Source organism: Myxocyprinus asiaticus, chromosome 8 (genome assembly GCF_019703515.2).
Source record: "Myxocyprinus asiaticus isolate MX2 ecotype Aquarium Trade chromosome 8, UBuf_Myxa_2, whole genome shotgun sequence".
NCBI classification, from domain to species: Eukaryota; Metazoa; Chordata; class Actinopteri; order Cypriniformes; family Catostomidae; genus Myxocyprinus; species Myxocyprinus asiaticus.
Window position 1 is genome coordinate 6,760,982 of NC_059351.1, and position 243,223 is coordinate 7,004,204.

The 243,223-nt window shown below is 39.3% G+C and overlaps 3 protein-coding genes across 3 annotated transcripts; all 3 read left to right on the plus strand.

The window, feature by feature from the left end:
* Positions 1-114,265: 114,265 nt before the first annotated feature.
* Positions 114,266-226,127, plus strand: LOC127445073 (sorbin and SH3 domain-containing protein 2-like). Its single transcript, XM_051704830.1, has 25 exons — positions 114,266-114,607; positions 156,181-156,236; positions 163,101-163,127; positions 163,832-163,956; positions 164,624-165,247; positions 167,374-167,745; positions 172,005-172,125; positions 182,690-182,865; positions 184,409-184,475; positions 186,572-186,622; positions 190,756-190,960; positions 191,057-191,171; positions 196,185-196,268; positions 200,583-200,639; positions 203,102-203,148; positions 203,967-204,127; positions 205,031-206,701; positions 207,962-208,023; positions 208,342-208,439; positions 209,135-209,249; positions 209,343-209,471; positions 211,575-211,745; positions 218,843-218,880; positions 219,006-219,112; positions 223,871-226,127. The coding sequence occupies exons 2-25, from the start codon at positions 156,227-156,229 to the stop codon at positions 223,930-223,932; spliced, it is 4,695 nt and encodes a 1,564-aa protein (XP_051560790.1). The 5' UTR covers positions 114,266-114,607; positions 156,181-156,226; the 3' UTR covers positions 223,933-226,127.
* A 4,205-nt stretch (positions 226,128-230,332) lies between these two features.
* On the plus strand, positions 230,333-240,130 carry LOC127445508 (PDZ and LIM domain protein 3-like). The gene is made up of 7 exons (XM_051705638.1): positions 230,333-230,520; positions 233,759-233,910; positions 235,233-235,317; positions 235,430-235,617; positions 237,609-237,742; positions 238,153-238,264; positions 239,521-240,130. Exons 1-7 carry the CDS (start codon positions 230,428-230,430, stop codon positions 239,687-239,689), a joined length of 933 nt encoding a protein of 310 aa, XP_051561598.1. The 5' UTR covers positions 230,333-230,427; the 3' UTR covers positions 239,690-240,130.
* Positions 240,131-241,931: 1,801 nt separating this feature from the next.
* LOC127445548 (serine/threonine-protein kinase MRCK beta-like) lies at positions 241,932-242,747 on the plus strand (the record flags this gene model as incomplete). Its single annotated transcript, XM_051705702.1, has 1 exon — positions 241,932-242,747. A coding segment is annotated over exon 1 (816 nt), but the record flags the coding sequence as incomplete, so codon positions are not given.
* Positions 242,748-243,223: the final 476 nt, after the last annotated feature.

The window sequence follows — 243,223 nt, forward strand, 5'->3', positions numbered from 1 at the left end:
GAGAGAGGCTGGACTGAGGGCTTGTAGGCCTGTTCTAAGGCAGGTCCTTACCAGACATCACCAGCAACAACATCGCCTATGGGCACAAATCCAGCTTCGCTGGACCAGACAGGACTGACAAAAAGTGCTCTTCACTGACGAGTAACGGTTTTGTCTCACCAGGGGTGATGGTCGGACTCACGTTTATCGTCGGAGGAATGAGCATTACACCGAGGCCTGTACTCTGCAGCGGGATTGATTTGGAGGTGGAGTGTCCGTTATGGTCTGGGGCGGTGTGTCACAGCATCATCAGACTGAGCTTGTTGTCATTGCAGGCAATCTCAATGCTGTGCGTTACAGGGAAGATATCCTCCTCCCTCATGTGGTACCCTTGCCAATGCCACCAGCTATACTGCTCATTCTGTGCATGATTTCCTGCAAGACAGGAATGTCGGTGTTCTGCCATGGCCAGCAAAGAGCCCGGATCTCAATCCCATTGAGCACGTCTGGGACCTGTTGGATCGGAGGGTGAGGGCAAGGGCCATTCCCCCAAGAAATGTCCGGGAACTTGCAAGTGCCTTGGTGGAAGAGTGAGGTAACATCTCACAGCAAGAACTGGAAAATTTGGCACAGTCCATGAGGAGGAGATGCACTGCAGTACTTAATGAAGCTGGTGGCCACACCAGATACTGACTGTTACTTTTGATTTTGACCCCCCCTTTGTTCAGGGATATATGATTCCGTTTCTGTTTGTCACATGTCTGTGAAACTTGTTCAGTTTATTTCTTAGTTGTTGAATCTTTTTATGTTCATACAAATATTTACACATGTTAAGTTTGCTGAAAATAAAAGCAGTTGAAAGTGAGAGGACGTTTTTTTTTTTTTCTTTTTTTTTTTTTTGCTGAGTTTATGTTGCTTCTCAAGTAAATGTTTCTTGTTTTAAGGATTATTAGACAATTTTAAATGGAAAACAAGACAAAAACACTTGATAACAATAGGATTTTTTGTTAGTAAGCACGTTTAATACAACCTTTTAAGTCAGGGCACAAGCTGAATAATCGGTTAAGAGCTAATGGTTAATCGGCGAATAGTCGAATAATTGTTCTAATAATCATTAGATTAATCAGTTATCAAAATAATCGTTAGTTGCAACCCTAGTGAGAGAGGGGTGAAATGGTTTCTTTTTAAAACAAAGTGAACACAAGTCACTTGCAAAGAACAACCATGGACTGCAGGTCTGTGAAGGGCTGGAATATCATCGCAACGATTTTGCTGGCAATTTAAAATGAAGCAATATTATGAATATTGAGATAATTTTAATGTGCTTTTTATTTGGTCACTTGACTTCCTAAGGAGCGCATCATTAGACTAATTTCACAATCTTTCGGGGCTGCATTATGAATGAAAATTACATCAAAATCATGATATAGTCATCAGTGATTATTAAACCACAAAAGGCTGTGATTAAAGGAAATAAATAACCTAAATGGCCTTTGTGCGCTTAGTAAAATTAGAAGTAATAATAAATAAAGATAATAATAAAAGAAGAAATAATTTAAAGAATTATACAAGGCATATTTGCTAAATGGAAACAATAAATAGAATAGTTACATTTAAAAATGGGCTTTTCATTTATTTTTGACGCACTTCCGGTTTAAGCCATGCACACATCTGGTTATATCTGGATACAGATCATTTTGCCACTGCAACAGATAGAGATACAGATAATGGCTTCGCTAAACACACCTAGTTTCAAAACAGATTCCAGAAAACTCCATCTGTCTTTTATTGGTTGAACAAACAGATAGTCCCAACCCAAACACACACCACTGAGACTGCAACACAATCCCAAAGAGTTCTAAACTTCATTTTTAATAAGAGCTCTTTATGAATGACAGTTTCTACACTTATTTTAAGATTGCATTGTGAACTGTCCAGCTGGGTAAATAAGCACTGACTCTCTGTAATTTAACAAATTAATTCCACATGCACTTAAGGCTATGAAGAGAGTGAAACTAAATTAAGTGGGGTTTATTGGAGCTTGCAGATTCCTCTGTGTTTGATGGATGTCACTGCTATAGATGAGAAACTTGTTGTGATTGATAATTCAGAAAAGTCCAGGCCTCATTTGAGCTCAGAAACATAGTTGAGGAAGGAGAGAAGCTCCTGATTCTGACAAAGTTGACAATGACAGTATTCAAACTACGAAACCTAGCACTATGCAATTTAAAGGCAATCTAAGTTTTCAAAATTATTCATGGAAAAAGTTTCATATATTTTTGGTTGAGTGTGTTCATCTATCAGTCTTCCTGTCCTCGGCAAATAGTGTTCTTAAATAATAAGACATGGGAGATAAATTTAAGGTTAAGATTGTAGGAAAAAGTTTATTGGAAAACTGGGACAAGTTAGGTAAGGGGAGAATGGTCATTGTGATGCGTTGCGGCTGTGTTCTACGTCTTTTCAAATTTTCATGAGAACGTTAAATCCAAGTGCAATTTTCGTGCCAGGGCAAAGCGCAACTCTGCTTGGATTGAAGTGCTTGTGCAAACTGTGGGTGTATTTTGTAAATGGAAGGTCTGTGTAAATGAATCAATGAAAAATCTAATTTGTCATTTTTGTGAGAAATTGGTTATTGCACTTAAGATGTCTAATAATCACATCTATTCTTAGTGCAAAGTCTGAACTCAGTATGTGAATTTTCAGTCTAGGGAATCAAAGTGCATGTTCAAACATTAGAATTACAATGGCACATGAAAAAGTGCAAGCGATATAAATAAAGACACTCTAAACTGACTTTGCATATACTGTACAGTGTATTGCATAGAACTGCGCCCAAGACGTAGCGGTCTTAAAATAAGGTTCATTATGTTTTAGCTGGGTTACTTCTTAAGGTAATCTGAGGTAAGCTAAGGTAAGCTACGGTCTTTGGCATTGAATTGTCATTTTTTATTACTGATAATGTTATTGGCTATGAGGACGATATCAAATGTACATAAACAAATGGACTGGCTTATGTCTATGTCTTATCTAGGAAGTAAAACAAATGTGACAACTCAGTTTTATAACTCAGACTGGGTGACAGATAATTATTATTTACAGCGGGGCGTGAGATCAGCATAAGGTGAGGGTCAGAGTGACGACTGAGAGGTGTAACTACACCCCGAGAAAGGGACAAACAAGGCCAGACAAAGGGAGAGTGACAAAAAAATAGGACATTTCATTCTTTGGTAATTAGAACTTCTAGTTCATCCGGACTGACAACCAGGGGCTAAAACACCAGGACTCAAGCTCTGAATTATGGGTAAGGCCTGCAGGGTCTCATTGAATATGTGTCCTTAATGTGAAACCTGTGTGTGTGCGTGCGTGTGTGCGTGCGTGCGTGCATGTGTATGCATACAGTGTCTCCTGAAAGCACAATTAAGTCCTCATTAAACAGGAAGTGAGCCTCCTGTAGCTCCATTTGAAGTCTGATTTTGCATTCCCATCAAAGACAGGTCATGGCCCTTTGGCAGTCAGTCAGAACTAGTACTGAGGGCGGCCAGATGAACAGTTATTAATGACCAGATTAATTATGGATCTGCTGCCTAATTATGAGAAGGACTGCAGAGACGAGGTTTTAACTTCTCCTCTCTGTCCCTAATGAGAACATTTCCATTTTGCTCAGCCACATATAAAAAGAGAATATGAACATCGTCTGAGGCTTTCAAAACCTACACAAAAGTTGAACAAAAATTTGTTTTTATTTTCCTTTTGTCTGCATTTCGATGTGTTTATTTTCTTTTCTTTTTTTTTTCTTTTTTTTTCTGCTCTATACTGTATGTAGTTTTGTTCCTCCTCTCAATTATATATGTGTGTGGTATCCATGTTTTCTAGTTCTGTACGATAATAGAATGACATCACCTGGGGTGTACATGATTACATGATGTCTGCACAGCTGGTTTCTACCAATAGGAATTCAGCATGACACTAGAGATGTATTATTTGAGCTCTGTCAGCGCCAGAAAAATAAATGGGAATAACTTGCAGTATACACCTGCATAGAAAGACAGAAAGACATGATGTTACCAGCATTTATTTATTTTTTGCAGGTGAATAGTATGGCTATACGGTCCATCAGCTAGACCATCACCAAACCAGCATACACCAACTGTAAAATTGAGGAAATTCACACTGGTCTAAGCTGGTCTTAACTTAAACTTAAATGTACAATGATAATACTGCATACCATAAATAAATCTTCAGCAATTATGATATGAAAATCTGATACTGGCACAAGCCAACTCCCATTCAAACACAAGAACAACAGTGAAGTCAGGCACTGATGTTGGGCAATGGGGTCTGGCTCACAGTCAGCCTTCCAAATCATTCCAAAGGTGTTTTATAGGGTTCAGGTCTTTTATTGGTGCAAGCTGATTGTCAAGATGAAAACAGAAAAGGGTCCTCCCAAAGGGAGTGTGTTTGTCTAAAGAGGTCGCCTTGCTGTATGCTTGATTTTAAATACCTATTTGTAATGAGTGTAACTGAAATAGCTAGACCTGTTCATTTCAAGGGGGTGTTCACATACTTTGGGCTATGTAGTGAATCACTCACAAGTGCAAAAAATGAAGTGTTTACTTTATCTGTACTTAAACCGTGTGTCTCTCTGTATGGAGTCTGTATTAAACAATAACTGAAAGCACTCCAATCCCCTGACACACACAGGCATGCTGAAATACCAAGCTCAAGAGGGCTTTCTTGCACATATCAAAGAGCCAAAAGAGAAAGTTATTGAACTGTGTCTAATAAAGGTGTAAAAAGTTCTTAGTTAAACAGAGCCCTTGGCCTACTGAGAACACATTTCTAGACAAAAGTCCTCCTGAAGAAAGTTTGGCTCTTAAAAACTCTAAAGAATATGTCCAAATACATGTAATTTAACTGTAGCTATTGTAATACTGAAGATAAGTTATGATTGAAGCAAACAAACCAAAAAGTAAAAGCCAAGAGTTTAGGGACAGACTGAAGACCAACGATCATTATTTCAATGTCAGTTTTCTCAAATTTAACAGCAAATCTTTGCTAAGCTCAGCAAAGATCTGGGCCTGCTAGTAGGAGAGCAGTTGTTTAGACATTGCATGCACCACAAAACAACACTCGATAAATCTTAATGCAGAAAAAGGGGAAAGCTTCAGACTTGTTTAGTGAGGTGGGCCAGTGAGTTAAGAAAGTAAAACTGGAAAAAGACCATAACCTAGATGAAAAGAGAAAACAGTCCTAATTGCATAGAGTAGTCAAGCCATAAACAACAGCACAACACAACATACTCCTTCTCTATAAAAACACAATTAATCATTGAATAAAATGCATTAAACAACCTGTACATGCTTTGAGGCAAAGAACTTGTCTACAATTATTTATGCTCTGAAAAGCATGGGAACAATCTAAGTGGAGTATCCAGGGAGAACAGCGAGGCAGGATTAGATCAAATTGAATATAATTTCATTTTATTTGGACAGGTATAAAATGCTATGTTTTCTGCATGCTGTTGATGACTGGTAAACATGGTGCATTTCTCTGATTTAACTGTTATGAGATTACACATGGATATGCAATATCCACGACTGTACAGGCCAGTGTGTTCTGATAGGGTCGTGGACAGCAGCGGAAAAAAAAGAAGCTAAATGCAATAATAAAATACAAATAAGTATATAATTGTGCATATTTAGGATAGAAATATTAATTGGCTTTTAAAATCAAGAAGAAAATGCTTCTCATCTTTTGTTGTTCACATCACACTACAGTATTTTGGTGCAAATTCATCTGTCACCTGTCAAAAATTAGGAAGATGCCAACATGAACAGGTTGCATGACAATGCCCTCATCTACAAAAACAAGAAAATATGAACCATACAACATTAAATACATATTACCTTGCAATGAGGATAAACATGATTTGTACCAACAACAATATGTCTGTGTGTGTGGTGAATTACTGGCTGCAAAGATAAATATTTTTTTTTAAAGGTGCATTCAGTAATTTTTTGGCCAATTGCAAAAACTGAAATTCAATAGTAGAATAATATTTTTTAAATATGTTGAAAAATAAATGTACACTCACATGAGTTGAAGACTACTCTAGTCATATCAGTCAGAGAAAAGCTGCCTTATCCTACACATGGTGCTGGGTGGACATTCTTGACATGTTAAGATTTGACCAACCAAACATTACTCGTTTTGTATCAGTATTCCCCGCAGAATAAATGAATCATGGCTGACTGCAAATAGTGCATTTTTACAATGACATCGGTAAGAAGAACTTTTTTGCATGATGCTGCAGCTACACCACTGGTGTCAGAAATTTTTCAAATTAATTGCTATTAAAAAAAACATTTTATATTTATAATTTTAATATTCAGTGTTTGAATGTTTTAGTTAATTATTTCAATGTTTGAATTTTGGGTCAATTTAGTTTTCTTTTGTGGGATAAATGTTTCGGTCCTGAGGCAACAAGTCAATTAAAGGAATGTTCCGATCAATTGACAGCATGTGGCATAATGGTGATTAATGCAAAAATGTATTTCAACGCGTCAAAATTATTTTTGTGGTAATCAACATTATGCAAAAAATGCAGTCAATTAGGCTTACTTGTATTAAACCCAGAACATAACAACTTTATCCTCATCTTAGTGGAAAAGCACAAAACAGCACTGGAGCTATCAGTACATATAAACTTTTGTTCAAGCATGTTCCTGAGAGTGTCATATATTGTAGGCCTGTCAGGATTATTAAATAATCATCTTATCGCTGTTATTTGATCTAATCACATTTATTTGAGATAACCACAATTATTGTGATCTTTAAATTTCAATAACATTTTACTGTCCAAATAAGGATATGAATGTTGCGTTTGAGTGTCTCATTCACTTGAACTCTGACCATCTTCCTGAGCCGCACCGAGTGCAGCTCCTGAAGAGCACATGAAGATTATTTGCTTCTGAATTAGGATTGAAGCGCTAAAAAAAGTTTAAAATATTGATCTATTTCTTACACCTAGTGTTTCGCTTCAGAGGACATTAATTAATCCACTGGAGTCATATGGATAACTTTTATGATTGCTAAATGCGCTTTTTGGAGCTTCAAAATTTTGGCACCCATTCACTTGCATTGTATGGACCTACAGAGCTGAAATAGTTTTCCAAAAATCTTTTCTTTTTTTTTTTTTTTTTTTGCTGAAGAAAGAATGTCATACACATCTGAGATGGCATGAGGGTGAGTAAATGATGAGAGAATTTTCATTTTTGGGTGAACTATTCCTTTAACGATTGTGTAATGGCAAATGTTATTTGTCATTGTGGGTTAATACTCGCAGTGTTAATGACACGCAGTGACAGAGGAGCCTTGTATCACCACTCTGACCTAAAATCACCTGTTTTTATGGCCATAATTTTCAGCAGGAAGTTCAGAGAAACCAGTCCTTGCTTGTTACTGTGCTCTAACATAATGTAATGACCCAGTGGATAAATGTTGTCATGACAGAACTTAAGTGTTTGAACGGAGATTAGACATCAGTCTAGAAAAGACAGATCAAGTTTCTCTGTCATTCTCCTTAAGTGTGTGGTGTGTGTGTGTGCTTGACAAGAGCTTGAGGAAGAGCATTGGGATAGGGGAGATCATGTTAAATTATTCCCCCTTCAAAGACGTAATAGCTCTCATGCTGAGCTGAATTGAATTGGGCATTACATTTTTTGCAGATGAGTGAACCGCTTGATACAAATCACTCTGACTCATATGAGAAATCTGAAACTGGCTTACGCCTTTTTAGAGTACATGTATGGTTTGTGTAACATGTTATTTTTTTTTTTGTTTACTTTAGAATAAAAGTGAGAGAAACTAGATTAGGTGAAACCCATTTTAGTGTTCTAAGATTATTGTATTATATTATATTATATTATATTTTTATTACTGGATGTGTGAGCAGGAAAGTGAGAAAACAGCTTTATTTTTATAAACACTGATGGAGGTCCATCATCTTCCATTGCCTGAAGTGATGTAATTATGTCAATATTTAACTTAAGAGTGTATTATCATGCATTAAGTTACTGCTAGTGACATCATTTCTAACTTATGCTATTACGATTTTTATTCCAAAGCATATTTTTTTTAATTGTTGTCACACTTGGATAACGGTGAAAATTGAAAATTTTGGTGGTATTATTAATAAAAATAATAGGCATGCAATGATCACAATATAAACAAACAGAAAACATCAGTTCCTTTTCAAGACTGTCACTTCAACACTGCTTCTGTAGCTGATGCTATGGGATCTCCTAAAATCAAGCCAATTTCATCGGCAGATGGCGCTTTACACACTACCCCTTATGCGAGCATCATAAAGGCCAAATGAACTGGAGCACAGTGCCATTTCATTAGAATTTTTCTCTTCAGGGCCGCAAAAACACTTCTCGTGCTCTGAAACCCAACTCATCACATCCGTTGTTTGGATTTGTGAACTGATTATTTTCTTTTCCCTGTGTGTGCTCCAATGAACATTGTATCCTTTGAACACTTCTGTGTTCTGCTTTGTTGCATTGTGTGGATATTGTGTTTCTTTTTCAGTAAATAAGAAAGTAAAGAGCCTTTTTCTTAACAACGTCTTTTTATAGATGATTTTTGCATGTATTTCCCACCATGCAAGCAATATATTTATCTGTTTGATGAGCATGAGCATTGTGTTGTTTGCCTGGGTCAAGTCCATGCAGAAGCGGTTCACACAGACTGACTGCAGTCACTGTGAATGAATAAATCTCAAGATGCTTTGCTCTCGGCTCGCTTTCTTTCTGAAAACTGACACATTTTCCCACTCCTCCATACTACTGCAGATGCTAAAGGAGGCACATGAGACTGGGATGCAGAGCGCAGAGATTTTGAGGAGGATTTATTGGTAGTGCTATGCTTGCGTGCCTCCACTTCTCCATAGAGTGTCTCGGCTGTTCAGTTCGCCTGTGATGATCTACACCCCACTATTGGCACGCATTGTGCGATCACATTTAGCGCAGATGACGAAGATGGAGACACTATATTGCTAAAGGCTTTGGATGGAGAGACTTGGTCACACTTAGTCGATGGGTTTGCTGTTGTTTCCCACTGTGGGGTGAAAAAACAGTGCGAAAATTGCAAGTTGATGGAGGTTCTTGCTCGGGCTGTCAAAAACTGCAGCACGCATGATGTAGAGCCCGTTGCACGAGACACATGCATTTGCACTGAGTATGAAGCACACTATGTCTTGACCAGCTAGCCATGCAGCTCGGGAAAGTCAGACACCGAATGTTGGGATGCATAGTTATCGCTTGATGCACTGGAGTGTTCTTGACTTAAAAAAACAGTTGTTACTGAATCACCAAGACTCTGCGTCCCACCATTATTTGCAATCTAGTTGCATTCAATCAAAATAAATCATATTAAGAATCACATAACATCAGCATAAATTTGCATCTCTACTCCGCCATCAGAGTTCAAGCTTGTTATTTAGTTAACAGAAACAGAACTGTGGAAAAGTAGGTTGCTCAAATATGTGGCTGCTTCAAAATTAGATAAAAGAGAACTAGGATTATTGCACTTTTAGGAAACCTCTAAACATTCTCTCCATGGCTTTTAAAATAAATAAATAAAAACATGTTTTGCCGCGCATCACAGAGCTTCAATAAACCTGACATTTCTCCAAATGACCTTCATATTTGGTCCAACTCTAGACCGTGACAAAGCAAATGCTTATTAGATGACATTTACCTGAAAAACCCACCTGACGATAGCTCTGCAGGAAAACACAATCACACATTCAGGAGAAGTTTGGCATGTAGGGTCATACAGACAAACTGGTAGATAAGATACCTTTGAAATCTGACTGTATTCAAAGCTTAGGCTCAGAGGCTTCTGCTCTCACACACACCCACACATACACATTCACACACACACATACTCCCTGATTGAAGTGATTCCTGCAACCTCCCTCATTGCCAAAATAGGAGAATTGCTCCAAATCCACAAACCTTTTCTATTCACAGGTAGTATGTTTACATACAATCTGAAAGTTTGATTTCAGTCAGACTAAAACACAAATTCTGTCTTTTAAAAATCTCATGAAAAAGCTTAAGTCCAACTAAAATTGTACCAGTCCAATTTTTGCAAAGTCAGACAAACAGAACTAGATAATGACCTAGCAATTGCAGGCTTCGTCCAGCATGTACTGTATACTTGTTAAACAGACCACAATCGGCCTCTGCATTGTGTGCATGCAACGAACACTTCCTCATCTGATGTACTTCTTTCAAATATTCGATTTCGCATTGTGACATGTATACTTGGACAGACAGATGAAAACTGTAGCTTGCAACACAAAACCCTGCGGTAGCTCGATCATGTACTGTGTCTATTTCATTTCAGAGCATTGGTGAGCAACCTCTAACCTCTTCCGAAAGAGGTGCATAGTCAAAAATCAACAAACTAATTATTTAGATGTCTGCATATTAAACTGGGATAAACGAGGTTCGTACAGATGCTTCAAAGTTAAATTCAAGGACTTTCAAGGACTTTTCAAGCACATTTTATTTGTTTTCCAGGACTATGCTCAAGATGTCATTAAAACTAATTCTTTATTTGTTAATTTTAAATAAAAATATTTTATTCATTCAGTTAATTTTTTTTTTTTTTTTTTTATAAAACACCACTTATTACAAGCACAACATATCTCAATGGGCATTTTTAACTACATATTCTCAGAGTAACAATTCTTGGTTAATTCATGACGAAATTAATGTGCACTTCGCTTTCCAACAAAAGTGAATTACTAGTCCATATGACACATGTGCTATGTTTTCTAAAGTTACACAACAGATTTATGTGAGGAACTGACTGAAATTGCAAATGGCTCATTCTCAAAAACGTGACTTTCCAATTTACAAAATATTGAAATTTTCCATTCATTTCAGATTTTGCCTATAAACACTGAGGGTAAACATTTTGTAACATGTTGACATTATTTCTTATTCATAAAGGACAACTTGGCTGTTGTTCTTTCTTTTATTATTTAATAATGTTTCACGAATGAAGTAAGTTAACACAAAGTTAACACTAATGAGGGTTAAATGGGTTACAACACCACAATTTGAGGGTTCAATGGGGTACAACAGCAAATATTTTTGTGTGAAAATATTAGTTAAAATGTGAATTAATAACTTTTTAACATTCTGGGAAAAATCACTATATGCATATTTAAGCAGCCTCTGAACTTTGACCTTAAAAATTATTTTCCACATCTTTTTATATTTAAAAAAAAAAATTTAAACATAAAAAAAAGGTTTAAACAATGATAACACCAATGCCATGAAATCAAGGGACAAACATTCTTTTTAAATTACTGAAATTATTAATAATAATTTTGTTTTGCTTTTTTGTACACGTTCAGCCTTGCACTAATGCACTAATTAAAAATAAGTACAAAATATATACATAAATAACTTTACATGTCATAGAAGTGGTGTACCAGAAGATGGGGACAATTGACAATTTCAAATATATTTTCTAAATAATTTGCAAAACAGAGTCAAGCCATTTCATATCATTAAAGGTTAGGGTTATAGAATGATACCTTTTAATTTAATTTATTCACAAAACTGTATCCTCCATTGATCTGCATTCAAATCTCAGAATGTTTTACATCTTATATAATTTTTTCACTCTGGAGAGTAATTTTTAATTAAAATTGATAGTTGTAAGGATTCATACTTGTTAATTCTGCCACTGCAGTATCTATAAAATATATTTTTTTAAATCCTCCAGTAACAATTGATTGTAATTGGCCCATTCTGAACTGCGCTGCAAAAAGTAACAGGTGCCACGTGACTTCGCCGTCTACGCACTGCCTGCTTCAGCAGTGATCGAGTGGTCTGTCATCATGTTTTTCCAAAAATAAATAAATACATTTCATTTATTAAATGATTTAAGCAATGTATTTTACGATTTTCAATAATTCAAGAACTTTTTAAGCACCTCTTGATAATGAGGTAAAAATGGCTGTTTTCAAGGGTTTTCCAGGACTTAAATTTGAAAAAGCCAAATCCAAGTACTTCAAGCACTTCAAGCACCTTGTACGAACCCTGGATAAGAGAAAGTACTTTAACATAAAAATAAAATTACACATATGACCTTTAAAAATGCCCTTCTTCCTCCATCAAATCTTGTTTGCTTAACCTCATGAAACACCTTGTTCTTCTGTGTGAACATTATGTTTTGTCTTCGCTATACGCATACATAATTTAATTTAATTTAATTTAAACTGACTGATCTCAGTTTAGAACATTCTGGGCTGTCAGTAAAGAGTAAAAAAAAAAACAAAAAAAAACAAAAAAAAAAAACATGGTGCCGATCACATTTCAGTTTGTTTTGGGAGAAACGCCAACAAAACTACATCTGGTAAAAAATCTAATTACGTTTTTACATTGAAACCTGTTTCAGTCAAAAGATTAGTCTGTAGTTTAATCCGATATGCCTTTTTTTTTTTTTTTGTGATTTATCATGAAAAGCCATGCTATAGTGGTCACCACTATAGTGGACAATAGTGCTAGTTTTTAATTAGAAATCCTATATTTACTGTGTATTTTCACATTGAGAAAAAAAAAAAAAAAAAATACTTTTAAAGGCTTTATATGGGGTTAGGATGAAAATAAGGTGCATTTCGAACTGTTCTGAGACCAGTGCAGACAAACAGCATACCAGAGGTTAATCATTCACTAAATAGGGAGCAAGTGAGCATCCTATAGCTTTCCTATGCAGCCAAGTGCATTCACTCCTAACATCCAACCAGAAGTTCAGTTTCAGGCTGCAGATGATGTTTGGACCACTCAACATGTTTGGCAGACATGGGACAATGGTAATCAGTACATAGATTCAGAATTTATAATGTATCATTTTATTTCAACATGGTTGGCAGTGATTGGATGATGCTGGCCATTACTTTGAATCAGAATTATTTGTGCTAATATCAGATTGGTAAAATGCTTCAGCACTGGCTATAACTTGTTTGTTTGACAGTGCAAAGAGAGAACGTTGAGATTTTGTTTCCAAAGTAGAAAAAAACATTGTAACATAAAAGTCACGCTTGGGTCTCAGGAGGTTAAAACTTGTAAATGCTGGAATATGTTTATTACTAATCATTTATTAAAGAACGGGAGGCATAATTCTTAGTGTTTAGTTTAAACCATGTACTAGTGTAACCAATAAACTGTAATTCATTGACAGCCACCCTCATGCTTCACAAAACTTCTCCACCTTCAGAGAAGACTGCACAGAATATTAGGTGATTGGTTTCATGGCATAACTTTAAATTTGATGTGGTTAATTCTGATTGGTTGGTCAGCAACACCCAAGAGTATGAGCATGTTATGTGACTTGTAATGGCACTAATGGTTTCTGTTACAACTGAAAAAGCACAAACCAAAAGTTGCTAAAGAGCTTTTTTGGTGAAAAGGTGAGACTTTGAATCACAGCTCTGTCATTAAAGAGCACATGGATTATGTGCCAAGTGCATAGATTATAAATTGATAATGCTTAGAATATGCACTCATTCCCAATAACTGATTTTTCAGACTTTTTTATTCAAATGTTTTTATTTGCATCTTAATGAAGATTAAAAACATATGGACAGTTGCATTTCTGAAACTGGCTGATGATGCTGAAGAGATGCAATATAGATGCACTGGTGATGCAATTGCGTAAACTCTAAAAGTGCTGAAAGTGTTAGCACTACTTAAATGAGATTTGCATTGGCTTTTTATTGTTGTTATTCTCCGAACTGTCCCACATTTTACTGTCCAAGCACGACCTTGTAAGTCTCAACTGAAATGCCACATTGAAACCGTACAGTGAACCAAAGAGAAGGCACAATGTTGATGGAGAGTTCCCCTTCTGTCACTCACTCGAAGTTGTGTCGATGCTGTGACACTAGGGGTCGCTCTTGAGAGCCCCGAACACCTCAGATCTTTGAGAAAAGGCCAATGAGAATTGGCGAGTGGAATTTGCATGCCACTCCCCTGGACATACGGGTATAAAGGGATCACAACCACTCATTCAGATTTTTCAGACCCATTCACAACCACTCATTCAGATTTTTTCTTCAGAGCTGAGTGGTTGTACTATCAGCGAGCTGAATACTACTGCTGTTCCTTTCACCTCTTAAGAAGCGTATGCTGTTGGATATATAGCGCATTTCTAGCGGCTTTCTCTCCTTCTGCACAATGAGTGCAGATTTCACCCCTGGGCACTTCGACAGTGCTACAAGAGTGTAAATTCCTGCTAAAGAGTATATTTTCTCTATTAGAGCACACACATTGATGTTGAACGTCTTTTTAAAGACGCATCTTTATAAAGATGCCTTTCCGTCTTTGTGTGATTCCTGGATGCGGTCGCTATCTTTCCACTTCTGACGGCCACGGGCGCTGCCTCACGTGTCTGGGCAGCGATCACACTGAAGCAGCGTTTGTGGATGGTTTATGTACTCATTGCGAGAATATGATCATGGCAACATTGCAGTCGCGGCTTTCCTTCTTCCGGGGGAAAGCCACTCTAGCCGCCCCCCGTGCCTCGTCTTTTACCTCCACGTACGAGGCCAGCCCAGCTGGTGCTGGAGGTGATTTGGGGGCTTCAAAGGGCGCGGCTCTGCCAGGTAAATCCCCGCGGACCTCCCATTCCCCAGCATGCTCGTTTGCCCCCAGCGAGTTCCGAGAGGAGACCAGCACACCCCAGGGCCATCTTAGTGTCCCTTTCGGAGCTCTGGAATGGGATGAGTGCTCGATTGCTGCATCAGAGAGTGTACTGGCGATGTCAGACGCCGAGGACTCGACTGGGCTGCCACCTTCGGGTCGGCCCACCCAGTCTGAGGCTGACGGCGAGATGACCGCCATGCTTGCCCGGGCCGCTGCGTGTGTCGGGTTAGAGTAGAATCTTCCACCCTCCCCTGAGCCCTCGCGGCTATATGATTGGTTCCTGGGTTCGGGGCACAGCTCACAGCTAGATCCCGTATCCCGTCTGCTCGCCAAGGGCATCCCCCTGTGGTGGCGAAAGCCCAGGCGGTTCCGCCTCAGCCCGAGCCCAGTTCTCGGCCCCAGCGTAGAGCCCCCCACAGGAAGCTGACACCCCCTGCCTCACGGGCCGGCACGAGGACCCGGAATGCTCCTAAGGTCCCCTGAGATGGACAACCCAGGGAGCAAGATGTCTGCTGCAAACCTGGAGCTGGTATCCAGACCACTCCATCCCACGGTGGAGGGCCGGAAGGTAAATCCTTGGTTTCCTTTTCTTTACCCCGAACGGGCTGCGGTACCCACATTCTCAAAAGAGCAGTTTCCTCACTCCCTGGGTCACATAGCCAGTGTTTACGACCACCGTTATCATGGCAACCGGGCACTGAGCACCTGCGACTTAGACGCCGCGAACGCGGGCTCCCCTCCTTCGCGCGTCTGGTCGCACCACACTCACGCCCTACGGCCAGTAGGGTGTTCTTTTCCTATCCTATTTTGTGAGAGGGTTCTCACAAAATAGCACTGCATGAATGACTGATGAGAGATTGAAAGTATCTGGAGGGCGCATAATCACTCAAACTGCAAACTGTCTCTGTCACTTCACACACCGTCTGACTCGCAACTCACATTATATCAAGTGTCATTATAAGGCAAAAGCTGTGTAATGAATCTTTGAAAATTTCTGCTTTTGAGTAAATAATTACAAAATTTTACTTTAGGTTGAGTTATTCATTTAAGAACACTTTTACCATGGACACTTTTCACACTTTCGGGTTTTGGAACGCAAAAGTAAAGGATTGCAGGGGAAACCTTGATAACGGTGAATGGGAGTGAATGGGAGAGAGACCATGGCAAATATAATTTTTGTTAATCCAGTCACTCAAACATCAAAACGTCACTATAACATTTCCACAACTTTCAAACGAAAAATAAATAAATAAATAAATAGAGCAGTGGATTACGACAGTCAGAAGAGAGAAGATGGCACATTTTCTGTCACACTCTCAGCAGCTGTATTAGAAGCCTCATCTCATCTCATCTCATCTTTTTTTTTTTTTTTTTTTACTAATTCCAGATTAATATAATACAAAGTACAATGTTTTAAATTTACACTAAATAATTAAAAACTGCAAATATGAAAAAGTTTACTAGATTTACGTTTCTAAATAAGGCGGGAACACGTCATCACAGGTCTGTGAAAAGGGTCCATTAACCTTAGAAATGTAGGCTGTTCCTAAACCATAGGGTGGCCAGACGTCCCGTTTTTCCCGGGATGGTGCCGTATTCAAGCACTTTTTCTAGTGTTCCGACTTATTCTGAAAACAAATCGTGTTTTGTTCTGTATTTCCCCTCTCCTAAAATTTCTCTATCGCCTAAGCGGCTTCCTCAGTCACATGAGTATTCTAATAAAAGGTAGCCAAGGATACGGCTTGTAAAACCAATAAAATCACACCATGTTATTTGAAGTACATGACTGGATTAAACTATCCAATCACAATACCCTATCAATCGACATCCAGATAGTGAACTGATTGAAGAGTCAGTTTTAAAAAGCACACAGATGAAATTGTGGCTGGAAAAATGCCAAGGAAGCGTGCATGTACATTTAATGAGAATCTTCAAAAAGAGTTAAAATTCTAAAAAAGGAGTCACAGACAGAGGCTAGTAAAGTGAGGTGTGAGATTTGTGGATCTCACCTCTCCATCGACCATGGAGGCCGCACCGACATCGCGCAGCATGTTCATACAAAAAAGCATGTGGATGCTGCTTAAAGTGTGCTACTTATCATTCTGTTGAGCACGGTCATAGTTTTGGGTCAGCTGACTGCACTGATCAAGAAATTGTATGATCCTAAATTTTTTCTGCCCGCACCAAATCTGAAGCTGTCATATGCAACATACTCGCTTTTGTGCAGCTGGACTATCAGAAATTACAGCAGCATGGTAACACATGTTTCCTCTCTCTTGGTCCAGCTCTTGAAAGAATACTACACATTTTCAATGGTCTGTGTGCATACTTTCTCAAGAAAAATGCCCAAAGTTTCTAAGAGACATTTTCATCGATCCTTGCACTAAACTTTGGATTGGCTTCGCACTCAAGAAAACAGCTACTTTTAACCATGCACTGGAGATAGTAGAGCAAGATCACATATCAGTCACAGAAGTGGCTTTGCACATTCATGACCTGAAAAAAGTCTTGCAGGCCAGGCTGGAGGAATCATTCATATCCTCTGACATTAAAAGCAGTTGGATGTCCTGGTTGCCCTGGTTGAAACTGGTGACATACGAGTGGATGATTTCTTTTGTGAAGTGAGAAACTTTTATTCAGCATAGGTGGATTACCTCCAAAATTGGAGCCACTCATTGGAAAACAGAGAAAAACTTGAGTGGACCCTACTTAGAGCAGCCTCGAACACTTCTACTCCAGAATCCCCACTCTTGGTTTGATTGACGAAACCACGCTCTTTGATGAGTGGGCTTGCACGAAAAACATTGTCACTCGTCACATCACTGAGTGGAGCATGAACAAGACGGCCGTGTCTGAGAGATGGACAGACGTTTTTTGTCAGCTGGAGAGCAAGACCATCAACTTCGGAGTCTTAGCCAAGGCAGATGCCCCTGCCTGGGACATCTGCATCTGTGGAGCGTGTTTTCTCATTAATGAATGCAGCATGGACACCGGATAAATCTTGACTCAGTGTAACAGTCATGAAGGCAATGCTTTTCGTACATATTAATTTTGGACTGGACTGCTCTGCATTTTACGATAAACTCTTGAAAGGCAAGTGCACACTGAGAAAAATTGCTGCCAGCTAAAAGTACATGGTGACAACAGTTACAGATGTGGATGCACCCTCTACTTCGCATTGACCTGCACCTAGGTAAGGATAAATCAATTTAATTTTTGCTGGGAGGAGGCTATCCCGTTTTCCACATGCAGGAATCTGGTCACCCTACTTAACCATCACATCCAGACCACTACCCTGTGCTTACCAAATATGCTGACATATATGGCAGCCAGACCTGGCCACAGATACACAGAGGATGGATAATATCAGTAACTATCTGTTTAGGGAGCCGCTCTGATTGTCCGCTGACAGAGAAAAGATCCCTGGTGGAGGTCAAATACACAGCAGAGCAAAGAGGACGAACAACTATGCTGATGTTAGCTTGCTTTGCTAACCATATGGAAAACAAACAGCTAGAGGTGAGAGTTCAATATATACAGTGTGCTAAAATTAGCAATCAAGATATTACAATTTTAAAAGGTGAAATGCACATAACACACAGAAATGGAGAGATGGACAGACAAACACACACACACACACACACACACACACACCTTCCCTGGTCTAGCATTGATTATTGATACCTGCACACTGCCGGAAGGAAGTGATGCATGAACTCTCATAGGACAAAAAAGCTTCAGTGGTCAGCAGCACCTGCCTGCATCATATGTGAGACTTATTGACTAACTGTCCTTGAAATACACAGAAACACACAGTTACTTTCAGAGGTCAGTAATGTTATTAGATAGGGCTCTCAGGAATAATCCAGTGCACAGCAGGCTGGCGTCCCACATACACAGTTACTAAATTAGTGTTTGAACTAGGGCTGACAATTTAACACGTTCATTTAGTGCGATTAATTATATAAAAAATAACATGTTAAAATTTACACAATTATTCATGCCCCCTGGCACGTACATACATTTTGTGATAAAATATGGATTACACTACCACATGAGCAACTCAAGTTTCAAGTACATCTGTTTTTATGAGCTGCATCAATAGGCCACCCGATAAGAATCGCTTACTTACTTTAGGAGGAAGCACAACAGAATACAGGAATCTTGAGACACAATTATCAAAGTTTCCACTACTTTTAACTTGACACAGCATCCTAAAAATGTGGTGTTCATGAAGCTATATACCAGTGAGACACTACAAATGCGTTTGTCTTAGGCACACAAATGTCCATAAAGCGACAATTAAAACAGCGCAATACACGGAACACGCGTACTGTGAAAATTGGACACATTGGCAAGCTCAATGCAAAACAACTGCTGTCAACTATAGGTTTGTTCAATGATATGAGAAAAAACAAACAATATATTAAGATCTTAAGCAACTTTTTGTATCGTTTATTAATGCTTTATTCATCTGTCACAATAATGCAATTTATTTCAAATTGAATTTCAATACATATTATTCAGTATATTTATTATAGGCCCTGCATATTATATTGATAAATATTTGAATTATTATGCATTATTTATATGAATGATCTTTTTTTGGGGGGCCTTTCTAAGAATATAATGATGCATGCTTTTAATTGTGATTAAGTCGATTAATTTGATAAAATAACAGGCATGTCATTAATTAATTCGATAAAAAAACATTTTTTATCGATTGACAGCCTTAGTTTGAACTCATCTGTCCCTAAAATCTGTCCCATCTCTGTCAGAGATACAAGAAGAAAAGACTGTGCCACTTTTCTACATAGTATTTCAACACAAAAACCATGTGTTTAGGTTTAAGGTTTAGGGTAGGGAGGTAGGTTTTGTCGATTTAAAACTCAATTAAGCATTAACCTTGAACACCTCATCTGTATGGGAAAAATTTGAACTCGCTTTTAGTGCCACTCTGTGGACATTTCACCTAGAAACTGCCGTGATACATGTAAGGAACCACATAATATCATTCTTTTATGACACTATCGGTTAGGTTAAGATTTAAGGTTTAAGTTAGGGAGGTAGGTTTTGTTGATTTAAAACTCAATTAAGCATTATCCTTGAACATCTCATCTGTTTGGGAGAAATTTTTATTCGCTTTTTAGGCCACTCTGTGGACATTTCACCTAGAAACTGCCACAATTCAAGAAAGGAACTACGTTATATAATTTAGCAAAAATTTTGCCAGTCACATCACAAAGCCCCAGTAAAGGTCAGAAATACTGAAAGAGCCTCCTGTATAACACACACAGACTGCCAGGCAGCTGTAGTAAAGAAGGAAATAATGTCAGCTAGCTTTTACTGAACCTACAGTGCAATAACATCATGGATCGCTCACTCTCTGTCTCTCTCTATTGCCACTATACTAACAGACTTCAGAAAAGTGATACAACTTTGCAAAGAGAGAGATATAGAGATAGAAAAAGAGACACTCTTCCTGTATTTGTCCTGTCTGTCTCCCTCATGTCCTTAGAAAAATATGCAGTTGAATTGCATGAGAGGGCCATGAGGGATGCATTATCATTTAAAAAAATAAATAAAATGGATCATAAAAATTGCATTTTGTTTTTATTTAGTACTGCCCTGAAGAAACTATTTGACATAACATATACTCACATACTGCATATTCCACAAGACAAAATAGTAACTGAATTTACACAAATGATCTCGAATGATCTTAAATGATTCTCGATGATCAATAAATGTTTTGTAATAATTGTTCATGAGTCCCTGCTTTGTCCTGAGCAGTGAAGCTGCCCACTTTTCTTAAAGCTGCACTATGTAATTTGTGCTCTATAGTGACATCTGTGATTTGCGTAAGAATACATTACGTCTGTCGTGTTTCGACACTACCTGAATCTCATGATTTGAGGTTACCTGGACATCGCCTGTGTGTGATCATGACTGGAAAATATTCAGAGCCGGAGTCATAACGTGCTATTTTTATGTTGATATGATTATGTTATACAATTAAACATTTAATATGAAATATTTATTGCTTTGACAAAGATAAACGTCATGGTTACTTGTGTAACCTCCATTCCCTGATGGAGGGAACGAGACGTGTCGATGTAGTGACACTAGGGGTCACTCTTGGGAGCCCGAGACACCTCTGGTCTTTGATAAAAGGCCAGTGAAAATTGGCGAGTGGTATTTGCATGCCACTCCCCCAGACATACAGGTATAAAAGGAGCTGGTATGCAACCACTCATTCAGGTTTTATACTGAGGAGCCGATATAAGGTCCGGCCATTTCAGTGGGTAGTTCAGCGTTGTGGTAGGAGGGACACAACGTCTTGTTCCCTCCATCAGGGAACAGAGGTTACACAAGTAACCATGACGTTCCCTATCTGTCACTCACTCGACGTTGTGTCGATGTAGTGACACTAGGGGTCCCTATACAAAACGCCACAATTGGCTGAACTGTGTTACGTGAACTGGCGGTGTGTGGTGGGCAGACTACTGTGTGCCTCATAGCCAGCACACCAGGTCGACACGTAACCTCCCCCAACATAGTTATGAGTGTCGAACGGCCCTTTGGGGACAAGTCGACTATCCAAAAGATAGAGACAGGCTTAACCCAGTCGTGGCCTCTTTTCCCCTTCTCTTTTTCCCAAAGAGAAAGGGGGATATTTAAGTGGAAGAATATGTCACATGGTCTTTCCGACCATGTGGAGAGTCTTCAAGGTAGATCCTACCCAACGGGGGAGGAGTTACTACAAACATGGAGACTGGGGCAGAGGGGCTCTGCCCTAGGAAGACGCAGTTTGCCAACAGGGAAACGAACTAACGGAAGATATATATCGCATGGGGTTAGACTTACAGGGAACCGCCACATGCAGAGCACCTACCCCAGAACAGGACTATTAGTTAGCATGTGTGCTGGGCCGGCAGCGAGTCTCTCCGAAAACTCGACTGCCACAGGACTCGGAGGAAGTCAACCAGGGAACAAAGTTTGTGAACACTACTGGGAATTAATGGCGCACGTCTTCAGCTCCAAGGGAGGTGGAAGGCGCTATGTGCAAGCAATACACCCGGCCAGCTATTCTGGGCTTATCCGCTTGTGTTGCATGCCACTACCTGGGACGAAACCGGTTCCACCCGGATTTTGTAGAACCTTGCAAGGTGTTGGGTGTTGCCCAGCCCGCTGCTCTGCAAATGTCTGTTAGACAGGATCCTCTGGCCAGGGCCCAGGAAGCCGCTACACCTCTGGTAGAATGGGCTTGTAGCCCTACCGGGGGCGGCATGTCCTGGGCAAGATATGCCATAGTTATGGTGTCAATGTGCCAGTGGGCGATCCTCTACTTGGAGACAGCACTTCCTTTCCGCTGTATACCAAAGCAAACAAAGAGCTGCTCAGAGATTCTAAAGCTCTGCGTGCGATCCAAATAGATGTGTAAAGAGCGCACCGGACACAGCAACGCTTAGGTCTTCTGCATCCCATCCAGGGGCCAGACATGGAGATTCCAGAGGTCTGGGCGAGGGTGCCAGAGGGTGCCCCATCCCTGAGAGAGAAGGTCCTTCCTCAGGGGAATTCGCCAGGGGGGAGCTGTCACGAGGAGTGTGAGGTCTGAGAACCACGTCTGGGTGGGCCAGTAGGGTGCTACCAGGACGACCTGCTCCTCGTCCTCCCTGACCTTACACAGGGTCTGTGCAAGCAGGCTCACTGGGGGAAACGCATATTTGCGAATGCCAGGGGGCCAGCTGTGTGCCAGCACTTCTATGCCGAGAGGAGCCTCGGTGAGGGCGTACCAGAGTGGGCAGTGGGAGGATTCTTGGGAGGCGAACAGGTCCACCTGTGCCCATCCGATTCGACTCCAAATCAGCTGAACAACCTGAGGGTGGAGTCTCCAGTCTACCCTGAGGGTAACCCACCATGACAGCGCGTCCCCTGTAGTGTTGAGGTTGCCCGGGATGTGAGTGGCTCGCAGTGGGAGTCTGTGTAAAGCCCGGTTCAGTACTCGCATGTCCAAGATTGGCCACAACCCACTGTCTTTTTTCGGTAGGATGAAGTAGGGGCTGTAAAACCCTTTCTTCATCTCGGCTGGAGGGACAGGTTCTATCGTGTCCTTCCGTAGGAGGGTAGCGATCTCCGCTCGCAGGGTGGCAGCGTTTTTGCCCTTGACCAAGGTGAAGTGAATACCGCTGAACCTGGGCGGGCGCCTGGCGAACTGAATCGCGTAGCCGAGTCGGGCGGTCCGGATCAGCCATCGTGACAGATTGGAAAGCGCGAGCCACGCGTCCAAGCTCTGCGCGAGGGGGACCAAGGGGACAACGTCGTCGGATGAACCGGCAGGTGGGGCCTTGCGGCGGGGCGGAAAGCGAGGTGCCACACCACGCCGTGGCCATGCTGAGTCTAGGGACATCGAAGCACTTACCTGGCTCCTTGTGACCACCCCCGGAACAGCCTGGGACATGGGAGGAAGAGGCCTGTCCTCATAACCCATGGAGACTGCCACATCAGGGGTGGCTGTGTGCCACAGCTGGGTGCTCAGGGGTGGAAAGGCCACCGCTGGAGCGCCAATACTGCAAGAAAAATAAAATAAAATGTTTTATTTATAATAATGTCAATGAATACAAATGGATGTATAACTTTAGCCTCAGTTTAGATTCTAAAAGAAAACTGGGCCCATTAATAGGGCATGGGGTTAAGGAATGATTCAAATCAGCCCCTTGGTTAGCAGTAGCATGCGTACATGTGTGCATGTTTCGATTTACAATCGGTGTTCCATGTTGTAGGTGTTTGTGGCAGATTCTGATGCCTTGATAACAGAGGTAGGGGCTCACACTTGAAACATTGTGACTCAATGCCGGCCATCTTCACCGTCATGATGGATGGAAGGGTTCCATCAAGAGCCAAACTGTTTCTGGTTTTGGTTTTGTTCAGCCCCACCATGGAGAACACTCGTTCAGCATCAGCATTTGAATGTGGAAGTACCAACACCAACTCGGCAATACGAGAGAGCATCCCAAATCTGCTCATACCGGTTACCTTTGAAAAATGTACATAGGAAGCCTAATTACTCTCTTTCCTATTAACAGTTTTTATTAATTCACATATATGAACATCGTAAAACAAAACATATCTACATAGAATCATTATTAACCCCCACTATTACCCCTCACCCTCCCAATCCCACCCTGATTTACAATGGCAAAATAGGGGCAAGAACTTCTTGTTCAAAACAGAACCAGGGAGGGGCTCTTTCAGGTGGAAGCGACCAATGGGCCAAATGTCTGAGACCGAACGCATAATAATAAAACAAAATCTTGGGTAGGCCTAGCCCACCTTTGTCAATCGGCCTATGCAGCTTACTAAAATGTAATCTGGGGCGCTTGCTACTGTAGCATCTGGACCAATCAGACATACAATTATTCATTATTTAATGAATAATCCAACAGACATTTCAAGACCGTAACAAGCAAAGGTCCAAGTAGGCCCAAGCATAATGCTCTCCCACTAATCATTATCAGCTCTTACTCCCCCCTCAGAGACATTCCAGGTGGGGAAAGGTAGCCACATGCAAAAGCAAAGGAATGTGGCTGAGAAGAAACTCACTCCATTCCCCCATAGGAAAGACACATAAAGCCCATAAAACTTCATTAATTTATAGACAATCTGTTCTATAAATGAACATGCATATCCTCAGGACATTGTGTGTATGATTATTACTGTCTCGTATAGTGTCTTTTGTACTGTATACCATTTTGTGCATGCTTTATGACAGAACCACTAGATAATGTAAAATTATTGGTATCATGCTTCCTATCAAATTAATCCTTGTGTGATGCCCTAAACATTGGTGTATAGCACCGCCTTATAGCGTGCATTGTATGCTTGTTATATTAATCAGAGCATAAAGGGGCACAAACTGCCAGCTTACTCCAATCATGCAAATGAGTCAGCTTCCAAACAAAGGAACTTTTCCCACTGGAAAATTGCACCTTTCTCATTGGTCAAGCCAAACTCGAGAGGAGTGACCTCCCTCAGGAGTTAAAGGGCACTGTCGGAGTGACTTCTCTCTCTCTCTTCTCTCTTCTCTCTCTTGCTGCTTCTACTGGTTGCTGTTTGTGTGGGACCGGAAACACCCGGTCCGACTGCGAGGTCGTGGGCCGGCAGGCCTCAAACACATCAAGCCATGTGTAACTTCCTCGACCATAATGGAGTCAAACTAACACCGCAAGTTCATCATTTCTTCATTCAACGTGGAAGAAATGTATTGCAAATTCAACACCATCGAATCAAGGAACCATCAAGACTTTCTCCTGAGACTGCATCCGGGCTCTCTCTCAACAGCCAAGGCATTGCAAGTATCATACAATTAACTAACTAAACAGAGGTTTAGTATAAGCTGTGAACCCCTTTGTTAACAAAGTTGCTTTGAAGTAAGAAACTGATGGTTCTTTCAGATGGTTAAATGACTCTTTTCATAGCTTCATTCCCCTGTTCTGTTCCGGTTTCATTCACTTTCACTTTTCCATTTCCCATGTATGCGTGATTTGTGTGTATGTGTTTGTTTAGATTAGTTATGTGTTTGTGATTTTGTTAAATAAAGCTTTTGTGTACATTCTTGCGAGTTGATTTTGGTCTGCTTGTAAATCAACGTCAATTTAACGATTTGATCACGGCTACATGCTAAGAAAGAGTTATTTTTCTGTGACCACGAAAAACATCCTTTCTGAGAGTTGATAGACGATCAATACTGAGTGTTCGCTGGATGAACAGATGAATTGATTGTAATGTTAATTCAGCTACATCAAGTTAATTATATTAACTGATCCAAATATTTATAATTAATTATAATGAATTTCCCTTTTAAAGATAATTTGACGGTGGTATATTTTGATAAATAATCTCATCCATGTTTTTAAAAGATTTCGCTTCAAAACTGTACCTAAATATGTGTAATATTATTTTCAATAAGCCATGAGAATAATATTACTCTAATAAGAGAATTAATCATAATTCCCTTATTAAAGCTAATTCCTTACAATGGAAATTGTGAGCGGATACAACGAGACGTTGTATTATGATTTTAATGGTGGAGAATGTTATTCAAACAAATAATCTAGTTATTTGTCATTTATCTTTTTTGTAATGGTTGTCGAACGCGACTAATTCCATTATAAATTTCCTTACATAATAATGTAGAATAAGGACAGTTTAATTTAATTCCTAGCTCACACATACTGTTTCCCTACATATAATGGTGGAGGTACGCAGGCACTTTAACCCATCCCGTGTACATTTATACTACCAAATTCACTACATATAATGGTGGTCGAATGCGGCCAAGATTCGTAAACAAATTAATTAATTTATACAACCAAAATTTGCTACACCACTCCAAATGAAATACTTCGCTATGCTCTCAAATTGCTTGAAATAAGAGAGGGGGACATCTACCGGGAGAGACTGTAGCAGGTAGTTAAATTTTGGAATACAGTTCATTTTAATAACATTAACCTTCCCAATCATCGATAAATGTAATGAAGCCCACCTGTCCACATCGCTCGAAAACCTTTTTTATTAAAGGGTCAAAATTAACTCTAACTAAATCAGACAGATTTGTTGGGAATAAAATACCCAAATACTTAATTCCCTGTTTGGGCCACTGGAAGGCGCCTGGTTGGAAGGCCGTTACTGGACAGTATGCTGTCAGAGCCAAAGCTTCGGATTTAGACCAGTTGACTTTGTATCTTGAGAATTTGGAAAAGGATTTAATAATTCTGAAGAGGCAAGGCATAGATTTAGTAGAGTCAGAGACGAATAACAAAATATCATCTGCATAAAGCAGAAGCTTATGTGCCACACCTCCTGCCACCACCCCTGGAAAATCATCCTCCTTTCTTATCGTAGCTGCTAATGGCTCCAGGGCAAGACAGAATAATAATGGGGAAAGAGGGCAACCCTGACGGGTGCCCCTGTCCAGAGTAAAATAATCTGAATTTAATCCATTTGTTTGTACCGCTGCTACAGAGTGTCTATTCAGTAACTTGATTCAACCAATATACGTACTCCCAAACCCATACATTTCCAAAATCTTAAAAAGATAATCCCATTCTACCATATCAAACGCCTTTTCAGTGGCAAGTGAAATGGCAGCGATCGGAGTCTGATCATTCGCCACTGACCACATGATATTGATGAAACGCCTAATGTTATCAGAAGAGTTACGACCCCCGAATAAACCCCACCTGATCTATATGTATAAGAGATGTCATAACTTTACTTAATCGGTTAGCCAACATTTTTGCCAAAATTTTTACATCTAGCTGGATCAGGGAAATTGGACGGTAACTTTTACACTTGCTTGGATCTTTGTCCTTTTTAAGAATCAGACTGATCTGGGCTTGTGTCATGGTTGGAGGAAGCTTTCCATTCTTTAATGATTCTGAATAAATTTCTAACAAAAGTGGAGCCAGTTCTGTAGCATAAGATCTAAACATTTCAGTGGCAAAACCATCTGGCCCTGGAGCCTTGCCTGTAGGTAAGGCCTTAATTACCTCGTCAAGTTCCTCTAAGGTTATCTCAGAATCAAGAGAATTTTTTTGCTCAGTTGTCAATTTAGGGAGTTTTAATGACTCCACAAAAATTCTAATATCTTCATCAGTAGACGAAGACGTGGAACTATAAAGATCAAGATAGAATTCTTTAAAAGCATTATTAATATCAATGGCCGAGGTAAATATTTCACCACCAGCAGATTTCACTGAGGGAATGGTAGAAAAAACTCTCTCTGTTTTATATATCTATCCAAAAGCTTCCCTGCTTTGTCCCCTGACTCAAAATATGACTGTCTTGCCCTGAATAACCAAAACTCCACCTTCTGCGACAAAATAGTATTATATCTGTATTTCAATCTGGTCAATTCTCTGAGGCCTTCAGACGACATTCAGCGCTTCAGCTCTGCCTCTGCACTTTTAATATTCCCTTCCAACTCCACGAGTTCTCGTGCTTTGGATTTTTTGATGAATGAGGCATACTGTATGATCTGACCCATAAGAACTGCCTTAAGTGCCTCCCAAGCCACGCCCACAGGGGATACTGAGGACCAGTTGGTCTCCATATAGACACTGATTTCAGTCTTTAGCATTTGTTGGAAATCAGGATTTTGCAAAAGGGATACATTAAAGCACCAGCTGTATGATTTATTTTTCTCCATATGTGGCAACACCTCCAAGCTCACCAGGGCGTGATCTGAGACTAATATGTTTCCAATTGAGCAATCCACAACAGTTGGAATGAGGGACTTAGATATAAATTTTTTTTAAAATAAAATCTGTTCTTGAATAAATCTTGTGGACTGATGAAAATAATGTATAGTCCCTACCAGATGGGTTCAAAAGTCTCCAAATATCTGTAAGACCAAGATTTTTACACATCCTGTGAAGTGTCACTGTTGCTCTAGGGGGCTTGCACACCTTTGCTTCACTATGATCAAGGATTGAGTCCATCAATAGATTAAAGTCTCCTCCCAATATTATATGATGTGGGGTGCCAGCGGCTTGCAACATCCCTTCAAGATCTATAAAAAAGCCCTGATCAGCGTTAGGTGCATAAATATTAGCCTAAATCAACCTTTGCCCCTGAATTTCTGCTAAAACAATAATGACTCTTCCTGATTTATCTTTAATCTGTTTGAGAGATTTGAATTGTAGATGTTTATTTATCAATATAATGACCCCCCTGCTCTTACTTGAGCCAGCACTAAAGAAAACATATCCATCCCATATCTTCCCAAGTTTTTCAGCTTCCTGTGAGGAAAGATGTGTTTCTTGAAGAAACACTATATCATATTTCTTACGCTTAAGAAAATAAATAACCTTTCTTTTTATGGGGTGCCCCAACCCATTCACATTCCACATGGAGAGAGACAATCCTCTCATATTAACATTTGACATTTTGATATAATAAAAAAAAATTAATTGTGTGTCAAATTATACAGACCACATTCCCCATTAGTGCAACATTCAAACCCCAAACCTCCCCCCAAACAAAACAAACTGAAAAAAGAAAAACATGCGCATTAACCCAGCGCACGACAGCGCCAACGGGCGTCAATCCCTCTAAACTCAAAGAGTCCATGTACGCCTACGAGAGTCTCCATGAGGTCCATATAATGCAAGTGAATGGTGATCAGACTTTTGCAGCTCCAAAAATCACAAAGGAAACATAGAAGTAATCCATAAAACTCCAGTGGTTAAATCTATATCTTCAGAAGTGATATAATAGGTGTGGGTGAGAAACTAATTTATTTTACTCTAAATCTCCACTTTAAATTTGTTTCCAAATGCCCACCATAATGGTGACAACTCAGTTTCAGAGATTTATTTCTTTTATTTTTAACAGTGTAGTAACTAGTATAGCCCACTCTAGATTAGTGGATGCAGATAACATCTTCAGCATCACTTGCTGCATTCATGCGCAGAGAAAAAAATCTATAAATGTTTGTACAATAGGAAAAAAAAAACTTTTCTTTGTGAATTAAATATTTGTTTTAGGATCATTAAACATGATTTCATCTAATATATGTGTAGAGCCGAGGAGGGCGGGGCTGGGCTGGAATGAGACACACCCGGTCCCCAATCAGCCTGATGGGGCGCGCGAGGGATAAAGGTGGCCGGGGACGACAGTTCGAGAGAGAGAGAATTGCAGGCAGCTGTACTGTGTGTTTTTGGTTGGGTGTTTTGTTTAAATTGTTTATTAAATTATTATTTAAGTTGTCAAGCCGGTTCTCGCCTCCTCCTTTCCACTGAACCCCCTTACACTGGTGCCGAAACCCGGGAAGGAGGAGGGATTCCCGTCGCAGAGTCCTCAACACTGCCGTCCACCCAGGGGAGCGCCGCTGCCGTCCGACGGGGACGGAGTAGCCCGACCACCCGGACGCGGGGAACGGCCGCCATCCGCGAGGTGAGTGGGGACGGGACTCCCCGACCACCTGGAGCGAGGGAGCCGCTGCCGGGGGTGGAGGAGTGCCCTGCCATCCCCCGGGAACGCGGAGGGGTCGAGAGAAGACCGACGTCCGCGGGGGGAGGAGGGAAGCGACTCCCCGACCGCCTGGAGTGGTAGGGCCACTGCCAGGGGCGGAGGAGTGTCCCCATGGGACACCGGGAACGCGGAGGGGCGTTCTGTCCGCTTGTGGTCGGAGGTCTGACTCCGGTCCACCCGTGGAGGAGCGACTGCAGTCCGCCTGAGAGGGTGGAGTAGTAATCGAGGACCACGTGACGGCGCATCAGAGAACCGGTGAGTTTCTTTTTCTCTCTCTCCTCTCTCTCTCTCTGTCAATCCGTGTTGACCTTTCCCTCACCATTTTGTTTTGTTGTTTTTCCCCTCCTGTCTCCTCCCAGGTCGAGGAAGGCGGGGATGACACGCCGGCAGTCGGGGCATAAGGCACGCCCCCCCCCCACCCCGGAGAGGAAGGGTGGGGGATGTACGTCTTGCCTGGGGCTCCCCGGCCTGAGGCAACGCTGGGAGGAGTGTAGAGCCGAGGAGGGCGGGCTGGGCTGGAATGAGACACACCCGGTCCCCAGTCAGCCTGATGGGGCGCGCGAGGGATAAAGGCGGCCGGGGACGACAGTTCGAGAGAGAGAAAATTGCAGGCAGCTGTACTGTGTGTTTTTGGTTGGGTGTTTTGTTTAAATTGTTTATTAAATTATTATTTAAGTTGTCAAGCCGGTTCTTGCCTCCTCCTTTCCACTGAACCCCCTTACAATATGATTTCATCTTTATGCAGGACAAATATGTTTTATTTGTTAAATCCATGGTTAAACCTTGCTGTACATATAAAGTGTGAATGTACAACACATGATCGTTTGATGCATATAAAGTCCAGATTCACTTTATAATACTTAAAAAATATAAAGGAAAAACAAATGGGGCACATGGTATCTACTAATATAATAATTATTATATAAATAACCACAGTCCTTTAGATTGCATATGATTCATACATATAAAATTATAGGGAATATTAATAAAGCAATAACATTGAAAAAGAGAAAAACATTCACTGCTATTTTCTGGATAACTCTACACCTTTCAAACTGAACAAAAAATTAGGATGAAAAATTGCTCATTTTAATTTACAGACCCAAAGTCTGATAGCATTAAATCAGAAACCTATTAATGTATCAGATCTACAGTATAATCATTCCGTGGAGACAACTGAAGAACAATTATGAATTTCACTTTTACCTGCAATATTTTTCCTGGTAGGCCTACCAGTCCATGTTTTCATTATTGCCATAAACGACTCGAACAAACTTTAAAGTTGAAAAGATTGTGGTTTTCTGGGTTGGTTGTATCACTCGGGTCCAGTTTAAACCGAAAAGCACAAATTTGCACTTATGCGAGTTTCCGTGCCAACGCACGTTTTATCACTTGTAGAGACATGTTTTTCTTGTTTAAAGTAAATAATGGTAATTTAGAACTGAAAAATGTTAAGGCATTACTTGAAGATGTTCAATGCCATATGTGCTAACAGATAAATATTTTACTGATTACAAATGATAAGGAAGATCTGGTTGACCCACTAATCTATCAGCAGTTGTAAACCAGTCCAAAATAAACAACAACACAACAATACAATCACATAATTTCAGATGTGTACATTACTAATCATTTGATAATTTAATAAATGTCAGCCTATAGTCTATATTTCACCCAGAGGGGCACCTCAGCCCATGTGGTCAAAGGGGCAGTTGCTTGGGCCACTGTAGCTTCCCCCTGTGTATGTGTTTGGAACTAAGTATACTACAGAGAATTTTAATGTCGGAGTGGAATTTGAGCGTGTGCTTTTTTACCGGTGAGCGTGAGCGGTACTTGAGCGGAGCGCACACACATGGAGCGGGTTATTGAGTGGAGTGTCACACCGCTCCGCTTCGCTCACATGCTCTGCTCTGAGGAAATGTATACGTAGAAAAAATACTTTTGGGATTCTCAGTGTGAGAAATATGAGGTGTGGCGTGTGAGCGTGTGAACTGGTTGATATGCGTGAGTCTCACGGTCAAAGCGTGAGACTTGGCAGCTATGTGCAAGATGTTAACACTGCAAGATATAAATAGAAGAAGAAACATCTTGATAATCTTTAAATAGAAGAAGATATTAGATATGGATTCATTTAATCCATGAATCCAAGTGTGTTGGGCATTTCTCCGCTTGAGCTGCGTGAGTTGAACGGGGTAAATACCTCATTCAAATGCATCCTATTTATACATGAGATTCATCAATATACAGTTGTGCTCAAAAGTTTGCATACCCTTGGAGAATTGGTAATATATGTACCATTTTTATAAAAAACATGAGTGAGCAGGCAAAACACATTTCTTTTATTTCTTATGGGATTCATATTCAACTGTAGTTTATAACAGAATGGCACAATCATAAAAAAAAACATGGCAACAAAGAAAAAAATGAAATGACCCCTGTTCAAAAGTCTGCATACCCTTAGTTCTTAATACTGTGTATTGCCCCCTTTACCGTCAATGACAGCATGCAGTCTTTTATAATAGTTGTCTATGAGGGCCCCAAATTCTTGCAGGTGGTATAGCTGCCCATTGGTCTTGGCAAAATGCCTCCAGGTCATGCAAAGTCTTTGGTCGTCTTGCATGAACCGCACGTTTGAGATCTCCCCAGAGTGGCTTGATGATATTAAGGTCAGAAGACTGTGATGGCCACTCCAGAACCTTCACCTTTTTCTGCTGTAACCACTGGAGGGTCAGCTTGGCCTTGTGCTTAGGGTCATTGTCGTGCTGGAAAGTCCATGGGTGTCCCATGCGCAGCTTTCGTGCAGAAGAATGCAAATTGTCTGCCAGTATTTTCTGATAACATGCTGCATTCATCTTGCCATCAATTTTCACAAGATTCCCCGTGTCTTTAGAGCTAACACACCCCCAAAACATCAGTGAGCCACCACCATGCTTCACAGTGGGGATGGTATTCTTTTCACTATAGGCCTTGTTGACCCCTCTCCAAACATAGCGCTTATGGTTGTGACCAGAAAGCTCTATTTTGGTCTCGTCACTCCAAATTACAGTGTGCCAGAGGCTGTGAGGCGTGTCAAGGTGTTGTCAGGCATATTGTAACCAAGCTTTTTTGTGGCATTGGCACAGTAAAGGCTTCTTTCTGGCAGCTTGACCATGCAGCTAATTTTTGTTCAAGTATCGTCGTATTGTGCTCCTTGAAACAACCACACCGTCTTTTTCCAGAGCAGCCTGTATTTCTCCTGAGGTTACCTATGGGTTTTTCTTTGTATCCCGAACAATTCTTCTGGCAGTTGTGGCTGAAATCTTTCTTGGTCTACCTGACCTTGGCTTGGTATCAAGAGATCCCCAAATTTTCCACTTCTTAATAAGTGATTGAACAGTACTGACTGGCATTTTCAAGGCTTTGGATATCTTTTTATATCCTTTTCCATCTTTATAAAGTTCCATTACCTTGTTACGCAGGTCTTTTGACAGTTCTTTTCTGCTCCCCATGGCTCAGTAACTAGCCTGCTCAGTGCATCCATGTGAGAACTAACAAACTCATTGACTATTTATACACAGACACTAATTGCAATTTAAAAAGCCACAGGTGTGGGAAATTAATCTTTAATTGCCATTTAAACCTGTGTGTGTCACCTTGTGTGTTTGTAACAAGGCCAAACATTCAAGGGTATGTAAACTTTTGATCAGGGCCATTTGGGTGATTTCTGTTATCATTATGATTTAAAAAGGAGCCAAACAACTATGTGATAATAAATGGCTTCATATGATCACTATCACATTTTCACGTGTCGCAGGAAGAAATTGATCGGCTTCTTTCATCTCTTTGTTGAAAACACTTTTTTTTATTTGGCCATTTCTAACTTGCGCTGACTGACATCATTGTCATGGTAACCAGATATATTTCAGCTGATTTACTAAAAGGCTAGAATGAAAGTATGGTCAAATCAACATGCGGCGCAACAAAATTGCTTCTCTTCTCTGCAAACAACACCAGAGACAAGAGCTAGAAGGACAACTGAAACTGGGAAAGAGTGTGAGTGACAGATACTTTATGTGTGGCCCATACTGAGGGTGTGGGTGCGTGTGCATTTGGGGTTAGAGGATCAGCCTTTGGGCTTCGCTGAGGGGTACTGTCACTCAAACATATATCCAAAGACACTCATACAGTAGCACCCAGAGTAACAGGGTGTGGTGAGACATTCTTAAAGTGCCTGTGGACATTCACAAATCACCAGAGGAGAAGGTCCTGCTTAAATTCAAGGTTATCTGTAGAGACAAAAATGCCTTTGAACATGGCAGATGTTTACAGATGGTTGACTGGGAACTGGTTCTTAGTAAGCCTAGAAAAAAGGGAAACCATTGGTTTGGCTAAGTGGGTCTGGTGCTTTTCAAAGTTGGGAAGCTGCTCAAACTATATGTACTCAACCAGTGAAATTTCTGAATGAAAATAATGAACTAGGGTTAAAAACTGTTTTTGCAACAAAACAGGCAAAATGTCTGAAATAAATGTATTACGTCAAATTGCATATTACTGCAATTACATCTCCGAGCCGCCAAATACTCTGTGCTCGGGCAGTGGTGTCAATCACGTACATCACAGTTTCAATTATTGGCAGTTTGTTGCGATTAAGAGCTTGACCAATCATCATATAGAGAAGCGAGCTTCTATGGTTTACCCACAAAGACCCTAAATTGCCTACAATACATCCAAAATTCTACAGCTAGAGTTCTTACTTCTAGTAAACAGTCTGCACACATCACTCCCATTCTGCAACAGCTCCATTGGCTACCAATTACATATCGCATTCAATATAAGATATTGTTGATAACTTTCAAGGCTCTTCACACACTTGCTCCTCAGTACATCAGTGAGTTGCTTCACACTTATATTCCTGCTCGCACTCTATGGTCTGCTGGAGCAAATTTCCTGTTTGTCCCGAAGTTCAGGTTGTTTTCAAAGGGAGGCAGGTCATTTATGACTGTTGCTCTTCGGCTTTGGAATGCTCTCCCACAACCCCTTCGGGAACTCACCACCTTCTCCTCCTTTAAATTACATCTAAAAATTCATCTCTTCACTCAGTGTTATCTTTCAGCTGCTTGTTAGGGATTTTTTTTTTTTTTTTTTGGAATGTATGTGTTATCTGTCCATTTGCTGTATTTCATGTATTTGCTCTCATGTAAAGCGACCTTGTATTCAAGAAAGGTGCTATATAAAATAAATGTATTATTATAAAAAAATAAAAAAATAAAAAAGCATTGAGTCAAACTCAACGTCCAATAAGCAATCAGAAGTGCAGTAGATGCAATGAAAATAGCCCTCACAAAGCTCCCATAGACTTACAGAGAAGCATGGCATCTGGGTGGGACTCAATATGACAAGTTTGGAGCCTCTTGTCTATTTAACATCAATCTTTTGCACCCTCTTATTTGAATGGTACAGGTATCTGCCATATGCTCCCATTGAAGCATGGCTTTAATGAGGCTACATACTGTATGTTGTGCCTCCACTGACTTCTGTGGGTAGAAAAATACAGACTGCATTACTTATATGAACAGCTTGATATTGATATTTTACACTATCATTCACTAAAATATTGAAATGCACAAAGAGTAATATTTAATTTATATAGATTATTTGCCCATATATTAACTCGTCATTGCTGCATTTCTTATGATTTTTTTTAGTTGAAGCCTTCCTGTGTAGTCTTAAAGCAATCGCCACTGGTTAAACTTCCCAAGGGCACAATGGTAATAGCTCAAATGTCTCCTCTTGCTGGGTTTTAACCTACAACCTTTTCAGCTACAGGCTGAGATCATTAACCACTAGGTGGCACCACCTCAAGGGTTAGAACCTTCTGTCACCGATTAACCCATTGAACAAGGCACTAATCTCTAGTTTGTCCTCTTAACCCCAGTACATTTAAACTGGTGACATGATGTGTAGACGGAGCTCATCCTGGTTATGGAAATCCATAATTAAATGTTATTACCTATGAGCTACGAATGCAGGAGCATATATATTTAAAATCTGTCATCACAACCTTGATGAAATTTCTCTAGAGATCTCTGCGAGATGAGTTTACTGTTCGCATTCAGAGCACAGAAGGACAACTCCATGGAGTGAAACTCTGCCTCAACATCAAGTGAGAGAAAAAAAATGTTGCAGAAAAACACTTACCGTATAACGTTTTGTCTTCAAAAACTTCAAAAACCCTAAAGCCACTTAGGGCTTGAAAATGTTTTTGCCTTCTGGGTTAAGGAGACAGCATTTTGTACCAGTGAAGTTCCTTACTTGAAAAGTGCTCACCGATTTTCTGCCATTGCACAGAGCCAAACCAACAGCGCTGCAGATAAACAACACCAGCAGGCCAGCAGCCAGTGCTATCGATCTTTAGCTATAAATACTAAGAGACTGGAAACAAAGGTCTCTTTCTGCTTACTCAAGGCCTCATTAAAACTCTTAACTGATTAAGGTGAGAAAATCACACTTGCACACAATTCAGAACTAAGAAATTGCTAATGTGAGCAAATACAAAGAAGAAACTCAAAAGGAAATAGCAGCCTCTTAGTCACATGTGCACACATGCATAAGACTGAAGTTAGTACAGATCACAGAACAACAGAGAAGCTAGTTTGCTGGAGTTGAATAAAGTATTAGGGCCAGTGTGCTAGCACTGCAAGAAAGTTTTCTCTGAGAACAGGACCCTTCAAGGTGCACTGCACACTGCACAATTTTGCTCTTTGAGACTAATTTTGCAGATTTTAAAAGATTTCATGCACCACAGTGCAAAATCAACAGTCTTTGATCTCTCGTGTGGCATGCTTGCGATGGCTGATTAATTTTATTTGTGCTGAATCTTAGCCTTTCAACGTTCTGACAGTGAATTTTGGGTTGCAGTCCTATGTGACAACTCCTTAAGTGGTACTTGAGAGACATTCAGTTAAAAATGTTTACACTTGCTAGTCTATATAATACGCATCATAAATATCTTGTAATTTAGAAATCCCTTCACATTACGATCATACTACCAAAGTAAGCTTGAGTTTGCTCTGAAGAATGAGCAGTCTGCAAATTCCCTCTTTCGCCCAGTCATGACAGACTTCAGACAATTTGATCATTTGTACGGTACCATTTTAATTTTGCATGTCAATGAGGATGTCATAATGTGACATGATTGATCACCCAGTCAACACCGTCAATCATGACCAAAGTCCTAAGATGTAAAATATATTGTGTGGTCTTGCCCTGGTTTTTACACAAGATCTCACTTGACAGAAAAAATGCATGCGGCAGGCTTTAGTGGAGTTCCGGTACAAATGATCCAAAGTATTCCTAAACCAGACCTATAATAATGTTACCCTTCCAGACTTTTACTCTTAAAGGCATTAAATGTAAGTGTAACAAAGCTGAATGAGCGGTCATAATAATAATAATTAAAAAAAAAAAAAAAAAAAAAAAACATTATTGATAATCATTTGTCATTAACCAGACAAATAAGAAAATGAGCCCTATTACAACCCCCTGGTCTAGTGTATTTTCATGCTTTGATATAAAGTAATCATGTAAGATAGGGTCTATCTGAGAGCCATTTCTCTATTATTAATATGTCTATTATATTACGTATTGCCATTATTGTGGTGTGTAACACATCTCTGCTGGGTTTTTCAAAGAGCACATCCTTTAGAGTTCAAAATCACAAGGAATAAGATTATCCATTTCATTTGTGCTTTTTACAAACTACTCTTGTGTGTTTCTTATAAAGGGCTACTTTATGATAGATGACAGAATGTTCTGGCTGTCCTGTCACAGGAATGGTCATCTTCCTAGACACAGATGTTGTCAGGGTTCTGCTCTTAGTTTTGCTTCCTGACTTTTGTGGCAGAGCCCTGACACTCATGTCTTTTTAGTCCCTGTCTTGTGTCTGGATTCAATCACTTCGTTTGGTTTGGTTTTATTTACTTGGTGGCTGAGTCCAGGCACTTGTGTTCTGTCTCATGTGGTGTGATTTCATGTTTTGTCTGGTCTGTGTCTTGTGTTGAGAATACATGGCATGCCTTTTGGTTTTGTTATGTGTTCTTTTGTGTTGTTGTTTTCTAGCATGAGTGCATGTTGCTCTTGTGTCATTCTGGTAGCATGCACTCGTGTCTATTGTTTGTGTGAGTGTTAGCATGAGTGCATGTTACTCTCATGTCTATTGGTTGTCTCTGTCTTGAGTGATAACCCGCACCCTTGTTTGCCCTGTTATCTTGTTATTAGTTCCACATGCCTCCTTTGTTACCCTCCTTGTTTGCTCCCTTACTTAATCTCCCTTTGTGCTCTGTCTGGTGCCAGTTTGTTTGTCTAAATGTCATACTGTCTTCATGTCTTGACTGTGTGTTTGTTTCCCGATCAGGTTCCTGTCGGTTGTGTTTTCCTGTTCTGTGGATGTCTGTTGGTTCTCTTGCTCTGGTCCAGCCCGTCAACGTTCTTGTCACCCTGGACAATGTTTTCTCCCCTACGGTGTAGGTTTTTTTTTTTTTTTTTTTTTTTTCTGTTATTTTGTTGATAAAAGCCTTTATTTGCCACACTGCAGTTGGATCCTCTCGCCTCTGGTGATCCTTGAAAGTGTAGCTTCTTAAAAGTCTTAAAGGTGCACCAAGTGTATCAAAGTGTTGGTGTCCAGTTACAGTCCAGCGCACAACAACGCAGACTAAAAGTAAAAAACAGAAGATAAAAAACATCTTCATTGTAAAGCCCTGTTCACACCATGGGCGGCATGTCACTAGACTTTGCGATCTGTGTCGCTGGTGGGCGTTCCTACTGCTGCCACTGCTCTAACGTTATTGATGGACTGCACAACTGGTCATAGTAGCGTTTGAAATGCTGTTTACAGATGATACTGCCGATAAAACTAAGATATCATACTAATTTGACAAGAAATCAGTTCTTTTGCCTCTAAAAATTCACATTCTGCAAGGGAGAGCATTTTATATAACCTGCAGCAGTGCTTAATGCATCATATCATTAAACAAGACTAATGTTATGTCAATATATGAATCAAACTCACTCAGAATGCCAGCATGGTTTTCCATGCATAATTTTATTAGGCCATAACTATGTATATGGCTACAGACAAATTATACAGAACAGTGAAATCACTCACAGAAACCTTTAAATTCTCCTACGTCTTGCCTGTATTGATGGGAAGATCGGATCATTTTACTGACTTGAATCTTCGAGTCTCGTTCAGCAAAATGAACAAATCTTTATTCAAGTCATTTCGTTCATTTGAGCAGAATTAAATTAAAATGTTACATTTTCAATAGCCAAATCCCCCCAACACGTCTACTTACGCAAACTTTGATTATAGTCCCAATAAGGAAAAATTGATAATGCAGCCAAGGACAAATTATGAGAAACAGAAATGATTAGTTCACCTCTGGAATCCTTTTGTCTGAGTCATTTGTTCTTTTGTCACATGACAGCCATATGTGCATAGCGTATATGGCTGTCACGTGACAAAAGAACGAACGACTCGGACCAGAAGACTCGAGAGGTGAACTAATCATTTCTGTTTCCTGTGGGAGCAATTAATAGCGTATATGTCTGTCACGTGACAAAAGAACGAACGACTCGGACCAAAAGAGTTGAAAGGTGAACTAATCATTTCTGTTTCTTGTACAGCGCCTATGCGGTTTTCACATAACAAAGGAACGGAGGTTGCGCAATGCACATGTGCGGCCAACACAAAATGAACAAATCACTCTCTAATACTACTCATTCTTCTAAGTCACATAAAAGATTCGTTCAAAATGAACGAATCATTCATGAATGACCCATCACTACTTGCCTGCACTTGAGTCGACTGCAGTATCTCACACTCACCCTGCCTGGAGACAGATGATGTAAGCTCCTCTGTCTTCACTCTAATTGGTAGTCGCTCGTGAATGTCGGTCGTCATTTGCATAAAGTTGAAATTTTCTCAACTTGTCTTGTCGCTCCCCACGGCAATCTCTGTTGCCAACAGTCGTGACAGCTCATATCACCGGAAGTCTCTGTGCTCTCACTGAAATTGAATGGGATCGTATCGCTTCATCGTGCGATGCTGCTTGCGGTATGAATGGGGCTTAAAGTGGCAGTGTTCAAAGGGGTTATGACATACTCTTTTTTAAAATAATTTTATTATCTTCCCTGAGGTCCACTTATAATGTCAGTAAAGTTTTTCTACACCAAAACAGTCATAATTTAATAATATATGATAATTTTCCAGCCTGTCTCTGGACCTCTGTCTGAAATGCTTGGTTTTAAACCATCTAGCCTTTTAAGCCCTTTAAGTAAACGCCCACTGTTATGATTGGCCAATTTCGTGCAGCCCCTCAAATACAGCTATATTTGAAACTCAACTGGAAAAGTACGACAGCTTCACATTCTAATTTATAAAACAACATTTCAGGATTAACTCGTAACGTACACCCAACACATTTCTTCTAAATGTTTCAAAATGTTCACTCAAGCACAGCAACTATCAAATAGTCATGACATTTGAAACATTTGTGAATGAAACTGTTAACTCACGGGTCTGGTAGTGTTTAACTGCCTCATCTTTCAATAACAGTTCCTATGTGAAGCTTGAATCATATTGTGACTGGTTCACAAGCAATCCGCACTGATATGAGCCCAAAAACACATACAGTACATGCTGAAATGTTCTGAATACGTAAACGTAATACAATCCATGGTGATATTGGGTGCTTCAACAGGCCAAAGCAGAGACACTGGTCTTCACACGAGTGATATCTCACATGTTCCATGTTTGTTACACACAGAAAAGCATGTGTTTCTTTTTGTCAGTGGTAGCAACAGAATGAGATGCATTTTTAAAAGTTACACTTGTACCGCTCTTAAAACATGCCACACATCGCTGGAAATGGATCAAATGATCAAAGACATCCATCTAGTGCATGTTTACAAAATATAGCACAGATTGGTGCCAAAATGCCATCAAAACATGCCTTCAAAACAGCAAGACACAGCGAAGCTGAATGAAATAGAATGAAGGTCTCCTTTTTAGAGTTATAACTTGACATCACATCTTTTAAAAAAGGCGCGAGATGCATGATAACGGTCAAAGACGTTAAGTGTAGAAGAACATTAAATCAAGATAGTCCTGTGTAAGTCCTCCATGCTGTTGATGAATCTCCCATGACAGGCCCTCTCTGTTCTTCACATGTGTGACTGACTGTGAGCACCAATGGGCGGCGCCAAGGTTGCAATGATGAAAATTAGCCGTTGATGTGCAGATTTGTTTGGTCTTGGTAATGTCACAAGTTCCACAAATGCCAAACGAGCCGTTTCAACAGCCTGGTTTAAATAAATGCTATTTTTCTATTAAGGAGGAAGCTTTCAGTTCTGAAACTTACAGTATGTGTTTATTGTACAATGACATTTTATATGTCAAAAGATCAAGGAAAATTGTATTCCTCATGTCATGACCCCTTTAATAAACAAACTTCCATTATCCAGTATGATTGGTGTCTGTGTAGAGTCCAAAACCACAGTACTACTGGGAGAGATGGGATGAGTGAGAGCCAGCTAACATCTTACTTAGTGCCCCCTTAACAGAAATTCAGCCTGTTGTATAATTTAGTCCAAACCATGGCATAATCTTTTTCTAGGAAACCATCCTTACTATTTCCTAGCAGACATTGGAAGACCAGCTTTTGTAATTCATCATCACTTGCTCAAAAGAAACATACTTTCAGAAAAAATTAAGAAAAAAAGTTTTACAACTCAGGGGAATTATTACTTTTGCCTCCCTGAAGACCATAAAGGCTTCTGTAAAACCCCTCATATCAACTCTGGCTGAGGAGTAATATCAACTCCACAGAGTGATTCACACTTTCTTTTAGCTTTGTGGTATCAATACACATTTTGTTGTTTCATTTTGTTTTGACAGTTTTTTCAGCCAGTTTACAACTGCAATCAGCAAACATAAAAGAACAAAGGAGCCCACATATATATCACATTTGTTCACATAGCCAAGCATTTCATTTTCTTGAATGCTTCAGTAATAACTGTGTAAGCTGTGATATCCTGAATACGATGACATGAACTACGCACACAAAGAAGATGTGTTTTATTGGTTTTATCCTAGCTTCTACGTTGAAAAAAAAGTTTTGTCAGGTAACCTAAAGGTGTCTTCCTGTTGATCTAACTTTCATAGGTGTTATCTAATGTAATCATGCAGAGCATTTCTGACAATTTTGACCATGCCATTAGCATTCCCGTCTGCCAGAGCAATGTCATAATTGGCAACCCCATTGGTCCGGGTGCTAAAAAGTGGGTGGTCACCGTTGCGCTCTTAACAGAAGAAAGAGACAGGGGATTGAGTTGAGTTGCTCCTCTTCTGCAGAAGTGGAAAGTAATGATTTACAGCTACTCTCGTTACAGTACTTGAGTACATTTTTCACATTTCTTTACTTTTTTAAGTATAAATAAATAATAGTACTTTTACTTGAGTTGATTAAAAAGTATTCAAATTAGCTAGTTATTTTTCACCACAATTACAAAGTACAAAAAAATACATAATATTTCTGAATTTTTGGGAAGAAGAAAGTTATAAGCGCTAAATCTGTTTATAAACTAAACACGCTGTGCGCGGTATGATGAAAGCCCACAGGGCACAGCATCATGAGCACAGCAGCTTACATAAACTGCTGCCGGTTTCCTCTCTTCTCTAGCTTCTTCAAGACTTTCTGCCCTGTCACTGTACAAGAACTGTAATACTGTGATTTTCTGCATATTTCATTTTATTCTGGAAAGGAGCCATTCATTCAGGTATGAGGGAACCGTTTGAACATGTATAACCACTCATCAAACTTCACCTGTTTTTAAGGTAGGCAATGTTTGTGTCAAACATTAACACAATGTAGTTTGACATACAGGTATATATGGGGATATCTTGTTTACTTGCAACTCTATGTCTAAAACAAATGTTTAAATACCTTATAAAGATACAATGCCAATAGTGGCAGAAATTAACGAGGACTCGGGGCAAAAATGTTTCCTAACAGTGCTCATTGAGACTGATTACATTCAGTGTGGGAATATAAAACTCAAGACGCAATGCTCTAGCAGCTCCCTTTCATTCTGAAAGCCAAAGCCGTTCCTCTCTCTTCCCGCTAACGCTCCTTCTCTGTGCCCGTGGGACCGTATGAGTGAGACACGGGAGGAGGGGATAATGATCGCAGAGATTTTATGAGGGTTTGTGCAGGCTCGAGCCTTGCATGCTTCCTTTTTTCAGTATTAAGTGGTTTGGCCGTTAAGTACAAGCGCTGTATATAGTGTGGGCTGGAACCCTCGCTGAGACAGCGCCTGCTGAGATTGACTGTGTTCATGGCGGGCACATGAAACTCAACAGGCTTCACTCTCAGGCTCGCTTATGTTCTGAAAGCCGAAGCCAGCCTCCCGCACCCGAGGAACCTCATGAGTGAGTATATATGGAATACAGCACATGGAGATTTTAGGAGGGTTTGCACACTTGTTTTTGCTCTATTTAAAGCAGCTTTGAGTAATCGATCCGTACCCGACAGTCGGTGTGCATGATATGATCATGTTCAGCTGAGATGAAAGGGATGCTTGCTGGGCTCTCATTAGTGAAAAACGTATGCACTAAGGTGAGATGCTTGCTGTTTTTCCCCTGAAGGTGGGAAATGTGACAAAGTGTTCTCTGGCTATGAGTTGCTCCAGGTTTTCACTGAGCCCTAAAAACAGGGTTAAGAGCGTGTTGGTGCCCAGTCAGTAAATTTACTTTTTATAAATTAAACTCGACTTAATACATGGCTCTCTGGAATACTCTATTATGATTGGTCAATGGCACCATCCAGCAGTCAGATATTGCTCTGTAACAACCGCTCATCTGGGGCTAAGACGTATCAGACCGTTCATCCGTGTTCTGCGAGCCGTCTCTCCTGCTTCTCGAATCACTGTGCGATCTCTACAAGTAAGCTAATAAAATAAATTCAACTCAAATCAGTGTTTCATCTCCATTTATTTGTTTACTTGGCAAATAGTCTTCAAAAAGGCTGAATAATGAGCTGTCAGACATTCATTTTCACAAAATAGACACCAACAGATCTCCGACGCAAACCGGAGCTTGATTTCAGCTGTTCAGCGATTTCTTTCTTCTCAAATTACATAATTTCAACGCAAATCAATATTTTATGTCCATGTATTTATTTATTTGATTAGTAGCCATGTAATAAGCGGGATAAATTGCAGTCAGCCGGTTGTTATAGCAAACCTTCAGGGTGATACAAGACCCCTCCGCATGACTGACTAATGCATTCAGTAATTCTCCCATGATTGATAAAGTTCAGGGGAAACCCTGCAAAAAAAAAAATGAGCTTTGAGCTTTGCCGCCGGTGCTGCCCTTTCCAGAATTGCACGATCTGACTTGATGTTCTCCCTATTTAGGTCTCTGGTGCAGCTGCTTTTGCAGTGCTTATGCAAAACACTATTCCACAAATTGGTACTTTGGTCCCCAAGATTTATGCCCAATAAACTGGCAGGTCTACTGGCAGGTAAACTGGCAGCCTGGTGTCAGTGAAATGACACCCCTGGCTAAAATTGTCAATTGTCATAGTCTAATGTCATTATGTATAGCCCATTGAATGTGGTCTGCCTTGCTCCACTTTATCCCCGAAGCAGTGGTTTGTGCAAAGACGTTTCACTTCCCTGTTGGCTAGTGGACATTGCTGGTCAGTAGCATGGCTTTATGGTAAACAATCCCGTAGTGTCAGCTTTCTGATGCAGCTTTGAGTTCCCCACTTAAAACAGAATGTCTCGGTTACTTATATAACCTTGGTTCCCTGAAAGAGGGAACAATACTCTGCAAAGCTGTGGCGCATTACTAATTTTCTCCTGTAGGGTGTTGAGAGATACACTCTTCTACCTTCAATCGGAAAATTCTGGTGATGTCACACTGGCGCCACCTTATATATACATGGTACGTGAGCGTGGGCAGAGCACCAAGCATCACCAGCCAATCAAACTGCCTTGATGGTATAAGGTTCAGCAGATCACATTTGAAGAAAAATAGAAAAATATTTCAGCTCAGTAGGTCCTTAAAATGCGAGTGGATGGTGATCAGTCTTTTGAAGCTCCAAAAATCACATAAAGGAAACCTAAAATAATCCATATGACTCCAGCAGTTAAATTAATGTCTTTTAAAGCGATACGATCGCTTTTGGTGCGAAAAAGATCAATATTTAAGTACTTTTTAACTATAAACCATTGCTTCTGGTAACCTTCATGAGAGAGTGGAGATCACGCGGAATCTCATGTGATGTATTCACATTGCCATGCTATGAACGTAATCTCACATTCTCCTCTCGGTTGAGACATCCATGATAAGCACACAAACACACCATTGTGAGTAAAGAAATAGATACAAACACAGATCTAAACCAAAACCAACAAAGCTTCTGTACAGTGTTCCTCCTACTCAGTTGTAAACAGCTCTGCTCTTCTGGGTGTCGCACGTCTCATGTGCCAATGCGATTACATCACACGTGCATACCGCTGCTTACCGAGTTGATGATTTAGAGTTAAAAAGTACTTAAATATTTACCTTTTCCGAGCCAAAAGCGATCGTGTCACTTTAGAAGACATAAATTTAACAGCTGGAGTCGTATGGATGATGTTTATGCTGACTATCTGTTCTTTTTGGAGTTTCAAAAGTCGATCACCATCCACTTACATTTTAAGGACCTACTGAGCTAAGATAATTTTCTGTTTTTCTTCTAATGTGTTCTGGTGAAGAAAGAAAGTCAAACACACCTGGGATTTCATGAGGGTGAGTAAATGATGAGAGGATTTTCATTTTTGGGTGAACTAACCCTTAAATGATGTGATTTTGGATAACAAGCATTTTTGAAAATTTCTTAAAAGAAAACATGCAAAGCACATAATACTGAACAATTTAAATGTAAATAAAGGGACAAAATTGCATGGAAGTGTTTATCTGTTGATAGATCTTAAAAAATCTTATACTGCCTTAATATGCGCTGAAAAATGCTAACCTAATAAATATGCTTTCTGCGGTAACATTTAAATTAACTGTTTTGATTCAAGTCAAAAGTATTATTTAACATGCTTGAATCAGCCTGAATCCATTAGGTTACATCAACAAAACTAATTTCAGTAGTTCGCAAGTATATGTAATACTGCATTGAGAATAGTGTGTGGCTCGAGGTCCTGGGCGAAAGGGGCTCGAGACACAACCCGAGCTCGAATACCACCCAAAAGGTGCCAGAAAACAGGACAGCAAGCTGTTGTCTATGGAGCCTTTGTATTTGAGATGAGACAAATTATTTTACGATGCTTCTTATACCCCCCAAAAATGAGTGTGAAATGATTAAATGCCTGTGGCAGGTGGGCAGAGGTGGCAAAATATGATAGAACGAGTGAGGGCAGCTAGTGGAGACAGCCTCGCTCTAGGGTCCACTCGGGGGATTGGAAAATGGGAGGTGGAGAATAGGTAGAAATGGAAAATAAAAATAGGCTGAAGCACTGAAGAGAGTTGCGGCAGCATGGAAATGAGCTCTAAAAGAGCTGAAAAGTGCTAGAGGGATCGTTACGTCTGCCCCCTGCGGTAGGGCAGGGTTGCCTCGGACAGAGGCGTGAATCCTAGCCTCCCGGACTGATCCTAAGTCTCTCTCCAGGCTTGGTTGGTTTCGACAGATGGGCCCATGCAGCGAATGGGTGAACCCAGAGGGAAGGGGCACAGTGGCCTCTCGAGCAGGCGAGCCCAACCTGCAATCGAACAGGGGCCCTCGCTGCTTTCGAGCAGGAGAGTCCTCCCGAGCTTCAAACGGGAGAGCCCACGATACAAATAAACGTGAATAGCTCACTCTGCATTCAGATGGGAGAACCCTCACTGCAGTTTGAAAGGGAGAGCCCTTGATGGATTGCGCTGGGGGAGTCTGCCACGCCCGAGCAGAGTTGTGGCTCCTCCTGACAATGGGGCCCTCACGTCATTCGAAGGGGGGAGCCCACGATACAAATAAACGTGAGTTAGCTCGCACTGCATTCGAATGGGAGAACCCCCAGCTGTGGTTCAAACAAAAGACCCCTTGAGTGTTTGAGTCGTGCCTGTCCAGAAATTTGAGACAGGACTTGCCGGGAGGGCCCCTGCAGCGTCTTAAAGGTGGGGCCGTCCTATTGAACAGACGAGGATGAAGCATGCGTCCCCCTGACCCTGACTGTGAATGCTGTGATTAGATAATTAGGGCTTGTTGTCCTATCCTGATAAAGAGACGGTTGGTGCAGATGTATCTGAGATATGCATTGGATAACCAGTGGCCCAGCAATCGTATTTGGTGCTCGGGCAGGCCTTTGTGTGCTGCTGTGGTTGTGGCACTGATGCGAAAGGAATGGCTTGAGTATAGTTTATCTGAGATGCTGGAATTGAGCAGGATGGATTTGAGGTGTTTTTGGAACCAGAATTTGAAAACTGCTTGGTTTTTGTAGTCTACGAAAAGTGGATTGAGAGGGGTTCTGGTTAGGGACCCTCTGTAATGGAGATAGTTTGTTAATAATTGAAAGGGCTGGATGGGAGCTGGCAGATTGAAAATGAAAATTTAATGCCCTTTTTGGTCTGATCTATTTTGCTTTGTTTGATAAGGCATCTGATTGTCTTGTTGTCTATGATATGGAGGTCCAAAATGGTGCGATGGATTCTTGGGTCGAATTTAGCCGTGGTAGTGAGTTCTGAACAGCAAGGAAGCCAAAGAAGGCAAGGAGGTTTTTGAGGTGTTTGGAGAAATGTAGCCCTGGCAGAGAGTATTTAAGCATCGGATTTGTAGATCGATGGTGAGGGGAAGCCTGGTATCGGTTCTGGTGGGTAGTGATTTGTGGATACCTTTAACAAGAAGTGAGATCTGGGGTTGCTTACTGTGGAGGAGTTTTTGCCAAAAATTTATTTATAGAAGAAATGGATGCCACTTAGGTAACCCTTGATGGTTCCTGGATGGAGGTTTTTGGATTGATTGAGGTGTGAGGCGAAGGAGGATTTGGAGAGGAGATAAAAATCAGTGAGAATGTATGAAAAATTTACGCTGCGTATGAACGAGGACTCGCCTTGCAATATGAAAGGTTGGGTCATCGAGCACAGCATTCGATGTGAGGGCATATAGAAGACTATATTCAAATTAAATTTCTGAAAGTAGAGAAGACTTGTCTGTAACATAAAGTGATGTATTGATTTTTACCTGCATGAAGCATTTGTCCTGGGCAGGAGGAGGGAAAGTCAAGTTATGGTCTAGAGATGAGTAGACATTTGTAGAAACGCTTGCTTCATGGTTATCGGGGCTGCAAAGCAAGCTCGAATGCTGTGCAGAGGCGAGACGCGTTTGAGGAATGATTATGAATGAGTCGGACACAGCGCGCAATCCACCTCTTGTGGAGCCAAACACGGCTCGTGTCTGTTCGGACAGAGGCTATGTATAGCCGTAGTGAGCTGTAGAATAGTCAGAGTGGGAGTTGCTGCGGCAGCGAGTGTGCAATGAAGTAGCAGTTGTTTGGAAGGAGTTCGCTTGTTGCATTATGCCCCTGTGTTCCAAATGGAATAAATCACACTCCGAAGAGCTCTTTGAAGGGAGAAAAATCGTGATAGTCATGTTGGAAGAAATGGAATCGCTGAATGGAGCATGCCCTAAATGAGCGGTGCGGTGAGGTAATGAGGCTGACAGGAATCACCTGTGCAGGAGAACCAGATTGAAACACTGGGGAACGTTGGAATGATGCTTGAATTAAATAGTTAATCTTTTGTTTGCATTCATATTAAGCTGTGATAGAGCTCAAGTGGCACGAAGCCGGAGCAGTGCTCGTTCACGGAGGCAGGCTTATGCGATGGACCGCTCCGGGTGGGAAGTTTAGATAGGAGAACATATGAACAGCCGTAGGGAGCTGTTTCACATGTATATGGCGCCGAAGTGTTAGGCGTTCGGAAACAGCTTTGTGCAATGGACCGCTCCGGGTGGAAGGTTTAGATCAGAGAACATATGGGCAGTCGTAGAGAGATGTTTTACATGTATACAGTGCCGAAGCAGCCAGTTTGTGGAAGTAACTTCATGCTATAATCTGCTTCGGCGAATAGAGAATAAAAAGAAAGACAGAATGAAATATAACACTTAGCATGGTAGCGGTCAATACTAAAAAAACAAATGAGCTGCTGTGGTAGCTTCTGTTGAATAATGAGATTTGGATGGAAATGCTGTTCTGATGAAGGCAAATGCTTTGCAACGAAGTTGCATCCGATGATCCGAGTCACTTACACGAGTCTGTTCACGGGCAATGGGTGGGGCCGAGTGCCAGAAATCTCGATGCCACGTAGAGGTAAGCAGCTGTTTATATACTCTTACTCTGGCAGTGTTGGTCGGGAGGAGCAAGTCATTTAATCTGAATCTTGATAAATGAAACTCAATTTTTTGCGTTAGATCTGGCAGGAATAGCTTCTTAAGGTAACAATTGCAGGTAACCACTTCTTTCAGGTATGTATGTATGTATTGTAACAATAGCCTACAGGTATGTATTTAATTGTTACAGTCATGGCAAATGTTTATGTGAAATGTAATTATTTGAAGTAAATATCTTAACCGAACTTAAAATGTTAAGTAAATGCAACCAATTGACTTAATTTTTTAAGTTTATTTACTTTTTACAGTGTAGTTCGTAGCATCAATTTCTGAGCAATACAAAAGAAACCAGTATTATGGAGATGCTTAAAGGCAGCCAAGAATCAGCAATAATAAACCATTTGCTGTGGCAGCCAGGGTCATTATCCACCATCAACACTGCCACTATGTGGTTCCATGCTTTCACACAATCAGAGATCAGTTGACACTATGAGTGACAGCTGAGACACGAACAAGTTAGACTCAAGGAATAGAGTTTAAAGAATGTACTGGAGAATATAAGGTTTCCTTTAATCAGGGCCCACCCCAGAATGAGGGAATCTCTTGGGTTTAGCAAGGGCACCATGTGGGAAATCTCAGAGTTTTTGTTTGTTTATGAAGCATGAGAGATCTGGGGCAAAATCAAGGCATGGTGGGACGAGGAAATCTTCCAAGAGAGGGGGAGGTGGGGAAGGAGAGCATTTCTCACAGATTATTAAAAGAAGAAAAATTAGCAGATCAGTGATCTCATTCATGTCAGAGGAACAACAACAACTATCGAGAACTATCTCTGCTCTTTACCAGTACTGAAGCAAAAAACGAGGTTATCTTATTCAGTGCCACATTAGCAGAATGCTGGGTTAAGTCACAATGATATTAAATCTATGCTTGACTCAATGGCTTTAAAAGTTAGTCCAACACATATAGATGTTCTGAACTGGCTTATCAGTGGTCAATATAGGTGTAGAATCAAATAGAACCTTTATTTACCATTGATGGAATTTGTTTCCAAAACATTCATTACAAAAGTTGACATTGAATAGTGCCGTGAACCTGAACAAACAATTCCTCTGAAGTAAGGTGGACTATCTCTGTAATGGTGATGTGATGGACGAAAGGAAGTTAAACAAACTAAAAGTTGTACCATCTTTATCCCTCTCTCTCTTGTCCCTCTCTCATAGATCCCATCACTGGTAGGACCAAAAACATTACTTTTAATTTCCAGTTGTTTGTCTTTAATAAGCGAAATGCTAAAATTGTCTCTTCCAGACATTTCTCTCTTTTTTAATAAACATTCCAAGTTTTTTTATATGTTTTCTCTTCAAGTGGAACAGCATGTTCCATTAAAAAAGCTGTTTTCTTATTGTCATGTCCAGTCACACACACACACACACACACACACAACAAAGAGGTGAGCAAGCAGTAAAATCATGTGTACATAAGTATCCCACAGCACTTTGGCATCAGAGAATGGCTTATCTAATGAGGATGCATACTGTGTCATTACACAATCATTCATGTTACAAGAGGGTTCACTTCCCTGCCTGTTCCTGTTCATTTCTTTGCAAGTAATCATGCTAGCATGCAAGCAATGCAGCCAACTAAGCAAAACCCAAAACAAATCAGATCTTGCTTGCCAGTGCAGATGCATCCAATCTCAAGTCCGAAGAAAAAAGTCTAAATGGTAACTTATTCTTTTAAAGAGGCCCTATTATGCATTTGGGTATTTGACATTTCCTTTAGTGTGTAATATAGCTGTTTGTGCATGTAAAAGTTCTGCAAAGTTACAAAGCACAAAGTCCACGCCAAAGGGAGTTACTCTCTCCCACAGAAAACACTGCTCCTGAACTGCCTGAAATGCCTGGTTTGCAGTCCAGCCATTACTTCCATGACTTAGCTATGTCACTATGTAACATATTTGCATAATGCCCGCCTAAGGGCTTCTTCGGTTATGGTAAGGGGCATTACATTCGACAGATGCTCTATGCGGTTGACCAGTCACAACAGACTAGGCCAGTTGACCAATCAGAACAGACTAGACTTTTTGGAAAGGGGGGCTTTAAAGAGACAGGAGCTAAAAAAGAGCGTTTAAAACAGAGGGTGAAAAGTGGTGCTACAGCAATGTACAGGATGAAAAAAAGAATGTGTTGTCATGTGTATTTTGTTGATTCATGTTATTCATGTCTTTTATTTTGAAAGTTATTTCCTGTTTCATGTCATGTGGTTCCATAGTCATATGATTGCTGTTTTCCCTCCATGTTCATGTGTATTGTTTTCATTGGTTTATTGTTTAATTATCTTGTTTAGAGTTCTGGTTGTTCATTGGTTTGTTCTCCCATGTCAATGTATTTAAACACTCATGTTTTCCATTGTCCTTTGTCAAGTATTGTTGATGTAATGTATGTTTCATAGTCTAGTCATGCCATGTTTAGTTTAGTCAAGTCAAGTTCATGTTTATGTTTTGTTCAAGTCAAGTTTAGTCTAGTTCATGTTTTGTTTTTGTTCACGTTTGGAATAATGGTTATTGGATTTCACGTTTGTTAATAAACTGCACTTGGGTTCATCACACTACTTCATCGTCTCTTTGTCTGCCTGTTGCCAGCATCGTTACATGTGTTTTTTTAACATTAAAGCATGTAAACCTATTCTAGTAGACCCCAAAATAAAATTATAATATATATGAAACTCACCCACTGCAAACCAAATCTACCTATGGGTATAAATAAAGTAACCTCACCTGACCATTAAATCTCTTAAACCCTCATCCTCCACAATATTTATCGTGATCACTTTGAATATGGAATGCACATGATTTGTTTCAGGGCAGCAAGCGCAGCGTTGAACTCCATATGAAAAACACATCTTGTTCTGCTTTTAACGCTGGCACTGCCGATGGAAATATAATTCATCCGAATTGTCTAGTAATCATTAGCTGATGCTTCAGAAGCTCGGCGACAATGAGTACAAAGTAGAAATTATATTACATTTAAGCGGAGTATCAACAGACACTCCATGTGGTAAAATGCTGACTTACAAAAGACGCGAAGAACTTCACTTTTGTCCCATCAGCGACTGTTATATAAGAGGTCCTTTCTCCAGCACGGACTCACTTTTGTGTGTTTATTTGTTGTGTGTAAATAAGTGTAATGTCCCCGATGGACACATTGCAAGGGTTCCGTCCTCTAATGAGTGTTCAGAACTCACATGGAGCTGAGTAAAATGTCAAAATCTAATGTCAAATCTGTACATGCCTTAATCACGATTAAGAAAAAAAATTAACGTGTTATACACTTTTAATTAATCACATGCGTTAACACGTTAACGCCGACAGAACTAGTTTAAACAGAAAGCTATGTAACTGTCCAATGGAATTGAAATAGGAACTCACATTGGGCTTAAAAAAAGTACGCTGAGATGGCACTCTGCCTCCTCATTTCAAAAGTCCACCACACGCCACTGCTCTGTACATGCTTATATTCACAAGTTGAGAGACAAAGAGGGATTGTAAACTTGTGTAGTGACACTTTTGAAACGTGATGGCAAAATCAAAAAATGTCCTGGTTACTTTCGTAACCTCCATTCCCTGATGGAGGGAATGAGATGTTGTGTCAATTTAGTGACACTAGGGGTCATTCTTGGGAGCCCCAAACACCTCTGCTTTTTTTTAAAAAGGCCATTGAGAAATGGCAAGTGGAATTTGCATGCCACTCCCCCGGACATACGGGTATAAAAGGAGCTGGTATGCAACCACTCATTCATGTTTTGTGCTGAGGAGCCGAGACAAGGTCCCAGCCATTTCAACGGGTAGTTCAGCGTTGTGGCAAGAGGGACACAACATCTCGTTCCCTCCATCAGGAAATGGAGGTTGTGAAAGTAACCAGGACAGTATTTTGATTCATAAGTGTCTGCGTCGGGGGGTGTCCTTCCCAAGGGGAAGACACGACAGAGACCACACCCTGCCCAAAAAGGGGGGGGGGGGGTATTTTGAGTGGAATACGTCACATGGTCTTACCGAGTCTTGTCAGAAGTATGTCATGTGGAGAGGTCCCATGGTAGGTCCTAACCGAATGGGGAGGAGTTTCTACAGAGCATTTCGACTGGGGGCAGAGGGGCCTCTGCCCAAGGAAGATGCAGTTTGCCATCAGGGAAACGTTTTTGCGGAAGATATCACATGGGGTCACCTTCGGGGAACCAGCACATGGGGAGCACCTACCTCAGTACAGGGGCTCATTTGCGCACGTACTGGGCCGGTCAGCGAGTTTCTCTGCAAACTCAACTGCCAGAGGGCTAAGGAGGAAAGTCATCCAGGGATCACAGTCTGTGAACATGGCGGGCGAGTTGTGACATGCAATGGGAGCGTAGACCGCCTTGGCAGTTGATGTATGCTACCATCGCTGTGTTGTCCGTCCGGACCAACACGTGCTTGCCCTGGATCAACGGCCGAAACCTCCGCAGGGCGAGCAGTACTGCCAACAACTCTAGGCAGTTGATGTGCCAACGCAGCCGCGGGCCAGTCCAGGAACCGGCGGCTGTGTGCCCATTGCATACGGCACCTCAGCCCATCTTGGATTCATCTGTTGTAACCACGACGTGCCTGGAGACCTGCTCTAGGGGAACCCCTGCCCGTAGAAATGCAAAGTTGGTCCAAGGGCTGAAGAGGTGGCGACATATTTGCGTGATGGTCACGCGACGTGTCCCGTGGCGCCATGCCCATCTCAGGACTCGAGTCTGAAGCCAGTGCTGAAGCAGTCTCATATGCATCAACCTGAGCGGTGTGGCCACCGCTGAGGATGCCATATGCCCCAGGAGCCTCTGAAAAAGTTTCAGTGGAACCGCTGTTCTCCGTCTGAACATCTTCAGACAGTTCAGCACCGACTGTGCACGCTTGTTCGAGACTGAGTCCAACTCCAAACCGAGAAAAGAGATGCTCTGAACCGGGGAGAGCTTGCTCTTTTCCCAGTTGACCCAAAGCCCCAGTCGGCTGAGGTGCCAGAGCATGAGGTCCCTGTGTGCGCACAGCAACTCTCGAGAGTGAGCTAGGATTAGCCAGTCATCAAGATAGTTGAGGATGCGGACGCCCACTTCCCTTAGCTGGGCAAGGGCTGCCTCTGCGACCTTCGTGTAGACGTGAGGGGACAGGCTGAAGGGGAGGACCTTGTACATGTACAACTGGCCTTCGAAGGCAAACCGCATGAAGGGTCTGTGTCGAGGTAAGACCGAGGCGTGGAAGTATACGTCCTTCAGGTCTACCGCCGCGAACCAATCTTGATGCCGGACGCTCGCTAGAATGTGCTTTTGCATCAGCATCTTGAACGGGAGTCTGTGTAAAGCCCGGTTCAGTACTCACAGGTCCAGGATTGATCGCAACCCACCGCCTTTCTTTGGTACGATGAAGTAAGGGCTGTAGAACCCTTTCTTCATCTCGTCTGGAGGGACAGGCTCTATCGCATCCTTGGGCAGAAGAGTAGCGATCTCTGCACGCAAGGTAGCGCCGTTCTCGCCCTTCACCGAGGTGAAGCAGATGTCGCTGAACCTGGGTGGGCACCTGGCGAATTGAATCGCGTAGCCGAGGCGGACGGTCCGGGTCAGCGATCGCGACGTGTTGGAAAGTGCGAGCCAAGTGCCCAAACTTCGGGCGAGGGGGACCAATGGAATGATCACGTCGGACGTACCAGCGGGTGGGGCCTCATGGCGGGGCGGCTTTTGAGGTGCCATGTCTAGAGGATTTGAGCCCCGTGGCCGTGCTGAGTCCAGGGACATCGAAGCACTTACCTGGCTCCTGCCGCCCACCATAAGATTGGCCGAGGAGGGGGGAGGAGGAGTCTCGTCCCCATAGTCCACCGGACCCAATCCCGTGTGGGTGTGTTTGTGCCACAGCTGGGCGCACAGGGGCGGAGAGACCGCCGCTGAAGCGCCTTACCTGCAAAGATGGGACGGTGGACGGTGGTTGTGATGACGCCCTGAGCCCAGGAACCAATCATCGAGCCGCGAGGGTTCAGGGGAGAGTGGAGGGTTCCACTCTAGCCCGACACTCATGGGAAAACATGTCTATCATTTCCACGTCGGCCTGGGACTGGGCGACCATTCCCGAAGGAGGAAGCCCAGTCGAAGCCTCTGCATCCGACTGGACGATCCCGCTCTCCGATGCTGCGCTCGATAACTCGTCCTCTTCCCAGGCTCCAAACAAGAGGTCGAACTCACCCTGAGCCGGCGATCTCGTCCTAGCGCCCAACCGGGGCAAGCGAGCGTGCTGGGGAATGGGAGGTCCGTGGGGGGATACCTGGCGGAGGTGGTCCCATTGAGGTCCCCAAATCGCCCCCAGTGCTAACCGGCATGGCCTCATACCCGTAGGTAGAAGGACCGAGGCGGGGAGCCGCTGGGGTGGCTTGCTTTCTTACGAATGCAAGCCGCAACTGCAAAGTTGCCATGGTCATGTTCTCGCAATAAGGACAAGACCCATCCACGAAAAATGTCTCCACATGGGCAGTGCCCAGACACATAAGACAGCGGAGAGATAACGACCGCAACCAGGAATAACACACAAACGGATAGGCATCTTTAAAAAGACGTTCCGTGTGTGCCACTCTTTTAGAAATAAAACATACTCTTTTTTTTAGAATATACTCTTTTAGTTGTTTCTGTCGAAGTGCCCAGGGGCGTTCTCTGCACTCCACGGGTGCAGAGGGGGAGAAGCCGTTGAAATGTGCTGTAAAATCCAGCAGATGAGGTGAATGAACTTCGCGGATGAATTCAGCTTCAATGAATAGAACCGCTCGGCCCCGAAGAGAAAATTTGAATGAGTGGTTGGATACCAGCTCCTTTTATACCCGTATGTCTGGGGGAGTGGCATGCAAATTCCACTCGCCAATTCTCATTGGCCTTTTTTCAAAAAAGCAGAGGTGTTTGAGGCTCCCAAGAGTGACCCCTAGTGTCACTACATCGACACAACGTCAAGTGAGTGACAGATAGGGAACTCATATATTCACAATGCTGCTTAATTTTATATCATCAGCAAAATTCAATTAATGTATTGTGAATATTCAATATATTGCCCAGCCCTTGTTGGAAGCAGGTTGTATTGGTGGGAGGGTGACATTCTGATTTTACAGAGTAATTTATTTTAACAAAAATATGGATATACCTGTGATTGCAAGATGAATCATCAATATTTTTAGTCTGTACATTTTAAATACGTAAATCTGCCAAAAGTTTATTTTTTCAACATTAGATAGCCTAAATGCAGACTTACTCATACAGAAACAGACCAGTGCATCCAATTTATATGACATATTGTTCTGAATTTTGTAAAAATCGGTGACAGTAATGGTAAGTTTCGCATTATGTTTAGAAACTTGTGGTAAAAAATATCATCAGTCCAAAAATGATGCTAAAAGATAGTTGCACATTTCCACAACAATGTTACTTTGTACCTAGTGTACTGTATGTGGTTTTGAACACAATATTTGAAATTATTACAGTCGGTAGCTTCTTTATTTGCTTTCTCCTAATTTTTTACTCGTCATTTGCTTTGGTGTCTGAGGTGATTAATAGTGGAAAGAATCATAGCACTGGCAGAATAAGTGAACTCGACGTCTTCCTGTGTAAATCCTTCAGATGGCAACTGTTCCACAGAAGACAAGAAATCAATTAAATGAACAGAAGAATTAATATATAGAAAAATCTTTTTTGTTCCGTTCTCATAAGACAATGCCCCATCCTATCTGATTGTACCCATTAATTCTCAATCTCATTATTAAAAAGTGGCAGAAAATATGATCTCAATGATTTATATATGACTTGACATATGAGAGGGATGTAGCTAGCAAAATGGAGGTTGGGGAAAGAAACTGGCTTTGAATACAAATCTTAAAGATATGCACACAGAGTAGGGCAGGGGAGGATGGAAAATCTGCTCTCCTGTCACCTGTCATCTATTTGTCTAGCTGAGGTGTTAGAAAGAAGTTTGGAGAACTGACACTATGAGGCTTGTTCCATCAGTTGAGGATCACTCTTCAGATAAAGCAAAGCTGGGGGAGATGTAGAGTAAAGCTGGGGATTCAAAGCAGACGCTTTTACTTACTCACAGGGTTTTCTTAACCCATTGTATTTTGAACACTATGTGAGGTATGAGAGAATAAAATAATAAGCCAAGAGAAGCCATCATAAAATCATTGGTTTTATAAAATGACAACAACAGCACTATGGTAAAAGCAACCTAGTCTGCAATGTTTCATTGCAGTTCTCTGGTGGAATTAACACTAGAGGCACTACATCAACTATGTTTTATTCACTTTCACACAAATCATGATCACAACGAATGATTATGACTTTATAAACAAAATGTTTTCGCACTGTTACACAAACTGATACATTATGATATTGAAAAATTTTTACTTTAACGCATCATTTCAAAAACTGTACATTTTAGCACTTGTATTACAGACTCGCGTACATTTACACACTTATTCCAATGTGACTGGCTTCTATGATAGCTCATCAGATAGAGTGATGGACTTTGAACGCTGAAGTCCGTGGTTCAAGACCAATCAAGCATGCAAGCTGACACGTGAGACAACAGTGTCATAGAAGAAAATGTGCTTTTCATTTTTCATTTTGTTTTTGGGCACTATCAGTTAGGTTTAGGCATTTGTTAAGGGTAAGATGTCTGTTTTGTTCACCTCTCATTTGATTTTTAGACCACTACTTGTTAGGTTTAGGTTAAAGTTTTAGGTTGAGGAGGTACATTTTACTCATTAAAACCTCCATCTAATATTCATTTTAAAAAATATTGTCTGATTACAACACCATTTCACTCGCTTTTGGCGCCTCCTGCTGGACATTTCAATGGAAAACTGCAGCCAAACGCATTATAAAGCACGTAATTTCGTTTTTCAAAAATGTTTCCACTGTCACGTAATGTTCATGAGACCAGGTTAGGTAAAGGATATCAATTTTCAATAAAAAGTTACATTTATTATAAATAATTATAGGAATAAACAGTTATTCTGTCAAGTAATACAGTTTTTTATTTTTATTTATTTATTTATTTTTTTCCTTACTGTGGGCTTTATGCAGTTACCATGTTTAAACTTGCCACATTTATTTGGAATTTGTGGTCATGGTGTGTTTTGACATTTTCAACCACAGTGATTCTTGGCTCAAAAAGTTCCATCCTCATGAACAATGAAGGCAGCATGCAGGACACATTCTATAGGTGCTTGAGCTCTGACGTCAAAAGCAGCAGCCAAAAAAAATTAGGCACTGGTGAAATCTTTATCATATAATGACATATTGGTGATTTATGCATTGCTATAAATCACAAATAATATACTGTATTTAAATTACTTAAATAACATTCTATAAATCACATATAGAATAATAAATATGCTATAAAACACATAATGTTATTTCTTCTAAATACACGGCTAAATTTGAATGGCCTTCAATAGAGAAGCAGGCCCCAAAGTCCGAAGATGTGTACTTCCCTGCAACACAGTATGCAAAAAGCAGCATATCAAATTAATAGGATGTCCTTAAACTCAGTATTCATAATACAGTAGGCAAACAATACCCAAATGACCCCCTGCATCTGCTGAGATTCTTAAGTGTGAAACCATCGGACTGTTTGTTATCCTATTATGCTACACCTTAAGAGCTCAGGAGCAGTCAGATTTGAAAAGTTGAAAAGTAAAAAATGGTGGAGAACTGTGAAGGTGGCTCTTATGAAGTGTAAATGCTAGGTACCATTAGACTTCTTTGTGGTAAATTTTACATGTATAACATCACCCGAGTCAATGTTTTTGTTATTGTCATTACAAAGGTTGAAGAGCATATAGGTCAAAGGACAATTACAATGGTTGAGAAGTCATCATTATCAAATTCAGTACCTATTATGAAACAGTGACGTAGCCAAAGGTAGGCCGGGGTGGGCCTGGAACACCCAAATAGGACCCAGTCCCACCCAGGATATTTTAGGGCCCAAGCACTGAAAGTGCAGAGGCCCTATTGTTCTTCTAAGGATTATTAGGGCCCCAGCACTGAAAGTGCGGAGGCCGTATTGTTCTAAGGATTATTAGGGCCCAAGCACTGAAAGTGCGGAGACCCTATTGTTCTTCTAAGGATTCTTCTTCTTTTCAAGGTTTTTGGTACTTTTGGGGAACTTAACATGCGTAAAACTCTTGAAAGTTTGCTCACACATCAGAGTCATCGGCCATTAGGGCTGGGCAAAGTTGCAGGTGGGGTGGGGGTGGGGGGAGACATGCAGGGGGCACTGTAGCACCACCTTGAAGATGGGCATGTTCGGGGGCTCTGTAGCATATCACTTTTGAGCTTCAGTCACCAAACTTTGTACATATATAGATCTCATCAAGCCGGACAATTTGCATGCTGACAGTCATAAGCTCTGCCTAACAGGAAGTTGGCCATTTTGGATTATATGAAAAATGCATGCTCTGGAATTTGAAATGCTCCTCCTTGGGGATTCATGTTACAGGTACCAAATGTGGGCGACATCATGCCAAGACATTGATGATGCTAAATTGCAAACATATTTTTAATATATTGAACGGTGTTGCCATGGTGACATGATAAAAGAACATAAAAAATGGGAAACTGGAAATGTCTCACATCTGCTGCATGCATCATGTGATTTACATCAAAATTGAGCTGTATGTTTGGCCTTGTGGGCTGATCACATTGATGTGGCTATTGTGGGTCACGGTTGTAGCACCACCAACTGGCGGAAGGAAGTGTGGCACTTTTAACAGACTTTGAAATAGCCCTCTTATGTTTACCTGAATTGCTTACATTTTTTTAGAATAATGTCAAGACACTGCTGATGTAAAATTGTCAAGGGATATTTGATATCTTAAATAGCGTTGCCATGGCAACACATTCATTGTTATCATTCCTTCCTATATTTGGGTGTTTTTGAGGCACTTGGCATGCTTAAAACGTCATGAAATGTTATAGTTCTCACCAAGCTGGACAACTTTCATAATTATAGTCATTAACTCTGCCCAAGAGGAAGTCGGTCATTTTGGATTTTCTGAAAATCACAAGCTGTGAACTTTTAAATACTCCTCACAGGAGATTCATGAGACTGGAACTAAATTTGTGCAACATCATGCCAACATTTTACTGTGTCGCCATGGCACAGCAATATATTTATGGCTAAAAATGTGAAACAGGAAGTTCCTTATATCTTCAGTGTGCATTGTATGACTTTAATGAAAATTCAGCTGCATGTTTGGTAATGGGGCTGATCACATTTATGTGGCTATTATGGGTCACAGTCATAACACCACCAACTGGCAGCAGGAAGTATGAAATTTTTAATAGACTTTGAAATAGCCCTCTTATGTTTACATGGGGGGGGGGTCTCTGTAGCACCCCCTTTAAAATGGGCATATAAGACTGTCTCTGTAGCACCCCCATTTTCACCTACAGTCACCAAACTTGGTACATATATTGTTCTCATCAAGCCGGATAACTTTCATAATTATAGTTATTAGCTCTGCCCAACAGGAAGTCGGCCATTTTGGATTTTTTGAATATTGTAGTTTCTGAACTTTTAAATACTCCTCCTATGGGATTCATAAGACTGTCACCACATTTAGACAATATTATGCCAAGACATTGAAGATGCTAAATTGCAAACAGGTTTTTGATATATCGAGTGGTGTTGCCATGGCGAGGCATTAAATTAGTGTCTCATATCTTTTGTGTGCAACGTGTGATTTAGATTAAAATTGATATGTATGTTTAGTCTTGGGGGCTAATAACATGGATATGACTAATTTGGGTCATGGTCATAGCGTCACCACCTGGCAGCAGGAAGTGTGGCTCTTACAGCAGACTTTAAAATAGTCCTCTTATATTTACCAAAATTGCTTCAAAATTGTTTTGAATAATGTCAAATGCCCAATGCATGTGTCCACCTTGCATTGTTTTCCAAAATCCACCGGGTGGAAATGGACCCATGGTGCTTGGGCCCATCATCGCTGTTTGCAGCTATATTAGAGATTATTCTTTGACTTCAAATACATATTTATAAAACAGTTTAAAAATGCATAAATTCTAATTTATGAAAGTGTGAAAGAACTGTTTGAATGTGCCGCTTCTCTGTTGTTAAGGAAAGTTTGGTAAAAGAAATAAATAAATAAAATTGGCAGAAAACTTGGCACATCCATTTTTACTGAGTCCCTCCCAAAGTAATTTCCTGGCTACGCCCTTGCTCTAAAAGCACTGATATTTGAAATCAGTAGCATTTGTATATATTTGTTTACTCTCGCAACGTAGCAATACTAAAATGCTTTTGGAATTATGTCACAGATAGTTTACATTCAAATGCTGGTGTTCCCACAGTGGATCATCGCTGCTGGTGAGTAATCTTACCTGTTGCAAAATTCCAGTGACTTCTCTTAAAAAAACAGGTATTTTTCATCGCAGCACTCTAAAATGAATACTTCATGGCAAACATGTTCAAGATTAGCAGCCAGGCAACAAATCTATTACATTATGTGACAAACTGTTTCCACTAAAAAGCAATTTATTCAGATTAATAAGGCGTTTCCTCCATTGACTCTCAATTTACATCTTTCCTCCATTTGCTTTCAAATAGAGCAGTCTCTGGTGTCCTTGTCGAGATCCTGTCGCGGTATGGGCTTTGGAGCGAGAGTCTTTGGAAATGTTCCCTTCCCAGAGTCACACACCTCAAGTTTTTGCTGAGGTCATATCAGAGAGCTGCAACAAAACGCATTCAGTAAAAAAGTGAGATTTTATTCTGTTGGGAGCATACTAGTTGCTTGATTTCTTAAAGGAGAGCTCACAAAATGGTCTGTTTTTGGCTTCGAAGAACTAGATTAAGATAGACTCCAAGCAGACTAATCAGCAGATTAGTTTTTGACAAATATGGGTTTTTCAGTGGTTGATTTTTAAACCATCAAAATTAATATGTCAAATAAATAAATCCATCCATCCATTTTTTACAGCCACTTATCCTGTATACACGTTGGACCATATCCCAGCTGTAAATAAAAAAATATAGGATTTTATTATTGCATTTAAAAATGTTTTAAAGAAGGAAACAAGTAAATATATATATTGTGGTGGTAGGACAAATGACCAGTGAAAATAATTATGAGGGTATTGCAGCACCATTATTTATCTTAACACAAATGTTGACATTAATAAAAAACATGGCATTATTGTATTATTTATGTAATGTAGGTTTAATTAAAAGTTGTTTGATTAATTTGTTTACTCTTTAGTAATTAAGATTTAGTTGCTGTACTTCTGAAACACTACAGTTTAGCTGGCAGAAATGAGAGGAAACATTGATAAGCTGTGTTGTCTCAGCCTCAAAGAACTAGTCGCAAATGTTGGATTTGCCAAAGTTTGCAAAGTTTTGAATCTTAGAAAGATATTTAAGAGCTTTGATTGAAGAAGTTTATTTATAAAAGTAGGCAATTATCACTTTGTTGCATGCCAGTTTGTTAAAGTAACAAACTATACTATAATAATAAATCATTAAATAATAATAACACACATTTTGACCATAGTTCTCTGTGTGCTAATACATTTTAATTTGTGCTTATGATTTTGATTATGATATTTTTATTTATTTATTTTGACCACTAGCAAGCACCAGTGCTAAGACCTCAAAAGGTAAGTGCACAGCCCTGGTCTTAGATTGAAAGATTCAGTGGGTTATAGTTAATCATGGCAGCACCCCAACCACATACATTCAATACTAAATCATTATTATTGCACCAACTTTGTGCTGCTAAGCTAGGTGTATTATGGACCTGGCCAATAGGGCCAGTGCCCAGGGGCCCTTAACTACCAGGGGCCTGGAGGGGCCCTAGGCTGCAAGGTCTCATGGCCCATCAACTTTGAATTTTTTTTTTTTATATATATATATACGCTTGAAAATGTGGGCCCCACAGCTTATAAAAGGCCCCCTCAACAGGGCCCTGTGACTATGAGGGTCCCTATCCCTCTTATAGGACCCTTTGCCTTCTTGTTTCTAATTACATTTTTGAGCCACTTTTTAACCCTATAATGCTGCATGTATTATAATTGATACATGACTTTCTAAATCCTCTACATCATCAACATGATCAAAACTTTGCTGAAAACCCAGTTGCATGCAATGCACTAGATGTCTGCTGCCTCCTGTTGAAAGTGTCCATGCTTTTCTGGATGTAGAAATGGCTACCTTCATATGTTGATGCACTTGTCTTTTTGATGTGAAATCTTTGCTGATTTTGATAAAGTAAAATCAAAAATAACGTTTATATTGTTACTGTTATTTCAAAATTAGTATTTAATGAATTAAAGCAACATGTGCTTGCTTACAGTTTCATTAAATTATATTAAAATAATTTTAAATTGGTTAAAAAAATTCGGAATATTATTTAATATGTTAGGCTTTATAGGGATGAGCTTCATGATTTGTTTGAAAAGTGCTGTCGAACAAAAACCTTTATTATAAAAAATAACTCGGCTTAGGTGGTTGGGAAAAATTAGACAATTATTTATTTATTTATTTTTAATTTTTATTTTTTTTAATTTTTTGTGTGGTACAAAAGTCTGACTAGATACGTAAAGTTTGTTGATACAGAGTATAATGCTGGTTTGACAAAACCTTGTCTGAAAGTTTAAAATACTTTTAAATGCTTCAAGTTAGAAATGTTTACAGGTGTTATAGTAAGAGGAAGGAAGAAAGAAAGAAAGAAAGAAAGAAGAGAGCATCATATAGCAGATTAAAGGTCTGGTGTGTGAGTTTTGACAGCTGATTATTGAAATCACGAACATTCAAAAACAGACTCATAGCTCATTTAAACATTCTGTCAATGTAATGTAGCCTAGGGGATTTTGGCTTAAATGATGCCTTCACAGGGCTTTTTTGATAAGAGAATAATAATGGTAGCCAAGCTGTAAGGTCATTCCAAAAGGAACTTACAATAAAATGACCAAATGACCACTATTTTGAGCCTCACACCATTCAGCCCTTTGAAGCTCTCACAATGAAGGGTAAAATCTTTGAAGGAAATAGGGTTTAGGGATGATCACTTCTAAATGGAACACACCACAATTCAGATGAGTTAGAAAAGATAAGGCAGCGCGAGCCAGAACTGCCTAAACTCTTGGCCAAGTTTCACCAAACCCCTGCATAGATGCTGTAGGTGTTAAATTCTTCAATATTTAAAGTGTTTGATGAAATTAAATATTTCATAATGTATTATTGCCCCTTTAAATATATGCACATGTACACATTTAATACACATTTAATACACTTTTTTTTTTTTTCACATTCTTGTTTTTTGTATGCATAATTTGTAGTATTTACACTGAGTTTGCAGTATGTATAACAAACGTAAAAATGGTACTGTCTCTTTAAGAAAGTTCAGCGAACGTTTTGGTTGAGCAGTTTCTTTACCACATCCGTGCTGTGTGTTTGAATTAATGTGATTGTAAATAACAGAACGGGTATTTAAAGGGAAGTAATCAATGAAAATGTATTTTGCGTGGATCTCAACTAGATAATTGAACTGGTGTGGCCCTAAAAGAAAATTGGCCCCAGGGCCCTTGCTAGTCATAATCCACCCCTGCTGCTAAGGTAACTGCAGCCTTTCAGCTGAGTTTTGATGCCAGAAAAACCATGGCCAACCTTGAATGAACTTGTATATTAGATAGAGTGTGTGTGTGTGTGAGAGAGAGAGAGAGAGAGAGAGAGAGAGAGAGAGAGAGAGAAAGAGATCTTGCTCTTTGTCTATGTACATTTTTTCATTTTGCCGACATATTTTTAATCTGTGAAAATCCATTTCAGGTGATGTTAGCAAATATTTAAAAATGCATGGGATGCAGTAAGAACACAGCTTCACCATTCTCCATGCATAATCAACTGGAAAGCTACTTTTCTCCGAAGGGCACACAAGGTCTGCTCAATAGTACCACAGAATTTTAGCTGCACACGCACACATACCTACCAAATACTGTATTGATCACAGCAGTTCTACAATAAATGAGCTTTAGCCAGAGTAAAATCTCTTAACTGCGAAACTCTACAGTAACATTGTCTTTAAACAACCCAGGCTGCATTTCCCAAAAGCATCGTAGGCCTAAAGAGATCATAGAAACCATTGGCGCCAATGGTCTCTACGATCAGCTTAAGCTTGCTTAGTACCCTTAGTGCACTGTAACCCTGGTAGATTATAAATGTTAATCTAGCATTCCAAGAATGTTCCATGACTTTTAAATAATATTTTTAATGTTAAGTAATATTTTAAATGTTCCAACTCACTTTCAGTGTGTAAACTATACCACAATGTGCCGTATTGCGTTCTTGGACACAAATCTCATTTTTCAGCTCAGGCTTCAATGGTGTATCTGTAAGAGACCAGTAAGGACCAGTAAGGAAAACAATACATGACGAAGCAGGAGAAAAAGAACATTGAGTCAAAGTCACTGAACATGATCTCATACTGTAGCTATTGTTCCACAGAACACATATATCATTTTTCCATTTTCACAACTGTCTTTCTGCATTTGGCTTCATCATAATATGACTGTTTGTAAAACTTTCCTCATTCTGTCCCGTTGTAACATCTGTGATACGAAACAAATCAATGCACTGAACATACTAAACATGTTGTCGTGCTTTAGGCACTTAGAGCCTAGGGTGTATTTTTTGTCCTGTTGATTGGTTTCAGCCAAATGTACTTGTGGGAAAGACCCTGTGGGAAACCTAGTTTGTTTGGATACACATGGATATTAGATGTCCTGATTAAAAAATAAAATATTCAGGATTCAGACATACCTTAAAAATAACTTCTGTGCTGACATGTAATCACTATGATATTCCGAAACACTCATATATTCTCACACACTTGTTCTGATATGATGACAGAGACTGGATGGGAAAGTTCAAGCATTCACTGAAAGCCATAGGCAACTCACAAACTGTCTCTCTTGATTTTAGCTCCCCCTCTCACTCTCTCTCTCTCTCTCTCTCTCTCTCTCTCTCTCTCTCTCTTACTGTGTCTCTCTCCTACTGTGTCTTTGTTTTGGTCTTGTCTGCATTTTTGTGGAGGGTTGAATTTATCAGCACCCCAGAGGAGTAGGAATGTGGGTGAGTGAAAGTGTGTTTATGTGTGTGTCAGAAACTTCTTGAGGAGTTCAGAAGCTTTTAAAAGCCCTGTGATCTCACTCTTATGGTCTTCTTATTCACTTACACATATACACACATTCACAAACCTGAGATGACACCATATCAGCACAAACTTTTCATTATGAGCTCTGTCAGGCTGCACTATTGAAATCCCAATCTCTCTTATACCCACCTACACGTGTATTACAAAAAAGTATATAGAAGCAACATAAAAGCCATAGAAGCAACATCCGCAGTTTTGCCTACTCAAGTCGTGTATACATCTACTGTATATATGTATGCAGCAGCATGTTTGTGCAGGTCAGGTTTTGCCTACACTGTGAGGACCAAATGTGGAAAATGGAAAATGTTGGAAAATGGACAGCCAAAACGGCTTAATAAACATTAATTAATGTCCCTGGATTTAGGTGTAGAAATAGGGTAAGTGGATAAAAAAAAAAATCATTAGGTAAGTATTAAACCAATAGAATCGATATATAAGAATCCCCACTGTGGTCGCAAAACAAAGGTGTGTGTGTGAGAGAGAAAGAGGAAGAGAACGTAAGTGAGAGATGAAAAACATAAGAATCCTGCTCTATAGACATCTCTATCAAACAGTGAAAGTGTCCCTCGCAGAGCGCTTCAGCGTTTGACCCCTTACATTTCACTCTTTCAGGGCTATTTAGAAGCACTTTGATTAAATTTAAATTACTTGAACAGAATTGTTTTGAATTTGCTCTACCTTGGAGAGTTTTGGTGAGGAAATATGAAACACTACGAGGGTGCCAACTAGGATAAAATTGATGGCATGACCCACATTTCTGCCAATTTAGGCGTAAGATTACCACACTGCACACTTCAAAAGGAAGACCGTCACGCCAGGATCTGGAGCCCTGAGCTAGCTGGTTGGGAATACACATGAGCTTGGCACAGTGCACACACACATACAAAAAAAAAAAAACATATGTACCTGGACATACCGTCTACTGTCATCAGTGGCTTGTTTTCTGATCATCTGATCTACAGGTGCGATCTGGCCAGTTATGTTGCTTTGTAATGTAGCAATTCCAATGTTTTTGCCTCCTTCCTGTTGTCTCTTAGGGGTGCTGTTTTCCAACAGGGGTCAGGTTGAACAGTTACAACAGATAAGTGTTTTTAAAGCCATGAATTTTAACTTGAACTTTTGTACAGTAATTGGCACATAAAACATGTGTAACCTACTTACCCAAATGGTTCTTTTTCTTCTTTTTCTTTTTTCCTTTCCTTTTCTTTCCTTTTATTTTATTTTTATTTGTATTTTCATTTTTTATTTTTTGGACACATTTGAGCACACAGTCTTGTTTATTGTTTACAACTAGACTGCACTTGTGTGTTTATGTTGTAGGCGTGTAATTTGTAAAATTGTAAACTATATATATATATGTGTGTGTGTGTGTAAACATGTAACATGTAAATATATACATATAGTTTACAATTTTATAAATTACACACCTACAACGTAAACACACAAGTGCGGTCTAGTTGTAAACAATAAACAAGACTGTATGTATATATATATATATATATATATATATATATATATATATATGTAAAAAACAATCATTTAAGAAATCATTTAACACAAAATTGCATACAAAAATAAAAATAAAAATAAATAAATAAATAAAGAGTGAAAACTGGTTTCCGGGCCAAATTTTAAAACTATTAACACTTTAGTAGCAGTATAAGTATGTCGTTACTGCACGAATAAATGTAGCATAAACGTACATGGAATTTACCTGTTTAGTCAAGTTCTTCATAAGGGTTATAATCTCTCTCTTTTCTACTAGTGTTTCAGTGTTAAAATGGAATTTAATTATGTCAGTGACATTCCCAATATGTAGCTTCCTTCAAGTGTGGCCTATCGTTCTCTCACACACTGAATTTCAGCCACGGTTTTCAAGAAAATCCTCAAGACATCAAATTACCACACTACAATATGATCAGTAAGGTAAAAAGAAAAATCTTCCTTTATATTATTTATTAATATAAATATATTATAGTTTGCTAGAGGCTTCAGTAAATAAGCTTTAATATATACGGTATGTGCAGTTCCTTTCCATGGGTTTGTTCATTTGAACATTTGGTCACTAATGAGGACCAACATCGCCTCTCTGTGGTCAGAAAACATCACTGCACTCATTTTACATTCAAGAGATCACCCCAAAATGGAAACCTTACCATCATTTACTGACCCTCGTGTTTTTCCAAACCTTTAAAATTCTAATAATTTCTATTTGAACATGCATTTATATGTTTCACTAGTTTCAATAGATGTTTCTGCAGAACAAAGTAATTTAATGTATCAACTCTATCAAATCACTCCTTTTGTATTAAAGGGAGAGTTCACCCACAAATTAAAATTCTATTATGATTTACTCACCCTCATGCCATCCCAGATGTGTATGACTTACTTTCTTCTGCAGAACATAAACAAGGATATTTAGAAAAATAGTTTAGCTCTGTATGTCCTCACAATGCAAGTGAATGTGTGGCAACATTTTGAAATTCCAAAATCCACATAAAGGGAGCATAAAAGTAATCCATATGATTCCAGTGGTTAATTCCATGTGTTCAGACACGATATGATAGTGTGGGCAGGGGCGTAGTTTGCAGGGGGGATGGGGGAGGTACTCCCCCCCCCCAATAATCAAAACAAGCAAGTACAACCCCCAATATTTATACCATGATCAATGGAAACATGTAAATGCTTTACGCTGCAATTCAAAATAATTTAATTAAGTAAAGATTTCATGAACAGCCGGACCTTTTGCCATTCTGTGTATATAGGTGTCTATTGCAGATACAACATTAACCAATCACGACCAAGTGTGCTAATAAAGATGAAGTGCATGTGTGACTGCCCGCTATTGTCCTTGAAGCAGCAATAACCTCAGCTCATTATGACCTTATTAAAGAACAAATTTGGCATTGGACCCCATAAATAATTTTATTTTCTGCGCAGAGGCTCTACAGTTTCTCACGGAAGAGACGCGGCCAATGTGAACGTCCAACGTGAACGCCCCACTCACGCGCCACTCATGCCTTGATCGCGCCTCGCTCACGCCATGCTCATGGAGGATGTGTGAACCCGGCGTAACAATCAGCGAGCTGTCAGCTGTGCAGCAGTATCAATACAGTCGGCAACGTTATTTCCACAAATATTACATTTGCGTGCATGATACATTGTTTCCTGCGATTGTTGCTGTGTAAATACATTTATGCAGCTGCAGATGTGGTTTCTGTGTAAAAGCGGAGTAAAGACGGAAGGCTCTCGTTTAGCATTTAGTGAGTCACGTCCACATCTGAAACTTGCAGAACTGTTGAGAAATAGCAGTTATTAATGGCAATAATAGACTACTATGAATAGTAAAAAATAAATATAGAGAAAGTAGGCCTACTGCAAAGACTGAAAGAGGGAAACGGACTTGAGGTAGATCGAGTCCAAACGACGACAGAAAAACCTCATGTAATTACTACTGTAAAATTTGTGGCTTATAGACGTATGGGAGGCTAGTTCAGTGTGACACATATTGTAACATACAGGCATATTAATATTATTTCTCACTTTTTAAAAAACATCTCATACGAAGTGATTCACCAAAAAATATAGAACAACAAAAAAAATTTCTTTTTTTTAAAGGATGAGTAAAAGAATCTAAAGCACCCAAAATAAAGGTGTTGGTAATAAAATAGATAGAAAATTAAATTAATAAATAGGCCTATATATATGTATATATATATATATATATATATATATATATATATATATATATATATATATATATATATATATATATATATATATATATATATATGCAAGCAAGCCTAGTTAAAAATGATTCATATGCATTGTTGTCACATGACCTCACTACTTTATGGCATCCAGTTATCATTGAAAAAATAAATATGGTTTATGGTAGCTTCAGAATATATGGATTTAACCACCAGAGTCATCTGGAGTGCTTTTATTTTGCCCATATGTGAATTTTAGAGCTTCAAAATTTTGGCACCCCTTCACTTACATTGTATGGACATAAAGAGCTGAGATATACTTCTAAAAATCTTCACTTGTGTTCAGCAAAAGAAAGAAAGTTATACACATCTGGGATGGCATGAGTGTGAGTAAATGATTAGAGAATTTTTGGGTGAACTAACCCTTAACTTCACGAGTCTTCATCTGTTGCTTCCAGAAGGCCTAAAAATGGCAACTCAAATCCTTGTCATGGAAGGCTCTTATTTTTAGTCTCTTTTTAACTGTTTTAGGCTTTCTGCTGTAATATATGGAAGAAGTAGGTGGTTGTGTTCATTGGTGTTGTAATAACACAGTGACAATGGCTTGACTGTTAAAACAATGCAGTAGTGAATGTGAGAAGATTATAGGGGAGAACACAAAAGCCAGCAGGAGCAGGTAAAGTTTGAATTAATTAGCCCTGAGGGACACTGTGTTGTATATCTGCTCTCAACTACCAAACAAACTCTGGAGTACAAAAAGAAGAGAGAAGAGTTTGAGAAAGAAATAAAGGGAAAGAGGAAAAGAGAGGTTAATAAAGGGGCAAGTAGGAATGAAGAAGGAATGGGGGAGATTGGTAGGATGGAATTAGATGGAAGGACAAAGTAAGCAGAGAGATGAGAAGAGAAAAAAGAGAGGAGAGAAAGCAAAAGAATGAGGACAGAGAAAGAATAGATTGGATGGTGTCTGAAGAGAGGAGAAAGTCATTAGAGGTTGACTTGGGTGCTGTAACAATTAAGCATTACCAAAAATAGCTCCAAACTTTTTTGCATGCGCTGTGAATAGCAGTCCACATGTTTTCTCTCCAATGAAAGGCAGAGTGCGGACAATTGATATCAGATGATTATAATTAACTGATAAAATCAAGTGGCAATTTAAATGTAAAAAAAAAAAAAAAAAAAAAATAATAATTAACAAAAGTAATATATTTATAATTTTTTTTGTATTTTTGTATTTTTTTATTTTTTTATGAAGGTGCAAATATTCAAATAAAGAAATTGTATTGAAAAAAAAATATGTTTAAAATGATGTACACATGAGATGAGTTTTATTTTACACAAAGCAGGTCACCTAATGTGGGCTGACATGTTGAGATAATATGACCAATTGTGTAGGATACACTTTTGCTCACTTTATATATATATATTTGCTCACTTTATATATATATATATATATATATATATATATATATATATATATATATATATATATATATATAGTTATTGGACACTAGTTATTGGACACTGTTTTCTTCTGAATAAATCATCTATGACTGTGAATAGCAAAATGGAAAAATGTAGAAATGCACTATTTTACTTTTGCTGTTGCCTGATACTGCATCTAGGCCAGTAGGTGTCCCTATATGTCCAAGGAGACTGACACATTGTCCAGTGCAACAGCAACCAACAATTACTGCGACCTTTGAAATATTATGATGGCTGTCTTATTTAGTATTATCAGGAAAAGGGAGTTTGGATTGAATATAAATAGTGCATAATTGGAATCAGGTCCATCAGTACAATTCACTGGATCTGAGACCATATAAATAAATAAGGCAGACGCTATTTGCACCATGGTGCAAATAATGGTATATGCTATTTACACCCCAGTGCAAATAGTGGCAGATATTTTTTGCACCCCAACCCTGGTGCAAACAATGGTAGATACTAAATGCACCCTGGTATCACTTCAGTCTGTTTATTGTGTTTATTAGAGTCCCAGAGTAACACTAAATTAACCCCTACCCTAAAACCTAACCTTACATTAGAAAAAATAACCTTGGTTTTACTACAGTAACCTTTTTTGTAAATTTACAGTAACCACAAAATTTACCGTGGTTACTACAACATATTACTGTACTTGACATTTATCATGACCAAATTACCGTGACAACATTTATATTCATTTTTATCTATTATTTTAAGTAGTATTAAATTAAATATTAAGAGGAAAAAGGAAAAAGAGTGGGACAAAATGCAGATTCGAACCGCAGTCACTAGGACAACAGTACACATTCACACATCGACTTTACTTGTCACGCCACTGCAGTGATATCTATTGTTTGGTTTGTCGTATATTTCTTTGGTTCCATCATACTATTGTGGTGCAAATAACTGCACTGTGTGGCAGATGTTACTTACACCGGGGTGCAAACAGACCCTCAGAATAAATAAACATTAATGGGTGGGTCTCCTCTCTCTTTGGTCATTAAGTAGGATATACCATAGAGGACCTTAGTCCTAGATCTTAGTTTCTCTCTATTAACTAAACATCTTATGAGATTTTATTTTTCCCCATATTAACAATTATAGCAACATCAGGGTGTAGAGCGACAATCCAGAGTAGTCCATATCACTTGTGCACTCCACTTAAAAAAAAAAAAAAATGTTACCCTAAAAAAAGATATGTTAACTGTTGAAAACTGATAAGCTCCTGTGTGTCATTTCAAGTTTGCATTTGTTTGACTCCTGATTTTGGCCAGATGGCTGCTTTCAGTTGTGGGTTAACCCAGGGACTAGTGCAGCCATCATCCTTCTTCAAAGAGGAACTGATCACAGACTTTCAGCAGGTGAGTATACATACTGGACACCAAAATCCAGCACAGCATCACCTGTTAGGAAGACCCCAGATTTGGGGTGGACCCCTGCTTTTATCAGAGTTGTGGTTCAACTGAAGGATTGGGGCAGTCATCATCCTTTTCCATAGAAGGATTGATAACAACTTTTCAGCAGCTGAGTTTGGATGATGGAAGACAGTGAGGGAAGGATTCATTCATTTGCCAGAATCTTTCTTTTGAGTGAGCCCATACTTTTGTGTAAATCCCTGCTTTTGGTAAGAGCCTTGCTTTTGGGCAGACCTCTGCTTTTGGTCAAAAAGCTCTATGCCTATTGCAAACTTGAGAAGTATCAAGCCATGTGAGTAACTAGTTAAATACTCATTGCAAGTGAAGTAATTAAATTGAATGTGCTTTTAAATAATTAAGTAAACACTGTATTGATTTTCAGGCACCTGCAGCCAACACAAAAAAAAGAAGGGAAAGCTATTCCGGAGAAAAAAATAAAGCAAAGTTAGTAACTGTAGTACTGACTTAAGATGCCACTTGTCTACTGTGCGATTACATTAATATAATATATATATATATATATATATATATATATATATATATATATATATATATATATGTCAATGGGGGGGTTGCTGTCCTTTTCTGCATATCGCTGCCCCCTTCCGCATATCGTGGCGGCGTTTTGTGGTGCGTTCTGCATAACGCGGTGGCCCATGCGGCCCCATTTCGTGGCCGGCCCACAGGGAAAAGTCCAGGTTCTCCCAGTGGCCAGTCCGTATATATATATATATATATATATATATATATATATATATATATATATATATATATATACACACACTACCGGTCAAAAGTTTTGAAACACTTCACTGAAATGTTTCTCATGATCTTAAAAATCTTTTGATCTGAAGGCGTATGTTTAAATATTTGAAATTAGTTTTGTAGACAAAAATATATTTGTGCCACCATATTAAGTTATTTCATTATAAAAATAAAATGTAATAAAAAAAAATATTTTTTTAAAAAAGTTTTTACATTTATTACTTGGACCAAATAATAAAGAAAAGCAGCCAATAAGTGTCCCACATTGATGGGAACTCCTTCAATACTGTTTAAAAAGCATCCCAGGGTGATACCTCAAGAAGTTGGTTGAGAAAATGTCAAGAGTACATGTCTGCAAATTCTAGACAAAAGGTGACTACTTTGAAGATGCTAAAATATAACATAGTTTTGATTTATTTTGGATTTTGTTTAGTCACAACATAATTCCCATAGTTCCATTTATGTTATTCCATAGTTTTGATGACTTTACTATTATTCTAAAATGTAAAAAAAAAAAAAAAAAAAAAAAAAAATATATATATATATATATATATATATATATATATATATATATATATATATATATATATATATAAAATAAAGAATGAAAAAACTTTTGACCGGTAGTGTGTGTGTGTGTGTGTATATATATATATATATATATATATATATATATATATATATATATATATATATATATATATATATATATATATATATATATATATATGATTTTTGATAACTGTATTAAAAAGAAAAAACTGAAATATCACATTGACATAAGTTTTCAGACCCTTTGCTATGACAATTGAAATTAGGCTCGGGTGCATCCCATTTCTCTGGATCATCTTTAAGATGTTTCTACACTTTGACTGGATTCCAAATTAAATTGATTGGACATGATTTGGAAAGGCACACACCTGTCTATATATGGTCTCACAGCTGAAAATGCATATCAGAGCAAAAACCAAGCCATGAGGTCAAAGAAACTGCCTGCTGAACTCAGAGACAGGATTGTGTCTATGTGTTTGTGTTTAAGTTGATTTGAGTTAATTTATGTTATTAAAATTTATGTTGACTGTTCTGTCAGTTCCCGCCTCCTCCTTACAATCCTTTAGCCGTTACAAACATCTAAAGGACTCTCAGACTCTGAGAAACAATATTCTCCGGTCTGATGAAACGAAGATTGAACTGTTTGGCCTCAATTCCATGCGTCATATGTGGAGGAAACCAGGCACCGCTCACCACCTGCGCAATATCATACCAATGGTGAAGCATATGGTGGTGGTAGCATCTTGCTGTGGGGGTGTTTTTCAGCGGCATTGACTGGGGGACTGGTCAGGGTTCAAGAAAAGCTGAACGCAGCAAAATACAGAGATATCCTTAATGAAAACCTGGTCCAGAGTGCTCAGGACCTCAGACTGGGCCGAAGGTTCACCTTCCAGCAGGACAATGACCCTAAGCACACAGCCAAGACAACGCAAGAGTGGCTTAGGGACAACTCTGTGAATGTCCTTGAATGGCAGAAAATCCCCAAATCCAGGTGTGCAAAGCTTGTCGAATCATACCCAAAAAGACTTGAGGCTGTAATCGCTGCCAAATGTGCTTCAACTAAGTACTGAGTTAAGGGTCTGAATACTTATGTCAATTCTCAAAGTCGATTTCCCCCTTATTAGAAGTAATTCCTTCCCAAACTTGTACCAGTGGTTGAGGCAGAAGCTGACATGTCAGACCTCTCAAACAAACACAGCATGTTTTTAAAAGTGCCACAGAGTCACAGTGTTTACAATCTTGGGGGAAGCCAACCTACGAATGGATTAGTTGTCATTAAAGGTGCACTCAGTTATTTTTTCCTTATTATAAAGTTTTACTCCTAAGAGGAATTAATAGTATGTATAAAATCATGAATACTCAGATGAAGCAACTCACATTTTTCTATACTGAGGGGGTCTCCTCGTGGAGACTGCAATTTTAGGATCACATGGTCATCTGATTACTATTCACTTAATCTCAGGAGTCGCATTGTTATTTGACACTTTCACTTATGGATTAAAATTAATCATGGCTGACTATGATTAGTGAATTTCTACAATTATATCAGCAACTGAAAACTATTAGGTGTGTTCTATTTGCTGGATGCAGTTGGGGGATGAGTTGAAAAGAGAGCTGTCTAGCATGACACTTGGGTTTCCCATCATTTGCTGAACCTGCATCAGTCACGGCAAATCACGGGATGTTTTTTTTATTTGTTGCAGACAAATTTTAATTCAGATAGACAGATAATCAGAAACATTGTTCATTTGAAAGGGTTATGTGCTGCTACAGTGCTTGCTGTGTGTACAAGAAGTCCAATAAAAGCCTATATTATTTTAATAAAAATGGAGTCAGTATTTTAAATAATTTTGAATGATTTTTATGAATAAACATGATTTTACTATGATGAAATTCATATAACATGATATAAACATGATGTACTGTTATAAGAACACAGATTTTTGATAGTTTAGTGCAACTGGAAGTGTCTGAATAAATACCTTTATTATTTTAGCTTGTCATCAGTTACTGGCTGAGCCAGGTGGCAGCTCTCGAATTGCTTTTGCGGTATTTGATGGCATATGGAGGATTTGCCAAGACCAACACGACAAAAAGGAAAGAGGACTGTCTTTCTGATGTATAAAATTCACTTGAGTGTTACCACTGGTGCAGAATATGTAGAAAAAGCATCTGCTTTCTGACAAAGCACTGAAATGACAACTAACTGAAAGCCTACTACCCCTAAAGTGAGCCCTGTTCATAGACACAATGTTGATGGGGGTCTCTCATTAACTCTCTAGTTACCTCTACCTAATGTTAAACTTGCAACATTAGGTAGAGGGCTCACATCAGCATTTCCAGTCCAGAGCCTTAACCCCAACACTAGATTTACAACACTAAAACTGGTCATCTATGAAACTTGCACCCTTATCTACGCTCTACTTTAACACGTTGGATTTTAATACTGCATATTCTCTTTGAATGCACATTATTTTGTGCTTAGAGCACTTTTATTTTATTTCTACATAGATAACATACATATATTTTCATTTACTAATAATTAATGCATTTACAGTAATTGTAGCATTTAAAACATTTCACTGCCTTTGAACCAGTGTGTCTTGTTGTGTTTGTGACAAATAAAACCTTGAACTTGAACATGTATTGTCTCTTATTGAACTGGCTGTGTGAGATCAGATAAGTTGGCTCACTAAGTTTATCTTCACCTATAAACATTTATTATTGTGAAATATACTCACACTAGGCCCTGTGTTTGTTTGTGTGTGTGAGTATGCAAGTGTATTTATCTCAGACAATACCTCAATAGTCTCAGCATGGTATAGGATGAGGAATGGGACAGGTCCAATACATAATTTGAGCAGGGGAGAATTACAAAATTCATTTGTGTAGCCAACCAACTGACAAAAGAAATCTGAGAGTTTCAGTCGCTTATTTTATTATTATTTATTTGTATTATTTTTCATACTCAAACAAATCATAAGTTCACAGTTACTTAATTACATACAATTGTCAGACTGTAGTCAGATGTTTACATACACTTAGGTTGAAGCCATTAAAACTCATTCTTTAACCACTCCACAGATTTAATATTAGCAAACTATAGTTTTGGCAAGTCATTTAGGACATCTACTTTGAGCATGACACAAGTAATGTTTCCAACAATTGTTTACAGACAGATTGTTTCACTTTTAATTGACTATATCACAATTCCAGTGGGTTAGAAGTTTACATACACTAAGTTAACTGTGCCTTTAAGTAGTTTGGAAAATTCCATAAAATGATGTCAAGCCTTTAGACAATTAGCCAATTAGCTTCTGATAGGAGGTGTACTGAATTGGAGGTGTACCTGTGGATGTATTTTAAGACCTACCTTCAAACTCAGTGCCTCTTTGCTTGACATCATGGGAAAATCCAAAGAAATCAGTCAAGACCTCAGAAAAACATTGTGGACCTCCACAAGTCTGGTTCATCCTTGGGAGCAATTTCCAAATACCTTAAGGTACCACGTTCATCTGTACAAACAATAGTATGCAAGTATAAACACCATGGGACCACGCAGCTATCATACCGCTCAGGAAGGAGATGCATTCTGTCTCCAAGAGATGAAAGTAGTTTGGTGCGAAAAGTGCAAATCAATCCCAGAAGAACAGCAAAAGACCTTGTGAAGATTCTGGAGGAAACAGGTAGACAAGTATATGTATATCCACAGTAAAACGAGTCCTATGTCGACATAACCTGAAAAGCTGCTCAGCAAGGAAGAAGCCACTGCTCCAAAAACCACCATAAAATGCCAGACTACAGTTTGCAAGTGCACATGGGGACAAAGATCTTACAATTGTCCTCTGGTCTGATGAAACAAAATTTGACCTGTTTGGCCATAATGACCATCATTATGTTTGGATGAAAAAGAGTGAGGCTTGCAAGCCGAAGAACACAATCCCAACCGTGAATCATGGGGGTGGCAGCATCATGTTGCTGCAGGAGAGACTGGTGCACTTCACAAAATAGATGGCATCATGAGGTAGGAAAATTATGTGCATATATTGAAGCAACATCTCAAGGCATCAGCCAGGAAGTTAAAGCACAGTCGCAAATGGGTCTTCCAAATGAACAATGACCCCAAGCATACCTCCAAATTTGTGGCAAAATGGCTTAAGGACAACAAAGTCAAGATATTGGAGTAGCCATCACAAAGCCCTGACCTCAATCTGATAGAAAATTTGTGGGCAGAATTAAAAAAGCGTGTGCGAGCAAGGAGGCCTACAATCCTGACTCAGTTACACCAGTTCTGTCTGGAGGAATGGGCAAAAATTCCAGCAACTTATTGTGAGAAGCTTGTGGAAGGCTACCCAAAACGTTTGACACAAGTTAAACAATTTAAAGGCAATGCTACCAAATACTAACAAAGTGAATGTAAACCTCTGACCCACTGGGAATGCGATGAAAGAAATAAAAGCTGAAATAAATCATTCTATCTACTATTATTCTGACATTTCACATTCTTAAACTAAAGTAATGATCCTAACTGACAAGAGAGGGAATGTTTTCTACGATTAAATGTCAGGAATTGTGAAAAACTGAGTTTAAATGCATTTGGCTAAGGTGTATGTAAACTTTTGACTTCAACTGTAAATTGGAAAGGTTACTTTGGGTCAAGTGCATAATTGTAGATTTACAATTGGGGTAGACGACAAATAACATTTTAAACATGAGCTTTTATTCATAGGGTAGTCCAGGGCTTGTAGTCACATAGGCTATATCTCTGTAACTGTATGGTTTTGAGTGAAAATTGAAACGTCTTATTGCTTTAAATGCTTGTTTTCTCTTTGAATGCTGTTGCATGTTACCTTTACGATTTCTTTTTCTTCTGTTTCATGAATTATTTTGTGCTTCAACATTAATATTTACAGTTAAATGTTGCTGAAAAGCTAGAATAGGGCAATGGCATTTTCCATTAAAAATAACCCCATCCTGATAAATATTCACTGGAGTAAAAATGTGAAAAAAAAAAAAAAAAACGTCACATACGTGTTACAGAAGCTGTATACTTAAGGTGCTGTGACTAGTCACCATTTATTTTAAGTTTTTAATAATTTAAATCTTTTTTTTTTTTTTTTTTTTTTTGCTAATTTTTATAAATAAAAAATTTACATCTTTTTTTTTTTTTTGATGAGCTTTTATAATCAAAGAGATATTATGTTCCAGAAACTGTTTCATAGTACAAACGTTTATACAGGTTTATGAATTCGGCAGTCAATAATCTAAAAGTCCAGCTGGGGGCGCCACAGATTCTAAAATGACAGAGATCTTGACATACTGTGTAAGAAATACACCATAACACTTTATAATAATAATGTGATAAAAACAGATTTGACAGATCAGTATTGCACGTACTTCCAAATATGAATATGAAAATATATGAGTTTCAACATTGATGTACAAACTAGTGATGCATTCAATATTGTTATATTAATGGGATAAATTAGAGTTATTGTTTATGAATAACTATTGCTAAAAATGTAAATGCATTTCCAAAAGACCTTACAAGCGTATATAAAAAAGTATGACAAGTGATTACAGCATCTTTTAGGTTGTCAGTAAAATATAGTCACATTCAGATAGAGTTGAGCTGAAAATTATAAATGGATTGATTCGGTGGCAATGAACATCTTGATGTCAGAATTCCGAAAGTTTTCTTGTGGAGCATGTACACATGCACACTCAACTCTGATGACTCCAATTGGATTCTGATGTATGCTGTTACCTAGCAACTGTAAGAGCACCTGGAATCTGATGACTCATTGACAAACAGCAGGTTACTGCACTCAACATCAATATGTTTGTGTAGCATATGGCCTTGGGTGTCTTTTCAGCATTTGTTTAATACAGATAAAGTAACAAAATAGACATAATATTACTATGAGCCCCAAATGGGTATTTCTTATTGTTCTCTTATTGTACTTAACCCTTCTTGACATCAATATAACATTCTCTCTCTAATGCACACGTGCTCTATAACTCTTTCTCTGATACAGTGATAGGACAATGCTTGGCAGTTATTTATGTGTGTATGCAAGTCCGTTCATGGTCAGCAATTATTCGCTCCACACAAGTGATCAATATTTTGTGTGTGTGATGCTGGTCAACCGCTGCCTGTTTTGCTGACACAGTTAATAGTAACATACAGCTATTCTCACAAATACTGCAGGCAATCCATCACTCCAGGCTCCCACACAGACTCTAATGGATGCTCCATGATTCTGAAAAGATCAGCGGTGGGTAATGCCAGAACCATTAGAGATATTGCCTAATTTATGGAGTGTATAAATTTGCATGTAAAATGGATGAATTGGAAGCCTGTTGCCAGATACTGCACAAATCAGAACTTACGATAAAATAAAAAAATAAAAAATAATCTTTATTCCACATATAAGAGCATCAAGTATACGAATGACCATGTGTTAGCAGATAAACAAGGCTGACTAGACAATTTTTGTATATACAAGATTGAAGGACAGTTTAACACCACCAACTCTAGAAGCATGTGGCAAGGAATTAACATCATCACGGACTTTAAAGGGAATAAAAACTCCACCGCGAACACCGCTTCCTCTCTCCCGGATGAGCTAAATACTTTTTATGCTCGTTTTGCGGGAAATAACACCGCCCTTGCGAAGAGAGCTCTCGGCCGAAGCTACAGAGGTTAGTTCACTCTCCGTCTCTATAGCAGATGTAACCCGATCCTTCCGATGGGTGAATATCCACAAAGCCGCGGGTCCAGAAGGCATTCCGGGCCGCGTCATCAGAGCGTGCGCGAACCAACTGGCTGGTGTTTTATGGACATTTTCAACCTTTCCCTCTCTATGTCTGTAGTCCCCACATGCTTTAAAACGTCCACCATTGTGCCTGTTCCAAAGCAATCCAAAATCACTTGCTTAAATGACTGGCGTCCTGTTGCACTGACCCCCATCATCAGCAAATGCTTTGAGAGACTAATCAGAGATTACATCTGCTCTGTGCTGCCTTCCTCTCTTGACCCATTGCAGTTTGCTTACCGCAACAACCACTCCACTGATGATGCCATTGCATCTACAATACACACTGCTCTCTCCCACCTGGAAAAGAACACTTGTGTGAGAATGTTGTTTGTAGACTACAGCTCAGCATTCAACACCATAGTGCCCTCCAACTTGATGAGAAACTCCGGGCTCTGGGCTTAAACAGCTCACTGTGCAGCTGGATCCTGGACTTCCTGTCAAGCAGACGCCAGGTGGTTAGAATAGGCAGCAACATCTCCTCATCACTGACCCTCAACACTGGAGCCCCACAGGGCTGTGTTCTCAACCCACTCCTGTATTCCCTGTACACACATGACTGTGTGGCAACACACAGCTCCAATGCCATCATTAAGTTTGCTGATGATACGACGGCGGAAGGTCTGATCACTGACAATGATGAAACAGCCTACAGAGAGGAGATGCACACTCTGACACACTGGTGTCAGGAGCACAACCTCTCCCTCAATGTCAGTAAGACAAAGGAGCTTGTGGTGGACTTCAGGAGAAGCGATAGAGAACACAGTCCCATCACCATCATTGGAGCACCAGTGGAGAGAGTCAGCAGCTTCAAGTTCCTGGGTGTCCACATCACTGAGGAACTAACATGGTCCATCCACACTGAAGCCGTTGTGAAGAAGGCTCATCAGGCTCTTCTTCCTGAGATGGCTGAGGAAGTTTGGAATGAACCGCCACATCCTCACACGGTTCTACTCCTGCACTGTAGAGAGCATCCTGACTGATTGCATCTCCGCCTGGTACGGCAATAGCACAGCCCACAACCGCAAAGCCCTGCAAAGGGTGGTGCGAATTGCCAGACACATCATCGGAGGTGAGCTTCCCTTCCTCCAGGACATATATACCAGGTGGTGTGTGAAAAAAGCTCGGAGGATCATCAGAGACTCCAGCCACCCGAGCATGGGCTGTTCTCACTGCTACCATCAGGCAGGCAGTATCGCAGCATCAGGACCCGCACCAGCCGACTTCATGACAGCTTCTTCCCCCAGGCAATCAGACTTTTGAACTCTTGATCTCCCACGATCAAATACATCAGCACTGCATTTTATTACTCTTATATTTCACACCGGACTGTCATAAATTATATTATTATTATATTATATTCTCTCTTAACAACTTACTATCATCCAAGAGCCTGAATGTCAATACAGTACAATACAACCTACTGTACATTCTATATATACTATATATACATTTTTATTTTTTATTGTATAATGTGTATTCTATATTGTGTGTATTGTATACTGTACATTGTATGTTATTATTTGTATATTGTGTTGTGTGTAATTATGTGTATATTAGATTTTAAACTGTGTTGTAAATCTGATGTTTATTGTAAACTGTCTCATCACTGTCACGACTACTATGTTGCTCGGAACTGCACCCAAGTATTTCACTCACTATTGCACTTGTGTATATGGTTGTGTGACAATAAAATGATTTGATTTTGATATACCAGTGGGGCTCAAAAGTGTGTGAAAATGCTTCTATTTTGTATATTTAATACAAAATTTAAAAATTGCATTTCACTTTAGTGAAAAGTTGAATTGAAAAATGAACATACATTTAATAATTTCTTAGAATGTGGTATGTCTCCATAGGGTACAACGGGGCTAAAGGTTCAGCAGGGTAAAAGGCTCCATTGATTTTATTTTCTCCCAAAACCCTAAATAGCAACAAAAACTACCACAGCAGTTTCCTAAACACCTGTTTGTCACTATACACTGGAAAATTTTCCTGATCCATAAGATCTTTGCGTGTGGTGTCTATAAGTTGATTCTGAGGCAATTTGAATCCAAAAAAAAAAAAACAAAATGAAAAAAAAAAAGGTTTCACACTAATTATAAATCTATACTTTTAAAATTGTGTATTTTTTGTTTACAATGGTCTTTTTCCCAAATTGGCTTAATAACCCTTGCTATATACCTGTTCAACTCATACATAATTGAACTGATAATGTAATATGCTTTCTTTCTTTTCATATCTCTAGACTGAACTCTTCTATTATCTCCTCTTTTTATCTCCTCTCTCAACAACCTCTTTCACAAGCATTCTTTCAGAGATGCACAAAAAACATGTCCCCTGACTGACTTCGAAGTGACGCTAGTTAACAGACCCTCTTCTGTACAGTAACTGAGCTCAGTCTATACTCTACACTCAGTCTATATGCCATGTACTGTCTTTAGATTGTACATCGGTATACTGTATGGGTTGCTGACACTAAATAAATGTCCTCCCCATGCTACAGTCTATCAAAACTATTATAAATAGCATTTTTTTTTCTTCACACCACAGGACAAGCAAAAAGATCATTAGAAATAATAATAAAAATGTTTACTCCACTTGTTGTGCTCTGGTCTCTTGTTCTCTGTCCAGAACCCTCATTTTGGTTGTTTTTACCTTGTCTCTTCTTGAGACCTGGAACCAAGAATAAGTCCAGCTGTGATCACAATCATCATGGCGATGCCCAGTGGTTAGTCAGCAAACGCTGAATCATTTATATCAGTTAATATACTGTATATCACCATGTATACTGTAAACTCTTTCTGAATAATGAACATTAGTATCTATTGTAAATCATTATTTTGTATATCAGTATGTACTGTAGCCTGTAATCTGCATACTCATTTTACATTGTTTAATTTGTCCATATGCCACACCTCAGTCTGCATACTGTTCATCTGTCTGTATTATATACATTTGAAGTTAGAAGTTTACATACACCTTAGCCAAACACATTTAAACTCAGTTTTTCACAATTCCTGACATTTAATCACAGAAAACATTCCCTGTCTTAGGTCAGTTAGAATCACTACTTTATTTTAAGAATGTGAAATGTCAGAATATTAGAAGAGAGAATTATTTATTTCAGATTGTATTTCTTTCATCACATTCCCAGTGGGACAGAGGTTTACATAAACTTTGGTAGTATTTGGTAGCATTGCCTTTAAATTGTTTAACTTGGGTCAAATGCTTTGGGTAGCCTCCCACAAGCTTCTCACAATAAGCTGCTGGAATTTTGGCCCATTCCTTCAGACAGAACTGGTCTAACTGAGTCTGATTTGTGCTTTAACTTCCTGGCTGATGTCTTGAGATGTTGCTTCAATATATCCGCATAATTTTCCTTCCTCATGATGCCATCTATTTTGTGAAGTGCACCAGTCAATCCTGCAGCAAAGCACCCCCACAACTTGATGCTGCCACCCCCATGCTTCACGGTTGGGAAAGTATTCTTCGGCTTGCAAGCCACGCCCTTTTTCCTCCAAACATAACGATGGTCATTATGGGCAAACAGTTCAATTTTTGTTTCATTAGACCAGAGGACATTTCTCCAAAACGTAAGTTCTTTGTCCCCATGTGCACTTGCAAACTGTAGTCTGGCTTTTTTATGGTAGTTTTGGAGCAGTGTCTTCTTCCTTTCTGAGCAGCCTTTAAGGTTATGTCGATATAGGACTCATTTTATTGTGGATATAGATACTTGTCTACCTGTGTCCTCCAGCATATTCACAAGGTCCTTTGCTGTTGTTCTGGGATTGATTTGCACTTTTCACACCAAACTACGTTCATCTCTAGGAGACAGAATGCATATCCTTCCTGAGTGGTATGATGGCCGCGTGGTCCCATGGTGTTTATTCTTGCATACTATTGTTTGTACAGATGAACGTGATACTTTCAGGCATTTCGAAATTGCTCCCAAGGATGAACCAGATTGTGGAGGTCCACAATATTTTTTCTGAGGTCTTGGCTGATTTCTTTTGATTTTCCCATGATGTCAAGCAAAGAGGCACTGAATTTGAAGGTAGGCCTTAAAATACATCCACAGGTACACCTCCAATTGACTCCAATTAGCCTATCAGAAGCTAATTGTCTAATTGCCAAAAGCTTGACATAATTTTCTGGAATTTTCCAAGTTGCATGATGGTACAGTTAACTTCTGACCCACTGGAATTGTGATATAGTCAATTAAAAGCGAAACAATCTGTCTGTAAACAATTATCGGAAAAAATACTCATGTCATGCACAAAGTAGATGTCCTAAATGACTTGCCATATATATATATATATATATATATATATTCACATTTTTGAATAATAGTAAAGTCATAAAAACTATGGAATAACATAAATGGAACTATGGGAATTATGTTGTGACTAAACAAAATCCCAAATAAATCAAAACTGTGTTATATTTTAGCATCTTCAAAGTAGTCACCCTTTGCCTAGAATTTGCAGACATGTACCAATTTCTTGAGGTATCACCCTGGGATGCTTTTTAAACAGTATTGAAGGAGTTCCCATCTATGTTGGGCACTTATTGGCTGCTTTTCTTTATTATTTGGTCCAAGTCATCAATTTAAAAAAAAAAAAAATGTTTTTTTTTATTACATTTTAGTTTTATAATGAAAAAAAATAATATGGTGGCACAATTATATTTTTGTCTACAAAACTAATTTCAAACATTTAAGCATACACCTTCAGATCAAAAGATTTTTAAGATCATGAGAAACATTTCAAAACTTTTGACCGGTAGTGTGTGTAAAAAAAAAAAATCACATGTACATAAGTATTCACAGCCTTTGCTCAATATTTTTTTGAAGCACCTTTGGCACCAATTACAGCCTCAAGTCTTTTTGAGTATGATGCTACAAGCTTGGCACACCTATTTTTGGGCAGTTTCTCCCATTCTTCTTTGCAGGACCTCTCAAGCTCCATCAGGTTAGATGGGGAGCGTCAGTGCAAAGCCATTTTCAGATCTCTCCAGAGATGTTCAATCGGGTTCAAGTCTGGGCTCTGGCTGGGCCACTCAAGGACATTCACAGAGTTGTCCCGGAGCCACTCCTTTGTTATCTTGTCTGTGTGCTTAGGGTCATTGTCATATTGGAAGATGAACCTTCGCCCCAGTCTGAGGTCCAGAGCAGGTTTTCATCAAGGATGTCTCTGTACATTGCTGCATTCATCTTTCCCTCGATCCTGACTAGTCTCCCAGTTCCTGCCACTGAAAAACATCCCCACAGCATGATGCTGCCACCACCATGCTTCACTGTAGGGATGGTATTGGCCAGGTGATGAGCGGTGCCTGGTTTCCTCCAGACATGACGCTTGCCATTCAGGCCAAAGAGTTCAATCTTTGTTTCTCATGGTCTGAGAGTCCTTCAGGTGCCTTTTGGCAAACTCCAGGCGGGCTGTCATGTGCCTTTTACTTCTGTCTGGCCACTCTACCATACATGCTTGATTGGTGGAGTGCTGCAGAGATGGTTGTTCATCTGGAAGGTTCTCCTCTCTCCACAGAGAAATGCTGGAGCTCTGTCAGAGTGACCATCGGGTTCTTGGTCACCTCCCTGACTAAGGCCCTTCTCCTCCGATCGCTCAGTTTGGCCAGGCGGCCAGCTCTAGGAAGAGTCCTGGTGGTTCCAAACTTCTTCCATTTATGGATGATGGAAGCCACTGTGCTCATTGGGACCTTCAATGCTGCAGAAATTTTTCTGTACCCTTCCCCAGATCTGTGCCTCGATACAATCCTGTCTCGGAGGTCTACAGACAATTCCTTGGACTTCATGGCTTGGTTTGTGCACTGACATGTACTGTTAACTGTGGGACCTTATATAGACAGGTGTATGCCTTTCCAAATCATGCCCAATCAACTGAATTTACCACAGGTGGACTCCAATCAAGTTGTAGAAACATCTCAATGATGATCAGTGGAAACAGGATGCACCTGAGCTCAATTTTGAGTGTCATGGCAAAGGCTGTGAATACTTCTGTACATGTGATTTTTTTTCGTTTTTTATTTTTAATAAATTTGCAAAGATTTCAAACAAACTTCTTTCACGTTGTCATTATGGGGTATTGTTTGTAGAATTTTGAGGAAAATAATGAATTTAATCCATTTTGGAATAAGGCTGTAACATAACAAAATGTGGAAAAAGTGAAGTGCTGTGAATACCTTCCGGATGCACTGTATATATATATATATATATATATATATATATATATATATATGTATATACAGGGTTGGGAGGGTTACTTTTGAAATGTATTCCACTACAGATTACAGAATACATGCTGTAAAATGTAATTTGTTATATATTCCGTTAGATTACTCAAGGTCAGTAACGTATTCTAAATACTTTGGATTACTTCTTCAGCACTGGTAGATTTGTTTTAATTGTTTTGACTATAAAAATTCTGCCAGTACAGTAAGATAAAATACACATGTTAAAAATACATTCTCTGAAATACCTAAATATCGCATGCAGTATATCTCAATAAATATCTCAAACTGGATTTTTAGGTATTTTTTACAGGAAAACAATAAAAAATTATTATCAAGAATATGATTTTTGACCTAATATCAAAGGTCTTACTAGGGAAAAAAAAAATTATTATCTAACATGAATTTTCTTATGATCATGCCAGGTAACATGTGCACGTAAAATCAAGCTCATTTTAGCTTAGCATAAAGCTGACAATTTACACAAGGTTTATTTCTATTTCTTCTGCTCCAAACTTACTTCAGACTTACTTCTCTGTCTGCTCATATGAATGTAACACTTCATAAGAAAGTGTTTCACCGCTGTTCAAATGCACTTTGTATCACATCATTTATATGTATAAATGTTTTCCAACTGAAAGGACTAAATATTAAATGAAACAAATGACAATAAAATGCAAAGTAATCATTTCAGTAATCAAAATACTTTTTGTATACTTGTTACTGTATTCTAATTACCAGTGATTTAAATTGTAACTGTAGTGGAATACAGTTACTTATATTTTGTATTTTAAATACGTAATCCCATTACATGCATTCCGTTACTCCCCAACCCTGTGTGTGTGTGTGTGTGTGTATATATATATATATATATATATATATATATATATATATATATATATTCAGGCTGTATTCTGTACATTAATCTGTATACTCAGTCTGGGGAAAGAGTGGAACCACATGCCATGTGTACCCTTTAGAATCCAGAGGTTGTTGGTGTACTAAATCCGAAAAATAACTTAGTTAGATTGTCATCTTAAAGCTATATCTTGTGAATTAAACCTTGCACTGAATATTTATCGACTAAAGGATACAGATGAAGAATATTCCTCAAGTGTAGGGTAGAGAGAGGAAGAAAGGAGGGCCTTGGAGAAAAGTGATGGACGATTAAGTAAGAAAATGAGAAAGAGAGAGAGAGAGAGAGAGAGCGAGAGAGAGAGAGAGCAACCCTTGCAGAAATCAGCCATACACTGGAGTCAGCATTGGAGGGGGAGTGAGGAGAGCTTTAGTGAAAACACATTACTTACACACGCTGAATGTGACAGTATGTCACATTCACACACTGGAATCTACTTAAGAAGAAACACATACTTGGATACAGTAGGAGAGTTGTTGTGTGAGAGTCTCATGCTGATGGAATAAACACAGAGGCTGCTGAATCAGTGTACACTTGAGAAAGACACAGAGAGAGAGAGAGAGAGAGAGAGAGAGAGAGAGAGAGAGAGAGAGAGAGAGAGAGCATTACAACGTATTGGAGCAATCCCTCACACTGAGGTTTATATACACACCAAAATACACTTTCCAGACTGTATTGAAACTCTAGGCAAGGTAAGATAACTGTCTGTCTGTCTGTCTGTCTGTGAAAAACTTGTCCTACTTGAAAGAGGTGTGTACAGTATATTCCTTGAATTTTAATCTGCAGTAGCTAGCCCACCTTCCCGTATGCTGCTAAATAGTGTTTAGAGGTCAGCTTACTCCATTGTGTGTGTTTGTGTGTGTGTGCACGAGTGTTGCTGTCATGATGAAACTTTGGTGAGAAGAAAATGTATTGCCCTGGGTTACTAGCAGAGGGCAATTTCATTTAAACCATACTGGAGCTGAAATAGATACAGGCCATATAGACAAGGCAGATATACAGTCAATATCAAATAACTGAAAATCTCTCAGTGCACCATCCATTACCTGATAAAATGTCTTTTCAATGGAATGTCACAAAGACATTACAGCATGAACCATAAAACCCACTTTGCTTTATATGTAAATAATTGGTAGAGTCGGTGCTTTGTGATGGCGCGCGTGCGCGCGTGTGTGTGTGTGTGTGTGTGTGTGTGTGTGTAAAAAACAATAGCTCATGGACACATCAGGGGGCTGCAGCACAGGCCAATCGCTGACTCAGCCACACACACACACACACACACACACACACACAAATACTGTACACACAAACACACATTATGTGCCCCCCGGGGCAGCAGAGCATCAATACTACACCAAGATCAGCATCATAGCTCAGCACAGAGCAGAGTACAGCAGAAAAACATCCCCATATACAACACAAAACAGCTAGAACAACATTAAACTATACAGAAAACACCAATCACATTTTAGTGCATGCTTTAAGTTGGTTTGAATCTGCAGAAATGACTCCATCAATCCAGCTGAAATGGCCCTGAAGCATGTTTAAAGATGCACTCTGTTATTTTTTGTTTATGTTGCACTGGCTAATGTGGCAGTCATCTTGGACTTATACTGACACCTAGCATCATGGATGTAGCATCTCGCTAATGTTTTTAGTTACCAAAGTTACACAATTTCTGTATGCACCATTAGGCTATAGAAACATGCTTTATGCAAGTGTGTGTATGCAGAAGCGAGCGCTTGGTAAATGCGTGGTCTGGTTGAACATGCTTAGCATGCATTCTTGCGTTACTGTGGTGGTAACAAACCTCAGTACTGAAGGGGATGATAGAGTTACCTTCAAAAATTTGTGCTTTTAAACTGGTCTTATTATTCAGGTATGTTGCTTTAAATATATTGACTTTACCTTACTTGTTCAACATTATTCTTTTCAAATTTTTGCTTGCTCTGCCACAACAGTAGTTGACTTGAAAAAGAAAACTCTCTGTAAGCAGACAGTTCACAATAATGTCCACTTTATCGTCTCTTTCAGCAATGTAGAAAATGCAATGCATACTGGCATTGTTATGAATTGCGGTGTGACATTTTGGAGCGCAAATGCGCACAGCATCGAGCTTGCGTAGCTATAAGCGCTGTACTTGTGTAGAGGATGTTTAGGATTTTAAAGGTGAATTGACTAATTTCTACACCACTTGTGTCAACAAACAGATTTGTGAAAATAACAATTATTTTCAAACAGGATTCCAGACCACTCTCCCCACCTGCCATTGGTCTGACAAACACATAGTCTCACCTCCAACTCATGACATTGGTTGAGCCAATTTTTCTGTGTCAGGCTGGTCAAGATGCTCAAACAAACAGAGTGAAATATTAATAGTACCACAGAGTCACAGTATTTGCACTTTTCAGAGAAATCAATTTACAGATGGCTTACTTGTTGTCTGTGCATATTAAGGTTGTATAGGATTACAATTAGTAAGATTTACAAGAACAAAGGATGAGTCATCAGGTTGTTATTTTGTCAAAGGTGGTTCAATATGTATTTTTTCCTCCTCTCTAATTTTAGTAAGATCTCACAAACTAACACTTACACTCTGAAACATGTTATTTTGCTTTGTCTAGGTAGAGGAAGTTAGCCTATTTGTCCATCCCAGGAAATTACACTTTGTTTGCCATGGAATGTGTGGGAATGCATTCTTTGGTTCATTCATTGCATTTTTGCCCTGCTTGACTTTTGCGTCTGTTGATCACATATCCGTTCTAGATCCATTTTTGGTTATGATGAAGAAAGTATAAATATGATAGGATAATTCTTTTAGTCACGTGAAATAATCTACCATGTTGCTACCAAAGACATAAAAGAAAAGAAACAAATTCCATTCAGTTCAGCTGTCCTGAAGACCCCTAAAAGGGATAGTACACCCAAAAATTTAAATTCTCTCATTATTTACTCACCCTTATGATATCCCAGGTGTGTATAACTTTCTTTATTCACCAGAACACATTTGAAGAAAAACAGAAAAATATCTTAGCTCAGTAGGTCCTTAAAATGCAAGTGAATGGAGATTTCTCTTTTGAAGCTCCACAAATCACAGACCGTCTGCATAAACTTCATCCATACGACACCAGCTGTTAAATTAATGTTCCCTATCTGTCACTCACTCTACGTTGTGTCGATGTAGTGACACTAGGGGTCACTCTTAGGAGCCCGAAACACCTCTGGTCTTTGAAAAAAGGCCAATGGGAATTGGCGAGTGGTATTTGCATACCTCTCACCCGAACATACGGGTATAAAAGGAGCTGGTATGCAACCACTCATTCAGATTTTCTCTTCGAAGCCGAATGGTCGATGCTCACTGAGCTGAATTCTCACGGCTGTCCATTCACCTCTGCTGGATCTGATGGCACATTTCAGTGTCTTCTCCCCCTCTGCACTGGTGCACTGCAGAGAACGCCCCTGGGTGCTTTGGCAGAAATAAAAGAGTATATTCTAAAAAAGAGTATATTTCTCTAAAAGAGCGGCACACACGGAATGTCTTTTTAAAGATGCCCTTCCGTTTGTGTGTTATTCCTGGTTGCAGTCGTTATCTCTCACCTTCTGATGGTCACGATTGCTGTCTTTCGCTACCCACATGGAGACAGCATTCGTGGATGAGTCATGTACTCATTGCGAGAACATGACCATGGCAACATTGTGGTCGCGGCTTGCCTTTGTAAGAAAGCAAGCCACCCCAGGGGCTCCCTGCCTTTGTCCTTCTACCTATGGGTATGAGGCCAGCGTGGCTAGCACTGGGGGTGATTTGGGGACCTCAACGGGACCACCTCCGCCAGGTATCCCCCCACGGACCTCCCATTCCCCAGCACGCACGTCTGCCTTCCGGATTAGTCCGCTGGCTCATCTCATGGCGAGTTCGACCTCTTGTTTGGAGCCCGGGAAGGTGATGAGCTCTCGAGTGCAGCATCGGAGAGCGGGATCGTCCAGTCGGACGCGGAAGCCTCAGCTGGGCTTCCCCCCTTGAGTACGGTCGCCCAGTCACAGGCTGACGCGGAGATGATGGACATGCTTTCCCGGGCAGCTGCGATTGTCGGGCTAGAGTGGAACCCTCCGCTCTCCCTTGAACCCTTGTGGCTGGTGTGGACTAAAGCACTGAACTGGTAAGCAAAAGGTTGTTGGTTCAATTCCCACAGCCACCACCATTGTGTCCTTGAGCAAGGCACTTAACTCCAGGTTGCTCCAGGGGGATTGTCCCTGTAATAAGGGCACTGTAAGTCGCTTTGGATAAAAGCGTCTGCCAAATGCATAAATGTAATTGTAAATGTTGTGGCTCGATGATTGGTTCCTGGGCCCGCGGCACCGCTCACAGCCCCACCCCGCCCCAGTTCCTTTCTTCCTGGAAGTGCACGAGGAGCTGACAAGGTCGTGGGGGCACCCTTTACTGCCCGGTCCCGATCTTTCAGCTCCCCCGCCCTCACTACCCTCGATGGTGGGGCGGCCAAGGGATATTCGGTGATCCCCTGGTGGATAAGGCACTCGCAGTGCAACTATGCCCGCAGAGCGCTGCCACCTGGCATGGGCACCCGAAGCTCCCATCCAGGGCCTGTAGGTTTACATCGTCCCTGACGGCCAAGGCCTACGGTGCCGCTGGACAAGCCGCCTCCGCCCTGCACGCCATGGCTCTCCTGCAAGTCCACCAAGCCAAGGCGCTAAAGGAACTGCACGAGGGTAGTTCCGCCCCGGGATTGATGCAGGAACTGCGTTCGGTGACCGACCTCGCCCTCCGGGTGACGTAGGTCATGGTGCAGTTTCTCGGGCGGGCGATGTCCACCTTGGTGGTCCAGGAGCGCCACCTTTGGCTCAAACTGGTCGAGATGGGAGAGGCCGACAAGGCACGGTTCCTTGGCGCCCCCATTTCCCAGGTTGGCCTGTTTGGCAACACCATCGAGGACTTTGCCCAGCAGTTCTCGGCGGTGAAGCAGCAGACAGAAGCTATCCAACACATCCTGCCCCGGCGCGGCTTAAGATTCTACACCCCATCTGATCGTCGCCAAGGGCGTCCTCCTGTGGTGACTGCACCAGCTCCACCGCAGCCCACGGCCCAGCCCCGGCATGGAGCCTAGCACAGGAAGCAGACGCCACCCATCTCACAGCCGGCCTCCAAGAACCCGGGCGACACAGAGGCGAGGAAACCCGCTGCTCTGGAGCTGGTAAGCAGACCACTCCATCCCCCGGTGGAGGGCTGGAAGGAGAATCTTTTGTTACATTTTCATTTAATTTCGCCGCATGCCCAAGTGGCTGTGGTACCCAAGAGTTCAGCAAAAGAGCGGTTTCCTTGTTCCCTGGGTCACATACCAGGTGTGCACGGCCATCATCACGAACACCATCCACCATTACATTTCAGCAGGTTTGGCTCTCCAGCGACGGTCTCCCCGCCCCTGTGCACCCAGCTGTGGCACAAATCCGCCCCGATGTGACGGTCTCCACGTGTCATGAGGACAAGCCTCTTCCTCCCCCATCCCAGGCTATTCCGGGGGTGGTCACAAGGAGCCAGGTAAGTGATTGTCCCCTTGGTCCCCCTCGCCCAGAGCTTGGATGCGTGGCTTGCGCTTTCCAACCCGTCACAATGGCTGGTCCGGACCGTCCGACTCGGCTATGCGATTCAGTTCACCAGGTGTCCGCCCAGGTTCAGCGGTGTCCACTTCACCTCGGTGAAGGGCGAGAACGCCGCTACCTTAGGCGCGGAAATCGCTACCCTCCTATGGAAGGCTGCGATAGAGCTTGTCCCTCCGGCCGAGATGAAGAAGGGGTTTTACAGCCCCTACCTTCCTGCGGTCTGCATTCGAGGGTCAGGCATTTCAGTACAAGGTCCTCCCTTTCGGCCTGTCCTTGTCCCCTCGCATCTTCACGAAGGTCACAGAGGCAGCCCTTGCCCCATTAAGGGAAGTGGTCATTCGCATCCTCAACTATCTCGACGACTGGCTAATCCTAGCATACTCTCGGGATGTGTTGGGTATGCACAGGGACCTGGTGCTCTTGCACCTCGGCCGACTAGGGCTTCGGGTCAACTGGGGAAAGAGCAAGCTCCTCCCGTTTCAGAGCATCTCTTTTCTCGGCTTGGAGTTGGACTCAGTCTCGATGACGGCGTGCCTCATGAACGAGCGTGCACAGTTGGTGCTGACCTGTTGGAAGGCATTCAGACAGAAGACAGCGGTTCCACTGAAACTGTTTCAGAGTCTCCTGGGGCATATGGCATCCTCAGCGGTGGCCACTCCTCTCGGGTTGATGCATATGAGCACTGGCTCCAGACTCGAGTCCCGAGATGGACATGGTGCTGCGGGACACATCGCGTGGACATCACACCTGTCTGTCACCGCCTCTTCAGCCCTTGGACCGACCTCACATTTCTACAGGCAGGCGTTCCCCTAGAGCACGTCTCCAGGCATGTCGTGGTTACAACAGGCGCCTCCAAAACGGGCTGGGGCGCTGTATGCAATGGGCATGCAGCCACCGGCTCCTGGATGGGCCCGCGGCTACGTTGGCACATCAACTGCCTCGAGTTGTTGGCAATTCTGCTCAACCTGTGGAGGGTTCAGCTGCTGAACCAGGGCAAGCATGTGTTAGTTCGGACAGACAATATGGCAACGGTGGCATACATCAACTGTCAAGGTGGTTTACGCTCCCATTGTATGTCACAACTCGCCCGCCATCTCCTCCTCTGGAGTCAGCAGCACCTCAAGTCGCTGCGAGCCACTCACATCCCGGGCGACCTCAACATTGCAGTGGACACGCTGTCAGGACAGGTTACCCTCAGGGGAGAGTGGAGACTCCAGCTGATTTAGAGTCAATTCGGGCAGGCACAGGTAGACCTGTTCGCTTCCTGAGAATCCTCCCACTGCCCGCTCTGGTACGCCCTGACCGAGGCACCTCTCGGTATAGACGCACTGGCAGACAGCTGGCCCCCTCGACTACGCAAATATGCGTTTCCCCCAGTGAGCCTACTTGCACAGACCCTGTGCAAGGTCAGGGAGGACGAGGAGCAGGTCGTCCTAGTAGCACCCTACTGGCCCACCCAGACGTGGTTCTCGGACCTCACGCTCCTCGCGACAGCCCTCCTCCCCCCTGCGAATTCCCCTGAGGAAGGACCTTCTTTCTCAGGGACGGGGCACCATCTGGCACCCACGACTAGACCTCTGAATCTCCATGTCTGGCCCCTGGAAGGGACGCGGCAGACTTAAGTGGCCTACCACCCACAGTGGTAGACATGATCACTCAGTCTAGGGCTCCCTCTACGAGGTGCCTGTATGCCTTGAAGTGGCGTCTGTTCGCTAAGTGGTGTTCTTCCAGACGCGAAGACCCCCAGAGATGCGCAGTCGGATCTGTGCTTTCCTTCCTGCAGGAGAAGTTAGAGGGGCGGCTGTCCCCCTCCACCTTGAAGGTGTATGTAGCCGCTATAGCGGCACACCACGACACAGTGGACGGTAAGTCCTTAGGGAAGCACGACCTGATCATCAGGTTTCTGAGAGGTGCCAGGAGGTTGAATCCCTCCAGACCGTGCCTCATTCCCTCATGGGACATCTCTGTAGTTCTTCAGGGTCTACGGGGAGCCCCCTTTGAGCCCCTGGAGTCAGCTGAGCTTAAGTCACTCTCTTTAAAGACTGCCCTCCTGACTGCGCTCACTTCTATCAAGAGGGTAGGAGACCTGCAAGCATTCTCTGTCAGCGAAACGTGCCTGGAGTTCGGTCCGGGCTACTCCCACGTGATCCTGAGACCCTGACCGGGCTATGTGCCCAAGGTTCCCACGACCCCATTGAGGGATCAGGTGGTGAACCTGCAAGTGCTGCCCCAGGAGGAGGCAGACCCAGCCCTGATGTTGCTGTGTCCAGTGCGCGCTTTACGCATCTATTTGGATCACATGCAGAGCTTTAGAGTCTCTGAGCAGCTCTTTGTCTGCTTTGGTGGACAGCAGAAAGGAAGCGCTGTCTCCAAGCAGAGGATTGCCCACTGGGTCATTGATGCCATGGCATATCACGCACAGGACGTGCTGCCTCCTGCAGGGCTACGAGCCCATTCTACCAGGAGTGTGGTGGCCTCCTAGGCCTTGACCAGTGGTGCCTCTCTAACAGACATTTGCAGAGCAGCAGGCTAGGCAACACCCATCACCTTTGCAAGGTTCTACAATCTCCGGGTTGAGCTGGTTTCATCCCGTGTAGTGGCAGGCACAAGCAGGTAAGTCCAGGACAGCTGGCCGGGTGTATCGCTTGCGCATAGCGCCTTTCACCTCCCCTGAGCTGAAGACATATGCAAATACTCGCCAATTCCCATTGGCCTTTTTTCAAACACCAGAGGTGTTTCAGGCTCCTAAGAGTGACCCCTAGTGTCACTACATCGACACAACGTCTCTTCCCTCCATCAGGGAACGGAGGTTACGAAAGTAACCAGGACGTTTTCTAAAGCGACAGGATAATTTTTGGTGTGAAAAAGCTAAATATTTCAGCAACACTTCATCATGCTTCAGATGTGTATGTCTTTCTTCTGCAAAACACAAACAAAAGAACATTTCAGCTCTGTTGGTCCTCACAATGCAAGTGAATGGTGACAAGAACTTTGAAGGCCCAAAAGGAACTTTGAAGGCCCTCCTCTTCTCGATGTACACAACATCACTCAGACCGGTCATTGAGGTACATGGCTTTTGCTACCACTGCTACGCAGATGATACACAGCTCTACCTGTCGTTCCAGCCTGCCTCTCGGACATTTTGGCCTGGATGAAGGAACAACACCTTCAGCTCAACCTTGCCAAGACAGAACTCCTTGTGATCTCAGACAACCTCTGTTGAAAAAACCTCACTATTCATCTTGGTTCAACTACACTAACACCAACCAGAACAGTCCAGAACCTGGGAGTGGTGGTAGATGACCACCTTAATTTCACTGCACACATCTCATCAACTGCCCAGTCTTGCAGATTTGTGCTTAACAACATCAAATAAATCATACCTTTCCTGTCTGAATATGCTATGCAGCTCCTGGTCCAAGCTCTGGTCATTTCAAGACTGGACTGCTGCAATACTCTGTTGGCTGGCCTTCCAGCTAACACAATTAAGCCACTCCAGAAGGTCAATAATGCAGCAGCGTGTCTGGTCTTCAATCAGCCAAAAAGGGCTCATGTCACACCTCTCTTGATTTCACTCCACTGGCTACCTGTAGCTGCCCGCATCAAATTCAAGGCTTTGACTCTGGCTTTCAGGACTGTACCCTCTTACTTCAATTCACTTCTTCAGGTCTATGCTCCAACTCGCTCTCTGTGGTCTATGAACGAGTGATGTCTGGTGGTCCCATCACAAAGAGGCTCAAAGTCTATTTCACGATCGTTCACTTTCTCTGCTCCTCTATGGTGGAATGAACTTCCAACCTCCACATGATCTGCTGTTACCTTCTCAACATTCAAGAACCAGCTGAAAACACATCTATTATGCGAGCACTTAACCAACCCACACTAATTGTACTTACTACTGCACTTAACCTGCACTTAATGTACAAAAAAAAATAAAATAAATAAATCCTTGTCGGTCTCTTTCTTTTGTGCTAGCATTTTTACTACTGCAGTCACTGTGAGAACTTGGCAGTCCATTACTGAAGATGTTGTTAAACTTTGAATGACAAATTGCTTGCTATGTCTCTCATTTGCAAGTCGCTTTGGATAAAAGTGTCTGCTGAATGACTAAATGAAAAATGTAAAAATTTTAAATGCCAGTGTGCCATAGAGCCAATCAATAGCATTTGTACAATGAGAGACAGAGAAGAGAGAAAATCTTTTCTTCAGAATTTTCTTGAATTAATATTAGTACAGTTCGCTTGTATGATCTGCAGTTCTAAAATGTACGCATATGACCTAACTCAGAGTGTGAGTGTGTGTCTCTCTCTGTCTGAGTGTGTGGGTGCTAGCTGTTAAAAGAGTGATGCTGATTGCTAAGTGCTTCTGAGAGCCAGCTCTGTTATTAAGCTCTTATTGTGCAGAGGTGGCTTTGATGCTTTCTGAGTGAGGTATGGCAAGTGTGAGTGTGTGAACCACACCCTGGCATGGCAGACTGTTTTTTTTAATCCTTTTATTTTTCACATTCATCACAGAAACAGAATGCACGTGTCTTTCTCTTTTAGGGGTAGGGTTAAGATTTGCATCTATATGAATTATAATTAGCTTTATATAAAAACTTCTATGTATTCAGATAGAAGACAAAGGCAGGCCTAACACAGTCGTAAAAACCTAACTCAAGCCCACACATTCCAAGTCGTAAATTATACTGATAAAAATCGCGCCAAAATCAAACAATGGGAGTCCAAAACAGACTACAAATCCCATGAAGCCTTGCTCACTAAAGGATCGAACTCTCAACTCCTATTGGATGAGGCAGACAACAGAACGCACATCAAACCATGATATCATCAGGAGTAGAAATACCTCTGAAATGCTTCCGGGATTTGCTTCCAGCAACTTTGTTTGCAGTGTATAGACGCAGCTCATCGCTGCTCTCATGTGCAACCTCGTGGCACAAGGAAGTAACGTCCGACTTGAAACTGTAGCCATACAATCTCCATCTCGCTGGACGAGTTGAGATTACTCTGTGTTCAACCGAACACTCTAACGGATCCGAAGGAGACTGTTGAGCAATCCACATTTTCATCCGTTTGCCTGCAGAAGTGAAGAGATTAAAGATTTCTCTTCCATCTTCAATCAAGTTGACATTTCTGAGTTCTCCGCCAGCCCGCCGAGAATCAACAGCCGTACCGCCCGCCGACAGAGCGAGGAAACGGCCTCCCGTCATCACCCGAGCCTCAAGGAACTGGGTCGGAGTTAAAGGACTGAGGATAACACATTCTACCTGTGTCCTCGTGTGATTCAAGTAAGAAGTTCACATCTGGGCAGAGATAGAATATTATAGTGTGTTATTCTTGTGTTTCAAGGTTTTTGCTTGTACAGTTTACGGACCACCATGTCCGCTCATTATTAATACTCAGGGTATTAATTATCACGAATTTGTTTTGCTGTATTGTGGTCCAACCAAATTGGACTGTTGTGCAATTTCGCCATCGCGAGTGAGACAGGTAAACTGAGTTCATCCATTAAAGAGTCAAAGAACGCGGGACTGTTTACGAGCCCTCCACTGCGTCTCTGAGCGATGAACTAACAGCTGCTTTCTCTCCCAAGATCACAAAATTGGCTTTAGGGCCATCACTTCTCTCTCTCTCGTACTAACCACAAACACACACACACACACACACACATACACGCATGCGACCCCTCACAAACTTTCTGGCACACATTTTTGGCTCCTAGATAGCTTAATGCTAAAGCCCAGCTTTGTCCCTAAGCTATCGTACAAGCGAATACACGCGGTAACTGGTAGACGCCATTGACTGGTTTCTCTCCGCCCACATTCACGGTCATATTCCCTGGCCGGAAGTCTCGCGTGACATACTCTCCACGAGAGTCACGTCCGCCATTTTGTGCGCGTCCCTCCTTACACACACACACATTGTCACACACACACCTTATGTGTTATAGGATTATTTTTATTTCCATATCTAATCATATCACTGTTTAGTTTGTAGTTGTAAGTCAGAAGTTTATTGACTGCATTGTATTAATTATTAATTGATATTACTGCATAAATAAACTTTGTTTATATTACAAAGAGAAGTGTTTTGGTTTGTTTTGCATATGCCTGTGTCATGCTGACGGGATGTCAGTGCTCGGATTCAAGCCTTCATTCATTGTTTTTTCCTGAAAATCGATATTCTTCGGATGTCGATTTTCCTAAGAAAACAATCTAATATTGAGACTGATTTACTATCTGGTTATTAGTCCCTGATTCCAGGGTGGTGCCCCGTCAATGTTAATCCTTATTAATATTCTGTTGATTTTTGATAATTGATAATTATCTTTGATGATTGTTGAATTTGAATGATCAATAAGCTAGTGTTAATTTTAATGAATGTTTCATCGATGTTAACAATGAACGATTATCTTTGATAATTGTTGATTTAAAGGATTAAAAAAGCTAACATTGATTCTCATCAATGTTCTATTGATTTTAATAATTAATAATTATCTTTGATAATTATTAATTATTGCTAATAACCAAACTTGTTCCTAAACGTAGCACTCTACATTTACTGGAGCCCCATATGAGGTTTTAATGAGTTAGATTCAATTAATTAATTTAAATATTAATTAATAACTAAAGAAATAATTATTAATTATTTCTGATAGTAACACTGATCTAAACAACCAGTAAAGCCCTACGAAACAATAGTTGGATCATTTAGAAAGCAAATAAATGTGTGTGTGCATGTGTGCATTAATATGTAGTTTCATTAACAAGGTTCGGGAAGAGCAAGTTCATTTAATCTGACCAATCACACAGCCAGAGTAAGAGTATATAAACAGCTGCTTACCTTTATGTGGCATCGAGTGTTTCTGGCATTAGGCCCCGCCCATTGCCCACGAACAGACCCGTGCAAGTGACTCGGATCATCGGATTGCAACTCCGCTGCAAAGCATTCGCCTTCATCAGAACAGCTCTTCCGTCTAAATCATCTCGTTTTCAACAGAAGCCGCCGCAGCATCTCATTTGTTTTACAGCATCAACTGCTACCACTTAAGTGCTACTTTTACTCTGTTTTTCTTCCTAATCTCCATTCGCTGAAGCAGATCATTGCGCGAAGCTGCTTCAGCGACTGGCTGCTCCGGCACCTTTTACACGTGAAACAGCTCCCTTCGACTGTTCATACATTCTTATCTAAAACTTTCCTCCCGGAGCGGTCAATCGCGTTAGACTTCCTCCGCAAACAGGTGCTGATCCGGATTCATTCTACCCGAGCTCTACTACAGCTTTATTCGAACGCGAGGGAAACAAAATTAACTATTTAATTCAGTCATCCTTCCAACACTCCCCATGTTTCAATCTGGTTCCCCCACACAGGTGATTCCTGCTCAAAGCTCATTTAGGGCATGATCCATTCAGCAATTCTGTTCGATGTCACCTTCCAACATAACTATTACAACTGTTCTCCCTTCAAAGTGCCTTTGGAGTGTGATTTATTCAATTCAGAACTCAGGGGGGCAATCATGCAATAAACAAACTCTTTCCAAATGACCGCTACTCTAATTACAACATCTCCTCAAATCAATGAAGACAAATCAACCACAGCAGCAGAACCCGTTCTGACATACGTTTCGCCTCCTCGCAGCACCCGAGCTCGTTGGAGAAAACTCCTCATGCACCGGAGCTTGAGGAGCTCAGCATGAAAGCTGGAGGAGCTGAACACGCAGTGCCAGCTGAATCCTGGGCTCTGATTCTCCGGGGGTAGAGTGGAGCATTCCCTCCTCACAAAACCATTGCTATGCAACGCTTCACCTATGCAAGACGTACATCGTACATCAGGTGGTGGTAATACTCCTAAGGAATGAATAGCCACAAGTGAATTCTTCAATAATGATTGATTGCAAGTCCATTCTTCCCGCATTCCATAGGCAATGCAGTGCCAAAGCTCTTTTATTCTAATGACTATTCTATGCCATTATTCACTTCGTCTCTAAGCATTAACAGTCTCACTAATTACAATAACTCTAATTACAACATCTCAAATCAACGCAGTTATTTTAGCGCAAGCTCGCTGCCACAACAGCTCTGACGCTGCGAGGGCCCCTCCGGCCAGTCCGGGAGCCCCCCCATCTCAGATTGCTGGAAGGGCCCGCCACAAGCACTCAAGAGCCCTCCCATTCGAATCGCAGCAGGGGGTTCTCCCGTTCGAATGTGAGACTTAAGGTCAGTCTGGGCAGCTAGAAATCACGCCTCCATCCGGGGCAACCCTGCCTTTCCACGGGGGTGCCCCCGAATTAGGGCATAACGATTCCTCCAGCGCACAACAGCTCTCGCAGAACTCATTTCCCTGTGGCTGATACCACCACTGTCCCTTCAGTGTTTCAACCTGCATTCACTCTCCAATCTCTACCTATCCTACACTCCCAGTTTCCTATCCCCCAACATGGACCCTAGTGCAAGGCTGCCTCAGCTAGCGGCCCAGCTCGATTCTGTCTTCTTTGGCACGTCTGCCCATCTCACACAAGATAGGCAAAATGTGATGGCCACTCCAATACCTTGACTTTGTTGTCCTTAAGCCATTTTGCCACAACTTTGGGGGTATGCTTAGGGTCATTGTCCATTTGGAAGACCCATTTGCGACCTGGCTTTAACTCCCTGGCTGATGTCTTGAGATGTTGCTTCAGTATATCCACATAATTTTCCTTCCTCATGATGCCATCTATTTTGTGAAGTGCACCAGTCCCTCCTGCAGCAAAGCACCCCCACAACTTGATGCTGGCTCACCCTTTTTCCTCCAAACATAACAATGGTCATTATGGCCAAACAGTTCAATTTTTGTTTCATTAGACCAGAGGACATTTCTCCAAAAAGTAAGATCTTTGTCCCCATGTGCACTTGCAAACTGTAGTCTGGCTTTTTTATGGCGGTTTTGGAGCAGTGGATTCTTCCTTGCTGAGCAGCCTTTAAGGTTATGTCGATATAGGACTTGTTTTACTGTGGATATAGATACATGTCTAACTGTTTCCTCCAGCATCTTCACAAGGTCCTTTGCTGTTCTTCTGGGATTGATTTGTTCTTTTCGCACCAAACTACGTTCATCTCTAGGAGACAGAATGCATATCCTTCCTGAGCGGTATGATGGCTGTGTGGTCCCATGGTGTTTATACTTGCATACTATTGTTTGTACAGATGAACGTGGTACCTTAAGGTATTTGGAAATTGCTCCCAAGGATGAACCAGACTTGTGGAGGTCCACAATTTTTTTCTGAGGTCTTGACTGATTTCTTTGGATTTTCCCATGATGTCAAGCAAAGAGGCACTGAGTTTGAAGGTAGGTCTTAAAATACATCCACAGGTACACCTCCAATTCAGTACACCTCCTATCAGAAGCTAATTGGCTAATTGTCTAAAGGCTTGACATCATTTTCTGGAATTTTCCAAGATGCTTAAAGGCACATTTAACTTAGTGTATGTAAACTTCTGACCCACTGGAATTGTGATATAGTCAATTAAAAGTAAAATAATCTGTCTGTAAACAATTGTTGGAAAAATTACTCATATCATGCACAAAGTAGATGTCCTAAACAACTTGCCAAATCTATAGTTTGCTAATAATAAAGTGGTTAAAAAATGAGTTTGAATGATTCAACCTAAGTGTATGTAAACTTCTGACTTCAACTGTAAACATCTAATATGTTATATTATATCAAGACTACTGGTCTGGAATGAGGAAAAATTCCTCTGTTTCTATCTACTCTCAACATCAAAGGTGAGCCAAAGATCATTTTACTCCATTCAGAACACTTAGAAAAATGACCTCATGTTGGAATGTTCCTGTCTGGAATGCTACATGGCTAAAGCTAAGCAGACAGAGATAAAGCCACATTATCAAGTGCAAGGAATGCAGAGCTTTCTGGAAGCAGAGGACATGTGAACAGTAGCCAGAGATAAGGGGGTTATTTTTTCCTGTGTATTTCTTCATCACATTTGCAGACACAGTTAAGTACAGCTATGTGTGAATAGAAAGCATGCAGGGTGGTTATGTGGAATTTTTGGCACTCACAAATCTGAGATAATAAGAGACTGGCACGACGTCATGATTAGTGAGCTGTGTGTGTGTGTGTGTGTGTGTGTGTGTGTGTGTGTGTGTGTGTGTGTGTGTGTGTGTGTTTTGTGTGTGTGTGCGGGTTTGGGTGGTTTACTAAGAAAACATTTTAGGTTTCAAACTATTAATTACAAGGGTATTATGCTATAGATGTGGTTTATGAGGACATTTCTAGTGTCCCCATAATTCAAATTGCATAAAAAACATTTTACTATGTTTTTTTGAAAATGTAAAAATGCAGAAAGTTTTTTGTGGGGGTTAGGTTTAGGGTTAGGGGATAGAATCGATAGTTTGTACAGTAAAAAAATCATTATGTCTATGGAGAGTACTCATAAGGATAGCCGCACCAATGTGTGTGTGTGTGTGTGTGTGTGCATGTGTATGTGTTTTCAGCAACACTCAGGGTGTGTATTGTATGCCAAGATCTTACTGAGGAAAACCAGCATAGCTTGGTTTTAACCCAGCTACTAATTAGGAGGTGCGAATGTTACTTTCTAGAGAAACCTTGAAAAATAATTTTAAAAAAGCCATTTGTTTGGCTCAATTTAGCCGTTCAGGTCATTCTAACTTAAAAATTAGTTACTCAGGTGTTCAGCAGCATATTGTGTAGTGATGGGAAGATCGGATCATTTTACTGACTTGGATCTTTGAATTTCGTTCAGCAAAATGAACAAATCTTTTTTCCAAGTCATTTCGTTCATTAGTTACGTGACAGCCACATAGGCTCTACAGGAAACAGAACTGATTAGTTCACCTCCCAACTCGGTCTTCGGATGTGAGTCTTTCGTTAATTTTTTCACGTAATAACAGCAATGGCTTTGTACAGGAAACAGAATTGATTAGTTCACATCCCAAATGGGTCTTCGGATCTGAGTCTTTGATTCATTTGTCACTTGACCGCTACTAGTCTCCCCTTGTAGAAGACAAACAATGTTAATTTTTCTCTTAACAGCTTACAGTTCATTGTGTTGCAGTTGTTTGTATCATGATAAATAGGCATGTAGTGTGACAAAAAAATACATAAGAAAAAAAAATTAAAACAAATTCATGATGAGTTATTTTCATGTATTTAATGCAGGAAGTGTTTACAATATATTTTCTGCCAATTGTAAAATTAAAGTAAAATGGTCTTAGATGACTCAGTAAATTCAAAGGGAAATTCTTTAAGGCATACTTGATTTGGGTCTACTGTTCACAATAAGAACATAAGAAGGACATAAATAATACAACAAGAGGATGCATCATGAGGAAAAATGCATTACAGTTTATTCAAAATCAGTTCTGTAGTCAAGTCATTAATATAGGATTTTCTAATAGCTTTTATAGTCTATGATATTTTATGAAGAAAAGATAAAAGTTGTAAAGTTTGGAACTGGGTTTTGAATTAAAGGCATCTTGCTTTATAAATGTTATTTACCCCATCATTCAGAAAGTTTAAAGCTTCAGCTAACACTTTATTACCAGATTCAATGTTATGGAAAAAAACAAAAAACAGAAACATTCACAAATGTATACATTGCAAGTAATTAAGAAGCTAAAATGTGAGACCAGAAATGCTTCGTGAAAGGCAAAAATACAATCAAACTAACTGCTTGTATTTAAGGAAGGTTGGGAGTAATAACTAATTTCTGTTTCCAATACAGAGTCTATGCAGCTGTCACATGTTAACTGAATGAAAGACTCAAATCGAAGACCCATTCGTGAGGTAAACTAAAGAATTCTGTTTCCTGTGCCGATCCTGTGGGTACCTATGCAGCTGTCATGTGTCAAATGAACTGAAGACTCATACCCGAAGACTCAGGAGGTGAACTAATCATTTCTGTTTCCTGTACAGAGCATATGCGGCTGTCCAGCGTCAAATGAGCGAAACATAACCACGGATTTTGCACATGCACAATGAACAAATGAACGAATCACTCTCTGCGACTACTCGTTCTTTCGAGTCATATAAAAAATGTGTTCAAAATGAACGAATCGTTCATGAATGACCCATCACTAATATTGTGTTTTGGATGCTGGTTCCCATCAGGCTTCTTAACTAGCTTAACCAGCAAAACATCCACGGTCAACCAGCTTCACCAGAAAAACCATGCTGGTTGACCAGCTTCATTACCTTGGATTTACTGGTGAACATCATGGGTATATGCTGGTCTACAGCATAACTGAACCAGCTTGGACTAGTATTGAAATTCATTCTGGTCTAAACTGGCCTTTTCAGCAGGGATACAGTACAATAATTGTATGGCCAGCTCTACTGGAGCAACCTATGCTTATAGTAAGTGCCTTGCTCAAGGATACAATGGTAAATGGGTTCTCTCAGTACATTTACATTTATTCTTTAGCAGATGCATTCATCCAAAGTGACAAATGATTATTTACACAAACAAAAACAAGCAGTTGATCTTCAAGTTGACAGGTCACTCTTACATGCCTAAGCTGGTTTAAGCTGGTATAGCTGCCTAGCCAAGCAGGCCTTCAGTTGGTCTAGCTGGTCTCCCAGCCTGACCAACTGACAACTTCCCAAAACCCCTCTTCAACCAGTCAAGATACCATCCTGACCAGGCTGGGAGACCAAAAAAGACCAGCAAACCATCTTAGGCTGGTTTGAACTGGTGTTTTAGCATGTTGGAAACCTCAAACGTTTGCGTTACAAACCTAGACCCTTAACCACTAAGTTATCACCTCTTTAAGTGTTTTTTAAGACAATGTCTATCCTTGGGTTTTATGACTGAGTGGGTTGTCTCTAACCCCTAACTAATAAACACACTCACCCTTGCAGTTCTGTCCTTTAGGTCACATGTTGTCTCGGTGCATTGGTGTTTTCTTCAGTTGAGATAACCAAGAGACCTGGCTAGCTGCTGAGACTAAACACATGCACACTATCACTCACATTAGCACACACACAATCATATTCTATTGCAAAGGTCAGCTATGAGTGAAGAGAACATATTTGGACATCTTTGATCTGCAGTAGTCAGAGGTGTTACTGATGTGGGGTATTTGAGGCTCAGTCTCTACAGCAGTGTAGCAGTTCAGTGTTGCATTTGTGATAGAGCTGAAAAACTCCAGTAAATGCACTCTCTTTGACTGGGACACTGTCACTTCCCTATTTAATTGCACAAGTAGATTCAATAAATGTCAGATTTATGAGTTCAGACCTCAAAGACAATAAATGATTCACAGCAGGGGAAATTTTAGGATTTCAGCCATAAGTGCGAAAGATTGTGAGATGTTGCTTGACTGACAAATATTAAATATAGCAATCAAAATGTCACGGTTCTGGTGAGTTCATCGGTCTGTTCTGTTTGTTTTGTTATTTCTCTCCCTCGTGTCTCTGGCGCTGTCGGCATACATGATCAGTGTTTCTATAGGAACACTGATTGTTCCCATGGGAATGCTGATCACACCATTAATTAGCATGCTAGCAGCACCTGTCTCTCCACTAAATCACTGCCCATTTAAGCCCTTCGTTGTGTCATGTTCTTTGCTAGATTGTTGTTTGGTGTTGAAGCAATACACCTTGCTCTCTCTGCCTAGTCGGTCCTGTTTCGTGCATTTGTTTTGGTTGCCTTCCAGTTTGCTGTACTCCTGTTCTCTTCATCCACATCTCTTCAGCGAAGGATTCCTTACGGATCTGCTCACTGTGCAGTCGGCACACACTCATCGACTAACACACCCATCACCTTCTACTGCAGTCGGTGCCGTGATCTCCATACTTCACCAGGATCTGCTGAAGTTATAGTTTATTGTTAATAAATCCTTTGAACTGTTCCTCTGCTCTTGGGTCTCTTTGTCTTGCTTTTGTGACAGAATCTAGCCAGGATAGGAATCTACTCTTTGCTCCACCCTGTCTCAGCAGGGAGCCTTACTGGGATGTCAGCAGGATCAGATCTCCGCTTCTAACCGGGCTCTGGAGATGATGGCGTCGCAGCTCACTGAGCTCACCTCTGTCGTTCGACAAATCTGCCAGCCTCCTGATTCTGGTTCCACCCAGGTAGCACCCTCACCGGCTCCGGCGGTTCCCCACTTTATCAGGTGAGGCTGGGTCCTGCTGCACTTTCCTTTCACAATGCTGCTTGTTCTTCACGTTGCAGCCCTCTGTTATCCCTTCGGAGACAATGAAGGTGGCATGCATTATCACACTCCTCACTGGAAGAGCCAGTGAATGGGGAACCGCCATGTGGGACAACAGACATCCCTGTTGCTCTTCATTTCAAGCATTCGCCACAGAGCACTGCCGTGTGTTCGATCACTTGGTTCAAGGTCGTGAGGCGGTGAGGGTTTTATCGGGACTTTCTCAGGGAAATCGGCAGGTCGTGGACTATGCCATCGAGTTCCGCAACCTTGCTGCATCTTGTGAGTGGAATGATCACGCCAAGTGGGATCATTTCCTGCATGGGCTTTCAGACAATCTCTTGGACCTGCCTTCCCGCTTCGACGACTTGGTGGATCTGGCCATCCGAGTGGATTAACATCTGGCCCTACGCCGCCACCGTTGTTCTCCACCTACCTGGGTGGCTGACCACCATACCCAGTCCACAGTTTCTGCCATGTCAACGGAATCACGGTCTGAGGCAAAGCCCATGCAGGTCGGTAGGGCTCAGATTTCTCATAAGGAGAAGCAGTGACGCAGGGGGTTACTGGTGAGCGCAACACCCCTGGACGAAACCCCCAGCCAGGAGGTGTCCCTTGGGGGAGGGGGTGGGGTACTGTCACAGTTCTGGTGAGTTTGTATGAACCTTTGACAGGGTTAATACTTCATTTAACGAACTTAAAATGTAAAAAAATAAAACTGGTAAGGGCAGGTTTCAGCTTGAACTCATGGAAATTGTCTGTGATGACATTTCTACAAAATAAAATTGTGTACATACCTGTCAACACTCCTGATTTTCTGCATCCACACTTTGCTCATGAGAATGTAAAAAAAAATTACAAATAATATTTTATATAAAGTTTAAAAAACCCCATAAAAATACATATACAAGCCTGCTTTGACTGCACTGATTGGAGAGTTTTTGAGGCTGCAGACACCAATCTGGACAAGCTCACGGATACTGTTACATCATATATCAGTTTCTGTGAGGATACTGTATGTGCATCCCTACTAGAACTTATTTAACATTTAACAACGACAAACCGTGGTTTACAGCAGAGCTCAGGCAGCTTCGTCAGGCCAAAGAGGGTGCTTACATAGGTGGGGATAAATTCTTGTACAATCAGGCCAGGAACACACTGCATAAGGAAATCAGAGTGGCTAAAAGAAGATACTCTGAGAAGAGGTCACATGACTCTGCATCAGTGTGGAGTGGCATGAAACAACTTACGAATTACAGGACTCCTACCCCCAACCCTGTGGTGGACCAACAACTGGCTGACAACCTGAATGTGTTCTACTGTAGATTTGAAAGGCCCAATCTCACACCCCACTCCCGCTCTGACCTTCACTTCACACAAACACCAACACATCCTGCAACCCCCCTCCTCCCCCCTCCTGCTACTCAACCTGCACTTAAGATCTGTGAAGATGATGTGTGCCATGGCTTTAGAAAACAAAGGATATGGAAAGCACAGGGCCCAGATGGTGTTTCACCTGCATGTCTTGATCCTGTGCTAACCAGCTGGCCCCCATCTTCACAAAGATCTTCAATAGATCACTGGAGCAGTGTGAAGTCCCATGCTGCTTCAAATGCTCCACTATCATCTCCATCCCAAAGAAATCAAAAATCAGAGGATTTAATGACTACAGACCTGTCGCCCTGACGTCTGTGGTCATGAAGTCATTTGAGAGACTGGTGTTGGCCCACCTGAAGTACATCACTGGACCCTTTCTAGATCCCCTTTAATTTGCTTATCGAGCAAACAGGTCTGTGGATGATGCAATCAACATGGGATTGCATCATATCCTGCAAAGATCTGGTCAGACCAGGGACATATGCAAGGATCCTTTTTGTGGACTTCAGTTTGGCTTTCAACACCATCATCCCAGCTATTCTCCAGACTAAATTACACCAACTCTCTGTTCCCATGTCAATCTGTCAGTGGATTACCAGCTTTCTGACAGACAGGCAGCAGCTTGTGAGAATGGGGAAATTCACTTCCAGCAGATGAACAATCAGCACTCCAGGGATGTGTGCTCTCCCCACTACTCTTCTCCCTCTATACCATTGACTGCATTGCCAAGGACCCCTCTGTCAAGCTCCTGAAGTTTGCAGACAACACCACTGTCATTGGCCTCATCCGAGATGATGATGAGTCTGCATACAGAAGGGAGGTTAAACAGCTGGCTGTATGGTGCAGTCAAAACAACCTTGAGCTGAACACGCTCAAAACGGTGGAGATGATTGTGGACTTTAGGAGGAACACCCCAACACTGTCCCCCCTCAATATTCTGAACAGCACTGTGGCAGCAGTGGAGTCATTCAGGTTCCTGGGCACTACCATCTCAAAAGACCTGAAGTGGGAGACCCACATTGACTCCATTGTGAAAAAGGCCCATCAGAGGTTGTACTTCCTTCGCCAGTTGAGGAAGTTCAACCTGCCACAGGCACTGCTGATTCAGTTCTACTCAACAGTCATTGAGTCTTTCCTCTGCACTTCAGTATCTGTCTGGTTTGGTTTAGCTACAAAATTGGATATCAGAAGACTACAAAGGACAGTTCGGACTGCTGAGAGGATTATTGGTTGCCCCCTGCCCTCCTTTCAAGAACTATACACTTCCAGAGTGAGGAAAAAGACTGGAAAAATCACTCTGGACCCCACTCACCCAGCCCACTACCTTTTTGAACTGTTGCCTTCTGGCCGACGCTTCAAAGCTCTTGAGCACCAAAACCATCAGGCAAAGGAACAGTATTTTTCCCTCAGGCTATCCATCTCATGAACAGTTAAAACTGCCCCATTGAGCAATAATTAATGTGCAATACACAGCTTAGTCTTTTTATATTATCACATATATGTGTGTGTGTGTGTGTGTGTGTACATATATATATATGTATATGTATGTGAATGTGTGTGTGTGTGTGTGTGTATATATATATATATATATATACATATACACACACACACACACTACCGGTCAAAAGTTTTGAAACACTTACTCATTCTTTATTATAATTTTTTTTTCTTTTTTTTTTTTCTTTTTCTTTTTTTTTTTTCTCACATTTTAGAATAATAGTAAAGTCATCAAAACTATGGAATAACATAAATGGAATTATGGGAATTATGTTGTGACTAAACAAAATCCAAAATAAATCAAAATTGTGTTATTTTTAGTATCTTCAAAGTAGCCACCCTTTGCCTAGAATTTGCAGACATGTACTCTTGACATTTTCTCAACCAACTTCTTGAGGTATCACCCTGGGATGCTTTTTAAACAGTATTGAAAGAGTTCCCACTTACTGGCTGTTTTTCTTTATTATTTGGTCCAAGTCATCAATTTCAAAAAAAAAAATAAAAATAAAAAAAAAATTATCATTTACATTTGGCAGACACTTTTATCCAAAGCAACTTACAGTGCCAATCCCCCTGGAGCAACCTGGAGTTAAGTGCCTTGCTCAAGGACACAATTGTGGTGGCTGTGGGGATTAAACCAACAACCTTTTGCTTACTAGTTTAGTGCTTTAGTCCACTATGCCACCACCACTCCGTCATTACATTTTAGTTTTATAATGAAATAAATTAATATGGTAGCACAATTATATTTTTGTCTACAAAACTAATTTCAAACATTTAAGCATACGCCTTCAGATCAAAAGATTTTTAAGATCATGAGAAACATTTCAGTAAAGTGTTTCAAAACTTTATATATCCTATTGTGTATTCTATATATACTTTATTTTATTTTCAGTATTTATTTATTTAATTTTTTTATTCAATGTTTTATTATTTTTTAAAAGTCTTGTTACTGTTTTGTATTATTGTGTACTGGAAGCTCCTGTCACCAAGACAAATTCCTTGTATGTGTAAGCATACTTGGCAATAAAGCTCATTCTGATTCTGATTCTGAACTACGTACCCCCCCCCCCCCATCAAAAAAATAAAATAAAAATCACTATCCTATGTTGGCAGGTATGTCTCAAGTTTGCTTTTTATGACACTACTGGTAAGGACCAGGTTTCAGGTTTAGGGTAGGAAGGTAGGTTTTGTTGATTTAAAACTTGATATAACTGCCACGAAAAGTACATGTGTTTACTTGTCATATCATAAGAAAGCATTCTGTGAGGAGCAGAGCAAAAATATATGTTTTTATTAACTGTTAATCTGCATTTAACTTGTGATTTGTGTGAAAGGGAATAAATGTCATTGTTATTGTAATGCCTCTATTAATTTCACCTGGAAAGTGCCGCGATACTTACAAGGAGCAACGTAAAAAACATTTTGCAAAAATGGAGATATTGTAATGTGATTCTGTGAGACTAGGACTGGTTACAGTAAGTAAACATAAAGAGAGATCACATAATCATTGAGTTGCTCACAAGATTTTTAGGGGGTTAAAAATCCCCCCTAAACAGTGCCTATGATTCATACATGCAAAAAGGTCATAACATCTTTAAAAAAAATTCTTTATAAAAGGTTACAAACAATTTCTCTGGTGTTTATCCTTAAATGCAAGACTGTAATATAAAAGACAATTTCATTATGATAACAGATGAAATAATAACAAAACTGTCTAGCATCTACTGTACTATCTCTCTCAGAATCCCACCAGATCATGGCTGAACCTCTTCTGCGGAAAAACATTTTAAAATGTAATGAGAGCATTGCATACCGCTTCAATAACGCCCCCATATCCCTCCCTGTGTCTGCCAAAGCAGCTGAAATTATAGGTAAAGATGGACCAAGGCTTTTTATATTGTATTTGTATTTTTCTTTGCATCAGTTGTTTAAATTATGTCTTGCTCCAGATCAGATGTATGATCATTCCATTCATGATGTGCATTGTGCACAACCCGTCACTTCTAGCTAAGAGAGAGATCTGAGGATCAGGGTCACTGTTTCAACCAGACAAACCATTACACTTGTTTGGTTTGTTTGTCTGGTAAGTTCCTATAACATTTAAGAAAATAACCTTTTAATACAATCTTAAGCTTTGAGCATATTCTACCATATGCAAACATACTATATGCAAATAGGCAATGAGTAAATCTGAGCTAGTAATCATAATAAAAACAATTAAATACCCCTCACCATGACTATGACATAATAATTATACACTGGAACTCTGTTAGTCCTACATCCTCTAATATACACAATACACTAAGATATCATAATTCCACTTAACAGCTGCTCTGCATGATGTATTCCCATTGCTATCAGTCCTCATAAAGCACAGAAGTTCTGAGAGTGGAAATAAAGGTTATTGGTTTTATTATAGATCACTATAGCTCCAGTCTAATGCAAACAATGCGTTGTGATGTCATTTTAATTGTTATACATTTTTGGTCTCGATTGTGAGGTGTGCATCAGTCCGATATTTGTAAGAGCTGCTGTATAACTTCGTGTTTTAATATGTGGGTCAAATGGTAGGGAAACCCACCATATCACCACTAAATAATGTATGGTGTGTGTGTGTGTGTGTGTGTGTGTGTGTGTGTGTGTGTGTGTGTGTGTGTGTGTGTGTGTGTGAGAGAGAGAGAGAGAGAGAGAGAGAGAGAGAGAGAGAGAGAGACAGAGACTGTGGCTATGTTCAGAATGAAATAGCTCACTAGCAAACTTGGTCTACTGAACACTCCTGTTGATTATATTGAATTTGGTTCTTTGGAATTATTTTCTTCCTGGCACAGGAATGATTTTGTCCTTGATGGCAAGTCAAATGTTTTAAATAATTGCCTGAAAGTGCACTAACTTTGTACGTCAAACTAATTGATACAACACTTCAGTGCGGTGTTTTTTGCCCTTGAATGGCAGAGATGACCTCTGTATCTCGAATCACTGTCCGCGCTCGCCTGAGCCAGTGCGCTGATTGAAGTGTTCTGGTTGCCATGACTACTGAGAATCTGCTGCCAGGGACCAATACGCGGCGCTGCTCTCCATCACACACTTGAGCGCACAGACTCTATAGGATACGCTATTAAAAACTCCTCTTCCCTGAGAAACAAACGAGCGAGCGATACCCATTGGATGATCTCTGGATAAAATCTATATTCCTGGACAATCCGATCGCGCTCGTGACGCGCTCTTACGCGCGCGCACATGCATCACATCGGTATGAGCATGCAAAACGCATGTGATGTTGCGTTTCCATCTCCACCTCCTCTCGGAGCCAACACGGAAAGGCGTTTCGTCTTGTGTGAAGAGTCTGTTTTACCGCAATGGTACTTCAGTAGCTCTCCAGTTCCGCACGAGAGATACTGACCCAAGAGAATAGGGTGGTGCCCGCGCACTGACACAGTCCATGCGCGTTCACGCGTTTATCTGGAGTCGATTGAGCAGACAAGAACCGAGCAGAGCAGGTGTGCGCTTCTAGTCCTGGATTCAGACCTCCTCTCTGTCATCTCTGACTTTGATGGACTTACATGCGGCGCGTTAGTGCGTAACTACGGGCTCTTGGTTCTGGTGGATGACACCATATGCGTGTTTATTGCTCAGGGTAAGAAACGATTGTTGTTCCATGGTGACACTGCCAGAATTACAGTAGCGTAGAGGGAATTGACAGAGTTTGGGATTTTACAGCAGAGCGTTTTGTGGATTTAAAGGCATAGCGTTGCAGATACACTGCATTCCAGAGGGAAATTTCAGTGGCATAATACAGAATTCAGAGGCACAAAGCAATTCAGAAGCAGATTTTTCAGATATATTCTAGAGGCACAGCAAGCTGTGGGACTTTATCATTGCTATATATAGGGCTATATATATAATATATATATATATATATATATATATATATATATATATATATATATATATATGCTCTTTCTCAATTGACTACTAGTTACAGTAGCACATTCGGATTGGGTTGTTTTACACAAGGATTCCAGCTGTTGTTTAAGATGTTTTTTTTTTGTTTTTGTTTTTTCTGTGATTCTGATGTGTTGATACTGTAACAAGTGTAATCAGAAGTAAGAGAGTTGTCTGCTTTGCCCTAATTCCACTGCATTTGGCGTGTGGATTGAGTTTGTGCAGGGAGTGAAGCTGATTACCCGTAACTCAATCTAGCGTGACCTTCCACAACAACAAAGAGCGCTTGTGTCGCAAAATCCAGCGCCAATATCCTTTGGCTTAATTGATTAACATAACAATTAAGCGGCTTGTCATTACCAGCTCATTAGCGAGGTCCGGTAGGCGGTGGAGATAATGACCGATCTGTGTCCTCACTCCGCATCACGGATGATAGTCAAATCTGTGCCTTTGTAGTTAGTTTCATCACTCCACAACGATGGGATTATTATGATTCATTGAGATTGTGTCCTCATTTCTATAAACTTTATAGTTATATTTCTTCCTTGAGTCCATAATCATCTGATTAAATTATAACTGTATGCACTTAAACAACATTTAGCCTATTTTCAAGATTTACGCAGTTCAATTTCAAGTTGAATTATGTATTTTTTTTACTAAATGAAATAATAATAAAAAAAAAAATAATAAAAAAATGAAATATTTAGGGGTTTTACATTTTATTTAGTTAAAGATTTTGTTGAAAATGAAATTGAAATGCTTAACTCTTAAGATTGTTTTCTGAGTGTGCAATGCAGGGTCTGTTACACAGCTAAAGCTGTCAAGTGAGTAGTTCTCATAGGTGCATGCTTAAATATACAAGAAGAAATAAATCTATTCTTTTTAGGGACAATATAAACATTTTGCCCAAAGATACTAATAGCTGATAATTATATTTGTATACAGTGTATATAATTATACATATTTAAATAACTTTAATACACATTTTAAATAATTAATCATTATACAGCTATTATTTATTTTTGTGTTATGCTGCTTACATTATGATGGCCTATTATAAATGTATCCTATTTTATCTGCTGTTTTCTTTTAAATCAAAACATTGTTGTTCACAATAAAGCTGCTGTTTAGAATTTTACATAGGAGTGCTTGACACTAATGTTCAGTAAAAAAAAGACGAGTAACTTTTTAGTAGGCTACTTTTATAATCATAGAAAAACAGTTTATACGGACTGAATTAGACAACAAAAAGACCTGTCTGTCTCCAATATCGGCCTTATCAGACTGATGCTGGTTTTTAAAAAGACTAAAGCTAATACTGCTCTTTGTACACAATATCTTCATATTGAGGAATGCACTCAAGTGGGAATGTAGAAATGTAGCTATGTATTGTTTAAGAAGTGATGCACAGTATAGACAAATCTGATAATCTGAGTCTGATGAGATCTGAGGCCCTTTAATCTCTTCTGAACAGTACTGTATCTGTGTGACTATCTTTCTGATCAGTCTGGTGACATGTGTATAGGATGATGTAATGACGGAAAAACATGCTTGCTGGATTTCACCGCTGTCAGGGCCTCTCTCTTTCTCTTTGACTCTTTCCTTAAATCATTATCTCTTCCTTTTCTATGGCTATCTGTATTACGTAATTATTTGAATACTGTTCTTGTGGCTGATAAACCTGAGGGAAATGGCATGGCAGGTGATGCAGTTGCACCATGAACCGCACATTCAGCGAAGTGTGTGCATATTTTTAAAATATCGAAAGTAAGAGACAGAGATATATAAAGCCCTGGAATAGTTATATAATTATCAAATCCCTCAATGAATTGAAAGCTCTACATTTCCAAAAATTACTCAAATTAATGTATATTAAAGTGCTTACAGGAATAGTTCAAATAAAATAAAATTCTGTAATGATTTACTCACCCTCATACCATTCCAAACCTGTATAACTTTCTTCCATGTAACACAAAAGGATATGTAAGACAGAATGTCCAAGCTGCTCACTTCCATAAAGTGAAAGTGTATATGGCTGTCAAGCTCCATAAAGGACAAAAGCACAATAAAATGAGTCTTTATTATCGCTTTGTTTGAAGAACTGACAAAAATGTAATTTGTTGGAATTCTTGCCTTGTCAAACATGGTCACAATTCACTTTCATTGTATGGGAGCTTAGACATTCTGCTAAGCTCTGTTTCTGTTAGAAAGGTTTACACAACACAAGCATGAGTCAGTGATGAAAGAAGTTTAATTTTGGAGTGAACTGTCCCTTTAATTGCAAAAATACTAGTAAACAAAAAAAAAAAAAAAAAAAAAAAAAAATTCTGTCTCTTTCTGTTAATTTTACAGCATGTGACACAAGAAAATGCAGATAATGCAGATACTAAACACAAACCTTTCGACATCTGCATCATAAAAAATTAAGGACGGCTCTCACGGAAAACCCCTGTGGCAAATGTGTCTCTCTCTCTGAAGTTACGGTACTTAACATTAATTCCTCATCATTCATATTTAATGCAGATTTTATGGCTCATTTTCAGTCTTATGAGCTCAGTGTGTGCAGTCTATAAAGTTTGGTTTTAAGCAGTGTGTTCCAAGCAGTAGCGGTTTTAATCAACACGCAAACCATGCAATTGCATGGGGTCCCGGACATCAGTAGGAAAGCGCCGTAAAAATCGCTTGAGGGGTAGCATGTCACATGTTGTTCTGTTGTCACATGCGAATACGCTGTTGTCAGTGCTCTCAGAGCTGTTCATGTTAGAGGTCCACCAGATTGGGTCAGTTTTTCCAAGTAGGACTTTTAGTTTGTAATTTGGTTTGTCATTTATGAAAAACATATACAGGCCTTCCGAACTTATTTCGCCCATGTGCTCTCACTCACAGATATGTGCGAATGGAAGAGTTAGGGACTGTTCATACCGAATGTGATTTTTTGCCCGTGTCTGCTCTGTTTTTCCATTGTTTTCCTATGTAAACACACGCTGGATGAACGTCCATACCTGCTGCACTGCGTCTGGCCAGTTTTTAGACACAGTGTAAAAAGTTAAAAAGAACTCTGGGTCTCAAAAACGCGGTTTCACTCAAAAACATTTTGTTTCATTCGTTGCGCTGCATCTAGATTGTTTTTAGCGCATATGTCACAAAGATTTAACATTCTGAACAAGTTCAGGTCGCAAAGAGGTGACTGTTACAATGTTTAACATTATTCCAGATTGTTCTGTAACAAGCAAAGTTTCAGCACTTTCAGCAATGTTTTTTCCCCTTCTGCTCTAGTGTGCCGAGGGGCCACAGTGCCGTGTATGCTTATTGTTACAATACTGTAATGAATGTTGCCTACAATGCTTACATAAAATACAGCCTTTTGCAACAAGGTGAACAATACACTGTAGCGTCAGAATAAGCTCCCGGTGGAAGTAAATTAAATAAGACAGAAATATATTACTATTGTATACAGCAAATCCTCAAAGTAATAATAATAATATTGTATCAAATTATAATGACAAACTGGATAACAGTAAATAATTGTTTGCTTATAATAATAATAAATAAAAATTGAATTCCAAAATTGTTACGAGTGCAGTAGGTTTTACACACCCTGTTCATAAAAAAGAAAAAAAAGAGTGTTTTGTAAAAATATATGTAGGTAAATATTTTTTTTTATCACTGTATTGTGGAAAACTGGAAAATATGCATTAATTAACTTGAACTAGATTTTTTGTTTCAGTAAACATTTTGAATGTACTTGGCTACAATGGCTGATAGGATGAATAAAATTATGATTTAAAATCAATTGTATGTTATTTTTTAAGCAAAATTTTCGAAATGGGGCCCCGGGTTGATCAGTTTCTTGGGGCCTCAAAAATCGTAAACCCGCCCCTGGTTCTAAGAAAACATAACTTGCAAGCATGTGTAACTTACACCAGATGGTAAGAACTTCTGTGACACACAAACCCACACCCAGACAAATGCACTCTGTGCCACTGTTTGAAAAAAGGCGTGAAGTGCTAAAGAAAGCATCTCTGTAAACCCATCTCTGAGTGTTTGTGTGATGAGCTCTGCATGCCTGAAACCAAGGTGCCTCTGTACATTTGTCTAATGTTACTGGGTAGAGATCCCTAGAATAGTGCTGAATAAAGTACAGATTATTCACCACTTACACCCTGAGAAACTCTATCTGCAGGACAGGGAAGCATATTCAGAAGAGGCATGGAAAATGTTCTGGTGGTTACCTCCAGAGAGAGCTGATTATTTTGATCTTAGACCTTTTGATCCATTTGTAGGGGCGTATTTACGATTTCTGAGGCCCAAAGCAATTGACTAACCCGGGGCCCCATTTAGAAAATTTCTGCTTAAAAAAATTACATAAAATTTATTTTAAATAATAATTTTAAATTAATTAGTCAGCCATTGTAGCCAAGTACATTCAAAATGTTTAATTAAATAAAAATCTAGTTAAAGATAATTAATACATGTTTTCCAGTTTTTCCCACAATACAGTGATAAAAAATCAATATTTCCCTACATATATTTTTTATAAAACATTTTTTTTTTTTTTTTTATTGAACAGGGTACGCAAAACCTATTACTTCACTCACTAACATATCTGGAATTCAGTTGTTATTTATTATTATTATAACCCAACAATTATTTATTTTTGTCCAGTTTGTCATTATAATATGATACATTATTATTATTTCTTTGAGGATTTGTTGTACACAATAGTAATATATTTAGTCTTATTTACTTTCACCTGGAGGCTGCAGTGTATTGTTCAACATGTTACAAAAGGCAGTATTTAATGTAAGCATCATAGGAAACATTAGTAACAGTATTGTAACAATAAACATGCAAGGCACGGTGGCCCCTCAGCACACTAGAAAGAGAGAAAAGAAAAACATTGCCGTTTATCAAGCGCTGAAACTTTGCTTGGTGCAGAACAATCTGGAATAATGTTAAACATTGTAACAGTCACCTCTTTGCTATCTGAACTTGTCAAGGACGTTGCTCTAGCGTGTGTTACCAAAGGAAAACAATGGAAAAACAGAGCAGACGCACGCAAATATGCGTTCGGTGTGAACGGCCTCCAACTTATCTGTTTGCACGTATTTGTGAGTGAGAGCACGAGGGCGAAACAAGTTCGGAAGCCTGTATATTTTTTCATATATTACAAACCCAAATTCAAAGTCCTACTTGAAAAACTGACCCGAACCCGGCAGACCTCTAACATGAACCACTCTAAGAGCACTGACAACAGTGTATTCACGCGTGCACAGTACCCAGAACAATATGTCACCCCTCAAGCGGTTTTTGCTGAGCTTTTCCTTCTGTAGGGTAAATGGCAATATACACTGATCAGCCACAACATTAAAACCACCTGCCTAATATTGTGTAGGACCCCCTCGTGCTGCCAAAACTGTGGCAACCCGTATCTCAGAATAGCATTCTGAGATGCTATTCTTCTCACCAGATTTGCACAGAGCGGTTATCTGAGTTACCGTAGACTTTGTCAGTTCGAACCAATCTGGACATTCTCTGTTGACCTCTCTCATCAACAAGATTGCACCAACAATCATCCATGAGATAATCTAATCAGCCAATCGTGTGGCAGCAGTGCAGTGCATAAAATAATGTTCACATCAACCATCAGAATGGGTAAAAAATTTTATCTCAGTGATTTGGAATGTGGCATGAATGTTGGTGTCAGATGGGCTGGTTTGAGTATTTCTGCAACTGCTGATCTCCTGAGATTTTCACACACAACAGTCTATAGAATTTACTCAGAATGGTGCCAAGAACAGAAAACATCCAGTGAGCGGCAGTTCTGTGGACGGAAATGCCTTGTTGATGAGAGAGGTCAACGTAGAATGGCCAGACTGGTTAGAACTGACGAAGTCTACGGTAACTCAGATAACCGCTCTGTACAATTGTGGTGAGAAGGACAGCATCTCAGAATGCTATTCTGAGATGCGGGTTAGCACTGTTTTGGCAGCACAAGGGGGACCTACACAATATTAGGCAGATGGTTTTAATGTTGTGGCTGATCGGTGTATAGCAACGTCTGCTTTATCAACCCAGAGATATATTATTATATGTGTGTTTACTCAACACGCTTTTTATAACCTCTCACATGCCGTGAGAATGTTTTATAACCTCTCAAGAATGTTTAGCTCGTACTCACTGTAATAATGGATTGGGTGTTGAGATGGGAAAGTAGAGGTAATGTCCATGCATTGCATCGACTGTGTGTGTTTTTGTATGTTTAAAAGAGGGTACATTTGTTTAAATAATTTGTTAGGAGAAATGTCTAATTAAGCAATATCACAAATGCAAGAGGCCACAGTCATGCTGATATACAGAACAACAGCACATTTGTGAGTGTGATATTGCTTTTATTCAACAGTTCAACAAAGAAGTAAATAATAATATTAAAGGAATGTTCTTGGTTCAATACAAGTTAAGCTTAATCGGCAGCATTTGTAGCATAATATTGATTACCACAAAAATGTATTTTGACTCGTAGCTCCTTTTTTTTTTAAAAGAAAAGCTACAATTTGGGTTACTGAGAGGCACTTAAAATGGAAGTGAATAGGGCCAATTTGTTATGTTAAAATACTCACTGTTTCAAAAGTATAGCCACAGAACATAAAGGATATGTGTGTTAACATGATTTTAGTGTGATAAAATCGCTTACTAACCTTTTCTGTATAAAGTTACAGCCAATTTTACATTGTTGCCATGACATTAGGGTTTGTATTGTCAGCAAACCCTAAAACCCTAAAATGACTGTAAAAATGACAATTTAAACAACTTTACAGCTCAAATAATACATGCATTTTAACAGATGAATTAATGTAAGTACTTTTATAAAATTATAAGCTTCACATTTCTGCCTTTAAACCTTCCAAAAACTGTCCCCATTCACTTCCATTGTAAGTGCCTCACTGTAACCATGATTTTTTTTTTTTAAAGAAAATTAATTTGCTGACTCCAGCCAGGTCTCCTAAGCAACCTATTTGGCCCAGTTGCTAGGGAGGGTAGAGTCACATGAGGTAACCTCCTCGTGGTCGCTATAATGTGGTTCGTTCTCGGTGGGGCGCGTGGTGAGTTGAGCGCGGATGCCGCAGTGGATGGCGTGAAGCCTCCACATGCGCTATGTCTCCGTGGCAATGCGCTCAACAAGCCATGTGATAAGATGCACGGATTGACGGTCTCAGACACGGAGGCAACTGGGATTTGTCCTCCGCCACCCGGATTGAGGTGAATCACTACGCCACCACGAGGACTTAAAAGCGCACTGGGAACTGGGCATTCCAAATTGGGTGAAAAAGGGGAAAATCCAAAAAAATAAAAATAAAAATGTGAAAATTCAAAATTAATTTCTGTGGTAATCAACATTATGCCACAAATGCTGTCGATTGAGCTGAACTTGTATTGAACCCGGAACATTCCTTTAAATAACTTAGCCAGTTAGTTTGTACATTTATTTTCCACCAGCAGAAATAGTTCCAAAAGAATCCAAATATCCTGTCTACACCAGACGCGAGTGGCATGACACGACAAAAGCAAATCACTCCCATTACAATCAATGATGCTGTCTACACTGGATGCTTAAGTAGCATCGTGTCGTGCTACGCCGACTGTAAATGGCCATTTAGCGATGCATGCCCTGGTGCTACTCATGCCAATAATACAAATAAATGGTTTGAATGTTTGTTTTGACGCATCCAGTGTAGACAGCCTCAAGTCGTTGCACCGCGATGTGACGCAACGTGACATCACTCGCGTCTGGTGTAGACAGGGTGAAAGCATCAAACACAACTCCTGTCTCTGCTGCCCTCAATACTCTGTTTTAAAATAATGGTGTTTCATTCATAAAATGAATAAATGATTTTGAATTATTCATTTAAGTCATCTTGTTCACTTAATATGTTTATAGTCAATAATTGAATGACTTATAACATAAATGACACTCATTTATCGCCACCTACTGGAGTAAATATGCAATCTGCAGAAATGGTCACTGAATGAATCAGTGAATAAAATCAGAGAATCAAAATGAATGATGAATCAAAATCCCCACCACTATTTAGAAAGTCACAAATATGGAGAAGCAGAGTGATACAAATAGTGGCGCATCCCAGTGCTATTGGACGGTATATCAGCACTCTTGGAACACAGCTTGTTCAATGAGATTCTCTCAGATTTGCTCTGCATAGGGTTCCTTTTGTTAGTGTCAGGGGAATTAAACTCCATCATTTTAAATCTTCCGTAAATTGATTTTCTAGTACCCCATAATTGGTATACTTATGGTATACTTATACCTAGAAATTTATTTATTTAAAAAAAAAAAAATGTATTCCATTTGAATTTATAATGATTTTTTACATCTCTGGCCAATGGTGAGCCCAAAGTCATACTCTGATTTAGATTCATTTAATTTATATCCAGACACTGTACTATATTGCCGAATAACATCCATTATTACTGTAAGAGACTGATTTATATATGTCACATATTATGTAACATCTACGGTATAAATTGATAACTTATGTTCTTCTTCTATAACTGCAGTACTCATTTTATTTGCTTATCACTTCTAATTAATTCAGCTAAAGGCTCCATACATAAAATAAAGATAAGGGGCGACAAATGGTCTCCCTGCCAAGTCCCTCTATATAAATTAAACACATTTGATATAGTCCCATTGATTGTTATTCTTGCTTCTGGTTTGTTATACATGGTTTTAACCAACTCACAAACTTTTTTACCTTTCTTGTAGTTCTTGGAGCTGTCTGACTGCACTGATTGTAAAGCTTATGCCATGTCATAGTATCATGTACCTTTGACCCCGTTTCCACCTGGTATTAAGATGTGACTCGGTGATCAGACCACGTGTTCAGGCAAGACACATCACTGTTTACACCTGGTCGCTTAAATGCGTCTCTTGTGACCACCTGTGATCGATTTAGAGTTTCATGATGAAATAGATATATCACTTTGTCAGTGTGTTACTGCATGCAATTAAAGCGCAACAAAGACAGAAAAGACAAAGAAAGCGCGAAAAAAAGAACGGTGCTATTTCTCCCAGATGCATCAGAAATTTTGTCAAAGCACAAAACCAACATTTCGAGCAGAATTGTGCGTTATTTTACTGGATTATTTGTATTAAACTGAGCTACAGATATATGTGCTTCTCATAAGTGTCCCTGCATATTGATTTCAGACACAATGAAGAAGATCCGTGAAGTTCTCGTGTTATTATGTAACCACTTTTTTAAATTTTCAGATCGGACGGTTATATCTTTTAAAAGCCACTCGTAACTGACAAAATTTCAACTTTTGTTTAAGTGCAGTGGTTGATTGACAGGTTAGGGGAGGCTTCGCTGTTGCCAGGATGCATACAGGACGGATTAGCCTTAACACCAATGCGGTCACATGCATTTTTCATCACATTCCTATGTGGATTTTGTGATCCAATCACAAAAATTTTTAGACCTGTATTTAGCGCTGACCACCTGTGATCGGATCACCCAAGACGCATCTTAATACCAGGTGTAAATGGGGTCAATGTGAACTGATTATGCCAATTAAGTAACAGGAATCAATGGATTAGGATTTACCCATACTTATCTTTTATCAGTGTGATCTCTCCTTCAGATCAGCCCTCATTTGTATTGTCCCAGACTGTACATTTATCAAGCTGCTGGGACATTTTCTCACCATTACATCATCTCTGTGTGTAGTATCAGTTTGCAGCTTGTTGTGATAGCACAGTCATCTCTGGCATGTACAGGAGCTGTGATCGTGTCCTTTTTCATCAAGCGCTGACCAGCCAGCAGGCCGTCGTATCAGAGGTCATGTCACACATCACTTCAAGCTAAACCAATGCACCCACCCATTCACAGACCCCTGATTCTTTCAACTTCACACTGGGTGATACAGCTGGTAAAAGGTAAATTGGACTAGAGGTATCATTCTCCAAAATATTTAGACCGACTCTTTAAATTAGATTTTACATTGGATTTATTCATGGACTAGAGCGGATGTACATTCAGTTAGCATGCACAATATTAGATCTAATTTTAGAATCCTACGAGATACAGTATGTTACATATTCCTAAATGACTGTCTGGTTACTGCTAAATAAACCTTTAGAATAAAAAGTGTTGAATCCAGAAATTGCTTATGAAATATTACTAGATTGTGAGACATGAGTTTACAGTTGTAGTATTTCAGATGTCTAACAGTTGTTCTTTCGTTAATTTGTCTCTGTATGTGTAATGGGAGACAGCTGGTACATAATAGCTGTGCGGTATTTGTAATACATAATCCCATGCCGGCTGACACCGGTTCGAATCCTGCTCAGAGCGGGTCGAGCAGGACCGGTTACAGTGGTGCCGTGACCAGGATGGGAGTGAGGTTTAGGGGGCTGAGTGTAACGGGAGCTAGCTGGTACATAATAGCTGTGCGGTATGTGTAAACCTCACTCCCCTTGCCTCAAGAGGCGCACTAGCAACTGGTGCTAGAGGCTGTAGCCTTTAGCCTCCTCGTTAGCATGCCGTCCTCCCATGCCGGCTGACGCTGGTTCGAATCCTGCTCGGAGCGGGTCAATCAGGACCGGTTACAGTGGTGTCGTGACCAGGATGGGAGTGAGGTTTAGGGGGTGAGTGTAACAGGAGCCAGCTGGTACGTGATAGCTGTGCGGTATGTGTAAACCTCACTCCCCTGGCCTAAAGAGGTGCACTAGCGACTGACGATAGAGGCTGTAACCTTTAGCCTCCTCATTAGCGCACCTACCTCCTATGCCGTCTGATGCCGGTTCAAATCCTGCTCGGAGCGGTTCAAGCAGGACCGGTTACATATGCATGTTTATGTGTACATATTGGACAGACCTTTTCTGCCAATTTGGATGGACAGCTGCTTACAGTAACACTAAAAACTGCTGCACACTCACAAATTCACGGACATTAACTGAAGTCAAGACCCAGCACAGAGCAGAGTTCTTCATCAGCAGTTGAGTCTGACTGCGTTTTGATGCGGTGATGGATGTGTCTCTTAAATGCTATGTCAGTAGATCAGACACGCACATTTCTCAAACTGAACAACACCTTCTGCCCTGTTGAACAGTCTCTCTTTGGGACCATGATTTAAATGTTAAGAAAAAATGCTTGACACTTTAAGGTGCTTTATGGCTTGTTAAATTTAGCTGAAGTCAGTTAGCAGCTTACAGCGGATGTGAAGAGGTTGGGTCATTGAGTTAGACATGACAGGTGGAGCCATGCAGACCACAGAAGGGATCTTTCTAGCCACCACAGAAGCATGTCCGACTACGAAAATAGACTTATCTGTTCTCTCTCACTTCACCTCTCTTTTGCTGTCTAACTCTCCTGTCTCCCAGGAGTGGTGCTTTGCTCTGGATGGTAAAACTTGATGAGTAGCCTGAATCCTGCAGAAAAAGGTCAAATTAAAAAAAGAAAATCAAGGCAGCATAGGAAAAGCAAAAAGGTGCTGTGCTGACATTTGTTTCACTGACGTTTGTCCTTCTTGAATTAGAGCCAGTGCAATTCATATGAAGGTAGGATCATGATTGTTGCTTGTTCTTGACTTTTCCCCCTCTCTTTCTATCCCCCCATCTCTTGCTTTCTCTTCTTGTTGTGCCGATCACACAATGGCCTTCATGTGTTTGCATCTTTATTATGACAAAAAAAGAAAAAAAAAAACTGACTGCTCACTGGAAGTTTTTGCACCCTTAGCAGAGCTGCTAGTGTATGGTGCTTTTTAGGTAAAAGATCTGGTTGATATATCGCTGATGATATCTGGAAATCAATGACAGAGCTGAGGAGCACAGATTTTGTAAAGCTGTGGCAACAACACAAACCAGAATTATCTTTTCTTTTTCTTTTTCTTTTTTATGTCCTCACAATCAAATATTGGAATGCAGTACTATTACTGTGGACCAACATGATGCAAGATTATAAACATGACTTGGACTGAATAGTAAAAGCGTCAACTTTGGTTTCTGAATATCTCTGAAGTTCATGTTCTTTGCAGCCAATACTTCAGCACACAAAACAAATTTTGGTCAGCACAAACCATGCTTATCCTCACTGCAAGTGAAACCGTATTTTATGTAATCTTGTTCATATTTTCTTTTACCTTGAAACAGGTAGTTTTGTTTATGTCTGCATGTCACACAAGCTGTCCATGTTGGCATCTGCCTAATTGGACAGCTTTTACCAAGTGACAGACTAATTTGAGCCAAAATACTGTCAGAAATGGACACACAAACTTTGAAGTCAACCAGGGGCAGATTTAGGCATGGGCGACATGGGCAGCTTTCGCCCAGGGCGCCATACAAGCTAGAACTGCTACTAAAGTCAACAACAAAAGATATGGGAAGCTTCCTCCTCTCTTTTAAAAGTTGATTAAGCCTATTTGTTTTGCTATCCTAACTATGCATGATAATATGGTTAGTTGCATTTTATTTATATTTTTTTATTTTATTTTATTTTATTTTGTTTGCACTTAGCATTGTCTAAGAACCACTTCTTTGTGCCATAACTTCACTAATATACAGATTAGTGGTTAAACATTATGTGCCTTCCAATGGCTGATACTTAAAGTATTACATTTGGTGCCCCAAATCCAAAATATGTAGTTGCATCCTTGCATTACCGTGACATTGATGTCAGTTACCATCTGTTAAATCAGAACTTAAAAAGCAAGTACATTCTTTAATTAAAAAACTGTAATTTCAAAGGTGTGACTGATGAGTAGGTCAGCACAGTGCAAGTCATGCTCATATTGCTGCAAAAGTTGCAGTAAGTCTCCCAAGGAGGATTTTAGCATTTTGGTCTGTGCTAAGTGAGAGATTGCACTGATATCTGTAATTTATCAAAACAGATGTGTCTAGTGCTTTTAAACTGTCACTGTAAAGGAGTAAGTGCATCTCTCTTTTAACTTAATTTTCTTTCTTTCTTTCTTTCTTTCTTTCTTTCTTTGACTTGTAATCGGGTAGCCAATCAACATGCATACTCTCTCTTTGCCTAACATTTAAATTTGCTCAGTTCGCAAGTAAGCTGGTTTTACTGCAACATGCTATGAGAGTTTTATCTGAAACCCTCAACCTCCCCAGCTCCTTGATCTGCTATATGGGGATTGTATTTATGTCTAATTGTGCTGCAGCATGTCATACATGCTTCATGCATTGTCTTGTGTTTGTCTAATTTTGCAGCATCAGCACAATCGTCCACATGCTTAACTCAGTCTGTCTGTGTATGTTGCATTAGCAAGTCTCCATACTTTCTCTGCAGCAGCAATAATGAAAACATGGACCGGTAAAAATGCTAAATATTAGAGGTAATAACTTTTAAATTATTTCCAGAATTATTATTTTTATTAAGCAGGTTTGTAATTAAAAGTATGAACAGTTTTTTTTTTTTTTGCGTTAATGTTCGGATTTAGTTATCTAGAGCAGTGAGCGGTTTTTCTCTTTTTCTGTCAATATTGTTGCTTGATTCTCTATTACTAATTGATGTAACCTGTGGATAATGAAATGAATAAATTCCATGTTATCCCTTTTTAAATTTCCCCAATAGTATTTAAAGCCTTTCTATTACGTTGTGTTTGCTGCGCTCAAAACCAATGAATGAATATCATGAGCTGGTATGTTCACTGAATTTCTCCAAATGACTGGCCAGCTCACGAGTTATTAGTTTGAATCAGTCTGGCGAATCCTTCACTGAATGAACTCAGTGAAACACAGCAGCTGAATTACTGGATGTCTGATTCACTAACTTTACCGCAAGTCTTTGCTCTCTGTCATGACAAAATGAAACGAGAACTGTTTTGTGTACAAAATTTGTTAAACTTAATTCAGTCATGTTGTTCAAATGATAAGTTAAGAGAGGTCATTTATGTAATAAGTGGTTTTATAATTTTAACATGATGTATGTATGTGTGTGTATATATATATATATATATATATATATATATATATATATATATATATATATATATATAGGGATGTCCCGATACTGTGCTCATGTACTGGTTCTCATACTCTGATACCAAAAAAATTATACCATCTGATGTACGAATGTCATTACGTAAACATTGAGCCCACAAATTAAAATCATGCTATGTCCTAGTGAGATTATTTAATCACAAAATTTAATGAGATAAATATATAGTTTGCATGTAATTCAAATGTGAGTGCTTGTGAACGTGTGGAGACAGTGTTGTGCTGATGCCGGCTGCTCATACCTTTTAAGGCTCTTCCAAGGCTCATACAGGGAAAACACCGTTATGAGCATCACAAGCTCTGTTTAAACAGAGTGCAAATTCACATTGTTGCGCAAGGCATATACAGAGTACATACTTAAATAAGTAGCAACCTTTTGTGGATTAATAATCACTTTGAGTCAGGTAGCGACCGGCTTTTCCAGAGTGGGAAGCTGTCATCATAACGTCAGAGCTCCTTCATCAAAACAGTACAGAAACACTTCAAAATAAAAGCTCAGTCAAAATTAAAGGTACATTTATTAGAAAAAAGTATGACAGACATATTGTATATCACTAATGTAAAGTTATGTCATATTCACTGTACTACTACTACTACTACAACTACTTAAAATAATAATAAATCAGTAGTAATTGTATTATACTCAAGCAGTATCTAATCTGTGATGTTATGCAGCACTTTATTTGACAAAATATAACTCCAATTTTGTATTTTGGATTGTGCTGTGGAGGCTCTGTATATAATCACTTCCTTTGATAAAAATAATACAATATTATGTTGAAAATTGTTATATTTTTATTAGATTAAAGTTTTAATGAATTATTTAAACACCATTTTGATGATAAATGTAAATAAATTTTTGATATGGAGTTTAGAAAAAAAATAAAAAATAGGTATCGGAATCTGTATCGGCAAGTACCAAAAATGAAGTATCGTACTCGTAATTGTTTTCAAAAATGGTATCGGGACATCCCTAAATATTTATATACGCATATGTATATGTGTGTGTGTGTGTGATTTTTTTTTTTTTATATATATATATATATATATATATATATATATATATATATATATATATATATATATATATATATATATATATATATATATATATATATATATACTGTATATATTAAATGCATGTATTAACAGTTCTGCCCACATACAGTGATGCAAAGTCCAATCCGGCCCTCAACCTAAATCCCTGTGCAAGTGTTTCATGAATAAAGCCCATTGGTAGCATAAAGGTTGAAAGCTATATTTTATTTGTTAGTTTATTTGACAGGGACAATGCAGAATAACATTGCTACATTGAGTTTCAAGCAGCAGATCCTCTACATACAGGCCTCTAGCCATAGGCTATTTTGCAACCCCAGTCCCTGGTAAGGCTTTTTAAAAATTAAAAATAATACAGTTTATTATATTAAAAGAAAACTAAAAGCAAACAACAAAAACAATAACAACTAAAGCCTGAGACTGTGTACAGCCATCAGTGTTCACAAACCTGCTTTTGTTTAAACCATTTGTTTAGTTTTTTATTTATTTATTTATTTATTTTTATTTTTTTGGGGGGAAAAATTTTCACTGTGTTTGTAATTTTAGTTTAACTGGTAGTTTGTTCCAAAGCTGTGTACCTCTAACTGAAAATGTGGATTTTCCAAATTTTGTTTTTCTCATCTGTAGTCCCAGTTATGATTTGTTACCCCTCTTGTAGTGGTCCCCTTACTACTTTGTTTTGTTATTAGTTGGCATATGAATTCTGGAGCAAGAATGTTTACACATTTATCATTTTAATAAGAGAAAAAATTATAACATTTTCAAAACTAAGTAAAATATGTTTTTGTAAGATGTTACAATGATGCCATCTTATTGATTTCTTGTCCATTATTTTTAATGATTGTTTATATAATGACATAGTTGGTTTGATAGTGAATTGAGAGGCCTGACTCCAGACAGTCACACAGTAGGATAAATGTGAAAAGACCATGGCATGCATATATAACTTAGCTGCTTTAATGGATATATATGGTCTATTCATATGAAAACAATTCAGGTTTGTTCTGATGGTTCTACACAGCCTCTTTACATGCACATCAAATTTTAATTTAGAATCTAAAATAACACCTAGATATTTAAAATCATTAACTGTCTCTATTGCCCTTTGATCGATCTTAATTATAAAACCATCCATTTCCCTCCTTCTGATTGAATAACACATTGAAACAATTTTTGTGCATTTCAGAGTCAAACATAGGATGAAGGCCGTTTACAGTCCTCTCTTGTATCTGTCTGCATGTACAGTGTCTCCAAATTATTTGGGCACTTAATACACATTTCAAAATGTATGAATTTAATTGCATAAGATACAAAATTCTACACCAAGTGGCATCTGCAAACAAATGATGTGCTAGACCTTTTTTCAGAACTATCTTCACTTTTTGTGGATGTATGAAGTCAGTTTCCCTTCATATAGGTGCCTCAGCATAGCAACCACAAGTGTAGTTCATCAAAATATGAACATATTCCACTTAGTTTGACAACCAGAAAGTGTCTGACATTATATCTATTGTTTTATCATTTAAAAACTAACAAGCTTCTTTTTGTGAAATGTTTTGCTTGAAAAGTGTGCCTGTGCTGTTATCTGTGCCACTTGCCACTTGCTTTAATATTTTGTTATTGAATGAAGTGAAATTCATATGTTTTCAAGTGTAGCATAAGCAGTATTGGGGAGTAACGGAATACATGTAACGGGATTACGTATTTAAAATACAAAATATAAGTAACTGTATTCCACTACAGTTCAAGTTATATCATTGGTAATTAGAATACAGTTACATTCAAAAAGTATTTTGATTACTGAAGAGATTACTTTGGATTTTATTGTAATTTGTTTCATTTAATATTTAGTCCTTTCAGATGGAAAACATTTATACATAATGATTGATCTTGTTTTAGAAACAACACTGCATGAGATATTTCGGTTTTTCAGAGAATGTATTTTTAACATGTGTATTTTGTCTTACTGTACTGGCAGAGTTTTTATAGTCAAAACAAGTGAAAAAATCGACCAGTGCTGAAGAAGTAATCCAAAGTATATAGAATACGTTACTGACCTTGAGTAATCTAACGGAACATGTTACAAATGACGTTTTACAGCATGTATTCTGTAATCTGTAGTGGAATACATATCAAAAGTAACCCTCCCAACCCTGGGCATAAGTGTCTAAATACTTTTTGGTTCCACTCTATGTGTGTGTCTTTATCGTGTTATTAATGTGTTCTGGAATGTCACCTTGACCACAGCACCCCTAAAGTACATAGAAAATGAAATCCCATACACACACCAACACACATATGCACCTGCACTCAACATCTAACACTACATCTCATAGTAACAGGTGGAATTCTCTATATTTTTTAATGATTTATCTGATAAGAACTGTGGCAGATTCATCTGGCTGGTGTTGAACTGAAAAAAACATGTGTAACTCATTCCAACATGCTATTTGACTCTGTTTTAGAGATTCAGTAGATAGAAAGAGAGAGGGAGAGGATAGTTGTACAGGCTCTTTTTGTGTATTCTTCCCCTCTTCCTCATTCCTCTGTTTGTGTGTGATTTGTTTAAGCTCACTGGCTCTCACCACAACAAAGACCTCAAAAGAGAGCACGGCAAAATAATGAGTTTGAGTTTCAGTGGTCTGGGAATACTTTGAAACCTGGCCGAACAGGGCATGCAGGTGTGCATGCACGCACGCACGCACGCACGCACACCCACACACACACATGCACACGCATGCACGCACACACATTTACTTCTTGCATCTGGGGACATACTAAAGACTTTATATATATATATATATATATATATATATATATATATATATATATATATATATATATATATATATGAGGTAATACATTTGCCTAACCCTAACCCACAAAAACAATAATAACTTCCTATGTAACACTTTTTAATAACTTTAATCGATAACTACATTATAGATACATTATATACAATAGATCATTAGTACATTCATATAGTTATAAATGTCATGCATAGGATAGAGAATCATGGGGAGGGGGAGTAACTCTCGTCACCCACTTGCATGGCTCAATGTGTCTGATATATATTTAGATGCATGACATAGATCTGTTAAGTATTACAAAAAGTTTGTTAATGACTTATTACACTGACAGTTAGCCTGTTAGAGTATAAACTGTGACCTCCTCCTCTTTCTGCCCTGACCTTAAAATACAGTAAGCATACACCTCCAAGCATTTCTAGAAATGTATTTTTGAAGTTGATTGAGCATGCTTTTCAAAAAAGATAGAGGTGGAGAGCTTTATATTTAGACTCATCGTATCAGTGGAATTTCGACTGGAGTGGTTGGGTGACGTTATTCACAGCCTGAAGTATGATGGATGGATTGCAGGTGATTGTGCATGCTTCCTCTTTGATTGAAGTGTGTGTGTTGCGAGGTCTCTGCAGTCCCAAGGCTCTTTTAACTTTCCCAAATGAAGTTAGTGTCTAAAGGACAGTTTCTGGATTTTAAGGCTTGTGTCACAGTATTTCAGAGTAAATGTTATTTGATATGAACTGATCCTGATACATTTTATAAATAGTTTCAGAGAGAAATTACACTTATAAGGGCACTGATGGTTTTCCTATTGGCTTTCAGAGCCTGTCAGATTTAAGCAGATGGTATTGTGCTGTCACCATATTTAAAAAAAATATCTGTCATTCAATGACAATATTTTATGTACTTTCTATTTGAAATAGCGAGTACTTCTTGCAGTGGACTTTCTAATTTTAAACTATTTAATTTCATTTCATTTCTACTTCACAAACCTTAAGGGAAGAAACACTGTGACTTGTGAGCATAAATCAGACGTGTATTATACAGTATATATGGTGAACATTTATGGAACTTATATTCTGCCAATTTTAAATAAATAAATACAATGATGAAAAGGAAAATGATAAACAGATTAACCGCAAATTACCGCAAAGTGTCTACAATTGCACTTTAAGTGTAACTATATTCAACGCCACTTTGAAAATTACAGTGAAAATGTAATCATTTTATTTTAATAATTTATTTTATTATTATTTTATTTTTTTGCACACTATATTTTGAAGACACTTTGCGAAAATGAAATGGTTAGTAAGGGTTTCATTTTCATTTTCGTTTTATCATTTTATTTATTTATTTATTTAAAATTGGTTGAAAATAATCTTAATAAACACTGAGATTGTATTGTGTTCGAATGAGTGAGTGAGCTCTGTCTTATCAGCAATCTACATCTTTGATGAGCCTAGTGTTCTGTTTGTGTCTGGTGTGTATGTGAGAGAAAGAGACATTGTTCATGTTCCTTTCATAAGCCAAGCCTTTACAGTCTTTTATGGTGCCCACAGCAATTAGTCCAATTAGTACAGAGCCTTAATGAAGTTTATGCTGTGGTGTGTGCTTGTGTGTGGGGAATTGCTTTGTGTTTATACCCTGCCCTGAAGCAGCACATTCATCTTACATAATGCTACATCCCTCACAGGCACGCACAGAATTTCTCATATCTGTCTGTTGCTTAACTGTTTCTTCAGTTTAATCACCCTCTGTCTCTCACCCTTTTTTAATCTTCTTTTTCATATTCTGCTGCTAAACTATATTTTATTCCTCTCCCTTGTACCGCATGATCCAATTTTTCACTGTGATGACATCAAATTACATTTTCCAAAGGCTACTGTTTCTTTCTTTCTCCCTTATTTCTATGTCTCACATGTTTTCACTCTTCCCAAGCACTGTACCTTTTCTCAAAGGCATGAATATTTTGTCGGCTCAGTGAGGAATAACAGGTTGCCGTAGTGAAAATGTCATCGGGGCCTACATGCTCAGAGGATATGCTGCACTATATAATCCAATTAGTCTACAGTACAGTGGCTTGAAAGGTTACTGCTATGTTATGTAGTGTATGCATGTGTGTATAAGAATATAGAGTTTCAAATAACATAAAGCACTACACAGATCTATTCTATTTAGTGCTGTAAAAAGAGGTAACCTGCAGTTGTTACATTAAGGAGCTATTTGGACACTTCTGTTGGTGTAACCAAAGGTATTCAGGTTGATACAGTGATGTTAAATAATATTTTTGACTTGAATCAAACCAGGAAATTTAGATTTTACCACATGAAGCACATTTTTAGGTTGACTTTTTCTATTCTATTCTATTCTGTTCTATTATATTCTATTTTACTGTACAATGGATCATTCTGTCTCTACAATATGACAGGATGAGCCATATTCAAAGTCATTGTAAATTAAGCGATACAGCTGTTACCGCAATTCCACATTAATGTGCATGTTGCTACATTTCTTGTTTAACTGTAAACAGATTACAGTTAGGCTTTTGAAAAATAGTATTGTTTATTTTAATTATTATTATTACATAATTATAATAATAATATATATATATATATATATATATATATATATATATATATATCAAATAGGTGTCGCCATCGCCATTTTATAAAATTTTATAAAAATGTATAAAAATGTAAAGTCAACCCATTATAGTTTTATAATCTGACACATTTCTGAGTAAAACAGCATATTCAATGAGAAAAAAAATATATACTTTGTGATTTGATTTTATAACTTATGTCTAACAACATCCCCTAACCATGGTACAATTAATATACAATACATAACTCATGGCGTATTGCTGTATTCCTACTCATGTATCTTTTTAACAGAGCAGCAGCGGCAGAGACTCTAGATCATCATTTTGGATTTTACTTCATCTAAAAATACTCTTTTAGGGCAGCACTGTTTTATTAGCCTTTATGGTCTTGTTTTTTTTTTTTTTTTTTTTTTTTGGAGATCATAAGGGCAAAGCTCAGGAAAAACAAAAGTGCCTGGTTGCAGTTAACCAGAATATCTGTGGTCAGTTGAGAAACCAAGAGAGCATTTTGGACCCGTCTATAGAAGCTTGGTATTTAACCATTCAGAGCCCCTCAGACTCCCTTCTGCAACCCTTGACACAACATTTTGAAGATATGGGGCTTTGAAAAATATCCCACAAAAATGTACCAAGCAAATATCTTGGCACTGGTTCAGAAGCTTGTTCCGAGCAAAACAAAACGGATTCTTCCTTATTTGGATGGCTCTTGAGTTTGGCTGGTGGTGTAAGAGGGACTCAGAGACTTGCTGTGTCCATGTTCAGATTTATGTTTGACATCTGGCAAGATCCAGTTTCCATGCTCAAAATTGAGTACAATTTGAATTTATGTTGGTGGTTTGATTTTGGTCAGTTGTGGAATGTTAAAGGGTTTGGATAGTTCACCCAAAACTGAATTTATGTCATCGTTTACTCACCTTCATGCCATTCCAAACCAGTATGACATTTGTTTCTTCTATGGAACACAAAAGGAGTTAATAAGTAGTACGTTTCAGTCACCATTCACAGAATAAGGGAAGTCATAAAGGTTTGGAATTAAATGAGTAAATTAAGACAGAATTTTACTTTTGACTGAACTATCTAATAACTAATCAACTTGATGTGAAAAGAAAGGTAGAATTAACCTGCCAGGAATAGCTTCCACTTACACAGTTCCTAACTTATCAAAGAGTGAAAACCATGAGTACTGATAGGGGAGTCTGATAGTTAAAGCAGTTTATCTACTGTTCTTTTCTTGTACAGCTTTAAATAGGGGCATGCATACACACACACACGGACGTATTCCTAAGTGGTGACAGTCTGTGAGCCTTGTGACCGTTCCCCTTTAAAAAAACAAAAAACAGTCACCCTATCACAGTTGCATATTATTTTTAAAGGTCTTCTGTCTACATTTAAATATCTTGAGCATGCTTGGGTTCACAGTACATGTATGTCATGTTTGTGTCTGTCCCTGCCTAAAAAGACCAGCTTAAACCTTGCAGCCAAAGGTGGTTTTCTGGCCTTAGCTGGTTTGTGCTGGCCTAGCTGGTCTCCCAGCTTGGCTAAGCTAGTATTTTGCTGTTCAGCATGCTCTTTCAACCTGGTCATCTGACAAGTTCCCAAAACCCCTCTAAAACCATCGATACAGTCCAACCTATCAAGCAAGTGCTGTGTTTTCACTATTTCTTACATTTGTGGGAATTGTTGATCCTGCAGACTTTAACAAATGATTTTCTGTATGTATTTAACATTGTTGTGCCATTGGCATGTTTGAGTCTAGTTGTGAGACTATTTGTCTTTGTTTAGTTGCCATTCATGGGACATTGGATTTATTTTGTGTGTATATGTGTGGTTTCCCATGATTCCTTGAGAATATGAGGATAACACATGAATTGACTGTGTTGTGCTTTACAAAGGGTTATTCCTGCATGTGGTTGTGGCTTTCACCGGCATAGGCTTTTCTATGTCTGTCTTAGTAGCAGCAATCTGGATCATGTTCCAGTCACATTGGTTAAAATAATATGAGGCAGCTCAGAACTGAATTAAACTTGACTGTTGGAGCTCTGCTTTATTTCAGAATGTTATTACTTTCAGAGTTCCTCAGTAAAAGGAATAGTTCACTCAAAAATGAAAATTCTCTCATGATTTACTCACCCTCATGCCATCCCAGTTGTGTATGACTTTCTTTCTTCTGCAAAACACAAATTAAGATATTTAGAAGAATATTTCAGCTCTGTAGGTGCTCACAATGCAAATGAATGGGTGCCAACATTTTGAAACTCCAAAATCCACATAAAGGGAGCATGAAAGTAATCCATATGACTCAAGTGGTTAAATCCATGTGTTCAGACACAATATGATAAGTGTGGGTGAGAAACATATCAATATTTAAGTAATTTTTGTCAAAAATTCTCCTGAGAATGAGAAAGTGAAGGTAAAATTGAAATTGACTGAGCAGGGAGAAGAATGTATAGTAAAAAAAAGCACTTAAATATGCACCCACACCCAAGCCAGGTGTGCCAGGGGGGAATTGGATAGGAGGGGGGACATGGGCGACCCCCACACTCTTTAAAATTGGTGATTCCAAATGGTGGATTTGTATACAGTATTCTTTGAGTTTTGTTACTTTGGGCTGATTGATCAACCATCCAGCCAATCACAGATGAGTTTCATGAGCCAAAAAACCCTTACGTAATTATGTAATCAACGCAGCTCCTTTAATTCTACAAAGTTGCTTTCAACAATGCTCATTTATCCATGTTTTATATCGGTGTTGATGTTGACCAAAATTAATAATGTAGAGATGAGGAACACACAAATGAGAGTTATTTATCGACATATTCTTCTTGATTGGCAGCATTACGTGAAATGTACTGCAGAAAAAAACAAACAAAGGAAAATCCTTTTAAACACACACTGTAAGTGGAGTTTATATCAGTGCATGAGTCTTTATTAAGTTATGCTTTTTACATTATGTTTGTGGGGTAATAGTTTGATCGGTTCTTTTTGCCAATTTAAGCAGATTACTAGATCTGTATTAAATATGTAAATCTATTTTTAATATCAGCTCCTGTTTTTTATCTCTATATTGGTGTGCAGGCGACAAACTGTAGGAAAAAGATAGCTCCAAAAAGATAGATCTGCTGTGTTCTTAGAACACTTATGCATTTTACTGAAGTCAAAGACATGCTTTTTTTTTTTATAAATGAAAGCATACGGATGTTATTGAAACTCATAATAATAAAATACTTTTATTGTTGTCTTTTGATAAAAGTCATGCTCAGCAGCTCACAAACTGTAGGGAAATTATAGATTTGATTTGTTCTTATAATGCATAAAACCTCTACTAAAATCTCTTTGTAGGTCTGTAGAGATACAAATTTTAATCCATTAAAATTAGTTTCTTTTGATCCTTGATTCAGTGACTAACTCATTTCACACAAGACATCACCAGGTGGAATCACCAGAAATGGTCACTGAATCATTAAATGGATCTGAATGAATTATGGTGAACGTATTTCAAAACACTCAAGCCACTTGGATAAATTTAAATCCTACAATATACATGCACAGAGTAAAAAATAAAATCGTGCACATGCACAATTGGCATTATTGTCATTTATTAAATAATTTATTCAAACACCAGCTTGTGCTTAGTCTTTAATTGTCATGTGTGAAACAGAAGCAAGTGCTCCACAAGATGCCCTATATTTTTGCAGCTAATTTAGCTAAATTTTGCCCTTATGTGGATTTTGGAGTTTCAGAATGTTGGCACCCATTCACTTACATTGTATGGACTTACAGAGCTGAGATATTCTTCTAAAAATCTTCGACTGTGTTCAGCAGAATAAAGAAAGTCATACACATCTGGTATGGCATGAGGGTGAGTAAATGATAAGAGAATTTTCATTTTTGGGTGAACTAACCCTTTAATGTGGTTCTATTGTTCTGAGTCACTCATTAGTCAATCCATCAACCATTTGGTTATCTCTGCCCTAATCCTGCACCAGGCATGATAAGAGGGCCTTTGGGTAGTAAGCTTACATCATTGCTCTGTAAAATGTGTACATTAGCTAATAGGGTCTTACGTCCACTTGCAAGTGTTAGGATGTCAAAAGTTAGAAAGTGTTCAATTTTTTTAAAACAATATGATATGAAAATGCTGGACAGCAGTCAATCACAGTGATGTGAAAGCATTTCAGAATTTGCTGATCGGTACATATTGCGATATTTAATTCAGATTTTAAATTTGCATGCTTTCATTGTAACCAGAATTGTCTGGGTTTACGAAAGTGTTTTAAATGAGTTCTTTCACATTCATCACCTAAGCAGCACATGGTCAGGATGAGAGGAAATGAGCATGTTTTGTGGTAAAAAGAACGGATGTGTGATAAAATACCAAAACACTTAGACAACAATAGTATCCTTCATTCCTATGGACTCTCCGCCAGACCCTGATTTCTGTAGGAATGTCTGTATGATTGAATGCAACCTGATGAGATTTTGTCCTGTGTGATGATGTCAGCTGGAATGGACATGTCTGAAATATGTGTACAGAATGAAAGGGCCATTTTATCAGTAATGCTAGCTTACATCCCCAAGAATTTGCACAGCGCTCTTATTTCTGAGCGGCCTTTTCCGTTCTGTTCTCTGTCTTTTTTCAGACCCGTATACTTTAATTCAGAACATTAATGCAGTTTACATGCTTTGTCCTGTGCCAGACAGTTCACTGGACTAATAGGAAGTAGAATGTGGTTTGTGGTACACGGCTGAAGCCACTAATGAATCTCTGACAGACGGAGGCAGAGAGTCTCTGTGGTTTGGGTAGGGATGGAAGAGGCAAGAGCATTAAAGCATCTACATAACATTTAGGCTCTGTTCCATAACCTAGTGAGCTGCCTTGCTGCTCACTGCCTACATAGGCAACTGTCTTCTATGGCAGCATCCTAACTGAAATGGTGTGACTGATAAGTGACCTCATAAGTGGCTGATTTCAGTAGTGTAGTCTAGTGCATACTGTATATGCAAGCATACATCGTATGCCCACCAATTCTTCTAAGATTTTGTGTATGCCCACCTAAAACAAGTAAAAATACACAACTAATGCAGCCAGATCAGTGAGCATAACTATAACTTTTCAAACTACTGTGGCGATGCCGCAGAACCTTTGAGTGAATTGTGGAATTTTATTTTATTTCAAAAAGTGTACCAAGATTCTCTCTAAGCACACGGAGGGTCGAAGCACAGGCCTGAAGGCACGGGCAAGATAGACAGGCTGACTCATCTGAACAACCATTCATAACATTAATTTCAGTCGGGAATACAAAACTACAGTGCTATGGAAAAGTATCTGCCCCATCCTGATGTCTTCTGTTTTTGTGTATTTTTCATACTAAACTGTTTTAGATCTTCAAACAAGATATAATATTAAACAAAGGCAACCTGAGTAAACACAAATATATATTTTTTATTGAAGCAAAAAAGTTATCCAACACTTATATCACCCATGTGAAAAACGAACTGCCCCCTCAAACTTAATAGCTGGTTGTGCCACTTTAGCAGCAACAACTGCAACCAAATGCTTCAGATAACTGGAGATCAGTCTTTTAAAACTATGCCTGTTTTTCTACTTTCTAATGTGCGTTCCCTACACCACAAATGCAATGAGCTGCACAGTATAACAACAGCTAACAACAATTCAGCTGTTATCTCCATGTCAGAGACCTTGCTAAATGCTGATATTCCAGATTCAGCTGTATATTTCTCTGGATATACACTGCATCAGCGGCACCGCGAGGGCAGTTGGGTAGGAGGAGTTGCACTGTATGTCTGTAACAACATCACACAGAAGCGACTGACTCATTTAGAAGATATTTAGAAGAATATTTCAGCTCTGTAGGTGCTCACAATGCAAGTGAATGGGTCATCTTAGAAGAAGATGAACATGAAGCTTTGTGGGTCTGGTTGCAGCCAAATCGTCTTCCTCGAGGGTTAAGTTGTATTATTGCTGCTGTGCTGTACATTCCTTCACGTTCTTCAGCATCGGCCCAACCTGATATGCAAATTACTCAATATTTGGATCTTTACCTTGGCAATATTGAATGCAACTATCAACAAGCTGCAATTGTCATACTTGGAGACACAAATAGGTATAAGTCAGAAACCATCTGTACCAGACATGGACTGAAGCAAGTAGTGTCTGGAGCAACAAGAAAGACTAGTCAACTTGATACAATTTTTACCAAAATTTCTTCCATGTATGAGTCTCCTGAGCATTTGCCCCCTGTTGGTTCCTCTGACCATCAGACTATCATGTTGAAAGCTGATAAATTGCCTTCCAAGCCCATTCAGCACATCTTCTGCAGAAAACAAACCCCCGAGGCAAATAGGCAATTGGGCCTTATCATGAATATGACTAATTTTTCACACATTCATGAGGTTACCGATCCTGAGGCTAAGGTTAGTGCCTTTACTTCCACTGTCAGGTCTATCCTGGACAAAACTGTTCCTTTAAAGAAAGTTTATATTATTAATAATGACAAACCTTGGATGACCGTACAGATTAAATATCTGATAAAAGAGAGACAGTATGCATTTTGCTCTGGCAATAAAACCTGTTATAGGAATCTAAAATTAATGATTGCCAAAAAAATTAAGAATGCAAAGAAACAATACTACAAGAACGAGGTAGAAGGACTTCACTGCACTAAGCCAAAACAGTGGTTTAAATCTGTGGAGGCACTAATGGGGATGGAAGGCGATAGGAGAGATGTGGTGTCTCAGGATTATAACATTTTGCAACAAGAATGTGACACCTTGGCTAAACATTTTGCTTCTGTGTGGGATCAAGTGATCCATACTTCTCCCTCTGAGGAAGATGTTATACATAAGCTGTCAAATGGTAGAATACCTCCCCTGAGTATTGGGCAAGTTAAGGCTAGACTCAGCAAAATGAATGCAGCGAAGGCTGCAGGTCCTGACTGCATTCCCCCTTGGACCTTAAAGACCTTTTACAAAGAACTGGCACCTGTGTTATGTGATATCTTTAACACATGCATTCACCGTAACATTTTCCCAAAACAATGGAAGGAGGCTATGGTTAAAGCTTTTTCTAAAAAAGCAAAGCCCAGTTTTCCAGCAGATTACCGCCAGATCTCATTAATCAGCTGTTTTGGGAAAGTGTATGAAGGAATCCTCAAGAGATGCCATTCTGGAGGATACAGTTACAAAGATTGCACCATCACAACATGGCTTTATGGCGAACAGATCAACTGTCACTGTTCTGATTCAGATTCTACAATACTGGCATGAAGCACTTAATAGCAACTCCAAAATGGACATTCATGCTGTTTTTGTCGATTTTACTCAAGCCTTTGACACAATTTAGCACTGTCAACTGCTTCATGCTCTGGCCGACATGCATGTCAGACGCCCCCTTTGGCTCATCATAAGGAGTTATCTAAGCAATAGAGAGCAAAGTGTAAAGTGGGATCCCTGTGTGTCTAACTCCTATCCAATTCCAGCTGGTGTTCCCCAGGGGAACTTTTATCCCCTCTGCTTTTTGTCATCTGTATAAACAGCTTGGATTCATGTCTGCCTCCCTCTGTAATCCCTTTGAAATATGCTGATGATCTAACAATCACTGAGCTTCTAATGGGATCCCTACCTGAACTAACACAGAAGGCCTTGGATTTAGTGGCAGATTGGGGACAGGAATTTTCACTGGCAATGAATGGAGCTAAGACAGTGGATATGGTAATTAGTGCCAGGAGAGATGACAGCATCCCCTCTCCTCCTCCTCCTGTAATTTCTGGTCATGTAATCAGTTAGAGTCTCCACGTTTAAATTGCTTGGAGTTCAAATTTCATCTGATCTGTCATGGGACGCCCACATCAAGTATATGATTGCGAAGTCACGTCCAAGGATCTACTATCTTAGTGTTGCAAAGAGAGCGGGTCTCCCACGCAATGTTTTAATGCAAATATATTTGACTTTTATACGGCCAGTTCTTGAGTATGCCTAAAGGTCTCTCTGATGAGTTAGAGAGGGTTAAAAAACGCTGTTGTCGAATAATAGGTATCCCGACTTCTCTCCCATCATTGAGTGAGAGGCGTGATGAGGCCACCATACATAACCTCACTAACATACTCAAGGACAGTTCATCGCCATTGAATAGTTTCCTGCCTATGGCCCCTACATCCAATTATTCACTTTGTCGACATAGGGAATATGTTGTGCCCTGGAGTAAAACAAAAAGACATGAACTTACTTTTATTTCTCGTGCTCTAAAACTGTTTTATAAGTGACATATATATGGTACTTGATGACTCGACTGCGAGATGTTTTAATGCATTTTAGGTTGTGTTTGCCAATAGAAAAGTTAATTGGCCTTTTATTTTATGTGCATTTAAAATGTTTTATGAATGGCCTAGTTATGATGCTTGATTATGTGTTATGTTTGACGCATTTCAGGTTGTGCTGCTAAAAGGAAAAGTAACTGTTTCTGTTCTCTTTTTTGTGCTGCAATATCCTGCCTTGTCAAACTTTAAATAAATAAAAAAAGAAAGAAAACGCTTTGGTATAACTTTGTCCCACTCTTCTTTGTAGAACTGCTTTAGTTCAGCCACATTTTAGGGTTTTCGAGCATGAACTGCCCGTTTGAGGTCCTGCCTTAGCATCTCAATCGGGTTCATGTCAGGAATTTGACTAGGCCACTCCAACTGTAATTTTGCTTCTTTTGAGCAATTCAGAGGTGGACTTACTCCTATGCTTTGGATCATTGTCTTGCTACATAATCTAGTTGCGCTTGAGCTTCAACTCATGGACTGATGACCGGATGTTCTCCTTTAGGATTTTCTGGTAGAGATCAGAATTCATGTTTCCTTTAATTATTGCAAGTCGCCCTGGTTCTGAAGCAGCAAAGCAGCTCCACGCCATCACACTACTACCACCATGCCTGACCGTAGGTATGATTTTCTTTTTGTCAAATCAATCAAATCAAATCGCTTTATTGTCACTCAACCATATACGCAAGTGCAACAGTGGGTGAAAGTCTTGGGTGCAGTTCCAAGCAACATAGCAGTATGGCAATTACAATAAACATCTGATTTACACATAACACAGTTCACACAACTGTTACCCAAAACAATATACACCTAATAATATACAATATACAGTATACAAAAAATAAGAATCAGTGCAATCAGTGGAAATAAATATGAAGTGTTGTGTTGACATTCAGCTGTTGGTTGATAGTCAGTTGCCAGTGTGTTATTAAGAGAAGTATAAAATGTTAGTCCAGTCTGAGGCTAATAAAGTGCAGTGCTGATATTTGTATCGTGATCGATCAAGAGTTCAAAAGTCTGATTGCTTGGGGGAAGAAGCTGTCATGAATTTGGCTGGTGCGGGTCCTGATGCTGCGATACCGCCTGCCTGATGGTAGCAGTGAGAGCAGCCCATGCTCGGGTGGCTGGAGCCTCCGAGCTTTATTCAAACACCACCTGGTATAGATGTCCTGGAGGGAGGGAAGCTCACCTCCGATGATGTGTCTATGTGTCTTTGCAGGGCTTTGCGGTTGAGGGTGGTGCTGTTGCCATACCAGGCGGTGATGCAGCCAGTCAGGATGCTCTCTACAGTGCTGGTGTAGAACAGTGTGAGGATGTGGTGGTTCATTCCAAACTTCCTCAGCCGTCTCAGGAAGAATAGGCGCTGGTGAGCCTTCTTCACAATGGCCTCAGTGTGGACGGACCATGTGAGTTCCTTAGTGAAGTGGACACCGAGGAACTTGAAGCTGCTGACTCTCTCCACTGGTGCTCCATTGATGGTGATGGGGCTGTGTTCTCTGTCTTTTCTCCTGAAGTCCACCACAAGCTCCTTGGTCTTACTGATGTTGAGGGAGAGGTTGTGCTCCTGACACCAGCATGTCAGAGTGTGCACCTCCTCTCTGTAGGCTGCTTCATCATTGTCAGTGATCAGATTTACCACTGTCATATTATCAGCAAACTTAATGATGGCATTGGAGCTATGTGTTGCCACACAGTCATGTGTGTACAGGGAATACAGGAGTGGGCTGAGAACACAGCCCTCCGGGTCTCCAGTGTTGAGGGTCAGTGATGAGGAGATGTTGCTGCCCATTCTAACCACCTGGTGTCTGCTTGACAGGAAGTCCAGGATCCAGCTGCACAGCGAGCTGTTTAAGCCCAGAGCCCGGAGTTTCTCATCAAGCTTGGAGGGCACTATGGTGTTGAATGCTGAGCTGTAGTCTACAAACAGCATTCTCACATATGTGTTCCTTTTTTCCAGGTGGGAGAGAGGAGTGTGTAGTGTAAGCGCAATGGCGCGGTTCATCAGTAGAGCGGTTGTTGCGGTATGCAAACTGCAGTGAGTCCAGTGTGGTAGGCAGCACAGAGCAGATGTAATCTCTGATTAGTCTTTCAAAGCATTTGCTGATGATGGGGGTCAGAGCAACAGGACGCCAGTCATTTAAGCAAGTGATTTTGGATTGCTTTGGTATAGGCACAATGGTGGACATTTTAAAGCATGTGGGGACCACAGACAAGGATAGGGAAAGGTTGGAAATGTCAGTAAAAACACCAGCCAGCTGGTTCACGCACACTCTGATGACGCATCCCGGAATGTCGTCTGGACCCGCGGCTTTACAGATATTCACTCGTCGGAAGGATCAGGTTACATCCGCTACAGAGACGGAGAGTGAACTAACCTCTGCAGCTTCGGCTACGAGAGCTCTCTCCGCGAGGGCGGTGTTATTTCCCTCAAAACGAGCATAAAAAGTATTTAGCTCATCCGGGAGAGAGGCAGCGGTTTTCAAGGCGGAGTTCTTTGAAGTCCGTGATGATATTAATTCCCTGCCACATGCTTCTAGAGTCGGTGGTGTTGAACTATCCTTCAATCTTGTCCCTGTACTGGCGTTTAGCTGCTCTGATAGTTTTGCGGAGGGCATAACTGGCTTGTTTATGCTCCTTCATATTCCCGGAATTAAAAGTGGAGGTCCGCACATTAAGTGCTGCACGAACATCGTTATTAATCCATGGTTTCTTGTTAGGGTAGATCCGTATCGTTTTGGTTGGCACTATGTCATCTATGCACTTCCTGATGAAAAAAGTTACGGTATCAGCGTAGACCTCGATGTCGTCATTAGAGGCGGACTGGAACATCTCCCAGTCCACGTGATCAAAACAGTCTTGTAGTGTAGATTCTGATTGGTCCGACCAGCACTGGATCGTTCTGAGGGCGGATGCTTCCTGTTTCAGTTCCTGCCTGTAAGCGGGCAGAAGCAGAACAGAAGAGTGGTCCGATTTGCCAAATGATGGGCGGCGGAGGGATTTGTAGCCATCCCGGAAGGGAGAGTAGCAATGGTCCAAATCCCGGCTATTGACTTGAGGTTGGCTTTGTTAAAGTCCCCAGTCACAATGAATGCGACCTCAGGGTGTGCGGTTTCCTGCTTGCTTATACTCCCATACAGTTCCTTGAGTGCACAGTCTGTGTTGGCTTGTGGGGGATGTACACAGCTGTGATAATGACCGCTGTGAATTCCCTCGGTAGCCAGAATGGTCGACACAGAAGCATGATAAATTCCAGATCAGGAGAGCACAAAGACTTGATAAAATGTACGTTCCTCTGATCACACCAGGATTTGTTGATCATAAAACATACACCACCACCTCTGCTTTTACCTGAGAGGACTTTCACTCTGTCCGCTCGGTGCACGGAGAACCACACGGGTTCTATGGCTGAGTCTGGAATCTCCGCAGACATCCAAGTTTCTGTAAGGCAGACAATGCAGCAGTCCCTCATCTCTCATTGGAAACAGATCCACGCTCTCAGCTCGCAGAGATTGTTGTCCAGAGACTGAACATTTGCCAGTACAATGCTGGGTAGCGGGGGTCGATTTGTGCGACATCTTTGTCTGTCGAGAACACTGGCTCTCCTTCCCCTTTTCCGGCTGCGTTTCCGCGGCCGAGCTGCCCAGACAAAGGGCTCCGCTGTCGTGTTTGTAAACAGCGGGTCGGCATTGAGGTATTTAAAGTCCGGTTTTCGGTGTGCTATTGCAGAACCAACCAGTTTTTGGCCAGTGTCTTTCTGATAGAGGAGTCATAAACAGTGACCTTTATTGATGCGAGAGAGGCCTGCAGTTCCTTTGATGTTGTTCTTGGCCTGGATGAGTTGTTGCTGTGCTCTTGGAGGAATTTTGGAAGGTTGGCCACTTCTGGGATGGTTCACTACTGTGCCAAGTTTTCTCCATTTGGAGATAATGGCTCTCACTGTGGTTCTTTGGAGTCCCAGAGCCTTTGAAATAGCTTTGTAACCCTTCCCAGACTGATGTATTTCAATCACCTCTTTCCTCATAATTTCTGGAATTTCTTTCATCCTTGGCATAGAGTGCTACTGGGTGAGACCTTTTAGCCAACTTCATGCTGCTGAAAAAGTTCTATTTAGGTGTTGATTTGATTGAACTGGGCTAGCAGTAATCAGGCCTGGGTGTGTTTTGTCCAGCTGAACCCCATTATGAATGCAGATTCATAGATTTGGGGATTTAGTAACTAAGGGCAAATACTTTTTCACACAGGCCCAGTTGGTATTGGATAACTTTTTTGCTTCAATAAATAAGATTATCATTTAAAAACTTTTTTAAACAATTTAGTACGTGATACAGTATACACAAAAACAGAAGAAATCAGGATGGAGAAAATACTTTTCCACAGCACTGTATATAATAGCAATCATGTGAAATGCACCTAATACTCAACTCACGATTGATTTCAGTAGAGTTTGATGTTAGCATAGCATGTTTCTTAGCAAATAGCAATACTGCAATGAGCATAAATGTATACAGCACACACAAGTTTGGGGGTAACATAGACTGTTTTAAAATAAATGTGAACTATTTTTATCAATAATTTCCAGGAATTAATCAGTAATACAGCATAATTATGGAATGTTCAGGGTTCAATACAAGTTATGCTCAATTCACAGCATTTGTGGCATAATTCTGATTACCAAAAAATAAAAAAATTAAAACTTTTGACTTGCCCTTCCTTTTCTTTAAATAAAGCAAAAATCTATGTTACAGTGAGGCACTTACAATGGAAGTGAATGGGGCCAAACTGTAAACTTTAAAATACTCACTGTTTCAAAAGTACAAGACATAAAACAATATGCACGTTAACAAGATTTAAGTGTGATAAAATAGCTTGCTAACGTTGTCTGTAAAAAGTTATATCCAATTTTACAACTTTGTTGCCGTGACAACATAGCGCTGTAAACCCTAAAACCCTAAAATGACAATAAAAACGAATTTACAGCTCAAATAATACACAAGTTTTAACAAAATAATTTAAGTGCTTTTAAAAATTACAAGCATTCTGCCTTTAAACCCTTGGAAAATTGCCGCCATCCACTTCCACTGAAAGTGTCTCACTGTAAGGCAAGGCAAGTTTATTTATATAGCACCTTTCAATGGCAATTCAAAGTGCTATACATAAAAATTATAAAGAAAATACAAGATATATAAAAAATAAATACATTTTAAAACCAATTAAGAACAAAAAAAAAAAAAAAAAAAGAATAAAAAGTAATAAAATAAATGTAAAAATTTAAAATTCATTAAAAGAAAAACCAGAATAAAATGATGCAGTGCAGTCAGTAAGTGCAGCACAGTGTACAGTCCGTAAATGCACAGTTAGATCAATAAGCATTAACTTAGAACAATAGCTTCTTTAGCTTTCTCTTTTTCTTTTTCTTTTTCATTGCACACTATTTTGAAATAGAACTGCAAGGCTTTTTCTGCTATGTGGACACAGTATATGCTCAAACCTATTTTGGCTTTAACCTATTTTATTCTGTAACCTACAGTATTTTGATTTGTATATTCAGTTGTTTTTTTGTTTTTTATAAGAAAAGGAGGTATGAGTAAAAAACAAATTTATGTGTGGTAATCAACATTATGCCACACATGCTGTCGATTCAGCTTAACTTGTATTGAACTCTTTGAAAAAAATTGATTATTATTATTATTAATTTATATTTTAATTATTAATTGTTATAATTGTGCTGCTTGCCTTATGGAACAGCCTTTCGGGAGTTAAACTGCTGCCTTCTGTGACAGCTCACAAGGTTTCGGAACAGAGTGTTAGACTCTCTCTCTCTCTCTCTCTCTCTCTCTCTCTCTTTCTCTCTCTCTCTCTCACACACACACACACACACACACACACGCTCCCACACTTGCACAATTGAATTCCAATAAAACGCTAATGAGAACTTTAGTATAAACCGACACAACCCACACAGACCTCACTTTTCTCTAATGACACAAACACACACACACACACACACATATACACAACAGCAAAACAACCTCATAGATTCCTCCTCTCTATCCCACTAGTTTTAAATACCATTTTAAGACTCCCTAAAGACTCATTAATTGAAAATCAGACTAAACATCAACATTCATTTTGTTGTTCCAGCACAAGCTTGATATTGCTCTCCCCTGTTCTGTAGATCTATCATCAAGTAATGTAGACTAGATTTATTTAGCTGACTTAAATTCTCTCTGCCTTTAAATCTGTCATGGTGGTTTTAAAATATTCCAAATCAAATTCTTTATGTGTAGCTTGCTGGCGGTCAATGGTGGCCTTTTCAGAGCAATTTTATTTATGCCTACAAGACACACGCACACACACACACACTCATACATACACACAGCTGATTCGTAGTCTATGACTGTTTTACAGTTAACTTAACCGCTGTTATATGGCATACTAAAAAATGACCTTATTAAACGGACATGCTTTTTGCCACCAGCTTTGTCAAATACTTTAAAGACGATGAAGTGTCACAGCCTATAAAGAGACGTTTATAACCTCCCATAGGAAAATGCCATCAATACAAGCCATGTTTGCCTAAATACATTATAATCCTGTTTGTTTTAAGAACTACAGCCAGACATTTTGTGTAGGCTGCCTCATTTGAATGTTTTTAGTGTACATGATCAATGAGATCACATTATTGTATGCAAAGTGTAGTTCTATAGAACACATATTAAGGATTTTTTTCTTTTTGTAGAGTCCCTTTTGCATTTCATTTACAGTAAACCTAATACATAATGCACATTTAATGCATACATTTTCCATTAAAAGTGTCTTTCTCCAACTAAATTTCCGGCAATGGGATTGTTGCAAAGGTTCCAGGTTCCAGGTTCCAGCCAGTCTTTAGAAAAACAGTGGAATTAGAAAGACTAACCTGGTCTCATAAGAACATGTTACTATACCTACATTTCCGTTGTACTTATTACAGCAGTTCATTGCGAAATAAGCTCAAGGGGCTAAAACCACATGTTCTAAAACCATAAAAACATGAATCACATGTAAAACGGCAGATTATCGTAAACAATTACTTTACGTTCTTTTCCTCACACAATGCTATCTTATGACATCAAAACACGTGTACGATAATGCATGACTTGTAAGTCAATACATTGTAATGTTTGCATTACATAACCAACTACATTTATAAGCTTGTCCGAACATGATGAAATCACGGTGTAGTACAATAAAACTGACTGAGCATCTAATAATCAAATAAAACTTTGCATTTGCAGTGCAAAAGATTGTGGTATGTCCTGAAGATACAACACACAAGTCAAAAGTGTCGACGGGGTTGCCTCAGCAATTGCGTTTTTTTTATGATACTATCGGTTTGGTTTAGGTTTAAGGATTAGGGTAGGGATGTCAATTTTAGTGTTTTAAAACTCAATAGAACATTAACCTAATAAAAATCATCTGTTTGGTAGAAACTTTTATTTAACTTGCTTTTATTGCCACACGTTGGACATTTCACCTCTGAACTGCTGTGATACGTGTAAGAAGCAACGTAACATTTACGTATACGTACAGTATAAGGGTTTACGTTTTAGAAGCTGTCCAAATGTCTATGCAAACATACAAAAATGTATGCGTACACTTTATTCAAAAATACCTACAGATACTAATGAGATCACAAAGGTATTTGGGGAGCATAACTTTGAGTTGTGAATTGAACATATTTATTAGCAATGAAATGTAATAAGAGGTCATGTTTTTCTGCAGGGCAAGCCACAAATACATGAGTGGTGAAGTCTAGCTTTAATAGGTGCTTCTAAATACTTACAAAGGCTGCCTAATACTCTTAAATACTTTTGAATCATTTGAAATGCACGGTTTTTAAGGCTTAAAGGAGAGATTGATGGATGCCTGTAAATGTATAAATAGCAAATAAATCTGCAGTGCTTTCAAATGAAATATTTTCTGTCATGTGGTACATATTGATGGTCTCATGGTTGTCTGAACTGCACTGAATCAGCTGTCAGTTCAGTTTCATGCAGACACACTTGATTCATGAGCATGGACTCTATTTGAGAGGCATGCAAGAATTTTATGATGGATTTTCAAGATTTTTCCTCCCTCTTCTCATATTCCTCTACACCCCTGAACCTCCCTGGTCTTCCTACTTCACTCCTTCACTAAATGAGAATGATCCCCTGAGAGACACAAACACACAAGCAGTTAAACACATTCGGGAGTGTTATTCCTTAATGTGATCGTACAAGAGGTCTTGACATCTTTGTTTATCTAATTAACACATCAGAATTGGACTTAATACAAACATATTGTATATCACATGCCTATGTATGCGTGCAGCTGTTATGATGTCATTGGAAATCTATCCCATATGCCTCATTGCATGGTGATCTATGGTGCCGACATTTCAAAGACAGTGTCCACAAAAGTGATATGCATGCAAAGTCTGAGTGTGTGTTGAAGGGAGAGCTTAAGAGACTGGAACTGAGTGCATTAGGTCCAGGGCCGGCCTGTCCTACAGGCAAAACAGGCAGCCGCCTAGTGCTCCGATGTGTCTGGGAGGGCCCTGCAAAGGAGCGAACACATGCAAAGTAAATTAACATATTATAAGATTAAAACCATTGATGACTTATATTTCAGCAGGCCTGTGGTTTTGATAAAATGGTGACTTGTCACAACATCTAAAATGCACATATTCCCTTATGCATGCATGTATATTTTAACCAAACATCTTCATGTTGGGAAAAAAAACCTATTGAAACACGTTATTTGGCTTCCATTGAGATACACAGTATAGTGCTTCTTTTTTTTTAAATCTGCTCATCAGATTTACAAGATATACTGTACAGGATGGCAGATTTCTCTCCTTCCGTTCCAGCTAAGCTGTTTTGTTGACATCCACTGCTGCAGTTTTGAGCTCTAGTTTAGTTTCTCACAATATAAGTGCAAATCCCTCTGGGTGCACTTGAGTGTGACAAACATTCAATGCCGTCTGCAGCTTGTGTTTACAGGCAATTAAGCTGGCATTTCCGTTGTGTAATGGACTAGCTGAGACGGCTGTACACTTCCCCTTGAATATTGTAATTCTCTATTGTTTGACCAGCTAGATATTTGTGAAAAAGTTAATGTTTTTCATCAGCTTAGTAGACCTACAGGTTTTGTCAGTAGATGCATGTGTTTCTTTGCATGTAACTGCAGTTAAGCACAAATTGAAAAGCCGTATGGATTTTTTGTACACTTTAAATTGTTAATTCAGAGCCATTTTTAACCCAGGGTTAATGTAATCTAGGGTTATCTTGTTACATGTTTCACACTGTTCATACCTTTCCCTCAGATAGTAATTTATACTATAGCCTACCTTTAGCACCACAATTTGGGCTTCATAACCCAGGGTAAGCAGCAGTACTGACCCCCTTTAAAGAATGAAATGTAGTGTGGTGATGTGGCAGTGGCAGTGGCAGTGGCGGAGTGACGTCTGTAGAGAGAGAGGCCGGGAGAAGGAGAACACAGCTGTTCTGCATTTCAGTGAGAGCTGGAGGGGGATAAAAAGGGTGTCCAGACTGCCGGAGGAGAGAGAGAGAGCTACGCTTCAAATGCCTGAGTGTGTGTGTGTGTGTGTGTGTGTGTGTGTGTGTGTGTGTGTGTGTGTGTGTGTGTGTGTGTGCGCGTTTAAGTGTGTGTGCTAAAAAGCCATGTTGTTTATTGTAAATGAGAAAAGAATACGCCAAGTTCCGCTTCCTCCAGTCCAGTGACTTGTTACGCGTAGCCTTGACCCTGGGTTAAAAAAAGACGTTAACCCAGCGTAGTGTGAAAAGCCTAATAATGTGTTTTAAAGAGATTGTTGATTGGGCTGGTGATAAATTATGGGAATTGTTAAAGTCAACATGAAACAAACAAACAAACAAACAAACAAAAATGGGATGGGGACTTGATAGGATTAGTGATAGGATTGGTGACCCAGAGACTTTATCTTTTTAAAGATACATACAGACTAATATTATTGCTGTTAGTGTCTTAATTTTGGAGCCCAACAAGTAGGGGAAAATGGGGGAAGATAAAGACCTTAAGAACTTTCACGTCATCAGCTGCTTTACACATAAGCCTACTCTACTGAACATTTTTCAGTGTAGAAATATAATTCCAGGATGTCCTTTTTCTTCTCTGAAATTGTTTCAAAGTATATAGGACAATTTCAAAGAACAAAGACAGTAAATAAATGCAATGAGGCATACTTTGAGGCAATCCAAGACCAGGCATTTTATCCCATGGGGTGTCTGATTTCTGGGGATTAAATGGGTCATTATAGCCACTGAATATTAAAAACCCATTATAACATCAAATAGACCTAAACTGCATTTCCATTTTCATTATCATTTTTATTTATTAATGACAAAAATTAATCATGATTAATCATAACAACTTTAAACACTTCAAAACTTATGAATTGTCATACTACCTGTAAACAAATAATAAAATTATTAATATTAAAAAATACTTAGGATTAAGATTTTTATATGAGGATTGATCCTTTTGATACATCATCAATATAGGAAGTAGCAATATTCAGATCTGCTTATCACTAATCTAGTTAGCTACATCCAAAAGGCCTATACTGTACATTGCAAAGTAATTTCCAGTTAATATGGCCAATTAGTCAGTTTCTTGATTTTACTTTGAAATTCTAAGTCACATTAAGACGACAGTGGTGCAATGGCTTCAGCTATACTGAGACAAATAGTGTTAACAGTGTTTTCACCCTCTGAGCGTAACATGCCTCTCTTGGCAGGCTGTAAATCTATCAGTTGCAGAGGGGCATTCAACAACTGCATCTTATTTTTATGTCCTTAAGAGTATCTTTCTCTAATCCATTATGTTTGCTTTCTGCTAACCTCACGGAATATGAGAGAAGTTATAATTGTTGTGAGGAGTATGTTTGGGGATTCTCAGCTGTTACTGATCTAAAGTAGAATGACATAACATAACAATATTCTACATTGTTTAATGGAATATTCCTGGATCAACACAAGTTAAGCTCAATCAACAGCATTTGTGGCGTATTGATTACTACAAAAAATTATTTTGACTTGTCCCTCCTTTTATTTAAAAAAATCTAGGTTACAGTGATGGAAGTGAATGGGGACAATATTTGAATGGTAAAATACTCACTGTTTCAAAAGTATAGCCTTTTCGTGAATCCAGCCAGGTCTCCTAAGCAACCAAATTGGCCCGGTTGCTAAGGGAGGTTAAAGTCACGTGGGGTAACCTCATCGTGGTCACTAAAATGTGGTTCTCGGTGGGGCGCATGATGAGTTGTGCCTGGATGCCGCGGAGAATAGCGTGAAGCCTCCACATGCGTTATGTCTATGCGGTAACGCGCTCAACAAGACACATGATAAGATGCGTGGACTGACGGTCTCAGATGCGGAGGCAACTGAGATTCGTCCTCCGCCACCCGGATTGAGGCGAGTCACTACGCCACCACGAGGACTTAGAGCGCATTGGGAATTGGGCATTCCAAATTGGGGAGAAAAGGGGAGAGAAAAAAGTATAGCCTTTTCTGTATAAAGTTATAGCCAATTTTTCAACTTTGTTGCCATGACGATGTCAACAAACCCTAAACCCCTAAAATGACTGTAAAATGACAATTTAAAAACTTCACAGCTCAAATATGTTTTTTTTTTTTTTTTTAAACAGATGAATTAATGTTAGTGCTTGTATAAAATTTTAAGCTTTACATTTCTGGCTTTAAACCCTCCAAAAATTGTCTCCCATTCACTTCCATTGTAAGTGCCTTACTGTAATTTTTGTGGTAATCAACATTATGCCACAAATACTGTCGATTGAGCTAAACTTGTGTTGAACCTGGAATATTCCTTTAATGCTGGCTGTTATCATGCAAACATGTTTATGTGGCTACATTACTCAGCTTTAGACAGATACAGATGCTATGATTAGATCCCACCACACTCATTCCATATCTTATGCTTCATGTTTGCAAAAACAGATAGTGATGTGAGAGAGTGAAATATGTGTGAGATATGAATATGTGTAGTGCTCTGTAAAATGAACACATATCAGGCACACAGAGTGTATTCCTGACGAGAGACTGTCTGGTGTCAAGTCGAACACTCAGATCTCTCTCTCTCTCTCTCTCTCTCTCTCTCTCTCTCTCTCACACACACACACACACACAGACAGACAGACAGACAGACAGACACTGATGCCTCAGTTTCTAGCCATTACTCATCATGGATCCATATTAAGACCCCAGTCTCCATTTGATACACATCAGTAATGTTAAAACAGAATATATTCACACTAAATATATATTCATTCATGTGATTTGTGTTCCTGACTGTAACTCGTCTGGTTACTTTTAAAGTTTGATAATGAAGTTAAAATGAATTGATTTTGGAATTATTAATTACAAGTTGATGTGTGTTACAGGTGAAAGTATCCTTCTTCAGAATACAGTTCGGTGGAGATCTTCATCATGAACACCGGTATGTCAGTTATTTTACAACAAGACCAAAGTATACATTTGTATATTTTATATATCATTGTAATTAAGGCTGTACAATATCGAAAAAAATGTTTTTTTTAAAAATCACATTGCGATTTTTGATAGATAATATGATTGAGATTCTAATTGCAATTTTGGCAAATGTTTTTCCTACAGTAATTCGTACTGTACATTTTACCTTCAAAAATTTCAGTTTTCAAAAACACGATTGTCTTTGCATAAGTGATAGATGATAGCGTCAGTTATTTATTTATGCCTGTTTGCTTTTCTTTATTGTTTATTCACCTTCCTGATTTCTGTTCTCTCACTGGTAGCTTTTTTTCTCGCTGGAGCATCTTGCACATTGACGAGATCTTGCAATGTGCAAGATGTACACCAATCAAAACAGCAAATTAAACATAACAGAATTCTGAGTAAAAACAATAAATAATTATAATAAAATTGCAGTTTGCTATGGTGTAAAAATGACACATGCTCATATTGCTATTGTTTTATTGTGAATTGCGATTAATTACGCAGCCCTAATTGTAACGTTAATCTAATTAAAGCAGCAGTGTGTCACTGCATCATTAGCTGCACCAAATGAAATTGGAAAAATAATGACTGTTTTCAAACCTTTCTAAATTCTTAATATAACCCGAAATCACTCTTTCACATACTGTATCCATAGTCTGACCTGTTCTCAGTGTAATATTACTGTACAGTGTTTCATCCTTTGCCTCTTCTTTCATTCACATCTGAACTATGTAAATAATATTTTAACTCAGATAGCAAAACTATGTAGCACTCATTACTCTTTTTAACAGATTAGCACAGGGTTTTGCATTGGTACATTTTAAAAGGGATAGCTCACCCAAAAATGAACATTCTCTCATCATTTACCATCATCATTTACCACCATCATCATGCCATCCCAGATGTATATGACTTTCTTTGTTCTGCAGAACACAAACAAAGATTTTTGAATATTTGAAGAATATTTCAGTTCGGTCGGTCCATACAATGCAAGTGAATTGTGGCCAGAACTTTGAAGCTCCTAAAAGCACATAAAGGCAGCATAAAAGCAATCCATATGACTCTAGTGGTTATATCCATGTCTTCAGAAGCTATATAATAGGTTTGAGTGAGAAACAGATCAATATTTACTATATATACTTTAACTTTTACTTCCACATTCTTCTTATGTTTTTTGGCAGCTTCCATTCTTGGTGCATATCACCATCTACTGGTCGGGCTGGTCAAAGGTGGAGATTTATAGTAAAAATGAGATTTATAGTAAAAAAGCCCACACTATCATATTGCTTCTGAAGACATGGATTTAACCACTGGAGCTGTATAGTTTACTTTTATGCTGCCTTTATATGCTTTTTGGAGTTTCAAAGTTCTGGTTACCATTCACTTGCAATGTATGGACCTACAGAGCTGAGATATTCTTCTAAAAAAGCTTAATTTATGTTCTGCAGAAGAAAGAATGTAAAACACATCTGGGATGGCATGAGGGTGAGTAAATGATGAGAGAATTTTCATTTTTGGGTGAACTATTCCTTTAATTGCACAGGGTTTTGAGAGTCGCTGCTCTCATTTTACCATAATCCTCCTGTCTATCTCCCCTCCCACAATGAATTATAAAGTATTTGACATAAAGTTGGCAAACTACCCTAGAGCTAATGAGATTAAAGGTGCCTGAATGTATCCAAGAGCTTTCAACTGCCCAGCTGCCATCTCACTGCCTGTTAGCTTTTTGATTTGCTCTGCTTTGCTTTGAAATGCTTCTTTTATGAGAAATTCATCACCCATTGAGGAGGCGGTTCATTAAAAGATACGCTTATATTGTGCAAAAGGGCCCTTGGCTCATTGGATTTAATTGAGATCTGAAATGTATAGGGCTAGAAGACCAAATGTGATTAAACAGAATAAATATATGAAAAAAGCATAATTAGCCTGTCCTTGGATGTGTCATCACACAGAGTTATGTTGCTTAATCACATTACCATTTCTTAACCAGGTGCAAATTTTGTTGATTTCTATGGTGTCACGATGGGTTGTCAAATCTTATTGGTCCAAATGTAAGCTGTGGTTGTCTCTGTCACACAGCATTTTAACTTTCATTGTGGACTCAGAAATTATTTGTCGATTTAAACTTGTCACATTTTGCCTGGTTTGGACACAGTGTCATTAATGTTTACCTCTCTCACACGGATCTGTTACGTACATTCTACTGATTTCACGGCACCACAGTGTGAAAAGAAAGCGTAACCATGCCAGATGGCCCAGATCGGCACGGATTGGTACCATTTTGTGGCAAGAACTGTTGGAAAAGCAGCTAATTGTAATCTGTCAACTTTTACAAAATGCTTTGCAGATAAGGTACTTCACAAAATTACAGATATTGCAGATGTTATGGAAAAATAACTACCTAACTTAAGAAAAAAAAAAAAAACAGTCTACTGAATTTGAATTGCTATAATATACATTTTCATTTTATTTGTTGTTTTATTTGCATTACATTTTGGTGCATTTATGCTGCATTAATAATGCATGTGCTTTGCTTTCTGTTTGTTTTGCATGTATTGCTTCTGCGTGTGCCTTTGCATACAAATATACTCCAGATAGCGGAGGAAGTACTCGTAAAAGTGCATCACTGTCTTTCATGCTCTGGCCTGTGAAGAGGGTCCAGAGCTCACCTAATCTGTACACTGCTGCAGGTATTAGTAATGGGGCAGGGCCATCTGACAAACACTGATATTAAGAATAGAATATTTAAAATATCTTTAGAATTGTGTCCTTTTGCTTATCATTGGTACATCCAGTCTATCTGTTTTTTTTTTTTTGTTGTTGCTTTTTTTTTAATGAGTTTCGTTCATAGAGTTGTGTGTGTCTGTGTGAATGCTTGTTTTACATATGTTTGTGACTTCTCTTGCAAAGCTTATCTATCTATCTATCTATCTATCTATCTATCTATCTATCATCGTCTATCTATCCGTCCGTCCATCCGTCCATGTCTATCTATCTATCTATCTATCTATCTATCTATTGTCTGTCTGTCTGTCTAATATCTGTCAAATATCTGTCTAATATCTGTCACTCACTCGACGTTGTGTCGATGTAGTGATACTAGGGGTCACTCTTGGGAGCCCGAGACACCTCTGGTCTTTGATAAAAGGCCAATGAAAATTGGCGAGTGGTATTTGCATGCCACTCCCCCGGACATATGGGTATAAAAGGAGCTGGTATGCAACCACTCATTCAGATTTTCTCTTCGGAGCCAAACGGTCATGCTCACTGCGCTGAATTCTACAGTTCATTCACCTCTGCTAGATCTGACGGCACATTTCAGCGGCTTCTCCCTCCTCTGCACTGGTGCACTGCAGAGAACGCCCCTGGGCGCTTCGGCAGAAAACAAAGAGAGTACTGTGACACGCACTGTCGGCGCCTAAGAACCCACGGAGGTCGTCAAAGCGCACTGAGATGGGTTACCCAAGGACGAGGAACCCACTCACCTGGAGCTGGTAAGAAGACCATTCCATCCCCCGGTGGAGGGCTGGGTGGAAAATCTTTTGTTGCCTTTTTGTTTGATTTTGCTGCATGCCCAAGTGGCTGCGGTACCCAACAGTTCAGCAAAAGAGCGGTTTCCTTCCTCCCTGGGTCACATACCCGGTGTGCACGGTCGTCACCACAACCACCGTCCACGGGTTTTTCCTTGCAGGATTGGCGCTCCAGCGATGGTCCTTCTGCCCCTGAGCACCCAGCTGTGGCACACAGCTGTCCCCGATGTGGCAGTCTCCACAGGTTACGAGGACAGGCCTCTTCCTCCCCCGTCCCAGGCTGTCCCGGGAGTGGTCACAAGGAGCCAGGTAAATGCTTCGATGTCCCAAGACTCAGCATGCCCACGACATGGTGTGGCACCTCGAACTCCGCCCCACCACAAGGCCAAACCTGCCGGTACATCCAACGACGTTGTCCCCTTGGTCCCCCTTGTGCGGAACTTGGATGCATGGCTTGCGCTTTCCAATCCACCGCAATTGCTGAATCCGCCCACCCAGGTTCAGTGGTATTCACTTCACCTTGGTCAAGGACAAAAACGCTGCTACCTTGCACGCGGAGATCGCTACCCTCCTACGGAAGGGAACGATAGAACCTGACCCTCCGGCCGAGATGAAGAAGGGTTTTACAGCCCCTACTTCATCGTACCGAAAAAAGGCAGTGGGTTGCGGCCAATCTTGGACCTGCGAGTACTGAACCAGGCCTTACACAGACTCCCGTTCAAGATGCTGATGCAAAAACGCATTCTGGCGAGCGTCCGGCATCAAGATCGGTTCGCGGCGGTAGACCTGAAGGACACGTACTTCCACGTCTCAATCCTTCCTCGACACAGACCCTTCCTGCGGTTTGCATTCGAGGGTCAGGCGTATCAGTACAAAGTCCTCCCTTTCGGCCTGTCCCTGTCTCCTTGCATCTTCACGAAGGTCGCAGAGGCAGCCCTTGCCCCATTAAGGGAGGTGGGCATTAGCATTCTCAACTATCTCGATGACTGGCTAATCCTAGCTCACTCTCGAGACAAGTTGTGCGCACACAGGGACTTGGTGCTCTCACACCTCAGCCGACTAGGGCTTCGGGTCAACTGGGAAAAGGGCAAGCTCCTCCCGGTTCAGAGCATCTCTTTTCTCGGTTTGGAGCTGGACTCAGTCTCTTTGATGGCGCGCCTTACGAACGAGCATGCCCAGTCGGTGCTGGCCTGTTTGAAGGCGTTCAAACAGAAAACAGCGGTTCCACTGAAACGTTTTCAGAGGCTCCTGGGGCATATGGTATCCTCAGCGGTAGCCACCCCGCTTGGGTTGATGCATATGAGACCGCTTCAGCACTGGCTTCAGACTCGAGTCCCGAGATGGGCATGGCGCCACAGGACATATCGCGTGATCATCACGCCGTCTTTTCAGCCCTTGGACCGACGGGAAGACCCCCAGAGATATGCAGTCAGATCAGTGCTTTCCTTCCTGCAGGAGAGGTTGGAAGGGAGGCTGTCCCCTTCCACCTTGAAGGTGTACGTTGCCGCCATAGCAGCACACCACGACGCAGTCGACGGTAAGTCCTTAGGGAAGCACGACCTGATCATCAGGTTCATAAGAGGCGCCAGGAGGCTGAATCCCTCCAGACCGCACCTCGTTCCCTCATGGGACCTCTCTGTAGTTCTTCAGAGCCACCTTTGAGCCTTTGCAGTCAGCCGAGCTTAAGGCACTCTTCTTGAAGACTGCCCTCCTGACTGCCCTCACTTCCATCAAGAGGGTAGGAGACCTGCAAACGTTCTCTGTCAGCGAAACGTGCCTGGAGTTCGGTACTCTCACGTGATCCTGAGACCCCAACTGGGCTATGTGCCCAAGGTTCCCACGACCCCTTTTAGGGACCAGGTGGTGAACCTGCAAGCGCTGCCCCAGGAGGAGGCAGACTCAGCCCTGTCGTTGCTGTGTCCGGTGCGCACTTTACGCATCTATTTGGATCGCACGCAGAGCTTTAGGATCTCTAAGCAGCTCTTTGTCTGCTTTGGTGCACAGCGGAAAGGAAGCGCTGTCTCCAAGCGGAAGATCGCCCACTGGTTCATTGATGCCATAACTGTGACATATCACGCCCAGGACATGCCGCCCCCGGTAGGGCTACGAGCCCATTCTACCAGGGGTGTAGCGGCTTCCTGGGCCCTGGCCAGGGGTGCATCTCTAACAGACATTTGCAGAGCAGCAGGCTGGGCAACACCCAACACCTTTGCAAGGTTCTACAACCTCCGGGTGGAACCGGTTTCGTTACACAAGTAACCATGACGATATCAGCTGTGATGCAATGGAAAATGTTAATATACTGTATATCAACACTGATTTAGGTTGATTCAGTCAAATTTTAAAAGCATTTTTGACTTGAAAAATGTAGATGTTACCAAACAAAGCAAATGTTTTAGGATGCCCAACAATTTGTTTTACAGTGTAGCTCCTTGACGTAACAATTACAGGTGACCACTTTTTACAGTGTAGGAACCATTTCCCTGAACATAAGGTGTCCTGTGACGGTCTTCCCATTAAAAGTAACCTAATCGGCCCTCTGAATTAAAAAATAATGCTCAGTCTAGGCCTGTAGTCAGCTGTAATGAAGCTGTGTTAAATACTATAGACAATGTTCAGATTTCAATGAAATCAATAACACCATTTACCCTCTCAAGAACACACTCAATGAGATTCTCCACTACACTACACTGTGATCATGTAACAAATTCAAAGCTGACCATTTTCTATGCTGATAGCTACAAAGGGTCTTTCACTGTTCTACTCTGCTGCTTGAGTGAGTCTGGTGGAAAGTGACACATATTGAAGACCTTCCAGAGAAGTTACAACTTCATCACTTCATCTTTTAATGCTAAATTAATTATTGACACATACAGCAAGGTTTTGAATGAAATACAAGTTCATTTGCACGCAACATGCAGTCCTGCCCTTCACCTTCACGTGTGATTGTTCACATTGCTGAAAGTCTTGTCTTCCTGACAACATGTATTCATGTACTGTATATTTGGACTATTATTATTATACATTCATATATCTGAATTCACAACTACATATTCTGTTTTGTAATTAAATACTCAGACTAAATATAATTATCTTCTGCTTCTCTACTCTGTAATCTTGTCAGTCTCTCCTCTCATTTCTAAATTGTCTGTCGTCTCTTGTCTGTTTATCATTAGTGACTGTATGTTGGTGCAAACCCACATCTATGTTTTCTTTTTTTTTTTTTTTTTTTGCAAAAGTTGTTTGCATATGATTATTGTGTAACAATGTGTTTATATTTTTTTAAATATTTTTCACAGGTAGTGAATCTCAGTCATCAGACTCAGGCAAGTGTTGTGTGTTTGAGTGTGCGTGTGTGTGTGTGTGTCTGTTTGAGTGTGTGTGTGGGTGTGTTTGAGTGTGTGTGTGTGTGTGTGTGTGTGTGTGTGTGTGTGTGTGTGTGTGTGTGTGTGTGTGTACATGTTTATCCTACCTTGTGGGGCCCAGCCAGCTGTTCCCACGAGGGAAATAGCTTATTAAACATACTAAACAATGTTTTTTTTTAAATGTAAAAAGGCAAAATGTTTTCTGTGAGGGTTAGGTTTAGGGGTAGTGTTAGGGTTAGGGGATGGAAATGATTGTAAAATCCATAAAATGCATGGAAGTCTATGGAGAGTCCCCACAATTATATAAAAACTTGTTTGTGTGTGTGTGTGTGTGTGTGTGTATTGTCCTCAAAGAAATATTATATTTATATATCCTTATGTTTTCATTACTTGGCTGGAAGTAAAGAATGCAGGTTACGTCCATCAATATAACATTATATATTTAAATTACAATTGTTTCAATTTGTTTCAAGTTTTTGCCTTGAAATGCAATATACAGAAATGTATCAAAGTGAACAATGTGGATAGTAATATGATTTTCATATATTGGAATTATCTATGTATCTACTGTGTGCATGCATATGTGTGTTTATGCACATTTGTTTGTATGTTTATAGATTTGTTTTATGTGGTCTATTTCACTTAGCTGAGTTGTTTCTCTGTAGATGCCTGGCGTTCACGTAGTATGTCTGAGGATTTGAGGAATGGAGATGCCAGCAGCTCGTCCTTGACCGCTAAAGGCTTTCGTAGTGTCAGACCCAACCTGCAGGACAAGAAATCTCCCACACCGGTAATTTTTTTCTTATAATACGATTTTTTTTAAATTATTATTATTAGAGGCTGCTAAGGCATTCTTGTTTGATCAAACTGCAGTTATATTTTATGTTATATTCACATATTCCCAACCACCTATCCTCCTTTTCTATGTTTTAAAGTTGAGGTGTGTAATTTCTGTGCACACCTCAAACAAAACAAAAAAAATGTTAACAACAAACTGATAATTCCCGCCTCAAACTCACACTATGGTTGAGCCATTCAAACATACATAGCAATGTTTAAGCAAAGTCACTTCTTGGGGGAAATTAATCTAAGTATGCCTTATTTATATTTGTCTCTGCTTCTAAAGCTAGATTGGGGTAAAATATTTTTTAATATTTAATTACATACATCACCTAAGTAATTATTGTGCCTCATGACTGTTTGAATTCATATTGGTCATCATAGTCCATTTTCAACATCATGATTTATCTCTTCTTGGAGGTGTTTAGAGCTCTGTTCACATCAAGCATTTTCTTCAACCTTGAAAGGTTTAATTAAATGCTTGTCATTCAGGGAATACAACCAGCCATTCTTAGTGATAATGAATTTACTGTGTTTGAATTGATCAATAATTTTTTAGTGGGCAGGGTTATCAAAATGCTCATTTTTCAAACATATGCTGGACTTTTCTCTGTCAGGTCCCTCTGCCACCCCCTCGGAGAGAGAGCTATCATGTGATTCCCAACCCCCCCTCTTACAGCACCCTCCCAATGCTGTCAGTCTCCTCTCTTTCTCCCTCACAGAGTGATGATATTGTTACCACAGGCTCTTACACCATCAAATCTAGTGCCACCTCCTCATCCTCATACTCCTACTCTAAGACCACCCAAACCTCCACTACCACCTCTGGAGCTCCCCTTGAGGAGCCCCCCCTCTTCCAACAGGCTAATGCTAACAGCTTCATCACTCGGATTCTGGAGAGCAAATTGTCCTCAGCAAAATTCACCACTGACCACCTAAATGCAAACTCAGAGGCTAATGCTAACAAGATCATAATAAATAAAACTGACCCTAATTCTAAAACTAAGCCATTCACGAAAAGTACATGTGCTAGTTCACTCCCCACTCCTCCACAGCAAGACTCCATTGGCACTTCAGAAACACACGTAGCCTCTCTCTCCATCCAGTTCGCTCCCCGCAGTCCCGAACCCCAACCACAGACCCAGTCAGGGTGTGAGACTGAATCCAGGACAAATGCACTGGACCAAGCTGACTCCACGCAAACCCCTCTTGTACCACCAAGACCAGCAGGCGTTGTGGTGGTATTACATTCATTCATTTACAGTGAAAATGTATGCTTCTCTCTTTTTCCTACACTAACTAACTCTAAGCAGCACCTATTCACTCTCACCTGATGGGAATAGAGTGAACATTCACAGATGCCATGATGAGTGAATGTGTGTGTTTATTGTTAAAGGGGTCATATCGTGAGGAATCATGGTTCATTGTACTATAAAGACATGCTGTAACTTTCAAAACTCAAAACTTATTCCCCACTACAAAAACCATTATTTGAAACCAAACTGCAAAAACGGCTTGTTCAGAAATCCTCTGGTTTCATTTGCATGTCAACGACACCTATTTGGTGTTTTGGTGTTTAGAAGTTTGGCCTGCCCAGTCACAGTGAGTTCATAAGAAGAGAAGAGGATATATGCTATTATTCCCTTTCTAGCAACAGAAATAATAACTAGGGCTGTCGAATTAATTACATTTATAAATATTTGCTGAGAAAGCCCCTCAAATAAAAATAATTCAATATATAATGATGAAATAATTATAAATAGTTATCTTTAAATATTTACAAATAAATATATATATATATATATATATATATATATATATATATATATATATATATATATAAAATATTATAAAACATATTCAGATAATTAAAATGCATTACATTATTGTGGCAGAGGAGTTAAGCATTTTAGGACAATACAAAAAGTGGCTTTAGAATCCAATATATTGTTTATTTGCATATTATTGAACATAAGCCAATCATTGGCATACAGTTCACAGCAATCCATTTTGCAAGTGAATTTGTCAGCCAATTAGAGATGTATTATGAGGGCTTATCTAAGGACCCATCAATGTACACCTGCATCAGACGGATGCTTGTGGAGCTTCTCACTTTGGTTGTCACATCATAAACATACCATTTTTAGGTCGCTATGACAAGTTAAACATAGTTTAATAATTAGAAGAACACATTTTGAGGTCCCTTAGTTCAACAACATCAAGCTGTGTTTTGAACGCAAGAATGCATCCTCATGTTGTGCTGTCTGCTGAAGGGTTGTTTTGTTCTCTGTATAAGCTGCGCGTTGCCTATACAGCTGAGGTTTCGCTTACTGCCCCTGGAGAAAACAGATGATACTTCAAGTTTGAATTTCTCAGGAATCTTCCTTATTACGGTCAGGGGACATTATTAATTGCGTTAATTTTTTTAACGCACTATTTTTTATAAAATGAATCACACTGAATTAATGCGTTAAATCGACAGCCCTTAAAAATAACTGTAAGACTAAAATGAGGGAAGCGCCAATCAAATGTGTGTAGCACCTACAACTCAACATATCTTCTGAAGAATCCCCATGTTAGAAAAGTGATAAAGCTTATTTTTAACAAGGTTAAAAACTACATTAGACTTTTCAGCAAACCTGCATCTTGTCCAGGAATTTTTGGCTTAAAGGCACAGCAACCAAAAAAAAAAGAATGGTCCATTTAACTCGAAGGCCGGTTTGACAAAGCAGTGTGTAAACCATGAGCATCCTAGATGTGAAAGTGAGATGGTGGTGAGCCAATTTTTTCCGCGTGTAGCGCGTTGTGGAAATGCACTACAAACCTATAATTTATAGCAATAATTGAAGGAAATATTCATATAGTAACCCAGAACTCACTTCATTTTCTGTTTTTAGCTGCAGCTCTGTCACACAGCAAAATCATGACAGTGTGTTGGCTCATCACGAGTAGTAGTTACGCTGCAGCTTCACAAACACACTGCTTTGGTGGACGGTGTGAAACAGGCATAAGAGTCAGAGAGAGGGTGGAAAATTATAATGAAAAATACAATTCAAATTTTTGACACAGCAAAGCAAAGCTTTACTAACAAATTAAGTGGACCTCAGGGAAGAAATCAAATTATTAAAGAATGCATAATATGACCACTTTTAATTGCTAATTTTGTTTAACTCTTGAGTTTATTTCTCAGCCAAGTACCTCTAACCTGCATTCCTTCCTACAGATTCACATGTTCTTATTCACTCAATTACATGATTCAATCCACCTGTATTCAACTTATGTCACTTCCTGCTCACCGGCTTTGCTGTGTGTTCACTTTAATTTCTTCTCTTCCTTCCTCTTATTCCTTCTCACCCATCTTTATCAGCATGAGGTTTCCCCAGTAAGAAGGTGCACCGGATCACTCACCTCTGGACCGCCCTCTCCAGACCCGTCGCCACGTCGGTCACCCTATAGCAGGGCCAGTCAGGACTCCCCCGACTTTCTTTCAGGGCTATTGCACAAGGCCCTCTCGCCGACACCCTACGCCCCTCTGGAACATTCTGGGCTAATGTTGGCCTCTCCTGCCCCGTCACCAGTAACCGTGTCAGCGCTGAGCAATTATTCATCATCCACAGTTGGGCTGGAGGAGCTGCAGATCTGCGGCATTGACTCCTCCCCCACGGCCACGCCCACCCCATCCCCCACACTCAGTCATGCCCCTGACGAGGTCCCCAACTTTGCTGCCACAGGCACTAACGTAACTATCACGCTCAACTGACCCTCTACACACCCTACCTCAGTCTAATGTCACGTCTGTTTGAATCTACTGGTGTTTGTATGTCCTGACTAGTCTTTCAACACTGTTGAATGTCTAACTTTGGCTCAGAAGCATTAATGTGTCAACCTACTGCAGGTGGCTGCTTTTTCTTGTGTTTTTCACCTAGGTTTTACTCTGTGTTCCATGTATGAGGTTTTCCATTGTTTGCTATTATGTACAGTATATTGTTTCTCGTTAAAGTCAACATAAACCCACTGGCTGACAGGCTATTGGTAATATTATTGTCCCCTCCTGTACCGCCTAGATGATGCCAGCTGAAAAGGAATGTTTTTTAGAGGCAGAGAAAGTTATTACATTTTGATAAAAAAAAAATAATTTTTAAATAGCTTGTACTTATGGATCGTGTACAAGAAGTAAATAAGGTCAATTTTGATTTCATGTTGAATTCTTATGACTTTTTTCCCATGAATGTATGGTCTTTCCTGACATTTCTTATAGATTTACATAATTTCCATCTTTACATTGACTGCCGCCGAAATTTTTTTGAACGTTTTGGCATATGAATGTGTAATGTAACCAATTTCCAGTGTTAACACTCTTACTTACATAGTTTGTCCTGCACCCATTATGTAAAAAAAAAAAAAATGTCTTTTAATGTGGGTTTGATGTTGTTATAGAATGTGTTATAATTTTTTTTATGATCCTCCATTTGTTATAAATCATTTCTCTATATGACTACAGAAACACCAAAATTTTTGGATTACAACCTTTATCTTTTTTTTATAATGTATGCCTTTTCCTCTGTAATGGCATCTGTCAAGAACGTTTGTTGTACCTGTAATACAGTTCCCCTCCTGTCACTCACTCGACGTTGTGCCGATGTAGTGACACTAGGGGTCGCTCTTGAGAGCCCCGAACACTTCAGATCTTTGAGAAAAGGCCAATGAGCATACTCAACTACCTCAATGACTGGCTAATTCTAGCTCACTCTCAAGAGTTGCTATGCGCAAACAAGGACCTCATGCTCAGGCACCTCAGCCGGCTAGGGCTTCGGGTCAACTGGGAAAAGAGCAAGCTCTCCCCGGTTCAGAGCATCTCTTTTCTCGGCATGGAGTTAGACTGAGTCTCGATGATAGCGCACCTCACAAGCGAGCGCACGCGGTCGGTGCTGAACTGCCTGAAGTCGTTCAAGCAGAGAACAGCGGTTCCACTGAAACACTTTCAGAGGCTACTGGGGCATATGGCATCCTCAGCGCCAGTCACGCCACTAGGGTTGATGCATATGAGACCGCTTCAGCACTGGCCTCAGACTCGAGTCCCGAGATGGTTATGGCACTGCGGCACACATCGAATGGCCATCATGCCGATCCTCCGCCACTTGTTCAGCCCTTGGACAGACCATGCATTTCTATGGGCAGGAATTCCCCTATAGCAAGTGTCCAGGTGCATCGTCATTACGACAGATGCCTCCAAGCGAGGCTGGGGCTCCTGGACAGGACCGCGACTGTGTTGGCACATCAACTGCCTCGAGTTTCTGGCAGTATTGCTCACCCTGTGGTTTTTTGCCGTTGATCTGGGTCAAGCATGTGTTGGTCTGGACAGACAACCCAGCAACAGTAGCGTATATAAATCACCTAGGTGGCTTACGCTCACATCGCATGTCGCAACTCGCCCGCCGTCTCCTCCTATGGAGTCAGCGGTGACTGAGGTCGCTGCGGGCCACTCACATCCCGGGCAACCTCAACGCCACAGCGGACGCGCTGTCGTGGCAGGTGATGCTCAGGGAAGAGTGGAGACTCCACCCCCAGGTTGTCCAGCTGATTTGGAGTCGGTTCAGCAAAGCACAAGTAGACCTATATGCCTCCTGAGAAACCTCCCACTCCCCGCTCTGGTATTCTCTGACGGGGGCCCCCTCGACCCAGATGCACTGGCACACAGCTGGCCCCGAGGGCTGTGCAAGTATGCGTTCCCCTCAGTGAGCCTACTTGCACAGACCCTGTATTGGCCCACCCAGACTTGGTTCTCAGACCTCACACTTCTCGCAACAGCCCCTCCCTGACGAAATCCCCTGAGGAAGGACCTTCTTTCTCAGGGACGGGGCACCATCTGGCACCCACGCCCAGACCTCTGGAACCTCCACGTCTGGCCCTTGGATGGGATGTGGAAGACCTAATTGGCCTACCACCAGTAGTGGTAGACACAATCACTCAGGCGAGAGCCCCCTCCACGAGGCAGCTTTATACCCTGAAGTGGCATCGGTTCGCAAATTGGTGTTCTTCCCGAGCTGAAGACCCTCAGAGATGCGCAGTTGGGTCAGTACTTTCCTTCCTGCAGGAGAGGCTGGAAGAACGGCTGTCCCCCTCCACCTTGAAGGTGAATGTGGCCGCCATAGCGGCACACCGCGATACAGTGGACATAAAGTCCTTAGGGAAGCATGACCTGATCATCAGGTTCCTGAGAGGCGCCCGGAGGCTGAATTCTCCTAGGTCACGCCTGTTCCCCTCATTGGATCTCTCCGTGGTCCTCCTAGGCCTTCGCGGAGCCCCCTTTGAGCCGCTAGAGTCAGTCAAGTTGAAAGCCCTCTCCTTGAAGACAGCCCTCCTGATTGCGCTCACCTCCATCAAGAGGGTCGGGGATCTGCAAGCGTTCTCTGTCAGTGATACCTGCCTGGAGTTCGGTATGGGTGACTCTCAGGTAATCCTGAGACCCTGGCTGGGCTATGTGCCCAAGGATCCCACAACCCCCTTCAGGGATCAGGTGGTGAACCTGCAAGCGCTGCCTCAGGAGGAGGCAGACCCAGCCCTGTCATTGCTGTGTCCGGTGTGTACTTTGCGCATCTACTTGGATCGCATGCAGAGCTTTAGACACTCTGAGCAGCTCTTTGTCTGCTTTGGCAGACAGCAGAAAAGGAACGCTGTCTCCAAACAGAGGCTTGCCCACTGGATCGTGGATGCCATCGCTATGGCATACAAGGCTGTGCTTGCCTCTTTGGGAATATGAGCACATTCCAGAAGGAGTCTGGCATCCTCGTGGGCACTGGCCCATAGCACCTCTCTAGCAGACATCTGCAGGGCAGCGGGCTGGGGGACACCCAATACCTTCGTGAGATTTTATAATCTCCGGGTTGAGCCGGTTTCATCCCGTGTTCTGTCAGGTACGAACAGGTATGTTTGGGAATACGGACAGCTCGCCGGGTGTATCACTTGTGTATAACGCCTTTCCCCTCCAAAGAGTCGAAGATGTGTGCCTATTTTCCCATGCGAGTTCACGAACCCATGAACCCTGGATGTACTTCCTCCCTAGCCCTGTGGCTTGCGAATTCAGCGGAGGAATTTACAACCGGAACCAGCACATGTGCTAATATTCCCTTACTGAGGTAGGTGCTCCACAGGTGCCGGTTACTCCGGTAACCCCCTGTGATGTATTTTCTGCAGTACGATCTATCTGTCGGCAGACCTGTGTCTCCCTTCGACAGAGTCCTCTCTGTCCCGGTCGCCATGTTTGTAGAACTCCTCCCCTTTCAGGCAGGACCTACCACCGCGCCTCTTCCCTCCCCTCTGTGCAAGATGTGGTCTCCGCGGGGTCTTAACAGCTTGCTTGCACCTGCACCGGCAGTCCACATAACACGGTTCAGCTAGTTGTGGTGTTTCATATAGGGACCCCTAGTGTCACTACATCGACACAACGTCGAGTGAGTGACAGAAGGGGAACGTCTCGGTTAAGGGAAGTGGGTGTCCGCATACTCAACTACCTCAATGACTGGCTAATTCTAGCTCACTCTGGAGGGAACGAGACATTGTGTCCCCCCTGCCACAACGCCGTACTACCTGCTGAAATGGCCGGGACCCTGTCTCGGCTCCTCAGCACAAAACCTGAATGAGTGGTTGCAAGCCAGCTCCTTTTTTACCCTTATGTCCGGGGGAGTGGCATGCAAATTCCACTCGGCAATTCTCATTGGCCTTTTCTCAAAGATCTGAGGTGTTCGGGGCTCTCAAGAGCGACCCCTAGTGTCACCACATCGACACAACGTCTCATTCCCTCCATAAGGGAATGGAGGTTACGACAGTAACTGAGACGATTTGTGTCTTTTTGTGCTCTGATGTCTAATGTCTCACCATCTTCTAACCTCTTGTAGTCCCAAAGTATTCACCCACTCATACTTGGTTGACTTAAAATGACTCCACAAGCTACAGTACCCACTATTACATCTTTTATAAATTGTTTTGTCTTTTTCCCAGGGTCAGATGGCAGTGAACGGAAGCTCTCACTCTCAAAGGCCCTTTTCTCCACCTGCATACCCCCCTCCTCCCCCAACCCTAAGCCCAGGCCTGGTAAAGGTCCAGCAGGGTCAAAGTTCAGGTGAGTTGATTGTACCTTACAGGCCTCTGGCTAACCCAGAGTTTTGATTATCGGCATAAAGTCTAGTGCATATTCTTGCTTATTTTGGCCAAGAACCGCTCACTTAGACTGGATGTCTGACTAACATGTAAATCTAAAAACAATGCTATAACAATAATAGATTTACATACAGAAAAAGTGTTCATTTGAATAATAAAAAATAATTTAAATAATTTTTCTTTGTTAATGGTTGTGCGGACAACCCTAAACCTATTAGTGGACAATGTGTGTAGACTTTGTTATCAAGCAAGTTGTTTTGCTTTATCTACTGTATAAGTAATTGGCACTATCGACTGCATTTCACCATCTGTTTCAAGCGAATAGACTTACAACTTAGGGCTTTTATTTTGACACCGAAAGTGCTGTCCTATTTACTTAAACTTCACAAGGAGCTTTTATTTCGACACATGGCGCACTCAATCAGCTCCCTAGTTCAGTAGTCAGGGCACTGATCGGGGAGTCAGCCATTTTTAGGGCTGTCTCAATCACAAAATCATTCCAGTGCACTAAAATGTTTGCTCCCTAAAAAATCCCACAATGCACTGTAAAAACCAAGGAGCATCGTTGCTCACTATGTTCCCTTACCGGAAATGTCCTCATGTCTTCTGAAGTATCTCAAATCGTTAGATGACAAGCACAAGTGTAAAACTATGAAGTCCAAGCCTTATTTTCTCTTTAAAAGATATGTTGTTTATAATGTCTTTCATTCATTATTACCATGAAAGTGAGACAACCTTTTAAATATTTAATTTGTTAAATTAAGGTTTAACCCTGAGAGACCCAAGCAATGATGTTCTTGACATGTTCTTTTTTTCACTCTTAAACATGTTTTTAGGAAGCCAATGATTATAAAAAACAAAGTTTATGCATATTTTGCATTGGGGAGACATTTGGAAAAAATGTAGCAAAATTGCAACGCTGGGCATTTAGGGTTGTAAAATGTCACTACTTTTTTTAATTCAGTAAGTCAAACTTTTCAGGTCACAACACAATTCAACACAAATGTATATTAATTTGTTTTTGTTTTTTTTTTTGGTTTTTTTTTACAACTTGTAAGGGTAAACTCATAAACAGTTAAGAAATGTTTAAAACAGTATTCTTTGCAAAAGATCATCTGAATATTCTTAAAACTTGAAAAGTTTACAATTTCGTTTTCAATTAAAAATGACTATTGTGTGACTATTTTCATATGAAAATTAGGAAAACAGTTTTTGTGGTCTTTGAAGCACAAGCGAACATCACAATTCATGCAGGCAGATGTTGTAAATCCATCCTTGCAGTACGTACATCTGGCTCTTTTTTTCTGTCTTCACCGGCAAATGCCCCACATTAACTTGCCGAATGCTGAGGAGTGGGACATTGCAGCGCATCTTTTTCTCTTTGGGAGCTGATGACCTCTCTTCAGCTGTGGATGGTCTGCCTCTCTTTGCAGTATTGATCTGAATGAGGGAGGTAGCCAGCTGTGCCTGGAAGTGCCTCCTTTTCAGGGTGTCTTTCTCTGGGATTTGCAAGGCTTTGCAATCACACCTGTACAGCAACCAAGCATTGACTACTCCAAGTATGATAGTGTGCCAGAAGATATTCAAGTACCAACGTCTGGACCTGATGTTCAGCTTGTACTTGGCTGTAAAGGAATGAAGAAAATCAGTGCCACCCATGCACTGGTTGTACACCCTCACAACAGAAGGTCTGCTGACTTCAAGATAAGGCTTTTTGCATTTGTCCCTACGCTTAATCTTCTCTACTGGTTGTGGTACCAGCGACACCTGGCAGATTTCTTCTTGCTACGTGCTGAATCACACCTTTCATCTATTCTCACTTTCCTCTTTTTCCTCACTTTGACTTTCTTCCTGTCTTTTTTCCTCATTTTCATTAGTTTCCTTACATCCTTTTCTGTACTTTCTTCATCACTATCACTGTCCTCTGATTCAATTTTAAAATCACTTATATCACCGTGAACAATTGCCTCCAACACATCCTGAACTGAAAAACATCTTCCTACTTTTGTCAATGGCATTCTGAAAAGATATAGAATATGCTCTTCTCTTACCAACTGTATGCAATGTAATATATGTAGTACAATAAAAAAAGAAACGAAAAAAAAAACAACGAATGAGACAATAATGAGAAAACAGCACAGAAAAGAGCTGAAAATAATTTGGAATATATTATTATATATAAATAATATATATATGAAAATAATTTATATATGATTTACTGAATAGGTTTCACTGTGTGAGAAATATAGAAAAAAGTTTGACCACTAATGCCCAGCTTTGCATTTTTATTACACTTATAAAAGAGGCCTCAGATTTAAGTAAGTTGATCATTTCATGGCTTGTAAGCTTTTTTCAATCACTAAACATGTTAGGAATTAAGAAAAAGAATATTTGATGTCAAATACTTACTTGAAAAATGGCTTAATTTGTTCCAGAAGTGTGAACCTTTTTTGTTTCGACTTAAGCAAGCTATGACAGTTAATATGCACATTTTTCCCACCAAAACTGATGTAGTGAGAAAGCTCTAAGTGGCAGCTACTGTTTACCAGTATTTAATGAAAATGAGGTATTATTTGATTGCTTTGTAAAAACGTTCCAATTCTGCTACTATGGGTCTCTGAGGGTTAAAATGCACTCCTTTATATTTTTATTTCTTTGTTTATGCCATTTATCTGTTATAATAAAACTGTACGTTTGAAAATCTTTATTTATTACAGCGATGGTGCTGATTAATAACAGCTGAGCTTCAATGCGCGAGCTCGTTAACATGTCACCAGTGACTGTGCCTTAAGTGTCCCAATGTTCATTGGATGTACACCCTTGCCAGTGCCCGAATTTGTTTTCACGATATACTGATTCACGACATAGGGAGCTAGGGAGCTGATTGAGACAAGGGAATGTGTATTTGACAGTTTACTATGTTCCACATTTCCTGAAATGCTGTAATCTCCTCCTTTTCTGTTATACGGTGCTGCGTTTGTAGATTTGTATAATATCTTGTAGCGGTTAGTAATGTTTGGAATTGTGTGAATGCTTGAACCTGAATTACTTTGATTTCACAATGCATGTGAACTGATCTGAGAGCACCGCCATGTGTGTGCACACAGATCAGCGTGTCACCTGTTTGTTCTGAATCGCACACAGACCATGTTTATCTGTCTTTAAATCACTAATTAGATTAATAATCACATATGACCAGCTCGCCATGTTGATGTTTTTTTTAATTAATTGTGCAGCCCTGAAGGATCGTGAAATTAGTCTACTGACGCGCTTCTTATGAAACTTAATAGCCAAATGAATCCACATTAAAATCATAGTATTATATTTACGATATTGGACAATTTTACATCATCAGCAAAATTATCTCGATTATATCATTAATATTCAATATATTGCCCAGCCCTACTTTGTAGTTGAAAAGTGGTTCTTTAGACTAGAAAGAAAGTTCTTCAAAATGATTCTTTTAAGAACCTTTCACTGAAAAGTTCTTTGGGGAGCCAAAAATGGTTCCTCTATGGCATCACCACGAAACACCCTTTTTGGAACCTAGATTTAAAATGAGGCTGTGTGGGATAGACGTACAGTATGTTCAATGGGTTGTACAGTTTAATATCTTTGTGTGAAAATGATGATAATACTGTGTAACAAATTTTTTTTTTTTTTTTTGTTCCTGGGTATAGGAAAGTATATGCCTCAAAAGTATAGAAAATGGCAATTATTCCCCACAAACTTTTGTGACCAGGACAGTGATATTTTGAAATGTGCCTATTTCCAATGAGAAAACAGTGTCTTTTCATTCACATAAAGTCAGAAAAAAACAACATATGAATCCAAATTAACATGTATTTATACTAAAGTAATATTCAAAGCCGGGCTGGTCCATAATGGTAACAAGTACTTGTCTCTTCCCCTGGTCCACTTGGTGCACCTCAAAGAGGATTACATCAGCATCAAGACCTTACTGGATGCCTTGAAGTATGATGAGTATGGCTGGGAGGTTATAGGGGACTTCAAAATCGTGGCATTCCTGATGGGTCTCCAAGGCGTTTTTACCAAGTTTCCCTGCTATCTTTGCGTTTGGGACAGCAGGGACACCAAGGCGAACTACCATAGGCAGGACTGGCCACAGCGGACCGAGTTCTCTGTGGGGAGGAACAACGTCAAGTGGGAGCCACTGGTGGTCCCCCGGAAGTTGCTGATGATGCCACCACTGCACATCAAATTGGGCCTTATGAAACAATTTGTCAGAGCTCTAGATAAGGAGTCGGCAGCCTTCAAGTACCTTCAAGACTTCTTCCCTAAGCTGTCTGAGGCAAAGGTCAAAGCCGGTGTCTTCGTCGGACCACAGATAAAGAAGGATTTTGGATTCATATGAAGTTTTTTTTCTGACTTTATGTGAACAAAAAGACACAAATTCGCCTGTTTTCTCATTGGAAATAGGTCAATTTAAAAATATCACTGTCCTGGTCACAAAAGCAAAGTTTGTGGGGAATAATAGCCATTTTCTATACTTTTGAGGCATAAGCAATTAGGAAATAACACTTACTACCCAGGAACAAAAATTGTGTTACATAGTGTAATATGTCATGCCAGGAGAAATCCAGTTGACAAAAAACCTCAGAAAACATGGATTGTGATAATTAGATGTGATCTAGACTAGAAGTCAAGTCAAGTCAGACTCTTAGAATCATCGTGTAGTTTGATTTAATATGATGGTAAATTGTGTATAAAAATAAATAATTCAATCACTAAATCATAATTGTATTTACAAACCCTGTGAGCAAGCTGAAGGAGACTGTGACAAGGAACACAAAACTCCATAAGATGTTGGTTAATGGAGAAAAATAACCTTGACTCACTGTGGGGGCCAGTTCCCTTCTGGCTAACCAGCATGAATACAATGCCAATTTTAGTCATTTATATTATGTGATGTCTGGCTGGCACCGGCTGCGTTTAGTCATCATCACTCATAGACACATAGCAGAGGAGTCTGACACCAAGCAGGAACGGAGGTGGATATGATAACTGCCATTTTAAAGTTTCTTGGGACATGTCCTTAGGATAGCGAGGAGTTCATAATATTAAGAAGAGGTTCTGAGATTACAGGGAATATCTCTTTTATGATCTTAGCTGGTACTGGATCTAACATACACTGGTGGCCAAAAGTTTGGAATAATGTACAGATTTTGCTGTTTCAGAAGGAAATTGGTACTTTAATTCACCAAAGTGGCATTCAGCTGATCACAATGTATAGTCAGGACATTACTAATGTAAAAAACAGCACCATTACTATTTGAAAAAAGTAATTTTTGATCAAATCTAGACAAGCCCCATTTCCAGCAGCTATCACTCCAACACCTTATCTTTGAATAATCATGCTAAATTGCTAATTTGGTACTAAAAAATCACTTGCCATTATATCAAACACTGCTGAAAGCTATTTGGTTCATTAAATGAAGCTTAACATTGTCTTTGTGTTTGTTTTTGAGTTGTCACAGTATGCAATAGACTGGCATGTCTTAAGGTCAATATAAAGTCAATTTTCTGCGTTGTTAATGTGCTGACTATACATTGTGATCAGTTGAATGCCACTTTGATGAATAAAAGTACCAATTTCTTTCCATAAGAGCAAAATCTGTACATTATTCCAAACTTTTGACCACCAATGTACATGTTGTGGCTTTTGATGTTTCGATAAGTTTTGTTAGCTCTTCATGTCCTATGACAATGAAGGATTGAAGTTGCTCATGATGAAAATTATGAGATACTGTTTTCTGTGGTACTGTGACAGACAAATGCATAATTCCAATTTTATTTCTGATTATTTAAATTTTATCAGTAAAGAAATTCATGAAGTCATTGCTATTGTGCTGCAACGGAACATCTGGTTCAGTCAAGGCTTTATTTCTAACCAATTTAGCCACAGTACTGAATAAACACTTAGGATTGTTTTGGTTATTTTTATGAGTTTTCTAAAATATGCTGACCTGGCAGCTTTTAGTGCCTGTCTGTAGCTACAGACACTATCCTTCATGCACCGCGAAATACCTCTAATTTTGTATTCTTCCACTTGCGCTCCATTTTCCAAGCTGCTCTCTTGAGAGCATGAGTGTGATGATTGTACCATGGTGCGGGGCTTTTTTCTTTAATTTTCTTTAATTGAAGGGGGGGCGACACTATCAAGAATGCTAGAGAAGACTGTATTTATATTTTCTGAAACTACTTCAACTTCTTCTAGACTTTTTGGCTTACTGAGTATATGAGATAAATCTGGAAGATTATTAGTGAAGCTATCTTTAGTGGTCGAAAGAATAGTTCTACCTGAACAGTAGCGTGGTGCAAATGGAGTAACATTAACTGATCACAGCATATAAGAGATGAGGTAAGGATCTGAGATGTTATTGCTCTGCTGCAGAATTTCTATAGTATCTATATCAACTCCATATGACACTATTAAATCTAGTATATGATTATGGCAATGAGTTGGTCCTGTCACATTTTGTCTGACTCCAAGAGAATTTAGAATATCGATAAATGCGAATCCCAATGTGTAATTTTCATTATTTGTGTAAATTCACAAAGGAAATCAGAATATGGCCCAGGTGATCTATATACTGTTGTAAGAGCAAAAGACGACAGAGATTTTTTTATTGTATCTGACGGTGTCACATTAAGCATTATTAGTTCAAAAGACTTACACTTATATCCTGTCCTCTGAGTAACACCAAAAACATCACTGTAAATTGCAGCAACACCTCCTCCTCGATCCTTCAGCTCATGTTTATAACATTAATCTGGGGGAGTAGATTCATTTAAACTAAAAGTCTCAATTTCCACGTTCCTTACAATAGAATCTCCTAAAACCAAGGCTCTTTCAACATGATTCTCAGTGGGTGCATCACTGAGTGGGGAGAATCAATTGGAAACCCTAACAGGAACAGAAGAGTGGTGTCGCTTTGCTGAGCAAGTATGCCACCGAGACATCACCCAAACGCCCTGCTGCAGGGGCTCTACAGCCGGAACCAAAGTGTATGTGTGTTGCTTGCTGTTCTACCCGTATCTGAAACAGTATCTACCGGCTTCTCTTTCTCACTGACCTCCACTAGCATTTGGATGCGTGTCACTAACTCAATAATCTTCTCTGTCAGCTTGACTAATTCCTTACATTTATCACATGTAAACCCCTCACTGCTGATGGAAGAAGCTATAGTAAAGTGAAATGCAATGTAGGAAGCAAAAATATGAGCGGATGCCATGACTTACCGCTGTTGTTTGTTGTTGTTGTTATGGTTGTTGTTGTTATGGTTGTTCTTGAGCGGCGAGGGTTTGAGATCAATGTGAATCCCTCACACAATTGTTTGCAGTTATTGTGTTAGTTCCTGATCAGCAGATGTTTGATACTGATGCAATAATCTGTGTAAAACACAGAGGAACATGTTAATAGTACAACGCATTCAACAGACTTTATATCTATCCCTCACAGCCTCATTTAAAATCACAGAAAAATATACTGTATGGGTCTACCCTGACTAGTTGACACCAGTTCATTCCTCCTGCATACCACATTCAACTGAACATGCACTTTATGGGAGTTGTGATTTTGATGGTTTATGAACATAGTTTCAAAAAAATCCACAACAGATGCTGTCCACACACAAAATGAAGAGCAGACCAAGAAGGTCTATCAGAAATATTTTTAAATTTAGACTTGCATAGTGAAAAAAGTGCAAAGTGCAGTGAGTTAAAAACAGACCAGTAAGCAAACGTTTCAGCCCATAGCTTTCTTCAGTGCTCTTCATTAAGTGTGCGGACAGCATCTGTTGTGGATTTTGGATATTATATTCTTTTGCTCCATGCACCTAAGGATATACGAGTCCTATTTGAGTGCAACAATTCTCTCTACTTCTTATGAACATAGTTGTCATCATAATTTTCTCTGCCTCAACTGTCTTTTTGACCTTCTATTGACTGAGTCCCAGTTTTACCACTCTGAAATAATTGATTTGTAATGCACAATTCTTGTTACTAGACAGTGGTATTGGCAGCTACCAGTGCAGTCCAGTCCTCAGGATATGATGCATTTGCATCCATTAAGCCAGACAAGAGCAATCGATACTTGAATAGAGTGGAACTGAGGAGAGGCAAAACTCTGAACCTTTTGTGGGGATTTGCTTGTAGAAGCAAATTCATACTATTGTTGTAGTAGTTTAAAGAAATATGCTAACAAATACTATACTTTAGTATTTCCTCAAGTAATTGCTTTGGTACCACTACTGAAAACCATGTAGATGTGAAAAAGTAGCCTAATAGCTGGTACTTTCTACGAATAGGGTACAAAACAGGGTCTGAAACTCTTTTTTCCTTTCAGCAAATGGTGATTAACCTTTAGAAAATGTGAGATGTTTTTGTTTTTACATTCATTTTAAATGAGGTTTGCAATTTTTGACTAAAATATGGGGGGTTGAAAACCCTGATTTGTGTTATTTAGTTATTTTCCACCAATAAACATTTAAAAAAAAACAATATAAAATAGACAAAATGTTTTACAATGAACAAAAAAGACAATTAAAAAGCTATGCCAGAATGGTTAACAGGGTTGCAAATTAAAGGGTTGATTCACACCAAAATGAAAATCTAGTCATTGTTTTTTCACCTCTGTGTTGTTATAACCCCATATGACTTTCTTTATTTTTCTCAACACAAAGGGAGAAATTGTGAAAAAATGTTGTGCTCAATGATGTCAACAATGGCAGTTTATGGTGACCTCCTCTTTAAGCTTCAAAAGTACGCAAAAGTATAATTCAGAAGTCTTATAAATTATTCCATGAGACTCATGATTGTTCTGAAAGCATACAATGAGGTTTGGTGAGAAATAAACTGAAATACAATATATTATTTAGTGAAATGGTTTTCCAATCATTGCTCTCCATTCACGAGATTGCATGAGAGCAGTATCTGTCATGAGACATGAGATGGGGCGTTCAAGCAAAAAACTTGTTTTGTTTATCTAAAAACAGATCTGCCACAATGATATTAACAACAGAAAACAACACACAGCTGCACACAAACCAGAGAACCAAACTTACTAAATATGTCTGATGAGTTTCTAGCCGGAGAATAGATGCATTCCTTTGCCCTGCCTCATTTGTTTGAAACAGAGTACACGGCTGCTGTAGGAAAGCGGATGGCCACAGTCTACCTGATTAATTAGGCTGATTAAAATTGTGGAGGATGAGAGTTTTAGAGATTTAAAGCCCATTGCAATGAATACGCAACCTATGTGGGCACTAGTTCTTTCAATATGTCAAACAGTTTAATGTTTCTTGAATTGGTGCTATTTTACAGCATTTCTGTCTTTATACTGTGGAAGGCTTTGTTTGGAAAATGTTACTAAACCATTATATTGTTACATATTGTTTTGCTCTCTTTCCTAAAATGGAAATAAATGCATTTTACAGGAAAAGAAGTATATACAGTGTAAAATTTCAGCATTTTTTAAATCTGCGATTAACTACAAAAAATTATTAGATTAATCATGATTAAAAAAAATATCTACTGACAGCACTAATTAAATTATTATCTCACATAAAATTAACCTAGCATGAAAAGTAGCTAATATTACAGTAAACACATCAAAAGTTTGTAATCTGTTGAATTGATATTTGATTCACTGTCCAAAAAATTTAATATTGAGCTGTGTCCCACATTTTCCCAAATTACAAAAATGTAACATTCGCATGTTCATGGCGTTAAACGCTGCTTTGAATGCCATGCTTGTGAAAAAAACGTCTCATTCTGCATTTTGGTGATAGTTAAGACTTGACGTGCTTGTGTGGTAATTAAAATGCACTTTACATAGGTTCCATCTAGGCTATTTTGTACATCAAATAGCATTAAGAGTTCCTTTCTCCATCTCCATTATTTCAAGGAAGCGCTGTTGTGTGTTTGTGGTGTGTCTGTCAGTGTAATGCCTCTGGGTGGACACATTACAAAGGTTCCGCCCTACCAAGAAGTGTTGGTTAATGCTGTATTAATGGTAAATGCGTTAATCAAGATTTAGAAAAATTAACGCATTAAACTTTTGTAATTAATCGCATGCGTTAACACGTTAATGCCGACAGCACTAAATGTATTATTTAAATGTTTTTACATATAACATATTTAACAATTGTTTTACATTTCTCACAATAAAAACGTGAGATTTGTGCCTTACATGCTTTAAAAAAAAAAGTAATGAGACACTAATTTCTGCCTAATTGGTGGAAAGTAACAGCTGCCTTATTTATGCTGTATCATACAAATGCCATATTTCAGGATGCTTTGTCAGTGTAAGACTTTTGTGCCATGTCAGTGTTCGTGCTCAATTAGATGAGATTTGACTGGGTTAGATCACTGTTGAGCTGGGACATGCCATTTAGTTTCCATTTAGTCTCTCTGGCACTCTAACTCGCTCTCTCTCTCTTTGTCCTTGTTTTACGCTCTTTTCTAATCTGTCTCTAACCAGTTTCTCTCACTTTCTCTCTCAGAGGGTTCAGAGACAATGAAGAGAGAAACTGTGGTCTCTGGTCAGACCGTGGTCAGTAGCTCTGTGCCCATTGCTCGGTTCTCAGAGGAAGAGAAGAAGGTGTCCATCATAAAAGCGCCCCATTACGAAGGCATTGGACCTGTGGATGAGTCAGGCATTCCCATCGCCATCCGCACGGTGAGTGATGTCTAGGCATTTCTGAGGGAACAGATAAAAATGACAGAATTTGCAAACAACGATTATGCTTATGTAGGTGTGTTACAGTATGTTTCAATGTAGCAAACCTTTAATTAAATTTTTAAACTTGCCACAAACATATTATTGGTGCTTGCTAATGCTATTATGTAAAGTTGTTTTTTTTATTTTTTATTTATTCCTTTTTTAATTTTATTTTTTTTTTTTACCATTTTTGGTGATGAAACAGGCAAACAATCACATATTTTTAACAAGAGACCTGAGCCATGTGGGGTGGGCTTTTTTGACCTGAGCCAGTAAGAAACTTCCTAGCAAACACCCAAATTACCCTAACAAGCACCTAGCAACATCCTGGCAACCACCCAGTACACCCTAACTACCGCATAGCAATGTGCCAAAAAAACCAAACAAACAATATGGACACCTAAGCGACTACATTGCAATGACTTGGCAAATACCCAGAAAAATATGGGGCCCACAGGGAAGAAACAAAAAAGACTGATTTTTGCGTTCCCTCAGAATACTTTTGCATTTGCGTTCCCTCACAATACTTGGCAAGTGAAAACAGCAGTTTGGCATCACCATTTCTGCACACTGTTTTTGCATTCGGCATACTATTTTTGGAAAATGTAATTAAATTCCACTTTGAACTAGCTCTAAAATACAGCAATATTGTGTCAATGCTGAATACAAGTCATAGGTATTCTATTACCGAGAAGCAGCTGAAAAGTGCAGAATGCAAAACAGTGTGCAGAAATTGTGATGCCAATCTGCTGTTTTCACAAATGTATTGCATGCGAATGCAAAACCTTTTGTGAGTGTACACAGAAGTTTTGCGAGGGAATGCAAATGTATGCGAGCGAACGCAAATGTATTGCAAGCGAGCACAAAAGTATTGCGAGTAAATGCAAAAGTCTTTTTTTTTTCTTCCCCGTGGGGCTAGCGGTGCTCCGTAGAAAACCCTAGCATCCTGATGGTAAATTTTGCCCAGTATTCTCTCTAGTCTGTACACACAGTTTCACAGTCATTAGTGGATAGGCATAAATTGTTAAAAAGTATAAACAGAACCAAACTATATAGTCAATGTCTTTTCATTACATAGCATGACATCTGTTATTTGTCACTGGTCAGTTTTAAAACAAGAGATCAACTGTTAATTATCTGTGTTTGAGGACATTTTTCTTGATTTGTGTTGGAGTTGTTTTGCCATTTGATCCTTTTATTATGGTTGGAGGAATGCTTTTAAGATGTCAGCAATTCAGATGGTCTGCGAATGTGAGTGTGTTTGTTTGTGTGTGACCAGAAGAGAACATTCCTGGCTCTTTCCTGGCAGGTTACTATGGCACTTCCTCTCTGGTTCTCTCTCTCTCTCATTTACTGTCTGTCTGTCTCTCCCTCTCTGCTCTAGTGATTTTGATGGTTGTCAGGTAATGACAAATGCTGTTCGCTTTTAGAGCATGCTCAACCAACAAATTAACATGGCATTTCTCTCTGCCTGTGTGTGTTTGTTTGTGCTTCTATTCAGACTGTGGACAGACCCAAAGACTGGTACAAGACCATGTTCAAACAGATCCACATGGTTCATAAACCAGGTGTGTATTGTGTCCAAATGAGTGAGAGGATACCCAGAACATAGATATCCTGCTGAATTCATTTCAGATCAACAACACAACATTGGGGAGATAGTTTACACACTTTTTACTCCAGTGAATATTTGTCAGGGTAGGTTTATTCTTAAATCAGTTTCTGTATAGGTGCATTCCTTAAAGTCTTGACTCCAAAAAAAAAAAAAAAAAAAAAAAAAAGCTGTTTAACATTTCCATCATTATTGCCAGTGATACAGTTCATGTAACAATGACAACATGCCTCAATAGTTGGGGAAGTTGTCACAATGGGAACCTGCCAATAAATAACATATAATAGATTATTTAATTCCTATTTCTATTCAGCAAAATGTAAACAGTGAAACAATTTTGAGGCACTAAACAATTCATAGAACTGCAAAAATTTATAAGGTCACTGATTCTTGAGATGAGGGACAAAACATGTTTTAAATATTAGTTGTTATTTTTAATACTAAATTAATTTGAAATGAATATATCTGTGGACAAAGGTGTCAGCTAATTAACCATATAAGGGAACAGGTTTTTATAAAAACGCTTTTTTCTGAAAATTGATATTTATTCACTTTATAACTTATATCTTACTGTCATTTGTTTCAACTACATCAGACACACAAAAGCATGCTATTTTAATTTGATCCATCCAATAAGAGGGTAAAGTCTTAAGTCTAAAATGCATTCTATAAATTATTATTTATTTTAATTTTTTTTTCTGTTTTCACACTTTTCTGAAAATTCTGACAGAGTTGACAAATTTGAATATTTTTCCATCTTAACCATGTTTTGCACACTGGAGCCATTTAGTTTTTTTCCTCAGTTAAAGCCGCCTCTTTAACCTAAACTAAAATGATAAAATTATTTTACAATTCTTAACAGAAATTATCACAATGGGATGATGGTGTTGACATATTGAAGCTGTGACCGCAGAGACTTAAACATTGTTTGTTCAAATTTTGTATTTTGTTTTTTATTTTATTTTTTACTTACCAGACCACGTGTCCTACTGCTGCATCCACCATGAGCAGGAAGTAGGAAAGTGGTACTCAGAGTTATAGTTGACCATGACATTGTCTGATTTATTCAGGATTACAAAAAAAAAAATCTGACAGAGTTGATGCAAAGTGAAGATTTTTGATAGATTGTTTTTTATGGAAAATATCATTTAAATTTTACTTTATGTATCGTTTGATATCTTACAGATCCTACCTTTCAGTTGATATTTATATATATATATTATTTTTTTTTTTTTTGCATTTTGTTTGCATTTTTAAACACTTTGTTTGGCAGTTTAACATTGTGACCTCTTGTAGAGGACAGGTTAAGTTACATGTGCTTCCAAGTATAGAGCATTCATTTAAAAACAATCTAATGAAATTATTTTAAAATATACTGTAAGTAATAAATGCCCTGAGTATACACATTTCCTTTAGATTTAACTTTTTCACTATTTTTATTATAATTAATTTCTTTATTTTTAACATAAAGAGGACTTTTGTATGTAGGACATGTTTTATCCCTTATCTCAAGAGTCAGTGAGGTAACATACAAAAATACCCAATTATTGATTAAGCTAACAGAAACAGCAGTTAATCAACTGAATGAAATTACAACTCGTGTGACAATAAAAAGATATGACAGCCTGCCCTGACCTGACATTTGTGAAGAAAAGGTTCTTATGAAACGTTTCTTGTGTCTAAAGAAGTTGACCTTTGCCTAATTGTATGCCAGTATGGTTTTATTGTGTTCACTTGTTTACCTAAGAACTATTATGGAGTATTATTTAACTGGATTTTACGTTTAGAGGATAGAATTCACAAAAATATCATAATGTATAGTTGTTTTGAAATACATTTTGAAATACCTGGTTTAAACCAGTATACAAAACCAGCATTTGTGCGAGTAGACTTGATTCCAAACCTTACAGTTACTAAATGTGGCCCTTGTAACAACTTTCCTGTGTTCAACAACTACCCTGTGTTCTATTTTTCTTTTTATTCTAACAAAGAATTTTTTTTAATTTTTTTTTTAATTTTTTATTTCTGTTTCATGCTATGTGTTTTCACCAGATGATGACTATGCAGACACTTATAATGCCACATATGCCATCATAAACAATGGTAAGAGAAATCTGTTCAACCTCAAGATCTGATTTTAACCGCAGTTCAGTCATGACAACTCTCAGAATACATTTTTAAGTATTATAATGAATATGACAAGCAGGCTTGGGGAGTAACCAGGGGCGTAGCAGTCATTTTAAAAATGGGGGGAGACAGCTGTCAGTAGGTTGCTCGCACAGACCTAACACTTACAGTGCAGTATTAATATATTACAGTATATATTAAAATATACAGGTAAGTATGATATAAGTATTATATTAATATTTACGTATTATTTACTTTTAATATTTTTAGTATTTTAAAGATTCAAGTATTGTAAAATAAGTGCAAAATGTAGCTAAATTAGCTGCAAAAATAAAGGGCATCTTGTGGAGCACTTGCTTCTGTTTCACACATGACAATAAAAGACTGAGCACAAGCTGGTCCTGAATAAGTAATTTAATCAATTACAATAATGACAATTGTGCATGTACACAATTTTATGTTTTACTCTGTGCTTGTGCATTGTGGGATTTGAAATACGTTCACCAAAATTTGTTCAGATCCATTTAATGATTCAGTGACCATTTCTGGTGATGCCAGAAGGTGGTGACAAATGAGTGTCTTGTGTGAAATGAGTTAGTCACTGAATCAACCATCAAAAGAATATTTAATTCCTTTAACATTTTTATGTCTACAGACCTACAAAGAGACTTTAGTAGAGGTTTTATGCATTATAAGAACAAAGCAAATCTATCATTTCCATACAGTTTGTGAGCTGCTGAGAATTACTTTTATCAAAAGACAACAATAATAGAGTTTCAATAATGTCCGTACATTTTCATGTATAAAAAAGTCTATCTACATAGCTATTCCCTTCAGTAAAATGCCTAAGTGTTCTAAGAACACAGCAGATCTATCTTTTTTTCTAGTTTGTCGACTGCACACCAACATAGAGGTAAAAAACAGGAGCTGATATTAAAAATAGCTTTTCATATTTAACACAGATCTAGTAATCTGCTTTAATTGGCTAAACTAACAACCTATCAAACTATTATCTCACAAACATAATGTAAAAAGCATAACTTAATGAAGTTTCAGGTGCTGATATAAACTCCACTTACAGTGTGTGTTTAAAAGAAGGATTGTCCTTTGTTTTTGTTTTTCTGCAGTACATTTCACGTAATGCTGCCAATCAGTAACGATATGCCGAAAAATAACTCTCATTTGTGTGTTCCTCATCTCTAGATTATTAATTTAGATAAACATCAGTGCCGATCAAAAACATGGATAAATGAACATTGTTGAAAGCAGCTTTGAAGAAATGAATGGAGCCGCATTGATTAGACTGTTTGACTGACGGCCTATTGCGTAAGGGTTGTTTCGGCTCATGAAACTCACCTGTGATTGGCTGGATGGTTGCTCAATCAGCCCAAAGTAAAAATAAAAAAAAAAAAAAGCAAAGAATACTCGGTATGGGTTTAGCTTGGAAAAGTGCAGGGGATAAAAATCACCTTTTTAAAGAGTGCGGGGGACGTGTCCCCCATGTCCCCCGCAGCTGCTACGCCCTTGGGATTTACGGATTACTTGTAATGGCATTAGGTAATCAAAATACAAAAATTAGGTAACTGTAATCTGTTTCAGTTACATAAAAAAACATAATCAGATTACAGTTACATTAAAAAAAATTGGGATTACTGTCAGGATTACAAGTTTTAATTTCTGACAAAAGAAATAGTGAATTTTCCTGAGATAAAGTGATACAGACAGCTGTTTGTTTAGAGTGAGAGATGATTTAGATGCGCATTCTCTTCGGGTTCTCTCTCATGACTCACTTGAGTCAGAAGCGTCTCCTACTGTCGCATATGCAAAAAAAACCTGTCTCACATCAGCACTCTGCTCTCGAGGTAAACAGCTGCTTCATCGCGATGGCCACGGAACAACATGCATTATTCGCTCTTTAAAAGAGAAAAGCGAAACAACATTAAAGTTCAGTGGAATTAATGCCTTCCAGCTGTGAAGATACTCTCATTATCCAAGGACCTGCTAATTTGAAGGTAATGAGAGCCACACAGAAATCACATTAGCTAGGTTAGCTAAAATTAGTTAATATTAAAATGTGTTAAAATGAGTTAGCCTTAGTACTGTGGCCCTCATCATTTGGCGGGAACAGGAATAGCTGACAAGGCTGACATGATTTGCTCATCATTGCTGGTACAGCATAGAAATCCCCTGCCTGGTTTACATGCTTGCAAATGCGAACTGTACCATATTCAAGATGAAAAAATTACCCCTACCCCAGGTGAATGGTACTTAATCCTACATCATTTAAGAAAAAAAGTTTTGAATGCAACATACAAAAATCAGCTGAAAAAAAATTAAAAACCTGCTATGACTTTATCTCCTTATTCACCTCTCAAGATTTTGCATCCCTGATCATTATTAACAAATCTAATTGTACACATAAATACCAAATTAATTGAAAATGTGTTTTAAGTTCTTAGGAAAGTTAAATGAAGAATTTTTCTGATTTTGATAAATTATTGAGAACAGTTCAAATGTCTGGGTGAGGGAGACATTCTGGCAAATGTAACATGTTCAACACTTACAGTAATTAGGAATAAATTATTGAAAAGACACACTAAAAGCTTAAATCTGTTTTGATCTATTCTTTAAAACTAGATTTGGTTTTCTTTTTGGAATCAAAACTTTTCCCCCCTTTAAAATCCTACTTAAACAGAAACAGAAGCAGAGAAATCAGCCATAAACTGTTAGCTGGTGATATTTGACTTTGGATCATGAGCAAGCAGAGGAAAGACACTCTCCAGCATTTAATTATGACAATACTAACGATTATGAGGATGATAACGTGTGATCTACCTACTGAATACAGTCTTAAGTTAATGAATAGTGCAAATTACAATTGCCTATACACACAAACTGCAAAACATGGCAGAATTAAACTTTGCAGTGTTTTTGAATCTGAGGTCTATCCTGTCAGATTTAGTTTAATGTTAACCAAGACATAATTCAGTGCATCTGTTCTGATTATATTTGCTTTATGGGAAATTTTATTTTTCTGTAGCAGACAGAGAACTCAACTTATTTCTTTAAAAATACAGAGCTGTTCTACATTAACAGCTCATTTTCTGTTTTCTTGGTATGGTGCAGTGTCCATGTTTCTTTTCCTTAGATATAATAACAGCTACAACAGTATTCATAATATTACTCAAAAATGTTCTGTTTGCATTCAAGGCATAATTTAATGTTTTAGAGATTATACTGATTTTATCTTGACTTTATTTACGTTTGTGCCCTTGTGGTAATCCAAAAGTAAGGGAAAGTAATCTGACTGCATTACTTTCATATTGATGTAATCGGATTACATTTCTGATTACATTTATTTGTAAGTAATCAGTAATCTGTAACGGGTTACATTAAAAAGTAACAAAGGTTCCGCACTACCAAGAAGTGTTGGTTAATGCTGTATTAACGGTAAATGTGTTAATCACGATTTAGACAAAGTAACATGTTAAACTTTTTTAATTAGTCGCATCCCAACCCTGATGACAAGCAAGTATATTATGTCTTGGTGGACTAGATCTGACTATGGCACTGCTGCTGTAGAACAAGTTTGAAGACTTGCTACTGTTAAGAACATATAAAGACATACAGTGTCAAGCACGTAAGACGTGTTGCTGCTGCTGCTGCACAATTAGACATACAATACATGCAATCCCCCTGAAGCTGATCTAGACAAGTGGTGCTGGGGAGGATGAGGGTTTTTAATGTGAAAATTCTCTTAGTGTGCTGCAGTGAGACCAGATTACCTGACAACAACTGAGGTATTTTCAATGCTAGACAAAGAGGTAATACGCAAGTTGAATGGCTAATAGATTACATGTTTAAAGAGCCTGTGCCAAGTAGAGTTTTTATGACTGAACTTGAAATAATTATCCACCTGCTTAAAATCTAAGACAATTTTATCCATGTCTAAATCCTGCACATAAAAGAGTTTTCAGACTCATTTTAATTATAAGATTAAGTATTAAATATAATCTCTTTACTGCATTTTTTTTCAGTCTCTAAATTACAGGTATACATAATTTCATTGATTTGTCATATTAATATGATATTCATGCCTCTTCCTTTAGACAACTACACCACTGTCCATGTCCACCCTCCCCCTCGAACACACACCTACCGGCCTCTGTCCAGAAATACCTCAGAAACTCCAGACGGTGCTGCCCACAGGGAGCTCTCACCATCACCCGTGCCCCCACCACCCCCACCAATGCCCTCACTCCTCCAGCTCCGCTCACGAGACATGGACAGAGAGAAGGAGCTTTCGCACGACCCGTAAGACACATGACCTCATGTATTGCATGTTCTGTTTCACAGGCGTCTGATCACTGAGTGGTTCTGATTATCTCTTTGGGCTGTCCCAATCTGCAGAAATGAGTGGGGTCCTCCAGATCGTAAAGTGGACACGCGTAAATACCGGGCAGAACCGCGGAGCATCTTTGAGTATGAGCCAGGCAAATCCTCCATTCTCGAGCAGGAAAGACCTGTGAGTGAGACTATCAATTAAATCATTTTATTCAAGTGATTGTTATTCATTAGCTCCGTTAAAATTGGGATAAAAATCATTAAATAACTTTTTTAAGGTCTAAAGGCATTTCAGTTGAAGTCGTTGTGATCTTCATTTTAAAATAATTCAGTTTTATTCAGCGAACTGCTGGTCTGGTCTATTTAATCACAGAATCAAACATACAGGGTCAGTCTCCTAGACAGATTAGGCCTTGTTCTATATTAAATTGCCCTGTCTTTAAAAATAATTTTAGCCCAGTACAAAGCTTTATTTGTGTCCCAGAAACAGGACTATAGTATCATTCAGTCAAATAAAAACTCACAACTTTATTGTTTGTATTCAAGCCAAGTTGAAGTTCAGCTTTATGAATGAAATGTATGTGTATATTGTACATGTACAGTATATACATGTACACCTAATGAAGTCAGGTTGATTTAGTTATAGTACATTAAACAACATTTTTCAAATATACTAAAAACACTTAATTTAGATATTACCACACAAAGTACCACATTTTTAGGTTACCTGACCAAATGTTTGTTACAGTGCCAGATGTAAATTTTCTTGCCTGCTAATTGGAGGAGTGCTTCAAATGGGTTTTCCCTCACAGTGTCATGGACCATTTGACCTGATAATGGAACTGTACACAGCTTTAAACAGTTTTCTCATGCGCTTGCTTATCATGAGAACTGTGGTATTTGTAGCCAGCTTTCTTTTCCATTGGTGGTTTTGTTGATGTGGTAGGTACAGTGTGATTTATTGTCTGAATGTGTGTTATTTTGGTGTGCTTGTTTGTATTTCTAAAAAAATACTTTGTAATACTTTCCATAAAAGTAATGGCTCAGAGCCAGAGTGCAGTGGTTAGCATACATGCTTGAGAAATAAGAAGCCTTGGTATTAACATGGATAATGCAGGTTTGAATCTTGCCTGCACCATGTCCCGATCCCATTCCCCTCGTTCTCTGCTCAATAATTCCCTGTCATTCGTAATATGTAACTGTGTGATAGAGAAAGTGGCAAAAGATAGACAGGTACACAAAAGACAGGCAAATAGATCCCAATCAATCCCATGTGAGAATTTGGGGTTCATAAGCAGCCTGTCAATTACACTGCACAGTACACAGAATGTTCCCCATATAAAAGAGTAAGTAGAAGACATTAGAATGGTACATTTTACATTATAAAATCCCCCAAAATAAAATTGTTTAATGGCTCAAGTTTTTTCCTTAGTGTTTATTGCTTCTTTGTGGGCAGTTGTTGAACTTTTCAGGCTGTTTTGCAATGTAGATGTAAAAAGCTGAAAGGGTGTCAGACAAAGATATGCAGTTGTACACAGGGGCTTGGTTCAAAAGGAACAATGGAATAGAAATGTCAGAAGGGTGAATCATAGCACTGCCCTCAGCAGAAATGCACTGGATGTGGCAGTGGGAGATGTCCCAGGTGGCAAAAAGAGTGGGCAGCTTTCTCAGCATGTGCTGTCATAGCTGGAGGAAGAGAGAAAAATGTTAGAGAGAGAGAGAGAGAGAGAGACTGAGGAAGCAGTGTGTGTCCCTCTTTTGGACAAAACAGAGATGTACAACTTCTGTTTTTGACTTGATGTAATCAAAACAATATATTTGTGGCTTTTAGTCCCACATTATCACACAGGAAGTCGGCATGTTGTTTTCGAAAGTTTTAGTTCCCTAGGATCAGCCACATATTGCCGACTCACTGACTAGCGCTGTCTGCCATCAGACATTTTTGCATTGGCTCGAGCGAGTTTACCTTCCCTTGTGGCATAACCGGAAGTGTGCTGCATCAGCAGTATGGGAGACCTGGGTTTGCATCCAGCACTGAAACCAGGAAATAATCTATTTGCATAATCAGTGTGATTTGGGATGTTGCATTTTCCCCCAACATTAAATTTTTACTCCACTGATGGTTAGGTTTAGGTTTGAGGGTTCCCTTACGAAAAATCTAGAGTTCTGGAAAACTAGCCGCAAACTTGCCACAAATATGCTACTCATTATTTTCACATGTAAATGAGCTTGTGATTCGGCGCAAATGCTTGGCAAAAGTTTGCAACTCTTCATCGGTAGTGGAGAACCTGCAGCAAACCTTTGGCAATAATGAAGAGTTATTAGTTATTAGAATTAGTGGCGTATTTGAGGCAAGTTTGCGGCAAATTTGATGTGAACTCTTGATTTTTGTAAGGGTCAGGGGGTACAGTTTATAAAATATGCATTACAATTTCTCCTATTAATTAGAATAACTGTTTTGTCCAATCTGATGCTCTCTAGAATGAACCCCTCCCCCTAAAATAGTTTGCCACTGACTAGCAGTGGCATGTAGCAAATCATAAGCTGTGTCCCAAATTATGCACTATATACTGTACTGTGCACTTGCAATATACACAATGCACTTAGCTATGTAGTGTATGAATTTTCAAAGTCCCAAATGTAACACTTAACTTTTTTTACTACACTGAAGCACACACTGTTTTTTAGCTGACGGAAGTGATGTTTCAAACACACATGATGTGTCGCCTCTAGCTTTAGCGTGTTAGCCAAACTCAGTTCAACATCTACTGTATATCTCAAATAACGTACATATTTACACAGCGTAGGGTGATGGTAAAGCATTCAACTCACTTTTGTAAGGTGCTGTCTTCATAGAAGTTTCACTAGTTGCCACATTCACCGTTAATTACAATTGTTTGGCCAGCAGAGCCACCCCATTCCTCTGCCCCTTTCCGCTAAGTACTGCGATTGTTGAGCGCACGAAGTGTCCAACATTCCACGCTCAGTTTTTTTTTTTCAGTAGTACATCATCGTGGTACTCGTAGTACACTACATTTGTTGCTTTATCAGTGTTAACATACACCTTGCACTACGTACACTACTAAATGCTAGGGCTGGGCGATAAAACAATCTCAATATTTATCACGATAAAAAAATCCATGATATCGATGATAAGCTTTTGAGTAATTTTCTATATTTAACCTATGTTCTACATCTAGACAATCAGGTGTGTGTTGCTAAAAACACAAGCAGTTTGGCTTTCTCAGACTGTATGAAGTTGCTAATGTTAGCTGCCTTGCTAACTATTAGGCTACACCAGTCACCACAGTCTGACCCTGGATTGATTCCGTCCGGACCTCAAGACTTCATGATGATGGTTGTGCACTCTCATCAGCTCTAGTGAACAGTGCTAAAAAACAACAGTGCTGTGTACACCAGCTCTGATCTTTCTGCACTGTATTTTTGAATATTTTTCTTTAGCACCAAACATGCTTCATTTATGCCCTGTCCCGCTCCACATGCGTTGCCTTTTTTCTCCACAAGTGAGTAGACATGAGGCGCCGCATAATTTAACGTGGTTCCAAAATGCCTTTAGACCATAATGTTTTTTCCTTCTAACTTTAGCTTTATTAATCATCATGTTACAAGCTTTTAATAATAAACAAATAGATTTCTGTTCTAATTTTGTGAAAATTAATCAGATGTCCTCATCTCTGGTATGGATGACAAGGAAAGACAATGAAATTACTACACCGGGTTCACACATCTTCCGTGAGCAGGATGTGAGCGAGGTGTGAGCGGTGCATTTTCAATTCAGTGCCCATATTAACAGAACACAGCAAGCGTGAGTCACGAGGTGACGCATCCCAGATTCGGCTGTGTGGATAGTTTCAGCGTTGAGTCTATTTTTGCTGTGCGGCTCACGCTGAGCTCAACGGCTCTGGGTGCAGTACAACACTAAAATAATCAGGAGATTATAGAAAAGACACAAAAGCAAATAAACATTATTAGACCCAAACCTCTGCATGCAAGTAAACTCAATAAAATAACATAATAAAGGAAAGAATTAACCAATCACAACCAAGTGTGCTGATAAAGATGAAGTGCATGTGACTGCCTGCTTTTGTCCTTGTAGCAGTAATAACCTCAGCTTACTATGACCTTATTAAAGAATAAATTTGGCATAGGATCCCATAGATAACTTTATTTTCTGTGCAGAGGCACTGCTTTTTCTCACAGAAGAGACGCGGCCAATGTGAACATCCAGTGCGACCACTCATGCCACGCTCACGGAGGATGTGTGAACCCGGCGGTAGTTGGTAGCCTAGTCTTTCTCTCAGTGGATTCCCCTGAACCCCCATACAGTATCATTCCTCAGTCACAAGGGCTTCTGTGCCCCCATACTTGGTGATCTGAATGTAAATATATATACAAATATATAATTTGAATGTAAAAGAATTCAAGCAAATACTGGACTGCTGTCATTATACTTCAAAACGAACACATGATCTTTTAACATTCATAGCCAACTGCACTTGATTGATAAACTCTATATTTTGGTAGAAGATCCCTTAGACCCCACTGCTTCGGCTGTCTCTGGGCCCCCAGTGCAGTTTTGTAGAGACTATTTTGACTGTTTAGGATTAAAAAAAAATTATTTTCTTCTGCCAACTTGGAAATAAAAACAAAAAGTGCAATGTGCAAATGTGAATGTATATTGTGATAAATATTGATATCGAACAATATGAAAAAGAATATCGTGATTATATTTTTGGCCATTTCACCCAGCCCTACTAAATGCCATAGAATAGTGCAGAAGTGTGCAAGTGTGGCCATGAAGTAAACTAAAGGCTATTGGCTATTTACCAAAAGGGCTGAGCCCTTTGATATGTCCTACCCCAACTTACTTTTTCAATAGGAAATGCATTAACACAGGAAAGAAAGCTGTCCTTGTCAAACCATTTCAAGGGGTCTTTAATATTGTACATTATGAATTGACATTGTGGTATATGTATGTGTATATGTGAGAGAATGTGATGATGTGTTAAGCGTTACCTCCTTATCTACAGCATCGTCCTCCTCTATTCTTTACCCATTATGGCTTCCTGCAGAGTTTGGTCCTCCTAACACTGAATCCCAAATTTTTCTCTCATTCTCCTTATTTTTCTCTTCTCTCCTTTCCTCTCTTCTTCTATGTAACTTCTTACTCCAGACATTTGATTTAAACCCAGATGACATAGATTTAGAGAACGAGCCTTGGTTTAAATTCTTTTCCGAGTTGGAGTTTGGACGGCCGGTAAGTTGAGGGAGGGTGCGGCAGGCTGGCATGCTGTAGACTGTAATCTTCTTGTCCAGTACACACATGCTGTGGTGTATTGACAAGCATTTGTGAGTGTGTGTAGTTTTGTAGTTCAGTGGCCAGGTTTTGAGTTGTGCACATTGGCTGTAAAAGCTCTCTTTTGGACAACAAAGGAGTCTGTGTTTGCACACTGACAACAACAAAATGGCATTTAACATCACCTTAACTTGCACAAATAACAATGCTAGCAGCAGTGGGTGAGACATCACACACAAATTATATGTTTGATGACGAACCCCAAGGCTAATATGTCAAGAAAATAATCACACTCTAACCAAAAAAGTGCTGTTTATGGCATATAGTACAACATACTCTTTAGATGAATGGGTATGCTTTATAGTCTTAAAGGAATGTTTCAGGTTCAATGGAAGTTAAAGGGATAGTTCACCCAAAAATGAAAATTCTCTCATTATTTACTCACCCTCATGATATCCGAGGTGTTGTATGACTTTCTTTATTCACCAGAACACATTTGAAGAAAATTAGAAACATTTCTTAGCCCAGTAGGTCCTTAAAATGCAAGAGAATGGAGATTTCTCTTTTGAAGCTCCAAAAATCACAGACAGTCAGCATAAATGTCATCCATACGACTCCAGCTATTAAATTAATTTCACTTTTAAAGTGACATGATCACTTTTGGTGTGAAAAAAAGATCAATCGTTTTTCAATAGTACTTTTTAACTATAATCCAATGCTTCACGAGTGGGTGGAGTCCAAGCGGTCTCTCGTGTGACGTATTCACGTTGCCATGGATACAGATGTAATCTCACGTTCTCTACTCGGTTGAGACATCCAGGATAAGCACAAAAATTCACCATGTGAGTAAAGAAACAGATAAATACAAATCTAAACCAAAACCAACCAAGCTACTGTACAGCCTTCCTCCTTCTCACTTGTAAACAGCGCTGCTCTTCCGTCTGTGACGCTCTTGCCTCAGTTCTCACGTGTTTCAAATGCCAATGCGATTACATCACATGTGTGTACTGCTGCTCACTGGAAGCATTATTTTGAGTTAAAAAGTAATTAAATTGTTATCTTTTTCGCACCAGAAGTGATCATGATGCTTTAGAAGACACTGATTTAACAGCTGGTGTCGTATGGATGAAGTTTATGCTGATTGTTTGTGATTTTTGGAGCTTCAAAAGAGAAATCTCCATTCACTTACATTTTAAGGACTTACTGGGCTAAGAAATTTTTAAATTTTTCACACACACCTGGGATATCATGAGGGTGAGTAAATAATGAGAGAATTTTCATTTTTGGGTGAACTATCCCTTTAAGCTCTATCAACAGCATTTGCAGCATATGATTACCACAGAAATTGAATTTGATTCGTCCATTGCTTATTTAAAAACAAACAAAAAAATGCTGTTACAGTTAGCCTCTTACAATGGAAGTGAATGGGGCCAGTCCATAAATATTAAAATTCATAAGTATAGCCACAGGACATAAATATTATGGGTGTAAACATGATTTTATTGTGATTTAGGGCAGATTATAGGGTTTACCGGTGTTATCGTCATGACCGTGAAGTTGTAATATTGGATAAAACCATTCACAGATAAGTTTAGTAAGCAAATGTATCACACTAAAGCCATGTTAACACATATAATGCTTATGTCTTGTGGCTATACTTCTTAAACAGTGTGTATTTTATTGTTTGTGGACTGGCCCCATTCACTGCCATTGTAAGTGTGGTTCTGTAACAGTTTATATATATATATATATATATATATATATATATATATATATATATATATATACAGTTGTGCTCAAAAGTTTGCATACCCTTGGAGAATTGATAATATATGTACCATTTTTAAAGGAAACATGAGTGAGCAGGCAAAACACATTTCTTTTATTTCTTATGGGATTCATATTCAACTGTAGGTTATAACAGAATGGCACAATCATAAAACAAAACTTGGCAACAAAGAAAAAAATGAAATGACCCCTGTTCAAATGTCTGCATACCCTTAGTTCTTAATACTGTGTACTGCCCCCTTTAGCATCAATGACAGCGTGCAGTCTTTTGTAATAGTTGTCTATGGGGCCCCAAATTCTTGCAGGTGGTATAGCTGCCCATTCGTCTTGGCAAAATGCCTCCAGGTCATGCAGAGTCTTTGGTCGTCTTGCATGAGCCGCACGTTTGAGATCTCCCCAGAGTGGCTCGATGATATTAAGGTCAGGAGACTGTGTATCATAGCACTGGCCACTCCAGCATCTTCACCTTTTTCTGCTGTAACCACTGGAGGGTCAACTTGGCCTTGTGCTTAGGGTCATTATCATGCTGGAAAGTCCAAGAGCATCACATGCGCAGCTTTCGTGCAGAAGAATGCAAATTGTCTACCACTATTTTCTGATAACGTGCTGCATTCATCTTGCCATCAGTTTTTCACAAGATTCCCTGTGCCTTTAAAGCTCACACACCCCCAAAACATCAGTGAGCCACCACCATGCTTCACAGTGGGGATGGTATTCTTTTCATTATAGGCCTTGTTGACCCCTCTCCAAACATAGTGCTTATGGTTGTGACCATAAAGCTCTATTTTGGTCTCGCTCACTCCAAATTACCATGTGCCAGAAGCTGTGAGGCGTGTCAAGGTGTTGTTGGGCATATTGTAACTGGGCTTTTTTGTGGCACTGGCGTGGTAAAGGCTTCTTTCTGGAAACTCGACCATGCAGCTAATTTTTGTTCAAGTATCGTCGTATTGTGCTCCTTGAAACAACCACACCGTCTTTTTCCAGAGCAGCCTGTATTTCTCCTGAGGTTACCTGTGGGTTTTTCCTTGTATCCCAAACAATTCTTCTGGCAGTTGTGGCTGAAATCTTTCTAGGTATACCTGACCTTGGCTTGGTATCAAGAGATCCCAGAATTTTCCACTTCTTAATAAGTGATTGAACAGTACTGACTGGCATTTTCAAGGCTTTGGATATCTTTTTATATCCTTAAAGTTCCATTACCTTGTTATGCAGGTCTTTTGACAATTCTTTTCTGCTCCCCATTGCTCAGTATCTAGCCTGCCCAGTGCATCCACATGAGAGCTAACAAACTCATTGACTATTTATACACAGACACTAATTGCAATTTAAAAAGCCACAGGTGTGGGAAATTAACCTTTAATTGCCATTTAAACCTGTGTGTGTCACCTTGTGTGTCTGTAACAAGGCCAAACATTCAAGGGTATGTAAACTTTTGATCAGGGCCATTTGGGTGATTTCTGTTATCATTATGATTTAAAAAGGAGCCAAACAACTATGTGATGATAAATGGATTATATGATCACTATCCTTAAATAAAAGACAAAATTTCACAATTTCTGCCAGGGTATGCAAATGTTTGAGCACAACTGTATATATAAAAGGGATGAGTTAAAATAATTTTTTGTGGAATTCATATTGTGCCACAAACGCTATCTATTGAGCTTAACTTGTTTTAAAATTGTAAGATTCCTTTAATTTACAGATGTGAAACACTGTTTTAAATGATTCGCTTGGGCTGTTTTCCAGTATCACACAACAAGCCTGCTCTTATTTACAGCTGAAGAACCTGTGCAGAAAACTCTCAAAGTCTCTTTTTAAAATTAATGAATAGATTAAATGTATAATAGTTCTGGAGTTCCTTTAGCTCAACTTGCAAAACATGGCACTAAAAAAGCCAAATTCAGTTCCCAGAAAGTACATGGACTGATAAAAAGTATAACACAAATGCAGCGCAAGTCGCCTCAAATAAAAGTCTGTCTGTCAAATGCATAATTGTAAATAATATGTTCAGAAATGAGGTATTATGCACAGTTCCTCCAGTTCCTATAGACTACACTGTTTTTGTTTTGTGAGCTGTGTATTCCTCTTATGCCTCTCACACTTCCTGGCTTGTTTACTATTTGAGTTTGCTGCCACAATGTGTAAACAAGCAGAACATCTACAATGTTTGTTGGCCTTATGTAGTTGCCAGATCACCACTGTGTGTATAACACAATACACACAAGTGGCATTGTGTATAAGGTAGGTAAAGCATGACTCTGATCCTTCTTTGAACAAAGATGAGGCTCCTTAGTATTCACCCTTTGTTTTCACACTGCGCGTCTATGTGTGTTCTGTGTGATCTCTTGGTTTCTCCATGCCCTAATGTTGTTACTCTCTCCACGTGTCTTTTTTCCCATGACGCACCTTCTTCTCCACCTCTCCACCTCATCTTCACTCCTCTCTACCTCTGCTGCTGTTCGCTCGCTCGGGTGGCGGGGCATCTAGCCTCCTAAAAAGAGGCTGGATTATAATCCTGACTACTCCACGCATGCTGTGGCGCAGGTAAATCTACCCTCCTGTCCATCCATCATTCCGTATAGTTTGCTTTTGTACTTTTCAGTTTGTCATCTACTTTGAATCTCTCCATCTTCTCCATTCTCTTTTGAGCTCCCCTACTGCCCCACCATTTATTCTTCTCTGCTCATCATTTCTCCTGCCTTCCCAATATTAGTGATGGGGATTTTGATTCTTCTCAGTGAATCAAGTCTTTTGAATTGGTTCACCATAAAGATTTGTTCACTTATTCGTTCAGTCACAATTTCTGCGATTATATCTTTACATCAGTAAGTACAAATGATGGAAGTAAACAAGAAAGGTTTGCTCATTTAAAGGGATAGTTCACCCAAAAAAGAAAATTCTCTCATCATTTACTCACCCTCATGACATCGCAGATGTGTATGACTTTCTTTCTTCTGCAGAACACAAATGAAGATTTTTAGAAGAATATCTCAGCTCTGTAGGTCCATACAATGCAAGTGAATGGTGATCAGAACTTTGTAGCTCCAAAAATCACATAAAGGAAACAGAAGTAATCCATAAGACTCCAGTGGTTAAATCCATATCTTTAGAAGCGATATAACAGGTGAGGGTGAGAAATAGATCAAAATGTAAGTCCTTTTTACTTATATCTCCACTTTCACTTTCACTTTTACATCTGAAGATCACATGTGGTGCCTGTTTAGTTTCACTTTCACCTCTGAAAGTAATAGTTAAAGTAGGGATTTAGAGTGAAAAAGGACTATATTGTTCTGTTTCTCACCCACACCTATCATATCGCTTCTAATGATATGGATTTAACCACTGGAGTCATATGGATTACTTTTATGCTGCCTTTATGTGATTTTTGGAGGTACAAATGTCTGTTCACCATTCACTTGCATTGTAAGAATCTACAGAGCTGAGATATTTTTGTTTGTGTTCTGCTGAAGAAAGAAAGTCATACACACCTGGGATGACATGAGGGTGAGTAAATGATGAGAACATTTTCATTTTTGGGTGTACTATCACTTTAAAAGATTTGTTCAAAAATTCTAATTCATTCATGAACAAGACACTACTACCCAGTATTAAACCTTGTAGTATAATTGGAGGAATTCAGAAAGCCTATGTGCATTCTTAGCATAATTAACTAATAAGCAGCCCCTGCAAAGTTCATCACACCACTTTCCATATGCACTTTTAAAAAAACAATTGTTAGTTTACTTTGTTTTCAGTGAATTTACAGGGTAGTTAACAGGGTAACACTTTACAAAAGGTTCTATTAGTTAACATTAATAAATGCTAATAAATTAGTTATCATGAACAAAAAAATGAATAATATTTTCACAGCATTTATTAATCATAGCTAATTTTAATTTATGAATTACTTTGAATTACTTTTAAATTGTATTAATTATTGTTGTTTATTGTTAATTCATGTTAGTTCATAATGCATCTCTTAATTTGTCCAATAGTATATGTTAGAATTAACATTAACCAAGATTAATAAGTTTTTTACACTGTTAGTTTAAGTAGGTTGCTAAAATTAACTAAAACAACTTTATTATACAGTTTTACCATTTATGGAATTCTTGAATATGCTGACGTTAAGAAATACAACTATAATCATGAACATGCCATTATATTAGCTTAATGTCTTGTATTTTGTCCTTCATAATCTGAATTCACATGATAAAACTTTACGTTTTTCAGGAAGTTGACATAAATGCATAAATGCACACAATTTTGATATATGCATATCATTTCTTGTTACACTGTGATGTTGATATTTGAAGATTTTCATTTATAATTACTTTTGTAGTTTGTTGTAGTTTATAGAGTATGTTTGCGTTGTGACTCGTGCGTGTTTTTTCTGTGTTGTCTTATGATTTATTAAAAAGAGTATTGAATATTGGAAGGAAAATACACTTTGTACAGAATTTCACTTTTTCAGTGGCTGTGCTTTGTTTTTTAATTCAGCTCTGACCTACGATGAGTTTTATTGTGTTATTTAATTACCGTTGTCAACAATTGTCCCTCCTTTCTTTTCTTTGATCAAAACTGGACATGGATAAGGCAGCACACACACAACAGACTGCTCTATTGTGTTCAGATTTGTTGTAATTCACCCCTGGCAGTGTCAAAGGAAAGGAGGCGTGCCGCCCTTTGACGGCATAATAGACTAGGCTTCTTATGACCTGGTACCACGTGCAGCCTCTCTGGATCCGTACTGTTTTGTTTGCTGGCTTTTTTTGTTCTTTTGTTACCATGGGGCCCTAGACCTCATTCATTCTAGCAGGGGGTCAAAGTTAATTTTCCACAGTCCTTCAAGGTGGGATAGAGAGATGTGGAACCCTTGTCGGTCACAGCTGTCTTTGCGCATGCGGGGGGAAGGTATTGATTGTGGTGCAGGATGGGAGAGTAGCGTTATGCTTCTTTGTTCCCGTGGAACTCACTCTTCCCTTTTGTTGTCTGCTCTCTTTCAGTCATCCCTCAATCTCTCGCCTGCCGAACGGCCTGACGGACCCTCAAGGTAAGCTTGTGCTTTTTCTTATTTCTGCTTTTCACTTTCACACTGTCATTTCCAAGAGAGATGCTTGTGGATTATCCATTGGGTAACCCGAGCATCCTCAGTCTAATTTAAAGGCACAGTTCACCCAAAAATGAAAATTCTGTCATCATTTACTCACCCTCTTGTTACTCCAAACCTGTATGACTCTCTTTCATTTTCATTTTTGGGTGAAATATCCCTTTAATTTTCTCATGTGTTTTAAAAGCTCTTCCAACCTTTATTTGTGTCATTGTATTTGTTTGTGTGTACAAGTTTGTATTCACTTATTCACACCCTTACACTATTGTGTGTATGTGTGTGAAGGGCCCTCTCTTACTGCTCTCAGTTCATCTGTACCTCACTGCTTTTTATTTGGCTCAATTGCACATGCTCTCTATAGAGCAGAGGATATGAGAACCCTAAGTGCTGCATTGTAAAGGGCTGTTTAATGTGTAGAGGACACTGTAATTATAGTGTCATTGTCAATGTACAGTATGTACTTGTCCACTAGGTGACCCTTTCTGGATGCTGTTACACTCTCCTTAGTCAAAATGGCACAAACTGCTTGCTTGTTTATAGTGTGTAATACTGTTTTTCATGAATACATGGAGTGTTTGTTATTCATTGAGGCATTAAAATAATGCATGTATGCCCTTAGTGGACTAATTTTAGGCTGTTTAAGATTAATTACTTTACTGTATTCTTATTGTATGGATATAACGCTTCTGTTCTAATGGTGAGTGACCATCATATGCTTATTATTGGCTGGTTATTTTTATTTTCTGAATGGGGATTTGTAGTCCTGCAAGTGACTATAGGAAAAGGCGAAAGTCAGAGCCATCTGTCACTCAAGCCAACACAGGAAGTGATCAGAATGCCCGCCCTCTGGACTCCCATAAAGCACAGACTCTGAAGAAGCCCACCATACGTTCCTCCCCCTCCTCACCTTCCAGAGTCAAAGGTAAAGTCAGACACACTCACAATAGACTGGCAATAGACAGATCTACTGTAATATTGTGTTAAAATGTGACATTTCAATTATCTATAAACATTATGATTGTTTTATGGCATTTTCAAGTGTTAAATCAATACAATATTTTATTCAGAAGTACGGTAATGATGGATTTGTTCTGTTGCCTGATCCTGATTGAGTTATATTGTCTTTATGCTCTGTTTGATTTATGCCAGAAACTGAGAAGGCTCTCTTATTCATTTGCTAGCCATGCTTGTGATTATACCAATCTGTGTAATGTATGAGTTTGTGGAATAATGTAATTCGGATTAACTACGATTATGGAAACATGGAAATATCAGGGATTTTTTTAATTGCCTGGAAAAGTCATGGAAATTAATAAAATATTCGAAGTCATGGAAAGTTCATTATGTACTGCTTCATATTTAATTGGGTAGATATTGCTCTTGAGTAGAGATTGTGTAAAGCAAGCCTTGTTCACTTGTTCACATGCTATAGTGATGTGTGATGTGTGAGTGAATTTTTCTTTGAATAAATTGGTCACAAATCAGGTTCACAAATCAGTCTTGATGATACATTAGCAAATCGGTCTGAATCAAAATTATTTTTAAAAATCATAATCTAGTAATCACAAATGACTGAAAAGTTTATGGATAAACCATGGAAATTCAGTGGTCAAAAAGTGTGGGAACCCTGGAAATTATTTCAGACTGCATGTTTTCTTCTTTCTCTTATAACTATACTGACCCTTTCTCACTAACTGTCACTTGTACTGTTATCTGTTTCTGTCTCTCTGTCTCTCGATTTCTCTTTCTCTGTCAGCTGAGCTCATTAACCCGATCTCCTGTTTCCTCTCTGTCATGCTGCGTTGGATGTTATTTTATTTCACAGCTGGAGATGCTAGTGAGTCCCTCTCCTCCTGTGTGAGCTCTCCAGGGATGGAGCGCCCATCCTCTCGTCTCTCCTCTGATTCCCCTTCTCTCTCTACGCCAACCTGGCGTAGCTCCAAACGCTCCATCTGCTTCAAGAATGGTTGGCAGACACACCAACCCGAAGCTGGAGAAACTTGGAGCAGCGCTGACGACGAATCTGCCATGGCCTCTTCATCACCAAGGATCAAATCACGGAGCTGCGACGATCTGTTATCTAATGGACATGGTGCTAGTAATGACGGGAGAGCATCCACTTCTGTGACTACCACTCGCTCGGAAAGTGCAGGTTCTTTGCTTGATGAAGGTGTTACACAGCAGCCTCAAGTAAAAAGTCTTACCTCATCCCCCAGGGGACGTCGACATCACAGACGCAAGATGCCACATGATGCTCCAGGTTTCCTTCAGCTTTACAAGAAGATGCACCACATTGACCGAGAGCAGCTGTTGCCCTCAGAGGTGATTCGTTCAGTACGTGCACGGATCCTTGAACTGGAACGGCAACAGCAGCAGGGGCACAACCTCCATGGTTGGGCACCTTTCGGTCATGAGGTACCACGACAAATGGTTCCCAACCGCATATCTGCATATGAGCAGCTCATCCAGAAATCGAAGTCCATGCCAGACCTTGGAGATGAAAATACCCCCTCAGGCACCACCACTCCAGGATCATCAAGGGCCAGCAGCTGTCCCAAGCGTCGCTTTTCTGTTGAATCACTTTTGGAGGAGGAGGACCCTCCAGAAAGGGCAAGGAGTCCTCCTGAGGGACAGCCAAGACCGGGACCAGACATCAATAGCCTGATGCCAATCCTTGAGAAGAACCAACGGCAGCATCAAGATTATTCAGACAGTGAGCAGGATGCCTGTGCCTCTGAACTGAGCGACATCCACATAGAGGGATCATCTTTGTGCAGTGAGAGTGACCTGGATCATTACTCGCTCACCTCATCAGAAAGCTTCTACGGTTCTGGACAACCTCACTATCACCACCATAGACACCGTTACCACCATCACCATCACCTGCACCAGAGTGTAGGTCAAAGTCAAGGTTACCAGCATCGCCACCTCATCAGCTCCTGTAAGGGTCGCTGTCCAGCCTCCTATACGCGATTCACCACCATGCTAAAACATGAGCGCCAACAGGAAAGGGCTCGGCAAGACTCCCGCCCTGTCAGTACACCTCCACTAGCTCAACAGTCACCCAGTGAGTCAGGCCTTTCCAAACTGGCCTTCCTGGTCAGCCCTGTGCCTTTCCGACGGAAACGAGGCTCCCCGCCCACTCAGCAACGACACTGCAGAGGAGGACGGCCCAAATCCAAAACTGCAATTTATGAGGCTTTAGACGCCGCTTTGCAGGACATTTATGATCACATAAGGGCAGAAAAGGGGCAAGGACCTGCAAGGTTGCCAGATGATAGCATATTGCGGCGGCTACTCGAGGAGTTGCTACCAGATGTGCCCAAGCGTAGCTCCTCTTTAAGGCCTCAGACAGGAACCGGCTACCCCTCCACCTCGCCCCACCTCCACCAGCCTTACCACGGATCCCACCAATGTGCCTCCTACCAGCAGCAACACCAACATGCAGACGCCTCTAACAACAACCAGCACTCTTATGCTAAGCACTGCTATTCAGGTGCAGCTATATAGCTCTTAAACACATTTTTATCCCTAATTATCATTATTGCAGAATCCTCAACATTACCTCAGATGTTCCCAACCACACACTTGCAAACGCTTTCACTTCTTTTCCACCAAGTCATCACGCTTCTTAGCAATGAAGGTACAAGTGCCCTAGAGAAGTGTATTAGTTAAATATCTCTTACTTATTGGGTTTTAAGTATATACAGAGGGGTTAAAAAGTTTGAGATGACTTGAGAAAATGCCCATCTTTTGCATTGGCAGTTTAATAGTTTTTTATTTTTCATTACAATCAGCATAACAATTTGAGGTAAAATTTGAATTGTAAAATGAACATGAATTTTAGAATTTCTTACGATTTAGATTTTCCGTCTTTGGCTTTAATGACAGCATGCATCTGGCCTTTTGTAGGAGTTAACATGGCCAATGTCACAAATGTGCTTATTGGATTAGTGAGCTAGGAATAGTGCAGACTGTCTCTTCTTAATTTCACACTATAATATTTCTTTGAAAACTTTGTTTATTTCCATGTTTAAATTACAGTTTAAATTCCAGATTTTCAATGGACTTTTTAACAACAGTGTATTTATAATTATACCATACAAAACATTTACATGGAATCAGGGATATCCTTAGACATTTGATAGCACAGTGCCTTTTGAAAGAAAAATATATATTTTGTTATGCCAGTCGTAAAAGGGTGTTTAATATACAATATGTAAAATGGAAAAGAAGTGGAAAAGAAGTATTAGCATTTCATGGTAAAATCAAAGTATGTCTGGGACATGCATGATGTGTTTACTGAGCTTAAGTTTCCCTTTTGTTTTGTGCCTTTGCTTGTCATTATGTTTGTTCATTTGCTGTATGCATTACACTATGTTGTCATGCCACTATGTTGCTATTTGCTTTATTTATATTTATTTTTGTTTAAAAAACATTTCTATGACGACTGTCACAACTTTATTTTGGGGGTGCATGCAATTTTTATGCGGTCAGATTGTGCCAGTGTATCCAGAACATTCCTTGCTTTTTGTTTGACCTCAATGTGAAATATATATATATATATATATATATATATATATATATATATATATATATATATATATATATATATATATAATATCTTTTTTTTTTTTTTTTTTTTCATTGTCTCATGTTCCCCTTTTGGAACCACAGGAATCAGTGCATGTGGTGTCACCATGGACACTATCACACGTTTTCTCTCAGTTAACCTTTTCTCTGTGTGTTTCCACAGATCAGGGCTCTGATACAGGTCGTCTCACACCACAAAGCAGAAGACCCACACCAGAAAGAGAGGTAGAAAGAGTGTTTTCCTCATATCTATTTTTAAATGAAGAATGAACTACAGTTTTAAATTAATTAGAGCCATGTTTTGAAACCTGCAGGGCAAACTTCTTTGATTAAAGAGTACTAAAGCTAAGGCTTAGCTCTGCACATGTTGTTAAGAAACAAATCAGAACTAAGTATCTTAAATCCTGAATCCTGTGCACTATAAAACCCCAAAAAATTTAACTTTGAGTCCTCAGTAACATTTTGTTGTTGGCTACGGTTTCAGAATTGATGGCTTATTGGGAATATGTTGGATAGCTCATGGTATTTTTACTTGCCTTGTAGGTGTCTTCTAAGCAGATGACCTATCTTATATTGTCTTCTCTCCTCCATCAGAAACAGTCTGCCAGGGCTATTTATGATTTTAAAGCTCAGTCTGCCAAGTGAGTATATATATATATATATATATATATATAAACTAAAATTTGAGTGACGCCATCTGGTGCATGTTAATGTCCATGGGACTAGAAATGAGTCACAATGCATTTTCTTTCAAACTCAGTTTGAATCTGCACAATGGGCTGTGTGAGCTTAATGTTCGTGAATGTGTTTTTGCTTTTCCCATTGTTTCATACATTGGCATGCATATGTTGTGCCACAAGTTTTAACTCTTGGCCCAGCATTCAAAGCATTTTCTATCCTTTTTGCATTAATTTTTTATATTGCATTTTACTGTTAGGCTTTTGCATACTAAGTTGCTTAACAAGTCATTGCCTCTGCATTGGCAATTGAGAACTGATCTTTCATTCACTGCATGAAATTATCAGCTTGCATAAAAATTGTTATTAAAACCATTAACATTGTCATGAATTTCAGAGACCTTTGAAATATGCTTATTTCATGACACTTTGCGTTTATTGTATATTATCATACATTTTCATTATCATTAATGGAGTCATCAATGGTGAATATTTTTACCTCTGATCGGCTGTATCAAGTAGTAATGTGAACCAAGGTAAACTGATTTTCATCGCTGGATTAAGTATGTCTTTTTACTGTACTTTTTTTATGCTGTTTTGCATTTCTATGGTTTCAGACATGCTTGGAAATGTATGGGTGTATATGTGTGTTTTTGCAGGGAACTTTCTTTTAAGAAAGGCGATGCAGTGAACATCATCAGGCAAATTGACAGTAACTGGTATGAGGGCGAACACAGAGGACGCATTGGGATTTTCCCCATCTCATATGTGGAAGTTAGTGTCCATATGTGTTTATTGTGAGATTGATTTCAACTCACAAGCTCAAAACGCTTACACTCACATATACTGATTTCCTCCCTTTCTCAGAAGGTGGCATCCCCAGAGCGTAGGCAGCCAGCCAGGCCTCCTCCCCCAGCTCAGGTTCAAGAGATGGGTGAGGCCATAGCTCGATACAACTTTAATGCTGACACTAATGTGGAGCTTTCTTTAAAAAAGGTTAGTGCACTCTCAAATAAGCCTTGCAACATGCAAATGTTAAAGGGATAGTTCACCCAGAAATGAAAATTCTCAAATAATTTACTCACCATTATGCCATTCCAGATGTATATGACTTTCTTTCTTCTGATGAACACAAACAATGATTTTTAGAGGAATATCTCAGCTCTGTTGGTCCTCACAATACAAGTGAATGGTGACCAGAACTTTGAAGGTCCAAAAAAGACATAAAGGCAGTATAAAAGTAATCCATACTCCAGCGGATAAATCCATGTCTTGTGAAGTGATATGATAGGTGTGGGTGAGAAAGAGATCAATATTTAAGTATTTGTTTACTGTAAATCTACACTTTCACTTTTACTTCCAAATTCTGGTGTGGATTTGACTTTCACTTTCACATTCAGCCACTTACTAGTCAGGGCTGGCCAAAGGTGGAGATTGATAGTAAAAAAGGACGTAAGCATTTATCTGTTTCTCACCCACACCTATCATATTGCTTCAGAAGACATGGATTTAACCTCTAGAGTCATATGGATTACTTTATGCTGCCTTTATGTCCTTTTTGGACCTTCTGAGTTCTGGTAACCATTCACTTGCATTGTGAGGACCAACAGAGCTGAAATATTTTTTCTAAAAATCCTAATTTGTGTTCTGCAGATGAAAGAAAGTCTCTTATCTGGGATGGCATGAGGGTGAGTAAATGATGAGAGAATTTTCATTTTTGGCTGAACTATCACTTTAACTGACCACAAAAGAGAATCGGGTAGTTGACATGAATACATCTGAGAAACTGGAAATTGACATGTCTTGCAGTGTGACATGCTATATTGATTACATAATTACATTAAAATTCTAAACTATTTTAAACAGCATTTCGCCAATTCTTTTATAATTAGCATACATGCACTTTTTATGACTTTGTTAATTAACAGATTACATGGAATATTTGTTCTTTCAAAAATTCATGTCACATCACAAGATACAAATAGTAAAAAATAAATTAAAAAAAATTAAAAAAAGAAATGGTGCAACTAAAGTACCTAAAATATGCAGTTTCTCTTATACAGTCATTCAATTTTTATCCTACAATCTTCATGTTGATGAAAAAAAGCTTTATGATATGTTATGCATCATTACCCAATTGCATTCTAAATCCAGAATGCAGTAACTACTGTACATATTTTGTCAAAATTAAGCTATGACCAGAACCGAGTTTCTTAGACTGTGATCTGTCTTGTGACAGACAGCTTTGCAAAGTTTGATATTCTACATTTTACTGGACAATCAATAAGCTTTGTAGCCATTTATCTCAGTTTCAGTGTTGGCATACAGTAATTACTGCGCTTTGGCTTTCAATGGCAGCATACAGAGTCACACTGATTCAAAACATATGCCAAAGAATGCAACACTTAAAGGAATAGTTCACCCAAAAATTAAAAAAATTCTCTCATCATTTAATCACCCTCATGCCATCCCAGATATGTATGACTTTCTTTCTTCTGCAGAACACAAACAAATATTTTAAGAAAAATATTTCAGCTCTGTAGGTCCATACAATGCAAGTGAATGGGTGCCAAAATTTTGAAGCTCCAAAAATCACATAAGTCAGCATAAAAGTAATCCAAGACTCCAGTGGTGAAATCGATATCTTCAGAAGCATTATGATAAGTGTGAATGAGAAACAGATCACTTTCACATTCTTCTTCTTGTGTTTTTGGTGATTCACATTCTTAATGCATATCGCCCCCTACTGGGCAGGGAGCAAAATTTCAAGCAAAAAAGGACTTAAATGTTTATCTGTTTCTCACCCACACCTATCGTATCACTTCTAAAGATATGGATTAAAACACTGGAGTCATATGGATTACATTATTATGCCTGTATGTGCTTTTTGGAGCTTCAAAATTTTGGCACCCATTCACTTGCATTGTATAGACCTACAAAGCTGAAATATTCTTCTAAAAATCATAATTTGTGTTCTGCAGAAGAAAGAAAGTCATACACATCTGGGATAGCATGAGGGTGAGTAAATGATGAGAGAATTGTTTAATATTTGGGTGAACTATCCCTTTAACTCTTGTGTTTATTATGCATATGTCTTAGGGGGAGCGAGTGATTCTGTTAAGGAAGGTGGATCAGAATTGGTATGAAGGAAAGATTCCTGGCTCAAACAAGCAGGGCATTTTCCCTATGTCCTATGTCAATGTGATCAAGGGCTCTCCATCCAAGAGCCCCAGTCACCAAGGAGACACGCACACAAACAAGGCACAGAAGGTAAGTCTGTAGCACCAGTTTTGACATGCGCACACACACTTACAGTATATATTTAAACATGACTGAGATATTGACACAATGAACTGTGGTGCTTGATGTCGAATGTGATCTTAACATTTTTTTATTATTATTGTTTGTATGTTCTTTTTAGAAGGTAAAAAAGCTTAGTTTAATCTCTAACTGCTCTACAGACATGTTTTTTTTAAAGCCAATGAGTTCATAAACCAGTCTTCCTGCTTTCTTTCCCCCGTTCAAGTACGATACAGACTCCTCCGATTTTATGTGGCTTGATTCTGCCACAAGGACCCACCTCCAAGCAGTCACTTGCGAATGGCTGTCCCTCACACTGGGTGTCTCCACATCTTACCCATCTTCCTGTGACAGTCCAGTCCCACCCACCCCTCCTCCTTTCCCCAGCAGCCTATACTGCACAAGCCCCCCACCCCCTGTCCCACCAGTGCAAAGGTTTACACCACCACCACAGAACCCTTCCTCAAAACACTCCCTTGTAACCAGCCAAGGACCAATCACTTCAGAGTCCTCTGTTTCACTATATTCTCATGAATTACTGATCTTAGACCGCAATCAGGACTTGTATAGAAGAGAAAGAGAGGGATGTGACAATAAACAGCTGTTAGAAGATCTGTGTGTAAAGGAGCAAAGCTTGAAGCAAAACTATGACCCATCCAGACTTATAGGTGAACCTGATCCATATGGCCAACTCATGTCTATGTATGTGAATAATCAACTGCACAATGAACTTAAAGCCACATTGGTCAACCAATCAAAACATATAGCTAATCAAGAATTACTACCTAAATGGTCAGTGTCCAATAAGCCGCTGTCCATCAGTCCAAGCCACAAATCAGAAAATATACTGGATGAACATCATGATATCTACAAGAAAATGGCTGATGAGCTGCTGTCAGTCATTTTGAGTGGCAAATCAGAGTTTCAGAGTCCAGTAGCTGCGCTAACGTGGGAGAGACTTCCTGAGTTGTACATACAGGAAGAGGATGATGAAACAATAAACAGATCAGGCGTGCAGGCTGTTTCAAAAAAAGAGGTAGTGCTTGCAGTGTGACAAAATCATGTTACTTTAGTTGTGTGCAGGGAGTAAAAACCTCCATAAACTTTAGTCCAGTTTTAATACTACTATTAAGCTAAATTTTTACCAATTTTTGCATCCCAAACTTTATTTGCATGTTCATTGACTAAATTAACCCTCTATTGCTCTGTGTTGCTTCTCAGTAATGAGTAGCGGTCTGCACGGGCCTTAAAATAAACCCAAACCCGACCTATATCCGAGTCCATGTGACCCAACCGGTACCGTCAAATTCTAAGCCTGAACCGGCTCTCTTAGAAAGCACTGTAGCAATAGGCTGTATTTTATGTAAGCATGGTAGGCAACATTCGTAACAGTATATTAACATTAAACACAGATTTAGAGCAGAAAGTAAAAACCATTCCCTTACGGTTTATCAAACACTGAAACTTTGCATGGTGAAGAACAATCTGGAATCATGTGTAAAAGTATAAGTAGTATATGAAGTCTATTTTGCATCCTGAACTTCTTCAGAATGTTGAATCTTTGTTAAACCTGTGCTAAAAACAAGCTAGACAAAGCACAACGAATGAAACAGAATGCAGGTTTCTCAAGATGCTCTTTTTAAGAAGTTCTTTTTAACTTGATACGGTGTCTAAAAATGTGCCAGTCCTGCACGAGATGCTAAAGAAACTGCAAGATGCAGTGCAATGGTCAAAAAACGTCCATCCAGCACATGTTGTTTACATAGGAAAACATTTGAAAAATGACGGGAGCAAAAACGTGTTCGGTGTGAACAGCCCGTAACACGCATGTTAGGTAGGCCTGTTTGTTTTGTCATTAATTACAAACCCTAACCCAAAGTATTTCTTGAAAAACTGACCTGAACCCAGCACAAAACCCAGTGGTTTTTCAGATCCCTTTAAGCACGGGGTCGGGTTGCAGACCTCTCGTAACAAAACCATTTTCTTCACTTTGCAAGCACATGATGCATGGAAGATGACAATAAAATGGTTAATAATGATGGGATAACTTTAAATTAATCAACTAAATGCAATTTCTTGGTTAAAATATGTCCTGGTGGTCATTTTAGCATATTTTAAGCCATTTTTATAAATTTTTCACCCATCAAAAAAATTGTATTCACATTTTTTAGTGAGTTACTTAATTTCAAAACATTTAAAGTTATATTTATTATGTATATTATAAGGAAATGCTTAAATGTTTTTGTTGCCTGGAAGCAGCATTGTGAGACAGTGGAATTGATATAGCTCACCTGTGCCGTGATGTCACACATGCAGCCACTATAGAGTATAATGCAGTTGTCATGTGTAATGTTTTATATATATATATATATATATATATATATATATATATATATATATATATATATATATATTAAACTATCTATCTTTTTTAATATTTAAAGGTGCTGAAAATGATTTTCTTTTTTTTATTTTCTTTTTTTTTTCATGGAAAGGTATGCAAAAAATGTTCATACTCCCTGAAAGATGTTAATGAAATAAGTATTGTAAGATATTGGGCTGCAGACAATGAAGCTTTCGACCTGTCAATAATTTTGCGTGTTCTCATAGTATTGCAGTTGCGGTGAATTATTGAGGCTTACTGCCATTTTTAAACCATGTTGTTCATAACAGTTGTCTGTTGAGGATGCTATTTTGCTGCGGTTGTTTTAAACAACCGTTTCTGCAGGATGTCGGTCTTAATAAAACTCATTTGTTATCTTTGGAGTGCGGGGTTTTGGAAAGAGGGGGTGTGGCTAATTCAACAGCTCAGTCTCGTGGAAGTAGAACAGCTGAAATCGCTTACAGCACCTTTAATTAACTTTTAAGTTAAATTTAGGTAAAAAGTGACCTACAAAATGATTCTTTTAGATTGTGTCATATAACAGATGGTGTAAAGTGTATTACACTAGTATTTAGTGTAATAAAATAGCTTAAAAGTATTGTTCATTGCTGTTTTTGTAACATTAATATTCTGACATCCACAAACTTGTAAAGTCACTCATTTTCATTTCAAATATTTAACCCTTGTGCGAACTTCAGGACATTTTTGTCTTTTTCATTTTAGTTTTTTAGATCATTTTGGCTGTGTTAATGCCAACGGCATAAATTTTGCCAAAGGTATTTTTGGGGGAATTTTGATATTTCAACCTCAGTTCCTATAACACATCTATAATACACTGTGTACACAAAATAGTTACACTCAGGACCTTAAGGACAAAAATGTCCCCATTGAAACCCATTAAAACTGCAATATTTGATCCCAGTCCCATTAAAGTATAAAATCATGAATTCTATTATATTATGCTTTCATTCTGAAGCCCTGGCTTCAAAATTTAAATTTGTAATATGTTCCACCAGATGGTGCCATCTTTCTCATGTTTAGCCTATGGAGCAAATACATGCTTTTTTCCTATTTTCTGTTTGCTGTATTATAGAGCTCTGCAGGCCAACTGAATAAATTATGCAGCTAAAACTGTCAGTGAAAGTGGAAAATAGTATTAATATATAATATTGTTTATGGCAGTTTTTTGACGCAGACATTTTTGTCCTCTAAGGTACTGTTTTTTTTTTTTATTTTATTTTTTTTTTTTTTTTTTAATGCATCAAAATCAGTGTTGTTGCAGTGTCAATCACTGACATATCCCAGACTGTGATAATCCAAAAAAAAAAAAAAAAAAATTCCCCTTAGCATTTATTATATGGAAAATAATAATGTTTTTTTTTTTCTTTCATAAAAAACAACAGTGGCATTATATAAATAAACTGTCATTTAAAGGGTTAAAATCCTGAAAATGAATGAATATTTGGTAGTTATGATCAGGACTGATGTTGGAGTTAAAAACATTAATTAATTGAAAGTGGAAAATAATATTAATATATAATATTATTATGGCAGTTTTTTGACGTGGACATTTTTGTCCTCTACGGACCTCTGAGTAACTTCTTTTTATTGACGCACAAGGGTTAAATCAATTGAAACCTGTCTTTGATTCATCTTTCCTTTGTCGCACAATGTTGCCTCAAACACAGCAACATACCTAAAATTATAATACTAAATTATTTATGCTTTTGATTTTAGTAACCAGGTCCATTTTGTGCAAGAAATGTGGATCAGACCTTTTTTTCTAAATAATGATTTCATAATGCATGCAATAGAGGGTTAAAGGGACCATCCTCTTAGGTCCATAGTTGTAAATAGTTGTGTACTTAGTAGTGGAACCATAATTTCAGCTCTTTCTTTCTCTTTGTCAGGCTGATTCCTCTTCTGTTGCTCAATCCACCCCTTTTTTCTCCTCCATCACTCCATCTCTTTCCTTCTCCTCCTCCCCGACCCCTAAGTCCTCCCTTACTCTTTCTTCCACTAGCTTTTCTTTTCCTGACATTGAATCATCCGTTTCTGCTGCCCACCCCTCTCTGCCGTCCCCTTCTAAACTCTCTCCATGTCTATCACCTCCTTTTGCTCCTCTTGCTTCATCTCTACCTTTGGTACCCTTTCCCTCCTCTGTATTCCCATCCTCCTGTCTTGCCTCCCATTCAGACTCTCCTCTCCCTCCATTATTTCTCTCCACTCCTCTTCCTTCACCTCCTTTGACTCCTCCATACTCCCCAATCCCTCTTCCTCCTCCTCTTTCAACTCTTTGTATTTCTTCTTCTCAGCCACCCTTTTCTCCTCTCATTTCTTTATCTTTACCTTCCAATTCTCAGTTCTCAACATCTGGACACTTCTCCTCTGTCCATCCTCAGCTTTCCTCTCCTGGCTCCACCCCTTTATTCTCTCATATCACCTCCTCCAAATCTCCTTCTCCGCCCTCCTCTCCTCATCTCTCACCAATCCCTTCACCTCCTTGTTCCTCTCCCTTTCCTTCTTCTCATCCTACTCTTTATACATCCTGCCAGCCTCTACCAACCATTCCAGCCTCCCCACCCTCCTCTCCCTCTCCTCCTCCATCCTTTCCCGCTTCGTCTTCAGAATGCTCTCCATCTCCTGAGATTCTACCGTCCCCTCCTAGATCTCCTCCACCCTCCTCTGTAGTCGCCAGTCAGCCCTCTCCATCCACCCCTCCATCCTCTCTCTCTTTTCCTCCTCTCTCCCCACGTTCACAGCCTCGTTCTCCTAAGATCAAGGTAAAAAGATAAAAAAAAAAAAAAAAAGGTTTCGGTTTTTATATGTAAAAGGAAATAGGAATGCTTTGAGGTGCATGTGCGTGTGAGTTGATGTTTGATAATCGGAAGATTGTTTTGTACATTAAACAAATGTTAGAAGTCTGGTCACATGTGGATACAAGCCCTATACTATCAAAATAATCATACAGGCTTGAGTCAATAGGTGTGCAAGGGACCTCAGTCCCAAACCCATATGACTTTGTCCATATGACCATGACAGTGGATAGTGCCTTAAGGCTCGGTCACATTTACCTTTGCACAGCAAAATTCCACAGGCACAAAGGGCATGTGCAGATGTTAAGTGTAAAACCTACAAAAACTACTTTACATTTTATATTCTGGAAGAGTGAATTATAGAAACTCACCCCTATAATAATTTCCTTGTCCACTGTGAACATTCAGCGTAGCTATGTACGAAGCACTGCCCACACAGAGGTCACTGCCAAACCAAGCAACTTCCTATTGATCAACACAGCGAATTTGCATATCAAAGTTCATCAAACTTGATCCCCATGCAAAATTCGCCACGGAAGTCCATCATTGACATTGACTGTACTGTACTTCACCCTTCACCCATTTGCAGTGCAAATGTAAATGTGACCACGCCTTTACTTTAAAGCTTAAAAAAGGACCTAGAAGTAGTCCATGTAGCTGGTGACTTGTATATTTTTAAGTCTTCTGAAGGCATACGGTGGGTTTTGGGAAAAAAAAAATTCTTGCGTGAACGCATGCCACGCATACCTGTTGTGTTCCACATAAGAAAGTATGCCATATGGGTTTGGAACAAGAGTTTTCATTTTTGGGTGAACTATACCTAATTTCACGTGACTGAAAACTAGGTTTCAATGGATATTTGTACTGTCTGTTAAATAGATTGTACTGTCTTGAGGTCCTAGGTAGGGTCAGACCAAAACAAAAATGCCCCTCAATTCGCAGGGGTAAAATATGCCCCCGTAAGGAATCTGACATAGTTCTTAATATTCTTTAAATGTAAAAAAATAAAAAAATAAATGCACCTGAAAATCAAATCTAGGGGCAAATATTTCCCCCTTACAAATAAGTAAATAAATACCGTTTTGACTCTGGTCCTGGGTTACATTTAATTTTCACAATCCATGTTTTCCAGAGATTTTTGGTTACACAATAGTACAGAACATTGACCGGACTGTAATTATATTCCTCACTGCATCGTTTTCATTCATGTGAATTTAAATATGCCATCTACCCAGACTGACGTCCATAGTGCGAGTGAGACATTGTGTCTGCATGTATGTATAAATACTCTTCCTTGCCCAGAGTTTGTCTATACATATCAAATCCCTTATTCTTCAAGACTCTGGAATGACTACTAAAACTGAAATGGAATTAATGCATAATGATTGCATAATGGCATTAGAATTAAGTTTGTGGTTGTGAATAATGATGAGATGGATGTTGTACCAGACAGTGTTGATCTCTGATTGGTTGCCTTGCGTTTGCTTCTTGCAGAAAGTTTATAGGCAAGAAGTGGTGGTTGAGGGTAAGCCGCCACGTAGCCCAGCTTCCACCAGGAGGCGCTGTTTATCTCCCTGTTTATCACCCAGTAGAGCACGGAGGGTAGGATGGAGTGTGCTGTGAGACTAGCAGCTGTGCAGACTTGAAAATGTCCATTCTAATCCCTTTAATAGTTCTCTGGTGACCACATCATGGGTGGATTTCCTCTCTTTGTGAACTATAACACATTGGGTCATCTCTAAGCTCTTTGATGATGATGAAGAATAACAATGACATCATGTGCCTGGATTTGGCATGATGCACTGACCCTTTGATGCAATATGTGTGCAATATATTGACTCTTCCCCCTCTCTCTTCCTCTCTCTAAGAAAATTATGCAGGATGCTGTGCATGCAGGTAGTGACCCGTAAGTTAGACCTACATTTGCTTTGTTTTGTTTTGGTTTTTTTTGCTATTTTATTCAGTGTCTGACTACAAATAGAACAGTAATATAAAAAATAAAAAATAAACATTATTTCAATGTTACTCAAGGTTTCAAGCTGTGTACAACTATGTGCCTCGTAACGAGGATGAGCTGGAGCTGAGGGAAGGGGACGCTGTTGATGTCATCGAGAAATGTGATGATGGCTGGTTTGTTGGTAAGTCGTTCATTTTACTTTTCCTTGTGTTGTTTCAAACCCATATAACATTCTCTTTTCTATGGAACGTTAACAAAAATTATTGTTTGTTATTGTTATTAAGGAAAGTGACCGTATTTTATTGTATTACTCAGAGGTAGGTAGTAACGCGCTATATTTACTTAAGTATAATTTTGGAGAAAATTTACTTTTAAAAGTAGGTTTAACAGTGGATACTTTTAACTCATACTCAAGTAAATTTCTAATGACATTTTTTTTTACTTTGTTACAATGGGCAATGTTCCTTTTGTTACAATGGATGAATTAAATAAGGTTTTAATTAAATAATTTTTAATAAATGTTATAGTTGCGCTTTGTCACTCGAGTCCAGTTCATCACTGCAGCAGCAGCAGCAAGCGCTCAAAACAAACACTTTCTTTCATCATGCAATGCCTTCATTTTTCACCAAGACAAGCAGATATTTCAAGATTAGAATTGCAGCTCCAATTTAAGAAAACTTGTTGCGTTGAGTTTTGGCGATTGTGATAACGTGAGCTTGTCTGTGTTGTGGTGATGGTTATTTTCAGAGTGATTCTGTAACTATGGGCTCTTATGACATCAGTTTCTAAGTATACATCTTTATAACAGTGCCTACTGTATAAATCCATGTAAACATCTGCGTAAGTGTAAATGCCTTTTGCTCTGCCTATCGCGTGTGTGCGTGACTACTGGAGTGCACCTCTGTGCGTGCAACCTGCACAGCAACTGTGTGTTTGACAGATGTGGCGCGTTTTTCCAAAAGCTGTGTCCCAAACGACGCACTATACACTATGCACTTACAAAATGTACTATGCACTCAGCCACGTAGTGTATGAATATATTGTAGCGAATTTGGTAGCATAAATATACACGGGATGAGTTAAAGTGCCCGCGTACCTCCACCATTATATGTAGGGAAACAGTATGTGTGAGTTAGGAATTAAATTAAACTGTCCTTAGTCTACATTATTATGTAAGGAAATTTATAATGGAATCAGTCGCATTCGACAACCATTATAAATTAGATAAATGACAAATAACTAGATTATTTGTCTGAATAAAATTCTCCACCATTAAAATCGTAATACAACGTCTCGTTGTATCCGCTCACAATTTCTGTTGTAAGGAATTGGCTTTAATAAGGGAATTATGATTAATTCTCTTATTAGAGTAATATTATTCTCATGGCTTATTGAAAATAATATTACACATATTTAGGTACAGCTTTGAAGCGAAATATTTTAAAAACAGGGATGAGATTATTTATCGAAATATACCACAGTCAAATTATATTTTTAAAAGGGGAATATGAATAATGAATCATAACTCGTTATAATCAATTATAAACATTTGGATCAGTTAATAGAATTAACTTGATGTAGCTGAATTAACATTACAATCAATTAATCTGTTCGTCCAGCGAACACTCAGTATTGATCGTCTATCAACTCTCAGAAGGGATATTTTTCGTGGCCACAGAAAAATAACTCTGTCTTAGCATGTAGTTGTGATCAAATCATTAAACTGACATTGATTTACAAGCAGACCAGAATCAACTCGCAAGAATGTACACAAAAGCTTTATTTAACTAAATCACGAACACATAACTAATCTAAACAAACACAAACACAAACCACTTATACATGGGAAATGGAAAAGTGAATGTGAATGAAACCGGAACAGAACAGGGGAAAGAATCAATGAGTCATTTAACCATCTGAAAGAACCATCAGTTTCTTACTTCAAAGCACCTTTGTTAACTAAGGGGTTCACAGCTTATACTAAACCTCTGTTTAGTTAGTTAATATTGTACAATACTTGCAATGCCTTGGCTGTTGAGAAGGAGCCTGGATGCAGTTTCAGGAGAAAGTCTTGATGGTTCCTTGAGTCGATGGTGTTGAAGTTGCAATCAATTTCTTCCATGTTGAATGAAGAAATTATGATGAATTTGCGGTGTTAGTTTGACTACGTTATGGTCGAGGAAGTTATACATGGCTTGATGTGTTAAGGCCTGCCGGCCCGCGACCTCGCGGTCGGACCGGGTGTTTCCGGTGTCACACGAGCAGCAACCATGAGCAGAAGGGAGAAAGAGAAGAGGGAAGAGAGAGAGAGGGGGAGGTCACTCCGACAGTGCCCTTTAACTCCTGAGGGAGGTCACTCCTCTCGAGTTTGGCTTGACCAATGAGAAAGGTGCAATTTTCCATGAAGCTGACTCATTTGCATGATTGGAGTAAGCTAGCAGTTTGTGCCCCTTTATGCTCTGATTAATATAACAAGCATACAATGCATGCTATAAGGGGGTGCTAAACTCCAATGTTTAGGGCATCACACAAGGATTAATTTGATAGGAAGCGTGATACCAATAATTTTACATTATCTAGTGGTTCTGTCATAAAGCATGCACAAAACGGTATACAGTACAAAAGACACAATACGAGAGGGTAATAATCATACACACAATGTCCTGAGGATATGCATGTTCATTTATAGAACAGTTTGTCTATAAATTAATGAAGAAAAGTCTGTTTTATGGGCTTTATGTGTCTTTCCTATGGGGGAATGGAGTGAGTTTTTCTCAGCCACATTCCTTTGCTCTTGCCTGTGGCTATCTTCCCCCATCTGGAATGTCTCTGAGGTCCACTAGTTGCTGGACCAGTGTCAGCAAAGGGGGAGTAAGAGCTGATAATGATTAGTGGGCGAGCAGACATCTCGAAGTCTGCTTGGGCCTACTTGGACCTTTGCTTGTTTCTGTCTTGAGACGTCTGTTGGATTATTAATTAAATAATGAATAATTGTGTGTCTGACTGGTCTAGATGCTACAATATAAAGTGTAGTATCGTTCGGAACACTTAACGTTTTTTTACTACACGGAAGCATTCACCGTTTTACAGCTGATGGAAGTGATGTTTCAAACCCAAGCGTTGTGTTGCCGCTAGCTTTAGCGTGCTATCCACCCTCAGTTCAACACTTATATCTCAATAATATACATATTCACACAGCATGGTATGATGGTAAAGCATTTGACTCACTTTTGTAAGGTGCTGTCTTCACAGAAGTTTCACAAGTTGTCATACTCTCCATTATTTATAATTATTTTGCCAGATCACCATCGCTGCCAATAACTCCGCCCCTTCCGCTATGTATGGCAAGCCATGTGAGCTGAGTGCACAAAGTGTCCAACATTCCACACCCGTTTTGACGGTTTGATAATGTGCATCATCCGGGTACTTGTAGTACACTTCTTTTTGTTGCATTTTTAGTGTAAACATACTACTTGCACTACTTACACTTCAAAATTACATAAAATAGTGTAGAAGTTTGCGGTTTGGGACGCACCTAAAGTCTTTCTAGCAAGTCAGTCCACTGTCGGCCATCTTTGGAATGCTCCCGGGAGACTATTTCCAGTCATGCCAGCGCAGCTCCTATTTACTTGAATGGGGGAACACCGAAATCTCAAAAACGGTTGGTCAAGATTACGATCAAAGGACATATTTCAAAATAGCAGTAAAATCGGACAATGCTGGTATCATGAATTGTGCTTCTTTACCTCAGATTACACTAAAAAAACGCAATTTTCTTGGCTTGTATAACTAATGTGCATGCGCGTTCTCGAGATGATTGAAAGGCGATGTCTGTATCTAAAAGGTGATTGGCTCTTTTACCTGTAAGGCGGGACTTCCTTTCTACATCCATTGACCGTTGGGCACTAGACCCTCTTAGTTGAGCGTTCTAATTTCTCATTACATTAATTTTAATAGAAGTGGCCCGTCTCTGCTAAGTAGTCTCTGGTTTTTCTCTTTGACAACAGAGAACAAGCTCTGAACTTAAATAAGCCTAAAATGCTTCCAAATATAGAGATAAGGTGCAGTTTACTCTTACTGTACAGAACTAATGATCTAAATTCTTTCTACACTGAAAACACTGTAACTAAATTAAGAATCCATTCAGGACTTTAAAACGCTGTGAAGATAACCATTAATAAAGTATGATCTTGCTTTGTTTTATTCAGCATTATATATGATTGGGCCTGTGGAATATTGTTCACATTTTTCACCATAATAATTACTAGAAACTGGTCTCCAAACTTCTCTTCTAATTGACAGATTCGTCCAAATCTGACAAGTGTCCTTAAAGTGATAGTTCAACCATAAATTAATGTTCCAAACCCGTGTGACTTTCTGTATTTTGTGGAACCCAAAAGATGCTAGACAGAATGTTAGAGACTGACAGTCTCAGTCACCATTCCCTTTTAAAATATGGAGGAAAAAAACATGCAGTGAAAGTAACTGGTGACTGAGGATAACATTCTGTCTGACATCTCCTTAATTGTGTTGCATTGAAGAAAGAAAGTCATACAGGTTTGGAACAACATGAGGGTGAATGGTGAAGGAATTTCCAATAATAATAATAATTATTATTATTATTATTATTATTATTATTATGTAATACATGTTAAATGTGTATTATGTAATGGAATATTGGAGATTAAACGTCCATTATGTTACATATGAAAGTAACATTTTACCCGCTACTTGAGTATTCTTTTAAGTGGATACTTTTTACTCTTACTCATATAATTATTAACATTACTTTTACTTCTACTTGAGCAATTTTTTTTTTAATTTAATTTTTTTTTTTAAGTAATTGTACTTTTACTTGAGTACAGTTTTTGGCTACTCTACCCACCCCAGATATTACTGATACTCTTCCTATTGTTCCACTCTTTTTCTTCGTTTACAGGTACTTCTCGAAGAACCAGGTTATTTGGAACGTTCCCAGGAAACTATGTTAAACCGCTTTAACAAAGAGGAAACAATGGCACAACTTCGGCCACTCCAGTGCCTACTGTGTAGGGCCAATGAGGCACCTCACCTTTGAGAAAGTGTGTGTGTCTATACATTTGTATGTGTGTGTTCACAAACAAACTTTTCAAGTTTCAGCTCTGCAATTTCTGCGCAGAAAAACCACTGACATTTATTTTACTTGAGCACTTTGATTTTGTGCCATCACACATTCTCCTTGCTGTTTCTTCATCTGCTATTCTGACAACAGCACAACCGTTAATGTTTTACGTATTGTTTAGGCATTACAGTATGTTATTTTCCAGGATGAGGTAGCTCAGAGTTAGGAAGGTAATAATATAGACAGCCATGGTATTGAGGGAGGTCATCAGATCAGTAAAAATGTGATGCTGAGTAGAGAGCTCGGACATCAGTGTTAGACTAAGTATGTATGTACAAGTATATATACAGTACGTGCGTGTGTGTGTGTGTGAGTGTGGAGTAATAGTGTTAAGGTTAATAGCAATAGAGATCACTGATAATAGATGAGAATAGATCATTTTATTTAAATGAGCTTAAGGTGATATCTCGGACAGTTATAAAATGACTGAAATTTCCATTCCCCTTGTGTAATACACAAAGTTTGCTCTTGTGTGGCCAAAATTAGAAAGTGTTAATACATAATGGATAGGAACAGAGGGTCTTTTTTACACATTACTTTTACTGTAAGTAAATTATACTTTTTCCATTTTCTCTTTTTTTTTTTTAATTACAATATATCTATCATGGAGCAGTTTGCAATTGTTGAAGTGGCAATCATTCATATAGAATAATGTTCATATAATTATGAGATGCATTGTGAGAATTTGTATAAGTTGTCATGAGCAAGGAAGTGCATTGACATTCTGGAAGAGAAATATGCTTTTGTGGAATTTGGTAATGTAAATATTTAATTAATTTTTTTCTAAAATTTACCTGAGAATGTTATGTATACTGAGTTTTAAAACTGTAAACCAGGTGTCAGTGAGCCTCCTGACTTTATACAGCAAGAAAACCATAAATCATGATTAAATCATTGCTTGTATTTTTTTTTCTTCTAAAGTTACCTAATTACATTTAGCAAAATGTATTTATCGATATTTCTGTCACTTTTTTTTTTTTTTTTTTTTACGTTTTATAGTTATTTCAATTGAATTATGCAACTTCTCTGATACGATTCTCATGAGATTCACTCTTTTAAAATTGCTGCACATAACACAATAGAGAGCTGTTTTTAGTCATTTAATGAATGTTAAATTTGGTTTTATGCAAGCTTGACATTTGGGTCTGTTCACATTTAGATTATGAAGTATTTGGATGTCAGTATTTTCAGCACTAAATGTATCACTTGTGTTCTAATCTGAAAACATATAGCTTGTGTTGCATTGGCTTTTACATGTACAAATATTCAGAAAATGAAAAAGTGTGTGTGTGTGTGTGTGTGTGTGTGTGTGTGTGTGTCAATGAATTTCACAGACAACAATCTTAAAGCACCTTAAACATTTATTTGTTCGATTTTTTTTTTTTTTTTTTTAATGACATTGTTTGCATTTTCTAGCTGCACTGCTGTGTTTGGCTGACAAAAATTTGTATGTCCTTTTGTATTGTATTTACATGAGTTTCACTCGCACTGTAAATGCCTTCCTTTCTCACTCAGCATCTCATTTTGGCTTCTTTCAGCTATTTTTAAATGTGTTTATAATTCATCCCATGTGCCAAAATTATTCTACACATCCAGCCTTTCTGATGCAAAAAATAATAATATTTGCAAAAAATAGACAAAAAACTTCTTCTTTTTTGGGGCTAATAAAGGACTCGCCTTCAGCACAGGATGGATTCTGGTACACACTCTAGTCTTACTGGAGTAAGGACAAGTGTTCTGTCACTTTTTGCCTTTGCTACAGCCACAAACTACTCTCCTCTACTAAAGACTTTGGATTTTTTGGAGGATGATTTTTTGCCTTTTCCTTATAGGCTTTTGACTGAACATGTGGTGTTATTTGATGTGTGTGCTTTGGTGAGCTGATGAGCTTGAGAGAATCTTGTGTAACCTGCTCACATTTATATACAGCTTTCTCTCTTAATCTCCCTCTCTGTCTCTCCCCTTCTTTCTCCCCCTCCATCTCTGCTCTTTTGTTTTGTTCTATATCTAATAAATTTCTGCTCAGTACTTTGAACCTCTGATAATTTATTGCCTCCAGTTCTGATTTTGGAACACTCTTGGATTGTACTTTAGATTGTCATTTTTAGTTTATTAATTGCACAGCCATATCCCTTACAAAATACTGTGATCAGATGGTACAACCATGGTACTTTTATTTGTGGCATTGGATAATTACCATATTCATACCATGGTATGAGCATGATACTACAAGGTACTTCAAAGAATACCATGGAATTACCATGGTACTTTTTTTGCTATGTTTTGTTAGTGTTGTTAAGAATTTTTGTAATACCATATCAACTTTAAACACAAGAGAATTCTTTAGCAAAGAGCATGCATTAGCTGAAGACAGAGCGATATGAAGACTGGATTTATTCTGTGACTATTATTTTGTTTGGCAATATCCCCAAAATCTTTTATGGAATAAACCAATCTGTTGAAATCTGTCAATGCTTGCTGTCTCACATAAAGTTTACAGCTAGATGACACAATTGCATTTTGGGGACAAATTTAGCAATTTTCAGAGTAAGCATTTGACCTGTAATATGTTTTCTAAATTCCTAACATGTGCACTGATTGAAAAATGATATTAAGTATTTAAAGGGACAGTTCATCCAAAAGTGAAAATTCTCTTATAATTTACTCACCCTCATGCCATTCCAGATGTGTATGACTTTCGTTCTTCTGCAGAACACAAATTAAGCTTTTTAGAAGAATATTTCAGCTCTGTAGTTCCTCACAATGCAAGTGAATGTGTGCTAAGATTTTGAAACTACAAAATCCACATAAAGTCAGCAAAAGTAATATATAAGACTCCAGTGGTTAAATCCATGTGTTCAGACTAGAGGTCTGTAACCCGACCCCGTAACCAATGGGACCTGAGAACCTGACGGGTTTCGGGCCGGGTTCGTGTCCGTTTTTCAAGTAGGACTTCGGGTTCGTGTCAGGTTCGGGTTTGTAATTAATGAAAAAATAAACAGGCCTACCGAACTTGTTTTGCACATGCACTCTCACTCACTTGGGTTGAACGGACCCAAACATGTTTTTCGCACGTCTGTTCTGTTTTCCCATAGTTTTCTTATGTAAACACATGCTGGACGAATGTCTTTGTTGCACAGGAGGAGAATTTATAGTACAAAAAGGACTTAAATATTGATCTGTTTCTCACCAACATATCAAATCACTTCAGACTATATGGATTTAACTACCAGAGTCATCTGGGGAACTTTTACTTTGTCCTTATTTGGATTTTGGAGCTTTAAAATTTTGGCACCCATTCACTTGCATTGTATGGACCTAAAGAGCTGAGAAATTCTTCTAAAAATCTTCAATTGTGTTCAGCAGAAGAAAGAAAGTCATACACATCTGGGATGGCATGGGGGTGAGTAAGTTATGAGAGAATTTAAATTTTTGGGTGAACTAACCCTTTAAGGGTGAATCATATATTTGAGACTAGGCTTTTGTTTTAGACTAGGCATTAGATTGTTCTAGGCGTAGCAAAAACACTAAAAAAAAAAGGGTAATAGCCCCTAAATGCTAAGTATACACATCATAACACACATAATGAAGCTTTCTTCTTAATGGTAAGTATGTTGAGGAAACAACTAAGCGACGAGGTGAAGGAAGCTGGGTGTTATGCAGTAATAGTGAATGAGTGTAAAGACATATGTAAGAAAGAGCAGTTGTCCAAGGTAGTCTGCTATTTGCGCAACATTGAAGAGTATCTTGACTTTACTCCAGCTGAAGGTCTGGATGTGGACTCAAATACTAAGGAAAGATTCAAATGACACTTAGTCAGTGTGGCATTGATATAGGCACCTGCATTGGGCAGTGCTACAACGGCGCAGCTATGATGTCAGGTTGTCATAATGGTTTACAAGGAAAAATTCCCCAACTTGTTCTTGTACACACACTGTCACACACTTGGACTGAATCTAGTCTTAGTGGATTGTGTGAGCACAATAAGACCGGAATTTTTTTTAAATGGTGCAAATGCTATACAACTTAATTTCTGGATCAGTCATTCACAATACACAAAAACAGAAAGACCAACAGAGAAGCCTGCGGAGCTCAAGAAATTTTCAGACACTCACTGGGCATGCCATTATTCTGCACTGTGAGCTATAAAGAAAATGTACTCCCAAGCCCAGCTTGGGAGCATTGTTTGGAATGACCTTTCGAGTGGCGTCCCCTTCGCAAAGTGCCCTTCAAGGGTGCAGGGTCATTTCAGACCATTCTGGTGCCCTAGGCGAGATCCCTATTGCTGCCCCCGTTGGGGGGTGGGGGGGTTTGGGATGCGTTGCAGCGGCCTCCTCTTTGGCACCCCCCCCCCACAAGGTGGCGCCCTAGGTGACAGACTAGTTCGCCTATGCCTAGAAATGGCCCTGCAAGGGTGCAAAAATGTCCTTTGGAAAACGATGATTGACTGATAGGGTAGCGAGGCAACAAGACAGCTACCTTTGGTTTCGGACGCAACCATGGATTTATAAAGGAGCTCATCACCCCTTGATGAGGTAGCCCAGGTGTGCTGCATCTATAGGTGACTTAATAGAAAGAGAGGGAAAACAGAACAAAGGGTTGCCTGCAGGCCAGCTAAACACATACTCAAACTGAGAAGACTGCCACCAAGTGGACCAGAGAGACATAACACAAGGGAATGCGTGGACATATAAAATATAAACCTTGATAGCATTGAAGGTGGTTTTGTATAAAAATGCCAAATGATTAAATGTAAATGAGAGAGACTGCAGAGGGCTCTTGATTATAAATGCAGAGGAAGAGAGAAACAAAGAGTGATCCAGATTGGTAATAAAAGAATGCGCCTGCGAGACCTCACAAGCCTCCACTTCACTCACCAAATAAGGGCAGAATTAGTGAGCTCTGTCTCCAGGCCCATACAAGCACCCATCTAGCCATGTGGCCCTAGCCACCAGAGGACCAGAGCACTTAGCTGTGATCTGGAGACCTGCATCCATCTCTGGTGGCTGTATGACAGTGTCATTGGTGTTTTACTCAATAGATCTGATCTCAGACCAGTGTCCCTTGTCAGAGATCTCATGGTAAAGAGCTCTGGGTTTATAAATACAATTATTATTTAATTACTTATTTAACTACACAATGATGACTCTAAGACATTATAGATATTACAGGTTTATCTTCTGTTAATGCCTGATCTTCTGTAAAGCTGCTTTGAAACGATGTGTGTTGTGAAAGCCGCTATACAAATAAAAATGACTTGACTTGACTCAGAATAGCAGTAAAATGAGCCTTCCAGACATACTACTTCCAGGAACTTGGGTCCCGTGATCTGAATATATGATATAATAATTTTAAATATAAAGCAATTAACTCTGGTTTAGTTAAACAAGCTTATTTTAGCACAAGGAATACCTTTCTTGGTGTAAATATAGCACTAACAGTTGTCAAGAGCCGCCTGACTTGTGTTTTTTTTAAATCCAGCGCTTTGAACGTGACATTTCCTCAGCTCTCGAAGCAGTACAGTGTCCAGTGGATGTGCACTTCAGAATCTCATCAGAAATCATTTATGAATACTGTGGATTTAGACATGCTTCTCTATTTGCACACTGTTTTTGGTATACTCTATTATGGAAGTATTAATTTTCGGATGCAGCAAGTGACTCACTTTAAATATTAAAAAAGGACCCAAAAGTGTCATAAAAGCAGTCCATGTGACTCCTGCATTATATTTCTTGTCTTATGAAGGCATACTATATGTGTTGGTGAGAAACAATCTAAAGAGTTATTTTACAGCGCAAATTGTGACTCGTTTTTGTTCTCTTGCGAGGTTTAAATGTGAGCCATTGTGACCAAGTTTCACTCATGAATGCATAAAGAGCGATGGCAGAAGTCAAGATATTCACTGCAAAATTCTTTACATTTCGGTTGTTTGGGTTGGTGAACTATTCCTTTAAGGTGGAAAAATCTTCCATTAGCCCTGTAAAGGATTGTGTATTATGGCTAGGTGTATCTTACCTAACATTATTGTATTGTGCTGTTGTGGTGGTTGTGATTAGTTATGTGAGTGGGAATTATAAAGTGATGAAGTGGTGTGAGTAAATCAGAACTAAAATTCAGTGAGAAGAGAGAGATGATATGGATGAACAGAGATGGAGAGAGGAGAGCCTGAAGAGAGAGAAAAAGTGAGAGAGAAAGGTATAAAGAGAGAGATGGAGGAGTGGTCTCCCCTCTCCTCTTTAAAGGATCTAGAGCAGAATAAACCATCACTTTGGAGAGACACGAGTTGTTACTGTCTCTCACACACATATAAACTCTCACACACTCCTGCTGAGGAAATGCCGTTCAATGTTGTGCTGGACGGAGCTGCACCGTGGGGCTTTCGGCTTATTGGAGGAAGCGACTTCAGCCAACCTCTGACCATCGCCAAGGTTAGTGTGTGTGCGTGAGTGTGTGTATGGTGATGCCATTGTGCAGTGCTTAATTTTTAGCATTATGTTTGTGTATTTAACCTTTTTTCAATCTGAGTTGCAATTCAGTTTGTCTATGACAGGACAGTTAGCTGTGTGTGTGTGTGTGTGTGTGTGTGTGTGTGTGTGTACATGTTTATACTACATTGTGGGACCAAATGTCTTCAAAAGAATAGTAAAACCTGAGATTACCTACCTTGTGGGGCCCAGCCAGCGGTCCCCACGAGGGAAATGGCTTATTAAACATACTAAATGATTTTTTTTTATGTAAAAATACAAAGAGGTTTCTGTGAAGGTTAGGTTTAGGGGTAGGGTTAGGGGATAGAAATTATCGTTAGATCCGTATAAAATTCATAAAATGCATGGAAGTATATGGAGAGTCCCCACAATTATATAAAAACAAGTTTGTGTGTGTGTGTGTGTGTGTGTGTGTGTGTGTGTGTGTGGTAAAGAACTCTCACCTGTGCACAAGGGCATCTGACTCATTTATAGAAATGGTAGCTTACATCACCCTGACAGACATTAGAAAATTAACTTCAAAGACTGCAGGCATGACTGCTGAATCACTAATCTGTTTTGGGAAGTGTGTGTTCGTAATGCCCTATATGAATGCTGTTTCTGAGAATGTTCTTTTTTGTTAAAATAATAAGAAATATTTTTTCCATTTTTGCCTCTTTGAAAACCCAAGGATGCCTCCCAGTGCAACCTAATACCAAAATCTATGGCATGAATTGAGGATTGCAGCATACCATATCCCTTCATACCAAGTACGAACAATGGCGAGTAATTGGAACAATGGCTATTCTGATGCACTATTTATGTAACAGTGTGTGTGTGTGTGTGTGTGTGTGTGTGTGGCTAAAACTTTTAATGATGAATCATTCTTGCAGGAACGAACATTTGGATCCAAACACCTGTTGTAGCAGTGGATTTGTGTATTCCACCTCTAAACCAATGTCAGAAAGAATGCAATAGAGAAAGTAACATAGAGAGCTTAAAGGATATACTTATTCAAACTGATTTAACTTCAAGCCAAATTCAGTTGATGTGTTGACAACTACATCTTCACCAAATGATCAACTAATTTACCATTCAGATATACCTTTAAATCAATGGTTTCAATGGCTTTTGCTTCGTTTTTATATTGCTACAACTTATCGTTGATTAAAGATCCAGTGCTTAAATGCACAATGACGTTATCGTGCTGATCTGCTTGTCCAGAGGCTTAATACTTTTGTTCTCTGTGCAGCTCCAGTTTTGGATTTCTAATTAGCTATAATAAGATTTCACACTTGCAACATTCTCTGCTCACTCTACGGTTCAGCATGACAGTGTTACCTAATCACAACATCACAAAGACATTTTTGGTCAAACGCTCTCCTGTCCTCTGTACCCAGGCCTTGAGATTTGTTTTTGTGTACAGCTGTATCCTGGAATTTATTAATTAAAGTATGCTTGGAAACCATAAAGGTGTTACCAACGGCAAGTTTGGACTGTGTTTAAAACATAAGAGCTGGATTTGTTAGCCACAGATATGACTTGCTGCAGGACAAAGACAATTTTTTCACTTAAGCTGGAAGTCTTTTTTGCTAATCATTTCTGTTCAGTTTAAAATTCAAATGTATTACTAAAAAATTGGAGCAGAACACATCAGGTTTGAAATGCATTTTGATTTAGGGCCTATTTCATCCATTTATGCATTTCGACTGATCAGATTGCGTCTGATTGGATGTGCAAATTACATTTACACTTGGCCACATAAATGTATCTCTGCAAAACAGATATAAATTGCGATCCACACTATTCAAGCACAATATGCAAATATCACGAAGATCACTACCGTGATGATGGCAGTTACATAAAAGTGCTATTGTGGCACAATAGCTATTATGTGCTGATTTTCTTTGTTGTCTTTGGGCTCCCAAAATTCCATATGTTGACATTTGTCCATATAGGAGGAGCTTAGATATGTGGCCGGAACAACCAGATGCATTTACGCTTGGCGAAGTTGCTTCTTGTTTGCATCTCAAACCACCTCCTTATTGGTTCCTGAGGTGGTTTGAGTGATCGGATTGCAATCCCTCTGAAATCCATTTTGGAGGGCATTTACACTTGATCTTTTCATTATCAGATACCCATCCGATCAGTCAAACGTAAATACCCCTACTGTTAGTCTACATTTGTTCCATTTGTGAAGAAAAGGGCTCTAGGAAACAAGAATAGCAGTCTGAGGCTGTGCATCCATGTCTGGATTTATGCCCAAACAGAAGTCAGCTGTCCTATAACTCTGATTGAAAACTTTGTATCTAACATTGTATTTCTCCTGTTTTCCCCAAAAACAGTTTAGTTTTATGGTTATTTGTAGAACTATTTGTCTTCTCCTTGTGAGAATACCAGTACATCTAAAAGCATGCTTTGCTCCTTATGGCTCCAAAGCTGGTTTGAAGTGTCCATATTGATGGTACATTTGGGATGAATGAATGTGAGGCATAAGATGCAGGATACATATCGAACATGTTCTGTTATCTCTAAATTCTTAATCCTTCTTGCTGGTTTTTGGGTAATGATAAGAGCTATCAAGACCACTATTTACTGTAAGTTCAATACCAAATCTGAGATCCCACTACACCTTGACTGTCTTACGATGTATGACTGGTTCTTCCATTTGGTTCTTACACCATTATACACGCCATTCTGTAAATTAAGTCATATAAATCCATGCTTGTGCAGTTTCATATAATTCATCTCTAGTGCTTCGTTCTGAGAGCTGATAACAGCAGGACTGTAGCACTGCTCTGGAGACTGTTATTTCCCCGAGCATGTTTATTGTAGAAAGTAGTTTACATGAGTGCACATTCCAATGATAGCTAGCAAAGACTTATATGTACACATACATACACAGACACACACATACACAAAGTCATTCCTGAGATATAATAGTGCAGAAATCACCAGCTTAAACTAGCATGAATTTCCATGTTGGTCCAGACTGGTTTGTGCTGGTTTAGTGCGGTCTAGTTGGTGGACCAGCGAAGCCAAGATGTTTACAATTTTTATCTTTTTGTATAATCATTTTTTTCAAGGGTGATCTAGCCCTGCTATTGTTCAATAGGAATCGTTGTTAGAGCTTTGCTTTTGCAAACTTACAGCTTGCTCCAGCTGGTCTGTGCTGATATTGGCTGCCACTCTGTATTTTCAGATATCCCCAGGAAGTAAAGCTTCAAGAGTCAACCTCTCTCCTGGAGACATCATCCTGGCGATAGATGGAGTTGCTGCAGAAAACATGATGCACTGCGAGGCTCAGAAACTTATCAAGGATGCGACCTATCAGCTCACACTCACTGTTGAGAGGTCAGAGGTCACCTTATAATTCACAAAAATGAAATAATAAATTCTCTATCTAGGTTTCCAACAAGGTATTTTTATGTGAATTGTGGGATATCGCACAAAAAATGCAGGCTTGAAACATCAAAATGCGCATAAAAACCTATACACTCACTTGAGGTGTATACAAAATTTTATTCGGTAAGAAGACATGTGCATGAACTGAAATAGAAGAACATTTACTGAATATATTCCTAAATAATTTATTTAGGAAATAGACACACATCAAAAGAGTCATGTGACTTTACCTCAACAAGCCACTTGAATACATAATTTGCTAAGAGTGTCTCATCAATATCATTGCATAACATCTCAAAAGTTGCTCTGAGTGAAAGCCTCTCATCAAAATGATTGGCTACTATTACCTCCAGTTACTGCCTGACATGCTTTCGCTCCCAGAAGGCATCTGCTGCTGAAAGCTAATAAACATTATTATTATTATTAGAACTTTATTAATCCCCGTGGGGCAGTTAATATAGGGCTACAGCAGTGCTTCACACAACAACACAATAACTAAACAAGAATACAGCATACCAGATCACATATTGAGAATAAATATTAAAGATAAATAAATAAATACACAAAAATACAATAATAATGATAAGAAACTTTGATATCACCCATTACATAGTCGAATAGCCACAGGCACAAAGGTCAATTTATACCAAATTTAAGGCACCTTACACCACATCGATGCATCCCAAGGGGCAAAAGTTTGAACTGAGAGTGCAAGGGATGTTTCATCCATGTTTGGTTCATCCATGAACCAAACATGAGGTTCATGAGAGTGCTTTTCCCATGCACTCTAAACCACTAGCAATTTATTACATTTAATAAAATAGCTAAAGTGGCCTCAACTTCCATTTTCATTTCTATTTTGCTCCAATTTCCCCAGAAGTGACGATTTTGTTCTCTTAAACACATTGGATGAAAGCGCTGCTTTATTCGCTAATTGTTTTTGCGATATTCTGACTTTACACAACTAAATTCACAACTTAGATGGAAGCATGCTTGATTACAACTTGACCAACTGTCGAAATGTGGCACATGATTTGGTACACTGCAGCCACATATAATAGGAAGCAAACACACACATACTCTCATAATGGTATCTTCTCATTTTACAAAATCATTAGGATGAAACACTTATGTTGTAAGTGATTTTAACTCACTCTGGATAAAAGTGTCTGCTAAACAACTAAATGTAAAATCAATAATAGCATTGATAATTGTAATACAAAATTCCAATGTGCTTAGTTTGTCTTTTACATAACATTATTGTCTTGCAGACCAGAGACCAAACTGTGGTCACCCAAAGTTACTGAAGATTGCAAAACCAATCCATTTAAAATTAACCTAGAGGCAGAAAAACAAGTATGTTTGTGTTTTCATATTTTTATGTGTGATGTGTGTGTCTAAGTGCACAAAGATATCATAGTTTGATCTATGATGCAGATAACCAAGCTCCCATCACTGTGCCTGACAGGACAGCAGACCAATAGGAACAGGCCACAATCGCAAGGCAGTCCCCTTTGTGGCGGCAGCCAACATTGATGACACGCGACAGGTGGTGAGTCCAACCTACAACTCCCCTATTGGCCTTTACTCTTCAGGCAATATCCAGGATGCCTTACGAGGACAACTCAAGGGCCTCATCCATAACAAACCAGAGAGGTAAATGTTACAACCCTTCAGGAAATTTCACTGAATTTCACTGTGCCTGAACCAGAACTGCCCCCAGAACTTTTCAATCTAAATCTCTCTTGGAAATTATCAGAGCATGGAAATGATCAGAGCATGTGTATGTTTGTAATAATGTTAGCTACACTGAGCTCTGCTAGCTATATGTAAGAGATCATGTACAATCAGCAGGTAGTTATCACAAAATAAACCCTGACAGGGTGATCAGGACTTGTCTTGTATCATCCTGAAGGGGTTTATTTTGTGATAACTACAGGCTGTACATTATCTCGCTTATTACATGGCTACTAACCAAATAAATAAATACATGGGCATAAAATATTTGCATTGAAAACATTTAATTATGTGAGAACAAAGAAATTGCTGAACAGCTAAATTCCACCTCTGGTTTGCATCAGAGTTCTGTTGGTGTTTATTTTGTAATTAATGACTGTATGACTGCCCATTATGCATCTTATTTCAAGACTACTTTCCAAATAAATAAATAAATGCTCATGAAACATTGATTTGAGTTTAAATTATTTTATTACCTTACTTGTAGAGCTTGCACAGTGATCAGAGAAGTAAAAAAGATGGCTTGTAATACCTGGATGAGCGGTCTGATATGTGGATGTGCGGTTGTTACTCAGAAATATCAGACCGCTAGATGCACCATTGATCAATCAGAATCGAGTGTTCCAGAGAGCCGTGTAATACATTTCAAATAACATGTAGATTGATTCTAAGGAGAGGACTATTATTACAATAGACCCTTTTTGACAGAGAAATGTAATTTGATGTTAATTTGTCTGCATTTTCAGGGCAGTCAAATAAGGCGAAGACAGGGGGCCTGGGTAGCTCAGCGAGTATTGACGCTGACTACCACCCCTGCAGTCGTGAGTTTGAATCCAGGGTGTGCTGAGTGACTCCAGCCAGGTCTCCTAAGCAACCAAATTGGCCCGTTTGCTAGGGAGGGTAGAGTCAAATGGGGTAACCTCCTCGTGGTCACGATTAGGGGTTCTCGCTCTCAATGGGGCATGTGGTAAGTTATGCGTGGATCACAGAGGGTAGCATGAGCCTGCCGTGCTGTGAGTCTCCGCGGTGTCATGCACAGCAAGCCACGTGATAAGATGCGTGGATTGACTGTCTCAGAAGCGGAGGCAACTGAGACTTGTTTTCCACCACCCGGCTTGAGGTGAGTAACCGCGCCACCACGAGGACCTAGTAAGTAGTGGGAATTGGGCATTCCAAATTGGGAGAAAAGGGGATAAAATAAAATAAAAATAAAAAAATAAGGCACAGACATGTACAAACAGATACTGTATATGTCAGTTTCAAGCAATGTAGTAAACACTAGGAATCCCCTTAGACATTAAGACAAAAACATTAGCAATGAATAAAATAAACACAAGGAATCACTTTACTTTTTTGACAGCGAATCGGTTTAATTAACAATTCAATTTGATAAAATATTTTGTTTATAAATATTTAACAATTCAGAGCAATTCAATTCTATACACTATTCAGTTCGATTCAGTTAACATAATCGATTCTTTGTTTTTGTTTTTATGAATCTATAGGATTCTTTATATTCTTTCCCTTATGTTACTCAACAAGAAAAAGAAGACAAGCTACTTCAGACTATTTACTGCAATAATCTGAAGTACAAGGCTTAAGTGGTTTACGGGGACATTTATTTAGGTTACAAACTAGTAATTACAAGGGTATTATGCTATAAATGTGGTTTATGAGGACATTTCTAGTGTCCCCATAATTGAAATTGCTTAAAAAAACATACTAAATGATGTTTTTTTTTTTTTTTTTAATGTAAAAATTCAGAAAGTTTTTTGTGAGGGTTAGGTTTAGGGGTAGGGTTAGGTTTAGGGGACAGAATCTATAGTTCATACAGTATAAAAACCATTATGTCTATGGAGAGTCCTCATAATGATAGCTGCACAAACATGTGTGTGTGTGTGTGTGTGTAGTCCCAGGACACTGACCAGTATAGAGGAGTCAGATGTATATCAGCTGCTGCAGAGAAATCAGGACGAGGAAGAGCCCCATGAACCGCGACAGTCAGGATCTTTTAAAGCCTTACAGAGCTTTATCAACAGTGAGGGTATGACACATGCATATAACCTCTGAACTGTGTGAACACTAGGAGTGGGCCAGACACACTAACAACAGCAATATCAGAAAGGGATTGCACATTATACACTACACAGTAATATAACATACACTCTGATATGCTATACACAATATTAATCACAACACATCAGACACAATATATACAAAACACAAACACAACCTTTATGAATGTTGCAAAAGTGAGAACAAAAGGTTCACATACACATTCACACACTTAGCCTTAACTGAATATTATATGGCAGTTTTTATGTACAACATCACTATTATATTACACAATTTTCATTTAACTTCATTATACACTGTAACAAGCTTCTTTCTTCCTTATCATTGTTGATGTTAACTGATGATTGGTAATGGGATTCAGATCCTTTTTATTGACAGGCTCAATTCCACTAGTGACGAGGAAGGTTCGTGCCCCCATGATCAAGCCCTCTGCTCCTGCGGGGAACTTACACAAGCTTCCAATGTGTGATAAATGTGGTAACGGCATAATGTAAGTTATAAAACTTGAGCTAATGCATAGTGTCAGAACCTTCTAGAAATGGCGAAATCCAAAACACTTCATAATTCATATGATCTTAAAGCTGACGTGTGTAACTTTTTTGGTATTAAAATACTTTATCCTATCCTATCTTTATCTACAGAGACAACAATAAGTAAGCCATTTGTAGAATGATTTTCTCAAAAACTGCAAACACTGTCTCTGTGGCACTATAAAAATTCCCCTTTATGTTTTGAGCAAATCATCCAGCCCAACACAGCAATATAGACTCAACTATTGGCGTGTGTTGGGGGCGGGACTATCCGTTTGGTTGATCAGCAGCAGTTGGGGGGTGTATTCAGAAAGCTGTTTGAAAACAAATGTTTCTTTTTGAAATTCCATTCAGTGGCGCTAGTGGCGAGGAAATTACACACTTCAGTTTACAGGTGAACTTAGGCCATGTCCACACTAAATAATCTCATTTGACATTGCATGATTTTCGCTGCATTTTGGTCTTCCGTCCACACTGAGATGACATTTTTGTCCAGCAGATAGATCTGAAAACGCTATCATTGTGTTGTAATGTGGACAGGGAAAACGGAGATATTCAAGAAAAATCACGTATTTGTTTCCATGTGACGCAGTCATGTGATCCATTCAAAACAATCAAGATGGCGGCCCATGTTGTGGCAGCATTGTTATGCCTGCTATCCACTTTCCTAGCATTGTAAAAATGTTACTTTGTACAACCTTCATATTGCATTCCTTCTACTGCAACAGGAGGTTTACGTGGAGTTGCTGTGCGTAGGCGAAACATAAAGACAATTGCGTTTCAGACTGTACATGTTTGCATCCACTGTAAGGGGATTTAAGCGTTTTTAGATGTTTCAGTGAGGACAAGCTACTTTTGGAAAATGCTCGAAAACTGCAGTGTGGACGGAGAGCGTTTCGAAAATGAAAACCCTGTTTTCAGATTTATCCTTATTCATGTTATCCCTAAAAAAAATATGTTTAAAGTAATGCACACACACACAAGATAAAAAAAATAAAAAAAATAAAAAAATAAAAAAAAACTCATGGTATTGGTAACCAACACTTGAGTTGCTTACAGGTGTCATTATAAGGTGCAAGACCATTGTTGTATTGGTAAATAAAATGTAAATTACATACAGTAAGTGTATCTTTAATTTATGATTCCATACATCCAGATCTATATTTCTCTTCCTATGGCTCTCTCTGACTGTTTCTCTATCTGTCTGTTTTCTCAGTGGGACTGTTGTGAAGGTTCAGGACAAGTATCGTCACCCAGACTGTTTTGTGTGTGCAGACTGTGAGGAAAACCTCAAGCAGAAAGGTTATTACTTCATAGACCATGAGCTGTACTGTGAAACTCACGCTCATGCCCGGGCGAAACCTCCTGAGATTCCAGGCCTTTGAACTTCTCACAGGTCTTCTGATTACACGAGGGCACCTTCTATGGATCCACCACTCCTGAGTGCATGAACATCTGTTTTGTTTTAGGTGTTTTTTTTTGTTTTTTTTAACATGGACAAAGGCTTAATCACATCAACCAGATACTGAAAGACACAGGGGTTTATGAATAGTGCTTTAGCTGATCGTTTGTGTCATGTGTGGTATGCAGTGTTTTGCACTTACAGTAGGCTACTTCATAGCAATAGGGTGTGTTGACTGAAATACATTTTTCTGAATAAAGGTTTTGATTTTGGAGTATCATGATATTTAATACACTCTCTTGTTTTGAGTGCTTTAACAGGGGAGGGAGACTTTCATTACATGAAACATAAATGTCCAACAAGACTCATTACATAACAATGTTCAACAAGACTCACAACAAGTGGCTTTGTGTTTTTTGTCAGTTTGTACTGTATGTTTGACTTGCTCATGGTGATTGAGTTATATACCTCTTGGTTACTTTATTTTCGAAATGAAGCAATTAAATCGACAAATGAGCTGAAATGTTGAACGTCAAGCATATACATCTGGTAACACCAAACACACGGCTAATACCTATAAAACTGCTGCTAAACGACAGCAATGTACAGTAGATTGTGTTATTTGGCACGAGATCGTTTCGTTACTGAAGAATCAATGTTTTTAACGAATCGGTTGAGTGAATGGTTCAATGACTCGCTTATAACAAACAATTGAAAAACATTCATTTGTCGCCACATACTGGCGTATTGTAACCTACAGAACTGAACGAATGTTTTTTTTTTTTTTTTTTTTTTTTTTTTTTTTTCATGAACGGGTTCAAACTATTTGAGTCACCGTGAAGATTCAAAATCTCCACTACTATTAACAAAAGACGAGCGCGCGGCTCTGGTTGGAAGGATTCGCTCGCGGTATTGCCTTGGATACACAACTACACTCCTCAAACTACTGGCCTGTGAGTCGAAACAAAAGGTTACAGAGGTATCAGTTAGAAATAACTTTTTTTTTGTGGTAATGTCCTGTTTCCATCCACAAATGGCCGTTTTGCCAACAAGAAAAACGTAGAAATTAAGTTATTAAGCTTTTCGTAATAATGATGAGGGGCCGTTCACACAGGACACGTTATTCATTCCGTCATTGTTTGGCGCATTGAGTGTGGTTCCCCCCCTCATTATTAAAAATGTTATACACTTAAATAAATGAAAATAACTTTTATGTTTAAAATAATATACATTCACATGAGATGACCTGCCTCAGTAAGGTAATTTTTCTGTGAATTTTCCATTCAGACCTAGGGTTGCCACCCGTCCCGTAAAATACGGGATCGTCCCGATTTGTTCCGTATTTAAGCTGGTAAGATGGCGTCGCGGTAAAATCGTTCCAGATCGCCAATTTAACATTTAACAAAATTTGCCTACGGTTGGTAAGGAACCGTCTGAAAAGTCCACACATTGTGCTAAAACGTGCTAATACTGTGGAGGGTGCGGTAAGGGACCGTCTGAAAAGTCCACAAATAGTGGTAAAACTGTGGCGTTTTTTCTATATAAATGTTCAAAAAGATCAAACAATGTATGAATACAATCATAAAGACAAGTACAGGTGAAGGGAAAAAAAAATAAACAAACAAAATAAATAAAAATTATATATATATAAAAATATATGATTAAACCATCCAAAATGTATACATAAATAAGATAAAGAAGACAAATAATCACATTTTTTTTTCTTTAAATATATTTTTAACATATAAATGATGTATTTTTAATTTATTTTTTATAAGTCATGGGTCAGGAAAGTTCTCATTTTAGCATATAAGAAAGGATATACATTTTTTTTTATTAATAACGCATATTAACAACGCATTTATTGCTAAAACTGTGGAGGATGTGGTTAGGGGCCGTGAGCCCCCCTCCCCACATTTAAGTGTCCCTTATTTTAAAACGTCAAAAGTGGCAACCCAAGCTATATTTAAATGTGTGATAGTGAACATTTCTAAAATGCTAGTAATTTACATTAGAATGATAGGCTTAATCTAAATATGTCTGAGAGACGAACTAGGTTTATGATCGTTTATCCTTTTTGGGAATCACAAAGGACTTAATGTTACTTAGTGTTGTATGATTGTCACCACTGAACAGGTTGCAGAGAAAACCAAAAGCTTTACTTTACTTTTACCAGAAAAAAAGGGAATATATAGCAGAACCTCTCCATCAGTACAAAGAACATCATGGAGAAAAATACACCAGATGCACAAACAAGAGGAGGAGACCATTCTAATGTTATAGACAGCAAGACTAAAACAATACCACACCAAGAAGACACGGTGCTGCAGATGAGAAATGCAATGGTGCCTCTTGAAGAGGCAGTTAAGTCAACCCATCAGCCTCCATTTGCGAGCACTGACACTTATTTAAAAAGGTGCAAACAGTTAGAGAAGGAAAACAAAGAGGTTACGTATAAACTGACAAAAATGGAGAATTATTGCCGGGAGTGCAAAACAGAGCTGCAGACATTTGTGAAGAGATTCAAGGAGTTTAAAACCATCAACAACGACCTAGACTTAAAGAACAGACAGTTGCTTATTAAGAACCAGCAAATGAGACAAAGGATCACGGAAGTCTTAAAACACGATAGACCTCAGTCTGAAGACCTAAAGAGAATCACCAAGTGCAGTGAACACCATTGTCAGGAGAAGCAGCAACTAAAAGAAACAATCATCCAGCTCCAAGCACAGGTAAAGCACTTAACGGAACAAGTCATGGATGCTCACAGAATACAAGCCAAGACTTTACAGGATTCAGAAAGGATCCAAGAGGGTGTAAACCAAGAGAGGAAGATCCTAACTGAACTACAACAGGAAAACCAGACTCTTAGGGAAAGACTGGAGCATTACTTTCAGACAATAAAAGATGCTGAGAATAGAGCAGAGGGAGCTCAGAATGAACAGGTTGAACTAGAGCACTGCCTGCTCGCTGTGCAGACTGAGAGGAATCTACTGCGGCAAGAAGTAATGAGGCTCCATAAGGAATATATCAGCCTCACTAACAGCATCTCACTGCAACTGAAAGAATACAAAGCTGCTAGTCTCTCGGGTGAAGCGAATGATATGAGCCTTTCAAGGAAACCTAATGAGAGACACGTATTGCAATCCAACACAACAAAGTTCAGCACCCTAGGTAAGACTAGCTGAAACAAGAATACAAAAATTTTCCGTTTTGATTATGATAATTAATTACAATTGAACTTTCCTTTGAAATGTTTTCTGGCTTGGTAGGAGGAGACACAAAACACAGCAGTGATTGAAGATGCAGAACAAATTTGAGAGAACCTGGAAACCTAAATGAGAACAGTTACCACATAGAGAGAAGACAATTAAGTTAAAATAACAGGAGTTAATAGTAGAGTTGTTAGTTAGTTGTTAGATCTTTTCAAAATATATATTTTAATTGCATTGAATATTTATATTAGAAATAATTTTATTTATTTATTTATTCATTATAAAAGTGAATTACCATAGGG

What these genes read in the sequence shown, in the direction of transcription:
- LOC127445508 (XM_051705638.1), top strand. Translation starts at nt 230,428, where the DNA reads ATGCCGTTCAATGTTGTGCTGGACGGAGCTGCACCGTGGGGCTTTCGG. An exon ending in CTCACACTCACTGTTGAGAG is followed by an intron (nt 233,911 to 235,232) that starts GTCAGAGGTCAC and finishes ATTGTCTTGCAG; the next exon opens with ACCAGAGACCAAACTGTGGT. An exon ending in ATCCATAACAAACCAGAGAG is followed by an intron (nt 235,618 to 237,608) that starts GTAAATGTTACA and finishes GTGTGTGTGTAG; the next exon opens with TCCCAGGACACTGACCAGTA.
- LOC127445073 (XM_051704830.1), top strand. An exon ending in CCAGCAGGGTCAAAGTTCAG is followed by an intron (nt 172,126 to 182,689) that starts GTGAGTTGATTG and finishes TTTCTCTCTCAG; the next exon opens with AGGGTTCAGAGACAATGAAG. An exon ending in TTCTCGAGCAGGAAAGACCT is followed by an intron (nt 191,172 to 196,184) that starts GTGAGTGAGACT and finishes TTCTTACTCCAG; the next exon opens with ACATTTGATTTAAACCCAGA.